Genomic DNA, 288,358 nt, shown 5'->3' with positions numbered 1-288,358 from the left:
AAAGTGGTTATCTAAAATTAAAATTGATAAAATCATATTTAAGATTGACTATGTCACAAGAAAGATTAATTAGCGAAATTACCAACTGAAAAGAAAATTTTAGTGGAACTTGAATACAAAAACATAATTAGTAGTAATCTTGCATCTCCAAAAGCAAGAAAAATGAATTTTTAAATGAAAAAAATATTAAATCATAAATATTATTCAATTAATGTAAGGACTCGATTCGTAACAATCCCAAAATGATATTGGGTTCGCACGTTAGGGGCCCAAACAATATAATTTGTAGAGTGTGGGTTTGAAAGACTAAGTCTTGGTCACCGAACGGTGGTTGGTCATGGTGTTCATACAAATTTAAACCATGTTCATTCGAGGAGTTGTTCTCCTCGATACGGTCTGGGAGGCTCTGGTTCTTGGCCTTTTTTCCCAGCCCCTTTTTCTGGACTACTTACTTCTCATTTTATACTAACCTTTACCCTTTCCTCCAATGTCCACGTGTAGGTTCAACTTTCCAGGGCTGATACTTGTCCCATCAGCCCATACCCAAAGTGGTTGGGGATGGTTATAAAAGCTGAAAAGCATCGCTCTGTCTGGCGTAGAGTATTTAATTGCAGTAATGACAACCTTTCCTTTGTCCTTTGTCGCCATATTGTCCAGGGGTCCTTTCTTTATCAACACGGATGTGTTCGGTCCTTCCCAAAACTGTTCCTATACCGTTCTTGCCCTTTCTTTTAGGAGGGCCTTGGGGATGCCGAGGACAGAGTCATCATCGGCTATGTCTCAAGGCTACTTGGACTTTTATTGTATGTCCTCGGCTATATCCCACCTCGGCTCGGGCCTTGGGCCCTAAGGTAAAATGGGCCAGGGTCACAGTTTCTTTGGCCCCACAATTAATATTTAAAAATAAGAAAAAGAACACCATAAGAACACTATTGAATACCTTAAATATTTCATGATTTTGACACGAATCATCTTAGTATTAGTACAAAGAAACCAATTCAATTGAGGCTAAAGTTGTTAAAAACATACATATCAAATTGATAACTTCACAAAGAAGTGTTCAACGAGTACCACTTTTAGGATATCAGAAAAAACTAACAATTCTTCACTTCCTACTTTATATCATTACCTTAGGCTCTAAAATGTATTGAGTTAGCCTTGGTGGCAAGGATTTTATCTAGCTGATAAACACACACAAGAGAGAGGGAGGAAACTAACATGGAAACATGTTGAGGAAAATAATTTGTGGTTCTAATAAGCACTTTTTCTTTTTCTTAAAATTAGAAAACTCTAAAAATTAACAGATATGATTGTTCCAAACAATAATACCAAATGCCCTAGTGTCTGAAATGATTTTCTAAGCAAAAAAGGATAATAGCGGAGTCACAGACTAGAATGATATCATTAACTCAAAATTTTGTTAACACAAATAAACTTGATATATTGGAAAAAGCAACAATGATATAAAAGAAACCATTACCTATTTAAATTGTGCATAAAGATTTGTCTCTATTTCAACTGTTAGAAGCACTCACAATTTTATTTCTACAGCTAAAAAGATTTAAATTACAGATACAACAGATCCTAATTGTATCATATATATAAAGAGTTCAATCCATTATGGTTTACTTCTCTAAACTCTCAAATTTGAGGAAAATATATTACAAGTCAATGAAGGAGATGTTTTTTAATATATTTGGCAAAAAAGTATTTATTTTCTCATGTTATTATAATTTCAAATAATGTATTTTTTGTTAATTTTAAATTTCATATATAGAATATACATGACAATAAGATCTAAAAAGTCAAATTTATGTGTTTCTTTTTTTAGTTAGCAGTTGAATTGTCTTCTCATCTTAGTTGCCATTAACAAGACTTATGTTGACATGGATGAGTAACCTACTACCACCGACCTTCAAACAAGTCTTTTTTAACATGTTACATGCTGGCAATTGATATGGAAATTGGTAATACAGAATTATGTAAAAATGAGTAGTAATTCATGTAATTTTGATTTCTCAATAGAAAATTTTAATATTAAAATATTTTTTTATCACTTAATTGACTTAAGAACGACAATCACTTCGCCAAAAGTCCTATAACTCAACGCAGACCTATTAATATTTCCCACTAAAACAGCAAGGGTTCAAATCCCATCTCAGCTGTCCGTTGTACCTATCGAATTATTAAAAAATAATACTAATAAATAAGTTTCACAAAGGGGGAGATTCTAATAGAATCTACGACACCCCGTTTAACTTGCAACAAAACAAAGTCAAGCCCGAGGCTAAGGTAAGGAACAAGGACAACACCGAGAGACAAATAGTAACTGCAGCTTTTTTTTTTTTTTTATTTTTTTTATTTTTTTTTTATATATATATATTTATTTGCGAGAGTTTGTAACACAAACGGGACAGGGCTTTAGAGTTTTAGCCAAAAAGCTCTGCCTTTCTTGTTTGTTTGAATCTGCTTTGTGGGTTTGGCCTCTTTCTCTTCTCTCTTTCTTTCTCCTATTGGAAAACACCACCAAAAACAACCCCATCTGCTTCTCTCAACTCTGCCTTATAAGGTAACATTGTTTCCTAACCAAACCAATTCTAGGGTTTTTATCTTTCACTCTCTTTGACTATTATTTGTAATTTTTTTTTTTTTTGGTTTCTCTTTCCTTTTAATTCTTAATAGGAGACTAGGATAAGTTTTTTTTTTTTTTTTTTTTCCTATTGCCTCATCTGGGTGTTTCAAGTTCTGATTTTTTTTGCTAGTATCTTTGTTAATTTGGAATTACTGTTCTGATTATGCTGGTTTATTTGCAATTCTGTGTGAATTCTGCTATAATTTTGTAATTTTATGGATACCCATGTGTAAAAGTTTCAATCTTTGTGAATGAAATCTTGAATGTAGGTTTAATCTCATATGTAGTTAGTGTTTTTGTTTTGCTCCAAATATAAACTTTTGAATGCACCCAATTGTAAATATTGGGTTTTGTAAAATTGTTTGTCCCTGATTATTTTAGAACTTTCTCTTTTTTGCTCTTAATATCTTGGCTAGGCCATGGCTGCGAAGAAAATTATAGCAATATGTCAGTCAGGTGGGGAGTTTGTGACGAATAAAGATGGGTCCTTGTCCTATAGTGGGGGTGATGCTTATGCCATAGACATTGATCAGCAAACGCAGTTAAGTGATTTCAAGTCAGAAATAGCTGAGATGTTCAGTTGTAGTGTTGATAACATGATTCTCAAGTACTTCCTTCCCGGGAATAAGAAAACCCTCATCACAATTTCCAAAGACAAGGACTTGCAACGAATGGTGAATTTCATTGGCGATTCTGTCACGGTTGATGTCTTTATCATGTCGGAGGAAGCTGCTGCTCGAAATTTATCCATCATGCCTTGTAGTAGGTAGTTATCACTGTTCTCGTGTGTAATTCAGCTGGAACCACAGCTGCAGCATTCACAACACAGTACAGAGGTTTGAGGATTGTGTTTTGTTATTTTGAAAACCAAAAATTTGCCTTGTTTTTTTGTCAAATTGATAAATGCCTCTCCGTACCCTGGTGTGAATTGTCATGCACTGTGGCTGTGAACCAAAATGACTATTAATTGGAAGTGTCTATAAATCCTACATGTGTCTTGGTTAAAATAATAAAATCTCTTGGAATGCTTGATTATGCAGGTCGAGTAGGACAACTGTATCAGAAGCTGTGGTTCCTGTTGTTGCCCCAATTGATATTCCAGTCGATACAGCTCAAGTCATTGAACCTATAGAGATTGGTATACCTAATGAAGAAGCGCCTTTAATTTGTCATGATGGTTCTAATGATGAAAAGCATCGGAAAGCTGCACAACAGTGGGAAAACACCATCACTGGTGTGGACCAAAGGTTTAATAGTTTTAGTGAATTCCGGGAAGCATTGCATAAGTACTCAATTGCCCATGGGTTTGCTTATAGATATAAGAAAAATGACAGCCATCGCGTCACTGTCAAATGCAAATCCCAAGGTTGTCCATGGCGGATATATGCATCAAGGTTGTCTACCACCCAATTGATTTGTATCAAGAAAATGAACACAGAGCATACTTGTGAAGGAGCCACTGTGAAAGCAGGGTATAGAGCAACTAGAGGTTGGGTGGGAAGTATTATAAAGGAGAAGTTGAAAGTTTCCCCAAACTACAAGCCAAAGGATATTGCGGATGACATCAAACGAGAGTATGGGATTCAATTGAACTATTCTCAGGCATGGCGCGCAAAAGAGATTGCAAGGGAGCAGCTTCAAGGATCCTATAAAGAGGCATATACTTTGTTACCCTTTTTCTGTGAAAAGATAAAGGATACTAATCCAGGGAGTGTCGCCACATTTACCACTAAGGATGACTCAAGCTTCCATCGTTTCTTTGTATCATTCCATGCCTCAATATCTGGTTTTCAGCAAGGATGTCGCCCTCTCCTTTTCCTTGATAGCACTTCTTTAAACTCAAAATACCAAGGGGTATTGCTATCTGCAACAGCTGCTGATGGTGATGATGGTATCTTTCCTGTAGCTTTTGCTGTTGTAGATGCTGAGACTAATGACAATTGGCATTGGTTCTTAGGGGAACTTAAATCTGCTGTGTCAACACCTCAGCAGCTTACTTTTGTTGCAGATTTTCAGAATGATTTGAAGAAGTCATTGGCTGAGATATTTGATAAATGCTACCACAGCTATTGTTTACGTCATCTTGCTGAGAAACTTAATAAGGACTTGAAGGGGCAGTTTTCTCACGAGGCAAGACGATTTATGATTAATGATTTTTATGCTGCTGCTTATGCACCCAAACTTGAGGGTTTCCAGAGTAGTGCTGATAACATTAAAGGAATTTCTCCTGAAGCTTACAATTGGGTAATACAAAGTGAGCCAGAGCACTGGGCAAATGCGTTCTTTGCAGGAGCAAGGTATAATCACATGACATCAAACTTTGGACAACAATTCTACAGTTGGGTATCAGAGGCGCATGAGCTGCCAATCACACAGATGATTGATGTATTACGAGGTAAGATGATGGAATCCATCTATACACGACGGGTAGATTCCAGTCAATGGACAACAAAGTTAACTCCATCCAAGGAAGAAAGGCTACAAAAAGAAACTTCAATAGCTCGATCACTTCAAGTGTTAATCTCACATGGTAGCACATTTGAGGTTCGAGGAGAATCTGTTGATATTGTTGATATTGATCATTGGGATTGTAGCTGCAAAGAATGGCAACTTACTGGTTTACCTTGCTGCCATGCTATTGCTGTCTTTGAATGCATTGGTAGGAACCCATATGATTATTGCTCTAGATATTTCACAGCTGAGAGTTACCGATTAACGTATGCAGAGTCCATTCAGCCTGTTCCAAATGTAGACAGACCAATCCCGGATGAATCAGCTTTGGCGATAGTTACTGTAACCCCTCCACCTACTAAACGACCACCAGGCCGACCAAAGATGAAGCAGTCTGAATCCATAGACATAATTAAACGCCAGCTCCAGTGTAGCAAGTGCAAGGGCCTTGGCCACAATAAGAAGACATGCAAAGATTCCTAGTACACATGTTAGGACATTTTTAAGTAGGTAACTATGCTCCTGCTTTCCAGCTGTATATCTTGCAATTTTTGGTTGGCAGGTTGAATTTGTGCTTTGATAACTTAAGATTCTTTATTGTCGCTTCTTTGTAAAGAACATTAATGTTGATCATGGGTTATTGCAATTTGCATTTTATTAGTCAACTAGTTCTTATTCCCACCCCTGTAAATTGTGCTGATATACTTCTTTTGTCTGCCAAGTTAGTTGTAGGCATATACGTGTATATCGATTTAGTCATATGCTTCTATGAATTGTCAAGTATGTTCAGCCCTGTTGGCGTTGTGTGTGCTGTTGCATGCACAAACATGAATACATGTGCATAATATAGTTTGTGGAAGTATGCATCCGCAGATATACATATGGCTCAAGCATTAACTCGTGATTTTGCATTTTTCATGTTATTGTTATCATTGTTTGTCTTTGATTGTGATGATGCATTTATGTTGTAAGTTTTATAACGTGTTAAATATAGGGTAAAGTAAGCAAACAATGCATTTGAGTAGCAGTGTACTTGATGATTGTTTTCATAATGATTATTGTTTGGGGCTGTTAATGACCTTTATTTTATAAGTACAAATAATTTTATTCAGGAGAGGGTTTGGGGTGTTCATGATTTTAAACTTTGTTTCTTAGTAACTTGACGTGAAACCAGATAGAGAAGCCAAAATAGGATCACATAATGAATGGGTTCCTTCTTTTATTGGTTAAAAAAGGGTTGTACCCAGTGCACAAGGCTTTTGCATCTGTGGGGTCAGGGAGAGGTGGTAGGTGTGCAGATTTTCTAGAGGATGATTCCTTATTTTATTGGTATTGTTAATTTTATCTAAAAACCCTGTGCTAGAACAAAGGGGATCATTGTGTCTTGTTCTTTGCACATGAAGGTGTAATAAGGGGTTTTTTTTTTTTTTTTTTTTTTGTTTTTGTCTCACCAGTTTTAGTATTTCTTAGAATTTTCATGTTTCTGTGTATGTGTTTTTGTGTGCTTCACCTACTAGTTATTATGTGAAAAGGTGATCTATCAATTCTGTTAATTGAGGACTAGAATGATTAATATATGGAATTTGAATAAGAGAAATAGTTTAGTTAGACTGCCAAATCTTTTGAAGTGGTTGTCTGGTTCTGCCAGTGCCATAGTTTAGTCTTAGATGTTCATGTTCAAGTGCAACACCTGTTTCTGTATTTATCCTCATTTGTTCTGCTGGCACTGGCAGATTGTAATTTGCTCCATATATTATTTGCTGGGAATTTAAAAATATTGCGGTAACATTTTATGACATACTTGGATTAAGCAGTAATTTTTTTTTTTTTTTTTTTTGATAAGTAACTTGGATTAAGCAGTAATTAACTATTGTAATGCATTCATGCTTCACAGAAAGTTGATTTGCTTATAATTTCCCTTTTACTTAGGGTCTGACTTTATAGATACTGTTTTGACTGAATGACAGTATTTTTTATTTATTTTATCTGTGATTCAGCAACAAAGCATGAAGCATTTTGTTCTGAAGCATTAACTAGTCTGACAGTTAGAGGGACATGGCAAAGACATGATGCTAATAGTAATTGGATGCCTTTGATCTGCAAACCCATGTGATGACCTGGGAAATCAGATGTAATTGGAGCTAGTAGTCAGGTTTTATCTCTCAAATTTGCTTCTTGCTATTAGACAGAACAAACTCTCGTTCCTTTTCTGAAATATATGAATTCTATGCACTACAAAAAAGTCAAAAGGTGAAACTTGAGGCAGAAGTGATCCATGGCCACACAGGCATTTATTATTATAATCTGGTGTAGCAATATATATTTTGTTTAAGTTGATCTTTCTTGCTGAAGATCTGCATTTTGGTTGCTGACATCGGTTGCTTATTGGTGATTTTGCGGGGGTCTGGGAGCGTTCATTGGTGATTCTTGTTCCACTGTACTCAATTTGTATATAGATATGTTGTGGACATATGAAAGGTTCATGGTGCTTCTGTTAATCCACCATATTTGTTCACCTTTGAAAACATAATAATAATATCATAAATGAAATTTTGATCGATATAACGTTGTCCTTGTGTTCTACGGTCGAGATGTATGAGCAGAACTTGAGAGTTGTAACTTTCTTTTGGCCAGGAATTAACTTGCAGATGGCTTTCCTTTGTGATAACCTGCGAAGATGACTGTGTTGACTGTCGATATTTTTCCACAATTGTTAGAGCATTCGCATCTGAGGATATCAAAAAACATCTATTTTACACTCTCAAAATTTACTTTATCTATTTTATAATCTCATTTTACAACTCATCAAATATCTCAATTTTTATTTTTACATACAACTCATTAAAATAATATAAATTACACCATCAAATAATATAAAAAATTCACTTCTCTCTCTTCCTCTCTCTCCATCAAACCAACATAGCTTGCAATTACCACCAAATCTAGCAATACCACCACCGCTAGCAACCACCTACCACCATAACTCAACCCAACTACCAAAAGCTAACCATCATCACCACCAAACTGTAAAAACAAAAAACAACCACCAAACCACCCAACTGAACCAACCACCAAACTACAACAAACCACTAGCCACCACCACCATAGCATCGCTGCACCACAAACTTGAAAAAATCAACAAAACTTTCAGTCATCACTACCAAATACTCTACGATCCATACTCACTGCCGCTTCACATCCACCATTGCCAATCACCAACACTGTTAGTCACCCACCACAACCATAAGAACACACCAAAACCCCAAAATCTATTTTTGAAACAATTCCCAAAACCCAAAACAAAAATCTTTTATTTCTTAAACCCTCAAACTCAAAAATCCCCAATCCTCAAACCCAAGCAAATCTAAAAGCACAAACAATAAAAAAAAAGGGGGGGGGGGGGGGCTTTTGGATCAAACAAAAAAATAAATTAAAAAGAAAAAAATAGAGAGGGAAAGGAGAAAGATCGGCTACCACTAGTGGTGGCTCCACCGTTGTGCACCATTGCCAATAATGGTGGTCATGGGTTCGACCCCCATGGGCTAAGCTCGAGCTAAGAGAGAGAGAGATGGTGAGAATATATGTTGAGGAGAGAGGGAGACTCATTGTTCAGGGGCCTCTTTTGGTTGCCCAACCACATATAATCCGTTGGAGGGATGACCTTACTAGGCCCGGGTTCTTTTTGGGGATTTGCCTTCGGAACTCAACATTAGGTCACGTGGTCCAATAGCTACGGGTGTTTTTTTAAGCCTACAAAACCATTAAAGCCAAAATCTAAGAATCACGATAATAGTCGAATAAATATACAATAAGCATTTGATATGATAGCTTTGATTAGTAGTTGTAATAATAGTTGAAATAAAGTAGTATTTATTTAAAGGGAAAGTAATCATGTACTCAATGATGTAAATTTAAAGATATGGAAGTAAAGTCACTTATCTTTGTATGGTTTATAGCTCCAGCTGTGTAGCATCAGTGAGCTGATAGGATTTAAGCAGAATGCCAGCAGTAGAGGCTAGTTAAGCTTACCCATCTTATCATACATTTACATGAGTTTAAGCTTTGGTTAATAGTTGTAATAGTAGTTGGAATAAAGTAATATGTATTTAAATGTGAAGTAATCATGTACTCAATGATGTAAATTTAAAGATATGGAAGCAAAGTCACTTATCTCTGATGTTTTGCAGTCTCAGCAATGTAGCATCAGTGAGTAGACAGCATCCCAGCAGAATGACTCCAGCAGTAGAGGGGGAGTTTGCCATGATAACTTCAAGATTGAAGGGAAAAAATGGGTGCAACTGGAGGGAGAGAGAGTATGCCCAACTATGTGTAGGGGTTGGTTAAGCTTGCCCCTCTTATCATGCACTTAAATGAGTTTTCCTCTTTGACAATGCTCTTTTAGTTATTGTGAAGTTATGAATAGTGTTGCCTTTCATGAGAAGGGCTTTTGTATGGAGTACTTGTGCCTTCTAAGAGAATGGCTTTATATAAGATAGATTTGTGCCTTCCGTGAGAAGGGCTTTGATATGAGATCTTGGTGCCTTCTAGGAGAAAGGCTTTAATATTAGAAGTTCGTGCCTTTCATGAGAAAGGCTTTTATAAGATAGATGGAGAAGAGTATTGAGATGTGTTTATGGGTAGCAAAACAATAGAATTTCAGAGTGAGAGATTATGAGAGTGGAACTTAGAAGAGTTGTGGTGTGTTATATGTAATGGTGTAGTAAGTGTGTATGAGATTGTGTAAGAGAAGTGGAGAAAGAGATGTTTAGAGATATGGGCAGCAAGATATATGTATTTTCAGAATATGGAGAGTGAGATAATGAGTATAAGAGAGTAATAGTGTTGTAGTGTGTTTAGCAAAGTTGCTAGGATTTACTGTTGGGATTTTCTACTGGAGGATAGATGAGGGCTTATAAAGACATTTATGAGCTAAAGGCTGAAGAGTTTAGTTCCTCATTTAGAAACTAAAAAACTCAGAAACTCAAAACTTTATTGAGAGCTTAAGAAGATCATTAGAGGGAGAGAGAACAGATAAGTTCATGAGAGAGTTGTTCTTCCCCCTTGGTGTCCTCCCTTAAGGTGTTGATGGGGGGTTCCCTTTAGAGCTGAGTTTAAGGGGGAATTTAGTAAATAATCTTAGCCAAAATCTATCCAAACTAGCAATGAATTTTCAGAGAATCCATCCTAAGATTTGGCCAAAAATGGTTTGTTTAGGTTTAAGGTGTTCTTGCTGTTTTGGGTAAGAGTTACTGGGGAAAGAGTAGCAGAAAATGAAGGTATTTTGGCAAGAAAAAGATAGTTACTTTAGTTGGTTTTGGTTTTAGCCAAATGTGGAAAATCAGTAATGTTAAGGCTGTTGAGTCAGTTGTTACATCTATTTTGAAAAAGGTGTCCCAACTGTTAGGAAATCTGTGATAGTTATCGTGAGACAACTGTCATAGCTGTCATAAAACAACTGTTGTTTTGGGTAGAAGCAGATGAGGTCAACTGGGTGATTTCAGATTGCCGGAGAGGGCATTCAACATTTACTTAATAGATTTGGCTGAAAATGGTAAGATCTCTTTCGAGGGTATCTCGCTATTTTGGGTATAGCAGCTGGTTGCTGGGATTTCAGTATTAAATGGCTGATGATATCACTTCCAGCTAGGTGTGAAGTGCTGAATACACTGCTGGGGTTCTGCTGAAAATGTTTCATTTTTTGGGTGTTTGTGTTTTTAGTCCAAGGTTCTATTACAACACATTTTTAGCAAGTAATAGAAGGATTGGTTGAAAGTTAATGAAGCTTTAGAGATTTAGTTAAGGCCTCATTGTGTTGTGACATAATCTTGGTAAGCAAGAAGAGTATTTAATGCTCTGCTCTAACAGCTGGTAGAAAAATATATGATCTAATTGTGGCAAACAGCAGCTGGGTATAAGAGATGTAATGAATATTTTGTATATAGTTGGAGATTAAAGATAGCCAATCAGATTAGGCTATGTGTTTAAGTTGGATTTTAGTTGAAAGTAGTAATGTAGTTTATGTAGAATAATATAATGAAGTTTCTAAATTTGTATAGCAACAGCTAGGGATTGAATGAATAGTTATTTTCTCAACAGTTAGATGGCTGGAGATATTGAGTATTTGTCATACGATGAAAGTTAAGTTTTAGGAAAATAGCAATGGAGAGTTTTATTATTTTAAGTGCTATGTGATAAGAGATGCTTATCATATGTTACCCACTACACACGGACTCGTCAAAGTTCAGGGAGTTGAAGAAGACATGCCAAACAACATGTTTCTTTTATCAACTTTAAACCGTTGGAGGTTTACTAAACATGCCTCTTGGCCCTCCAAACCACAGCTCTTAAAGTTTCCCCGAAGACACTTATGAGCTTGGATCATAAGTCAAAGATGAGATGACGTACCTTGGGTTTTGTTGTTATTTTGTGTGAATATGGGCTTTTGTTGAAAACCCGCTTTCCATGAATATGAGAGAGGTAATATGGGCTGTGAGTTTTGATTCCTTATGTGAGCCCAATCCATATGTTGATGTTGATGATATCGTGGGGTTATGATCCCAGTTGATGAAGAGAAAATGTGGACTATGAATCTGCCTTTTGAAGTAAGGATCTCACGGGTTATGTGAGCCCAATCCATGTAGTTGAATCAGATATGAGCTTATTTTGGATTTTAAAGAGATTTACCTAAAAAATCAATAATATGTTGATGTGGCATGGGTTGCCAATGAAGTAATGCCATGTGGGCCGAAAAAAGAGTCCTCAACATTTAGCCCCCCAAGTGCATGGGCTTGTACTGCAAGGGCATGCACGAGTAGAGGATTTGCTTGAAGACTTTTTTAGATGAGCTAGTATGAGATTATTAACCACTGGAGATGATGCTGCAGAATTGAAGGCAGTAAGACAATGTTGCAGTTGGTCAGGATTGCAGCTGGGTGTGGTGCTGTTGGAGTGAGGGCAGCAAGGTAATGTTGTAGCTGGTCAGGATTGCATTTGGGTTTGGTGCTGCTGGATTGAGTTTGTTGAAGTCGATGCATTTAGAGCTGACTTCATTCTTGTTGTTGTGACCGTGGTTGGTCCATTTAGAAATAATATGAGCGCCACTTTCAATGCTACGGTTGGAGAGGATACCACTCTTGATTCAGCGGTTTGAAGTTGTTGCTGCTGAAAGTCTGAATACTGAGCTTACAGCTGGGGTAGTCTAGAATGTATTTTGACATCATAGCAGATGAATATTTTACTGATACTGCTGATTGTAGTTAATTCTTGAAGAAATTTGATAGAGATGGCCAAGATAATATGAGCTTTCCATTGAGATTCCATCCTTGTTGGAAGAATTTCTTTAGGAAGCATGGCCACTTGTAGGATTGGCTACATGATTATGATCATATTGATAGAGTCGTAAGTGATGATCATATTGTTAGATCTAATAGCACTGTTGGAGTAATAAAATAGGTGTTGCTAGACATGTAGAGATTCAGTATAGTAGAAAGTTCCATAGCTGGAGTAGTAGCTTTGATTTAATTGGTGGAGTGACTGGTCTTCATGTAGATCTATATGTAGTCTTCTCAAATAGATAGTGAGAGACCAAGTCTCCAAGTGTAACATCACTGCAACTTTAATAATGACGTTACAAAGATCCCAACGGTGTGATGCATAAGATCGCTATGATTCCAATAGTGTAGTGCGTGGGACTTCCATGGCTTTGAAGAGAGTGCGTGGGATTGCCACGGCTTGATATAATAGTACTCCAATGAATAGAGCTTCATTTGTTGCTTGTAATTTTGTGAGAGTGCCAAATTGATGAGTAATGTGTTCTTGAAAAAAGTTGGCCTATGTTGGACCAGTAGACATGTATAATGGAAATGCCTCTATTGATGATAAATATCCAATTGTAGCTCCTAGAGATGGAACCTTTGGATTGATAAGACCAAGCCCCCAAGTGTAAAGAGGCCTTGGATATGCATATGTTAGCAAGTGAGGAGTACCTTGACAAATTCAGTAGTAAAATTGGCACTTTGCTGCTTGAAATAGTGTAGGTACTTGTGGTAATGATCTTGTGTGATGATCGCTCGATTGAGCATGCTAGATCAGTAAGTCTATTTGCTGGAGGCATTTGTATAGACTGATGGATTTGCTAGAGTTCTGAATATGAGTAGCTGGGGTTTGTTCTGTCTGTCCAAGCAAGCTGTTGGGTGTGTGTCAGTTTACTGCTGGGGTAATCTTTTCTTGATTTGAATAAGTGGTTCATCTATTCGGATGACTTTGTGATTTGCTGAATGTAATGACTGTTGAGTAGATGATAATGATTGAAAATATTTGATCTTTGTGTCATTGTCTATGAAGGAAATAGCATTGGCAGCTCCAAGGAAAGTATGGCTGGCATGAGTTCCAGCGGTAAGATAGGAAATACCAAATTGATGGCGACGGTTTGGATCCAGCAATAGAATAATGTGGTGGCAGCTTTCCCCTCGTGTTTAGGAAGTAAGTTCAGCTGAACCTCTTGTTGCCCTTAAGTAAGAATCAAGGGTGCCACTTGACAATGTTGGTAGATGATTCTTTGTTGGACTTAGATAGTTTGGAGACTACTTCATCTTTCCCAGCGGTAGGTGGATTCTTGTCAAGTTGTTGGCCATTGGCTTCTTGCATTTTTCACCATTCGTTGGGTTATGATCAAAAGTAATAAGGACTGTGGAGTACTCATCTTGCTTCCTAGCGGTGCAAGGCTTTTACTGATGCAGTAACTTTTCAGACCTTTGCAACAGCTGGGTAGATTGTGTAATGTGAAGATACAATAGTAGGTAGTTTGGAATAGTGCCATGGAATTGCTGGATGTATTCAAGTAGGCCTTGGATCTGATTTTTGCTTGTGAAGGGCAGCAAGAGTGATCCTTAATTCTTCATGAGAACATTCTTCAGCAAAGATTCCCCATGTAGCAATGGAAATAGGTTGAATAGTAATGTAGCAAAATGTTGGCATAATCTGAGATGGATTAAGAAAGTTCTCTTGCAAAGTTCTCCATTTCTTGGATATAGGCCACGAATGATAACCTGTATGTTAGTGAAATGGAGATAATTGCTATTAGATTTACCATGGGCTTTGACAAGTAATTGCCATGGGCTTGAACCATGGGCTTTTAATATGGGATTGAATTCTATTGATAAGATAGTTTTGTCATGGATTTGAATCATGAGCTTTTGAAATATGTTGTTGCCAAATTATTAACTTTGGGCTTTGAGTATAATATAATATTATTTGCCAAATAATATTTGGGCTTTTATGAAATAATTATTTGTCAAAAAAGTAGTAGTTTGAGCTATTGATAAGATGTTGCCCAAATAGTATTGGACTTTTGTAAAATATTGCCAATGATAGTATTTGAGCTTTGTAAAATTTTTCCAAAATAGTATTTATGCTTTTGATAAAATATTGCCAAGGGTAGTACTTGGGCTTTTGAGTATTTGTAAAATTTTGCCAAACTAGTATTTGGGCTTTTAGAAATAGTTGCCAAAATAATATTTGGGCTTTTAGAAATAGTTGCCAAAATAGATTTGGGTTTTGTAAAGTTGTGCCAACATAGTACTTGAGTTTTATAAAATAGGTGCCAAATTAGTATTTGGGCCTTGTAAAATAGTGCCAAAATAAGTATTTGGGCTTTGTAAAATAGGTTCCAAATTAGTATTTGGGCTTTGTAAAATAGATGCCAAAATAGCATTTGGGCTTTGTAGGATTTTGTAAAAATATTGCCGTGTCGCAACGAGTTTTAGAGGTGCTTTATCGTAATGAGCTTTAAAGGTGCTGTATCATAATGAGCTTTCAGAGTGTCGTGTCGTAACGGGCTTTAGAGGTGCCGTGTAGCAACGGGCTTTAGAGGTGCCGTATCGTAACGGGCTTTTAGAGTGCCGTGTCGTAACGGTCTTTAGAGTGTCATGTCGTAACGGTCTTTAGAGGTGCCATATCATAACAAGCTTTAGAGGTGTCGTATTGTAACGAGCTTTTAGAGTGTCGTGTCGTAACGGGTTTTAGAGGTGCCGTATTGTAACTGGCTTTAGAGGTGTCGTATCATAACGGGCTTTTAAAGTGCCGTGTCGTAACGAGCTTTGTAGAGAGTTTTGTTGGGCTTTTTGGGTTTTGCCCACAAGGTAAATGAGTTTGGGCTTTTTATAGAAATGGTATAATTTTGTGGCTCAATATGGCAATGGTATGGTAAGTATTTATGTAGGCCCAAAATAATTTATAGGGCTTGTATAGATAGTATTTGTGGGAGCTCAAGTTAGGTAATATGTGGGAAGTATTTGTGGGGGTTATTTGAGTATTTTGTATTTGGTGAGTGGGAAAATAGGGATTTGAGATGTAATAATTCATTTCGTTGAAGAAGTGTTTTCTACTGGGGCCTTTTTTGAATGAACTGCTAGAGAAAATAGATTGTTCAGCAAAAAGAGGGTTTTCTGCTGATGAGGCTTGCTGCTACAGAAGTGATGGATAATAATGTGTGAGAGCTTACTATTGATTGAACCCTTTGTTGCTGGGCTGCTAGATCATAATAGATCTACCCAGCTATATGAGGGTTTGTTGATAAGGCCCTCTGATGTTAAACTGCTCAGTAATAGTGCAGCCAAAGAAGGGTGATTTATTGTTGAGGCCCTTTGCTGCTGGAGAGATGAACATGTCCAGCGGTAAAAAGGGTTGTTGTCGATTAGACCCTTTCTTATTGGACTACTGAATAATAATAGATCTAACCAGCTGTATGAGGGTTTGCTGATAAAGCCCTCTGATGTTGAATTGCTGGGTAATAGTGTAGCCAAAGAAGGGTAATCTGTTGCTGAGGCCCTTTGCTGTTGGAGAGATGAACATGTCCAGCAGTAAAAAAGGTTGCTGTTGATTAGACCCTTTTTTATTAGACTGCTGGATAATAATAGATATGCCCAGTTGTATGAGGGTTTGCTGATAAAGCCCTCTGATGTTGAACTGCTGGGTAATAATGCCAAAGAAGGGTAATCTGTTGCTGAGGCCCTTTGCTGCTGGAGAGATGAACATGTCCAGCAGTAAAAAGGGTTGTTGTTGATTAGACCCTTTTTTATTAGACTACTGGATAATAATAGATCTGCCCAGCTGTATGAGAGTTTGCTGATAGGGCCCTCTAATGTTGAACTGCTAGGTAATAATGTAGCCAAAGAAGGGTAATTTGTTGCTGAGGCCCTTTGCTACTGGAGAGATGAACATGTCCAGCGGTAAAAAGGGTTGTTGTCGATTAGACCTTCTCTTGCTTGAAGTAATGATACACATTTCTAGCAAAATAAGAGGTTTTTTTATTTTTTTTTAATTTTATTTTGTGTGTGCAGATAAGGCTCTCTCTTGCTGAAGAGATGAATATGCCTAGCGGTAAGAGGAGTTTCTACTGATGAGTCCATCTGTCGCTGGAATGATAGATAATAACAGAGACCCTCAACCGTGAGAGAGGTTTCTGCTGCTGAGGCCTTCTATGGTTGGAATGACAGATAATAGTGAAGATCTCCAGTGGTAAGAGGGGTTTCTGTTGCTGGGGCCCTCTGTGACTGGAACGACTGATAGTAGTGAAGATCTCCAACGGTAAGAGGGTTTTCTGCTGCTGAGACCCTCTGTGGTTGGTATGATGGATAAGAGTGAAAATCTCTAGCAGTGAGAAGGGTTTCTACTGCTGAGGCCCTCTGTGGCTGGTATGATGGATACGAGTGAATATCCCCAACTGTAAGAATGTTTTCTGCTGTTGAGGCCCTCTGTGGCTGGAATGATAGATAATAGTAAATTATTCTAGCAATAGGAGGAGTTTCTTTTGATGAAGACAAGCTTGCTTTTGGGGAAGAGATCATCTTTTATGGGGTCAATAAGCTTGTAATAAGTATGTTGCAAACCTTGGTGCAACTCTAATGATAGAGAGACACGTGGAATAGCATTTTCTTGAATAATAATGATGTAATATTATTGTAACTTAGCATCGTGAGCTGCTAGATCAAGAGATTTTGAGTATTGGGAGTCAAGTTCTCCTCTATGACATGTGATTCTAGACTTTGGAGGCATGACATGGCAATACATGCAACTCCCCAGTGGAGGCGCCAAAAGTTCGGGGGCCTTTTTCGGTTGCCTAGCCACGTGTGGTCCGTTGGAGGGGTGACCTTACTAGGCCCAGGTTCTTTTTGGGGAGTTGCATTCAGAACTCAACATTGGGCCATATGGTGTAATGGCTATCAATGTATTTTTAAGCCTACAAAACCATTAAAGCCAAAGTCTAAGAATCATGACAATAGTCGAATAAATATACAATATGCGTTTGATATGATAGCTTTGATTAGTAGTTGTAATAACAGTTGAAATAAAGTAGTATTTATTTAGAGGTAAAGTAATCATGTACTCACTGATGTAAATTTAAAGATATGGAAGCAAAGTCACTTATCTTTGTATGGTTTATAGCTTTAGCTGTGTAGCATTAGTGAGCTAATAGGATTTAAGCAAAATGCCAGCGGTAGAGGCTAGTTAAGCTTGCCCCTCTTATCATGCATTTAAATGAGTTTAAGCCTTGGTTAGTAGTTGTAATAGTAGTTGAAATAAAGTAATATGTATTTAAATGTGAAGTAATCATGTGCTCAATGATATAAATTTAAAGATATGGAAGCAAAGTCACTTATCTCTAATGGTTTGCAGCCCCAGCAATGTAGCATCAGTGAGTAGATAACATCCTAGCAGAATGACTCCAACAGTAGAGGGGCAATTTGTCATGATAACTTCAAGATTTAAGGGAAAAAATGGGTGCAACTAGAGGGAGAGAGAGTATGCCCAACTGTGTGTAAAGGCTGGTTAAGCTTGTCCTTCTTATCATGCACTTAAATGAATTTTCCCCTTTGACAATGCTCTTTTAGTTGTTGTGAAATTATGAATAGTGTTGCCTTTCGTGAGAAGGGCTTTTGTATGGAGTACTTGTGCCTTCTAAGAGAAGGGCTTTATGTAAGATAGATTTGTGCCTTCCGTGAGAAGGGCTTTGATATGTGATCTTGGTGCCTTCTAGGAGAAAGGCTTTAATATTAGAAGTCCGTGCCTTCCATGAGAAGGGTTTTTATAAGATAGGTGGAGAAGAGTATTGAGATGTGTTTATGAGCAGCAAAACAGTAAAATTTCAAAGTGAGAGATTATGAGAGTGGAACTTAAAAGTGTTGTGGTGTGTTATATGTAATGGTGTAGTAAGTGTGTATGAGATTGTGTAAGAGAAGTGGAGAAAGAGATGTTTAGAGATATAGGTAGCAAGATATATGTATTTTCAGAATATGGAGAGTGAGATAACGAGTATAAGAGAGTAATAGTGTTATAGTATGTTTTGCAAAGTTGATAGGATTTACTGCTAGGATTTTTTGCTGGAGGATGGATGAGGGCTTATGAAGGCATTTATGAGCTAAAGGCTAAAGAGTTTAGTTCCTTATTTAGAAACTAAAAAACTCAGAAGCTTAGAACTTCATTGAGAGCTTAAGAAGATCATTAGAGGGAGAAAGAATAGATAAGTTCATGAGAGAGTTGTTCTTCCCCTTTGGTGTCCCCCCTTGGGGTGTTGATGGGCGGTTCCCTTTAGAGTTGAGTTTAAGGGGGGATTTAGCAAATAATCTCAGCCAAAATCTGTTCAAACTAGCAATGAATTTTCAGAGAATCCATCCTAAGATTTGGCTAAAAATGGTATGTTTAGGTTTAAGGTGTTCTTGTTGTTTTGGATAAGAGTTGCTGAGGAGAGAGCAGCAGAAAATGAAGGTATTTTGTCAAGAAAAATAAAGTTACTTTAGTTGGTTTTGGTTTTATCCAAATGTGGAAAATCAGTAATGCTAAGGCTGTTGGGTCAGCTGTTACGTCTATTCTGAAAAAGGTGTCCCAGCTGTTAGGAAAAGCTGTGATAGCTATTGTGAGACAGCTGTTGCTTTGGGTAGAAGCAGATGAGGTCAGCTAGGTGATTTCAGACTGCTAGAGAGGACATTCAGCATTTATTTAATGAATTTGGTTGCAAAAGGTAAGATCTCTTTCAAGGGTATCTCACTATTTTGGGTATAGCAGCTGGTTGCTGGGATTTCAACATTAAATGACTGATGATATTACTTCCAGCCAGGTGTGAAGTGCTTAATACATTGCTAGGGTTCTGCTGGAAATGTTTCCTTTTTTGGTTGTTTGTGTTTTTGGTCCAAGGTTCTATTACAACACATTTTTAGCAAGTAATAGAAGGATTGGTTGAAAGTTAATGAAGCTTTAGAGATTTAGTCAAGGCCTCATAGTGTTGTGACATAATCTTGGTAAGCAAGAAGAGTATTTAACGCTCTATTCTAGCAACTGGTAGAGAAATATATGGTCTGATTGTGGCAGACAGCAGCTTGGTATAAGAGATATCATGAATATTTTGTATATAGTTAGAGATTAAAGATAGCCAATCAGATTAGGCCATGTGTTTGAGTTGGATTTTAGCTGAAAGTAGTAATATAGTTTATGTAGAATAATATAATGAAGTTTCTAAATTTGTATAACAACAGCTGGGGATTGAATGAACAGTTATTTTCTTAGCAGTTAGATGACTGAAGATATTGAGTATTTGTCATATGATGAAAGTTAAGTTTTAGGAAAAGAGCAATGGGGAGTCTTATCATTTTAAATGCTATGTGATAAGAGATGCTTACCATATATTACTCACTACACACAGACTCGTCAGAGTTCAAGGAGTTGAAGAAGACACGCCAAGCAACATATTTCTTCTATCAACTTTGAACCGCTAGAGCTTTACTAAACATACCTCTTGGCCCTCCAAACCACGACTCCCAAAGTTCCTCCAAAGAGACTCATGAGCTTGGATCATAAGCCAAAGATGATATGACGTACCTTGGGTTTTGTTGTCATTTTGTGTGAATATGGGCTTTTGTTTAAAAAGCCGCTTTCCATGAATATGAGAAAGGTAATATAGGCTGTGAGTTTTGATTCCTTGTGTGAGCCCAATCCATATGTTGATATTGATGATATCGTGGGGTTATGATCCCAATTGATGAAGAGGAAATGTGGACCGTGAATCCACCTCTTGAAGTAAGGATCTCACGGGCCATGTGAGCCCAGGCCATGTAGTTGAATGAGATATGAGCTTATTTTGGGTTTTAAAGAGATTTACCCAAAAAAATCAATAATATGTTGAAGTGGCATGGGTTGCCAATGAAGTAATGCCATGTGGGCTAAAAAAAGAGTCCTGAACACTCACTATCGTGATGGTGGTGGTGTTTTGTGGCAATGAATGAAGGAGGTTTTGCTTTGAGAGCTTTGGCCATGGAGGTTTGTGCGTTTAAGAGTCAGAGAAGCAGGTAGAGAGAAAGGACATAGAGTGTTAGTGGAGAGAAAGGACACAAAGTGTGATTGAAGAGAGAGAAATAAGAGATATTTTTAATAAAATAATATGTTTTCTTTTACATTCTAAGCTACAGTAGGTTGTATATATGAGAACTAACTGTTCACAGTTGCTCAAAATAAAAAACAATATCAACTGGGATAATGCTAATTTTTTGCTTGTTGGTTGGTAAAATAGCAACTTGGGGGGGGGGGGGTGTTTACACCCTTCCAATGCTAATGCTCTCATAAGTTATAACCACCTCCATGATGATTATTATGACATTCTGAAACTTGGGTGGCTCAACCACTTGGCCATTTAAGCAATTGATTAATTCTTACAAATGAAAGGAGGCCCCTCCTAAAATAGAATATATTTTATTTATATGTCTTATAGAATTGTAAAAAAAGTATTGAAAAAAAAAAAAAAATAAAAAAAGTAAGTGTTGACATTTTCTATTAGCCAATAGAATGTCTTGTCTACTTGTCTTACAATAAACATTTAATGAATAAAAATTATTTTTAAAAATATATTACACTATTTTCAAGCATTTTATTTATAGGTTTTATTATGTTTGCAATAATTTCGAGTGTAAAATTTTTCAATCTCCCAATTTTTTATAAAAATTTTTTGGTTAAAGGGATAATATATTAGACTAAATAGAAATAGAAACAATTTTGTTACAAAAATTATCTATCTTATCAAGAGCAAGCACATTCACCATCACAAATGGATCCCATTTTGGCTAGTGCATTTGCACACTAATTAGCTTCCTTGAAGACATGATCAATCTGAGGCCTAGGTAAGGCCCTCAATAGGTTTTTGCAATTAGATAGTTGGGGTTCTAAAGCAAGATTAGCAATATAATTTCTCATCAACAAAAGCAGTAAAGATAAAGCATCTAGCTTAACAATTAGATTTTTTATTCCTAGAAAAGAGGCAAGGGCAATGCACATCAAGGGTGAAACCTCCTGAACCCAAGACTTCACAAGAAGGGATGCTATTATGACAAACTAGATGGAAGAATATTATTATTTTTGGATTAGATTTAATTTTCCAAACCCAAGAGTTACTCATCTTTTCTTTCTTTATCAAAATTAAAACTAGAATTAATAGTTTTCCAAAAAAAAAAAAATCATTAATAAAATCCGTTATTAAATACCTAAAGTCCAACATTGCCAAGAGAGATAGTGACCATCTCAAACACGATAATTATTCATATACTTATTGTTTAGATTTATTTTTAGAATTAAAAGTTTTAAATTACATTATATGAAAATAGTCTAATTAACATATTAAATTATATAAAAAGTGCTAATTATTTTTTTGATGCATGTAGTATGCAAAAGAAGTTATCCAAAATTAAATTTGATAAAATCCTATTAAGATTGACAATATCACAAAAAAATATTAAGTGAGTGTTGGGGGCGAAAAAATTTTCCTTCCAACAAATAAGATTTATGTTGGGTTGGGGGGTCTAAATCGAAACTTGACAATGGGCTTGATGCACGACCCAAAGGCTATTGGTGAAGATCCAAGGAATCCACTGGATTTTATGCCTTGGGCCTAGATTGGAACTGACAAGAGTAGCCCATAAACAATCCCTACAGTGAACACATTAACACGGCTAAAAAGCATACTGTAAGAAATAACCCAGCAATAAAGTGTTTCTGCAGAAAACAGCCCAGCGGTAAGGTGTTTTTGTAGAAAATAGCCCAGTGGTAAAGTATTTTTGCGGAAAATAGCCCAACGGTAAAGTAAGATAAAACAGGATAAACCTTCAACTATTAACTACTTCACAAACTAAGGAAAATATCTACATTTTCAGACTCATCATTTGTTAGCTCTATAAGAAGTGTTTTTGAGCTAGGAGCCGGGGAACTTTGTTTCTAGGCTTGAAATTAAGAACTCAGTAACTTTTTCAGAGCTTAGAGGAGGCTTAAACAGAGAGGTTAAGGAAAATTCTTTCCTTGTGTATGTCTTAGTGTATCTTGGTCTCCTTAGTGTGTTGGTTAAGCATTAATGGAGAGTTCCATTTATATCTGGGTTTTTAGGGGGTGATTGGCAAATAATCTCCACTAAATCTTTCCCAATCCTCAGAAAATCCTTAGAGAATCGTTCCTAGAATTTTAGCTGATAGTGGTAAGCTCAACTTTTAGAAGGTTGTTGCTGTTTTGGGTAATAACAGCTGGGATTCTGACTTAGTATTGAATGCTGATGGGCTTTGGCTGATGGGATTAGAGCATGCTTTAGGCTAATGATCTTGGTTATGCTGCAACTAGAATCAGATCTCCCTAGGGCAGATTAGATCACCCCAAGCCAGGTGTCAACCTTGGAGCCCTTGTTGGGAACTCTATTGGGATCCTTTTGGTGCACCCTAAACCACATTTTCCTAAGTTTCTTCATTTGGGATTTATGTGCTTGGTCCATGCACCAGAGAATACACATTTTTAGTATGAAAATGAGTGATTTCATGTTGTTTCAGGAGCTTTAATGACCTGATCATGGCTGCTCTTGATTTTTGACTGGCTGGGTTGGAGAAGAAAGAAGGGACAGCTGACTGAAGCTTCTCAGCTTTCTGTCACATCCCTCTCAGCATTATGTCACATGAGAAATGATGGGATTTCAGCTTGTGAAGGAAGGATTCAACCCTTGAGGGACACGTGTCCTCTTTTGATCTGATTGGACAAGTTGGGACCTGATGGGAAGGGGCTCTAGCTGTTCAATTGTTGCTGAAATTTGGCTGGTCAGCTCATGTGACCTCTAACTACTGGGGTTTGTGTATGGGCTGGGCCGGCTCAGCTGGGCTTTGTAGTTGAGCTCCTTTGAGCTTGGTTATCACTACAAAATGAAGAGTTTTGCCATGGGTGATATTCATGGACTTTTGTAGTTAGTTGATTATGGAAAAAAATAGGCATAGTTCCCATAAATTTTGTGAAAGAGATATTTTTTGAGAGATGAGTAATTTATATTTCCTATGAGTTAAGGACTTAGTATATGTAAAGCAAGTGTTGAAATAATACTTTATTTTGTAAATATGTGCCAAAATATCATTTGGGCTTTATGAAATAGTTGTCAAATTAATACTTGGGCTTTGTAAAATAGGTGCCAAATTAACATTTGGGCTTTGAGCATAAAGTAATTGTTTTTGCCAAAATAATATTTTGGGCTTTGTAAAATAGTTGCCAAAATAGATTTGGGCTTTTGTAGGAATAGTTGCCAAATTATTATTTGGGCTTTTAGAGATAGTTGCCAAATTAGTATTTGAGCTTTGTAAGATCTTGTAAAAATATTGCCGTGTAGCAACGGACTTAGTAGAAGTGCCGTATCGTAACGGGTTTTAGAGGTGCCGCATCGTAGCGGGTTTTGAAGTTGCTGCATCCTAGCGGGCTTCGTAAAGGTGCCGTGTAGCAATGGGTTTTGGATGTGCCGTGTAGAAACAGGCTTTGTAAAGATGCCATGTAGCAACGGGCTTTGGAGGTGCCGCATCGTAGCAGGCTTTAGAGGTGCCGTGTAGCAACGGGCTTTGTAAAGGTGCCATGTAGCAACGGGCTTTGGATGTGCCGTGTAGCAACGGGCTTTGTAAAGATGCCGTGTAGCAACGGGCTTTGGAGGTGCCGTGTAGCAATGAGCTTTGTAAAGATGCCATATAGCAACGGGCTTTGGAGAGGGTTTTGTTGGGCTTTTTGGATTTTTCCACAAGGTAAGTGCTTTTGGGCTTTTTATAGAGATGGTATAATTTTGTGGCTCAATATAGTAGCAATATGGTGAGTATTTTTGTGAAAGCCCAAGTTGGATAATATGTGGGTTATAATGGGTAATATCCGTGAGAGGGCCCAAGGCAGTTTATGGGCTTGTGCATGGAGTATTTGTGAAGGCCTAATAACATGGAGAATATTTGGGCAATATATATGGGGAATATTTATGTGAGCTCAAAATAATTAATGGGCTTGTGTGGGTATTTTTGTGAGTGAGCTAATGAAATTAAGGCCCGAAAATTTGTACCTCAACAGTGAGTTAGTGATATTACCAATTGAAAAGAAAATTTTAGTGGAACTTGAACACAAAAACATAATTAGTAGTAATCATGCATCTCCAAAAGCAAGGAAAATATATTTTTAAATGAAGAATATCAAAACATAAATATTATTCAGTTAATATTTAAAAATAAGAAAAATTCCCACTATAAATACATTTATTCTATTATATTAATTATTTTAATTTTTGCAATTTGTATTATTTATTTAAGTATAATAAAATTTTGATGTCATTTTTCTAAAATTTATATGAGAAATAATTAATTTGAAATATGATATTCTTGCTCAAATTGAGTTGGTTTTAAAACAATTGAAACAAACTCTAACAAAAGAAAAAAAAATTAATAACACAATCAAGAAGTAAAAAAAATAATTGAAGGATATTTTCATTTTTATTTTATCAAAACGATATTTGCATTATTGAGTAGGCATGAAACATGCCTTTATATATATATATATATATATATATCAGTCACTATATCATACAATTTTCAAATTTGTAATTATTATAGTATGATCAAATAACTACATCAATTTTATTATCTATTTATTTAGGTCTATAAAATAGAACAATAAATATTTTATACAAGAAAAATTATTTAAAATAATTTTTTTGGGGTACATCAATAGTTGATAGTGAGAGAATTTAAACCTTGAATGTTTTTATTAAAAATATTAGGAGGTGCCAAACTGCCAACCTATTAAATCACAAGGATCTACATGCAACTCCAAATCCTTAGACTACTCTATCATAGGCTTTATTTAAAAAAAACGCTCCACGCGCTGTTTCAAGAACCTCTTGAAGATTCTTTACAACATAATATATGCATTTCAAGTGCAGCTTGATCACCAAAACTAGAAAAATTAGGGTGATACTTTCCATAAGCAATTTGTAAAAATAGAAATGCAAAGTCCATTCCTTCCTTCTTGAATAACACATTACACATGTCAAAAAGCATCTCTTGAGATTTCATCCATGCGTAGATATGGCCATAAAGGGACGCACAAACCAATTTGGAAATTAGAACTGCAAAGGCTATTCATTCATATCCTATTTAGTGCATGTTGAGTGTCCCATTGGGGGAAATGACACGCATGAACCGCTTTCGGGACTTGATCCCCCCCAGTTTTATATGACACTTTGGAATTCACAATCTGACACTTGGCTAGCTCACACCACTTTCCACATTCTACCCTTGCCACAATGCATGACTCGTGTCTTTGCCTATCTTCACTTTCCTCTTTATTTAAAATTAAAATCCCACATCCCAACCCATTCCCTCTTAACTTGCACTTGCCCTCATTCCACTCGGTTTTCAGTTTTCACAAACAACCTTGTTTCTCTAGAAGCATGATCTGGACCCTTAAGATTTTTCTAAGAAGCCACTTAAGCTCTTTTTCACTTTTTGTAAAGTGAAATCTAAGGGTCTGGATCATGCTTTTAGAGAAATCTTAAGGGTCCAGATCATGCTTCTAAAGAAATCTAAGTCTCTTTTTCACTTTTTATAAAGTAAAATCCTTTAGTCTCTTTGTTTGTTCTCTTGCCGCAACTGCTTGTGCTCTTTACTCAGCAGCAATGAGCAATAGCAGAGCAAACTCCTCTTCAACCAAAAAAAAAACCCAGCAAACTATGAAGAAGACGAAAGAGGCAAAGGAGGAGAAAACAAAAAATGAACCTGAAATGAAGATCTATGAACACATCAAGTCTATTGCCAACACCAATTGATGAGTAAGTCAACAAAAAAAAAAAGAGTGTTTTTTGTTTTTTTGAATCAAGATGGAGACTGGAGAGAGTCAGAGAGTGGGCGATTTTTTTCTTCTTTCTGCCTTTTGTAATATTTTCTTTTACAAGCTAAAGATTTTTGCTTTTTGTAATCTTTTCTTCTGCAAGTTAAAGATTTGGTGAAGGGATTTCATGTCACTTTAGTGTAAGTAACGGGCATTTTTTTTTTTTTAAAGATGAGAAATGAGTGTTTTGTGATCTTTTCTTCTGCAAGCTAAAGATACGGTGATTGCATTAACTTTCATGACACTTCAGTGAGAAACGACCCTCTTTTTTTCTTCTCAAATGAGAAACGAGCCTTCTGTAATCTTTTGTTCTGCAACCTAAAGATATGGTGACTTCAGTGTGAGAAACGGTTTTATTTATTTTTTATTTTATTTTTATTTTTTCAAATGAGAACACAATATTATATACTATGTTTTTTTTTTTTTTTTTTTTTTTTTTTTTTTTTTTTTTTTTTTTTTTTTTTTTTTTTTTTTTTTTTCAGATGAGAACACAATATTATATACTATATTATTACTACTTGGGGGCTCTCTTACAAGTGGGGGCCTTAGGCGGCCGCCTAAGTCGCCTATAGGTTCAGCCGGCCCTGATTTAATCACGCCAAACAGGGAAAACCAAGGAGTTGCTATTAAAATGTTGTCATAAACATGTATGAATAATGCTAGAGATACAAACTTTTTTATAAACTACTAATATGTGGAGTAGTTATTAGTAAATGAAAAAGTGATGTTAATGGTAAGTCTAAATAATAATCAATCAGAAATTGGCACATCAACGGTTTGTAAAAATGTTGTAAAATAGTTTGTGGCTGTAGTATTATTCAACATGTATTGCTGATTATGGCCACAATGGATATGCTGGGTCTGTTTTCTAGTCCAATTTAAGGACAATGAATAGGTTTATTACATGTGTTGAGCCTTAAGTTTTTAAGCCTTAAAAGATTCTAATATGATTATATCACTAAATCCCCTGAATGAACTTGGATTTTTTAATCACCACTTCATAAATGGTGAAAATAGTTGTAAAATTTGTGTCAATAAAAATGGTTGCGTGATGGATGAATGGGCAGGAACCAGTCAATACACTGCAGAAAATTCCAGAGACATCAAAGACTCGGCAAAAGAGAAGGTGAACACTGCTACAGAAAAGGCTAGTGATATAACAAACGCAGCAAAAGAGAAAGCCAGTGAAGCTGCAAACGCAGCAAAGGAGAAGGCTAGTACCATAAAGAATAAATCAGGAGAAATAACAAACGAGGCAACACAGAAGGCTAATGAGTCAAAGGAAAGAGCATCCCAAAAGGCAGAGGAGGCAAAGGAAAAGACATCTCAGGCAGCAAATAAAGCCTCAGAAGCAAAAGAGAGAGTAGCCCAAAAGGCAGGAGAGACTAAAGAGAAGACATCTCAAAAGGCTGAGGAAGCCAAGGAAACAGCTAGGGAAATGGGAAAGAGTGCTGTAGAGGAAGCCAAGAAGAAGCAGTATGATACAGAGGAGCATCTAAGTTGAGCCACGGAAAAAGCTAAAGAAGCTTATGATGCATCTAAAAACAAAGCAGAAGAGACTGTAGAGTCTGCTGAGGACACCATTGCCTCTAACTATGAGGCAGCCAAGCAAAAGTCTAAGAAGATCAAAGATAATGTAGCTGGTAGAGGTCGTGATGAGGAACTCTGAGCTAATCTAGCTACAAAAATGCATGGTTGATTGACATTTCTTTTGTTGTTGTTGATCAGATTCTGCATGTTGTATTATAATAGTTTCTGTGCATGGAGTCTGGTGTTTGGTGTAATTCTCTTTTGGTGTCAGTGAAATCTATGGGTTGGTCAATATTTAGTATGAAGCTATACTTGACCTTCTCTGTTCTTTTTCTTTTCTATCTCTTTTCTTTATGAAAGCAGTGAATTTCACTCTAATTAGTAGATTCTAAGTTGTGTTTTCTTCTCTCTTATTATTATGAATCGTTCTAATATTTTAGTTTGCAAGGAACATAAATTGTTCCAACACCATCGTTACTTGAAATTCGTGACAATCAAGTACCTTTAGGACCACTCAAGTTTCTTGCCATTAGTATGTGAGGTTTCACAACCAGAACAGATATGGGAGTTGAAGTGGAAAGATTTTTCTGAAGATATTTTATTTAGGCAGAGGCGAATTAACGGTTTGATCAACTTCAGCTTTCTGAAAATCAATTGAAAAGTTATACCTTATATATGAAATTGAAAAGCTTCTGATTAAAACTGAAAGACTATCCACCTATGCCTTTACTGATATGTCTCTTATTAGGGAAAGGAATAATAGACTCCTTGAAGAAGAACTGAGTTATGACAGGGAAGCATTGGCTGTAGAGTATACCTCATCATATACATACAAAATTGAACATTCTACAAAAACGTGTATGTGATCGGGTTGTCCAAGCTGTTTTGAAAGGTGAAGGAAAGATGTTCTTTTTGTATGGGCATGGTGGAACTGGCAAAACTTTTGTGTATAATTTGGAAGATGGTAAATCTGTTGTTGACTTTGGGAATTGGATTTTAAGGAATGGAAATGGTGAATTTGAGATGTAGGTGGAGAAAGCTGGATTGAGATTCCAGAAGATTTGTTAATAAAACCAACAAGAGATCCAACAGCTGATATCATTAATGTCACATATCCTGATATACATGATAGGATGAAAGACTCACAATACCTGCAAGAGAGAGCAATTTTAGCACCAATTGTTAGCAAAATAAATGATAGATTCTTTCTTTGGTTGATGAAGAAGAGCGTGTCTATCTTAGCTTAGATACAATATGCAAATGTTCTAATAGCATTACTGATCCAGACTTGTTTCTATTTTAGCTCAGATACAATATGCAAAAGTTCTAATAGCATTACTGATCTATAGACATGTTGTGTATCTAGTAGAGTAGGCCTATTTTTACCACAGGCTGTTTTCACTCATGGTCAGTTATAGGTTGCAATAATATATAGTCTCACTGATAGAAATGGTCTTAAAATCTTTATAATAAATGACAAGAACCGAACACAGTTCCTTGCTAAAAATATTGTGTACAAAGAAATATTTTCCAATTTTGTAAGAAGTATATGATATCCTATTTGTAAACTTCTATTGATCTACAAAGACATACTGGTTTTTTTTTACAGTTTTTTTTTTTTATTATTATTTTTATTTTTAAAATTTTAAGTAAAACTTTCATTATCATTTGTAATAGTATATCTAATTCAATTACATTTTATTCTAGCTATCTTGTATAACAATGTCCAAAGGATACAACTTTCTTGATCAAATATCTGATGATAAGGAGATATAGAGAATTAGGATTGAGAATGTGTAGAATATGGAAAGAAGTGAATAAGAGAAGTGGAAATAACCTCATCAGTCTTGACATGATCTTTATCGATGAAAAGATTATTATACTCCACAACAACGAAATGTTTGAATCTTTCAACTATTCATTCTATTTGTTATATATTATGTAAACTAACTTTTGACTTCCCATTTTTTTTTTTTTTTTTTTTTTTTTTACAGAAAAACTTAATGCATGAATTTTATGAAAGAATGCATTTCAAAATTTAACCCATTGAACAAGTTCACTTTGACAACGGCTCTACAGATATAAGAAATCCTCAAGTTCTAATACCTTAGTAAGGAAACTTTCATTTACTGCCATTGATTACAAACAATGTACACTTCATCTTAACCTTTTTAATATTTATTGAATGTTATAATGTACCGTCAGGGATAGAGAAATAAAACTTTCATTGTTAGATGGAAGTACTCAAACAATTATTGAAAATGACTTCAAAGAAGATGAAGGTCCATATATAATTATTGTAACTTCAACGATTGTAAAAGCATTCTGAGGTAACGAAAGATAAATGGTATATGTATATAAATGTTTTTTATAAAAAGAAAAAAAAATGTGTACAAAAATTTCTTCAACATGTTTTATGGATTTTTTTCAAGGCAAACTGAATTTTAACACCACAAGTGCAAGTAAAGTTTATTTCAATTTGGACTTTACATAGGTTTCTAAGTTTATTGACAGGTTCATAAACATTTACTTTAATAATTCTCTATGATGGGTTATTAATGGATTTTTTGTTTAATTGATCTCTTACTTTGTTCAAAGGATGAATGCTCGATATATTCCAACACATGACAAAAGACCAAAATCTGAATCAGAACTGATAATGCAAACTACAATGTCATTGGCAGAAATTAAAACATTGGAATGGGTGGAAAGAATCAAGGTTTTCTTTATCTTTAACTATTTCAAATCTAAATCTTTATTATTCAATCAAAACTAACTAAAATGTTGAAGAATGATTTTGCAGGAAATTTTTTTTTTCTTGTTATGCTGATATTGTAAACATAGAAACAGAATTTGGGTGTCAACTTTTTAAATGAAAAGTAAAACAACAAAATAATATGTTTTGGTGTGATACTTGCAAATCTGAATCTCAATTCCCTATGCCTAGGTGCCAAATTGTTCATTACTTATATTATATAACTATTAAAATGACTACATAGGAAAACCAAATGATAATTGATTTAATTATAAATGTAAAAATAACGATAAATGTAATAATTACTTAAATATTTGAATTCTGCTTAAAAATTACAAACAATGTATGTTATAATCATAATAACCTTTTAATATGACTAATCACTGATTCCTACTTGAACAGAAGTATATACATTGATAATGAAAGCAATGAAAGCAATATAGAAAAGCTTTTTTTTTTTTTTTTTTTTTTTTTTTTTTTTTTTTTTGCTTTCAACTTGAGATACCAAGGACAAGATTTAGTTTAATTATTCAAATTTTTTATTCATAATCAGAAAAAGTCACTTAATTTTCTTTTTTCCAAATCAAAGTCCAATCTCTGAACAGCTGGGTCATGGACCTCATGGTAATGAATATCAAACTGAAAAATTCTCCACGATGCTTCTAGTGCTTATATATTTGCAGTCAAGAAATGTTATTATATAATCTTTTTCTACTATAGATTTTGTTCCATCATCTGAATTATAGACCACATTTTTTTTCCACGATAGCGGTAACATGATCTATGCCTTTACTAATGTACTTAAAAAGATATTTAATGGCTAAATAAGAGATTTGATGTTAAATTTCCGTTTACACAAAAAACTAATTAGTGTTTGGATCTGATAATAAAAAGCAAAAATCACATAAGAGAATGTCATAAATTGAAACTCTATAATAATAATAATAATAAAAAAGTGATATTTGTTGGCCTTTGACCGGTTACACCATTCAACATTTAAGTGCAACTGGCACTTCACTAGCAAGTCAATATTTTATAAGACTACATATCGATTGTCTAATTCCACACCATTTTTCAACATAAAGTTGTCATCTTCTCGTTTTTGGTAAGTTGGAAAGATGGTTTCATAAACAAAATATTAATAAATAAATAAATAACATTTGATATTTTTAATTAAAACTAAATATACTTAATCGAATGAAAAAAAAAAAAAATCTACTAACTAATTTCCCAAAAGAAAAAATTTATTATGCACAGAATGCGACTTATAAATGCATTACAGCCTCTTCTATCATATTAGTCCGTGGACCTAAACTCCAACGTTAACTTTAACGTTCACAAGTTCAATAATAGCAAATTTATTTATTTTTAAAATGACAAAGTTTAATTATAAAATTGGTTGTAGTTTAAATCTACAAACTCACTCAATAAAATAAATACAACAACATATTTTGAAAATTTAACTGTTGAATTACATGTTCTTTACGCCCTTAATACACATGTTAAATTTTGTGTCAATCGGATATCATTTACTATATGATCTATAAGCTTATATTTTGTGCATAATTTTAAATTACAAAAACTTGCAATTTAAAAAATTTATTGATGACATAACTATTGATCTTTAATTTTCTTGAAATTTTGCAAACATGAAGGATATAAGAAGAAAATGTAATCTAATGGTGGATTTGTCAAAATTCACATCCAATAAAAAGATATTAAGTAAGTTTGTAGCCTAAGGCTACAACTAATTTTGTAGCTAAACTTTGTCATTTTTAAAATTTGGTCTAAAACATTTCTTCTAAGACTGATGTTGTTGTTGTTGTTGTTGTTTTTTTTTTTTTAAGTATATCCAAATCTTAAGGAATAGTAACATCAAAGATGAACAAGTACGAAGTACCTACTACATGTTGTCATTATCATTTCGAATTCCACAATTTGATCTAACCAAGCACTTCACACATCCAAATTCGTTAAGAACCACTTTCAATACAGGAATTGAGATAAGTTTAACCATTTGAATATTAAACTTCATGAATATTCATTTAAAAAGTATAAAAACAGATGATTATAATTTATTGAAATTTAATATGATCCCATGAATCTGTAAAAATCCATTTTATTATAAATAGGGAATGAAATATTAGATCACTATCTCAAACATACAAAAAATATGAATACTTTAAAAAATCTTTCTAATGACATGTCGATGGAAATATTTTCAAAAGTGGGAAATGATTCAACAACGCAACTAGAAAATATCAAGCTAAGGTATAGCACTTCTTTCATAAGTGATGCGATCTACTAATTCACTTCTTTCATTTTTTAATCAATCGTAAAAGTTTCAATGAATTAACATAAGACAAAGTGGTCTTTCTAAGAATTTGATTAACTCCATATTTTAGTCACCTGGTCCTACTAAATGACAAAGCAAAAAAATTGATATTTTCATGTTATGAAGCAAAAAATCCACATGGACTACTCATAATGGGAACATACAAATACTTCCTGAATCAAGAAATCATTGAAGGCAAGAAATTGATTGAAGAAGCTGTTACAAGTGGTGATTTGATTGCTACATATATTGTGTAGATTGCATCACTTATATAGAGGAAAATCAATTAGTGTGTGTGTGTGTTGAAAAGGTTGTTTTGCTATACCTTAGCTTGATATTTCCTAGTAGCATTGCTGAATCATTTCCCACTTTTGAAAATATTTCCACCAACATATCATTAGGAAGATTTTCTTAAGTATTCATATTTTTTGCTTGTTTGAGATAGTGATCTAATATTTCATTCCCTATTTATAAGAAAATGGATTTTTACAGATTCATGGGATCAATTAAAATTATAATAAATTATAATCATGTGTTTTTAGACTTTTGAAATGAATATTCATGAAGTTTAATGGTCAAATGGTTAAAATTATCTGGATTCTTTGTATTGAAAACGGTTCCTAATGAATTTGTATGTGTGAAGTGCTTGGTTAGATCAAATTGTGGAATCATATTAAATTACAATAAATTATAATCATGTGTTTTTAGACTTTTTAAATGAATACTCTTGAAGTTTAATAGTCAAATAGTTAAATGATATGGATTCTTTGTATTGAAAGCGGTTCTTAATGACTTTGGACGTGTGGAGTGCTTGGTTAAATCAAATTGTGGAATTCAATATGATAAAGATAACATGTAGCAGGTACTTCAGTACTTGTACATCTTTGATGTTACTATTCCTTAAGATTTGGATATACTATTGAAAGTTATAAAAAATAAAATAAAAAATAAAAATGATGGTCTTAGAAGAAATGTTTTAGACCAATTTTTTTTTTTAAATTGCTATTATTTTTTTTTGAGAAATAAATTGCTATTATTGAACTTGTGGACATTACTCTTAAGTTAATGTTGGAGTTTAGGTCCACTAATTAATCTTATACATTTTTATACAGCAGACAATTAAGACAATAAATAATATATTTTCTTAAAAAGTTGGTTTTTTGAAACAAGATAAACAAATTGAGATGAAGGGAGTATGATAGAAGAGGTGGATTAGATTTCAATTAAAATCTAATTTTACACCACATGTCCCATCTAATCTTTTTTTTTTTTTTAATTTTTGTGCCAAGTAAATTAATTTAATGTAGAAAATGAGGAATCCAATATAAATAAATCATAAAAAACCTAATCATAAATCTAACTCTATATATAACATTAAAGGAAGGGAGACTTTGAATGATTTTACTTTTATGAGCCTTTTTTTTTTTTTTTTGTAACTAAAAATAATTCAAATTTATAAGTTTTTTTTTTTGAGAAACAAATTTATAAGTTATTTATGTAATATACTATAACTATGTACGGTCCATTACTAACTAGGTAGAAATATCATATATTATATATATATATATATATATATATATATGTGTGTGTGTGTGTGTTAACTGCAATTTTTTTAAATTGTGCATGTACATACCACATTCTCTGTATTAGATTTATGAACATTCTCTTAATTAAATATATGAAGTGGAGCAAATCTTGGCTACAAGCCTTCATTAGTAAGGATGAGGCAATCTTACGATGATTTTGACCATTTAACTAAAAAACTTAATTTCCTTTCCATTATTTACACTAGTATCAATTTTGCCACCTATAGACATTAGTGCAAACATAGCATTATATTACTGAAGATTATGGTGGAGAAAAAAAATTAAACTTACAATACTGAAAAAACAAATAGCTTTCTTCAAACAATTTCTTCGAATCTCATAACAACATTTATAGATTTAATATGTAATGAATGAATTATTGTCAACAATCCGAGGATAAACAATATTAATTAATTTTTTAAAGAATCTCCCTTTTGAGTTTTATTAAGTCTCAATCTTTTTATTTGACAAAAATTCTGGAAAAGAATTTTTACTCAAATAAAGGTGTGCTTTTTACACTCAGAATGCCTTCCCATCAATCAAATTACTCTATGATCTACTATTCCTAAGCTTTAATGTTCTTTAGTTTTACACACGAAGTTGAGATAATAATTTTAATGATAATCATGATAGTCACACAATATGTGAAAGATATTATAATTCATCAACCCTAATTATTAAATATGGATCTATACAAACTTTAAGAGTATCATGTTCTATCAAATATTTAATTAAAAAAATCTGTGAATTACAAAGGGATGCCTACGGGCCTAAGAATGTTACAAATAAGGCAAGCACATCTCCTGTGTAATCAACTGAATCTAAACTATTATATAAAAGTTGACCTCTTGTTTTTCCAGCATATTATCATTCCAATAGCTCCAAAATCTCTGTAGTTTATAACCTGCATTTGAATCTAAACTATTATATCAAAATTTCTATGAACAAAAAAGGAGAAAACACCTTATGGCTCAAGGTGCAAAATTTTAATTACTTTCAAGTGAATGTATTGAACATCTAAAACAAACTCAAGCGCAAACATTCAAACAAATTTTTGATACTACAATAATTGATTAATTTCTAGTAATATCAGTTGTAGATTCAAATAAAAACCAGTTACAACTTACAACTTAATCTTTATTGTAAAAATGTTGTGAACGTAGTACTAAGATGATCATATTCAAACTTACGCTTTGTTGGTTTTGATGGAAAACCTTATGTGAAGATAGTTTTCTATATTTTTTAGTATTTGTTAGCATTATAAAAAGTGAATCAAAAGAAAACTATTTTTAGTCAACATAAAAAAATATGGTTTATTTATTAGAGATTGTTTTCCACTAAAAATTTTTGGAAAACAATTCTATCTCGTTGCAAGGTAAATAAAAAAAGTTAGGAGATTATTTTCCAACACATTTAAGGTTGCTACCTGTCCCTCAAAAAAAAAAAAAAGTTGTTACCAAATATTAAAAAATGAAATAGTTTTATATAAAATACTTTTTGAAAAATGACTTATTTTCTAGAAAACTTTAAAGTCGAAACAAATAGAGCATTATTTTAGCTAGACTTAAAAAAAAAAAAAAAAAAATTAGGGTTAAGGTATTCAAATTTTTATCATAGGGGTCAAAAAAAAAAATTATATACCTTTTTTTAATTTTAATCACACGTCTTTTTTAATTATATGGGGAGACTATTTACATGTAGTTTTGTGTCACAACTTCTTACGGTGGTGAGAAAATTTATGTACCTGGCACTCAGAAATTGCACACACTTGGAATTTATTTATTTATTTTTAAAAAAAAACAGCAGTACTAAAACAGTGTTTTTATTCGTTTTGAAACGTCTGGCCTCTAAGCTTTTCGGCCCAAGGTAGCCCACTACTTATAACATAATAAGGCCCTTGGGCATAGACATAATTCCCAAAACATTCCACAGTATAGGTCCATCATAGGTTAGAAAGGCCAAAATTTGGTAAATAGTATATTTTCGGAAAAAATTCGGTGACTAGCACATGTTTGAACTTATTTAGTTAGTTAGACTGTTTTTGAAACTTGAGTTCCAACCCAAAATTGAGTTTCCCAAACTCGATTTACTCTTCGATTTATTTGACCTGGATTGGAAAAAAAAAAAAAGGTGGAACTCAAGTGTAGTAAACTTGAGTTCCATTAAAAAATAAAAATAAATAAATAAATTAACTACAAGGAACTCGAGTTTGCTAGACTCAAGTTCCAAGCGAGAAAAAAATAAATCCAAGGAACTCAAGTTTGCTAAACTCGAGTTCCACGTGTTTTTTTTTTTTTTTTTTTCCCAAGAGTAAATCAAGTTTGGGAAACTCAATTTTGGGTTGGAACTTGAGTTCCAAAAACAGTCCAACTTACTAAATTGTTTCATCCGTATGCTATTTTGCTAATATTTTTCCAAAAATATGATGTACAACAAATTTTGCCATTAGAAAGTTGCAATTTTATTCTTCATTCCATTATTTTTTATGGAAATAGCAGGATTTATTTAATAGCAAATATATCCAATGATGCCAATCATGCCTTCTCTCTAAAATGAACAGTAAGGTTATAAATGAAGGGGGTGATTTGGGTCTAGTGTCTAGTGGCACTGGACCCATTGAGATGGTGATATGTGTCCATTTTTGGATGCGTGTCACCTTTCAACCGAGTCCAAGGCACTGGAAACATTGGACCTAATCCAGACCCATAAATGAATCAAGTCGTTCACAAACATTTTGGGCTTGCCTCAATATAAATTCATTCATATTTGTTAGTTTATATACAACCAAGCTTGAATCTTAGTTTTAAACTTACTTAATAAATGAGTTAAACTCCAGCAAAATAATAATAATAATTATGCATGAACAACCTTGTTAATATTAGAGCTTGATAATAAGAAGCTAAGTCTAGGCTCATTTATAGATTTAATAGTAAGCTTTACATGAGCTTGACAAATAAACTCATATTTTACAAAAAAATTTAATTAATTAAGAGTTAGAACCACTTGTCCAAACCAAATAAGCTTGATAATGTGCTTATGTTAGATCTCAAGCTTAAAAGCTTGATATTGATCTCGAGTTCAGACTGACCAATAAATCAAGCTAAGATCAAGTTTTTAGACTTTTTGAAAAGTTCGACCAAGAACATTATATATTAAAATAATGTATTAAATATAAATGTCTATAACCATTTATATTTTATTGTGATAAAAACCAAATGACATTCATTTTAATATGTGAACTTAATATGGTAATTAAGATAGGAATTTCATGCTTGATCCCTCATCTTTGATGCCTGTTATCTATTTGATAATTAGTTGTGAATATTTATTATCTTTATGTTGTTGTTTTTAGCTTAAAACTACAATTAAGTTTGTACCCAAACTATATCCTTAACTAAAATCTCACTCTTGCAATGTCCGTCACTTATTACATAATGTCTGTCATACCCAGTTTTTCTATATTGTTACCAAAACATCATACAAATTCGATATGGCATATAGATACACTATGGGTCTGTTTAGAATCCGCTTATTTTGTTAAAACTAAAAACTTTTTACTGAAAGTACTGTAGATAGAGGTAAAAGTTAGCTGAAATAGTACAGTGAGACTTAAGAATAGTACCAAAAGTGCAGTAAGGCTAATAAATAGTAGCAAAAATAAGCTGAATAATAAAATAAGCTGACTTTTTAATTTGGAGTCAAATGCACATTATAAATCAGCAAAACAAAAAGAAACTTGCAATTAGTGAAGAAAGTTTCATCATAAGAAACAGTGAATTCAAGATCATAAATATTTTGTATACTGACTGTATAAAACCTGCCAATAATTCTTTTTTATTCTTTAAAAAAAAAAAAAAAATCAAAGTTTTGATGTAGGGCACTGCACGAGCAATTCATGACAATTATGCACCAAAAGGTTAGGTTGTAGATCCATAAACCACCAAACTACAGGTATCCCGTGATCTATCCAACTTCAATTATTGATGTGAGACAAACAAATTAAACTAGCACTCACAGCAATGCCGTGCAAAATGTTTGGTGCACAATGCTCATGTATAGTCTACACAATTTGAGTGATAATAATTCATAATTCTATTTATTATGAGGTCAAGGAAAGGGACCATTGTCATATGGAGGGGTTCTAAGAAATTAGTTTCTCACAGTATGTGTGGGATTTATAGATGTGTTAGCTCCATATGCGGGAAGACTTTATAAAATCCCTCCATAAGATAATTTTGGCAGCATCACAGGGACACATGGTAGTGGATATCTGAACCTGATTAAGCAAGTTGTGGCAACAAGATTACAAGAATCGCATCCCTCAAGATTGAGACACGAATCGAGAGCTATGAATATTTCTAGAGACACATCCCTTTTCACGCTGGACTTAAATGTCAACTCGAGATTGGTGCATAAGTTGACACAATATACTCAAGTACGCGTGATTAATTCACGTGAAAATGATGAAATCGATCCAATCATGAGTTAACATTAAAGCAAGAGGTCAGATTGAGACAGCTATAGGCACAAATTAATTTGAACTGACTTAAAGCGAAAAAGAGTCACTCCAATTTTCCTAGCCTTGATACTTCATGGACCATCATCCATGGTAGGTATTTGTTGAAGGGTCAAACTCAAACTCCTTTTTTGTTTTCATATTTTGAATGAGCTACCATGACTGACTGGTTCATTTTCTGCAAAGGTAAATTGATGCTCATGGCCCATAAATAAAAGGTTCGTAAGCCTTGCTTTGCTTACCCAGGTAGTTCATGTGAAAGATCAAAACCTTGTGGTGTATGCAGCAGCTGTATTTCATGTGCAAGGGGCAAAACTTAGTGGTGCATGTTTACTTAAACCACAGGTTTTTTTTTTTTTTTCTTTAGGAAAAAAAAGTGTTTTTATTATGAAACTTCAAGATCATATTTTATGTCAAATCAAATGATGAAAAAATCCCATAATCTGATTGGTACAACTAGAAACAATTTAGTAAGATCTGAATAAGATTTATCTTTATGTTTGATCATGATAGTATACATGTCGGGGCTGTTTATTAATTTGTTGAATTTTTTGTCCAATAAACATGTAAAAAATTAGCTGTCCGGCCAATTAAGTTATACCATCCAAACGCATGGTCAAAACACTAAAAAGCTCTGCATATTTCACGAAACTTAAATAAAACTTAAAAAGCACTCACTAATTAAGTAAAATTTTGTTGCATATACTCCATTAAATTAAGAAGCTGATAAATTATAATGATTTTGCTTAAGTTATATGATGAAATATTTTGTGTATTTTTGAAATACTTTCTAGACAATTTACTTATTATAAATAACGAGCTTGAGAGATTGTAATGGTAGCAAAAGGGAGACCATTTGTAATCTTTGGGACATGAGTGTTCTTCAAAAGACAATTAAGTTTGGAGTATCATGTTAGTTGATAAGTGTATTTTAAAAATCTCTAATAATTTCTCGTGCTAAACATCATGAAAAGTTGCACTTAATTATTTCTCGTCGTGATCGATAAGACAAAGTTTGGAGTATTATGTTAACAATTATGCATACGATAAAAATCCATAATAATTTTTCTCGCTCTTCAACGTGAAGTGAAATGATGTATCCCATGATTCCCGTCATGATCTTAACTTTTTAAGGTTCATTGAAGAAATCAAAACGAAAACAAAAAGGGGGAAAAAGTTTTTTTTTTTTTTTTTTTTATAAAAAAAACTGTGAAATCAAGAACACAGGAGGGGGGGCATGCAAACTTTTGATGCGGTCTCATTTACAAAAGCAAGTCCCATAATTTTAAAATGGTCGGTGTCAGTTACTGGATTTGCTTCCATGAAAAACAAGTTTATACCACCTCATGATGTTCAATAATCAACATTGATCTTCTGTTATATTTCATACTCGGAGACTAAACTTAGAGTCTAAGACAATTAAAAAAAAAAAAAAAAAAACTTATATTTTTGAGTTTCAAAAGATAGAAAGTTATATGGATAATGTATTCGTGGCTGGCCAAGAATTTAGCGTTATCTACGGTTATAATGACTTCGGCGTATTGTCCTTAATTTTGAATAGAAAATTTTCTTTTTTCATTTCATTTGCAGAGCAAGCATGCATCTTCTCGAGGCACGAGCCAACCCACCGCCTCGTCCACTAGTTCCTCCTTTATTTTGTCAAATCTTAGTCCGGTAGTTTACTACTTTGAAAATATATATATATATATATATATATATTTTTTTTTTTTCTATTTTTATGATACTACTTCTAATATTGACAAAAATATTGAAATCAAGACCCAAATATGGCTTAAAATCGATCAACAATATTGCAGACATAACCATTCTTGTAATGCCCAATCCTGCTTTAGAGCTCATACATTTCACAGCTTTATTTCATCCAGGCACAAAGTAGGGAAACAGTGCTGTTAACTTTTTAGATATTCAGCCCACGTAGAAGGTCTGTGCACGTGGCTTGTACCTCTTGACCTTTTGTTTCACTACAATTGAATTTTTTTTTCCATTAAACTTTAAATTTTTTAGAATTTCGTTAGTAGGCACGTTGGCAAAACAAAGTTGAAAAATAGCATCTTAAGTTTTAAAAACTCGAGTCAGGGTGGAACTCAAGTCTTAAATCCTCGATTTTTGAAGCTGGGAAACACCTGATATGGACAATTTTCCACGTGGAACCACGTAGAACTCGAGTTTTAGACACTCGATTTCCCTTTCTTCATTTTCTCCTTATACCTCACCCACAAATTCATCAAATCTCGGCACCGGAGCAACAACCCAAACCCATGGATTCATAATATCTTGGCACTTGAGCAAAAACCCAAACCCAAAAATCACGATCTTGGCACTGGAGCAGCTCCCTAAGCTTGGGTTTGTTGATCTCGGCACTAAAGCGTGCTTGGGTTTGATGTTCCTGTCTGGTATTGTTGCTTGGTTTTGTTTTGTTTTTTTTTTTTTTTTTTTTTTTTTTGGGTTTGTTGTCTTCGGAAGTGGGTTTGGGGTTTTAAGACTTAGAGAAATCGTTGGGAAACAGGGTGAAGGGGAAAATAAAGAAGGAAAAAATGGAACTTGAGTGTCTAAAACTCAAGTTCCACAGGGATTAAAGAGACAACGGAACTCGAGTGTCTAAAACTCGAAATCCACGTGGATTTCAGACTCCACCTCAACTATGCCAGCACATAGAAATCGAGTCTTTTAGGCTTGAGTTGCTATAGTAAACACGAGTCTAAGAGACTTGAGATGCTATTTTACTAAATCGTTTCTAACGCATACTAACTAACGATATTCTCTCCCAAATGCATGCTAGTTGGAAAATTACCTCCACTACAATTCTCATACCAAATTTCACATTTTTCTTATTTCTGCGAATGTAAGTGATTAACAAAAAATAATGAATCCATACAGGTAGAAAATGTCAACCACTCACATCACATTAGTCAACAAGTTGTAAAATTAAATGTGCAAATCGTTGCATCTCTAAATTTATTCAAAATCAATACCATATTACTCCATTTTGTCCCAAATTATTACTAGTAGTTCTCTATTCCTTTTTGAGATGTCCCAATATAAAGTTTTCTTTGAAAAGTCAACAAATAAATTTCCTAACATATCATTTAATTTATTTAAAAAGAAAATACCTCTCTTTTAGTAAAATTTATATTAAGGAAGGTGGTTATGAAAATATATTCCTTTTTTATGTAACGACAACATATTAAATGATATTCCCTTAAAAAATTGTATTTTTTAAACAAGCCTAACAAAATGAGACTGAGGAAGAATTGTTTTTAATGAATACAATAGGATTTGAACTTATGCCGTTTGTTCCTTGATAAATTTTTTTTTTTTTTTACTAATATATCAATTTTTTTTTTATTTGCGAGAATTAATTTTAGTCTCTAATGCAACAGTAATAAACTTGCCAGTTTTTTTTTTTTAGAGAAAACTTTACCGGTTAATCTAATTAAAAGTTAAAAACCTACCAAATTACATAGTGTTGATCAAAATGAAAATGATATGGTGCACATTGAGACCAAAATGCAACAATCAAGATCAAAATGTGGTCTTAATACTAACCTAGATTCAATATCGACACAGTGGTTCCTTAATCAATCATATGCCAATTGCCAACAAGAGTATAAATCATTAATGATTCCTATTAAAAAAATCATTAATGATTATAATTGGAATAAGCCTCGTGTAAATTTGGAAATTATGCCACAAGTTGACAATTATGCAATGTGTAAATTTTACAATTTTGCTGTGTGAACCTTAGGGAAAGTGGTAACGAAAAGATGGGTAAATTATGTATTTGGTCTTTATCATTTACACCATATTTCAATTAGATCCTTAACCTTTCAATTGTGTCAATTTGGTCTCTAACCTTTCAGTGTCCTAATAATTTAATCCCTACCGTTATTTCTTAGATGGAAATTGTTGATGTAGCAAATGGCCAAAAAAAAAAATTAGTTTATTACCACATTAACGGAAACTAATTTTTTATTTTGACCGTTAGCTATGTTAGCAATTTCCATCAAAGAGATAACGCAGAGATTAAATTGACACGACACTAAAAGGTTATGAACTAAATTAAAATATAATATAAATGATATGGATCAAATACATAGTTTACCCCAAAAAGATACAAAACTAACTCATTATATTTGGGAGTGGTTACATGGTAGGTGTAGTGGGCCTTTTTGGTTAAAGTGGGCTAGGTTGCCTCCTGCGATATGAGGTCTGAGTGTTCTAGGTATGGGAGTTGAGACCGATCCAATTGGAACTTAACTTGGTCCGGCTTGTGCACAAACTATGCCTCGTCTGCTAGGAACACGCTTACGGCAGGCAGAACTGTTTTAAGTGAGTTGCGGTAGACAGATATGATAATAATAATAAAATCAAATACTTTGAGTTCTTTATTAAGGTGAACAGATAAACCTCATTTAAGAAAAAAGATAACCACAGTTTTTAATCAACAATCGTTTTATAAGAAAAGTGAAAGGGAACGAGTGGATGGTATGTGAACTTGGTGAGAGAGTAAATAAATTAGATTGAGTCTGATCCGCAGGATCGAAACCAGAAAGGGAAAAACACCTCTTCTCAAAGTGAATAATCTCAGGGAGATCCTACCGTAGAAATTAATCACTTTGAGGGAAGTGGACTTGAATGGTTGCACCTAAGAACACCTTCCATTTCAGGCAGAGGGCAAAATTTTGAGAGGGAGAGAGGGAATGAACCTATTGGTGCATGCTTGCCGTTCTCACTCTCTATCTTTTTCTTTTTCTCTCCTTCCTTTCTAATATTCCCCTTTTTTTCTTATCTTTTTTTCTTTTCTTAATTCTTGTTTCTATTTCCTGGTTTTCAAGTTTTCGAAATAATGTAGTGCTTACTGTTGTTGTTTTGTTGTTGCGTCCTGCTTCCTGTACACGGCAAGGGCCCCTTTATAGTGCCTGTCGTGACCGGATTTTACTATTTTAGCCCTTAACCACCTTTTTTTGGTCTAGGTGTAACTGTCGACCCCACTGGTCCGACTGTGAGCCACTCCCCATCGCCAGACAAAAGAAGGCTATTTTGTTTATTTGTCTACCGTGTCACCCTTTCCTACTACGGTGTGGGTACCTTCTTTCTCCCTATCCCTCATGGCATGCACCTAGTGGTTCCAGCTCAGCTTTGCCCGTTTGGCCCAGTAGGACACTTCCCCCAAAAGAGCCCTAGCAGGAACCCCAAAATAGGTTTTCCTCTCTCCCCACCACCAAACCATACCCCCTTACCTCTGACTCATGACCTCACCGTGTCCTGTATTGGCTGGGTACAGGCTGGTCGAGTCTGGGCCTTATGCGTGCCTCTCTTCTATGTATGTCCAAAATCTGCCTGCTGCTCATGCGTCTGCCGTGGTTGGTTTGCACAGTCTGCCACCCATTCTTGACCATTTTCTGATTTCCCTTTCCTTTATGGCTTGCCCTATTTGGGGTTGGGCCTTGCTTAATGGTGGGCTTTGCTTTTTCCTTAGCCCACCCTTCTTCCTGCTACTATCTCCTGACATATCACTTTATCATTCTTGCTACAGAGTTTGTTTTGTTTCAATCTGCCGTTTATTCTTCCCCTAATGGCCCAGCCAGACAATTGGTTCTTGTGCTACATTACAAGTGGGCTCCTATGTCCCATTTGTTTTTCCTTGGGCGTCCTGGGCCGGTTTTCTTTCCTTGGGCTTCCTCGGCCCTTTTCCTAACTTCGCATCACCATGGGCTATTACTGAATTCTTTGGGCTTCCCCAGCCCAATTACGTTATTTCTCATCCTGGGGTTCATGGGCTTGTCATCAACCCCTTACTTTCTTTGTTTTCATTACTTTGTGCCTACCACGGCTTATTCTCACTTTTCCACATCATATACTGCCCATGGTTTGCTTTTTCTCTCTTTTTGGGCTCCTTTAAGCCCATTTACCTCTTCAAAACCCATTTGTTTGTCTCATGGGCCTATGATCCATTATTCCTGCCGCTTGGGCTTAATAGGTTTTCCATCCGTTTACCAACTCCTTTCTGTACATGTTGCTGGGCTTCTCCCTTCTACTTGGGCTTCCATAATGGCCATCAACAGTAGGAAATCTCCGTTATTTCCTATGTTACTTGTGAATAATTACCACTTGTCAATGAAGAAGGATAGTTACTAAGAAGTCAAAAAACAACCCCCTGACATACGGAGTATTTATTGGCTAGAAGTAATTACATTTTTTTTTTCTATAATAACTAGGGCAAAGAGGAACAGTCAATCATCCAACATCATTAACACCATAACATGTCCTCTTTAATCTTTTTTTTTTTTTTTTAATAAACAAGAGTATTCAGATCTCATTGAGTATTTGACTATTCTCTTAGGTGTATACAATGCCATGTTCCACTCTCACACTAGATTATTACAAGGAGAAAACTCATGGAGATGGCTCCAAGATACTAACAAAAGATTCTAAACCCAATATGTCATGGAGTAGCATAGTTTTTGTAGTTCATTTATATTTTCTTGTTGCCATTTACTTTAATGCAAGTAGGAATAGGGTAATTTAGTTTTTCGACACATGTATTATGTTCTTCAATTAATGCAACTAATTTTCTTCAATTATTCAGATGCTAATTCTATTTGTACTAGTTTTTATCTATATATATTTATAAAACTAAAGCCTTCAAAACTCCCACAATTTTCCACGTCACCACTTTTTTTTTTAATTTTATTTTAGATTCTTTTTATTTTAGGTTTTATATCTTATATATTTATTATTAGTTTAAATAAAACTCTACTAGATATATGTTTTAAGAGCTTGAAAATTCTACTTCAAATAAAATTCTATGACAAAAATTTCAACAAATATATAATATAAAATCATTATCTATATATATATATATATATTAAACCATACGGATCCTGTGTAAAGTCAAGTTGCTCAGGCTTTTACGGCATCTAGATATTGTTGAAATTAAGCGCATCATGTTGCTAATGATGACTTGACTTGTGAACATCATCAGTTTTTTCTTTATCAGATGCTATGTGCATTGAAATATATGCATATAGGTAATTTTCTTAATATCTTATCTTTCTTTCTTTTTTTCTTTTTTTCTTTTTTTCTTTTTTCTGCTTTTCTTTAGTTTTAGTCTTTGTTTAGCTCCCGTGAAATTTGTGGTACGAAGTATTTAGCATCATAGGTAATACTTAGCCTCTTATTCAAATTTGAGAGTCTTCAATGTCAGCTTTGATTATTTTTATTATCAAGTTGAGATTCTAATTGGTTTATCAAGCATGGGTTATTTGAGAAACCCGATCCTCATATGCAATTGATAGATGATTAATAAGAGAGACAATAACTTATTATAAATAGAGGTTGAGGAGTTTAACAAGGTTTTGGGCGTGTGGAAAGCATAGCTTAATGAGTAGCAACATGAGAGAAGTCGATGGAGGGGAGGAGATTGGAGAGTTTTTGGACTCTTTTTTTTTTTTGGTGAGAATTTTGTGCATGGCTTAATGAGTAGCAACATGAGAGAAGTCGATGGAGGGGAGGAGACTGGAGAGTTTTTGGACTTTTTTTTTTTTTTGGTGAGAATTTTGTAGTGTATTATTTTGGGTATTGGGTATTTTATTATCCAAGTAGGAAATAGAAAACCTAGGTATAAATAGTTGATTTGTTATTTGTTGTTTCATATTTCTAAATTGTTTCTATAGTTTGTAAGTGTATGGAAGGAATTAGGGTTATATGGAGTGTGGTTTTTGGTGGATAAGGCTAGAAAAATATATAGAGGTAAGGTTTAGAAAATATAGCAATGTATAGATCCTATGAAGTGCTATGCATTTTTCTGCAAGGAAATATATGAACTTAACTGAAATTTTACATAATGAATAATGTTATTTATTTATTTTATTTATGGATTGTGGCAAGATGGTTGAGATTTCTATGCAAGATACAAATGGAGTAAATACAAAAAAAAAAAAAAAAAAAAAAAAAAAAAAAGAAGAAGAAGAAAAGCTAGAGGTAATAAATGCCTGAAATTATTTAACATTTGTTAATTATCCTGTGCATCGCACGGGTTATCGACTAGTTATTATTATTATCATGTCTTTCAATCTCTACGAATAATTCACTCAAAGTTCTACTTGTTCCTCAAGTTATAAAATAATTTTTAGGTAACCATTCCTATCCAATTCCCTCAAAAAAACAAAAGGCAAAATAAATAAATAAATAATAATAATAACAATAATAAAGAAAGAAAGAAAGAAATAATTTTTTGTAGTTGAGGAATGGAAAGAAAGAAGATTCAACCATAACCATATCTATCCAATTCACTCAAAGTTCTACTTGTTCCTCACGTTATAAAATAATTTTTAGGTAATATAAAAGGTAGGTATCTTTCTTTAATCTATGAAGGATAAATTAGGGGTAGAAGTCTAGTCTACTTTGCAACTAGCTTTATATTATTTTTATAATTAGGAATAAAAATACTAAAATACCCCCGAACTTTGGATCAAAATCAAACTGATCCTATTATCTTCTTATCTTCTTATTTGAAAGTAGAAGAGCATTCTCATTAAGAATTGTAAATGCTATAAATACTAAATTTTAACATCAAGTTTGTAAAAAGCATACTCCATCAAGAATTGTAAATCCTATTAATTTTGCAATCTAGTTATAGTGGGCTGCTAGAGATAGCAGCCCACTATAGCAAGATTGCAAAATAAAAAAAAAATAAAAAAAAAAAAAGATTGTTTAATGGTAGTTGCTGGGTATAGAAAACATGGTATGAATAGTAGTTATTTGAAAACATAAAGAAAGAATAAAAAAAGAATATTTAAATTAAGTGATAAAATAATAAAACCTTTGATGTTGAGTGTATTATAAAGTGAGATGTTAAAATGAATAAAGTAACTTTTTAAGATGTTAAATGCTAAATACTAAATTTTTTTATAATTCTTAATGAGAATGCTCTAAGTTTTGAGAATTGACATCCTTTTTTTCCATTTGGGATAAGGAGTGAGACTATGATTAGATAGAATGTTCCATTTTGTATATTTTTCAAAGTTCAAATTAATTTGATTTTGACCCAAAGTTTAGAGAGGGGTTTTTTCTCTTGCAATTTTCTCTTAAAATTATATGTCAAGCAAACATAGTGCTTATTAAAAAATAATTAATTAATTTAAAGAAAAACAACAGAAGCTCTAAAAAAAAAAAAAAACCATCAAGCCAAACATAATGGGACGACAACTTAAAAATGTAAAAAAAACCATGAAAACAACGCGCAATAGTCGGACGTAACATGGTGAAAGAAATAGATAATGAATTGCGAAGTTGTATATATATAATGATTGATTGAAACATTGTGCGCTAACAGTAACCGATTCAGAGCTAGCTTAGTTGACTTGGTAGTTGGTATTACTATTAAAGTGTGCTTGAGTATCAATTAATCATGTTAAAAACGTGAGACTCCATTTATCATTGCAGCTAAAGGAAGTTACTACCTCGACCCTGTCAAATTCAACCTTCAATTCTTATATTATATGGGAACACTATCAATGCATGCATATATATATATATATATATAACAATTGATGGTATCTACTTGTAATGATTGTCTTCTTTATTATTAGATCAAGATATTAATTGGTTTTTAGTGTAGACCGAAATTAAATTTTAGACATCTTATTCAATCATTAGAGACTTTATCAGTTAACTGGAACTCAAGCCATCTTTTATTAATTTATAGAAAAAATCAAATTAGCAGTACAATTATAGAATATATTCTTCCATATATAATTAGTATATATATATATATATATATAATATGCTTGAACCATTATGTATTTTGTTGTGGACTAAAGTTCAATTCCTTAAAAAGGTATAAAATATTAAAAATTTAATTAGGAAAAAGTTCTTCTGGATATCTACTAAATTGCTGGCCTTAATTAGTTGTGGTAGTTATTTTTCCTTTCACAAAAGTGGAGATGTGGGTTAAATTGTATATGAATTAATAAAGGAAATTTAAGGTTTAATTCTGTTTAAATAATGTGGAATTGTGAATAGATGAAAGAAATGCGTGTCACTGTCACAGTAGTTGATAAGTTAACATTATTTTCCTCTTTTTTCCTAAAATATGTTTAGAGTTCGACTCACAAATAGTTGGGTTTTGTTGAATGATGCATTGTGATTAGGTGTTCGTTCATTATCATCTGTAGATTACTAGTAAGTCCAACCAAAAGTAATACAATAATATAAAAATGTGACTTAAGGCATACATTAATCATCCATTTTCGAAAACTATTTATAGGGATTTGAAAAAACTATTATAAAAGCTATTCACTTTTTCATTCTCTCGAAAAAGGTTTTCTTAAATAGTTTTCTAATGTATGCCGTAAAAACATACTCTCTCTGTTCCACTTTATTTGTCCTGTTTGAAAAGTCAAACTTTTTAAGGAAACATCATTTATTATCTTGTCTACCTTTTAAAATTGTATAAGTTTCCAAAACTACCTTTAAATAAATTTATCAAAAAATTGAATTATTAATAAAATAGGGGTATAATAGGAATATTAGTAAATTAATGACTTTTATTTTTAGAAACAGAACAATATTTTGGGATATCTCAAAATAAAATAGAGGACAAACAAAATGGGACGGAAGAAATATGTTAAAAAAATAGGTCATCATTTCGACAAAATGACGTAAGTTAATTAGGTTGTCACATGATCAATTAGGGAAAACCCGTTCACCCACCACAATCAAATCCCACGCCCACCCCTTATAAGCAAAAGCAGCTTTTTTTTTTTTTTTTTTCTTTTTTTGAATCAGAAAAGGCAGCTTTTCAAACACAGTTTTTTAAAGATAAGCTACGGATTTGCCAATTCTTAAAATATAAAAATTAAAATTAAAAAATAAAAAGCCATGAATTTAGCCAAGATAGGAGGTCACGGTCCAAAATTTATAGAAATATGAATTTAGTCAAGATAGGAAACTTCCACGTTTTCTTGTCCACGAAATCCACGCTATTGTCTTCTAAAAAAAAAAAATCCACGTTATTGTAATTTATGTCGAGGAAGAAAATAATTAGACCAACCACCACACTTCTAGCTACCACGGGAAGGGTCATTGAATCTCCATTCAACATGGATTATACACACATGACAAGATACTAACCACGGTGAAAATGTTTTAATAAGTGGATAATTACCCATGATCTCATTAAAAAAAACCATACAAATAGGTAACAAAGTCATCACCTCAAAAAAAAAAAAAAAAAAAAAAATGTGTAACAAAGTCAAGAGAGTTTATATAAGATAGGAAAAAAATAAAATAAAAAACTTTACCCATGAAAATGAAACATTATGTTATGTTATATAAGAAAGCTAATTAGGACCACATTTTTTTGTGTGTTTAATGTTTATTCCTAGCTTACGTGGATCCATGCAATATATAGTTATATACAATTCAATTTCAAATAAATAATCCTATATAAAAAATAAAAAATAAAAATTTAAAAAGCTTCCAAGTAAATATTAGTGTAAGGACACGATTCTCTGGCGGCCCAATAAGGATGTTGGGCTCGCGCACGGAAGATCCCTCACAATATAATTTGTAGAGAGTGGGCTTAAAAAGCTAGCTGCTGGTCACGGAGCGATGTCCGATCCTGGTTTTAGAGGAATTCAGGTAGAAAAAGGAGTTGGGCCTGAACATTTAGGTCCTAAGACGTCGCATCCTATGGGATGGGACTCCTCGGAGTTGATCCGAGGACCATTGAGGCCTAACCCCGGTTATCCAACGACGGACTTTCTTCAGTGAAGTCCAGTGTTGTTGAGATGTTCTCCCCCATGTGATCCTCCTTTTTCGGAGGTGGGCTGGCTCCCCTTTCGATTTACTTACTTTCTTCTTTTATACTCGTCTGCATTCGTTATCCTTCGTCCACGTGTAGGGTCAGTCTTTACAAACACTGACATTTGTCCCATCAGTCCAATCCCGAAATTGTTGGGGATGGTTTGATAAAGCTGCAGAGTGCGGTTCTGTCAGGCGCTGGGTCTTATCTGGAGGGGTAGTAAGGATAAACTCCCCAAGGTATCTTGGATCTCCTTACGAATTCGTCCCTGTACCAGTTTCACCCCTTTGTTCTGGTGGGACTATGGATCTGCCGAGGACTACACTGTCCTCGGCTGCCTCCCAAAATTCTTTTGTGCTCTGCGTTGTAGAGCTTGGGCCACAGCTCTACTCGGATTGGGCCTTCGGACTCTCTAAGGGCAAATGGGCCTAGTCCACGAATTGTTGGGCCCCACAATAGCCCCTCAAAACCCTTCTGTCTGACTTCCGGGTTGGAAAGGAGGGTTTTGGCAAACCCGGGCCCTCAATATGGCCCATTTAGTTTGACCCCGCATTTATGCGAGCGGTTTCCCAGGAAGTCGGCCGGTTTTCAAGGGATTCCGTTTAATCCGCTCGTGATCTACTCCTGCCGCTTGGATGTCCCAGACGCGCCCTTAAATGAATTCCCTTTACGAGGCACATTTATGTCCGGCGGCTCATCTGATAAGGTGGGGAAACGGAACGGGTGCCTCTTTTCTCTTCAGATCCTTTTGGAAACTCTAAACGCATTTAATTCCATTCGTTTTGCCCTTCCTATAAGAAGGCAAGCAGGTGGCAGTGACTTTCGTACAGACTCCTCTCCTTCCTTCTGAAATCTGAAATCCGTATCCCCCTTTAGCGTCCACTTAGCCCGTTTGTTATACATCATATCTGCATACGCCCTCCATAACGAATGATGAAGGAAACACGCTCCTCCTCAAAACACCATATTCTGACAAAACTTGAAATGGCTCGGTCAGGGCAAGGGTGGCGCAGACTTAAGATCTGTCTCGCCTCTCTTTTAGCCAAAATCCGAAGCAGGGGCTCGTCATGTCGACTTCTCGGCGTGACTGAGTCGAGAACAACCAAGACCAGCACCACCCGGCTCCTCGCGAGCGTACCTAATATGGCACCAGCGTGTTAGGAGTCAGGGCTGAGGCAGGGGCTAAGTGCTTCTGCTTTCTCCCTCTTTTGCTCCTTTTCTTTCTTTTTATCTCTTCTCTCTTCTTCTCCTCCTTCCTTACTCATGTCCTCCATCTTCTTCATTGATTTCTTCCTTACTATTTCCTTCTTCTTCGTTCTCTTTTTTTTTTTTGAAGTGAGTTCTTCTCTTAGTATGAGCAACAGTGAGGCAGGGATTGGAGAGACTTTGAAGACAAGTTTAAAAGGCGCTTGACCGTTTGCTTATCTGTACTGTGGATGTTAGTACTGCTTCGGCAGCCCCTCTTTTGTATAGGCTTGTTGAAGCCTCTTTTTGTACATTGTAATAATTTTTCATATTAATAAAACTTGTTTCTATTTCACTTTGCATGTTCTGTCTCTTTGTTTTTATAAATTTGTAAGCGCCGTTCGGAACAATCATATAGCATCTAAATCAATGACGACTAAGACCAAAATACTTAATAATAAAAAGATGTTGCCATAACTTTAATGGAAGTGCTCGGCATAATAAGGCAGACCAATAAAAAGTAATACTTACCCCCTTGGCTTGGGCCCGAGGACCATGCAAGGCCTTAGTTCTGTCCAAAACTTGTAATAATAATAATTTTTTGTACTTGGTTTCCCCATAGGCTTGAGTCCGAGGACCATACAAGGCCTTGGTTCTGTCCAAAACTTGTAATAATAATAATTTTTTGTACTTGGTTTCCCCATAGGCTTGAGTCCGAGGACCATACAAGGCCTTGGTTCTGTCCAAACTTGTAATAATAATAATTTTTTGTACTTGGTTTCCCCATAGGCTTGAGTCCGAGGACCATACAGGCCTTGGTTCTGTCCAAAACTTGTAATAATAATAATTTTTGTACTTGGTTCCCCATAGGCTGAGTCCATACATGGCCTTGGTTCTGTAGTAATAATAATAATTTGTACTAGTCTGTCAAAATTGTAATAATAATAATTTTTTGTACTTGGTTTCCCCATAGGCTTGAGTCCGAGGACCATACAAGGCCTTGGTTCTGTCCAAAACTTGTAATAATAATAATTTTTTGTACTTGGTTTCCCCACAGGCTTGAGTCCGAGGACCATACAAGGCCTTGGTTCTGTCCAAAACTTGTAATAATAATAATTTTTTGTACTTGGTTTCCCCATAGGCTTGAGTCCGAGGACCATACAAGGCCTTGGTTCTGTCCAAAACTTGTAATAATAATAATTTTTTGTACTTGGTTTCCCCATAGGCTTGAGTCCGAGGACCATACAAGGCCTTGGTTCTGTCCAAAACTTTATGCTCTTTCCTCAGGTGTCTCATAGTCTGCCGAGCAGGTAGTTGTCCTCGGCAATGGTTATTCCTTGGTGTGGGCCATAGTCCGTGGGCTTCCCTGCAGAACGGGCCTGGGCCGCGAATTTATTGGGCCCACAGATTCAGAGGCATTTCCGTAGTCTTTGGTCACGCGGTACTTTTTGGCGTCCCAGTATTCGAGGTGCGCCTTCACGAGGCTCCTTTAATCTCAGGGTTGCAGACGGCATTGGAAATCGAGCCGGAGACATTTTGTCTGTAGCGTTCCTTGGGACGCTGCGTGAATTCAATGCCATCACCTCATCTTTTAAATAAATAGGAGAGAAAGTTGCTTTACCTTCGCACGAATTCTTCAGTCTCCTCTCTTAGTACATCATGTTTGAGGCGAGGATTGGGGCAAAGAAGCTCTCTCCGCCACGAAAGCGCCGTGTCCTCCTGAGACTCCAGATATTGAGGTACGGGTCAAGGAGGCGTAGACTCAAGAGAATATTTCAGTTCGAGAGAGGGGAAAGGATGTTTCTCCCTCTTTTAGTCAAAATCTGAAGCAGGTTCTGGTCATGCCAGATTTTTGGTATGTCCGAAGAAGGAATTTCCACCATCAGCGCCGTCTGCCTTGTAGCAGGCAAATTTCTGCAGGGGCTTCCCAACTTCTGGCTCCCTGCATCTTTTCTGTAGATGGTGTTAGCCTGAGGTCAGGTTCTTTGGCTGCCTGAGTTATGGGCATGTATAAGCGTCGAGGAATAGTTTCCTTAGACGACATCTTGGAACAGTAGCCAACCTCTCCTCTGAGATATCTCTTCGGCATCATCCTCACTCTTTTGTACTTTTCTTTTACTTACGCAATTAACTCTAACGTAAGCTTGTTTCAGCTTTTATTGTACACTGTACTGTTCTTTTGTCTTAATAAAAGATGCGTTTGTTTCTTTATACATACTTTTTTTTGCAACGACCACTTTGGGTCTGAATATTAAGTCTAAGCCTGCCCTTAACAGTATTCTGGGCAGAAGAACACTTTAGCACAAACCCTTATTAGTTTAAACTCGCAAATATTATCAAGTATAACAATGGTAATCTTCAATAGATTAAATTCATGGAACTAACCGAGATAGCTGTTGAGTGCCGCGCGATGCACGCTAGACTAATTCCCGAGAATGATAAACTCTAAACAATTCGTCTGAGATGATAGTCGAGTAGCGAAGGACTTTGTGCTTTCGGGTAATATGCTGTACCGTAGCGCATCATTCCCTTTGGTACGGGGGATCCGAGGGTAGACCGGGGAACCCGTGCAATTAAGGGATTGACCCAACCGTTAACGAGAAGTTCTCTTCGGATGGATCTTGAGGTTTACGTGCCATAGTACTTGGTTTCCCCATAGGCTTGAGTCCGTGGACCATGCAAGGCCTTGGTTCTGTCCAAAATTTATGATCTTTTTATGTACTTGGTTTCCCCATAGGCTTGAGTCCGAGGACCATACAAGGCCTTGGTTCTGTCCAAAACTTATGATCTTTTTATGTACTTGGTTTCCCCATAGGCTTGAGTCCGAGGACCATGCAAGGCCTTGGTTCTTTCCAAAACTTATGATCTTTTATGTACTTGGTTTCCCCATAGGCTTGAGTCCGAGGACCATGCAAGGCCTTGGTTCTGTCCAAAACTTATGATCTTTTATGTACTTGGTTTCCCCATAGGCTTGAGTCCGTGGACCATGCAAGGCCTTGGTTCTGTCCAAAACTTATGATCTTTTATGTACTTGGTTTCCCCATAGGCTTGAGTCCGTGGACCATACAAGGCCTTGGTTCTGTCCAAAACTTATGATCTTTTATGTACTTGGTTTCCCCATAGGCTTGAGTCCGGTTTCCCCATAGGACCATGCAAGGCCTTGGTTCTGTCCAAAACTTATGATCTTTTATGTACTTGGTTTCCCCATAGGCTTGAGTCCGAGGACCATGCAAGGCCTTGGTTCTGTCCAAAACTTATGATCTTTTATGTACTTGGTTTCCCCATAGGCTTGAGTCCGAGGACCATGCAAGGCCTTGGTTCTGTCCAAAACTTATGATCTTTTATGTACTTGGTTTCCCCATAGGCTTGAGTCCGAGGACCATGCAAGGCCTTGGTTCTGTCCAAAACTTATGATCTTTTTATGTACTTGGTTTCCCCATAGGCTTGAGTCCGAGGACCATGCAAGGCTTGGTTCTGTCCAAAACTTATGATCTTTTGTACTTGGTTTCCCCATAGCCCATGCAAGGCCTTGGTCAAAACCTTTTTATGTACTTGGTTTCCCCATAGGCTTGAGTCCGAGGACCATGCAAGGCCTTGGTTCTGTCCAAAACTTATGATCTTTTATGTACTTGGTTTCCCCATAGGCTTGAGTCCGAGGACCATGCAAGGCCTTGGTTCTGTCCAAAACTTATGATCTTTTATGTACTTGGTTTCCCCATAGGCTTGAGTCCGAGGACCATGCAAGGCCTTGGTTCTGTCCAAAACTTATGATTTTTTTATGTACTTGGTTTCCCCATAGGCTTGAGTCCGAGGACCATGCAAGACCTTGGTTCTGTCCAAAACTTATAAGATTTTTTTTTTTTTTTTTGCTTGATTTATTTTATTTATTTATTTATTTATTTTTACCATAAGCCCCTACACCAGGGCGGGGAAAGTTGACTCGAGGCTGGGAGCCCCTAGAGATGCCCGCGCCCTTAGTACTGCGAGGCGTAGCCCCTAGCAGAAGTTTTCGTCGGAGCGACAACTATATGTCGCCGGAGACGGAGGAGATCCCAGAAATTTCTGCTTGCCAATGAGTTGATTCCACCGCCACCTGCGCCAACGCGCAAGCTTTCCCACAGACGGCGCCAATTGTAAGGACACGATTCTCTGGCGACCCAATAAGGATGTTGGGCTCGCGCACGGAAGATCCCTCACAATATAATTTGTAGAGAGTGGGCTTAAAAAGCTAGCCGCTGGTCACGGGGCGATGTCCGATCCTGGTTTTAAAGGAATTCAGGTAGAAAAAGGAGTTGGGCCTGAACATTTAGGTCCTAAGACGTCGCATCCTATGGGATGGGACTCCTCGGAGTTGATCCGAGGACCATTGAGGCCTAACCCCGGTTATCCAACGACGGACTTTCTTCAGTGAAGTCCGGTGTTGTTGAGATGTTCTCCCCCATGTGATCCTCCTTTTTCGAAGGTGGGCTGGCTCCCCTTTCGATTTACTTACTTTCTTCTTTTATACTCGTCTGCATTCGTTATCCTTCGTCCACGTGTAGGGTCAGTCTTTACAAACACTGACATTTGTCCCATCAGTCCAATCCCGGAATTGTTGGGGATGGTTTGATAAAGCTGCAGAGTGCGGCTCTGTCAGGCGCTGAGTCTTATCTGGAGGGGTAGTAAGGATAACCTCCCCAAGGTATCTTGGATCTCCTTACGAATTCGTCCCTGTACCAGTTTCACCCCTTTGTTCTGTCTGGGACTATGGATCTGCCGAGGACTACACTGTCCTCGGCTGCCTCCCAAAATTCTTTTGTGCTCTGCGTTGTAGAGCTTGGGCCACAGCTCTCCTCGGATTGGGCCTTCGGACTCTCTAAGGGCAAATGGGCCTAGTCCACGAATTGTTGGGCCCCACAATTAGTATTTTTCATCGCAATAAACATGATTTTTGAGGTTGGTTGGCCAAAATTTGGCCCTTGTGCCATTTTGCACTACAAATGCTCTTAAGGATTAATAAAATTTCTTTCTCATAAAAAAAAAAAGATTAATAAAATTTTGCCCAACCAACCCTTTTGTATTATATACTATATAGTCTATTATAAAATTACAATATTTATTCTTTGGAGGACAAGGAATATCTTCTTCAGTAGATTAATGACACATTTTTTTAGTGGACAACTAATCAACTTTCCTTCTTCACTAATCAAACTTAAACCAAGTCAAATTGATAATTTCGAACAATATTGTTCGAAATTAATTTGTAACAAATTTCAAATCATACATGAGGAAGACTCAAGTGGCAGCGCCACATATACAAGTGAGGGTGTTCGTATGAACAACCTAATTTGTCCGAAAAAATCAAAATTATACTTGTAAAAAATTTATATAAATAATTAGTTTTAAACTAACTTGTTTTGTCTACTCTCCAAAAAGCTATTGAACTCCCTCACTTGATAATCCTAAGAATTTGGGTTCAATAAAAATATTGTAATGCTACGTTTATAATATTTTCGCAACAAATCTTAAATGACAAGTTGTTATTGGTTTTAAATTAGGGTCAACACTTACATTATTTTTTTATCCATCAATAATAACTTGTCACTTAGGATTTGTAATAAAATTATTGTGAAATGTTGTGGGCGTAGAATTTTTCACAATAATTATTTTGGCTCACTAAACAAAATCTTTAACCTTTTATATAACATTGAAAAAAATAAAAGTCTAAATAACAACAATAAAATTTAACCCAAATAACTACAAAAATAGCTCAAACAACAACAAGATTAGGCCAAATAATAACAAATGAACAAAATATTAAACCAAAAGCTCATTCAAAAAAAATAAAATAAATTAAAATCTCAAATCATTCTGATTCAAAACTCTGACCCAATTCAAAAAAAAAAAAAAAAAAAAAAAAAAAAAAAAAAAAATAATTTCATTTGTCCTAAATTACAATATTGAGAGAGTAAAATACTATTTGGCTGTGAGTTCTCATCGGCATTAATGATACTGTATACGGCTCTAAATTTTGATAGAGGTTTTGGCCTTAAATTAAATGATTTCATGGCTATAATAATATAATGATAACCACCCCCCCCCCCTTGTTGTTTTTTATAAATTTTTATGCGGTTAACTAAATTTAGTTGAGTTTAAATTGAAATCTAACTATGAGATTTGATTAGTTTTGGTGTTAAATTTAAGATCATGAAATTCCCTTTTATTTTTTTATATTTTTTTTAGAGAGAGTTTCAACCTGTGACGTCCGCTCTTAATAATAGTTTTTAATCATCAAATTAGGACACCAATTAGTTTTTGGTGTAAGCGGGAATTGAACTCCAGATCTCTTATACAACCATAAAAAACTTTACCAATTGAGTTAACTGAAACCCACATTTTAATTTGATTGGTCATGGGCGAAAATTAGATTTGGTTTGAATGAAATATCTCTCTCTCTTTATTTTCTCTTCTCTCTCTCTCTCTCTCTCTCTCTCTCTCTCTCTCTTCATTTTTTTCTTCTCTATTGTCATTTAGACTTTCACTTTATTACTTTCATCTCAACATTCTCAGTTTTTATTTTATCTCTCATCAATCCCTTTTTACCTTTTCATTTTGTTAGTAGAAAAAAAAATTATAAAACTTCATGTATTTGTGAGCGTGTGTGTGTTTTTTTTTGTGATGTCAAAGTCTAGCTTGCACCTGTCGCATGGCCCGGTCCCCCCTCATTAGGGACCTAACAAAATTCTACTAATTCCTTCCACCCCCACCTCCCAGATACATACATACTTTTCTTCCTTTCTCCCATAAAGGACATGCTCAAGTTCTTTTTTTAATTAGATTTTATATAACTTAAGTTTTTTAACGACTTCCCAAAAAAAAAATATGAAATGCTATTTTCATAATATTTTTATAATAATTTCATAATAAATTTTAGATGGCAAACTATTATTGTTAGGGTCAAATAAATAATTTTAAAATTACGTTCAGATTACAACCAATTATAATTTTTTTGCTAAAAATTTATTGTGAAATGATGGTGAAATCAGTATTTCTATTAATAAAATCACCGCACAAGATACATTTTTGTAGCATCACGGCACGGGACACATAGTAGTGGGAATATCCGAATATGAAGGCAATTACTAAGGGCCTGTTTGGGTAAGGAATTTTCGTCACTCAATTTCCATCACTCAATTTCCATCGCTCATCACTCATCACTCATAACTCATCACTCATCACTCATCACTCATCACTCATCACTCAATTTTTCACATCCGTTTGCCTTCATCACTCAGTTTTCATCACTCACTATTTTTCACACTATTTGGAGGGCCCACACCTGTCACGGTACAGTGTTTTTTTTTTTTTTTTCACTAGCAGCTTCTTCTTCTTTTTTTTTTCCCCTCCTGGGTTTGCTGTTTGGTCTGGTTTTTTTTTTTTTTTTTTTTTTTTTTTTTTTTTTCCACTAAGTTTGGTGAGTCTAGGTACTTAAAAAAAAAAAAAAAAAAAAAAAAAAAAAAAGCCAACGCCAACGCCAACCCAGAAAAGAAAAAGAAAAAAAAAGAGACAGCCAACGCCAACCAAAAAAAAAAAAGTCAAAAGGTGGTCAAAAGTTGCGGCTGTGGGTCCCTCATGTGTGTTTATTTACGGAAATGCCATTGAGTTATGAGTTATGGAAACTGAAAATAGCCTTTTGTTGTTTTCAGTTTCCATAACTCATAACTCAAAAATCAGAGAATTGAGTGATGGAAACAGAGTTATCGTTTGGCCAAACAACCTTTTTGCTATGGGTCCCACCATTTTGAGTTATGAGTTATGGAAACTGAGAATTGAGTTATCAAAAAACTCAATCCAAACGGCCCCTAAGCATGGCGTGGCGACAAGATTACAAGAGTGGCATTCCCTCGGATTTGATACATTTTTGGACGGACTACTAATAAAAGTGAAAAAGTGACAACTCCAATTTTCAATTTTCCTTTCCATATTATACTTTCATGGTAGGTATTTGCCCATTTGGTGAAGGGTCACACATCTTCTTTTTCGTTTTCATTTTTTTGAGTGAGCTACCACTACTGGCTTCTTCTTCTACCAACTTTTTTTTTTTTTTTTTGGAGAGTTTTAAGATATTACATCCATTTTTTATAATGGTCTTTTATCATCAGATCAAGACATTAATTAGTTTTTTTGTGTAGGGAAAGATTGAATCCAAGATCTCTTTTTCTACCAACTTTTGTTGCACATTGACCATAGATAAATACAAATCTTATCACATATTTATTATTTTACACCTTTTAAAATAATGTTTTAAAAATATGATTTCAATCTATGTGGAATATGGCAATGTGTGTATATTAAATGTGTAACTATTGCCTAAGTAGTTTATTTTGAAATTTGAAAGATCAGATTCAAAAAACCTTGTTGTACAATGTGTGTGTGTGTGTGTGTGTATATATATATATATATATGTGTGTGTGTGTGTGTGTGTGTGCAGCTGCATTTAATGTACACGGGCCAAAACTTGAATTGTGGTGCTTGTTGACTTAACTAAACCACAGATTTTTCTTAACAATATTTGACTTTTATGAAACCCGAAAATTATATTTTGTGTCAAATCAAATAATGGAAAACCTCAAAATCTCTTAATCTAATTGATATCGCTAGAATAAGATGTTTAACACAAGATTTATCTGTTTGTCTGTCTAATCGTAACCGAATATTCTTTTGATTGTTAATTAATTCATTGAATTTTTTGTCTAATAATAAATATGTAAAAAATTAGCTGTGTCGGCAAGTATTTGTAAGTATTCCTTCAAAAGAAACGTTAACAAATATCCTAAGAGCATTTTTTAAGAAATAATTTTAGGAATGTTTTTATGAAAAAAAATAATAATATTTTGACAACTTTTTCTATATTTCATAAAAGTGGCATGAAAACTTTCCTAAAATAGTTTATTAACAATTTCTCTTAGGACGTCAGTTAACATGATCCTTAAGTCAATTAAGTTAACCATCCAAATGCATGTTTAAAACACTATTTAACGAAACCTATTTTTTTAAGAAAAAAAAAAGTTGATTTTTTAGGATATACTCCATTAAAGGAGCTGATAAATAAAATAAGAATTTATTTAATCTTTTTTGTAAGGGCAGGATTTGAGGCCCGGGCCCAAATGTATGGAGTCTTGGTCTAATAAGCCCAATATAATGAATTTTGTAGAGTATGGATCAAAAAACTAGATCTTAATGAGTTAGGCAACGGCTAATATGGAGTTAAGAGACAATCAAGCACAAATAGAAGACATTAGTGTCAATGGATGTTTAATTAGTCTAAGGAGGCCAAAGTTTAACGTATACTAATTACAATTGAATATTAAGATTGTTTAGAATGCTACAGTGTTTTTTCTCCCTCTTTTGTCCACCCCCTCCTCATGGGGGTTCTTCCACATTATATAGCTCCTTTCTGATTATCTAGACCTTATATTTGTTGATTATCTAGATCCCCACTTAAGTACCCATCCCATCAGACACCCCTTTCAGCCTTTTGTGAGTGGTGGCAGCTAAGGTAGCACTGTTTAGGGGTCCTTTCCACATTAATGTGACCAGAAAAGTAGTTACAGTGCATTTAATGTAATGGTAGAAGCTTTTCCTTAGATATTTTGAGTTTTCTTCCCTCCCACATGTTCATGGGGCGCATTTCAATTGCTGAAATACACACTTGGTCTACGTTTGTCGTGTCCGAGGAGGAGCCTTCTCGGACCTTCTTCCTTTCATCCCCCACTGATGAGACTTGTAATGTGGATCATCTAAATCATCTTCTCCTCGTAAGACTTGTTAGTGTCTTCGGACAAGGCCCAAGGCCCAATACATTATTTCCCAAGGCCCAATACATTATTTTGGGCCCTAACCCCTACATTTTCTTATATTAGTTTTTACATGTATATATCCCAAAGAAGAACAAAGTGTAACAGAGAGATTTTCATTTTTCTTATGTTAGTATGATAATATATGTTCTATTTATTTGTAAAAACTCTTCCATGGAAGGTCATTTAGTTGTTATTATAAATTAATAACGAAGAGCTTGAGAGAATGTAAAATTGTAATGGTGGCAAAAGGGGGTACAATTTGTAATTTTTGGGATTTGAGGGTTCTTCAAAAGACAATTAAGTTTGGAGTATTATGTTTAAGCTTTTTTATGATTTAGGAATTTATAATCATTAAAAAAAAAAGAACTGTGAAATCAACCAAAAAAAAAAAAAAACAGGAGGGCCTCAATAATGTGAGGGCGTCGTAAGAAGTGTATGGTTTTGTTGGGGTTTCGTCTACTGAAGCGAGTCCCATAATTTAAGAAAAAGTCTAATATCACAAAATTTGTTACAACTTTTTGTTATGACAATAACATGGCAAAATGTGATTGGTGAAAAAATATAATAAGTCAATATATAAGTGGTAAAAAAAGTTGTAAAATAATTCGTGGTTCTAGAACTACTCATAATTTAATAATGGTCACCAGAGTATGCGTTTGTGTCACACATTTAAAAATTATTTTGTTACAGTGTTTTCAGTTTTCAGTTTTCAGTTTCAGCAAAATAAGTTCTATCCAAACACACCCTTACTGGATTGCTTTCAATAAATTAAAGACCACAAGTTTTATATATATATATATATATAAAAATTCTACTCTGGCCTAATTTAAGTGCATATGTGTGTGAAGTTTCCTCCTGAAAACTTGAACTCCGGCCTTTGCCCTTCACACTACACAAACACTTAATACTTGTGAAATGACTATATCGCTCTGAAGGGGGACAGTGATAAAACTACAAGTTTCTAACACATTATGATATTCAATAATTAAAAAAAATATTAATCTTATATACGTCAAGATCGGAGACTACACTCAATCTATTAAGTTTTGGATAAAATAATATTTTTCTCCTAGTCTTTTAGAAGGGGAAATATAAATAAACTGAAACTGTCATATGAAACAATAAAAATAAAAACTATATTTTGAGTTTCATAAGAGATTGAAAGTCTTTTTATCCAATATTATATGAAAAAATGTGGTAAATGTGTTTAAACAATAATTTTCAATTTTTTTGAAAATGCATATAAATAAAAAAAAATGTGTGAAAATATATATAATGTTGTTTAAAAATTAAAAATATGTGCTTGAACTCACCTACCAAACGGAGCCGTAATATTCAACAGTTATAATGACTTTGGAGTGTTGTCATTCATTTTGAATTTGAATAGAGTTCATTTTATTTTATTTTTATTGCTGAGCAAGCATTCCCGCGAGCCCACCACCTCCTCCTGTCGACCACTAGTTCTTACTTTGTTTTTGGTCGAATCTAGTCTAGTAGTTTATTATTTTTAATAAATTTTTTTATATGATTTTTTTTTTTTTTTGCTGAATATATGTTATTTTGTTATTAATCGTAAAAATATAGACATCAAGATCAAAATATGGTCTTGAGATCGATTCCATATTACAAAGTGTAATTTTGATAGACACAATAGTATTTGAAACTATAGCATCCACTCAATAATGAATTTTTTTTTATTTTTTAAGTAAGATATAAATTGGTTTTTGATGCACGTGTTAAAGTTGTGGGGTAAAAATTAAATGATTAAATCTACTATTTTCTAATAATTTAAACTTTAAACTTTTAAGACAATCGATAATTTAATATAATATTAGAGCAAGTTCAATCCTTGTCGTTAAAGCCAAAACATGTCTTAAGACCAACCTAAATTTAATAACATCGTAAATTTTTATAGTATTTGAAGGACTCTTGACATTAATGCCGTTTGCAAACTTTACAACGTTGCCATGAAAATCTTACCGAGAGTGACTATAAAAAATTAAAAATCTAACTCATTAAATTTAGTGGTTAGTGGTCACATGGTTGGAAATAACTACCTCATTTTCTATCTTACATAAGAATAACTGCCACTTGTCACTGAAGAGGGGTGATTACTATAACATCAAGAAAATATCCCCCTATGGAGCATTTATCGGCTAAAAATAATTACATATATTTTGCCTATAATAGCAAAGGGAAAGAGGACCAATCAATCATCCAACATGAACAACATATCAACATGTCTTATTTTATTCTAGGGGTAACGTAGTTTTTGTAGTTCATTAAATTATACTGTTCATGTTGCCATTAACTTTAATGCAAGTAGGAATAGGGTAATTTTTTTTTTTTAATGCTAGTATCATAATCTTTGATGATGCTTGTATTACATTCTTCAATTAATGCAAGTAAGTTTTTTCAATTTTTTAGTTATTAATCTATTTGCATTAGTTTTATTATTATTATCACCTCTTCAATTTATCATTGCCAAAAAAGTCATCTTGATTGAAGCATAACCAAACCCATCCAATTCACTCGAAGTTCTACTTGTTCCTCAAGTTATAAAATAATTTTTGGGTAAAATATATATTTCTCTCTTTAGTTTATGAAGGATAGATTAGGGTTACAACTCATCTAGTTCGCCACTAGCTTTATATGTTTATAATTGGGGAAAAATACAAGAACACCCCCAAACTTTGGATCAATATCAAACTAATCCTCTTATCTTCTAATTTGATAGTTGAAACCCTTAAATTTTAAAAAATATATAAATTTAACATTCATTATCTGACTCATTTTTCCCTTTTGGAATAGGGAGTGAGACGAAGTTTAGTTCAGATAAGATAATCAATTTGGGCATTTTTCAAAGTTCATATTAATTTGATTTTGACCCAAATTTTAGAGAGTATTCCTACAATTTTCTCTTCTAATTGATATTTCAAGCAAGCCTAGCGCTTTTTGAATTATTTATTTATTTATAAATTTGATAGTTATAATAGCGTAGGGGGATTCAAATCCTAGACTTCTATGTTAGATACATCATAAAGTGCCGCTTGATCGAGTCTTGAGCTACAAGCCTTTGACCTCTAAAAAAATACTTACAGCCAAACTTAATGTAAGGTAAGTGATCATAACTAATTATAAACCTTGACAAGAACGTGCATTAGTCGGTCGCAACATGCTGAAAGCTGATCTGCGGCCGCTGAATGCAATAGATTATAAACTTTGAAGTGGTATAATTGAAGCAAATTAATGTGCATTAAGAGTAACACATTACAGATATATGCAGAGACCTAGCTAGCTAGTTGACTTTGTATAAGTGTGTTTGAGTTTTAATCTGATAATTTTATACACTTTCTCGATAATCATTGCGGGTTAGAAGAAGCTACCCCAACCGTGTCAAATTCAACCTTCTATTCTTATCTGGGGACGCCATGCATTAGTTTACTTTATACTTTGTAGAAGAATCAAGTTTGATTAGACTTGTTGAATATTCTCCTATTATACTTGATAATTCTTTCCTTGCTTATCTTTTTTTTGCTAAACTTTCTTTCCTTGCTTATCCTTCCACGTTCTACGGTGATTATTATACAAGGCTTGGACTATATGTATTTTGTTGTGGACTAAAGTGCAATTCATTTAAGAGGTTTAAAAAATTGGATTAAGGAAAATGTTCTTTTGGATATCTATTATTGTATGCAATCTACATCAATAAAAGAAACCAAATAGTAGTTGACCTTAATTAGTTGTGGTAGTTTTTTTTTTTTTTTTTTTTTCATTTCTCAAAAGTGGGCATGTGGGTTAAAATAAATTGGTTATGAATCAATAGGATTAAGGTTTAATTATATTTAAATAATTTTTATTGATGAAAGAAATGCCTGTCACTACCACTATAGTTGATAAGGTAATCATGTTTTTCACTTTTTCAAAAGGTAGTTTAGGGTTCAACTCACAATATAAGTCGAGTTTTGTTGAATGAGATGCGTCAAGATATGGTATTCGTCATCTATAAAATACTATTGAAACGATAGGTAGACGACGAAAATTAGTTGTTATTAAGTCTAGATAATGTTATATTACGTATATAGAGGGGTAATTTTATAGACAATCGGGGAAGAAATGACCAACTTAAAATGAATTAAAGTTCAAGTATTAAAATTAGAATCTGTTTGAGATTCGTTTATTTGTTGAAATTGAAAACTTTTTACTAAAAATACTGTAAATAAAATTAAAAGTTAACTGAAATAGTATAGTGAGAATCATGAATAGTATCAAAATGTGCAATAAGACCTATAAATAGTAGTAAAAATAAGGTGGTTTTTTAATTTGGAGCCATACGCACACTTAATGACTGAAAATAAATAAATATTAGGGATGAAATGATAATTTATCCTAACTTAAAGTGTGATTTTAATTTTAAGAAAATTATTTTATTATTTAATCATAAATAAATAAGCCTAGAGTAGAAGACAAAATGAATTTATTTATTTATTCTGTTATTAAGATTGTACCACCAACACTCTATGGGCACGTGGTTCAAGCTTGCTTTCTAAAACTCCTCTAATTGGCAAGCTTACAATATACAAATGCATTAAAAATAAAAAAAATAAAAACATGCAAATGCAAGAAAAAAAAAAAAAAATGAAGAAGAAGAAGAAGAAGAAAACACAGACTGTTTCAGACAAATCCAAGCATAGTTGAAAGAAGAAATAGGGAGTGAAGATAGGATAATGGTACGTAACACCTAATATGGGCGGTGTATTAATTTTTGCCACCCCATTTTTGCTTCGGTGGATCAAAAAAAAAAAAATATTATCAATGTGCCAACCCAAAACATATAGACCATTAAAAGTGGTAATAATAATGAATTAAAGAGACAGCTCAATCATATATCTTTCTTTTTTCTTTTTTTTTTTTTTCTTTTTTTTTGTGATAAACTCAATCATATATCCTTAACATTAAACTCTAAAATTTCTCAAAAAAAAAAAAAAACATTAAACTCTAAAAAAGTAATACAATATATAATATAGTGGGAAAAAAAGGAGGTCATCTTTTTGACGAAGTGACGCAAGTTAATTAGGTTGTGTCACATGATAATAAGGGAAAACCTGCTTTTCCCACCCACCACAATCACATCCCATGTCCATTCTTCATAAGCAAAAGCACAACTTTCAAACACAATTTTTAAAAAAAATAACTATGGATTAGCCAAGATGAGAGGACACAGTCCAACAATTATAGAAATATATATAGGGAAATAGGAAGCTTCCACGTTTTCTTGTCCACGAAATCCACGTTATATTGTAATTTATGTCGAGGAAGAAAATAATTGGACAAACCACACTTCTAGCTGTCACGGGAAGGCGCATGGAATCTCCATACAACATATGGATTATACACACATGACAAGATACTAACCATTGTGAGAATGTTTTAATAAGTGGAAAATTACTCCCCATGATTGTATTAGATATTCAACGGTATAAAATAGTTAACAACGTGAAGATGGTTTTAAGATAGGTTAAAAAAAAAAAAACCTAAAGGGTTGATTTAGTTGTTCCTAAGGCATGATATCTACGAGATTCTAAATTTGAAACTTCTTACCAATATCTTGAGGTTATCCTGTTGTGACAAGATGCTAGTAAGAGGTTTCGAACTCAGAATCTTGGGCAACTCCTAAAAGATTCCTCCTTGTAATAACTTAGTGCATGTGGAATGAGAGACTACATATTTCAGGAAATAGTTAGATATTCGAAGAGGTTTGGAAACCCACATTTGTAAAAAAAAATAAAAATAAAAATAAAAGAGAGAAAGAAAGATAGATTAAAAAAACATTTACTTGAAATATGAAAACATTATGTTATATAGAAAAGCTAATTAGGGAAAAGAAAGATTTTGTTTATGGAAAATAAAGAAGATTAAAAAAAAAATGGGAATAAAGAAACTTTTAATGAAGAGGTTTATGTATATATTTTTAGGAACAATACTGATGTTACATAAATTTGTCCAGTCACCAATAAGACCTAGTGAAATAGGAAAACTAAGTATATGTTTGAAAATAGCTTATTTAGCTGAAACTCAAACTTTTTGCTGAAAGTGTAGGAAAAAAAAAGTTAAAAATTAGTTAAATAGTATAATGAAACTCATAAATAGTATCAATAAATGCAATGAGACTTATAAATAGTACCAAAAAAAAAAAAAAAAAAAAAAGCTAAAAACTCAAAGAAGCTAAAGGCAAAAGCAAATAAGCACATCCCAAACCCCCTCTAAACGCTAATATCCAGTTTAATTTTCAAATTCATAACCTGATAGAGTGGGAGCTTGGTTGTTGTGCTACTGAGATGGCAAAGTACTAGCTTATGTTGCTGAGGTGGAATGTGTCAGTTGTGCTGTTATGTTAGTTACATTGTTGTTTAGTTTTTTAGTTACCATATTAGATTCTATAACAGGATAGATAATTTTAATTGATACTGTTGATTTTAATTGGGATATCAAAAATAATATGCCAGTTTCTTTTTCTTACTTTGTTAGCTCTCTTCTTTCTCTAGTATTCTAATCTTCTCTAAGAGGCCTAATTCCCTCGAAAAACTACCAAATCAGCCATTAGTACAAAAACAAGCAGGTTCTTATCATAACCACATAAGGAAATAACGTACCTCCCACAAAGAGATTATGCAAATATTTTACCTCCCTAAAAGGAAGGTGATTAATTAAGATAAATGGCTACAATTAAGGGCAAAAGATTAGCAAGGTCAAAACCCATGAAGCCCAAAAATAGAGGATCCTACCATATTTTCTAGGTATGAGAAACTTCTAATCTCCATTTACTAAAGATTGAGAATTTTGATGCCTAATTTGAGCATTAGAGCATCCTAGGGCCGACTCCACACCGGTGGCACTTAGATCTTCTGGACCTTTGTTTGTTATTTTGCGATGCATTACCATGTTGAGTTTGTCTAAATCCCCTCAAACTTTCATCAATTGATCCTTCAAATACGCTTTGGTTTAATGATCTAATTATACACTATTGTATAAGAGTAATAAGAGGAAAACAAATTGTGCATTAATTAGGTCATAAACTTATCTAGTTTTAGAAACATAATATCTTACCATTTGGTTTAATGAGTTATGTATGGTATAATAGTAATAAGAGAGAGAAAAATGATGCATTAGTCATTTACATTAATATAGCACTTAAAAAAATAAAAAAAATTAAAAAAAAAAAAAACTAAGGTGGTAATTACCAATTGTGGGGGGTAAAAGACCAATAGGCCCATGTCGATGACTACATAGGGCCGAAGGCCCAGCCCAAAGGAAAAAATCCCTCCTCGGTTACGAGGAGGAAAAGCCCCTCCTCGGCCACGGGAAGAGTCCTCCTCGGTACAATGTAGCCGAGGATGGAGGAGGTAACCTGCCACCGGTAGTGACACTCCCTATCATCTCACGGAGCGGGAAAAGTACTAAAGCAGAAAAGGACAATGAAAGTGTTGAAAGGAAAGGCTGCCATTACCGCATTCAGTGCCTTGTGCCTAACACGGCCATACCCCTCTATCCTTACAACCACTCCCAACAATTCGAAAGAATGGCTGATGGGACAAGTACCTACCCTAGGGGCCCCACTCAGGAGGAAGGAAATTACTATAAAAAGAGAGACAGAAACAGAGGGAGAGGGGAGACCCCCCAACACGCCGGAGACATCGAAAAAGGCTCCCCAAACCGTGACAAGGATTAGTTCTCTCTAATGAATCCAGTCCGTCTCAACCTGATCGTAAAGTGCACCACGATGACCGTCGTTCATACGCTAAAACCTAGCTCTTTGACCCATTCTCTACAAATTCATTGTACCGGGCTCACAGGTCTAAAGTCCCATTCATTTTGGACTGGGCCTGAAAAACGTGACCCTACGATTGGCATTGTCTGTGGGAAGAGCTTGTGCATCGACAAATATGACGGTTAATCACGGTCAAGCTACAAGAATCCCTCAGGAGGACAGTTTTGGCAGTGGTGTGGGCTGCGCGGAAGCCCCCCATCATTTCCAGGAACACACCGCCGTTATCATAGCTCAGCCCCCATTTTGGGTCACACTTCGAAATGATTCATTACGAGGGGAGGATTGCTAGACAGTGCAGTTCAAAGGGCTTCGGACATCAGATATGCGCCCCCACGCACTTGTCAAAAGGCTAACTCTTGAGACCCCTAGTGTTCCGATCCGCTGAATCCCCTACGGACAAGGGAGCCAAGGGCTAAACTGGAATCTCTTGAAGTACTAGATAGAATTAAGGTCTTATATGGTCCTCGGACTCAAACCTATGGGGAAACTAGACACTCCAACAGCCTAAGTGCTAGACAGAACCAAGGTCTTGCATGGTTCTTGGACTCAAACCTATGGGGAAACTAGACACTCCAAAAGTCCAAGTGCTAGACAGAACCAAGGTCTTGCATGGTCCTCGGACTCAAACCTGTGGGGAAACTAGACACTCCAACAGCCTAAGTGCTAGACAGAACAAAGGTCTTGCATGGTCTTCGGACTCAAACCTATGGGGAAACTAGACATTCCAAGAGTCTAAGTGCTAGACAGAACTAAGGTCTTGCATGGTCCTCGGACTCAAACCTATGGGGAAACTAGACACTCCAAGAGCCTAAGTGCTAGACAGAACCAAGGTCTTGCATGGTCCTCGGACTCAAACCTATGGGGAAACTAAACACTCCAAGAGTCTAAGTGCTAGACAGAACCAAGGTCTTGCATGGTCCTCGGACTCAAACTTATGAGGAAACTAGACACTCCAACAGCCTAAGTGCTAGACAGAACCAAGGTCTTGCATGGTCCTTGGACTCAATCCTATGGGGAAACTAGACACTTCAACAGCCTAAGTATTAGACAGAACCAAGGTCTTGCATGGTCCTCGAACTCAAACCTATGGTGAAACTAGACACTCCAAGAGCCTAAATGCTAGACAGAACCAAGGTCTTGCATGGTCCTCGGACTCAAACCTATGGGGAAACTAGACACTCCAACAGCCTAAGTGCTATACAGAACCAAGGTCTTACATGGTTCTCGGGCTCAAACCTATGGGGAAACTAGACACTCCAAGAGTCTAAGTGCTAGACAGAACCAATGTCTTGCATGGTCCTCAGACTCAAACCTATGGGGAAACTAGACACTCCAACAGCCTAAGTGCTAGACAGAACCAAGGTCTTGCATGGTCCTTGGACTCAATCTTATGGGGAAACTAGACACTTCAACAGCCTAAGTGCTAGACAAAACCAAGGTCGTGCATGGTCCTCGGACTCAAACCTATGGTGAAACTAGACACTCCAAGAGTCTAAGTGCTAGACAGAACCAAGGTCTTGCATGGTCCTCGGACTCAAACCTATGGGGAAACTAGACACTCCAACAGCGTAAGTGCTAGACAGAACCAAGGTCTTGCATGGTCCTCGGACTCAAACCTATGGGGAAACTAGACATTCCAAGAGCCTAAGTGCTAGACAGAATCAAGGTCTTGCATGGTCCTTGGACTCAAACCTACGGGAAACTAGCAACTTCAAGAAAGGCCTAAGTCTTAGGCGGAATGGGGGTCTCGTATGGTCCTCGGCCCCCCGGCCTTATGGAAGCTAACACACAAGGGTGCCTTTCTGAGTATTTAGACTAGGTACAGTCATGCCTCGGTCCTCGGACCAGACACCTAAAATGAGTTAAAGCTACGAATATCATCGGAAAAGCGGAAAAGAACCCTAGTACCCAAAGATCCCCTCGGACAGTTTATTTTAGATTACACGTCCTCAGGCAGTCACCCCGTTCGCAATACAGAACGTACGGTCGTTATCTCGGTTAGTCTGATATAGTTAACCTATTTTAAGTCGGCATTGTTGTACCCGTGGGTTCCGCTAAGTTCAAAGTAATAACTCTTTACCGACAAGAGCATCGGTTCTAAGTGCAGTTCAAAAGAAAAGACATCAGGACATTCATTCACAAAATGATTATTGTAGAAAAGAAAGGATACATAAAATGTGATAAAATCATCTTTTATTAGATAAAGAGATAGTATAATATACATAAAAGGGCTTAGACAAGCCTGTAGTCACAAGCTAACTATGAAAAAGGAAAAAAAAAAGGGGGGGGGGAATACACGGGGACGATAGATCCTTCAAGTTTGCTCTAACAGCGACTAAGCAAGTTTGGATGGCTCCAGTGATGGAAGAGAAGAAGAAGCAAAGGCACCTGGTCCACAACCTTACTCCGGCAACGACTAGGCAAGTCTGAGTGGCATCAGTGATGGAAGAGAAGAAGAAGCAGAGGCACCTGGTCCATAACCTAGCTCTAGCAGCGGCTAGGCAAGTCTGGATGGCACCAGTGATGGAAGAGAGAAAGAAGCGGGGATGCCAAATCCCCATACCTACTCTAGCAGCAATCGAGCAAGTATCGTTCTAGCAGCAATCGAGTAAGTACGGATGGTACCGATGATGGGAAATCCAAGCCCTCACGTGCATGACACACGGCACCAGATGGAGGTCCCAATACTGTCGCACCAAAAATCTGATGCGACCTCCACCCGCTTCGGATTTTGGCTGAAGGAAGAAGAGGCTCCTTTCTTGCATTGTTAAGGAGAAAAAATGTCTTGAGCCTTTGTCTCCCTTGCCCTGACCGGGTCATTCTGAATCTTGAAGATACCCAAGGCTTCTGAAGAGAGTGGTTCCTTCACCCTCACCCTAGCCTTGACCATTTCACCTCCTAAGGCTCAGTTGCACTAGTAATGAGGACTTTGGGCACAATTGGAGAGTTAGGAATTCGAAAAGCTTAAAGGGTCTGCAAATAAAGGGAATGACCTCCCACCGTGAATCTTATATGAGAGGCAAACCTGGTGGCAATCAATTCACCCAAATCTCCAAAAAGGAATTACAAGCGAAATAAATCTCGCACAATTTCCAAAGTGATCTTCAACCGTTGAATTTATGTCACCTCATGAAGGGACCCTCATTAAAGCATGCCTCGTATACCGAAGCGACAGGGACGTGGCTTGGATAGATTAAAAGAATGTCTCACACCCGGGAACGCGCCTTGGGCAAACGAAGAGGCTCTGGCCTTTAGTGGAAGGCCTGACGTGGCAAGCCGAAACAAAGGCCCGATATCACCAAAACCCTCCTCTCCGCTCGAGGAGTCGGACAGCAGGATTTTGAGGGGTTATTGTGGGGGGTAAAAGACTAGTAGGCCCATGTTGATGACTACATTGGGCCGAAGGCCCAGCCCAAAGGAAAAAATCTCTCCTCGGTTGCAGGGAGGAAAAGCCCCTCCTCGGCCACAGGGAGAGTCCTCCTCGATACAATGTAGCCGAGAATGGAGGAGGTAACCTACCACCGGTAGTGACACTCCCTATCATCTCACGGAGCGGGAAAAGTACTAAAGTAGAAAAGGACAATGAAAGTGTTGAAAGGAAAGGCTGCCATTACCACATTCAGTGACTTGTGCCTGACACGACCATACCCCTCTGTCCTTACAACCACTCCCAACAACTCGAAGGAAGGGCTGACGGGACAAGTACCTACCATAGGGGCCTCACTCAGGAGGAAGGAAATTATTATAAAAAGAGAGACAGAGAGAGAGGGAGAGGGGAGACCCCCCAACACACCGGAGGCATCAGAAAAGGCTCCCCAAACTGTGACAAGGATCAGTTCTTTCTGATGAATTCAGTCCGTCTCAACTTGATCGTAAAGAGCACCACAATGACCGTCGTTCATACGCTAAAACCTAGCTCTTTAGCCCATTCTCTACAAATTCATTGTACCGGGCTCACAGGTCTAAAGTCCCATTCATTTTGGGCTTGGCCTGAAAAACGTGACCCTACACCAATAATAACTAGTTAAATTTTTGAACAAACTTTGGGAGAAAACTTGGTTGTAACCTAAGGTTACAACTTCACTCAATATTTTATTATTGGGTGTGAATTTTGACTAATCTATCATTAAATTATATTTTCTTCTTATATCCTTCATGCTTGCAAAATTTTCAAAAAAATAAAAAATCAATAGTCATGATATCAATAAAATATTTAAATTTCAAGTTTTTTGTAGTATAAAATTATGCATAAAAAAATAAGTTTATGGATTAAATAGTAAATAACATCTAATTGGCAAAAAAATTTACATGTGTGTTGAGAACATAAAGAACATACAATCCAATAATTAGATTTTTTAAAATATGTATCCATATTAATTTTTTTAGTGAAAATTATAACTTTCGATTACAACCAATTAAGTTTGTAACTAAACCTTGTTCTCTTTTTTATAAAAGAAATAAAAGGGGAAGAGGGATTTTCAAACACCAAGGGGCCACCACTCTTCTATGGATTATAGAATCAAAACCCAAGTCTAAATCAGGTTTTCTTAAAAAAAATTAGTAAGCATATAAACGTAGTATATTATATATACTTAAATTAAACTTGATACTTATAAGATTTTTCAACCAAAAAAATATATATTATATTTGAGTTTGCTCTATTTAATAATCAAATCTAACCTAAGGTTGAATTTGAATAGTTTGCTAAATAACAAAAACAAACAAAAACTTTTCTTTTATAGTATTTTTAAGCAGAACCCAACCTTGATTTATTCATGGATGATGCGTGTATAAAGACAACATTTTTGTGAGTTCATTCCTAGCTATAGCTATAGCTATAGCTTATGTGGATCCCATGCAATATATACACAATTTACAGATAAAAATTATTATTTTGTTCAGGGATTATTATCCATGCAATGACTAGTTGTACACCTTTCAAACAAGTGGTTGGATATTAATTACGAATGGATGAATATCAACCGTGTTACAGTAATAGAAAGAACCCGTGTGCACGAGATAAAAAGATCATGCAGAAAACGTGTGTGACCAGTGTCGTACCAAATAGAGAGAGTGGTTCTTCACTTTCTTCTGGGTCAGTAACGTACGGTTAGATGACAAAAGATCATGAATTGAATTCTTTGATTTTTTCATGCTTCCGTGTAGGATATTATTTCCTGTTACTTTATTTTACTTGTTTACTATTTATATTCAAAAAAAAAAAAAAAAAAAACTAATTAGGATTAAGAGCGAGAGGGAATAAAAAAACACTTGTATTATATATCCAATCGGGATTGAGATTTGAGAGACAGAGAGACAAAGAGAGACGCAAAGGCTGTGTGGCTGCGTTTGGATTCATTATAATAATTGAATAAAGAACTGAACAACAACAACAGCAACCAGGTAAACGTTCTTCATTAACTTCAACTCCTTCAATTATTAAACTCACAGTATAACTGTTTGATCAAATATATATATTTGTTTTAACCGTTTCCACAGCCATATTTATTAGGAGTACTATATTATAAATGAGCCAGAGAAGCGTACCCTCTCTCATATTTGTTTATTTTCATTTTGTAGACTTTGTAGAATCACCCATATAATATAACGAAGGAAAAACCAAAAGAAGGTGATCAACTTTGACACACACACACACACAGAAACTCAGAGAGAGATTGTGGGGTGGGTTTGTTATATGGTGAGCAAGAAGGAGTTGGGGTTGGAGAAGAAGGGAATGCAACTAGGCAAGTACGAGCTGGGAAGGACTCTAGGAGAAGGCAATTTTGGAAAGGTCAAATTTGCTAAGAACATTGAAACTGGTCAATGTTTTGCCGTTAAAATCCTCGACAAGAACAAAATCATTCACCTCAACATCTCCGATCAGGTTCTTTATTAACCTTTCCTTCTTTAATGGAATAATGGAATTTCAAAATTTTATTGATTTTATACCATATTCGATCCCTTATATTCTTTTTTGTGAGATGGGCAATTGGGCATGCAGTACAAGTTCAAATTCTCTTTCCAAACCATAGTTTGTGCCTTTGTTGTTGTCCTTAAATAAATGGGTTCCATTGAGTTTTGGTTGTCCTTTTTAGATGTCTTTCTTTTTGGGATTCATTTGCAAAATGATCATGTACACAGTTCATTCATTCATAGTTCATTCATTCTCCCCCAGAATTAAGTTCTGAAACTCTCTGAAAGTTTCAGACTTTTCACTGTTTTAACTTTTTACCCAAATGGTAAAATGTTGTTGCAGATAAAGAGGGAGATTGCCACCTTGAAAGTCCTCAAACATCCTAACGTTGTCAGATTACACGAGGTACAGTACAATCCCATATTTTTTTTTCCTCTTCTTAAAGATTATATTTTCATGATTTGATCCAGAAACAAAAAATGAAAAAAAAAAAAAAGATATTGTTATATTGTACCATCAATCTCGGGGGGCAAATATAGTGTTCTTCCTGATTTTAATTTTTAAATGTTTGTTTACCAATCTAAACTGACTAATTTTTTATTCGTTATCCCTGAAATTTTGCATCCTTCTTTAATTATTTATAGCCCAAACAGTAACACCTAGAGAATAGATAAACAGCAATTTTTTTTTTTTTTTTAATTCTCAACCAACAAATTCCAGGACACTGTTATTTTTATCTTGAATCCTATTTGCACATCACTACGTACATTTGTCTTTTACCTCTTTAGGAAGTCCCACGCTCGCACATGAACATAATCATTTTCGTTGGCAGTGATGATGTTGATATATATGAATGACAAGCCAATTGTCAAGCGATATATCATGATATATACAATATTCTTCTCACAGCAAGGCATTTTATATCACTGTTAAACTCATGTCAATCATTATGTCATGCATATTACATCTATTTTCTCTTTTTTAAGTATAATATATAAGTCTCACATGATTATAATATTTATATATTGTCATGAGGAAAATGCATATGTCCATTATATAAAACAAAATTTTAGCAACACATAAAAATAAAGATTAAAAAATAAAACATAATTTTTGCCACAATTGTCCATGCGGCAATTTAGAGCAATGCTAGAACCATAAAAATTTACATAATCTTTGTAGAGAGTTATGCGTGGCGAAGATGTGAACCCACATAGATCATCACGTTTTCTTCACTACTTATAACTTGTTACATGACAAATTATGGTAAAAATTATATAAAATTTTGTGGTTTTATCATTTTTTTTTTATGTGAAAAATGGTTGATTTATTTTTTTTATATGTGAAAATGGTTGGTTTTTGCAAAAGTGACAATCACAGTCTAACACGTAAGATGAGATAAAACAATCGCTTTTTATGTGAAAAAAAAAAAAAAAAAAAAAAAAAAAAAAAAAAAGAGAAGATTAGTGCATTCACATTGGGAATGACATATGCCATATGTAAGGAAAATTTAGCATAAAAGTCCAAAACCTCCCACACATCCGGACTTGTAAAAACCAACTATTGCAAAAAAAATTGCAATGGTGCTATAGTGCAATACTACCTTTAGAATTGCACTATAGCTCAATTCTAAAAATAATAAAAATAAAACCTAATATTTTATTCACTTACTTTATCAATTCCTCTCTATCTCTCATCGAGTTTTGGGTTTTTATTTTTATTTGGGTTTTGAGATATATTATTTTATTGTGTAGAAATATTATTTTAATGTGTTGTATTATAAAATAAAAGTTAGGATAGTGAGAATATTATAAAATGGTATAATATAATTAATAAAATAATTTTTTGAAAATGTAAAATAAGATGAGATAAAATCTTAGGATGTGAATGATCTTAGTGGATGGGACGATACATCATCCAATAATTTTTTATGAAGTTTGATTGGATAATGGGTCACATGAAAGCCTGATCCAACCCTGATCGTCTGGATACAGTCTACCAAGTCATTGTCCACTAATGCAAATTTACCTGAACTAGACCAAGTGAACCGACCCACCCTATCAAGGTACATTTATTAGTGTTTTACATGTGGGTGTTCTTGTCAGGTGGACCAGGTTGGTATGATTAGTCAAAAAAAAGAAAAAAAAAAACCCCACTTACGAAGGCCAGACCAAACCAACTTAAGATTGGCCCATGACGTGTCTTACCTTTTGTTTGAATTTGATGGATTGGATTAGTACCAAAATGGGTGTTGACTTGTCGATTCCGGTGAAATTAGTTGTAGTTAAATAAGAGACTTGAAGTTCAAATTTCGGTCACATTACAATCAATTAATATTACAATTATTTAATGTCTTGGGTCTGATAATGAGCAGATGCTGAAATTTCATTCGTACCTATAAAAAAAATAGTAATAATAAGTTGGTGTTGATGTATGTTGCACATGATGAGTTGGTAACTAAATTGTATTGCCCATGTTAAGTTGTTAACTAAATTATATTTTGCTTGAACCAAGAAAGCCTAACATAGTACTTTTTATTTTGGAATCATATCCCAGTCACGTTCAGAGCCATTTATATGAACTTGCTTAATGCTTAACTTTTTGCTGGACTTGCTTGGCATATCATGAATAAAATCGGACCTAATCGAAATACAGCCACATGCTTTGCCTTGTATATGCTATTTGAGGAACATAAAATTGATTAGTTTAGAAGAATATTTGGACCACAATGTGTAGTTGGTTTCCTATTGACTATTCCTTTCACTTATGCTATGTATGGATTTCTTGGTGATCACGTTATAGAGCTGAGACCAAGCCATTTGGCACCAACAATTAATCATATAGAGTTTGCCCATGAATAATGAATTTACAACCTTTAAATCTCTGTCATAATACTTTATGCAATACACCTATATTCTCATGATTATATTAATTAAGTACCTAGTAAGCATTGGTTATGTTCTCCTGCTAATGCATTATCACAACAACTATGCAGGTGTTGGCAAGCAAAACCAAGATTTACATGGTCTTAGAATATGTGACAGGAGGGGAACTGTTTGACAGAATTGTAAGCATATTTAGCCATGCTCTGTATTGAAAGTTTATCTTTGGGCAAAACCTCACTTTGGGTCCTTCAAATTTGCTCCATTTTCTAATTTAGTTATTGGATTTTCAAATATAGCAATCATCATATACTTAAAGTTTAGACAATACAATTTGGTCCACATGTTAATTTGGACACTAAGTGTTGTGTGATGCAAGGAGCATTCAAAACCAAATAATTTCAAATTTAGAAACAAAATCTCAAATGGATTTGGTTTTGATGCTACCAGCATCATTGTGATTATGTATGTTTATAATAATAAATTTTTTTTTAAAAAAGGTTTATGTGGCCAAAAAAAAATTACATTCTAGTAGTCTAGGTGGATTAAAAAGAAAAATATGTGAATTTGGTTTAAAAAGAAAAATATATATTTATGTGAAATTTATGTGAATTTGGTTTAAAAAGAAAAAATTACTCACTATTACCACATTGAATTTATGTGAAATTTAAAAAGAAAAATATATATTTTTCACTCTTTGAACTTGAATTTGCTAAATAATTTTCAATTCCATATTTGGCTGATAAGAAAATGTTGGAAAATTTGAGGATGTAAGAAGGAAAAAAGATGTATTCGTTTTACAACATTTGAAACTTCTAAAGATCAAACTGGAAAGTAAGGGAAACTTTATTGATCAAATTGGAACATGGACTTAGAATTTGATTGCTTATTTTGAAAATCTAGGGACCAAATTGGAAAATGGACTAGACTTTCATTCTTTTCTTTTTACGAAAATTCTGTTTTCACTTTTATGTGTGCCTAGATGCAAAATTTTGGTTTAATATTACTAAACTAGTCATGTATTACACAGGCTTCCAAGGGGAAGCTTAAAGAAGACGAAGGTAGGAAGCTCTTTCAACAGTTAATTGATGCAGTAAGCTACTGCCACACTAAAGGCGTTTTTCACAGAGATCTCAAGGTTATTTCAAAACTTTTTCATGATACCAAGAAGCCTAAACAATGTACATTCTATTGTTGCCAGATGATCACACTTTCCAGCTTGTAATACTAATACAATTTTTGCACTTCTTAATTGCAGCTCGAGAATGTTCTAGTTGATGCGAAAGGGAACATAAAGATATCTGATTTTGGCCTAAGTGCCTTACCTCAGCATTTTAGGGTACAAAACTACTCTAAACTTAGCTTTCATTACAAACTTTTGAGTAATTCTAGAGAGAACTTTTTTTCAAAACTGTATATTGTGATTAGAGTAACATCACTTTCATGTGGATCCATCATTGATACCACTTTTATTATCACAACAAGCCATATTAGCAACAATATAAAAACTTAAGTTGTGAAAAGTATCGTGTTTTTAGTAGCGTTGCAAACTTTTTTGTTCGGTCATTAACCACTATGTTTGTGTTTATACCAGGATGATGGCTTACTACATACAACCTGTGGAAGTCCCAACTATGTTGCTCCTGAGATTCTTGCTAATAGAGGGTATGATGGTGCGACCTCAGATATATGGTCCTGTGGTGTTATCTTGTATGTAATTCTCACAGGATATCTTCCTTTCGATGATAGAAATCTTGCAGTTCTCTATCAAAAAGTATGGAGAATTTGTCTTTGATCTTTTGGATCCCCCTTTTATATGGTCCTATGGCTAAACGTTTTATTAAAATCTCATTAACTTGGATTTTTTCACATTTATCCCTTTTGAGGGATTTCAGATATTCAAGGGGGATGCTCAGATACCAAAATGGTTGTCACAAGGCGCCCATAACATGATAAAGAGAATTCTTGATCCAAATCCTGTTAGCCGGATAACAATGGCAGGTATCAAAGCAGATGAGTGGTTTAAGCAGGACTATACTCCTGCAAATCCTGATGATGAAGAAGAAGATATATACATCGATGATGAAGCATTCTCGAAACGTGAAGTGGTATGAGCTTGGAAATTCTTATACCTTTGTGCACCCCTTTTGGGTGTATCTTGATCCTTAATTATTTATTCTTGCAATATAGCCATCTGAAGCAGAGAAGAGTCCAGGCTCGCCCACTCTCATCAATGCCTTCCAGTTGATTGGAATGTCTTCCTGTTTAGACCTCTCTGGCTTCTTTGAGAAAGAGGTGGGCATGAAAGCCAAAAGGCAGCAGTTAATTTTAAAAAGTTCATATCTTTGATTCATTAAATCAATATTATTACTGTAATAGACCAGTACCTCAGAAATTCTGATTGCCTTGTATGCACATTCTCGTGTTAATTTAGGATGTCTCTGAGAGGAAGATCAGATTTACATCCAATCACTCTGCTAAGGATTTACTCGAGAAGATTGAGAGTACTGTTACAGAGATGGGATTTCGCGTTTTGAAGAAAAATGGAAGGGTAAGGTTTCTTGCTACTATTTCAAACACTCTTTTCTCCTGATCAAGGAGGACAGCATCATTGTACCCTCATTGTCTTGTCATGTACTAGAAATAGCATATGGGAGCTCTAAATGTCAATGCTAGAATTGGCTAGCTATTTCTGAAATACAATGTTTATAATGATGCCTGATTGTTCTGTCCATCTTTTACTTCTAGTTAAAAGTGGTGCAAGAGCACAACAAGGGGCAGAAAAGCTTGGGTAGTCTTTCGGTAGCAGCAGAGGTGAGTGATTGTAAAACTTGAACGATTTCGTTCTTGAAGAAACAAATGTATACTTGCATGGCATTCTAATTTATTTATAATATATAGTTGCCAATTATCTCACCATTGTCTGTGTAACTGTGTCAGGTGTTTGAGATTAGTCCATCCTTATTTGTAGTTGAATTAAGAAAAGCGTATGGAGATTCTTCAGTTTATAGACAGGTACTCTCTCTCTCTCTCTCTCTCTCATACAGGCACACATTTCTTTAGTTAATCCTTATGTTTGATATTGCAGCTGTGTAAAAAGCTATCAAATGATTTAGGAGTTCAGCCTAGCCAAGACCTGTTGACCACAGGAGTGTGAATACCGTTTTTTGTTGGCTCAGGCAACATTACAAGCCTTGAGTACTGTACTTAGAATCTAGAAAAATGTAGTTTGTGGTTTTTTTTTCTTCTCTATTACATCATAATTGAGTAGATATGTCAATATATTACAAATAGCACGGTAATATTCAAGTTGTATAGATGGGTAGACGTGTAGAACCAATAATGTTGGAAGCCATACATTGATGATGGCAGTGTAAAACAGCAATTTTTATAATATTCTTTTTTGTTTGTTTATAGTCGTGTTTCCAAATGGATTTTACTAAGGACTTTTTGGTTCTAAAAAAATCTCTTGGTTTAACTTCAAATAATTATGTGTCAAAGATGATCTAGTATTGAGTTTAACTCGTATTCTTCGTTTCATGGAGCCTGCCTGCATGTGACCTGAAGCAACCATATTCTCCATTTGCTAATGGCCTAAAAATGGCAATGGGTTTGATTTAGGATGGAAAAAGCACCTTCTAAAAACTAGTGCACATCAAACCCTTTTTGAATCAGGCCAAATTAGGTCTGCTAACCTAAAATTGAATATCTAAGGCCCAATTAAGTCTGTTAACCTAAAAATACTTTTAACTGAATTTTAATTTTTTAAATTGTTTTAAATACACAATAGGATCATGTTTGGTTTAGTTGCATCAGAAAACTTACTCACTTTGTAGGATTCGATTGAATTTGTATTTTAGAGCCATGGCTTTAACAGATGTTGGTCCAGCTGCTTTTAAGATGTGGCTTATTATCATTTATGATGAGGAAAGTTGGCTTTTATTTGACCTATAAGGCTATTAGTATAGCAGGTTCTATCATTAGACCTGGAACAATCTTATGTTACATGAGAATTTCATTATGTACAATATACAAACAATATATTCACATTGAATATGGTACATACACATAACCTTTAAAGCATAAAATTTGCAAGGCAGCCTTCAGCAAGATGCAGGCAAGTCTAATTTGCAAGCCTGTTGCCTAGCTCTTTGCTAACTATATACCTGAATTAACCCACTGTAGTCTGCCATTTGGAGCTTTTCATTCAACTTGATCTTGTATTCATCATCTTTGTCCCCTAAATTACGCATAAGTTCAACCTGCCAAAACAAGGATGAAATTAATAAATAGACAGGGAGAAAGTCAACCAATCCAGACAGTGTTAAGATATATCAAGACAAAGTCAAGCAACTTCACATATTATTTTCAACTGCAATTCTGATTCAAGCCAAAACAAAGATGAAATATCTGAAATTCCGGGAAGTTAATACAAAAAGAAGACAAGAAAAAGTAAACATCCAAAATCATTGAATGTAAAACAAGTAAATGAAGGATCCTACCACAATCAACATCTTTTGCAATTAATGCGTATGACAAAGACCCAACTTTCATAGCTTAAGAAAAATAATAGATGACTTTATCATCAAGCACGTCCACCATTTGTAATTTGGTAACAGAGTGTTATCATCATATCCTGACCTTATGTTAACATCTCTTCGCTCTCAAAAGTCTCACCCTAACCGTGGTGTTTCAGGATAAATACAATAACGTTTACTTTAACAAGCATCTAAATGCAATGTTATCAATATGAGTAGAGAGAGTAGAACAAGGATGAGAGAAGGGGGGGGTTTATTTCTTGTGATGTAGGCTTCTTGGTTACTAGAATAATAACAGATATCAGCATTCACCTGTTTTTGAAACAAATCAAATTCATCAGAACTCAGAGAACCATCACTATTTGAATCAAGAAGCTGCATCATCTCGCAGGCATCTTCGCCTGGGGCACCAAGCTCTTCCATCACTTCCATAAGTTCCTCAATGCTGATCCGACCATCTCCATTCTTGTCAAGAAGGCGGAATACACGATTTCTGTGGTCAATCTCAATGCCTTTATGATTTGTGGATGGAAAATCTTTAAGGCGCAATTCTGCAAATTCAGCTGCAGCCATCATTATCGCCTTGAGCCGCCTAGCCTGAGCATCAAGAAATGACTAAATCAATTTCCTCTTACATGGCCAGATGAGGAAATTTACATAAAGTAATGCTGAGTTAGAAGCTTCATTCACTTGACTAATATAGAAAGTTTGTATAACTAAGAGCATAAATGCTCATAAAGTCAATCCCAGCTTTCCCTTCTCCCTATTTCCCATGTATTGAATAGAGTGTAGAACTTCTACAGGGAAACTAATTCACAAAACAGGTGAAATGAATAAGGACTCTAAAGAAAATCAAGAGGAGATCTGACTGGTGTTAACCTAGTTCCAAGAAGAAGGTACTAGAACCTCAACAAGAACAAAGAAATAAGTGGTTAAAGGATTGGACCAAACTCATGTCTTAGCTTCAGGTTGGGATCATGGTGGCTGGATTTACCTCCATGAACTCAGAAACAAGGGGTTAGGTTCATGCTTCCTACGCCTTTCACAGCTCCAAGGTTCCTAGTTTTTTAAGGATAGGACTGCTTCTTCCCTTTTAAATATGGATAATAATACTAGGAATTGGACCTCATATATGTTTAGATGGATGTATTTCACCATCATTTACAAGTATCACAGTCCAAATACTAGGAATTGCACCTCATATATGTTTAGATGGATGTATTTCACCATCATTTACAAGTATCACAGTCCAATTTACCACAGCCAAATAGTGGATTTTTCAATCTTTATAATCTTCTCTTAATTTGGGTGATGATGTGTATTATAAAATGGTTATAAAACAAAGACTGGACTTCAATTGTATAACAAAAACTAACCTCTTCTGGATCAGTAAGACCACCTTTGTACAGTGAATGGGATGCTGTTCCACCGACTGCCAACTTATCCATCTCTGTTGTCCGTATTTGTATCTCCATAAGCGGTCTAGTCCGGCAACTCTCACTCACATCAACTGTCATGTGTAAACTCCTATATCCATTAGCTTTAGGCTTGGCAATATAGTCTTTTGTCCGGTGAGGCATCTCTTTCCACAAAGACTGGATGATTTCACGTGTCCTGTAGCATGCTCTCTCACCCACATCTGACATATCTACTCCAGATCTAGGCTTCAATATGACTCGCAATCCTAGAACATCATTAACCTCTTCTGGCTTCCGACCATCTCTCAAGAGCTTCTTCATTGTGCTATAACGACTTTTATGGCGACCTTTAACCGAGACATCATCCACCATTTCTGCTAACAAGGAATCCGTCTTTAAGGATTCAAGCAGGTGTTCCCTGTATATATCAATTAGAGGCTTACTTCCTGTCTCGTGACTTTGTAACCATGTATCAAGATAAAGGTATGAATAAGGAAACAAGTATCTGAACGAGAGATCCTCTAGCTCCAATGATAAAAAGTTAGTTCCCACAGCATGAGCTAAAGGGGCATGTATCTTCATAACCTCAAGAGATATCATTTGCTGTTGATATCTTGGCAGGTAATCAAGATGCCTCATCGTATCTAGCTTGAGAGCCAAGTCTAGAATCACAGCCCTGATGTCATAGTATGTCAGGCAGAACTTTCTTAAAGCAACAGCACTTTCATCATCCAAATCTTCAACTTTTGAAGAGATATTCTTCACACGCAAGCTTTCGTGCAATAGATGAGCAGTACCAGCATTAATCCGATCTCTCACTTGAAATATGGATACTGCACCAGCCTCCAGAACTTCTCTCAATATGCCAGCCGCAATAACTTCTGCATCCATCTGCAATCATATCAACTGTGAAAATTCTAAACAGATGAGTATAAAAATGGCTTGGAATTCACCTAATAAAAGATAAGCCAGAGGCAATTTGGCAAGGGTAAATCATTGAATCAACCTAAAAGTAAGAAAGAAAAGAGAACAGACTAAAAACTGTTGACGACACTTTTTTGTGTGCTATACTAAATCCATGTGTAAATTCAAGGGAAAAGTGTGAGACTTATGGCTTGGAGGGTGAAAGAGAACTTTTTCTTCACCAATTATGGGCTTCATGGGAAATCTTGCAAATGGGCTAGGAGTGTTTGCAAGCCATGAGCCCACATTAGGTGTGCGATGCAAAAAGCTAAATGCACAGGGAAGACACTTAGACCTGCTGAATAAAAACTCACGCCTTTGACTCCAAATCTGCAATTAATGTTGGCTTCATCAAATTAATGTTTATTTTCCTGAACCCACAAGCTTAGTAGCTCCAAGAACTGTTGTTCATTTTGTAGCAACAACCCTAATTGAACTGGCTTAACCAAATTGCCTTGTTTAGCACAAAATAGAACCAGCTCGACCTCCTATAAACTCCACTGCCCAATGCACAGGTTCTACTATTGCCCACTCCACTGCTTAAAACAAATTCTTCCTTCTTTCTAAAAGATGTTTACAGCACCCCCAAGTTATCATAACAAGCAAAATCTAGTATAAAGCATGGGCATTAACACAAAATGTCGTATTTAGTGCACAAAGCTCTCACTTTTGCAAGGTCTAGGAGAGGTAATTGGCAGGCAATGAACATAACTCCACCAAAAACTTCCTGTCTTCACTAATCTCCGATAAGAAAACTCTGTTTCTTCCATTCAGCAGAATCAGAATTAAGTCTTCCTCAAATTTTCAGAACAAGTAGAATGACTTATTTCCCCTTCTCACCTAAGAAATGTCTTTTCTCGTTTATTGCCTATTAAGGTGAAGGGCAAAACTTAGGTATAATTCTATAGATGAAGTACATTAGGTTCTCCAATTAAATTCAAATGCATGGTTGCATTGACCAATAAAGCAAAAACAATGTTATCTTTTCCAATGATGATTAAATAAAATGCATCCATGTTATCTCTTCTAAGAATAATCTATCTTCATTATTCTCTACTTTCCTCACCCATTACATTTTTTTTATTGCCCAAGAGAAAACACAATGATAGCAAAGACCCAAATCTAACAGTTGACTTATCTAAATGTGACGTGCGTCCCGGCAACAAAAAGACCCCAACAAAAACCTAGCTCTAACGTTTAGTTTTTGATTGAAGTATACACCAAAACATTTAATTCAGTTAATAGAGAACTTAAAATGTTGAAAGCAATTTGGATGTAATCACTTGCAACTATTGTTTAACTATTATTCTAAGTTCTAACACTCAGCTTCACGAAATGGCTCAAATTTGGGCTAACAAGTGGGATTTAGAGACAGGGTTCAAACCCAGTACCAGGTACAGCATCAATGATAAATTTAAATTACAACTTATCCCAACTTTTGCTTCATTTTCCTATACCTTAGCTAACAATCTTTCTTAATGTTTTAACATAGATCTAATGCTAAAACAAAAATCATAAATTTTTGAAACAATTAATGTTGAACTGATTTAACAACATAAACCAGACACATATAATTAGCAAAATGGGCAAGTGTACCTGAAGGTCAGCTAGAAGAAGAGCTAAAGACAGAGCCTTGGAGAGAGAAGAGCGGCCATCAGGAGCGAGAGGCAAGGTGTGGAAGATTGGGAGAGAGAGCTTGAGAGACTTGAACAGTATGTTAGAGGAGCTGCTCGACTGTACTTTCTTTGTCCTCTCCGTCAGCTCGTTGAAAGCTCCGACGAGCTCCACCACCATCTTACCTCCGGTCTGCTCCACCAGCGCCGTCGCCGCCGCTACCTCTGCCCTCACCAACCACCCACTACGGCGGCTGCTACGCCGTCGACCACCAGGACCAGTCACTCTTGGATTAATCCTAGTGAATATGCGGGTACGAGTTTGATGATTTGGTAAAGGTATTAGCTTGGAGGTTGGGTCTTGCGAGCAGAAGAGCTCCATTGATAACAGCAACAACAATAACAATAACGTCCACCACTCACTCACATTCACGCTCTCTCAACTCACGTGTTCCCTTCTTTTATATGTGCAAGCTATAATCATTCATAATAAATATCTTTCTTTTTTTTTTTTCATGTAAAATTCCACTTTAATCAATAATATTCATGGACAATTTTGCAACACCACCTAATTTAATTCTCATTTGTCAAGATGTGTTGTAACTTAATTGATACCTCCTTATTTACAAAGTGAAGAGTTTAGAAGAAAATGTTTCGATTTGCAAGATTAACAACATATTATAATTGTCTCAAAAAAAAATAATAAATAACCTACTATCTTATACTAGATTGTTAAAACAAACTAATTGCAAATTTTGATTGCCCAAATGTAAGGTGGTAGGAAAATTTGAGATTGTTGTGAATTTTTGTTATGACATGTGACTCCAACATAATCTTTATTCTTTCTCTATCTTATTCTTAGATTATAATATTCATTTGAAAAAAATTAACTTTTTTTGTTTTTTTTTTCGTATAAACTAAACCCAATACCTTTTGCCAAATAAATAGACAATTGGTTAAATAGCTACAAATGTACAATTGTTTTTTTTTTTTTTTCGTGTATTCTTTATTGTATATCATTAATTTGAGTAAGAATGTTATATTTCCAATTAATTACTTTTATAGTTTTATACTAATCTTTAAAAAAAAAATCAGAAAAATTAATTTTATAATTTGTTTAATTATGTAGCACAAATTAAGGCTACAGTAGTGTTTGTTCCATAAAAGCACATATTAAAAAGTGGGGAAATGTACATCGTTAACATTTATATATAATTAAAAATATGAATATATTAGTTTAGTGAATTCGCAACTATACATAAGTAATTTTCATAATTTTATGCATATGTTATTAAATTTACTTTTGCCTTTTGATAGTTGTTCTTTTCTAACTGTTGCCAAAACAACTAAATATGAGGAAAAAGTCATATTCAATATTCTGATTTTTTTTTTTTTTAATAAGTGTTCCAAATAAATATTCATTGTATAAATTTTATAAAAATAACCATATAAATATAAATAGTTAGACACCATCTATAGATAATTTATTAATGGGAATAAATGTATTTATCCCATTAATATATTGCAAGTCCTATCTTTCATCTCAAAAAAAAAAAAAATTATTCCAAGTAATTAATACATTAACATAAATACAAAGTTTTTTTCTTTTTTTATATAAGATAGAATTTCTACTCTATCTGGAGACTTGAACCTCGACCCTTATTCCCCCACACCCCACAAGCATTTATATTTTATACTTGTGGAGTGACCACCGCACCAAAGGTGTGCAGTGGTGACATAAATACAAAGTTTTGACAAGGTAAAATGTTAGATAAATATAATATTCTTTTCTCTCAATAAATGTGTCACTTAAAAAAACCTTAGGCCACTATCTACATTTCAAAAACCATAAATAAATAATAAAGTTTCTTTTCACACACAAAGTATTGTGTTTTTTTAAAACTCACACATAAAAGTATAATTGCATGCATGGTTATATTTATTATGAATTCCATCATATATATATATATATATATATATATATCATCCCTATTTACGTTTCAAAAACCCAAATTAGAAAAAAAAAAAAAAAAAATCCAAAGTTCCTTTTCACACAAAAGTTTCATGTGTGTGTTTTATTTTATTTTAATAACTCACAAATAAAACTATGATTGCATGCATACATACATTTGTTATGAATTCCTCCGCTCATAAATACAACCTACTTTGAATACTCCTTTCATGTGATCTAACTTCTAAGTATATAAAAGACCAATCTATTTTCTATATCAATTTTCACCTACTTTGAATACTCATTTCATGCGATCTAAGTATATAAAAGACCAATCTATATTCCATATTAATTTTCATGTGAAATATTGGAGGAAATTAAAAGTTAAAAACTATATATCATATTATCATGTACTATATAATAAAATTTAGGTTTAGAAGCTGAGGTTATGCAAAACATATTGAGGTTGATTACCACTTCATTCGAGAGAAGTAGGAATGGCAACGGGTTGGGTTCGGGTCGGGTTTTTCCATACCCGAACCCAACCCGTGGGTCTGTCCTAGAAACCCGGATCCGACCCGTTTATTAAATGGATTTTTTTCTTAACCCTGAACCCACCCCGTCGCCTCATGCCAAGCCAAGCCCAAAATCAGAACCATAAACTTCCATTTATGATTTTTCGACCCAAAATCACAAACACAAACACAAATCCAAACACAATCACAAACATAAACACAGAAATCCCAAACACAAATGTCAGATCTGTGATTTTCCCTTTCAAAATCACAAACCAAACACAAATTTTAGACTATGATTTTCCCTTTCAAAATCACACACAAACACAAACACAAACTCACATTGAGACGAACTAAACCCAGAAGAAAAAAAAATGGAGATCAAGGTGGAGCGAGGCCGTGAGGGCATGGGCGAGGAAGATGAGAGGGGCAAAGGGCTGTGTTTCAGTGTTAGACCGACGACGGCGAGGACGAAAAGGAGTTGAGAGCTGTGCCTAACAGCCTGTGCTTGACTGCTTGTGGGCTTGTGGCCGTGTGAGTGAGAGAGCTGAGAGATGAAGAGGGAGAGGCGGCCGTGTGAGACAGAGTTAGTGAGAGAGCTGAGACAAAGTGAGTGAGACTGTGAGCTGGAGATGAGAGGCGGACTGGCGGAGGTATGCTGAAGAGATGAGAGGCGGAGGTGTGAGGTTGTGAGGTGAAATGAAATGAGGGTGAGGAGGGACTAGACGAGGTGGGAGCTGCTGCAAAAATGAGGGACTTAGGGTTTATAGCTATATATATAAGCGGTTTTTTGTAATTTCAGGGTAACCGGGTTATATCCGGGCCGGGTTTTAGGTCGGGTTTCGAATTTTTTTTATAAAACCCGGACCCGCTTCAGGTTTTTTTTAAAAACCCATACCCGACCATATTTCTAATCGGACTGGGTAAAATCCGACCCATTAGGGTCGAGCCGGGCCGAGTACCCGTAGGTCGGGCAAAAATTGCCATCCCTAGAGAGAAGATTCAAGATAGCATAATCCAAACATTCCATGTTCCCTCAAGACATCAAGTTGTAGATTTCTTCACTAAAGCACTTGGGCATAGACAATTTTATTATCTTTTGTCCAAGATGAACTTAGTAAATATATATAGTTCATCTTGAGGGGGAGTGTTAAAGATTGATTAGTTTGTATGATGTATTGCTACACTGTACTATAGTTGTGTACATAATCTACATGTAGGTTAGATTAATGGAGTCATACGTATAGTTAGTTAGTTAGTTACTCTCTGTTTTGACACTTGTATAGCTGTTATAGGATGTCTGGTTAGTTAACTTTTTGTCATTCTTTTCCCAACTCTCTACTTTTGCTACATAAGGAATAGAGCAAGATATTTATCAATAACAAGATTCATTCTCACAATCCTTGATTCCTACTCTCTTCCTTTCTTCCTTGTGTGATTTCCAATCCACTATTGTAGGAGCTTGGGCTAGAGAGTGATTTCAACCAAATTGCAGTAAAAGTTTAGAAGTCATAGTTGCGTCAAGTGCCTTTGCCAAATTGCAGTAACTCTTTAGATAGAAACAACCGTTTATATATCCTTATTAACTTCTCCCAAGTGTTTTAACAAAACATGCAACCTTTTTTTATCATATCAAACTATTTTTTCTCTTCATTTTTTTTATCAAAAAAAATTAACTTACCCAAAAAAAAACATCCAGACCGTGTGCATGGATCCCAATTACATTATATAAGACTAATTAAGATTAAATAAGAAGAGAAAGAGAATTTTTTGTGACCATGCAAGTAGAAGGGTAAAAAAGAAAAGTTGAAAATGCAAACGTACGGAAGAAAAGATAAACAAAAGGAAGGAAAACCACCTGTGTATCAATAAAAGCGCACACACACACATATCCAAAGCACTTCTTTTTTTATTTTCTCTTCGGTGAGTCTCTTGGCCGAAAACACCTCCGGCGATCACTCCGATGAAGCTGGTTCCACTCAGAAACTCTCATTCATCTCAATCCATTGCCATTTCTTTAATGTATATATGTATGTATAAGTTTCTAAAAAAAAAAATTCACTTTGATCTGTTTTGCTAGTCATTGTTAAGAACAAAAGAGCCGTCTATGACAAAATTGTTACAACATATAAAACCTACTAGTCGCTAATCTAAGCAATGCACGAGAAAGGAATTGAGTATAGTATATAATTTAATCTTGGCTTATTTTACAAAAATCGCAGAAATTGAATTTGTAGATAACACTATATAGCTAAAAAATATATTAACAGTTATTAACGAAGAAAAAAACTTATGGAACATTAAAAAAAAAATCATTATAAATTAACAAGATTTGTTAACGCACTTGGAATTGGAATTGAAGCTATTCCCTAATATGCTACTCGATCTACAAAATAGGAATTTAATACATTAAAAAAAATTATATTTCTAAATTTATTGTTTAATGGGTATCTAATGTAGCAACCTACTCGTCAATAAAACCACGTACTCTTTAATCCCACACTATCATTTGATATGAGAGATTTTGTTAAAATCCATAATTTATGTCCCATAACCCATATAGATTCCCATTTAAATATTAAAAAAAAAAAAAAAACATAGCATCAAACATATCAAATTCTATACCCATTTAACAAAATTTGCTAATTATTTAACAAAAAAACAATCCTCTTCTATAATATCCAACAACAAAACCTTAAAATAACCCAAATTAAAATTTGGAATGGTGAATAGTGAATACTATTAGTAGATAACAATAAACACAAAGATTATCTCTTCTGATTGCCTACAATAGTATGCCAAATGGCTATAGTAGATTTTTGTATATAGAGAACAACTTTGCTATTTATGCAGAAAGTTTTCTTTTATGCAGAAAATTTTCTGTCATCCAAAAAAATTATGCAGAAATTTTTTTTTTATGCAAAAAAATTTTTGTTCTGCAGAAAAATTAGATTTTATGTAGAAAAACTTCTTTTAGGCACGAACCCTTCTACAAGACAATGTCCATAGTTGACTAGTCTTTTCACATGAGATGTTGGTCTCCACAATGGAATGACCTTTTGCACAGATAACAACACCACTTACAACTAGACAAATCATAACTAAATAAGTTTTCTATATATAGCTGAATAGTTTCACATACATGAGTAGTAACAGCACCTAAAAGATACATATATAAACTAAAGCATGAGTAGCCTAATCCAACAAGCCGCCAAGGGTTTCCGTGGAGAATGAGCTACCACTAGTGGCTAAGGACAGCATGATGGACTCCTTTTGGTTTGTCAAGAGGGATAGTTTTGATACCTTCGCCGCAATCTCTTTCTCTAAATCTGCAATCTTCGCTGTGATTTCAACCAACTTCATCTCACCATCACGAATGATGCATGAGGCAGCAGTGGTTTTGAGCCAATCAAGAATGAACCCAACATCAAACCTCATGGATTGCAACTCACTAAGTACATCCTTCCACTCAAAAACTTAATGCAAGTTGAAACTTTTGAGGGGTGTGCGTTCTATGTCAAGGAAAACCACAACAAGGGATTTGAACATCACCTTCCTCACTGCATTACCGTATGTGCACCTAGACATAAAATTTGGATGCTTTCACAACATCATCTCCAACAACGGCAGACCTTCTGCAAGGACATCAAATCACTGAAATTTCACTGTGATTCCTGAAAATGTGTAGAAATCCTTGGCAGATTTGTTGTTCTCTCAATCTTGATCGAACATCTCCGTGAAATCTTGCACATTAACCCTCTGAAATGTAGCACTTGATGGCTCCCCTTCCACAACTATCAGACAAGATTGGCGGAGTTAAAATTTTTTTTTTTTTTTGGTTACTTTCCTTTTTTAAAAAAGAGAGAGAGAGAGAGAGAGAGAGAGAGAGAGAAGAGGGGAAAGGAAGGTTTTTTTTTTTTTTTTTCTTTCTTTCATCAAGCAAGCCCAACATAAGTCTTTAGATATGACTAAAGCATGGACAACAGAAGTTGTACCTGTATTTTTTCTGCTCTTGAGAGGATCAAGGTCAGATGTGGGCATGGAAGGTTGTTATAGTGTTTTCTCCGGCTCCAACAGTAACTCCCTCAGATGGCAGCAAGGGATCAGTGGCACTCCCTCCAGTTGCGCCACTATCAGCAACTTCCTCAAGAGGTACACCAGCTTCTCTTTTAACTACACTAGCATCAGCAACACGACTAGGTGCTGATGAAGGGTCAATGGCAACCCCAACCTCACCAATTTCCACAGTTTCCACATGTACCATTGAAGAATCAACAACATTACTTGTGATAAAAACACCGTCAGCCGCAATAGAAACATAGGAGGATAAGGAAGCAAGTAGTAAAAGGTTACCGGAATCCATGGTGGTGTCCATGAAATCACCTCCACGATCTTCAGAGTGGGTTCTCTCACTGTCACTAAACTAATGGAGCAGCTGACAGCAAAAAGAAGATATGTCAATATGAAAAGAGAAATAAGAAATAATATAATGATAACAAAAGAAAAATGGAAGAAAAGAAGAAGAGTTTAAAAGTTAAGGATTTACCTCTTCGGAGGAGCTCTCAACATCAATTCTGGCAACTTTTGTCCTATGAGCAGTAGCTTTTCTCCTATACATTCTCCCCTTAAGATCTGGGCTCAAGGAAGAAACAGCCTTAGTAGTCGACGCTAATGGAAGCTCGACAACCTCTACCAGAGGGGGTGCGAAGGAAAGACTTGTATCTCGAACTAGAGAATCATACAACTCGATCACTGCAGACTTGGATTTATCTTTCTTACTGTTGCCAACATCATGTTCTACCCTAGACCTTGTCCTCCTAGGAACATTTCTAGCCAGAGGAGCTCCACTTCAAGCCCTTTTACTTGGTGTCCTATGCTCTTTTGTTTCGAGTTCAGGGGTTGCCACTATTTTATTCTGGCTCCTCCATTCTTCTAGAACGTTGTCACCATAGATGACCCAACCATCAAGGTCAGCATGCCATTTGGCGAAACTTATTTTCTGCCTGGCTGCCCATGAACAAATAGCCCAGGTATTCGGAACCAAGCACCAATTAGGAGGCATATCAGCCCTTGGAGGGCCAATCACCACCCTTTCGTGCTCTCGGCTAGTAACAAAGGCAACCAAGTTGTTCATTACCCTCCGCCAGTAAGTGCACATATTATGAGTGACACGACCTTCCTTTCGCCTACATGGGATCAACACATCCACCTCCCTCTCACACCAATAATCCATGGCCGAATCATGAAGCAAAGGCCTCATTGCCTCTTGAATATCATACTCCATATCATTGATTATAGGCACATCTTAGTCGAGCCCAAATTGGCGTGACACTCTATAAGGATTGTATTTCACAAGGCTAAAACCCCAACTGTTAAGGCAAGGGATTGACAATGGGGAAATAGTGCGCAAAAAATTCAAAACCTTGCTGCTATCCCTTAAGTTGAACACTTGAGAATCAGGCCTAGCACACGGAAATGGCGGAGAAAAAAAAAACCCCTTAGCATGATAAGCGTAAGGCCTCTAAATAAAATCAGAAGCAGTGTCTAATGAACAAATTGATGGCAAACCCCATATCTTTAAAGCCATCCACTTCATCAATAAAGGAAGGCCATGCTCAAACCCTAAAAATCTCTCCTCACCATCAATAATTCCAATCGAAATCACTCTCTTAGTGTCACGAATTTCACTTACGCTCTTTCCTACATTAAGGTACCTTTTTGAATGTTCCCAAACAAAAACTTGCAACATCACTATGCTTACCCGGTATCAACAATATAGTACGGAGAACCAGCTAGTTCATTATAATGAAGTTGGTCTAACTCCGAGTAAAGGCAACCTAAAAATAAAGCACCTAATGGTAAGGACATACCTTGGGAAAGCTTTATGGTGAGATGAAAGGTGAAGGGTTTGATGAACTGAGTAGGGTAGCAACTAAAGATGCACTTGCTCAACCACATTGCCAAAAATGTAGCCCTCCTAATCACACAACTACCAGATTTCTTAAATATGAGAATCCACAAAGAAAATTTGGCCCTTTGACCAGTGAGCGATGTTGCACGACCCCCGAATGCCTTGTAAAGCCTCTCTTCGATTTTAGCCTTATCATCATCCAGCTCCAAATCCATCGGATTCAACCTCCCCATGCTTGGCAGTAAGAATAACCTCTCTACATCTTCGAGGGGGACAGTGGTTTCGCCCCAAGAGAAAAATAAAGTGTGGGTTTCTGGACTCCAGCGGCGAATCAAATACAACAATGCAATAATATCCCTAAATACATACCACCCTTGAGACATCAATACCACTTCAAAAATATTGGCATCGCAAAGAGCCTGACAAAATTCTTCATTCTCAATTTCCTTATCAAGCCAATCGAACTAGCCATTGATCAATCCGCTGGGACACCAAAATTGGACTAGTAAAGGCAGAAGCTCTTTCTGTTTGAGGCACAAATCCATAACCCCAAATGTCGAAGGTACCCATACAGTTTCAGGATTAGGGGTTTCACCCTTATATTCCATTGATAAGAAGCATTAGACACACCGATGTCAGTCGGAACCACGAGAAATAAGGGAGAAGAGCTGTACCATGGGTCTTGCAATGGTAAGAGTGATTTTCTCGCAATTTTGACATCGACGGCAATGAGCGCTTCCTCTTCTTCAACCATGGACACGATTTGATGATAGAAACCTCTCAAACACAGATGAAAGTGCCAAAGAAAGGGCACAATAGAGGAAGAACAGAATGGGTCTTCCTCTCTTTCCACAAAACGTAAGAAAACATATGGACTTTCACTCCTTTTCAGCCATGGACACGATTTGACGATAGAAGCCTTTCAAACATAAATGAAAGTGATGAAGAAAGGGCACAACAGAGAAAGAACAGAATGGGTCTTCCTTCCATTCCACAAAACGTAAGAAGATATATAGACTTTCACTCCTCTTCAACCATGGACAAGATTTGATGATAAAAGCCTCTCAAACACAGATGAAAGTGCCGAAGAAAGAGCACAGCAGAGGAAGAACAGAATGAGTCTTCCTCTCTTTCCACAAAACATAAGAAAATATATAGATGAAGAGAAGTTCTTTTTTTCTCTCTTTCACTCATTTCTATTGCCAAAAATCAAGAAGGGAAGATATGGAAGAAGAAATTTTATCTCTGTTTTCCCTTTTGATGGTGCCGAAACAAGGAAGAGGTAAGACCTTTCTCTCTCTCTTTTATTATTTTTTTTCTATTTTTTCTCTCTCTTTTAGTTCTTTTGTCTCTTGGACTTGACAAAATAATGGGAAAGGGCAGCATTAACTCCTTGGGTTGCACTAAGAAATGTGAAACCTAGCCTTGAAAAGACATGCTAGGGGGCTACAGTTATTGAAGGTAGCAGTAACCACCTTGATATTGAGGTTTTACAAGGCTTCACACATAACACCCCAAACGGTCACCATTTTTTAAAAATATGTGTATATATAATAATAATAATAAAGGGAGTTAATAACAATAAGGACAAATAACTAAATGACTAAGCAAACAATTTATACTCTTATATGAAATGTAGCAATGACAGTTTTTTTTTTTTTGAAATACATACACAAATATATGTGTGTGTGTGTGTGTGTGTACACGCAAAATTTACGTATATAAATAAATAAACATATATATGTATGATAGCAATGATGACAGTAACAACAAAAGCACTCGCACATGTAATCCAAATATTTTTCTTTTCAAAAAAAAAAAAAAAATATATATATATATATATAGTAAGAAACCGATCACACGTGACTCAAGGGGCTGAATGTTGGGGTACTTTTCTTTACACCTAATGTTATTTAAATTACACCCATTTATCTTCCTTTCAAATGTATTATTGAACATGCTTAAATATCTTTTCCAACTATCACTATGCTAACCCACAACCTTTCTCCTTTCTACCACAAAATTGGGCTACGCTATAGGACCCAATACTTTCTCATAAAAAAACCTGTATTATTTAGTAAAGCGAGATAAAATCTAATCTTTTCTAAAAGACCAAAAATACTTATGCTTGGCAAGGTTTGAAAAGCTCACGATTCAAATCCATGGCAAAACAACTTTATCAATGGAATTCAAGTCCATAATCAAAGCCCATGGTTTAAACCCATGGTAATTTATTTGTCAAAAAGCCCAATCCTCATTGGCAATATTTGAAACCCAATTTTCATTGGCAACATCAAAACCCAATTTTCATTGGCAATATCAAAAGCCCAGTTCCCGCTAGCAATATCAAAAGTCCAATCTTCATTAGCAATATCCAAAAGCCCAATCCTCACTAGCAATATTTGAAGCTCAATTTTCATTGGCACTATTTTATCAAAAAACCCGAGGTTATTAACGTTTGGCAAAGAGAAAAGTATCATGGCATAATTATTGCTTAAGTATTACTATGGCAAAAAACCATGGCAATTGTTTCATAAACACCCATAGAGAGTTATCTTGAAGAATATGCTCTTGCATTATAACCCATGAAACACATGGTCATCGCTTGCATCACAACATCCATGATATATATCTCCAACACTCATGGAAAATGCTCGATCCCACAAGCTTATCATTTAAATTATGATGCGACTATTAGAAGCCACGAACGTTATTTATGATATGGAATCCATCATAGTAAAGGTTATTTTCGAAGGTACTTTGAAAACTTGTCATATTGTTTCAAACATTACAATTAATTGCCCAAAAGACCCATTGCAAGTATCTATATCTATATATATATATATATATATATATATATATAAAATAAAAAAAAATAAAAAAACCCAAAGAATATTTACTAATAAAAGTCCATAAGGGAGGAAAGCCCATGGCAACATGTGTTGTTGATTTTGTAGGATGCACGCAACCCGACCCAAAGGAACCAACCTAGGTGAACGGGCCCAATTTAAGAGATCCAAACAAGAAGCACAGGACTGAAAGTAGGCAAAACAGCCCTTGTTCATCCCTGATCAAAGTACAACAAGAGAACCAAGTCCTTAAAGATGAACTAGAGGTTGTCCCATCGACTTTTGGTCACTCTCTACCTGACGGGAACAGTACCCAAGGCTTGTAACATTAGCTGAAGTCTAAAGGGTGATGGAACTCCATCATCTTTTTCAAGACTGCACCTCCAGCAGAAGGGGAGCTGAAACCAAATTATTTAAACTCTAATAAATTGATGCTATAAATGTTAAAAACGTTCAAGACGTGATTCATGTGCCAAGCCCTTGAATCCTAAAGGGGAAAAATTGGGAACATGTTGTTTGGAGGGCATAAAGGGACGTCCAGCAGAACCCCCGAAAGTAGGTTTAGAACTTGACACATGGCTTGGGGTGTTGCATCTTCCTTCTTGGGGGTCTAAATCTCAGTTGCAATTTTAGGATTTTCTCTTGATACACGCCCCAATCACATTGATTAAGCTCAGCCCCAAAAATCCTAACATTTAATGCAAAATCCCATCATTACCCAAAGAAGCAAAAAAGCCCATAAAGCAAACCTTCTACTTCTAACCAAAAATTCCAAAAAGATTAACCCTGGTTCTCCACCTCTGATTAATCCTACATTTTTTGGACTGATGTTAATTAATGCTTCCCTAAAGTTCCATTATAAAAAGATAAGCATCTCAGCCCTCAGGGACAATCACTCCCTCTGAAACCCCTGATCTATTTGCCATTTTGCTAGTAGTTTATATAACACCCCAACCTAATTGCCTAATTAATTTATGGGTTTATATGCATGTCATTATCTTAATTACTTTTAAGTGCATGAAACTTTGATTTTGTGATATTATTCTTTGTAGATAAGTGTGAATGCAAAGAAATGAAAAATAAGTGTGAATGCAAAGAATATATAAACCCATAAAGTTTCATGCACTTAAAAGTAATTAAGATAATGACATGCATATAAACCCATAAATTAATTAGGCAATTAGGAAACTTAAGGTATTCAAGTAAAAATTACATAGCTAAACGTTTAGCAAAACTTTTATTACAAACCTAACCCCAAAGACATACAACTGGGGTTCAAAACAAACTACAGTACTGAATTACATCTGTGCTCAAAAGATCAAGTACATCTTGATTCCTTCTATACAACGAAAGAGCTAATTGCTATACAACAAAACTCTACATTCTAACAAAACGAGAAAACACAGAATCCTTGCCACCTTTAATACTCTCGCTGCTTCCAGGAAGAACCTGTGCACTGAAATATAATAGGGTGAGCTGTGAAATCCAGTAAGGTTTTAAAACTCCATGGGCCTTTAATAAGAATGCATGTAAATCAAATAGTTTATGGATATGTCAGCTTTGATCAAATAGTCTTCATACTATTCATATTGCTCTTAAATAACTTATGAACTTTTCAAATAAAAATATTTCATTTTCCTTTCATATAAAAATAAAAAGACATAATAAGGAATATACATATAATTTCATAACCTTATCTTAAAAAAAAAAAGACTATAAAATGCTTCATCATAAACTTCTTTTCATGAGAGCTTTTAATTTTTATAATGCATTTAAACAAAATCATTCTCTCATACTCAATAACATAATATAACTATACATAACATATTGGTTAGTCCACATTTGATAAGTCTGTACAGAGAAAGCCTCATCACATTTGGGTGACCTCGTATGCATGATATTATCCTCTTTGAGAGGCCTGATGACACATCTCCTCAAGGTTTTATTCCTTCCCACCGTCCGTACACATTGGGGAGAAGGCCTTATTCAGATTAGAGTTACGGGCAACCCCATTTCCTCTACTTTAAATGGCCTAGAGTTACGGGCAACCCTATTTCTTCTACTTTAAATGGCCAAACATATAGCATTTTTCATGAAAAGCCAATAATCAACCCCCACTGGCTGAGTTCAGAACATAACAATGGAATAACCCAACACTATATTTTTCTGATAACTATACTTTTACATAATTATTTCATAATAGTAGTATATCCACTTCATTCTAAAATATTATGTTCGTGACATAGGTACTAGCATTAATATGCTAAAATTATCATATACATAAGATTGAACAACTCACGAATATATACTTTACTTAAATTATGCTTATATGTACTATCTCTAATAAAAAAATTTTAATGCATAATAGTTTTCGAAATAAACTTTATACTTATTAAAAGCACACGTCACAAGTCCCTTTCCTGAAAACAAAAGGCGCGAGAGATTGTACACAAGGAGCTCAAGTGTCCGTGTTCTCGTCCTCGTCACCTAAACGAAAAAAACAAAACTTATTACGGACAAACTCTTCCTAATATATAAATTTATACCTCAATCACTACCTAACTCTCAAACTCAAGAAAATCTTAATTCTCATCAAATAAAGTTCCCCAAAACATATGATACAATCATCAAACACATTTTGCAGCCAAACCATAGAGAAACCAATCCATAAAATTTATATATGCTTCAAACATACCAAAAGATGAGTATATTAAATTACAACTCAAAACATACACCCTAACTTGAGAATTAAATCCACAAAGTTAGGTGTAGCATATATTGTTCACTGCTCATTACAGCCATGTATGCTCCATTTGTAAAATACAAACGGGCTATCCACACACCTCCAATTGTCATGAAATTTTACAAAACTACTCCCTTGTATGTCTAGTATAAACCATAAAAATTTCGGAGTCAAAGCATTAACCCATGATTTACTAAAAATCACACAAGACAGTATACTCAAATCTGTCCTGACAGAATTTCTTGCAACTTACAAATTAAACCACTATTTTTATGTTCATCCAAATGCTGTGAGACCACTTCTATAACAACCATATGTGTCTTAGAATTCATAAAAACTACTCCTATCCTAATTCACAGAATATGATTTAATGCATATTTTTCTTGTTGTAAACATCAAATCTGTCACAGAGATAGATTCAGTACATATTCTTACAAAATCATCAACAAATAGCAATAGGCCTTAATTTCATTTGGGTATTTTTATACCTATAGTATACATATTAAAATACCCTAATAAGCATTCAATAGACCACAATATCATCAATATTTCAAGTAACTAAAACAGAATCACCAATTCAACTTCCAAAAACAGAGTTGAGAACAAAGAGGGAAAATAAGCAAACAATTATACTATCCAAATACACAAAATCAAATGAGGTTTAACTTACTTACCCACACACTTTGAAGATGAAACCTTAGGGTTAATTGTTTAATTTCTTCTTTAAAGAAACTAGAATTTTTGGTGAGAAAGGAAGGGAGAGATGTTGCTGTGTAAGGAAGGAAGAAGAAAGAAGAACAAAGAAAGGGGAAAATGAGCTGCTGGACTTTCTAGTCTGAGGCAGCCAGCAAAATAGGATAAGAAGGAGACTTTTGGGGCACAAAAGAAGACAAGAAATGTGGACAAATTAGGATGGGATACGTGGGATGCTAGGGGAGAAAATATCCCACCCCTTTTCAACTTTTTTTTTTTTTGTGCACACACACACACACACACACACACACACACACACACACACACACACATATATATATATATATATATATATTCTTTGCATTCACACTTATTTTTCTTTTCTTTGCATTCATACTTATCTACAAAGAATAATATCACAAAATCAAAGTTTCTTGCACTTAAAAGTAATTAAGATAATGATATGCATATAAACCCATAAATTAATTAGGCAATTAGGTTGGGGTGTTACATCCTTCCCTCCTTAAAAAAAATTTCGTCCTCGAAAATTGTACACATACCATCAACAAAGAGATACGGATACTTTTGCCTCATTTCCTCCTCTACCTCCCAGGTTGCCTCTTCTGTAGAGTGATTTCTCCATAACACCTTGACTGTAGGAATTGTCTTGGTGCAAAGAACTTGCTCCTTACGATCTAAAATTTTAATTGGGATCTCTTCATATGACAAGTTCTTTTGGATTTGAAGTGGTTCATACTCTATCTCATGCTTTGAATCAGGAATATATTTTCTGAGATTAGAGATATGAAATACATTGTGTATGTTGAATAATGCAGGAGGTAGAGCAATTCAATATGCAGCTGATCCAATCTTGTCAAGTATCTCAAATGGTCCAACAAATCTAGGACTTAGCTTATTTGTCTTCCCAAATCTCATTGCTCCCTTCAATGGTGAAACTTTGATAAATACATGATCTCCCACATCGAATTCAATGTCTCATCGTTTCTTATCAGCATGGCTTTTCTGCCTACTCTGAGTAGCCTTTAGTCGTTCTCGAATCAAGCGGATTTTATCAACTATAATCTGCACAATCTCAGGTCCTATCAACTTCCTTTCTCCAACTTCATCCCAACAGATCGGTGACCGACATCGTCGTCCAAATAAAGACTTAAAAGGAGTCATCCCAATGCTAGAATGATAGCTATTGTTGTAGGCAAACTCAATTAATGGTAAATGACTATCCCATCTACCTCCTAAATCCAAAACACAAGCCCGCAACATGTCTTCAAAGCTCTAAATAGTACGTTCAGATTGTCCATTTGTCTGAGGATGGTAAGCTGTGCTGAATGTCAGTTTAGTACCCAAAGCTGTCTGTAAGCTCTCCCAAAAATGTGAAGTAAACTTAGGATCTCTATCAGACACAATAGATGAAGGAACCTCATGTAATCTCACAATTTCTTGTATATACAACTCAGCAAGCTTATTTAAAGGATAGTTAACCTTCACACGAAGAAAATGAGCTGACTTGGTTACACGATCTACAATCACCCAAACCAAATCATAACCTTGAAGTGATTTTGGGAGTCCCACAACAAAATCCATAGAAATACGCTCCCACTTCCACTCAGGAATAGGGAGAGGCTGTAATAGTCCTCCAGGTCGTTGATGTTAAGCTTTTATTTGTTGACAATTCAAGCAACGACTTACAAATTCAGCAATATCTTTCTTCATACCACTCCATCAGAAATTTCCTTTCAAGTCCCGATACATTTTGGTACTACCTGGATGTACAGTATAGGGAGTACAATGAGCTTCTTCCATAATCTGTCTTTTCAACTCATTATCTGTTGGAACACACAATCTGGAACCATGCATTCAAACACCATCCTTACTAATGAGAAAACCAGGAATATTGCCATTAGCAGCTCTATCACGAATCTTAGCTAATTCTGGATCATTAAATTGAAAGGCCTTAATTTTATCCAATAGGGTAGGCTTCACAACCAGAGTGGAAAAACATGTACTTGAGCCTCTGATCATAAACTCAATCCCTATCCGTTGTAAATCTGCCAAAATTTCTTTTTGAGTAGTTAACAAGCAAGCAAATTGTCCCGAAGACTTTCTACTCAAAGCATCTGCCACCACATTTGCTTTGCTAGGATGATATTCAATGGAGCAATCATAGTCATTTATCAACTCCAACCATCTTCTTTGCCTAAGATTCAACTCTTTTTGTGTAAACAAATATTTGAGACTCTTGTGATCTGTGTATATCATACAAGGTTCACCATACAAATGGTGTCTCCAAATTTTAAGAGCAAAGACCACTACTGCTAATTCCAAGTCATGAGTAGGATAATTCTGTTCTTATGACTTTAGTTGTCTAGAGGCATAAGCTATGACCTTCTCTTGTTGCATGAGAACACATCCCAAACCTTTCTTAGAAGCATCACTATATATCACAAAGCTGGAAGTGGATAAAAGAGGCCTATGGTCCAGGGAAGAGTTTTTGCCCTCACTGAACAAGATGCGCAAGCAGCACCGGATGTGGTATTAGGTACTCTCAATGTTTGCTCTAAAGTTGCTCATGTTTTATTTGATTCTCGCTCTTCACACTCTTTTGAATCCCCTGTTTCTGCTAATATGTTACACATGAGTCCTGAGTTGTTGGATTGTGAACTATGGGTGTCTACTCCTTAGGGTGTAATTTTGTGTGCTCAATGGGTATATTGAAGTTGTGTTATAAATATTGCTGGTAGGGAGTTAGTTGTAGATTTAATATTGTTAGATATGCATGACTTTGATGCCATTTTGGGTATGGATTGGTTGTCGACTCACCATGCAGTTGTAGAATGTTTTGAGAAACGTGTAATTTTTCATATACCTGGCCAATTTGAATTTTATTTTGAGGGAGATAGAAAGGTTAAACCATTGAGTATAATTTCTGCTTTTCAAGCTAGTAATACGCTTAAAAAGGGGTGTAGTGGCTTTTTGGCATATATGATTAACTCTGAAGCTACAATTGAGAAGTTAGAAGATATTCCTATTGTAAAGGAATTTCCTGATGTTTTTCCAGAAGAGTTACCTGGCCTACCTCCAGATACAGAGGTTGAATTCTCTATTGAACTTTTGCCTGGTACTGGTCCTATATCTAAGGCTCCTTATAGAATGGCCCCAGCTGAACTTAGAGAGTTAAAATTGCAACTACAAGATCTGTTGGATAAGGGTTTTATTAGGCCAAGTGTTTCGCCATGGGGTGCACCAGTTCTGTTTGTTAAAAAGAAGGATGGGAGTTTGAGACTTTGTATTGATTATCAAGAATTGAATAAGGTAACAGTGAAGAATAATTATTCCCCTCCCCGAATAGATGATTTATTCGATCAATTACAAGGAGCATTAGTTTTCTCAAAAATTGATTTGCGTTCTGGCTATCATCAATTGAAGGTGAAGAAGGATGATATATTGAAAACTGCCTTTCAAACCCGATATGGTCATTATGAATTTCTTGTGATGCCTTTTGGATTGACAAATGCACCAGCTGCTTTTATGGATTTAATGAATAGAGTGTTTCAGCTTGGTGGTATTTTTCCAAGTTCGAAGGAAATGAAATTTCAGGGTTGCCATCATTTTTGTATATATTGGCTTTTATGCAAGAAAATAAGCAGGAATTCAAAAAACAATTCTTGATATGTACCTTCAGTTTAGGTTGGTTCGTGTTAATATTGAGGTAAACTTGATATTAACATGTCGGTCATGCTCTAAACTCTGAAATATAGGTTTGGGTCGTGATAGTTATGGTATCAAAGCATAGGTTATGATTTTATAGACTTTTAGATAGATGTAAGTGTTGTTAGAAGTCAGAAAGGGTAGCTTGGGTAGATTAGTAAATGCATATCTCTTCGGAGACATTTGAATTTTGTTTTGTGAATTCTTTTGTGCTCTATGTTTGTATAATTGCATGCCTAATTTACCGCACATACATGTTGAGTTTAAATTATAATGATCATGATTATGAATATGTTAATAATAAAAGAATAATATCACAAAATCAAAGTTTCATGCACTTAAAAGTAATTAAGATAATGACATGCATATAAACCCATAAATTAATTAGGCAATTAGGTTGGAGTGTTACAGTTTAGCTCTCTTTAAGCTCACTACTCATTCCCTTCAGCCCACGTTCATCTAACCTCAGACATTCTTTCCTCTCTTTTACACAAACACAGCTCATAAATGCCTCCCATTACTCACAAAAAGCTTTAATTTCAGAGTTATTCTCATCTCACTCACTAAAACAGCCCATATTGTCTCATTCATGTCTTATGAACACACACCCATCAAAATCTTAGTTTAATACTTGCTACATTGAGTTGGGATCCCTCTCTCCCTTCACACCATGTCAATTAATCATTTCCCTCTTCCCATGGAACTTTTAATTTTTACTTTTTATTTTACGGTTGAATGATATAATGTATATGTAACAATTGAACTTTTCCCTCACACTGACATAATGATGGTTGAAAGTACAATTAACTCTCCTGACCAAGACATGCAAGGACCCCCAGGAGTTAATACATTCCTAAATTTATTTAATCATTGACCATTGAACTGTTTAAATTTGTTTTTTCTGGACTAAGTGTAATTTTATCCTTACCGCTAGAGATTTTATTTCACTCGAACTATCAGATCAAGACCACTAATGTACTAATTAAATATTGTAACATATGTTTCATTGGGCTTTTTGTTGCTGTTTTGTCAAGTGCAGCCTTAGCTTCTTGCTTGGATAGACTTTTTTATCACATTGAAAGCCTTTGGGTACCATCTCAAGAGTCCATAGTCGAGTTTCGACTTGACTTCCCAACATCTTAGATAGAGGCATCAATTTCCCTCTTGACAACCATCAATGAATTTTGTTCTGGGAAAATTGTCAAACATTCTCCATCATCAAGGTAACAGCCAAAAAGCTCAGGCAGGAAGTAGCCAAAGCATAAATTTTGTTAAACATCCTCTAATTTTTTTTTTTTTTTTTCTCCAGTAAACAAAGGATGAATTTGTGGAGTACCTTACATAAAATAAAAATAAAAATTGTGGAGTACCTACCATGCATGCGTATGTGGTGTGCTAAAAATCCTAAAGCCAATAAAATCACATACTATATATATATATATATATATATATGTATATTTATTTATTTATTTATTAACCATCAACATGTATAACAGATCTTTGCTCTCACACCTAAAGCCATATTACTTTCCATCAACATGTATAACAGATCTTTGCTCTCACACAAAGATATTTTTCCTTCTCACTGCGTTTCTTTCTTTTCTTTTCCCTTATTCCAGCGGCACTCTCTCCCCCTAATTACACGCATGTCTCTATTTATATGACAAAAGCAACTGCCTTTATTCTTAGAGACTCGAGGTCATTTTTTTTCCCTTTTTTTTATAAAATAGAAATTTTATCATAGCTTAATTTAAGTATATATATATGTGTGAAACTCACTCCTGAAAACTTGAACTTCATTCCTTTCCTCCTCCTACCCTATAAGTACTTATACTTATAGAGTGACCATTACACCAAATGTCTCTTAATTAATTTGTGACTCTAATTCATGGTGAAGGGAACGCGTAAAGAGAGCAGAAGGATTTGATAAACTGATAGAGATGAAAAGTAATTAGCGGGTTTAAAAGTTTCAAATTAATAAAAAATAATATTGATGTGGAAAATTGTGAGGCCTCTTAAGCTTTACCTCTAACAAGACTCCCAAAATATTGAGCTAATAGAAATCCAACTCAATTAAAACTATAAAACTATAAAATATAAATTATTTCACCCAAAAAAAAAAAATCATGAGTGTACCGAATAATCTTTGACAAAACTTTCCTACCAACTTATGAAAGAAATATAAATGAAACCAAAATGCAAAAATTTAATTAGAAATTATACTTCTCAAAAAATAAGAACAGTATTTTTATTACATAAAAATGTATATCAAATAAAAAAATCAAATAATTAGTATTTAATTGAAATTTTCACTTTAATATAATTTATAATTTTTTTAAGTTTATGAGTAAAATTTCTATTTTTTTTTTTAAATTAAAAAAAAAAATTCTCAACTCTTTCTCATCCCAGCCCAAGGCCCAGAAACAACCAAGCCCAAAAATCTTAACCCATAACCCACCCACAATCCACATAGAAAATGTCAGTTCGGTAAATAAATTGAGCATAGGCCTTAAAGGCTTAAACCCTTTGGTATGTGTCTCTTCAGAACAAAACCTTCACCGATCCTCTTCTTCACTTCTTCACTCAGCTCTCTCTTCCGTCATGTCCGCATTATCGAGAGGTCTCATTTCTCGTCTCAGACTAACAACAGCTACTGCCACTAGTACTAGCACTACAACCACAACAACAAACCCATCTGTATTTCCCTTCCATTTCTTCTTCTTGAGAAGATTCAGCTCCGAGGCCTTAGTTGATGGGACCGAGTTCAACCAAGACCAGCACCAACCCAAGATCATCGAAGCGAAGCCCGGTGTGATGACCCCGAATTCGAAGCGAACTGGGGTTATTGCGCTGAAGTGTGGGATGAGTGCTCTTTGGGACAAATGGGGTGCTAGGGTTCCCATCACTGTCCTCTGGGTCGACGATAATATTGTCTCTCAGGTCAAGACCTTTGACAAGGAAGGTATCTCTGCTCTACAGGTACTATCAACCATTGTGCTTTTTTTTTTTTTTTTATCTCATTCATTTCGTTCCATGTTTCGTTTTTTAGCTGACTTTTATTTTGAAAATTGAAAGATATGAACTTTCTGGTGCTTAATTTTCTGTCAATTATGATTTCGGATAAGAGAGAATGGCGGAAAAGAAATACATGTGACTGACCCTATTTACTCTGTTGAGGATCCATAGCAAATCTCAAAATTTTGAGACTAAGGCTTGGTTATTGTTGTTGTTCTTGGGCATTTTAATATCCGCTCCAAGAAACCCATGTGTTTCTTTTTGTTTAAGGATAGGAAACTTAAAAATGCTTTATTTTTCATTTTTTAAGACAAATAACATAGATTGTAAAATTAATTTTGTCAACAAAACGAAGAGTTGTGAAGCTTATTCCGTTGGATGATTTCTTGTGTATGTGTATAATTATTATGTATTGGGTGTTTGTTTGCTTGTGCTAGTTAGATTGGTTGCGGCCAGAAGAAGGAGAAACATTTGTACAAATCCGAAGTGGGTCATTTTAGAGCTCAAGGTGTTCCACTGAAGAGGAAATTGAGGGAGTTTCCTGTGACCGAAGATGCACTACTTCCTGTTGGTACAGAAATTGGTGTTCGACATTTTGTTCCTGGCCAATACGTTGATGTCACAGGAATAACGAGAGGGAAAGGTTTTCAGGTGATTTGATTTGGTCTTCAGCTCCCATCACTTCCGTCTCATTTCTGAGCGTTGCTTACTGCTTTTGCCTTAAATCAAAATGCCTTTATGGTGGTAGTGTGGGTGCGTTGTTATCTTTAGAACTTTGTGCAAAACCAAGAACAGTTCTTGTCTATTTGCTTTATTAATAAATAAGAAAAAAGGGCTCCTCCTTCCCCTTTAAATAAGGGGTTGGAGGGTGAGGTCATAGCTTCGATCCTGTACAGGTGCAAAAGCTACATTTATAGTGAGAAAAGACTTTCTCTGTGACATCACCAATTATATGTGTTGTTTCTTTAGTTCATAAAAATGAGCTGAAGACGAGAGATATTTTCATAATGCTTTTTGATCCACTGAGAAACGACTAAGTAACATTTGTAATTTCACTAATCATATGTATTATGCCTCTAGGGTGTGATGAAAAGGCATAATTTTAAAGGAGGGCCGGCATCTCATGGTGCGTCACTGTCACATCGAAGTATTGGTTCTACAGGTCAGAGGGATGCTCCTGGAAAGGTATGTTTGCCTTCGTCAAATTTTAAGAATCTTCTAGTTTTTCTGCAATACATTATGATATTGGAATTGTCTAGTATTTGGTCTCTAAGTGTCATTAAGTAAATGTCTGCTTATTTTTTCAGCAAAGGACTTAATTTTGTTGGATTTTTATAGAACAAGTAATTTAGTAAATTTTAATAATTATAAACAATTAATATGCTGACCAAGAGTCTTGTAACTCAACTGGTTGGCACCTCCTGATGTTTCCAACTAAGATGTCTAGGGTTCAAATGCCCCCACCCCTAACTATTGAATTATCCAAAAAAAGAAAGAAAGAAAATCAATTAAAATGCTGATCTGGATGCTATAGAAGTAAGACAAAATAGTAGTATGATGCCATTTTCTCACTGTATGATATAATTTTGGTTAGTTGACTTGGCTTTATTGTCTTATAATGTTAATTCTCTCTCTCTGTTTGTTGATATAAAGTATTATTATTTGATAGCCATGGCTTGTAGCTTTTGCATGGACTTGAGATTGGGGTAAACAAGATTATTTTGGCTAACAAGAAAAATAAAATTGTGAAGAAAGATCTAAATTATTTTATCGTCCACATCACCAATTTAAATTTTATTGCTTGGTTGCTCCTCTAAAAATTAGCTCTGCATCTTTGTTTCAGTTTTCATATTCCCTTTTTGTCACCACTTTTGTAAATGTTGGGATCACTTATAGAGTGTTCAAGGTAGTTCTGTGACTGAGCTAATGGACACTGGATGGGATAAACACTGTCAATTTTAGTTATATCTTGAAGGTTAGTTCTCATTCTTAAGAACATATTCTATAGCCATTCTAAATCTGTTAAAAACTTCCCATGGCAAGGTGGATTGTTCCCATTATGCTGTGGAACTTGGGTCCTGGACAACATTTGCGGGGACTACAGCTAGCCGTGATCTGGGTATATGGCCTGGAACCTATTTTGTGTGATCACTACTGTGTGGTTCTTCACAAGTCACAATAATGTTTTGCTTCCGACATTACAGTTTAGCTATTTGTTTGTTTTTTCCAATTTTCCTTAAGAGAGTGAGAAGTAGAGGCAAATGACATGGATTATCCTATTTTATCATATATGTGTCAATTGATAAGTCATTGCATAAATAATTAGTGATCATGTGAATTTGTTTAATTCAATGTAGTAGCGAATATATTTTGCATCATTCTGACTCCCCTTGGATTCTAATTGTCAAAATGGCATGTTTCCTGAACAGGTATTTAAAGGCAGAAAGATGCCTGGGCGCATGGGCGCAAAGCAGAGAACAGTTAAAAATGTATGGGTCTATAAAATTGACCCAGCCAGGAATCTGATGTGGGTGAGAGGCCAAGTATGTTCCTCTTGCAAAATTTATTCTTCAGCTTTTAGTGCTTCAAATCTAAATTGATATGGAGGAGGCTTGACCTGTCCATGTGAAATGCTTGCACGCAGATGTGCCGATGAGCTTAGCTCAAATGGCGCCTTCTCCCCATATGAGAACAGGGTCAACTGGTCAATGATGTGCTTGTGGGTTTTAAGACCCATTTGGTGTCTATGTAACTCGTCAATAAAAAATGAAGAAAAAATTAGGAAAAAAGCAAAAGCTTGCATGCAATTGCTCTAAACATACTGCAGCACCTAACTGGTACTTTAGGATACTAGTTCAAGATTATGTTGATGCGAGCTTGATTATTATCAGAAAAGTTCTGAGCTGTAAAAATATTAACTGTATACAATATTGTCTTTGATGGATGCTTAAGATTTGATTTCTGAATTTGTCACTCGTTTGCAGCCCTGTTATTCGAGAGTCATGCCGTGTGATTATGCATGGGGATTAACCCTGTTCTGGAGTCTTAGGTTATCTTGTAAATGTTGATTCATGTTTCTTAATCAGACATTGAAAATTTTTATATTCTTTTCAGGTTCCAGGTGCTGAAGGGAACTTTGTGTTTATAAAAGACGCTGTGTACAAGAAACCTGATGTTTCAATGCTTCCATTCCCTACTTACTTTGCCACAGAAGACGAGGACACCACAGAGTTGGAACCAATAGTTGCTGATCTTGGAGAAATAGATCCATTCATGGTGGCGGATTAATCTAAAGCAGGAACTGGTTGCCTGTTTGAATGATCTATTCCCTTGCGCTCATTTTTTGGTGATACGGTGGGTTTGTGTTCTAAGAGAACCATTAAATGAATTTGATTTTGAGGTTTTGTTTGGTAGATCAGAGGACACTTCAGCAGCAAGGCATGTAATTTTATTATTGAGTTCATTCAATCTCTGAATTTGATAGTCTCTGACCATGCTCGTGTTGGAGCTTTGTTTTTTAAATAATAGTGGTAAACTTGGAATTTTGGCCTCTCAAAGAATTAGCATCACTCATAGATTTTAGTCCAAGATGATGTATTCAATTCTCTCACATTGATATCTCCAAATGGTTGCATAAATTTTTCTTAGACACTACACATAAAAATAGTGTAGTTGGAAGGTTAGGAAGCCTGAACCATGGGCATGGACTGAAAGTTTAGAAATACTTTTGATTGATGAGCATTGTAATGAGTAATGGTATATTTTCTCTGCAAAACTGTATTGACTTGTGATGTTTGCTGTAGAAAGCAAACATATTTTCTGATCTATCCATTGCTTTTATGCAAAACTGACTAAAAAGTTCCCTCTACAATCAAGCAATATAGTTGGGACTTAAAATTGTGAGTAGCATTTAAAAAAAAAAAAAAAAAAAACTCCAACAGAATTACAAGTAAATTGGTAGAGTTTACATATTTTTTAAAAGCAAAGAATTACAAGTAAATTGAGGGGGGCAGTGCTATTGGGCTCAAGTTGTGACCAATCACAAGTGGACAATTGAGCTAATAGATTTGTAGAAAAAGGCCCAATATTTATATATATATTGTTTGTTTGTTTTTTATATATTAGGAATGCACAAAAATCGAAGAGAGTTAAGAAAGAGTTACAAAAATAAAAAAACAGCATTCAAACTTCGAAATCGCAACAACAACTCTGTCAGAGAAAACTCATCACTCAACCCAAAATCTCCCAAATCTCTCTCTCTCAACAAACTGAAAATTGAAAAATAAAATAAAAAAACAAACCAAAAACCCATTTCTCTGACTTTGAAAAGTCTCACACTCTCTCAGAGTGCGTGTGTGTGATTTCTAAAAAACCCATTTTTGCTTCCTTGCTGATCAAAACTCCCCAAACCCTAATTAGGGTTACCGTTGGACCCGCTACCACCACCCCGACCCAAATGCAATATGCAACACCTCGTCCTCCTCTTCCATCTCCAACAATGAAACGAGACCACCACAACCACAACAACCACCACCATCAAAAACCAATTCACCATTCAACGATTCCGTGCGGCGCTTGCGGCTCCTCAGACCGGTGGCCCCTCCACACAGTTCGACACAGAGGTAGCTACCGCCGCCTCTGCACCGATTGCGTCCTCAAAAACCACCAGTCCCTCTTTTGCCCACTTTGCTTCCAAGTGTTCGACGAAATGCCTCCGCCTTTACCCGCCGATCGTCTCGTTTGCCTCAATTGCCCTTCGATCGCTCACCGTTCTTGTGTCCCACCTGACTCTTCCGCTCCCTCTTTTCTCTGTCCTCCCTGCTCTAACCCTAATTTCTCTTACTTCTTCTCCGATTCCGATCCCGACGCCAAGACCAAGCGAATCAAGACCGAGGACGGAGGAGGCAACTCCTCTCTCCGCGGCCACAATGAGAAAGCGATTGATAAGGAATCCGCCAAGGCTTTATTAGCAGCGGCAAAGATTGCTGCTGCGTCTATGAACAAGGCGGCTGCCACAGCTCAGGCCGAAGCCGAAAAGCGCGTTAAGGACGCTTCCTTGGCCAAGAAGAAAGCCAAGGAAGCGTTGGAGCGTCTCGCGTTTCTTGTGTTGAAAGACAAGGACAAGGAGAAGCAGGACTCGAAGCAGCTGCCTCTCTCCGTCACGCCAATTCAGGGTTTGATTAGCAACAAAGGGAATGGGAGTGGCGGCGGTGATGGGGGCGGAGGAGCAGCAGCAGCCAAGGCGACTAATGGGTTGCATTCGCTTTCGGCTGCAGCTGCTGCTTTCAGTCAACAAAGCAGTGGTGTTGGTGGTCATGCTAACAAGACTCCGAATTGAATGAGCTAAATTGAGGTTGAGAAAATATCTGTGAGTTTGTTTCTTGTAGAGAATTGATGCTTTTAGAATAGGTTTTGTTGTGCACTCTCAAAGTCTCAACTTTTCACAATTTGTGTAGAATGTTGTTTCAGAACTGTGCTTCTTTGGCCAATCCCCCATTTGTACTTTTTTTTAATGTTAACTCCCATATATTTTTCTAATACCTTTTTGTCTTCCACGTCTGCTATCGAATTCAGATTTGCTGCATATTAGATTCTTTAATAAGTTTTCTGTTGCTTGAAAATTGAGCTATATAGGTAGGGCTTAGCTATAGCTTTCATATCTTGCTTGACTTGTTTTATGTGCGTTCTTATATGTTTCGTTAGTGTAATTGTAATTTCTATTTTGCTTTTGAGGGGAAAGAGTAACACCTGATGAAGTTGAAATTCTTATTGTTAAGACTTCAATGTCTTATACTTTTTCCACTGCAGACTTTCTAGAGTTCCTGGATATCATGAATTTTTGTACTTTTACTTTAATCTTTATTTTTGGTTGGACTTTGCCTTTCCATACTTCCCCTGCATTAGGGTTATGTCCCTTTTGTGCTTTTTCTTTAATGGAATTTTATTACTTATATATATGGACCTGATGATAAAGAGCAATTATCATGACAAGGACATCATTGGTTTAAATCCCCTATCGTGTGTGTGTATATATATTTTGGGTGTTTTGAAGTTAGCATTACAGATTCCTAGCCCTATTTCATATTTTTGTGCATTACTGGAAGCTCTTAGATGATGATGTTGTTGGTGTTGCCATTTTTTTGCCTCTATCACCCTTATTGTTATTACCTATTTTTTTTACTTACCCTAAAAAAAAAAACTTTCTAACACTAGCACAGTTGCTTATCCCCCCTTCCTCCTCCCCAGTGGCTTTATGAAACTTGACCTCTTGTTTATTTGAACATCTTGTCTTGCTCTCCAAGATTGGTTTCCTAGACTTGAAAAGTCACAGATGCCTGCGGAACTTGAAAACTTACACCCTCATGAACTTGCCTTGTGGGAGAGTCATGATGTTTGATGTAATGTCATTGGTTCTTCAGGCCAATGGTGTATAGCTGTATTTCGATGCCTAATTAGATTGGCTGGTTTAACTAGATAAAATACAAACTTACCTCTAGGCCAGTTACATACAATTACTTGAAAGATAATTTTCATATGAAGTGTCTCTTGTCTATGTAATTAATGTTTCCCAATATCACAGTAAGTACTTCATTTTTACTATGCCTGATTCTGTTAATGGAAAGACTCATTATCTAAGAGTTCTTCTAGGTCAGCAACTTTTGTGCCACAACTCTAAAGTGATAGACTTTGAGTGATTGCTTATCACTTTTACATGTAATTTTTTTTAACCGCTTTTTCTCCACCCTTCACAGTCAACCACATTAGGGTAGTGGCAAAAGTTGTGTTCATAGATTTTCTCATATCTATAGTATCTACAAATTAGAATGCAATTTAAGTGCTTTGAAAAGTAGGTGACAGCGGACCATTGGGCAAGCTGCAAGCAGTTGATGCTTGGGGGAGATCAATAAACAACAGGGCCTGTGTTATTGCCTTGATGAATCCCTGCGGGTCACAGGTTTTCAGAACTACTACCTTGATATGACCTTGTGGTCTGTGCTTTTTGTAGATTATCTGGGATGGGATAGTTCAATTTTTGTGCCTATTCCATATTTGGGGATAGATGCATCAGCTCAATATTCTTGTTTGCTCAGTGGAAAAGTTGTACATATGGTTTGTGAATAGCACCACTCTGTATTCAATAATACATTTTGAATTTATTTATTTGAAAATATATTCTACTAACATGCGGAAAATGGTTATTTATTTGATTAATCATCTAATAATTTTTTAAAAACCTGCAACATCTTTGTGCCTTGAGGAAAAAAAAAAGCCTGCAACATCAGGCATGATATAAAACTGAGGTAGGGAAAAATGCTTATCAATACATAAATACAGAATAGAAGAGTATTCAATTACTAGACAGGGTTTGAACTAAGAAAACAAAAACAAAACTAGACAAGGGTGGCAATCGACAACCATCCTCTCGTCCAAATATTATGGATTGGATTTTTTTGGAAGTCCGTCTTTCCATGAAGCTTGCGTGCCTTTGAACCCAAGGTAGTAGGGTACGGTAGAGTTTCCCAACCACTGGTTTCCTTGGATAAACGAACCAACTGTGAATTGAAGAGCCTCATTTCTGTTTGTGATCACTTTGTATCCCTTCCATTTGACCCTCCCAGCAGTTGCGGCACCTGGACCTTGGTTTGCATACTCTGCATAATACAGCGTATCCAGTGCAAAGTTACCAGCCCATTCCAGCCACCCTGCTGGTTGAATGAGATCCCCAATTGTTGATTCCATGATAACAGTTCGAGAGAACTCCTTCCATGGCCGACCTAAGTACGAGCGGATTTGGAGTCTTAAAGGATAGAGTGATGCCTCTGGAGCAATAGTGCAGTTTTGGAGGACCAAGCCTGTGATTTCACGTTTATCCTTTCTCCCCTGAGCAGTTATTATGTTCTGTTGGTTGTCCATTGGCTTCCTAACAATGATTTTAGAATTCTGGATGACCGTACTAGAGTCACCAAATATGAAATCAACAGTGCCTGAGATGACACAGTTGCTATAGAATTGGCGATGGGTTTGGACATACAATGTGTCCTGGTACCCGTCCATTCTGCAGTCGTAGAAGACCGCCGTGTCTGACTGAACTCGGAGTGCCACAGCCTGGTGTCCCTCTGGACCAGCCGTGTTCTGGAATCCCATTGATTTGGCTATAAAACCATGTCCAATCGCAGCTGCAAGATCAACGTTCATTACAAGTCACCACAAGTTTATAATTGAACCTGATTCAAATATTATCAAATGAAGCCCCTATATAGAAATAATCTGATTTTTGAAAGTATTAAACAGTTCATTTTATGAATCACCAATCATTACTCTTCTAATATAGGAATAACTTACCAAAAGAGGCTGTCTGGAAGGTGGGGACGCCCTCACGGAAGCTTTTCTTTCCTGTGATTATCGTCTTTTGAGGTCCATCTCCATACATGAACACATTGACCTGTTTTTTTGTAACTTTAATATACTCATCATAAATTCCAGCCTTCACATATATAATATATCTACTAGTATTGGCCTTTGGATATGCATCAAGAGCTGCAGTGATGGTTTTAAATTGTCCGCTCCCATCCTTTGCTACAATCGCGTTGGGCTTCACCTGCCTACCGCTATTGCTTTGTAATAGCTTTCTATCCTTGGCTGAAAGCCATTCAGGATATTCATTGTCATCAACTCCTGAAACATCAAGAAGTCGTCGAGAGCTTGCAGTCGTGTTGATTGGTATATTGAAGGAAGTCAAGATTTCAGAAAGTGCAGAAACAATGGCTAAAGCATTGCTTGTCAGCTGACTAGCATTAAGAAGCCCATTTGACATTTCATTCTTCAGGTCTGGCTGAGTGAACCCATCAATGCATGTCTCTTGGTATGATATCACAGCACTTAACCAGTTTTTGAGCTCAACCTCTCTATCACTTATGGTATGCAACTCGCTGTCACCCACCGTTGAGAACGAAGCTTGCAGCTCGTCAATTGCAAATTGCAGCAAATCCTTGCAATCATCCGCGGCCATTTTCTGAGTTGAATTGTTGGTGCTGTTCCCTATGACACCAGACTTTTGTAATGCTGCTTTCACCTCTTGGATGGTGACCTGTAAAGCAGTTTGAATGAAGTCTTTCGGGGTAGCACTTTGATTTTTAGCATATGAGCTAAGGCTCTTAATGCATGCGTCTTTGTAATCAGTTGGACTACAAATGGCACTAACTGATTTTGAAGTCGTAGATACATTATCATCCTTGCTAGAGCTGCCCGTATGGCTTACAGTGGCTATGATTCCAATGACTGCACCTACTACAACGACAATGGCGACTCCTGATACGATAAATTTATTCATTTTCAATTTGGTTTACTTGTTTCTCTTTCTCCACTATGTCTGTTTCTGATGAATTACTAGGGCCTGAATTTGGTTTGCACCAATGGGAATGGGAAGGAAGAGAATAAAGAGAGATTAAAGGTGAAGAACATGAGGACTTTAAGAGACATGGGTGTCCAAAACTACGGTACGTAGTTGCATGTTTCATTGGATGATATATATGTACACATGTGGCATATTTAGGTGGTTGGTCTTGTGGCTTTGGACAAAGTTTTTGCCAACGGACGCTAAGTAGAGCTGAGGAGAAATTATAGAGTCCTCTGGTAGACCACGTCACTTATCTACCATTCCACTAAAAAACTTCTACTTGTTTAAAATTGCTGAGTTAGTAATTAATTTCTATTTAAAAAAAATTTCTAACTAGCAATTTTAAATAGGTGGAAGTTTTTTAGTGGAATGGTAGATCACATCACTTGTTCACCATGTGGATCTTATAATTTCTCGGAGCTTAGAGAGAGAATGGTGGTAGTCTTAGAGACAATTATTGCTTATTACAATATTAGATATCCTCCTCACCAACAATTCTCCGAAATGAGTTCTTGCTCGTCCATGCTTTGGCTATAATTTTGGACTTCTCTTGTGTAAGTTACAAAGAGACACTTGTTTCGTTTGTGGGAAGGCTGAAAACTGTAGTAGTTAATGGATGATTGAAATTGGCAGGTTTTAATTTTACTTTTAAATTTATAGACATCATTTCCATTAATTATTTTCTAACATCACTACGATCACATCAAAATATCAATAAGCTTTTTATAATTTAAAAAAAAAAAATGTAAACTGATGATGCCAAAATCGTCAGTTTGGGTCACTCGTGCAATCCAAAGCATTAGACGATCTCATAAGACCTGCAAGATAAACGAAAGATAGATCGAATAGACCACCGGGTTGTGCCCGGTGGGGGAGCCTCCGATACTTAAGTTAGTATGAACCCATATTTTTCATATTTAGATAGTGCTTAGTAGTAGCTTTTGACGTACCTTCACAAGTGAGATGGATTGACCCTTTTATAGGTGATTTGGATAGCTGTCATATATAATTGGAGGTGATTATTGCCCATGTGTAACAGTTATCGTATTGATGGGCATTTAAGACCGCTGAGTAATGGTCGCCATTAATGTGTTGAATGTGCTTGAGCGGTTACATCTTTTGGTTTGTTAATGATGCAAGGTCATCCATATTAATGGACGACCTTAATGTTTTTTTTTTTGGACTCATCAGTTGCCCCCCCATTCCCAAGTCCGATTTTGCTTTATGCTGGTCAGGCTTAGGGAATGTTTTTGACTTTTTTAGATTCAGACTTCTTTATCTTCAACTACTTTCTTCTTCAGGAATGCTAGTATTTCTATGATGACCTTTTAGTATCTACCTTTTGAAGGTCTTTTTGGACGTTCGAGGGATCATAGCTTGATCTTGAAAGTGAGCTAATTTCTTTGAACGATCATTTTTTATCACTACTAAAGAGCAAGCTAATTTCTTTGGACGGCCATTTTTTATCACTGCTGAAGAATAAGGTGATTTCTTTGGACGACCATTTTTTATCACATCGACGCTTCTTCTTTTATTCATTTTCTGGTTGTCGTGTTTGATATTCTTGATTTCTTGCGTTTGTGTGAGAATCCTTGTTTACTTACACTCGTCTAAGGGTATTTAGTCACTTAGCCACTTTTGGGTGACTTACATCCTGTTTCGAAACTTTGTCATTTAGACTTTGTCAGCGATTTAGATCGATCTAGTGGAATCTTGTCCATTTTTCTTTTTGGTGACTTACATCCATTTAAAGAATTTTTTCACTTAGGCTTCGTCAGTGATTTACATCCGTCTTGGCGGAATCTTATCACTTAGCCATTTTTTGGTGACTTACATCCATTTAAGGAATCTTGTCATTTAGGCTTCGTCAGTGATTTACATCCGTCTTAGCGGACTCTTATCACTTAGCCATTTTTGGTAACTTACATCCATTTAAGGAATCTTGTCATTTAGGTTTCGTCAGTGATTTACATTCGTCTTGGCGGACTCTTAGCACTTAGCCATTTTTTGGTGACTTATATCTACTTAAGGAATCTTGTCACTTAGGCTTCGTCAGTGATTTACATCCGTTTTGGCGGAATCTTATCACTTAACTATTTTTTGGTGACTTACATCCATCTAAGGAATCTTGCCACTTAGGTTTCGTCAGTGATTTACATCCATCTTGGCGGACTCTTATCACTTAGTCATTTTTTGGTGACTTACATCCACTTAAGGAATCTTGTCACTTAGGTTTCGTCAGTGATTTACATCCATCTTGGCAGAATCTTATCACTTAGCCATTTTTTGGTGACTTACATCCATTTAAGGAATCTTATCACTTAGGTTTCATCAGTGATTTACATCCGTCTTAGCGGAATCTTATCACTTAGCCATTTTTTGGTGACTTACATCCATTTAAGGAATCTTGTCACTTATTGCTGGAAAGATTCCTTGACGCTATATCGTTTTGGACCTTCTTGAGGCCATGTTGATATCTGCATTAAGTAGCACATGCACTTGCCAAGGCTAGGTTAAAAAAGAATTTTAGAACAATTCATATATAAATAATAAGTTACCAATAGCCTAGGTGTACTTTTTTATTATTTCCTTGTAATCCTAGAGTTTTATCTCTTTTGTGATATGTCTAGTAATGCATACATGTTTGCATGAAACCTTACTAGGTGTAAATTTTTATAGACGAATATAAAAGAGACAGAAATAAATGTATTACCTTAAATGATGACATTATTTTGTCACATATCTCGATCTTTTTATTGTTGGAATCTTCTTGACAAACTCTTCTCTTTTCAAGATGACGAGCTCCTCTCTTTTCAAGATTTTTCTTAAGCTTAACATGATACTTCATGTGTAAGGCCTAGATCTCTTTTGCCTTCGATTTTTCGAAGGCATAAAAACTAGGCCATGTTGTTGCCCCCATTCAAACATGAAGAGTGTAATTCTCATTTGTTGGCGACTAGAGGAATGCTCTATCACAATTGGAACCCTTTTTTTTTTTTTTGGTGTGCTTTGACTTCTATGGTCATTGCCGTTTGTAATAGCAATTTTATGTTCCTTCTTCTTTAATTGTATGCTTAAGTCACTTCAATAGTGCTAGCTGCATGACGATGTACAAATGTGCAATTGCATGCTATACAAGACAAAGTGTATTCTATATGAATCATAAAGAAGTATAAAAATTGAAGCTATTTGACTATATGCTTCTTTAAACTGGTCTTTGTTAGGTGCTTGCACAGTATATGATTTTTAGAGTAATTTAAGAAGATTTTAGTGAGTTGATGGAGATAACGGAAATTTATTGAGACTTAAATTCATGAACATATTGGGAACACGATCATCTAGAATTTAAGTTTAGGAAACTTAATAAAACTTCTCAGATTCATGACGATGAAACATATACTACTAATAATATAGTCATATTAATTGTGATAATTGTAACAATTTTATAGCAATATTTTCAACATGTTCTACATACACATTTTTAATAATCATGCAAGCTTGATATTTATTTAGTTTCAGTAAAATGATCTCATAGATAAAAAGAAAGAAAGAAATGAGTTACCTCAATGGAAGACCTTAAATCTCAATACTATTGTGTACGTACCTTGATCTTTTCATTGTTGTAGTCTTCTTGACGAAATCTTCGTCATTGAACTCTTACTTATAGAGCTCTTCTTCATTAGATTTGTACAACTCCATAATTAATAGGAGTTAAACTTGGCATTTGTGATGTAGATGGAATTTTCAAAACTTTTGGCTATATCTCTATTTTCTTCTTAAGGGTTTTTCTTCGTCAAATTATGACATTCCCTTGGAAAATTTGGAATATCTATTTTTTGCATATCTGAAGCTAGTAATCTAGCAAACCTCTTATAGGTTTATATATTATACAAAATTTTGGGTGAATTGATATAACTTATGTCCAACCAATATCATTTCATGTAAGAGAATAAAAACTTAGTGAGGATTAAAGTCACAATTAATGCCATGCGATCAAATAAAATTGTCTTATTTTATGTATGAAGCACATGCTCTATAGGCAATTCAATCATTTCTACTTTGTTCTTGGTTTTGGCGATAGTAGAATAATAAAAGAAATGGATGGACTTAAGATCATTTGATCGGTTAGAGATCTAAAGTCTAAAATAGGTCACACTAGCTAGAGCAGATATTACTAGTCAAGTCTTTTAACTTTAGCAAGAAATTATCTAGCCTTTTGTGTCAATTGTGCATGTTTGTACTAATCTTGTAATTAAGCAATTTGCCTTTCCAAAAATTGTTTTCATAACTATTATCCTATTCTCTTGCAACTAAATAACACTTGGCAAAGTGTTTAAACTTTTTAAAGAGTGTTGGAATTCGGTGTTTTTAATGACATTTGCCATTATGATAAACAGTCATCATATTTATCATAGTAAACAGTTATGATCTTATTTTAAACTTATAGCTAGGTTTTTATTTGGCAATAATGATATTTGTCATTATGCCTAAAACTTGACTTCAAACATTGTTGCAAATACTTAGAGAGCTAAAAGGAAAAGAAAATTTTAAATCTGACCTTAAGGCCCAAGAACTGGGCACCATCGTTGCTATATTTTATTCCAGCTATTTGAAGATGTACATATATCCAGAGGGTTTGCCCCCGTTCAAACATGAAAGGTATATTCGCTATTGGATGATGACCAAAAGAAGGGTCTTGTAATGGTTTGTACCTGTATTTTTCTTCCTTTGGACTTAATCTTAGTCCCAAAGGAAAATCTTCATAAAATTTCATGTCTAATGTATTAGAACAAAATTTAGAAACTTATACACCAATGCCTATGAATATGTATGGATAGAGATGAGGTAATATGTTCATGATAGAAAATTATGTATAAAATTATAGAGTGATCCCAAAAAGACACTGCTACTCTTTAAAATAAATGAGTAGAATGAAGAGATAATTAACTGGATAAATTATTTCATAGTGCAGGGTGATAGCAATTCAATTTTGGGGGAATAAATATGGAAAATACCATCATCTTAAGTATGATATTTTCAAGATATGAAATTCCATAATCAATTATATTGGCACCTCAAGCCAAGGTGGCTACTAGTGAACGACATATAGGCCATTTATGAGAAACTTGTGTCTCATTTTACCTTCGTCGATTATATACTTACAGGGATGGCAACCTTATGAAATGATATGAGAAGGTCGTGATATGGCTGCATATAATTCACGAAAGAAAATCATTGCAAACAAATAAGGGAATAAATTCTTGTATATATTCCAGCTCATATGACACACACGTGCACATCGGTTGCCAAGTCCGTTTTGTAGCAAAATAGTAGAAATAGCCTACCATCTCTTTTGCTTTCTTTTTATGAAAAATGTTTCCTTCATTGGTTGACTATGCAATCTATCAACAAATGTTTAACCATGTAGCATACGGTTGTCTAACTCTTGGCCCTTAACATAGAAATTATTTAAACAATAGCAACTATGGTTGGGCAATAATAAGTGTCACATAACTAACCCGTAAATATGGCGCTAAAAGGAGGGTGAAATATATGATATCTTTCCCCATAGTGTGGTTTGAAATAATTTTAGATTTTGCTCTATATATATATATATATATATATTTTTTTTTTTAATCATAATTTGCTCTATTCTAAGCAAGTAATGATATAATATAAATGAGAGGAGTAGGGACCTGACCTGGCAAGAAAACCTCTACGACATTCTCAACAGTTGTGCCTATGCCATGACCTTTTTTCTGCTGGATGATTTTTCTTATGTCGAGCCTTTTGTTGATCCCTTTTGTCAAGCTTTACTAGACTCATTTTTCTCCAAAAAATACTAACAAATTAATAATCTCGATTGTTCTCAAATGATGAGCTTAATGTAGAGTACATGTGCTTCCGTTTAATAGAATCACGTGAAAATAACTTGATACTATTTAGTATTTAGAAATAGTAAGCTCTGCTCGTATATCATATATGTGAATAAGTACTTACTTTGGTGATGTCACTAGTGCGAGCATAAAATAAAAACATTATACCTGTATAGCCGCTTTTATTGAATCATACATGTGGATTGTGACACCGTGAGAGTCCCACATTTTTCCCTTTGAATGCTCGAAGGCATGATTAGGTATAGATGGAACCATTTAAATTCTCCATTCTCAATGCCAAAGCAACTTATATTTATACATGGAAAAGTTTGAATAGTAAATTTTGTTCGTTCTATTGGGGAACATTTTAAGATTCAAAATTTCATAATATTTTGAAAATGATTTATGCTTAACTATTTTGGTAATTTTGTAAGGACTGAATTTTATAATTCTTTGGCTCTTTTAACCTCAGTCCCACCTTGCATTCACTTTGAAAATTATTCTGTGTGCAAGGCCGAATATGCCATTCATGCATTTTATTCCTAAAGGTTTCTTTTAAATCTTTTCGGAATTGTTCCTTGAAAAACATAGTTTCATTAACCAACTGACGGACTAATAACTCATGCATAACTGACTATAGAGCATTCTAACCATATTATGCATTTTTTACTATACTTTCGCCACCAATAAATACACATATAAATTTGGGAGATGGCCATATGTTGTGGCTTTATTACCCATGAATATCAACCAAGATATTATTAGGGTATCATTTATTTTTCTTCATATTCCTCACTTTCAATACCCCCTATTTGAGAAAATTTAAAATGAAAAACGTCCCACATAAAATTCTCAATTATTTAAAGGCACATGAACTCTTCTCAATATAAGGTTCTTCAATATAGAAACACCATAGTTGGTGGGGTTCATAAATATTCTTGAGATTTAAAATTTTCACATAAATACTTTTTATTTTTTAATTTTAATTTTAAAAGTACAAAGTGTTTATAAATACTCACTAAGGAGTACATAGAAAAGACTGTTTTTAGAGAAATGACTTAACCCTTTTTTTTTTATGGGAGAAATGACTTAACCCTTTCTTTTTTATGGGAATGACTTAAGTCATTCTTTCTCTAATAATGTTGAGCATATCATATATATTTTTATATATAGGTGTTAGATGGAGCCATATCATTAAAAATTCACATTTCAATTATCACCGGACCATCTAAAATATGGTGTAGAGTAAAAATAATGTTTGCATGCAATTAAAGAATTTATTATGGCATTCAACACTAATTACTCCAGCATATACACATTCAAAAATGTTTGACAAATAAAGGCTCAATGAACACGTTGCAATCAATTTAAAAAGTGAAACGGTTTATGCCACAAATGAAAATTAAATTAATTTCAAAATTTCCCATTTGAGTGACCATTGACCATTTAAAATATTATAATTAAATAAAGAGTCTAATTTACTCTTAAACCTTATGTCCAACATAAACTCTTTAAGCAACATCTTATATAATATAGCAATATAGCATGGCATATATCATTCATGCAACCTTTTTGACTAATGATAGATCATCCATACGGCTTTATAACAACTCAAAAAATTCATTGTGATACATACAAATATGTATCAAAAGAAATTATATGTCATGCATAACATTCTGACACATGACCTCAATTATATTATTATTATATATATACACATATTTAGGCCATAGCAAAAGTTTTAGGTGTTTGCATATTAAATTTTATTCATATATGGTATTAATATATCGAATAAAATAAGAGATACTTTACCGCAAACTCATAATTTCTTGCCTCTTTGATTGCCTTTCATTTGAGGGTTTGTTGAGATTTTTGCCATTGAACTTGAAGTCGCAAACTCATAATTTCTTGCCTCTTTGATTGCCTTTCATTTGAGGGTTTGTTGAGATTTTTGCCAATGAACTCGAAGTCTACAAAATTGAATCTCCCTGAAATTGTTATTCCATAGCCACGATTCCATTTGCCATCATAAACAATTTATTAATACATATATAACCAATGAATTCAAAGAAAAATCTAGAAAGATTTTATTCATGGACAAGAAATATATATGTAGTGAAGAGATAATCATTGAGTCTCAACCCATAAGGTACTCTAGATTGAACCGAGTGAACCCTTTGTTATAGGAAGAGCTAGATGACTAATCGCCTTCCCACAGACGGCGCCAAACTGATGATGCCAAAATCGTCAGTTTGGGTCACTTGTGCAATCCAAAGCATTAGACGATCTCATAAGACCTGCAAGATAAACGAAAGATAGATCGAATAGACCACCAGATTGTGCTCGGTGGGGGAGCCTCCGATGCTTAAGTTAGTATGAACCCATATATTTTCATATTTAGATAGTGCTTAGTAGTAGCTTTTGACGTACCTTCACAAGTGAGATGGATTGACCCTTTTATAGGTGATTTGGATAGCTGTCATACATAATTGGAGGTGATTATTGCCCATGTGTAACAGTTATCGTATTGATGGGCATTTAAGACCGCTGAGTAATGGTCGCCATTAATGTGTTGAATGTGCTTGAGCGGTTACATCTTTTGGTTTGTTAATGATGCAAGGTCATCCATATTAATGGACGACCTTAATGTTTTTTTTTTGGACTCATCATAAACAAGATTTGATGTTAAGTCCTTATTAAAGAATTTTTTTATGAAAAATGCTAGGACCAACATCCACAACTTACCTGATAAAAGTTGTATAAATTTTTGTGGTCCTAATATTGCTCAAACATTATTAGTTGAACTAACGAATACATAAGTAAAACGGACAAAATGAGTTTATGGTCCTTGGAATATGGGGTTTATTTAATTTTGATTCCTGAATTTTAAACATTCGATTTTAGTCCTTCAACTTTTTTAAAATGTAACAATCTAGTACCTAGTCTATTATTTGTCCATCTATTAGTTGTAATTTTGGTTTCTTAAATATGAGATTGGTTTGGTTTTAGTCTCTTAAATATGGGGTTGTTCAATTTTAGTTCCTTGATGTAAGGTGCCTCAACTTTTCTATAGTCCCATAAACCAAAAAATTGGAGTGACTTAAATTGTTCCATTTAAAAACTTTAAAGGACCAAAATAAAATAATTTAAAATGGGGGGACAAAAATGCATCAACATTCAACGGTCCTCAATCTTGATTCTTGGAGTGAAGTCATTTTTTGCCTTTGTCCTCAATCCACAGGCCACACTCGTAAAGCTCGTAGCCCAGGTCGCACTAATTTTCTCCACATAATGGCCTCGAATCATGCACAACCATGGCTGAGCACAAGCAATCTCACTCACAACTCATCCAACTTGACCTTTCAGCCGATAACGATGCCATGGGCCGGGTCATTGAGTTCTGTGTTATCTCCAAACATGGCAACTCTGATGCTTTCATCTACAACTCCATAATGAAAGGTTACATTGCAGTGCCAATGCCCAAAAATTGCATTCACTTGTACACACAAGTCACAAATGTTGCGAGACCCTGTTACACTCAATGGATTTACCTACCCTTCTGTTATAAGAACTTGTTGCAGCGATAATGCTATTGAAGTAGGGAAACTAGTCCATGATCATGTAAAATTTAGGTTCGAACCGACTGGGTTTTCTCAAAATAATTTTGTTAGAAATACTGAATGATTATATTGTATTTCATTATTAAAGAATATACATGAGGGCCTTTATATAGGAGGCATATGTGTGCAATACAAGTAAAGTGTAGTACAAGTACAAGTGTGCTATATAAGTAAACTATCTGAGCCTAAAGCCCATAACATAATACACATTAACAGCCCCCCTCAAACTTAAGGTGGATGTGAGACCAACTTGAGGTTGTTAACCAAAGTACGAAGACGTCCCTTAGGATGTGACTTGGTGAAGATATCTGCAAGTTGAACTTTAAAGGAGACTGAGATCAGTTTGAGAGCACCATGGATAAGATGATAACGGATAAAATGACAATCGATCTCGATGTGTTTACTCCGTTCATGGAAGACATCATTGTGAGCAATATGAATGGCACTCTAGTTGTTACAATAAAGAGGAGTAGCAGAGGATGTAGACACACCTAAGTCTTTGAGAAGCCATCGTAGTCAAAGGAGCTCAGATGTGGTATCAGTAAGGGCACGATATTCTGCTTCAGTACTGGAACGGGCCACATGAGTTTGTTTCTTGCTTCGCCAAGAAATCAGAGAAGAACTAAGAAGAAGGCAATAACCAGTGGTGGACCTGCGATTAGTGGGATCTCCTGCCCAATCAGTATCAGAAAATGCACGGAGAATAAGAGGAGACTGAGCAGAGTAGAAAAAACCATGGAATAGAGTGCCCTTTAGGTATCGAAGAATGCACAGAACAGCAACATAGTGAGTCGATCATGGAGCAGACAGATACTGGCTCACCTGGTGAATAGCATAAGAAATGTCTGGACGAGTGACAGTGAGATAAACTAGGCTGCCAACCAAGCGTCTGTAAAGAGAAGGATTAGCCAATGGTTTCCCTCCTGAGGGAGTCAGATGCGCATTAAACTCAACTAGAGTGTCAACAGTCTTGCTATCAGTGAGTCCAGGTTGAGACAAGAGTTCAGAAACATACTTGGCGTGAGTAATATAAAGTCCATCTGTAGAATGAGTGATTTCAAGACCCAAGAAGTAGCTGAGATGTCCAAGATCTTTCATCTCAAACTGTTGACTGAAAAAATCCTTGAGTTCTTAAATGTCATTGAGGTCATCACTTATTATGATCATATCATCCACATACAGGAGAAGTAAAATAGTGCCTTTGTCAGTGCGACGAAGAAATAAGGCAGAATCATATTGACTGGCCATATAACCCAAGCGAGAGATGGTAGAGCTAAATTTGGCAAACCAAGCTCATGGAGCTTATTTAAGGCCATAAAGTGCACGTCAAAGGTGACACACCTTGTTTGAATCAACAAAGAGACCAGGAAGAGGTTGCATATAAACTTCTTCACTTAAATCCCCATTAAGGAATGCATTTTTGACATCCATCTAAAAAATGTCCCATTTACTGGCAGCAGCAACAGCTAAGAGGGCACGAACAGATGAGATACGAGCAACCGGAATAAAGGTCTCTTCATAATCAATCTCATACTCCTGTGTAAACCCTTTTGCAACAAGATGAGCTTTGTAGCGCTCAATAGACCCATCAGAGCGAGTCTTAATTTTGTAAATCCACTTACAACCAACCACAGATTTCCCGAGGGGGAGTGTCACCAAATCCCAAGTATGATTTTTAGATAATGCATCAAGTTTTTCTTTCATTGCAATCTGCCATAAAGGGTTGGTGGAAGCCTCACGATAGGTGTGAGGCTCGTGTAGTGTAGCAAGGATAGTGTAACAATGATAGTCAAGTAAATGTGCAGGAATAGATCTTACCCGAGTTGAGTTACGAGGTGGAATGTCTTGTGCAAGATCTTCAAGCGAAGCAGGAGCAGGGGACCCAAGCTCTGGGTTGGGGTTGGGTAGCTCGTCTTCAACTTGTTCATCTTCCACCTATTCATTAAAGGGTGAATTAGGAAAGGAATCAGTGATATCTGGTGGTTGGATAGAGAAGTCTATAGGAGAATCAGGAGCAACTATAGGAGGATTAGGAGCAGCTATAGAAGGAATATGTGCCTCATCTAGAAAGAGATCTAAGACAGAGGAGGAAGATAGGGAGGCACGGAAGTGAGAGAGCTCGACAAAGAGGCGATATTCCCAAAAGACAACATTGCGGGAGATACGAAGACAATGAGAGACAGGATCATAACACCGATACCCCTTTTGAGTTTCGCCATAGTTAAGAAAACAACAAAACCTTGACCGAGGCTCAAGTTTGTTATGCTCATGTGGCTGAAGAAGAAGGAAACAAGCAGAACCGAAGGAGCAAAGGTGGTGATAGTTTGGAGGTGACCCAAAAAGGCGCTCATATGGAGTTTGATTTTGGATGACAGGACTTGGAATGCGATTAATAGTATGAACAGCATGAAAAGCATGAAAAGCAACTTCACCCCAAAAAGAAGCAGGAACTTTGGCAGAGAGAAGGAGAGCACGAACAGTGTCAAGAATATGACGAAGTTTTCGTTCAGCTCTACCATTTTGTTAAGAGGTACCTAGACAAGTTAGTTGATGAACAGTGCCATAAGAATGCAAAACAGCTTGGAAAGCATATTGAGTGTACTCAAGAGTATTATCAGATCGAAAAATTTTGATACGTTTGGAAAATTGAGTTTCAACCATTTTTGCAAAATTAGAATATATTTGCAAAATTAGAATATACTTGCAACAATTCAGAACGATGTTTCATATTAAAAATCCAGCTATAGCGAAAGTAATCATCAACAAAGACAACAAAATATCGAGATCCACTAATACTAGAGACAGAGGAAGGCCCCCAAAGATCAGAATGAATAAGGTCAAAGATATCAGTGGATATTGATTCACTAGTATTGAAAGGCAAAGCTGGTTGTCTTCCTAACTGACATGAAACACAATCAAAATTTTCTGTAGACACTGAACCTAACAAACCTCTAGAAGCTAATTGTTGTACCCGAGAAGAAGATGCATGACCAAGTCGAGCATGCCAAAGTGCAAGGGAAAGAATAGAAGGAACTGCAGCAGCTGCAGCAATAGAAACAGGAGCATCAAGTGAAAGACGAAAGTTATCCACGGGAAACATACGCCCAACTCTGGGACCGGTCCCAAGCTCTCGTCTCGTCCTCGGGTCCTGCACAATGCACCCAGAATAATCAAAGATAATATGATAACCCAACTCAGCTAATTGTCCATTAGAAAATAAATTATAAGAAAGGTCAGGAACATTAAAGACTCCAGGAACTGAGAGATTGGAGGTCGCAACGGGACCTATATTATGACTAGACATTGTGGAACCATTTACTGTGCGAATATTAAGAGGGTACAGTGCAGGTTTAAGGTCAGAAAATAAGGACGAGTGAGGTGTCATGTGATTGCAACAAGCAGAATCCATAAGCCAAGAGGTAGGAGACATACCAGATAAAGCTGAGAGAGAAGAGGAATAAGATGCATTACCAACCATACGAATGACATTAGCAATGATATTTATAAGGTCATCTCTGGAAATGGTGAAAGTGGATCCAGAAGACTGAGACTTTGCAAAGACGGGAGCCATAGGTTGGACACTCTCAGTATTAGCAACTGTAGCAGTAGAAATGGAAACAACTGATTTGTTGCATTGATAGCAAGTCTCAATATTATGACCAAAACGTTTGCAAAAACATTTGTTGGATTGTCGGCAACAATTGTTGCAAAATGAAGAAGACTTGTCCTTATTCTTCATTTCAAAGCAAAATATGCAAAATGGACTGCAAAAATGAAATCTATGCGAAAAACTGGGTAAGGAGCACCTGGACTGCAAAAAAGTCAATGCTGAGAAAAAGTCAACGGCCAATGATCAAAGTCAACAGTCAAAGGTCAACTCCCAGTGATGACGTCAGCTAAGGCTGGCGTGGCAGTGATGACATCAGTAGGTGACCCAGCAGCGCATGAGTGTGTGGTTCAATCTTCGCCGAAACTTCTGTCGACGCGTAAGGGCGCGTGGAGCATTTGATGAAGCCGATTCTTTGCCGGTGATGTAGATCGGAGCAAGACGATTCTGATGACTGCGGCAGTGAGATGATCGGAGTAATACTGATGGTGCATGGAAAAGCGGCCGAATCTTTGACTGGCGCGTGGCGGCGCGTGGAAGGTCAGATGATGATGATTCCGGCGACTTTGTGTAGATCAGTTGAAAATCTACATGTTGATATTTCTTATGTCTTAATCGGAGGTCTAATGTGGAAGACTCGACAGAGGCAGTGACCTTGGTGGTGGTGATCGAGCTTCTGGCGGTGAAGATTCAACCTTGGCACCTCTGAGGGCACAAAAAAGGTTTACTGACCGAAGAAGTCGAGGCAGCGGAAAATACCAACAAAGATAGGACTGCAAGACACAAGAAGGTTAGAGTAATGGCTCTGATACCATGTTAGAAATACTGAATAATTGTATTGTATTTCATTATCAAAGAATATACATGAGTGCCTTTATATAGGAGGCATATGTGTGCGATACAAGTAAAGTGTAGTACAAGTACAAGTGTGCTATACAAGTAAACTATCTGGGCCTAAAGCCCATAACGTAATACACCTTAACAAATTTGATTCATAATGTGTGGATTTTCAGTCTTTGGAGAAAGCAAGAAGGGTCTTTGATAAGATGCACATGTGGGATGTTGTGTCTTAGACTAGTTTGATTATAGGGCATTATTGATGGGGATTTGTAGATGATGCTTTTGAAGTTGTAGAGGTGATGCCTGTGAGAAAAATTATGTTTCTTAATTCAATGCCATGATTGCTGCTTATGTCCAGAGCAATCAAATTCCTAAGGCGTTTGCTTTATTTAACAAGATGCAAAGCAAACAAAAGGTAGTTTTGGATAAGTCCATGGCGGGGCAGCAAGTGTGCTATCGACTTTTACAAGATTATGGGCTCTACATGGATATACAGCGAAGAGTGGAATTGGACTCAAAGCTTGCAACAACTATTATTGACATGTACTGCAAATGTGGTTGTCCAGACAAGGCTTTTGAAGTTTTCAATGGGTTGCCACATAAAGGGATTTCATCTGGAAATTGTTAGATTAGGGGGTTAGCACTTAGCAATGCATGGTAAAGGAGAGATTGCTATTCAGCTTAGCTGTTTAAGGAGATCCTGATAACATCATTTTTATGAATGACCTCAATGCATGTGCTCATTCAAGGTTAGTTGCGGAGGGTAGGTATTACTTTAGTTTTTACTATATGGTTAAAGTTATGGTATTGAGACCACAACAGAACATTTTTTATGCATGTTTCATCTGCTTGGAAGAGCTGAAAAGGAAGCAACAAGCAAGAGAGCTCACTAACAAGATGCCCATGAGCCCTGATGCTGGTGTATTAGGTGCTCTCCTTGGAGCTTGCAAAATCTACAAGAATATTGAGTTGGGAAAGCAAATAGGAAAGAGGGTAATTGAACTAGAGCCTAATAATAGCAGGCGCTATGTGTTGTTAGCTAATTCATATGCCAATGCTGGTAGATGGGAAGATTTGGCATGTTGCTAGTGAGAGAAAATGGATAAATGATAGAGAAGTGAAAAAGGTTGATGATTTTTCCATGATTGAATTGGAGGGAGTGATCAATGAATTTATTGCAGGTGGAAATTAGAGACACTCTCAAGCTCAAGAAATTTACACCAAAGTTGATGAGATGCTCAAGAAATTGTGTTTGCTCTGTGCCTAACGCTGATGTATCATGATTGCATGAACTTATGAGCAGGAAAAGGAAAACCTTTGTTATAATCGCAGTGAGAAACTAGCAATCGGATCACTTGGCTTTGTTGAAGACTAAACTAATGGTCTGTTTGGATTGAGGTGGAATGAGGGAGAGTAGAGTAGAGTAGAAGCTCAAAATTAGCTTATTTTTAGTCAACTCTACTCTACTCTCCTTCAGTCCCCCACCTTCCCCCCCTTAATCCAAATGGGCCATAAGAGAAAGACCTTTTTATTTTAAATTTTTTGGGGGTAAAACTAAAAAAGAAAGCAAGAGAAACACTTCAACATCTATATACTATGTAAAAATGGAATCTTAACATTTAATTTTGCTATATTCCTAGTGCGCCGCCGCCACCTCATCCACTACACCATTATCCACATCATCATTTTCTTTCTTATTTATTTTTTACTCCAAAATTTTTTTTTTTTTGGGACAATATTATATATAACATACACATTCATCTTGTATGATTTTAATTATATATATAATTTTGCCTTTAAATATTTATCTACTATAATTTAGATGTTTATAAGTAAATAATGAAATCAATGAAGAATCAAAAACAAAATATATTGTTTATATATATTTATCTTGGGCGATTTTAACTTTACATATTTATTTACTTTAATTTAGAATTTTCCAATTGAACGATTAAATCAATGAAAATATTGTCTTTGAAAAGGTATTCACATGTTTAGCTAAAAATTTTATGATGAAAATGATACAACCTAACAATTGCCCCCGTAGGAGGAGCCCTAATCAAGCATGTTATAGATCTACTACAGGTTTGTACCCTTATTGTCCTATTTATAATTAATTAATATATTTTCCTTGGTGCAAGTTTTTGTTTTGTCATTTTATTTATAATGTTGAATGCTCTTAATGAATAATTAGACACTATGATGAGTAACAATTTGTGCAGTTAAAGAAAATGGTTTACAAACTCTGCACAAATTAATTTTCTGTAGTTTCCTTTCACTATGTGTAAATATTTTGTTTGAAAAATTAGCAACAAATTTATATGTTTTTGTCATATAATGTTTTTAGATGTTCGAGTGATTGTTTTAAATGTTTACAGATATTTTATTTTAGTCTTCATCTTCCTCGTCTTATTAGTGTTTTCTTTGAGATTCTTAAGAAAATAAATTCAATTTTGTGTTAAAAAAAATAGTATTTATTTATCTATTTGTGGTGCCCAATCCCCCTGATACTTCCCTTAGGGATGATGAATTTGGGCTCGCAATTTATTTGTTGGTGGGTATCTTTATCCTTACACTCCTACTAAATGTTGCCTCAAATGCTGCCTTGACAGCCTAAACTCCTCTCCTTCATTATCACAAGCTCCACCCTCATCCCCACTAATTTCCCCTCTCACTCTCCTTTCTTCACTCCTTCACTTTCTCCTTCTTCTCCCTCTGTGTGTTTGCCAACCCTCCTTCCATTTGTCTCCTTTTCTCTTTTATAGTCTCCCTTTAGTGGGGATCCAAATTATTACTTTTGCATCAATTCCCACGCAATTCCACTTCTACCCAGAATCCCAAGGAAAAATGATTCCTTCTAAGAATTCTCTTGAAACTTGTTCCTAACGCCAATTAGCGTTTGGCAGCGAACTTTCCCAAAGGCACTAACTGTGCTCGGGGAACCGACCTGAATTTGACCGTCTTATCGACCTCCACATACAATTAGTCGGTATTGGACCTAACCCGATCTTTTTTTTTTTTTTTTTTGAGAATCAAATGCTTGCTTTTTTTTCAACTGGCTGGTAAATCAGCTAATAACAAGTTGGAAATGTTTGGAGGAACAAACTGCATCCAAACTTCATATTGACTACAAAATCTAGCTCTCTTAGCTAAGACATGTGCTACTACATTGCCTTGCCTACGAACATGAGAGAAAGACAAGCTCCGATTAGAGATTACAAAAGACAACATGTCTTTGATTAAATGTCTTATAGCAGAATTCATCCTATCCCCATTTTTTAGAGCCGAGATAATGGAAAGGGGATCTCCCTCCAAAATTGACTTTGTAATGCCAACTTCCTACACAAATCTGGCTGCACGACGAGCTGCAAGAGCTTCCATAGCTTCAATCGAGGATGGGAGGGGAATTTTTCAGATAAGGATGCCATAACTTCTCCAGCTGAGTTTCTGATCACCACCCCTATTCCTACTTCCCCTATTTCTTCGAACATTGCTACATCAAAATTTGTCTTATACCTGCCAAGTGTAGGCCATCTAATCCTTGCTCGGGGTTGTTTCTTCTGCATAATGCTATTCCCAGACCTGTAGGTAACGAGATAATGGTGGGCTTCCGCTGGCAGGTTTCCCTCCTAGTGCCGACCCTACACCCTTGTACTTTTGTCATTAGGCTGGGCCTATCCCTGTAGTGTTGAGCCAATTTTAGTTACTTAAGACAACCTTAGGTACCCGGGCCAACCTTGGGCCTTGTTTACCTGGGCTAATCTTGGCCACTTGGGCCCAAGTCCCTACACTATTTATTATTCATATATTGGATCTAATTATGAAAGTATTTACACTATTTGTTTTTTCAAAAAATTTCCTCTACCTTTTTTGCCACTTTTGAATTATACCATTTGTTTCTTTTTCTTTTTCTTTTTTTTTGGGGGGGGGGGGGGGTGAATAGTTACAATTATCATATATAAAGCTACAACCAATACTTTTTCTTGGGATTAGCCACCTATTTCTATTGTGTGGCTTAAAAGCCTTATTAAAAATTTTGAATTTAATTAATCATTCTTGCAATTTTTTTGAGTGAAACATAGATTTTATTTCCTAATGTTGATTTATCTATTGTTTATAAAGGATATATTCTCAAGGAAAAAAGAATGTACTAATGTTTTTTTTTCCGAATTCCTTCTTCACATCTATTATTCTAACTATCGTTTTTTCTATTACATAGTTTTGTTTGTAACTTCAGTTTAATGTCACATAAAAGGAGTTGAAGTAAACTTTTTTGCACTTTGGTTTTGAATCGTAGTGTTGAGTTTTATTAATTTTTTAGATATGTTTTTGGTGTTTTGGATTGTAGGGAGAAAAAAATTGGGTTTGAGAAAGTTTGTTTGAAACTAAAAGAATAGTTTCCAATTTCTAACATATTTTTAAATGATGCACAAAATATTATAAATGTTATTAAGAAATGAATATTTTCCCTAACCAACAATTAGAATTCTTGACAAAGATTGTATTGTTTTTTATTTTGGTATGACATGAAAAGGTATTCACATGTTTTTTCACTTCAGAGTTTTGGACTCCTTCGAAATAGTCTATTTATCAATTTGGAGATTTTGGTTCTCTCGAAACAACCAACACAAAAATGGGTCCACAACATTAAAGGTTTTTTTTTCCCCCCTTTCTTTATTAAGATAGGATATGATTTGAAATTATGATGTTCATTCCATGATGATTACTAATGAGTTAGTTGGAACCTACACAAAGTCTAAGTTGTTGAACAAACTCGATAAAGCTTAAAACAATAATTTTGGCACATAATCATAAAAACTCATAATAGATTTATTTGTTATCAATGCAAAGTGCACATAATTTAAACACTAAAACAAAAAACATCAAAACTAGTTTTCTTGTAATCAAGTTGTAGGCATAGAATGTAAATGAGATTTGGCAATGCGACCATTAGCTCCTTTTGGATAGAACCCACCAGGTTTATGCTCATTTCCTCCACCATACACAATTCTCAGTACCTCTTCTGGGGTCCTTTCAAATGCAATGGAGTCATTATCTCCAACAAGCACGTTCCTTGTGATCTTTCCTTTAGCACCTGCAACAAGGGGAACCACAAGACCTTCATCTTTGAAGCCTGCATGTCCAAGATTGTTCCTTAGTTTTGAAAAGCGATCGGTAAACTCTGCCACTGTTATTCCATATGGTGGCACTTTCATCATTACACGCTCGTATAATAAGGCTCGAATGATTGCATCTTGGCCTGATTCCACAGCTAAAAGGCCTGCAACAAGCTGAACATATCCACATCCACATCCACATATTTGTTAGAATAATAGTCTAATGATAGGAAAAATGTCAAAACATCCCGTGAACTTTGAAGTTATGGCCACGACACCCGTTGAACTTTAACTTTTATTTTAACCAGTTTACTCCTCAAACTTTACACTATTAGTTAGCCATTAAACTTACTAACGTCCCTACCATGAAAATTAAAATTTGCAAAGAGAGGAGAGAGAAAATGAGAAACAAGAGTTCAGATAGAGAGAGAAACCCATAGGAGATCGAACCACAACATCACTAGACTAGAGTGAGATCTGCCGCAGCCAATCAAGACTTTGGAACCCACCGTAGATCTCACCGATCATGGTTTCCATTCCATACATTCTGCTCCCTCTCTATCTCTTTCTTTGTGTTTGTTTGCCAAGAAAAACCTGAAGGAAAAGAGAACATTTTGGAGTTTTGGGGCATTTGTACTACTTGATGTTAGTTTCTTTTAATGGGTTTCTCCAAAAACTTGGCAATTGTGATATAAAGAAACGTTTTTGTGCTTTCTCGTTGAAAATTTGATTGTTTTATCAATTTGAAACTCGTTTGTGGCTTAATTTTTTTAAGCTTAATTTTTTACAACACTACGTGTGTCAAATGATGCACTAAAAACTTCGGGTGTAAATCAAATACAAAGAACATTGATTGTTTGCCTAGAACAAAAGCATGTTTGTTTGCCAAGAAAAAAAAATGATCGTGCATGTTCAACCAATGGTGGCTAACAAACAGCTGGACCACGTACGGTGACTCCAAAGTCCAAACAGCAAATTTTCTCCCTCTATCTGAACTCTCTCTCTCTGATGCAAGTTGCAACCGGAGAATTGTCACTTGAGTGACATTAGTAAGTTTAAGCGGCTGAATGGATGACAAACAAAAGTCACAATTTGGCACATGCATGAAGTTTAAGGAGTGAATTGGCTAAAATAAAAGTTCAAGGGTGTCATGATCATTATCTCAAAGTTCATGGGTGTCTTGGCATTTTTCCCTTTAATGATTTTTTGGGACAAATAGTAATATATTAGGATACCATAGTAAATGTTTATGAACTCACTCTTGTCTTTACTTTATTAGGCTACCTCTCGTCTTAAAAAAGGGTTGGGTTTTACTAGAATTCGATTTTTTACTATACAATTAGGTAGAAAAAAGAAGCTTGTGGATTAAAAAATAAATTACATTGATTGATACTAAATTTGGTGTGCATGTTAAAAATATAGAGAACATAGAATCCAATGGTAGGATTCTCAAAATATTAATTTAATAAAAAACTATTAGGTGAATTATACCAAGTATAACTTGATTGCAGACCTTTAAAAAAATTACAAATTCCACTTGTTAAGCTTTATCATTTCTTAGGAGAAAAATGACAGTTTATTCTATAAAAACAAATGGTAGTGTATGTATGTATGTGTGTGTGTATAGTTGTATGTTTCATAGAATATTACTAGGGATTGATAATAAGTTTAAATCTTGGTTACCCTTTTGGAAGCAGGGGCTCGGAGTTTTGGATTTGCTCCAACATAGCCAGTGAGTCCAACATAAGGAATAAGATAAGATGCAAGGAGTAAGTTAAGTCCACTAGCATAAGGATCAAAAGGTGGAGCCAATGGTCGCCCAAATGCACGATCAACCACTTTTGCAAATGATGCTACACTTAAATCCAATAATGGTCGTGGAAATCCTTTAACTGTTTTTTGAATGGCCCTGCATCAAGAACTTAGTATTTAGTACATATATTTTTTTTTTTAAAGTTATATCTACAATAGGATTTAAAATCTATAGTATCTACATTATGATAATTGTTTTTTATCATCATTTCAAGACATTAATGTTAGATTCAAATTCAAGTCCTTTGTTCAAGGGCAAAAAGCTTTATCAATTAAACAGACTAGAGCCCATTAGCCATTAAACACACACAAAAAGAGAGAAAGAAATTAAATAATGATTTCAAAAGAGAAACCTCAAGTGTCCAACTTCTTGGAAAGCAAATTGCTTGATAATATCCTGAGTAAAAGGATCCAGATTTGCCCTTTTAGCACCTATAGGTGATGGACCTCCCTTGGTTAGATTTGGAGCAAATTCATCTAAGCCATAACCCAAAGAGCTGTGCAAAAAGAATTCAGCTTCTAGGAACTCTAAATTTAGAGGAAATTCCAAAAGATCCACGTCTGATTTTGGGATTGATGAATAGTCATTGTCTATGCTGTCTTCAGAAGAATAAAATTTGGGAAGGAAAATGAGAGAGATTAGAAAAGTGGTGATGGTGGCTGTGCAAGTAATAGTTAGTGCCATAGCTCTTTCTGTTGGCTATTTTTGCTAGCTAGCTTGTGGTAGGTATGTCAGATCGATGCTACTGTTTATATTTATATACAATCTGCTGATACATATGTCTTAGAATAACAATAATTCTAGAACCACAACTTGTTTTGCTTGTTCTACGTGCTTTACCACAATTCTTTTATGTGGTTGACTGAGGGGTAGAGAAAAAGTGATGCATCTATGTGAAAGTAACAGATAGTTAACTACAGTCTGCCACATATGATAGTTATGAAAAATGGTATGGTAAAAGTTGTGGTCCTAGAATAACTTCTTGTTGATACAAGAGAAATATTAGGAGGGTAGCTTTGTGTGATTCAATGGACATTGTCTTTGCATGATTAGGTAGTTGTTGAATAGGTGATGATTTGCAGGGCCGGCTCAAGGCCTAGGCAAGTTAGGCCTAGGCCTAAGGCCCCACCCAAAAAAAAAAATTCCTTAGGAAAAAAAGGCCCCACTTTTCATAGTTAAAGGCCTAAATTTTTATACAATCATATATATTTTCTAAATGTTGCACATTTTTTTTATTAGTGATATACAAATTTTATTATTGGCTTACAAATTGCCATGTTATTAATCACAAAAAACGTGATATAAACATTCATTAGTTAAATTGATGAAGTTTATCAATAAGAGACAATATCATATTATATTTTGAACATTTTATAGTGCTTTTAATTAGCGCATTTTTCTTTTTCATTTCTATTAAGACTCTCAAAGTACGAGACCAATAGAACCTTAACTCAATTGAAACCCTAAAATATTTCAAAAAGATGTTGTAAATGTGTTAAATCATCAATTATAGATTAATCTCCCCTAAGAGTTTGAGACTTTGATTTTTGTAAATTAATATCCTACAAAACCATACACCAAATAATATCTATCTCTCTCTCTCTCTTAAAATCAAAATATAAAATTAAAAATTGGATTACAACTTTATTTAACTATGCATCGTCTTATATCCAAAAAAAGTATCTTTTTCAATCATAATATATATATATATATATATATATATTTTTATTAATATTTATAATTCAACTATGATATTCAATTCTCTATATGAAATTAACATTAGTCTAGTTGGTATTATTTATGTATTTAATGTATCAAATTAACTTTAATTTGATTAGTATTAAATAATTTTGTTTAATTAATATTTACATATTAAAGGCCCCGTATAAATTTTTCGCCTTAGGCCCCAAATTATGTTGGGCCGCCCCTGATGATTTGAAAAGGTAAAACCACGATTTGGGTTGTGAACTTATGATAAATTGATGCTAATATGGACTTTGTCATAACCAACTCTAAAAGCTAAATTGGTCCTTGCATCGTATAGAAAATACATAATTTTATAGAGCAGCACGTGTATCTGGGTTCAAATCATATTAGTAGCAATTTGTTAAAAAAAAAAAAGAAAAAAAAAAAAAGAAAAAGAAGAAGAAGGTAGATCCTGGATTGCTTGTAGTAACTTTTAGTGCCTCATATATGATTTGTCTCAGACCAATTGATAGAACAAGCTGATCCCCCGTACAATAAGTCAAATAACAACTAATTCTACCATATTTGTTTGTAATTGCTGAAGTGGTTGATATGATTAGTATATAATAAAAGTGATATTAGTGTTGATCCGAGCGAAAATGATATTGCAATAATAAAAATCTATTATCTTAACAAATAGTTTTAAAAAATGTAAAATTTTTTGTGTCTGTAACATTGTTAAATTATCAAAAGATTTGGCTTACATCCATGCGCAATGCACATTGTAATTTTATCCATTGTTTGAAATTTGGATGTCTCTTAGGAGGTTTATGTGCACACTTTTCATGAATCCGTGAAATGGTCACTTTTTAGGTGCCATTCCATGCAATCTTCCTGTTGCAACTGGATGTAAGTGATTAAAAATTTAACATAAAAGTTACAAAAGTGTTGTGGAGTAAATGGCAGACCTTAGAAGTTAGAAGCACGCAAGCAAGGCACGAAATCCATTTTCACATAATCATATTGAAACGTTCATGAATCCATTTTGTGGAGCTTTTAATTAGAGGTGTGCAGCCAACCTGTCGACCCATTAAAACCGATTGGACCCAACCCAACCCGCCAGGTTGGGTCGATTTTTTGGGCTTGGTGGGTTAGGTTGGGTTACAATTTTTTTTTTGATTGCAAGTCGGGTTGGATTCGGGTCATAAAATTCCAAACCCGCCAAACCCGACCCGACCTGCCCATATATTTAATATATATTATATAATATAATTAATAATTTTTTTAAAAATAACTAGCTCTACCTCTTATATTATATAAAAGCCAATATTAATGTATATTAGTTCATATATTAATGTGTAACTGAGTTGGAATATTAGTTCATATATTAATGTATATTTTGTTTATCAACTTAGTGGCAGGTGTGATATATATATATATATATATATATTTTTCTACTCAATTTAATAATAAAAGTAATAAAAAAAATTGTCAAACCCATGGGTTCAACCTGACCCATTTGGGTTGGGTTAGACTTATGTGATGGGTTGGGTTGAGTTGAATTTTTTTTAACCCACCATGGTGGGATGGGTCAAAAAATCCCCTTAACCCGACCCAACCCGACCCATGCACACCCCTACCTTTAATTTAGGAAGTAGATGAATTTCAACATAATTTTGATGAACACAAACAAAACATTTCTGTATGAATTTTCAATCAATGATAGAAGGGAAAAAGCAAGTTTTGCATCAGAATGAATGAATGAATGCTCAGCAATGTCAAAGACACAAATTTTCAGATTTGGATCAGGTAGGTATTGCACCCAGTGCAACTCACCCCTTCCGGTACACAAACATTTTTACCATTTTTAATTTTTAATTTTTATACTATTTTTATTCAATGGTTGAGATAGTAAGTTATTTTTTTCAACTCACAATTTCAACCCTTAAATTGCACCTGTTTTCAATCCTTAATTTTCACTTGTCTCAAAGAATCTTGCATGTGATAAAAGATTGAATTGTCACCTTGCAACTAAGCTCATCTCAAAGGTCTAGGAATAGAAATGTCATCCATTAATTTAAAAATATGGAAAATGTTCTTCCAAAGACAACTGGTAACTTTTTGTGTTATAATCAATCAATGTAATTTCGAATACGGTTTGCACCCAAAATAAAAGAAATAAACACATACTGACATACAAAAAACGATGGATGGAGCGGACCGTTTAATATACAAATACCACCATAAATAATGAGACTCACCGCACCGGGTCGTGACTCACTGAGCCAACTCAGCAAAGTTTCTCGATTCTGCTGTATTGTCTTTTGTCTTCACTCTTTGAGTCTTGACCGCTCCTAATTTTAAAAAAAATATAGGAGTATCAAATAAATCTCTCTGAGATTTAAAAAAATAATAATAAAAAAAAATTATTTTATTAAAAAAAGAAATGCCAGATTGGCTTTGGATAGAAGAAAACCCTAACACACGGCGGGTCGAACTCGAGTTGAAACATTCTCACCCACTCACCCATTCCCACTCGTGAGTCGCGACTCGCACCATTGATCTCACCCTCCTTCTCTCTCGATTTCACCCTAATTTTCTTCCACCAATCTCTTACCTTTTACTCTCACAAATTTTTTTTTTTTTTTCCGATTTCTCTAAATTTCTATTGACCTTCAAAAGCAAAGCAAAAGCACCATCTGACTCGGCGTTCCATTTTCTAACTCGGCTCCTTCCTTCCATACACTCACCTTTGCGGTATGCGATATTGTACGATCCTTTCATTTCTTAGCTCATTCAGAAAATTCAAATTATTTTATATTAATTTTAGTTCTAATGGAAATTTGTTAGGTTACATTATCTTTCTGAGTTTTTATTTTTAATTTAATTTGTTGTGTTTGGAAACTGAAATATGAGTTACAAATATTTGTAATGTGTTTTAATGAATGATGATCGAAAAGCAAACAATTGAGTACAATGTTGTTCAGTACAAAAAAGGAGGTTTTTTTTTTTTTTTTTTTTGGTTTTAAGTTGGACATGCTAGAGCTGGTTATTGAGTATGTCTTAAAATTGTTTTAAGCTATCATTTGTGTGAAATGGAATTGATGTGTGTATTGTATTGCATTGGGCACAATTAATATGTATAGTGAGAGGTCTATATATATATATATAGAACTGAAACCTTGACCACCGCAAGGTGTAGTGAAGCTTCAACGAATGTGTTGTGCACACAATGATAGCTCCATCAAGGCTCCAATGGTACACGTAGTGTTACCCTTATCGTCACGTGGCGTGGGGTTGATGAGTATACACTAAAGATCCCCTTTTTCATTCAGCTAGGACTCCTATGACTAATATGGCTAACCCTGGGGACTAGTACAAGTAATAGCACAATGGGCCTAGGCCTGCACATGGATTTGGGCTGATATAACTTTAACATCCCCACTCAAACTCAAGTTGGATTACGAGAAGCCAAACTTGAGTTTGGATACAAGATCATGGAATTGATTTGGTGGATGAGTCTTGGTGAATATGTCAGCAAGTTGTTCTAACAGAGATGTAAAATCACTAAAGAAGATGGTTCCAAAACACAATAAATTGTAAAGTGAAAGGTCTATATATACAGACACAGAATCCTAGGACTAGTATTGCTAATCTTGGGAAACAAGTAATAGCACAATAGACCTAACCCCACGAATGGACTTGGGCCGATGTAGCTCTGAAAATTTGAATGCAAGAAATGAAACCAATTACTACTCAATTTTGTGGACTCTATCCGTATGAAAGCTCTTAAGATGATAACGGCTCATCTACCTCTATCTATAATATATGCTTAATAGTATGTTTGAATAACTGAATGTTTTTACCTTAGCCAAGTAATGTTGAATTTGAAGGTGTGATCTTCTTGCTTAGGAAATGAAATTTATGATTTGAAACTTGTGTGCAATTTTGTTAGGGCACCCAAGCATACTTTACTACACAACAAATGGTGAAACTGTATTTTGTTGATCCCAAAATTTTAAAATATTTGTGTGTTTGTCGAATTAGCCTTACATGGATTTCCACCTAAAGATTGTGTAACGTAGTGTGTGTGTGATGTTTTCCAATTATCTATTTTTTCTTTAATCCCGGTTCCCTACTGACTCTAAAATCAGTTCATTTTAGGTTGAAGGGCTCATTTGAGATATCCGAGGAAGTAACACCACGCAGGCAAGGTTATCTGTTTTTTCAAAGGGGCATGCGGCTGGCACTTTCTACTCCTAGAGAGTTTTTGGCTCATTGGACTCGCAGTGTATGTAGTTTAACTGACATTCCTAATTACTCATCATGAAATTATTTTTGTATACTTGTACTTGTACACCTACCAATTAAAAAGATAAAAGAACTCTTAATAACCCATTCAAATTAAATTCTGTCAAAATTTAGATTTGAGGACTTAAGAATTTTCTTTTTAAGTTGAAAGATATAATTGGTATTAGATTTTATGCAATATTTTTAGAATTTTGAATGGGTATGCCTGTCCATATTGATTACAGTCAAGACTGATTTTGATACATGGGCAACGATGAAAAAGCCTTGGATGTAGTTCTTATACAAGAATTTCTACTTATAGTGCCTTGTTTTGACAAATTTCATTTGAACAATCATGCTTCTCTCATGTAATTTTTTTTTTTCCCACTTTTTGGTTACACTAATATTAGTTCCTGTCTGCCTGACTCATGCTTTTGTTGATTACCTGAGCTTTAGAAACATGGAAGACTTTTAAATATGGAAATATCATAGCTGTGGTATATTTTTCCTAACGTATTTGTTTGTGCCTCTAGCAGCAACGTAATCGGATAAGGGTTAAAAAGCGCTCCAGTACAAGTTCCTGAATAATTTGATTCATGGCCCGAATTCGCTCCTGTGGAATTGTTGACCCTGGATGGGAACATGGCATTGCTCAAGATGAGAAGAAGAAGAAGGTTAAATGTAATTACTGTGGGAAAATAGTTAGTGGTGGAATATACAGGTTAAAGCAACATTTAGCTCGAGTTTCTGGAGAAGTAACTTATTGTGACAAGGCTCCGGATGAAGTATATTTGAGAATGAAAGAAAATTTGGAAGGATGTCGTTCCAATAAGAAAGCAAGACAATCTGAAGATGAGGGACAGGTTTATTTGAATTTTCACTCCAACGATGATGAAGAAGAAGTGAATGTTGGGTATAGAAGCAAAGGAAAGCAGTTGATGGTTGTTCGGACTTCGCCTGTGAACTCAACTCCTCTTCGTTCACTGGGGTATGTTGACCCTGGGTGGGAACATGGTGTTGCTCAGGATGAGAGGAAAAAAAAAGTAAAATGCAATTATTGTGAGAAAATAGTTAGTGGGGGTATTAATCGTTTTAAACAACATCTAGCTAGAATTCCCGGGGAAGTAGCACCTTGTAAACATGCTCCTGAGGAAGTTTATCTCATGATAAAAGAGAATATGAAATGGCACCGTACTGGTAGAAGACACAGACGACCTGATACTGGCGAATTATCAGCTTTCTTTATGCTGACAGACAATGAAAATGAAGAGGAAGAAAAAGAGCAGGCTGTTCTGCATCATTTCAGCAAAGAAAGTCTGATCGAAGGCGATAAAAGAATGGGAAAAGATCTGACAAAGGCAGTCAAAGGGATGTCTCCCAGTACTTGTTCTGAACCATCATTTAAAAGATCAAGATTGGATTCTCTTTTTTTGAAAAAACCAAAGACTCAGAAACAACAATCTCACAAACAAGCAAAAGTAAATACAGCATCCAATAAAAAATCCGCTAATGAAGTTATATCTGCAATTTGCAAATTTTTTTACTATGCAGGAGTTCCTTTACAAGCAGCAGACTCCATATACTTCCATAAGATGCTAGAGTTGGTTGGTCGATATGGACAGGGTTTGGTATGCCCTCAGAGCCAACTGATATCTGGCCGGTTTCTACAGGAGGAAATTACAACAGTTAAAAACTACCTAGTTGAGTGTAAGGCGTCCTTGACAATCACCGGTTGTTCTATAATGGCAGACACTTGGAGAGATACACAGGGTAGAACATTAATTAACTTTTTGGTGTCTTGCCCCCAAAGCGTTTATTTTGTTTCTTCAGTTGATGCCACTGATGTAATAGAAGATGCTTCTAGTTTGTTTAAGCTGTTGGACAAAGTGGTGGAAGAGACTGGTGAGGACAACGTAGTTCAGGTATTTGTTTTATTCCAATTTTCAAGTAGTTCCTTGCCTGATGAAACAATAATCTTCTAGCACTAAATTTGCTTCCTCCCTCCTGCCTCTTGTAGGTAATCACAGAGAATACTCCCAGTTATAAAGCTGCTGGTAAGATGCTTGAAGAGAAAAGAAGGAAGTTATTCTGGACTCCATGTGGCACCTATTGTTTTGATCGGATGCTTGAAGACTTTTTGAAGATAAGAAGTGTAGGGGAATGCATGGAGAAGGGACAACGAATTACAAAGTTCATTTACAACCAAATTTGGTTGTTAAATCTTATGAAGAATGAATTTACTGAGGGACAGGAACTTCTGAGGCTGTCTATTACTAGGTGTGCCTCTAGCTTTGCCACTTTGCAAAGCTTGCGGGACCACAAGATTAGTCTGAGAAAAATGTTTCTATCAAACAAATGGATTTCTTCTCGGCTGTCCAAATCAGGCCTTGGAAAAGATGTTGAAAATATTGTTTTAAACCCTGCATTTTGGAAGAAGGTGCAGTATGTTTTGAAATCGGTGGACCCAATAATGCAGGTGCTTCAAAAGATTGACAATGGTGAAAGCTTGTCAATGCCATCTATATATAATGATATGTACAGAGCAAAGCTTGCAATTAAATCCATCCACGGTGATGATGCACGTAAATATGAACCATTCTGGAATGTAATAGACCATCACTGGAGTTCACTTTTCTACCACCCTCTGTGTATGGCTGCTTACTTCTTAAATCCATCGTACAGATATCGTACTGATTTTATGGCGGTAGGAGAAATAATGACCTTTGATTAATTGCAGATACATATAGGTTTTTTTCCTAATTAAATCTTTGTTTTTTATGGATTTAGCATTCAGAGGTGGTGCGTGGACTTAACGAATGCATAGTTAGGCTGGAATCAGACAATATGAGAAGGATTTCTGCATCTATGCAGGCAAGGATATTGAGCTAACCATTTGCTGCTGTGTCCTAACTTTTTCATATATCTAAAACTCTCCCATATCAATTTCACAGATTTCTGATTATAATACTGCAAAAGCTGATTTTGGAACTGAATTGGCAATCAGTACAAGAACAGAGCTTGATCCAGGTGATGGCATTAAACTGCTTTGTTACTCATTTGAGAATTTTAGTTACAGGTGCACCGTGCATGCACACATGTAGAGTGCATATAGAGTACTTTCATTCCATCGGCTTAAACTGACTTTTTTTTTCCCTCCTACTAGCTGCATGGTGGCAACAACATGGGATAAGTTGCTTTGAGCTGCAACGAATAGCTGTACGCATATTAAGTCAGACATGCTCATCTTTTGGGTGTGAGCATAACTGGAGCATATTTGATCAGATATACAGCCAAAGGCACAATCGTTTAGCTCAGAAAAGACTGAATGACCTTATCTATGTTCACTACAACTTGCGGCTTAGAGAACACCAATTAAGGAAAAAGTCGGATGAAATCTCTCTTGACAGTGCTCTCATAGAACGTTTACTAGGTGACTGGATAGTAGAAGCAGAGAAACAAGCCTTGCAAGATGATGAGGTATTCAAGCTCACATTTTTCACGTGCCAAGGGGCTGTGTGAATTGGGTTACGCATGCTAGTTGATCTGGCTAACTAGTAACTATAGTTGGCTGTCATATGCAAAAGATGCATTATGTTGCATAGCATTCCAACTTGTAGGGGTGCTTCACTTCATTTATTATGGCAAAAAACCTCATATTTAGGTTTAGTATGGTAGGCTGTAGAAAATAAAAAAGTTACTGTTACTAAGCCTATTCTGTGCAACCACAAAATCTTTTCTTTACAAGTTGAAGGATGACATTGATTCAGATGAGGCTCTGGTAAACATTCCTTGGCTGATTGGAGTCTGCAGACAATGTGTGATGTGAATCTGATTTTCCCATTTTGAAGCTGTAACCTCCATGCTTATCAAAGAAAATATGCCTCTCTTTTGAACAACGCATCAGTTCTGCTATTACTAAACGCAAAATTTAACTGACGAACTCTTTATTGTCCCTTTGTAGGAGATCATTTACAGTGGGATGAAACAAGATTCATATGATAATGATTTGGTTGATTATCAAGATGGAACTGCAGAGGCTAGGAAGGGATCCCTTGAGCTGGTTTCTTTGACTGATGTAGAATCATTGGATGCTATTCCTGCCGTTGCTGGTGCTGCCACTGACGATGAAGCTGACATAAATTTTTTTGATGATGATTTGAGTGATTAGTCAAGTTATATGATTCAACTAACCTGGAAAGAAGTAATGTATCTACATGTGACAGACCTTACGATAATTAGATTGAAAGTGATGAGAAGTTCATTCTGTAGATTTTGCATTGTAGCTTCTCTTTTTGTAGTCCAAAAGACATTCAAATATGAAAAAAATACCTGTATACCCTGAAGCATGTGTCTTTCTTTTCACACTAAATTTTCACCCTTGCGTAAAATTGTTCTTGTGGTAGTAACTGGTGGTTATCGCTCCAAGCCTGTGGTCGTCTTTTTGATAAATTTGTGGCAATCTCGTGAATATTTTTTGAACAATCAAAGATCACTTGCTTTGTTATGAAACAAATGTTAAAATTTCAAGTTTTTGTGATCTAAAATTATGTGTAAAAAATAAGTTTATTGATTGAATAGTAATTAATATCCAATTTAAACGAAATTTGATATGAATGTTAAGAATATAATTAACGTGAAATTTAATGGTTAGATTTTCAAAATTCATATTAAAAAAAAAAAAAAAGATATATACAAAATTTGAAGGGTTTCTTTTTCTTTTCTTTTTTTTAATGGGAAAATTTGAAGGGTTTTTCTCCAAACTAGTTTGGAGAGAGACGTTCATATTTTTTTGCTAACTACAGTTCCTAATAAGGAGTTCAACTACTCGTCTAGTTTCTTTGAGGGAAAGGGATGAAATTCTTTTAATTTTTTTTTTTAAGATACAATATAATTTAAACTTATAGCATCAGTTCTATGAAGATTAGTTTTTTATCATTAGGCTAGAGAAATCAATTAGTTTTTTATATAGGTGGTATTTGAACTTTAGATTTTTTTTTTTTTTTTTTTTTTGATAGACAGATTTTATTATTATTCAATTATATGAAATTTTACTAATTAAATTAATCAACACCCACAATTATGTTCTAATAATTAGAGTTAAAATGCAGCATTTAACACTAGATGTTTGTTGGAATTTGGTCCCTAAGCTCCATGCGAAATTTAATTTGTTTTATTTAAAAAAAAAAATCAACGTTGGTGTAGTTTTATCCTAGCAATGTTAAACATTTTTTTTTAAGAAGAGTAATCCTAAACAATTTGATATTATATATATAAAAATGTGGAGGCCAGTTAGACAGGAGGTACTATTAAGGCAGTATGAATTGGGCATATGGCCCAATCTGAGGACATTAGCTAATCCGAGGATGGCCAAATGAAGTTATAAGGGGAAATGATATAAAGAGAAAAGTAAATATAGTACAAGATAAGTCCAACGAACATCCAAGGAGAAAGGTCATCTCGGGAATAAGAGTCCGAGGTCAGTAAGAGTCTCATATCACACTAAATTTTCTTCAAAGTTACATCATAACTAAGAGTTGAACATTGGATAAAGGGTAAGAAAAGGGGGGGCAACAAATATCTCCAAAAAGCTGCTATCTTCACATTAAATGCCTTCCAACTAACTCTCTGGCCGCATTAATGTGGAGGTGATACCTGAACAGTAGTCAAGCAACCTTACAGCTACTAGTTGATGGTTTTGGAAGGTGTTGGATGGGATAAGAAAGAGTTCCCAGAATCTAATCTACACGTGTATGGTAAGGATGATATCAAGGTTGTAGTATATAGCATGGGAAGATGGACTAAAGAAAAGGATGGAAGAATATCAAGCAATTTTTGTAATAAGATTTTGAACTCCTGTAACTTTGCTCATCAACAAGACATTATAATATAAGTTCCTCAGGCCACGCCGAGGACAGACTTTTTTATCTCATTTGTGTTTCATGATCTTAAATTAGCAAATTTTATTTTTATTTTTCTAGAATAGATATAGTTCTTTCATCCGCGCTCTACAAATTCATTGTTTGGGCTTGTTAGGCTAAAACACAATCCTATATTGGAACTAATCCAAATTCAATCCTTACAATATACATATAAGAGAAAGGTTGAAAGTCTTAAGAGTATTGGTTTATAAAATATTTTTAAAAACTTTTTATGGAAAAGGAAAAAATTAATTAAGTTTTTTTCATAGCTTTTTTTTTTTTTTTATAAAAGTGATATCAAAACTTTTTAAAATTAGTTCATTAACAAAATAACTTAAAAGCACACGTTAACTAAAAAGAATAAATTTGACTTTTAGACGATTTCATAATATTTTACCCCCCATAATCCCTTGAGATTTTAGACTTCAAAATTTTACTCCTTTAGCAAGTGGTTTTTTTTTTTTTCTTTTAATCAATCCTTAAGAGAATCTTAAGGACCGGGTTAATATGAATTCATCAATTGGGTCAGTCTATTTCTTTGGTCTCTGCTGGGCCTTATCGATGTCAATATGAGTAGCCCAGTAGCCTTAGCTTTCCTAAACCCAACAAACCTTTTTCTTCTTTCACGGCCCAAAAAGAAAACAATGGAAAAACCCTAATATCTCAGAACTCAGAACACCCAAAACCTTTTCTTCTTCGATTACAGACTCAGTTGTCGATCAGAGGTACATACTGTTATCAAATTTTGGTCCTTAGGTTTTTTTTTTTTTTTTTTTAATGATTATTTGACATTTATTATCTCTCTGTTTGGTTTCTGAGAAAACTTCTCCAAGTTTCAAACTTTCGCTTAATTAATCCCAGCACAACAACTATCTTAGCTAATGCAAGTTGGGTTTTTGTTAAAAACCAAACTGATAGTAATAACTCATTGGGTTTTTGCTTGTGTTTTATTCTCTGTGCACTGTTTGATATATTTTTTACGAAGGAGCTGTTTGAGTTTGATTTTTTTTTTTTTTTTTTTTTTGGGAAATAGAATGCCAGAGAACAAACCAGTGATTGGTCTTTCATGGGAACCAAAGCTGCCAAATTTGTCATCAAGAACCCATAATGGGTCTGAGAGCAAATCTCAGAATCAGGGTGAAACCAGTGCACTTTGGAGACCCAATTCAGAGCTTGTTGATGGGCTTTTTGTCCCCCCGAATGACCCCAGAAAGTTAAACAAATTCAAGAAAAAGCAGCTCAAAGATACTGCTGGAAAAAGCTGGTATGTCTGTGTTTCAATGATAGATTCATTTTAGCTTTTCATTATATTTTCTTCTGTCTCATTGGTTGCTGAGAAAAGGAAAGAGATGAAAGCTTTGAATTTCATAAATTTTAATGCTTTTGGTTTCCAAGTTAATCATCAACTCTCTTCAAATAGTGTTGGGTGTAAATGGGTGGAAGAATTTAGTTTTTTTGGATCTCGACTAGCAAGATTTTTTCATTTGGAAGTGTTGTTTTGTTTTTTGCAAACAATTATTACATTCTGATTTTTTTTTTGGTTATTGTAATATGTACATAGGTTTGACATGCCTGCACAAACCATCACCCCGGAGATTGAAAAAGATTTACGATTACTGAAGGTGTGGTGAACTCTTTTTTTGTCCATGTAACTTGTTTCTGCGGCACTACTTTACAATTATGCTTATATTATTGTTTCTGTAACATTTTAGGGGTTTCACTGTTGTGAATTTGCTTTAGTGTTTCAACCTTTTGTGCTTTAGGGAATGTGTCATTATGCAACTTGGGTCATGGTCATGCCAATGGAATTAGGGAAATTATTTAAATGCCTGTGTCTTTGTAAATTGAGGTTATAGCTTAATGTGATATTAGATCTTACTCTTCTACTTAAGAGATTGTTCAGCTTTAGATAATTCACACACTGGAAAAATAGAAATGAAGTAGAAGTTAATTTTATATGTTCTCTAATGTATTTTTAGGCATTAGCCATTGACTGGATCCCTGTTTAAATGAAGTAGAAGTTAATTTTATATGTTCTCTAATGTATTTTTAGGCATTAGCCATTGACTGGATCCCTGTTTAGCATTCCAAAATTCTTTCTTATGTATAGAATGTAAAGGTTTTACTTATCAAAAAAAAAGTGTGTAAAATTTGACTCTAGAAGGGTCAAATAACAAGCTGAAACTGAAAGCTGGTTGATTTTCTACAAGTTAAACTGGAATCGATCATTGGTATACCACAGTATGGCACTAGTAGTTGTTTCTCTGCCAATGACTCTGACAGTTTTGCTGATCTTCTTCATGCCTTTCTCTAACTTGTAAGCAACAACCTTGGTGAGAGGGATTTACCCTGTTCCATACAAAGATGATTTTCCAGGGATATAAATGATATCTGTTAGTCATATACAGCTGGTTAGCTTTCTTGTAAAATTGCATTGGCATACACAAGTATAAAATTTGGGTTGGACTTGAAGCAATTATGGTGGTAGTATCTTGGAATCTTTGGTGTGTTACTGTTTAGGGATGTTTAAAGTTTCAATTTCAGAAAGTTGATTCAGCAACTCAACTTCACTCAAAAAATTGTTTGAATTATATTGACCTGAATGCACATGGTTCTGTTTGTTTACATGAAATTCACATCAAGAATCAAACACATTGTAATTTAAGATGTGCTTCTAAATTATGATTTGATCTTACTTTGACCCAAGTGAGTGTTCTCTTATCATAACATGTTTTAGATATAAGACTATGCCTGATTCATCTTGAGATTTCTTTGGAGTTGAATAAGTTTGATTTAAACAATCTCCAATTTACTATTGAATTATTTTGGAACTCATGATTCTTAGTCTTTTTATATCTATCTAAATTATGGAAAAGTTTTCATTGTTCCTTGAGCAATGTTTTCTCCTCTCACATAAATGATGGGGCCTACCATGAATTGAATTAGCAGGACCCATTATTATGTGAGAGGAAGAAGCAGTACTTCCGGAGTACTGAATTATTACAACTAAATCATCATATATAAGAACTTATTGTGAAGCTTGCTCTTTAATTATTTTTGGGATAAGTGATTGTGAAGCTTGCATATGCATTTAAGTAGTTTATGGGTTTATCAAGATAATAGGGCACTTGCTAATTGACTTTGATGGTTCATTTGCTTGCTAGGAGTTATTAGATCCTGTAACTTAGACAGATTATTATACTCTAAAATTATTTTAAATAAATTTTCCTCTTGATTTCTGAATTCAAACCCATGTTCATGATTACAGTTGAGAAGTGCCATTGATCCAAAGAGGCACTACAAGAAGGGTGATTCAAAATCCAAAACGTTGCCCAAGTATTTCCAGGCAAGTCTGTTTGTAACTTCTAGACTAATAGTATGTGATATGTTGGAGCTGAAAATGGGAATGTGTATTCTCCTTTGGGTGTCATACATTTTGTTGTTTAGGCTTGGCTGATTCATATTCCATTTGTCTTTTGACAATTAGATCGGGACGGTGGTAGAGTCAGCCTCAGACTTCTTCACTGGTAGACTAAAAAATAAGGAGAGGAAGGGAACAATTGCAGCTGAGTTGCTATCTGACCATACCCTTGCTGACTACAGGTGAGATATGCAACTCTATCTTGTGTTTGGGTTGAAAAACCATATAACAACATAATGTGGGGAGTTTCAAAGGTATAAAGAATGCATTATTGTTATTCATAAAATTATGTTCTTTTGCCTATATAGAATGGTTGATTAAGATGAAAATTAAAATTCATCAGCAAAGGGAGTAATTTAAATTTAAAATGCTATAAGTGCATGCTTATCTCAGTTGTCATCTTCAAATGGACTTGCAAAAACATCTTCGGACGAGCATAATTTGTGAAGAAAACAGCAATGATGTAATACAGTATAAAAGCACAAGAGAGAGCATATAGTATTAGATGGGGAGAGAAGGAAGGCTGAAATATGACCTTTTAATTTATGCTTTGTATTTCTAGTAACTATTCCCAGCAGAACTTCCATCAAGACTTCTATTGTGCAGTTTACACATTTCCATTGCTACATTTAACCAAATTGGAATTATTTTGATTATTTCTGAGGAAGCTGTTCCTTTGCCCTCAGTTATGTGAAGAGCACAATTATTTTTATGATAATCCATGTTTGTATTTGATTTACGTCTTATTTTTTCGAATAGCCAGAATCTCTTTATGAATTGAAGTTTTAATTTCAGTTTGTAATGTATCTTGCTTTGTTTTCCTTTTCATGTGGAAACCTGTTTCAGGAAGCGCAAGGTTCGAGAGATAGAAGAAAAGAATCAACCAGGGGGAAATGAGAAATGGAAGATAAAGGGTCGGCAGTCACTGAAGCGTGCAAAGCAAAGAAGGCACTGACATATCATCACCATTTTTTATCAGATATTTCTGCATTTATAGAGCATGGAAAGTTATTGTGTCAAGATAGACCCAGCGACAGATCCGATAAACTGTGATACTTTTAACAAATGACATGATAAATAGAGTATGCTGAGCTGATTTATAATTCATAGCTATATTCACATGTACCGTTTCTCTTCTAGGTTGGCTCTTTCCCATAGTTTCCATTATAAAATTGTTCATGATTTTTGTGATGTATAAACGCATGCTCCAGAAAATAACAGTTATTGATGGGAATTTTGGCTCAAGACATGTTTAAGAGTTCTTGGAATACTTAACTAGTTTCTGAATGTGCAAAGCCCTTCTATTCATATATAAATTCTAAAACTCGCAATACCTGTGGAATACCATCTAATTGATCTTGCTATTTTGTATACATATAGAACATAAAGAAATAATTTAGTTTAATGTGAATTTTTCCGAACTTGTTAATAATGTAATTTAACAGGGAAGACGGCTAGATTGGAATTTCATTTTTAGTCTTGGGTTGGATTGAGTTTAGATTGCCATTTTTTGAAACTCTTACAGTATCCTTGTGGACGACTAAATTTCAAGTTTGAAATAAATCAAACAAGTAAAATAATTTCACAAATGTGAATTTGTATAGATGAATGTGGTAAAATTCTTTGTGATTACAAAAGAGAGATTCTCTTATTCGATTTCCTTGGAAGACTTGTTGATTGGAATTGTGGTAATGTGATTTTGATTTGAACATCAAATATTCTTCAATTTGATAGTTTTAACCCCCCAAACAAAATATTCATGGTTCTGCCCCTAATGCTAAGGACTCCATCCCAAAGCCCCCTTTAATGAGTAATGGCACTCCATTAAAGTAAATATATAAATAAAAGTAATAGCTATTCTTTATAATTTATATTCATATGCCAGGGCACTGGGGATGCAGGGTTTAACCATGACAATGCAGGTGATTATTAAGCAAATGTCTGATTAATGTAAGTCATAACTCGTAAGGGCATACATTAATCATTCATTTAGAAAATGTTTTATGGGAAGTTGAAAAGGCTGTCAAACTTTTTGATAGTTTTTTCAATTTTTTATAAAAAAGTTTCTTAAAATAGTTTATTAATGTATACCCTTAGTAAAATCCATTAAGTAAAGCCAATAATCAATATATAGAAATCTTGGAGAAATTCTCTAATACACACATTTTACACTTTTTTTTTATGCGGCATCTCTACCTAATCTTAATCATTAAAATATGATATAGTATTATTTAATATATATTTTATAAATAAATGGCTAAAATAAGGCAGCTATGATTCATTGTATGTACCATAGAATGATCCGTGTGTGTCTCCAATTTAGAGTGATAAGTTCTTTGCATAGAGCCTACCCCAAGAAAACTTATCATCAGGAAAGCGAGGGACCATTCTCAATTGCTGGCGCTTTAGGAAGCCATTGAATCCATTTAAATTTATCATCATTTTGATACGTATTTAAATCATTGATTATGTGACAAAAGAGGTCGAGATTTGGTGTGATGGCAAGTGTCTTCTACTAAAAGCGACAGGTTGAGGATTTAAGTATAGGAATCAGCCTCTTCAATAAATTGGAAGGTAAAGTTGCCTACCAATAAATGATGATGTGACAAAATCCAATTCACTTGTTTTAAAATAAATTGATAAGATTTTAGGAACTTCATCCCTCAAGGCCTAAATGTATTCTATTGATGCAGAAAACACAATTAACTTCTATAGATAAAACTGCTCCCTATGAAATGCCAAGAAATATATGGATTATCATGACTGTACGTCTGTACCTAGCAACCCACGAAGAATATACAAGGAAAAAGTAAGGGGAACTTACAAATCATATACAAGAGAAATGCCAATTTATTAGAATGAAAAAATTGGCAATCTGTCTCTTTGACAGTAAAACATACAAGCATTCAACCTCAGTCCTATATATCCATGAATTAATCATGACAGCTTGAGGGTATTGTTAGCTTTGGAACTGTAGCCTACGTTCATGGCAGTGGTTCTTGTGAATCTCCCAAACGAGACAAATGAAGGTATGCATCAGTCCCTGCAAAAGCACATCGCAAATATAGAGATGTATTAGAAGCTCTTTGTTGGATTGAAAAGAAAAAATATATATGAGAGAATAAATATACAGATATAAACTAATGCCATAGACATATAAAAACTACAATCAAATAAACACATAATATCGACAAATAATATCACAGTTGAGGGTGAAAAGGCATATCATCATCATGATATAGCCCACAAAATGGAGCGCTTAACAAAGTTCGGCTGCCCATGCATGAGAATCAACAGCTTACAAAGAGGAAGATATTACAGAATTCAATTTTATTTAAGTCTAAGCTGATATCACCCTCGTATTGTGTATTATAAAAGAATTCTAAATAAGAAACCATGAGAGAACACACAAATATACCATGAATGCCTCTTTGAATTGTTTATCTGTTATAATTTTACTCCCCACATATGAGTTATTCTGGCACCTATTGTTCTGTTCACCATAATATCCTTAAGAGATGGACCAAGTAAAATAACCCTAAAATAGGGATACCTTTGCCACATTAGACAACAAGGTCTTCTATTTCCAGTGAATCTATAAGGTATACTTTCAATTACACTAAGGGTGAAGGGCATTCTAAGTCGGTTTATAATATCAAAAATTGGTTACATGTTTTTTGCACAGCAAAGATGCGATAGCTAATCCTCTGGCAACATTCAGTGTTATGATGAATTATAAATAATGAAATTTCTATAACCTGTTCTTCGATCTTCTCTGAAATAATGGACTGATGGAGCATTATCAGAGGCGTAGAAATTGGGACTTTAAAACATGATGACATGTAATTACTGCCCAGATGAAACACAAATACACAGAAATAATGAAGTGTGCCAAGCTTATTGGATTTGAAATGGAATGCTTGATACAAAGTAAGATGCACCCCAAATATTGTTCAACTAATTTGAGGTATCAAGCACGTTTCCCTGTTAACTAGCTACCGACACTTTAACAGTTCAAATGCCGGAAGCTAGTTAACAGAGAAAGATGCTTGATACCTCAAATTCTGCTATATCATGGACGTATCATACCATACCATATAGTTGTGGGACTTTGAATGTCAAGCCCAAGGTGCTAATCCAACAAGCTTAAACTTTTAAGAGTATGAAATCATTCTTGAATGCAACAAATCTGGAGGACTTTCAACTCACCATATCCTTCCATAGAGATAATTTGCAGATCCCCTCCAAAATACCGAGCATACAAGCGACTTATTGGAAGCCCATATCCATAGCCAGCCATTGTTACTGAATTCGCTATACCAAGATCGCATTCCTCATCCAGTGGGTTTCTTGCAGTGCTATAAAGATATGTGAAAATTTTGGGGAGACCACTTCTTGGTATACCACCCCCCTCATCTGAAACCTATCATGTCAGTCAGAGAAACTGGTTAACCAGTGTAAACTAGTTCAACACAAATGATCAAAAAAAAAAAGAAAGGCAAAAAAGAAATGAAGAGCTTCTTCACGAAGACAAATTATTGAATATTTCTTGAATCTGTATAGTACAACAACTATTACCTTGATAGTAACATCTTCTAGCCCATCAGCAACTATTATTCGAACAGGCGACGTAACTTTGTCCGAGTCCACAAAACGCTCTTGGACGGCACGCAATGAGTTCTTAACCAACTCAAATACCATAAGATGCAAGTGTGTTGGAACATAACTGTTATGAAATCAAACAGAACATTATATACAACAGAGAAAATAAGTGCTATAATTAAAAATCTCAGGTCAAAACTAATGGATAATTATACGTCAAATCAAGGCAAAGTTTCATGAGGAATATCCTCATCACAAGGAATGGAGAACTGAAATTTATACTTAAAAAAAATAAAAATAAATAAATAAATAAATAAATAAATAAAAAAACTGAGGAGAAAACAGAAGAAAAACATAGAAACATAAAGATTAAATAAAACCTGAAAGGAACAAATTGAAATAAGTCAGATGGCTTACGGGAATGTAAAATGAGGATCCCCATAGATATTAACATCAGGTGCACTGCCATACTCGCGTAAGCAAATAGCACGGGCATCCTCACTGGCATTTCGTGCTACCTCCAGTGGAGACATTTTCGTGTGTATATAACCCACACAATGAGGAGGGGGATTAGGATTGTGCAACTCCACATGTTGCCCTGAGTTTTACCCAAAATTGAAGCATATAGAACTTATTTAGTACCTACTCCAATGGTAGTACAATTAATGGTGGTGAAAAAATAAGGATGAAGATTTAGTAGAATTGACCAATAAAGAAAGTAGTCAAGTATCATAACAAGGCAAGAGCAAATTGGAACTAACCAATAAGCATGCGAATTCCAATTCTCGACATGTAAAATCGGTCTAGAAACTGATGAATCTCATCAAGATCCTTATAGACTATTTTTTGTTCCATGCCTTTCTTCAATTGTTGAACCCCTAGAGCCATCATGGGGACCACATTGTTGTGTCTCACCTTAATTGCCTTAATCATTTGAGTAAATTCCTTCTCATCATTGGTATCCTTGATCTCAGGAAACGATCTAAGGTCACGGAAAGAATCCAAATACCAATCTCGAACCTGAGAATCAAAACATCACACAAACTGACTAACCACTCAAAACCTGGAATTGAACCCTGAGTTTACCATCCAACAAATAAACTATCAACTTGAAGTAACTTCCCCTTCCAAACACAGCCATATATTTTCTCACTTTCTATATTTAAAACATCATAAGGGGAGGGGGGGGGGGGGGGGGGGGGAGCATCACTATAACAAGAATGTTTTTTTTTTTTTTTTTTTAAAAGGACCACCTAGCGACAAGCAATTGGCCTACATGCAACAACCCTCAGACCCGTCAAGTGCATTTAAGCGAACCCTCCTAGAGTGCACACCCAATTGAAGTAAAGCATACATTTTTCAAATGTAATATATAATAAACTCTAATAGAAAGATTCATAACATATAACACAAAAAATCTAATTAACTCAAAATAGTAATATATTTTGCCTATTGGCTAAAATGGATAGTGCAATTGCTCAAAATTTTGCAAGTTCAAATTTTACAAAAGTTATTTCAATTTTTTATAGTAATTGAAAATAGTTATCAATAGAAAATATCATGATAATCTAGTTATAGAATGTTTAAACATTTTATTCACTTGTGCTTTATAAAAATACATAATTGTGATAGCTATGATCAAACAAAGTATATCAGTCAATTAAAATATATCCAAAAGGATAGACCAAAGGCACAAGCTTAGTAATATCCTTGTTTGTGTCTTACGTCTTTTGATACGAAAACAAAAAATCGTTTGTGTAATACACCACCTTAAAAATAGTGTTTGTACAATAGATCAATGGTCCATGTCATTTCCTTCAAGATCAAGCAATTAATTTTAATGATTCATTTATTTTTTAACAAAAAATAAACAAAGTAAAAGCACGCCCAAACACACTTCATTAATGTGCTTTGTGCATTCAAAAAAGTGGGCGCTTCGGCCAAACAAAACGCTTGCACCTTGGAGCTTTGAGCTTTAAGCATGCCTAAACGCGCTTTTAACAACAATGAACATCATTAAGTACACAATTTTAAAATACTTGTCCATTAAGAACGCAAAAACTGTGTTAACAGCAAGAAAGGTACTTTCTATAATGCTAACCAAAACAATGCTTAAGCCTTTTCAATTTAGTATAGACTAATAGACAGAAAAATTCATAATTCAACTCTAACCAAAACAGATCAATATGTTCTATCAGGGAGTTCAACATTTCCAATTCAAAGATGTTCACCAGATATAACAATTTGAGGAGCTCCTGCAGAAAATTTGCTTCTTCTTCTTTTTTTTAATAAAAATCAAAACACAGACAACAGGGATCTCCATTTCTATTATTATACTAATAAACAAAACGTCTTGAACCCAGCAAGCAGAATCAGATTTCAAGGTAATTAAAATAAAATATATATAATATAAAAATGAATGGAATCCAATAAAGATATACCAGCCAACTTTTCCTAATCCTAAAAATAAACCCCCCAAAAATAAAGTAACAAACTTTACTCTGTTCCATAAACCACAATCACATATACACAAAGCCACAAAGTACTATCACAAACACAAAATTGGAAAAACACCCAGAAATTCAATTTCCAAAAGCATGCAAAACAAAAGGGTATTTACCTTCAAAACAGCAGGTTTATGAGACAAGCCATAAGGGAGGGTTTGAAGCTCAAGGGCTCTCCTTGCAATTCGAATGGGGAGCTCCTTGTGAAGGAACTGAGCAGAGATTAGCAAATTTTTGTCACTGGGATCTGAACCAAACTCCATCATGTACCTCAAGCTCACACCAGTCTGCTTCATACAACCCCATCTCTGCACCTCTTCGATCAAGCTCTTTGAGAATGTCAATGCCTCACACGCTTTCTTAGCCGCCATCTCTGGAACCCACAAAGTACACAACCCCAAACAATAACTACAACAATAAGGAAGAACCAGATTTCTTCAACAATGCCAAGTGTCAACACATGCAAGCCAAGCTCAAGCCCACAATGCAAAACTGTCATTAATAGACGGCACACACAAAAATTTAGGAAACACTGAGACCACCTCTTTTATATTAACTTTTCTGAGAAATTAAGGGAGAAAATTATTATAAGATATAAAAAGACCAGTGGGTCTCGTCCGTCTCTGGAGGCTCACAATGAAGCCAAGTTAGGATAGGGTTGCACGGCAACAAGGCTACGCACGCAATATTTAAACAGCAAATTATAAGTGTCGCACGCAATATTTCTATAGCAAATTATAAGTGTCAACATTCTCTTGCGGGGTGCCTCTATAGTCACGCACAGGGATGAGTCACAATAATCACCCCGTCCCTCCTTTTTTGGCCATAATAAAAAAAAAGTCTCAAGTTGTGATTAATTATAGACAAATAAATAAATAAATGATATCAGCGATAGATTCAGAGGAGAACTAATAACAACTTACCGTATAAGTTTTGTTGTTAAAAAAATAGTGCTCCTTGTATTACTTTTTTGAAGTGGTAAAAGTTCGTAAGGAAACGTGTATATGTTAATTAATTTCTAACAATTTCTAACTATATGTAGTATGTAAGTATATGTATATATTAGGTTTGTGCCCCTAGTATTACTCTTTTAAAGAGGTAAAAGTTGGTAAGGAAGCGTGTATATATTAATTAATTTCTAAGAATATCTAATTATATGTAATATGTATGTATATTAGATTTGTGCTCCAAGTATTACTCTTTTAAAGAGGTAAAAGTTGGTAAGAAAACGTGTATATATTAATTAATTTCTAACAATTTCTAACTATATGTAGTATGTAAGTATTTCAAAAAAAAAAAAAAATCTAGAAGGTCTAAAGCATTGTAACTCAATCAATATTTTTTAATGTTTCTAATTGAGATATTTAGGATTCAAATTCCTTACTGATACTGTACAACCTATTCATTCTTTTTTTTTCTCCCCTTTTTCTTTCTTTTTCTCTCACTCAATCTCTCTCTCAAACACAAATAATTATTTTTTTTATTCATTTTTTGTCACTCTCAAATATGCATGATCTGGGTTAAGTGTAAAAAAAATTTATTTTAATGTGGTTTATTGTAAAATAAAGAACGGAGTAAAATAAAGAAAGTGGTTTTTTTCATAAACTAATTGGAATGTTCGGGATTTACGGGCTGAAATCTTGTTGTTTTTTTTTTTTTAATAAAAGTTGTAAGAGCACGATTTAGTACCGAACCAAGACAGTATCCGGTTCGTACGTGAAGGGCCCAGACAATATGATTTTTAGAGCGTGGGTGTAAAGAACTAGGCTAACTGTAATCTAACCTCCCAAGACTCAATTTCATGAACGTTCAAGGTTTTTCAGTTGATATTCCGGATATTCCCCCTTAGTGACTAATACCAATCCTTCTTTCTCTTCTCCTTTTTTTCTCTCTACTTTCCGTCTCTTGTTCTTCTTTCTTTCTTTTTTTTCTCTGTCTGATCCCCCTTTTTCGTGTTCTTCCTTTAGTTTATATATCTCCCTTTGCGCTCCATCCTCGCCGCACACGTGTAGGTTGGGTTCGGAGGATTTCTTTTTGTCCCATCTGGCACCTCCTGGAACTTCCTATAGGCAGCTGTAAGGCTGCTTTCCCACTGCTCAGGTATCACCTCCACATTAATGCGGCCAGAGAGTTGGTTGAGAGGTCATTAATGCGGAGGTAGCTGTAGCTTCAGATATTTGTTTGTCTTATCTCTTTCATCTTTAGTCGGCTACTCTACCCTTTGAGATGACTGAATTCTGAGATCTGATCGCAACGAGGCCACGTCCTGATCATTCTCGGACGCGATCGTTCTCGGACGCGTTCTGCCGAGGACCATGGTGTCCTCGGACGGGTATATGGCCTCCGATGGGCCACTGGCCCACCAATCCTGAACCCGTTCTGAATCCTATGGGCCTATTAGTCGAACGATCCCCACAAAAGTCAAATACATTTTTGTTATAATAAAAAAAATATAAAAAAAAGACAAATTCATAAGCATAAAACAGGGAATTTTTTTTTGCATAAAATGAATATATATATATATATATATATATTGCATCGATAGTTGGAGGTGGGAGGATTTAAACCATGAACACGATCATTGGAAACACTAAGAGTAATAAAGATAATAAATACACGTAAAGTAGACTTATTATAACCGCGTAATTGAGCAAATCTTATCACATCCTTGGTTAAGTATAAAGTGAATAATCACATACTATAATTAGTGGAGTATAAAATAAATTTCATACTATAATTAGTAGCATATGAAATTAATCACATACTATCATTTTTTTTTTTTTTAAGAAAAGCATACCATACTTAGTGGAGTATAAAATGGAGGAATCTAATAACAAAGATTTTGCCAAAAACCTTGTAGCTGAATTGGCACCTCCCCATATACAAAGTGCTTGGTGGTCTAAGGGGGAAAGGGTTCGAGCTGCTGAGTTAGCAGCATGTTGTAATTATTTCTCAAAAAAAAAAAATAACAAAGATTTTTTTTTTAATGTATTGTATATTATTGAATGAATTTTAGTATCAATTATTTTATTAAAAAAAAAATCTTAGTATTAAGCTGCCTATGGCTGACCATCTCGTGTTCTTGGTATTGGCATGATGATCACTTCATAAGTACAAAATTCGTGTTGGATGAGGGGAGTAAGGACTAGAATTTAAGTTTTTAAGTGAGAGTTTCACATACATATGCACTTATATTAAGTTTTGGTAGAATTTTTATCTTATATAAAAATAAATAAATAAATAAAAAATGTGTGTGGCTGCGAAGGGAGCGTTGACATGTGCCATTTGTTTTGATTCGCAAGCCTACCGTGGAATTTTTGTGGTTGCATTTGGTCAATGTTAATAGGACCGTTTGTTTCGTGGGTTGACTCCCCCTTGGGACTCTAGCGGAGTTTGTTTTTTACTTTTACAAATTATGATACGTTTGGTACACTGTAATATCTCCTATAATGGAATAGTTATTCATGTGTAATATCAATTCAGTCATTTGGTTGTATCTTTATTACATAGATTAGTTATTACATTGGAATAACTATTTTTTAAATTGAAGAATAGTTATTCCTCTTTAAAATGGATGTAATAGTTATTTCTTAGTGCATATAATAGGTTTTAAAATTAATATATTTCCAAAAATATAAAATTTCCTTATACATCATGTTCTACAAGATTTCCTTATGTAACAATCAAACTTATGAATAGTAATAGTTATTCCATTACAATTTCTTTTATTCTCAATAATAAAAATTACTTTTCTTAATGTAATCTATATTCAGTGTACCAAACGTACCCTTAGTATCATATAGAGAAATAGTAATGTATAATTTACAATTATTATTATTAGTATTATTATTATTATTCATCTTGATCTTACAAAAGAACCAAGTGTCATTCAAGTTTGAGATTCAACAAATCCTCCACCTATTAGAAATTTTTTCCCCTTTCGTATCACATTGATTTTGGTTCAAAATCAATAGGTGAGAAGAAGAGTACATAGGTTAATTTTTTATTAAAACAATTTAAAATAAATAATAAAACCTCTTTTGTAAATAGATATTAATAAAAGTTTTTTCTTTCTCACAACAAAAATGATAGGTTGGAATCTAAGTCGGACAATATCATTAAATCACAAATCGTAGGCATAACCTATAAAATTCTAGATTGAATAGTACTAACATATTTATTTCAAATTACGGAATGTAAGTATACACGACGTGTATGAGACATGTAAACAGACAGAAATATCAATTCAATTTGTATAAATTAATGCCTTTGCATCCCCTTAATTGTTTAGTGAGCCACATAGTTTTTTTTTTTTTTTTTGAGAGAGAGAGTTTTAATTTATGACGTACGCTCTTGATAATAGCTATTTATTATCAGACCAAGACATCAATTAGTTTTTGGTGTAGGCGGGGATTGAACCTCAGATCTCTTATACAACCATAAAAAACTTTACCAATTGAGTTAACTGGAACCCACTAATGATCCACATGGTTGAATTACAATTTTCAAAACATTCTAATCAACCATCTCATGTAAAATGCCTCATCTTGCTACCCATGGGTCATACCCTCTTCCAACTTTGTAACAGTAATACAAAATCTAAAAATTTCTTTGTCTTATGCTTTTTTCTTACGTTTAGCACTAATGTCTATTTGGCAAAAATTATTTTTGTCAATTTATTTTACTATTTAGCTTATTTTTGTTATTATTCAAGGATCTTATTATACTATTTCAAATAAATTTTTTTTTTATCTACAATACTTTTAACAAAAGAAATTTAATTTTAATAAAATAAGCGAATCTCAATAGCAAGCCTTGTTGATATCAGATATTAGTGTAGAAAACAAGAGCCAAGACTTTTTTGTATTTCACCATTACATAAAACACACGTACCTCTCTGTGATTTCAACCACAAGCTGTGTCGTTTTTTTATGCTAGAGGGTAGTGGCTAAAGGCTAGGGGTCCACCACTATGGTCCCCTTTCTGCTAAGAATGTGTGAATATCAAACATTTGCAAGCCCTAATCAGAAGCTTTCACCTCAGCTACTAGGTATGGTGTGGCATTAATATCTTATCCCAAAAGACATGGATGACTACGTAGTATCAGTGATTAATATCACAAAAAGTTTGACTAAACATGTATTTCCTTAATAAACTAAATTGGCGACTTGGTGCATTTGGGGGCAGCTTAGTGCATTTGGAGGCTTAAAGTGAAAATTGATTATCTTGTTTTAAATGTAAAATTATTACTAATTAATATAAATCACGTAGAATTTTTTTTTTTAATAGAAAGTCTATAGATACAAAAAAATTTGACAAAACTTTTCACACCAGTTAATGTGACAAATTGGTAGTAGTAAGTAAAAGAGCGATGTTAATAAAAATTTGCCAGCTCAATTGTTGTGGAAAATGTTGTGAATTTTTTTGTATATTGCTTTTTTTTTTTTTTAAGAAATGCTACATTCACAATATTTTTCACAACAAAAGGTAGGTGTTAACTTGTTACTAATTCTAATTTGAACCCACCACTAAAATTATTTTTTGCCATCAATAATAGCCTGTAACAACTTGCTACTTATGATTTGTTGAAAAAATATTGTGGAAGTAGCATTTCTCTCTCTTTCTTATTTGTTTTTCATTTGATAAAAAAGATATAAAAAAATTATTTTATTTATTAGCTAATATTTTGACTTAATTAATACCATTACAATGAAAGAAATAACCCTATTGATTAAAGTTTGGGAGCTTTTTTCCGTATTTGGGGCCTTAGACGATCGCATCAATTGCTTATAACATAGAGTCTGCACTAATTATACCTTGTGTAAATCTTTTAAATTTTGGAGTAATTTTTATTTTGGTTCCTTTAATTTTAAGATTTTTCATTTGATTCATTTGTCCATGTGCATGGTCAATCATGTCATTAAAATGAAAAATGACGTTATTTTGTTGACACTTAACGGCTATATTAGTCACAAAGATGAGCGAAATGATCATTATAAAAACAAAATCGAACTCAGTTGATCAAAATGATAAATCTAAAACTTAAAGAACCAAAAATGAAGATGACCCACCAAGATTAATGAATGGTGATGGGGTTATCCAGGACACAAAGGACACAGAGAATATAGCTTCATCGATATCTTCCATAACAATGAATTAGCAGACTCAGTGGAACAGTGGGGTAAATAAGTGAACAGTGATTTGCTCTTTCCATTAAGCGAAGGGGCAGTGATTTGCTCTTTCCATTAAGCGAAGGGGCTTGAGTTCTTCTCCCTATTCTTTTTTTTAGCCCCTAAAATTTGACTTTATTTTTTAGTAGTATTTTTTTTTCTCATATTTGCTTTCATTTATGGTGATCTAGGTGTTAGGATCTGTCTCGATTTTGATTGAGTTTGACTTTTATCATTCACTCTTTGAAGTTTTTTGTCAAACATTCCAAAATTGATTTGGTGATTGTGTTGATGGCCCTAATTCAATAAGATTTGTGTCAATTTATCATCGAAGTTGCCCAATGAACAAACAAGTTTAACTTACCTAATAAGGGATATTTTTCAATTTAAAAAAAAAAAAAAAAAAAATTCCCTTTAAGCTCACAAAGGTTGTCAAGGGGTACAACTATTTAGATATATATATATATATATTTTTTTTTAACTATTTAGATAATTAAAATGTTGGCTTCCATTATTTCGTATCTAACCAAACTGGTTAATGAAACTTGAATTTTTTTATTTATTTTTAATCATTTGCTGATTTAGGATTCACACCATTAATAGGATCGTCTTTGCCACTACTAATTAGGCCCAAAAGTTGGCTTTTGGTGTAAGCATCAATGGGATGAATGTGTGTAATGACGTTTCTTTTTAAAACGAAAAAAATAATTTGACAATTACAACAACTACTGAGAGGGGGAATGAAACACATGATTTTTTTTTTTTTTTTTTGGTAAAGTTGTGATTTACAACTATTTTGTATTGACTTTAATTCCGTGCCAAATTTGATTGTAATTTTATTCAATCATTTTTCCCTATATTTATGTGGTTTTTAATTGTAAGGGATGAGTGTAAAAAAGTGTGAAGACTCAAGTTTAAAACAAAGAACAAGTGGATTTTGCGAAAAGCTAACCCGCAAAGTAACCACGTGTGGAGCACATAACTGGAATGCGAAAAGTCATGACAACCTAGAGTTTTCATAAGTGTCTCGCAAGTAAGACCTTCTTATGAAATACTCGTGCAACATTCTGTTTGGCTAATTTGTCATTTTGTTTTACCAAGTCTTTACCCACACTATATATACCTTTATTACTCACATATTGTAAGGAGATTTTTTAGAGAGAAAACCCTAAAATACACACTCAAGAGTTAGAGAATGTTATACTCACAATCATCTACACATTTCTTTATGGTTTTCCTCTACTCCTATCTTTCCATCTCTAAATCCTTGAGAGGTTGATAGCCCAAACACTTATCACATCCAATCTGAGTGTCAAGTGAGGTTTTGGTGCTGCTGGGAAGTATTGAAAGGAGCCAATCATTGGCGGATGCAATTAGGCATATTGCGAGATCCAGAAAAGTTAGAGAAGACAAGGTTTAGAGAAAACAAGGTTCTGAGAAGCCAGTTGGTAGCAGGAGCTTAGAGGGCTCAAGTACATTTGGTAGAGTAGGGCGTCTTTTGTTATTCGTATACTCCAACTTTATTCTCTACTGGATCGATTACCACTTGGAGGGCGGCGGAGAGATTTTTCGCCAAGTTCTTCAGTTTCCTCTTTGATAACACGTCTTGGTATTATCTTATATTTGTATCTCTCTTTCCTACTCTTAAGCTTTACTTTATATCGTTGATAATAGATGAATATGGCTTAGGGTAGTGTTATTGGTTGTTTGCACTCATTTATTCCTATTCCGCACTTAGTCTAAGTTAGAGTAAAAGCAATTTAACCATAATTTTAATTTGAGGGTCTAAACAAGCTCTTGTGTTTTCACACATATTCGAGCTTTCATTTATAAATTAGAGTAGATAATAATGAGTATTTATTTATAAATATACATATAGCAAGAGAGGGGAAGGGGGAGGAGGAGGAGGTATGAGTCAAAGCTTAAACCAATGTCAAGTCGATTGAGTGTATATAATTATAAGTTGTAACCATCACTCACCAACAACAGGTTAATTATATTACATCATTTAAAAAAATAATAATAATTCAATAGTTACAACAATGGAAATGGAGATTTGAATTTTGGTTTCCCTAATCAATGCCGGCTCAAGGCATGAGGCAATTAGACAACTGCCTGAGGCCTCAATGAAAATAAGGCCCCTAAATTTTTACTAATAATTAAAAAGTAATTTTTTTTATCAAAGAAATACCAAAAAAAGAAAACCCAGACTGAGTAAAATCTTTCTGTTGGATGTGACAATGATTATTTGTTTTTATTAGTTTTAAAGTACAGAACTCATTAATTTCCCACACACAAATGCTGAAAGAACTCATTATTCTCGCACTAGTAAATAACTTTATGCTCGAATTTTATTTAGAGATATTAAATATATAATTTTTTTTTAAATTTTCAATCATAATTTTGTAGTATTTGGTTGTTTCACTCAATAGATAGTATTTATTTTAGTTGTTTAGTCATTGAGTAATATGATTAATTCATTTTAATTTGTAATTTTGCATCTAAAAAATAGATTTTAAATAAATAAAATACCAAGAGTTAAATAAATCTTTTATTAATATTCAAAATATAAGAATAGACCATATTTAAAGTATTGCCTTAGGTCCCACAACGCCTTGAGTTGGCCCCACCCCTAATAAATGAGAGTAGACCATAACTCTAAGGGCACGTTTGGTATACTGTAATAATTATTATATGAAAATAGGAATAAATATTACAATGAATACATTAAGTTGGAATGTAATAAGTATTACTATTCATTAGTTTGGTAACAATTTAGGAATAGAATTCTGAATATGCATCCACAATTTAGTTGAGTATAAAAAGAATGTGTAATTAAATCATTTTTAAGTCAAATTTCCTAAAATACACTTATTTTAGGGTTTTCAAAATAGAACTAATAATTAATAACAAGGAAAATTTATTTTCTTTCCTTTTGAAGATGTGGCAAGTAATAGGTTTTTAATAAATTTTAAAAAAAAATTATTACATAAGGTGAAGGAATAGATATTCAGTACTTTTGATAAGGAATAGTTATTCCTCATTTTGAAGAATAACTATTCATAAGGAATAACTATTCATTGTAATAAAAATATAACCAAACAACCGAATAGTTATGCCATAGGAATATTTATTACATTATAGTGTCTATTACAATCTACCAAACGTGCCCTAAGTTACAAGTTACAACTAGGGGTGACAATTTTTATCTATATCCATGAACTCGTCCATTACCCACTTTATTTGTTGTAAGTTACAACAAAAGCAACAAAAGTAAAGATCAAAATAGAAAAAAGCAATGAAGAACACAGCCCCTTTAGTATCGTTTAGGTATCTTGTAGTTTATATGTGTGTGTGTATATATATATATATATATATATATATAACTTATTTACACAGAATAATACAAAAGATATAATTTTTTTGTAGATTTTATTTGAATATGTGACAAAAAATTTAAAACTAAATTATTATTTTTAAATCGTTCTGTTAAATTTAAATTATAATAAAAAACTGAAAAAAAATTAAAACAAAATTAAAAGCTAATAGTTTGTGGCAAACATACTCTCGTTCAAAAATTAGCATGAAACAAACTGCCATGTTAATATTTTGGGTTGTGAAACGTGTGAACCAAATGACTTGTGTGCATGGGATGATGTCTCCTTGGAGTCAAGATTTAAAACTTAAAACACAAGGGACGGCAATCGCGCCCTAAAATACGAGAAAGTATAAGATGTTTAAAACACAAGGGAGTTTCTAGCCTCTACTGACCAATCATTTGTTCAATTCTATGCTCTTCCTGCGGGAATTTAGCACTGACCCTTACCTTACCTTACCTTACATTTGTACACGTTATCTCATAAAAAAAAAAACATTTTAACACGTTATTGTTGCTGTCCCCAATTAATATACTTGCTAATTACTCAGTTACCCATTTGCATCAGCATCACCAATATCTAAGTCTGAAAGGAAGTAAATGCATATTATGGAAATAAAAAATTGATTATAATAACTTTTTTTTTTTTGGAGAAAAACGAAGCATGCTGCAAGCATTCCCTAAAATGAAATGAGTGGGCATGAAGCTTGTTGGCAGAGTATAAGGATGCTCAGTCCCTGCTTGCACTCCCCACCCCTGTTGGCCCATCACTGTTGTGGCGGCCACCTGATGGTTCAATGTATAAGCTGAACTTTGACGCGGCGGTTTTCACAGATTCATCAACTTTAGGCGTGGGCGTGATGATCAGAAATGCTGGCAGTCAGGTGATGGCAGCATTGTCGTCAAAGGGCAACGCAGTCATGGACAGTGAAGAGGCTGGGGTCTTGGCTTGCCGTCGAGCTTTGGAGTTTGCGATTGAAGTTGGGTTCTCGGACTTAATCGTGGAAGGAGACAATTCAAATGTCATAAGGTCCATTGTGTCAACTCAAGCTGATTGGTCTCGGCTGGGGAACCTTTATGAGGATATTCGCTGCTTGGCCGGAAGGTTGCGATTGGTGGAATTCAGGGCCATTAGACGTGCTGCTAATAGAGTAGCCCATTCTTTAGCTCGGTTTGCTAGAAATCTTAGGGAGGAAGTTGTTTGGCTGGAGGAGGATCCTCCTCCGATGCTTGAAGCTTTGTATGTGGACTCGTGTTCCTTGTCTATTTGAATGAAGTTGGTTTGGCTTTCAAAAAAAAAAAAAAAAATGCTAGAAAATAAATATGAGATTGGTAAAATGACTAAAATTCTTTGGAGTGAGCCGCAACTCAATAAATAGCTAGGCTGATACTAACAATAAGGTCAAGATTGCCACTCACCCACACCTAATAAGTCTTTAACTACAAAGAATGCCCACCATGTTAGGTATAACCATGGGAGAAGGTGAACAAATTTGTGATGATGATCATCATGGCCGCCTTGGAGTTTTGTTTACTTCTTTTTTATGTTCAGTTTGGATGAGCAAAGTAGAATTTGCTAAAAATTAGCTAATTTTCAACCAACTCTACCTATCTTATATAATAGTAGATCTCATTTATTAAATCAATTTTAACTAGGGTTTATCAGATTGGTACGTAGTTAGATGCACACCTTTCTTTGTCGTTTTGAATCTTTGATATAGCCATTTGGGGCAATGGTTTTGATCTACATTGGTTATCAAAATTACATTATTCAAGGAAAAAATATTAAAGATGCTCTCCAAGTACAATCACATAATATTCTTTTCTTTCACATGAATGATAGATTTCCATAAATTTAATTAGTGGTGCCTATTATTATATGATTGGGGAAAATATCAAGGGTAAAATCCAAATTTATGAAGAATGAAGAATCACTCTCATTCCTGAGTGGATCATTTTGTCCCTTTCCCCCTTCAATTTTATTGAAAGTAGCTAAGATGGTGAATGCATTCATCTCTGTCTAGCCGTACCTTTCTTGGACATTCCTTCTTAATCTATCCAATACAAGTTTTTTTTTTTTTTTTTGTTTGAGAAAATATAAAGTGAAAAATACCATATTATATAGCGCCCTTTTCTTTCATGTTATGAATATGAAAAAGAAAAGTCATTGACCTTTTCTATTGTATTTATCTTGTAAAATTTTCTGTAAAATATAAGTTTTAATTTTTTAATTACTGTCATATTATCAAATATAAAGATAATACCCTATTCAAAAATACATTTTTTATATCACAACATTAGTTTAACAACAATAATATCAAGTTTTAATCCCAAATTTTGGGGTTGACTATGGATTAACATATTAGTTAGGACTCTGTCACATGTATTTTTAATTTCTTTTTCTTCATTATAATCTATCTAAAGTTATAATCTCAGTTACTTTTTTTGAGAAGTCTTTTTTTTTTATTATTATTATTACTTTTACTTATGTTAGTCTTCCCCTACCTTTTTAAATTATCTTAACTTGGATCAACTTTTTTTTTTCCTAGTGCAATAATCACGTTCCTTTGAACATGACCAAACCATCTTAAGCGACTCTCTCTCTCATTTTTTTCATAGTTTTAGACTTTTAGTTATAAAAAACATTAAATGCATATTTTTTGTAATTGTGATAGAAACAATGTCCAATCAATATAGAATTCAACATGCATTATAAACAAACAGAGAATGTGTGAATTAATGGTATGGAATGATTGACAAGATATTTGTAGATGTAAATTCTAAACTGTTCTTGCAAATTTATAAAATATAAGAGTATATAATTTTTAAATTTAACATTATTTATTTTATAGGTAAATAGTGAGGGAGGGGGATTTAAAATTTCGAACTACATATATGAATAATATAACTCAATGACTATTCTCTAAAATGTATTTCAAAATTTGACATCTTCTAACAGTATCCATTGTAACTAAAATAAAACTCATATTTTTCAAGACTTCCGAGCATTATGTAAAAACAAGATTTTAACATTTAATAATATCTTCTCATACACTATCCCAACAAGATTCGTTTGTTTCTGTTATTACTCAAGATCTGAAATTCTGCAGTAGAGAAAGGAGTTGGGAGCCTTTGTAGCATGTTATTGTTTATTAGGAGATAGAGAGATAACCTAGTAAGTAACCAAAGTAAATCAAAGTTATTTATATTTTTTTTCAAAAACTCCAATAATTTCATAGGCTTTAAACAACATTGTTTTATTTGGTTCATTTTGAATTAATAATACACAATTGAAACAAATCATAATGATACCAAATATTCATTTGACTTTGTGAGATATATATTAGCCCAATAGTATAAGTCCAAGCTCAATCATTCTATTGTGTGCAAGTTAAGTCATAGGCCCAGGCCTAAGCCCAATCCTTCTACTGTGTGCAAGTCAAGTCTTCTACTTGTACATACAAAAGAATTGAGCTTGAGCCTATACTATTAGGCTAATATATCTCTAACAAACTTGAAACAAGAAACACTTTGTAAACTATTACATATACTAAATAGTTGTGATTTTCTTCTTAAAAAAAAAAAAAGTTGTGGCTATTGTCATACTATATAACTAGAACCAAAACCACACGTGGATCAATGGTAAGCTCGATAATAAACTAATTTCTATGCGAACGTATATCCCTATTGAGTCATTGACAGAGTTCAAAACATAGTAAACCCGTAATGGTTAGATTTCATAAACACAATCAATTCTCAGCAAGTTATAACAAAAGCATATATTTTCTCAGCTCAGGGGAAAAAAAATCTTATATGTCGATTTCATTCAAATCATTGTTTCTTTTCATTAAATTTATCACCATGCTTAATTAGAGTTTAAAAAGTGTCAACGTTTGCTAAATAAAACTAATTTAATAAAAAATTAAACCATTTTAAAGCAATGAAATATCTTATGGACAATTTCTTTTTAATCATGATTGACCCATGTATTTGTCTTGGGCCCATTCAAGCTTCAAACATGGTTTAAGCAATGGCCATTATGTGGGTTTGAGTTGGTTCAAGACAAACATTTTTTCATCAACAACTTTTATAATCACAATGGGCCCTAGCATTGGGCTTTTGCTCATCCTTTAGAAAAGTTCAATAAAAGACATTTTAGGCTTGGGCTAATCCATAATAAATTACATTCAAACAATTACGTTGGACCCAACCCAGGTGTTGAGCTTGACCTTATCATGGTTCAAACAACGACCAAACCCATGCACATGTTATGCACTTTATTAATTGGACTGATTATGTGGTAAGTTCTAATGAGCCTCTATACAATAGTAAAAGGTAGGAATGTCACGTTGTTTCGAACGATATAGTTTGTTTATTACATATCAACAAGAAGTATCAAGGTGATAATAGGTTGTTGGGTGATTTGTCACTGGGTACATAAATATAGGAAAACTGCGATCATGACTACTAGTCTACTACTACTACCTTGCCTTCTAGGCGGCACACAAAATAAAATAAATATTTCAATCATGCATAATGAACAACATACATAATAATGACATGTTAATTAATGAAATAAACATACGATGACATGATTAGCCGCCATAGTCTATTTGAAGTCTAGCCCTCAATATCTTCTATAAAGTCGTCATTGTGAGAGACCGCAATCTCAACCCATTTGTTTTATTGGAACAAACTCATGTAAATGGAAGAGACTATGTGTAATACCTCTTAAAATGATGGTTCAACTTATTATATTTGCTCCCTAGATCGAGGATTTTACATTGAGAGTCATTACTTATTCAATTAATGAAAAATAAGAAATTCATATAAAGAGATACATCATTGTATTGATTGAAAATAATTTTACAAGGCTTTGATCCTAGATACAATATAAGAATTATATGGCTTTGGTCCTAATTACACTATAAAATACAAAATTACATTTGATAAATCTCTGTTTATGAACCCTTGATCTTAATTTGAATGCTAAGTTAGGAAGTGAGAATATATCAGACACTCATCTCATCCGATGAAGTGATTTTCTAAATGTAACATGACCAATGTCCTGTTACATCATCCAAATTCCAAGCTATCAATATGTCATAAAAACATAAAAGCATGTCATTCTCTATGAAATTTGGATCAAGCATCTAAAGTTTCCAAGAGAAAATATTCAAACATGTCATCATGATCATCACACGATTGAAAACATAAGCAAGCATACTATTTATAAAAACGAATGCTTTAGCGACTTTCTCAAGAATATCACACAAACATATGTATTAGCTCAAGAACAATGTGTAATAATGTGAATTATTTAAAAAAAATCATGTGACCAGATGAATTTATTAAAGAACATCATATGATTCATTCCTTAGAAACAATAGGTGCTTCAATCTTAAATACTCCATATCATCTCGACAAAACATGTTATTTGAAATCATAAATAAATTGAATAGAACTATATATTTAGGTAACGGAATTGTTTCATCACTGAATACAACCTTTTGTGAGGAAAATATTAGGCAATGAAATAATTTCGTTGCCTATTTTTGTTTAATTATCAAAATATTTAGTGGCAAAAATTTTTGTTGCCTAAACATTTGGTAACAATAAATAGGCAGCGAATTTTGAAGTTTAGTGATGAAAATTTTTGTAGCTATATACCTCATTTGATCTTGATCAAATGCATTAAAAGTTAAGAAATACTACTTGCATAAAATGGGAGGTACAATAGAAAAGACAATGATCGAACACAAAACTTCATACTCTAATACCATATTTAATTACTAATTATCTAAAAAATGAAAGATATTGAAATATAATAAATTTAATTATTTAATCATATACTTCCGGTTGGATAAGAATAAGTAAAATCAAATTACATAGCCAAATTTTTAGGCCTGAAAACCTGACAGTGTTTTGTCCATAACGTTTTGCTCAGAATCAAATTGAATTGAAAAAGGTTTGATTTGAAAGATAACTCAAAAGTGACAACTTTTACAAAAATAGCCTATTGCAAATTTAAACGTTTACCATGCCAAAATTGTCCCGCAACGTGAACCTAAAAACTGATACTAATTTTTTTAGTTATAACTTTTTTGTTAAGTTTTTGAATTATAATCCAATTTTGGATCTAAAAAATTGCTATTTTAGAGTCAAATAATGTGAAACGATTTATGGTTTTTTGAATAATTAATTATTCTTCCCAAATTAAGGAGAATTACTCTTTTTTAAAACAATTAAGGATGTTAATTGATCATTTAAATTAAACTCATAATCTTAAAAAAGTTACCTGCCTAATTTATGTAGTGAATGCATCCTTATGATTATTTTGAGCTTAATCCCGTATAATTATGACATTTAATTATTAAAATTAGTTCCCTCAATAACCAATCATAATTACTTATTATGCAATCAAGTCTAATCATGCATATGCATACTAGTCGTTAAAACTTATTGATTAGGCCATAAATTTTATTCTAATAGTTTTGATTGTTAGGACTTTTATATTTGTTTTATATGAAGAGTTTAGAAATCCAACAACCAAATTATGATTTTACTCTCGAATTGTGAAATGATAGTTTTGTCCCCAATAAGGTTAATTGAATGTGACAAAATGAGGTTTCTATATTTAAATAGCTAGATTGGGTTGTAAAACCCTCCAACCCAACCAACCTAACCCATGCACATCCTAGACACAACACATCCATGCAATTGCGAGACCTGCGGAAAATGGATAAAACCATGATTAAAGTTGACAATAGACTCATGAGGAAGGCTAAAAAAAACTCTATAAAAGAGTAGAGGGAGGCTCAGGTCGAGAGCAACACTAGTCGTGAAGCTAGGAAAGACTCAAACAAACAATAGCACAAAGGTGCTAACATTTCAAGCAACATTGAAATTTTTATAGGTATATTTTTACCCTTATTTTGGTGGTGAGATCAAGTTGGGTGAATAATATAATAATGATATTACCACAGAAAAAAATCCAAAATTTTTTTACAACTTGTTCACATTAAGAGTAATAAAATGAAAATAGTGAATTCATGTTTCTACCACTCACAATTTGTCAACGCTGATAAACTAATATGTGTAAATTTGAATAAAACTTTTGGTGCTCCTACCAACTCTCATAGGTATATCCGGCTATAAAGGTTATAATAGCCATTTTGTTCTATTTGTAGAACAGAAAGGGACGCAAAGGAGCGCGTTAGTTTTGAAGTTACAGTCGTAATGATAAAAGAAAAGTTGCGCACCAACTCCCACTCCAAGTCCAACCCCACACCCCAGACAGAATCAAACAGCGCATTCCACCTATAAAACTTCCTCTATTTATATTTGAAGCCCCATCTCCAAATTATTATTACTATTTTTCCTTTGTTTTCCTTGTTTCCGTTGGCTAACTTAAGCCTCAATATCATATCTCACGATATCATCTCCTTAATTTCTCATCCTTTTTTTCAAAATTGTCTTTTTACAACGTTAGTTTTTCTATCAATTCTTAAATTACAACAAAAATAGTTTACCAATCGTTGTAGCTCATGTCGCTTCAAAATTCTTTGTCAATTATAGAGTGTCTTTTTTATGTTTTAATAAAGACAAACTTCCAAGAGTCCTAGACTCGGCAGAATGTACGGTTGATTGTCTCTTTGTTCATTTTTGTTGAATGAAATTGCAGCTTTAAAAAAAAGGGAAAATCCATGAATGTTTATAGGCAAAATCGTTTACCTTTGATTTATTATGAAAATTGATGACAAAGACTTTCAAGAGTTATTAAAACACATGCATGACTTAATAGCCCGTGAGAACAAAAGAATATCCATAATTATTAATTATGAAAAGTGCTACGTGCATAATATTTTTTCAATACTTTAATAATAAATTTTACGTAGTAGATTGTTACTTTTTGCTATTAGTGGGTAAAAAAAATAATTTCAATGGTGGATTCACATTAAAAACCCATAATAACCTGTCACTTAGAATTTGTTATAAAATGTGTGTGTATATAACATTTTTCTATTAATTATTATTCAAAAGTAAAGTAGCCTCTATGGAACAACAAAATTGAAATCTGAAATGGTGGGGGGAAGAAAAGTGTTAAGAGCTTGGCAGTTCTAGAATGGAAGAAAGAAAAATAGATATGGGAGAGAAATGTCAGTTACTTCGAGGGTAACCATCTTCTTAGCAAGAGATAGACTTAAAGAATAATAGAAGAGAGACTTAGAGAGGAATAGGAAGAATAAAGTTGGTTAATTCTCTGGATAAACTTCATTCAACATGTGGAATCTCTTTTTATACAATTCAGTCTCATTTCCCGCCTAAATTAACCAACTAATACAACTAACTAATCAACTAACATAATTCAACTAACTAACTGAATACAACTTAGCACAGCAACTACTCAATTAACAATGCTAACATACAATGCTCGTATGATAATACCAATACATACATCAAAGTAGCTAGTTTCCTAACAAAAAGTGCAGTTACTATTGATCAGTGGTGCTTCGATTATATAGATGAGTACTAGGCTGCTAATTCTAATTTTGACTCCAATCCTCTCCATTAGCTACAACAAATTGGATCCCTCCTCCACTGCCATTATTCAAGGTTAATATTGACGCATTGTTTTTGCTACTTATAAAGAAGTAGGTTTGGGGGTTCTTATTAGAGATGATATGGGACAGCTTGTACTGGCTCTTAGCTAGAAAGTTCGTGCTCATTTTGGTGCTCTTGAGATTGAAGCTAAGGTTAAAAGCAGGTATTTCTTTTGCTAAAGATTTGGGCATCCGTGAGTTTATCATTGAAGGTGATTCGTTGACAGTGTCCCAATTTTTGGTTGAGAAAACATCTCCCCTACATCGATGGCCCCAATTATATATGACATCCTTTTATCTTTACATGATATTCGTAGAGTTGATTTTTCTCATGTAGGGCGAGCAGAAAATAGACTAGCTCACTTATCAGGTAAACATACTTTTGGCATTGTTGATTTCTCATCCTAGATTGAAGAGACTCATTACTTTTTTGAGCGAGTTCTTATTTTGGATGTAATCTTCGTTTCGTAGTTATAAAGTTAATGTTTTCTGATTTTTTTTAAAAAATTAAAAAATAAAAAGAAGTAAAGTAGCCTCACTCTAACCACTTGCATGATATGATCGTATGAATTATAGGAAAAAAAAAATTAATATTAGTCTTTTTCTTAAGACAACTAACTGCAGTTTTTTTTTTTTGGTTGGGAAAATCTTAGTCCATAAGCTCTCATTGATTCTTAAAAAGTTTGGTCTAAATTAAAATAGTAATAAATAAAACACATATTTAACAACATATATACCTGAGAAGAAACATTTAATCATATTTAAACAAATAAATTGTCTGGTTAAACTAATTTAAAAGGAATATCATCTAACTCATTACCCATAAATAAGCACTTGATACAATATTTGGCAGAAGGCAAAAATGACAAGTGAGAAGTGAGAAGTGACAACCAACTCATCACGATATGATATTTTCTCCACCTACTTGAACTAACCGTCTCGGCTCAACTTAGACACAAGTCGCGCAGCTAAGTGCTAACACAAGCAATTTTATTTTTTAAATCAAAATGATTGGAATGACTAGCCGAATAGTTTACTCGCTTAAAATAAAAAAATAAAAAACAAAATAAAAATAAAAATCATTACCGGACAGCGATTTTCTCTCTCTTTCTCTGCTTTCTCTTCGTTCCACGCCTTCTGAAAATTTTCTCTTTTGCATTTTCCCCCAAACTTCGATTTCCCTAAATTTGAAACGATTTAGGGTTTTGGTTTTTTCATTTCTTGTTTGTTTCCTCCATCAACAACATCCACGGGAAAAGCAAATCAATAGGTTGTTGATGTTCTAGAAGGTTCTGGAATCGGTGGAGTTAGGGTTTTTGCGGTGAGATCGATTTGCCGGAAGTTTTTGGAGAGCTTAATCTCCAGCGACAATGGCGGCCGACTTGCCGATGAGCCCTCAGTTGGAGCAGATCCACGGTGAAATCCGCGATAATTTCCGTGCCTTAGCGTATGTTCCCATCTCTCTCTCTCTCTCTCTCTCTCTCTCTCTCTCTCTCTCTCTCTTATTGTAATGTGAGAGCTATTGCTATGGTTTTTATGAGTTTGAATCTTTGTGATCTGGCTTGTATGCTTTAGTTGAATTTGTGAATTGTTCTATGAAAACAAAGTATGGAATTCAAAATAGAGGGGTATGCTTTTTGTATATTAAACAATTAACTTAAGGTTTTGATGTACTTGGAGAATGATAGACATTGTTGTTAACCTATTAACAGAGTTGTATGGATAAATAAAGAGTACATTTAGCTATATGAGAAATAAGTGTTTGTGATGTGGCTTAAAACTCTGCGTCTGTGTTGTGCCTTTGGTGCTGAAGATGGTTTAGCTAGTAGTTTTTCTTTTTTCCTGAAAGTGTTTTATTTTAGCAATGCAATGTGAGAATAATTTATAGTGTAGTACTAAGTGATATTGAGCTCTCCTAGCTCCCAATATTACGCATATTGGAATGTCAAAAGAATTTTAAGTGTGGTACATTGTTTTATGGAACTTATTTGTGGATGGCTTCAGATAATTAGTCATTGAAAAGGGCTATGTTTTGTTGAATCTAATTGTGGTACTTTCCAGAAGGAGAGCAGATACATTGCTTGAAGCTTTTTTATTTTGACTGCTGCTATAATATAGAAATGCATAGGCTTCTCTTTAGAAACTTGTAGTTGGTTATTCTGGTAGAGTTAGATGGCTTGAAGTGGATTAGTAACTTTCTTTTGTGATAATTTGATAATTGGGGGTGTGGGGATTTGAACCATGAACGTTTCCGTTGGAAACACCAAGAGGTGCCGGTTGAGCTACAAGGTGCTTGGGCTGAAGTGGATGAGTAATAATCATACAAAAATGTGAGAAAGCATATTAGCTCTGAGGATGAAGTTTTGAATTGTTAGGATGGTGGTACATTATTGAAGGTTAATATGCCTTGGGTATATCAGATAATGAAGTGCATTAACTAATGTAAGTGTTGAAAGGATTAGAGTAAGTTCCTATTCACAAGGTTGGTGTTCTTGTTGAAAGTAGTAGATGGTTATCTGCAGTAAAATAATTTTTATTTAGTGTGAGTTTTTTTTTTTTTTTTTTTTTTTTTTTTTTTTGAGAAGGTATTTAGTGTGAGTTGGTGCAATTAAAGTAGCAGCACTTTCCATCTCTCAATTCCGTTCAACATCCCAATCCCACCTTATGTAGTAGACATCATCCAATTCTTTGAAAACCATCGTTCTCTATTTTCCTTTGTCTTTTATCTCCTTGGTTTGACACAGCTAAGTTTTTATAGTTTTAGTAGGGCCCCAATCAGGGAGCACAATCTCAAGCGAAAGTGAACTATGTTTATTTCATTTTTTAAAGATCTTGTAACCTTTTCCATTATTAGATGAGTGCCATTTCAACTAAGTATTCTTCTTGAATTGTTAGACCTATATTTTCTTAAAGGTCAATGATATTCCAGAGTATATAACTGTTTTTATGACCACTCAATGAAAGTGGTTATTTGTTATCTTCATGTGAAACACCAAGGAAGCAACTGACTATGATGTTCCTTTTGTAGAGTGATTTATCAAAAATAGATGATTTGAATAGTTCTATAAAATTTTATCATTTTGAACCTGCTTTCTTAGTCTACTGTTCTATTCAAGTGAGTTAGGAGTTTTGGTTTACTCTTAGTTCCCACATACTAAGTGATTTGGTTTTATTTAAATGAATAAATTGATGATTGTAATTTTATTTTTAAAAAAATGATGAGCTGTAATTGTTCATTGATTCTATGTGCTGCCTCTGTAGATGCAGCCATTATGTATTACTTGTTAGTGCTGTATACTCTCTCAATACCCTTGTTCCTGCTGTTGATCGCCGAATTTACATGAATACTGCAGACCATGTTCTTATTATTATTTTAACATTTGTTTATCAATTTCTTCAAAGATTAGTAGCATCAGAATAAATGTTAATTCCATCTAGTCTTGTCAATTCTAAGTCCCCCCCCCCCCCCCCCTTTTGTTTGGGGGCGGCAGGATAGATACTTCTCATTCTTCAGTGACCATCTGCATCTGGACACCTTGCTGGGATAATTCTGTTATTATTATGTGACATATACCTCTTTGTATTCAGAAATGGCTTCCAGAGACTGGATAAGATCAAAGACTCCAATAGACAAAGTAAACAACTGGAGGAACTTACAGTAAAGATGAGGGAGTGTAAAAGGTATGCCATATGTCATTCTTTTCATGTCTTATCATATATATTCAGGAAATGGATGTTATGAATGTTTTATATGTAGCATTGAATTATATATTTTTGGCAACAAAAAGTTCAAAGAGAAGGTAAACATAGAGGAAAATATCCCCCATAAAATGCAATTTTATTACAATATGTTAATGAGCTTTGCTCTTTAAAGTTTAAATTTCTATCCCAGAAGCTGACTTTGGCATTCCAAGACTAGTTTGTTTGTCAAAATAAAGTAATCAAAAAAAAAAAAAAAATCAGAAGCTTGTCAGGGAGGACTACTGATACCTGGATACCATGATAGCTTTTTTTCTTTATCATGTGATTCTGCCCTGCCCTAAGCCTAGCTAGAAAACAAAAAACAGCCTAGCATCTTGATCTGGTTCTTCATTCATCACATCATTTGTATGTCGAACTTGGGTTTCAAGTACCATTGGAGGTTTCAGAAGCTGAAGATTTCCCATCTTGGTTTTGCCAATGGGCGGGGATAGAAAGGAACTAATTCTGGATTATTTGCCAATTTACCATAAAATGTTAACAAAAGTACAAAACATAAAATGAAGAATATTTTGCATAACAGTTCTGCTTAGTGTGTCCAGGATTTATACATTATGGATACTTATTTTTTAATAAATTATTTCAGATTAATCAAGGAGTTTGATCGTGAACTTAAAGATGAGGAAGGCAGAAATCCTCCTGAGGTTAATAAGCAACTCAATGATGAGAAGCAATCTATGGTCAGTATTTGGAACCTTTTATGTTTTGCACAATGTCTCATGAATATGCACATGCATAATAGAGACACAATCTTATATGTAAGGTCCGTCATACATGATATGAAATGATGGGTTACTTATTTCTTTGCCATGATACTGCTAATTTCTTTGGTCCTATCTGTGTCTGTGCTTATGAAACTCTGCTGTATGTGCAATACTTTTTGTTTACAGATCAAAGAGCTGAATTCATATGTGGCATTGAGAAAAACGTAAGTTGAATTTTTCATTTTCCTTTTAGAGGTCATGTCTTGGGATCTGTTTTGTCTGGTGTAATTTATAGTTTTAGAATGATGATACTTGAAACAAGAATGTATGAGCACAGGTGGGCTTTACAGTTGTAATTTGGTAGCTAATTTAATGTAACTTAATCCAAAAAATTAAACTCCCTCTGTCCCAAATTGTTGATCCTCTATTCCATTTTGGGATGTCCCAAAAAGTAGTCATCTTTAAAAAGTCAATAAATAAAATTCCAATCATACCCCTTTATTTTAAAAATCAATACCATTTTTTTCTAGAGTTTAAATTAATGAGGGCAGTTTTGGAAACTTATACCTTTTTAACTAAATGACAACAAATTAAATGATGTTCCCTTAAAATGTTGGATTTTCTAAACTGGGAGTTGGAGAGAGTGTATACATTTTTCTAGCATATTCATTCCAAAATGCCAAGGGGTGAGGGGGTTATAGTCTGACTGGCAACTGACTCGGAATGGTGTTTTTGACCTGTGCTCTTTGTATAATTCTTTGTCAGACCTTCCTACTACTCATTTCTCCTGGAAGAGTGTTTGGTGTGTAAAGGTACCTAAATTGGTGTCTTTCTTTTTAAAAACGGCAGCTTGGGGTAGAATTCTCATTATTAGCCTTGTTAAGAGGAATTTGCCCCTAGTTAGTTGGTGTTGCTTGTGTCGTTGTCATGGGGGAAAGGTGGATCATCTTTTTTTCCATTGTAAGTTTGCTCATACTTTATGGAGTAAAGTTTTTCTGATGTTTGGGATTCAGTGGGTGATGCCAAAGACAGTTGCTTCTCTTCTTTTTGCATGGAGTAATTGGTTGGGGAAACACTCTTCCAGTGTTTGGTATATGATACCGGGTTGTTTGAGGTGGTTAATCTGGAGGGAATGAAATACCCATAATTTTGAAGATATTGAGAGACATGTTGATCTTTTGAAGTCTTTATTAGTTGGGACTTTGTTTGAGTGGTCTCAGATTTGGGGTTTTACACAGATGTATTTTATTCCTGATTTCCTACAATCTGTTAGTTCTTTCTACTCTTTGATTTGTTTGTAATTGTTTCAAGTACATTTTGTTCACCATCGTGAACATGATGTCCTTCTTATTAATAAAACTTTTATTACCTATCAATTTTTTTTTTTTTTTTCTAAATATAACCAACAATTTGAGAGAAAGGGAGTAGCGGATTACTTGATTATGGAACTCAGTCTGCCAAACTCTTAAAAGCTCTGTTCACTTTTCATCTGTTTGATTTTTTTTTGGCCTTTGATTATGTATTTCATAATCTATTTTGCTGAACTGCAGGTATATGAGTACCCTTGGTAATAAGAAAGTGGAGCTCTTTGATATGGGAGCAGGAGTTAGTGAACCTACAGCTGATGACAATTTTCAAGTAGCATCAGGTGAGAACTATCTCCCCTTAGATTTGCAGATTACTTCCCACTTGTTTGATATTTTTACTTGGGCAAAACAGCTGCCAATATGTTACGTTGATGAATATGTGACTTATCTTCATTTACTTTGTGCTGTGTGACATACCTTCAATATGATATGTGGTATTTGTTGTTTATCAACTGTGTGCATGTCAACTATAATTATGCCAATCTTAGTTTTCACCTAAGCTTCAATTGATGAAATGATAACCGACACAACCTTAAGTTTTTAAAATAGATTGACATTCATAGACAAGAATTCTGAGTATATTGCGAAGAACTGATGCTATCTGCACTTGATTATACTGAAGGCTTTCAAAGAATGAGTGATTGTGTGCATCCCAAGGGATTAGTCTTGTCTTAGAATGGGTTGGAGACACCCTAAGTTCATCAAAAAAGAAACTTTTGAAGATCAATGCAGGACTGAGCTTAGAATTGGGTGGAATTTGAAAGAAGAGGGGAAATTATTTCCTTAGCTAGTGAATGTTTATATTTAATTATCAAGGAAAAAAAAATACCCAGTGAATGTTTACTTGTATAATATTGTGTTCATGAGTGCTGCTTTTGGTTATCTAGCAAACTTAACTAAGGTACTTCACCCAATTCCCAAGTCTTCCTTGCATTATTACATGTATAAAAGTCTTTCTTGCATTATTTATTGGCTTTCATAAGTCCTGATTTCTTCCTGATAATTTGAGATTACTACTTGTTTATGTGAGATAGGCTTCAATGCAGGAGTTTCTTTGTGGCATACACTAAATAAGACTTGATTGTGATAATGATGTTTTATAAATGATTGTAATAAGCTTCCCTAATTTCATCTGACTAAAAAATGGATGTGAATCAAACAATTGAAAGATTATATTACCCTTGATTTATATGCACATTTTTATGCATGCATATATGGATTTTTTTTCTTTAGTGGTTCACAAACAATAGGTCTATTTTACAACTTTGACATGTCTTGCCCTGTAGCAATGTCAAATCAAGAACTTGTCAATGCTGGAATGAAGACAATGGATGAGACCGATCAGACCATTGAACGCACTAAAAAGGTGAACTTTTGAAAATGACTTGGCTCAAATTTCTGTTGCTAGCGATCTTAACTCTTGGGCTACCTCAGGTTGTTGAACAAACAATTGAAGTGGGAACTGAAACTGCTGTTCAATTAAAGGGTCAAGTAAGTGTGACCATTCAATCATCTCAATTATTTCTCTTCCCATGTGTTTAGCCTTCTGAACTCTGATCTGATATTTTTCAGACTGATCAAATGGGCCGTATTGTTAATGAGCTGGATACAATTAACTTCTCAATTAAGAAGGCCTCCCAGCTTGTGAAGGAGATTGGTAGGCAGGTTAGTTCTTTTTTCATTCCCCTATCTAAATGCAGCTCGTTTTCCATTTATTTTCTGCAAGCTACTTATATGAATTATATTTTTAGAAACCAAAATTTATTTATTTCAGGTGGCTACAGATAAGTGCATCATGCTTTTTCTATTACTTATTGTCTGTGGTGTAATAGCCATTATTGTTGTCAAGGTATTATCCTCTTTAAGTCATCTATCTATTGCTGTATACTTCTTACCAACGCGCGTCATGCACCAACTTTATGACTTCATCAATTTATTTATCCTTTTATGAAATGTGTAAAATTTCAGATTGTGAACCCCAATAACAAAAACATCAGGGACATACCAGGATTGGCGCCTCCAGCTCCAACAAGGAGGCTTTTATATCTGAGGGAAGCAGAATACTTCAATTAGATTCATTATTTCAGAGAAGCAGTTTTCCATCCGGTTATGATTCATGTTCTAGTTGAGGGAAGGGAGGCCAGAGGATCGCTGTTTGTGGGCATCAATTGTTTTTTTTTGTTTTTTTGTTTTTCTTTTTCTTCACATTTCCATGATTTTATATATTCTTGCCTGATATGTGCATATCCTGTTTGTGACTCTTTTATGTGTAAATCACATGAGTCCATTTTGCTTTCTTTTGAATACCATGGTTTCTCTGTGTAAACCTTTCAAGACTATTGTAGTCTTAGAAAGAGAAGGCTGCTGTGAAATTCCACCCTACATGTCCCTTTGAAGGAAATGTATGTTCATCTCAATGTGTGTATACGCGCTGTTGTATTTTCTGGTCAGTGACTATGGGTCTGACATGTATAAAATTATGCTGCACTCTTCCTCCTGAAAGCCAAGACTCCCATTCCAGCTTGTGTTCATTATAGTTCTTTTCTCTTTACAAGTCCCTGATTCGTTCATTCACTCTTTTGGTTTCAGTCTTGTTAAGTGGTTGTAGGTAAGGATGTCAAAATTGAGTATTATGTAGGATCGTTGAAGGTAGGTGGGATTGTAAATTATAGGATCGGATCGTGAATCGTAAGATCTTACATATTTTCATATTTAAAGCAAAAAAACACATTGATAATAGCTTTGTATGTTGAATAATCACATAAATTATAAATTCATCCGTAAAAAAACTTACATTTGCATCGTATGATATAATTTACATGTCATACATCGCTATGTATATACTAACAAAACAAATATATTTAAGTTTTGACTTAATGTATCCAAAAAGTTCAATAAGTGTTTAATTAGCAACCAATACCAAAATATTTATCAAAATATATGGAAAATATTTTTCAAGTTCTAAGTTCCAAGTTTGAAATCCAAAATAAGTTGGTAAATGAAAACTAGCTAACTACAATATAAAATCTAAAAGCTAGATGAATATTAAGGTAAAGTGAACATTTAATTATTCTCATTCTAAGGTTCTTATTACCGCCGTCCTAAATTCCTAATTATTATTATTCATTTTATCATTTATGTAGATATTATATATTTGTATACTAGAGCTGCAAAAGACATCAAGATACAATTTTACACTAAACTATTCAAGTTATACCATTCAGTAACAATTAAAGAGTATGCTAAAAAATATCAATCAATCAATATACAAATACAAGCATAACTGATAAAATTATATATATATATATAAAAAAATATTTTAGTAATATTAGAACACAAGTTAGTATATTGATTAAACAAATTTAACAACATTATAACTTAAAAGGCACCAAAGTCAACATCAAATTCTTCGTTTAGAAATAATGAAGTATTCTTTCATTTTTATTACAAGTGAATTAGAAACTAGAAAACATTTACTTAGGTTAACATAATTTTATAAAATAAAAAATAAGAAGTCATACCATCACAATATGAAAAAATAAAAACCCTTAAAGCTTCATCAAAACAAAAAATTTATCCAAAAAAAAAAAAAAAAAAACCAAAAATTTATGTTTTTGGTAGGATTAGTAGGATTCCATATGATCCTACACGGTCTTACTATTTTTACGATCCTAGTGCAATCCTAAATGTTTGAATGAGGTGAGATTGTAAAATAGTGCGATCCTACAATCCAGATTACGATTTTGACAACCATGATTGTAGCTTAGATAGTCGTGGTGGTTTGGTTATTAACTTAAAGACTTAATCATAATACAGTTTTTCCATTATATGTTTGTGTTACCGCAATCCACTTAAATGTTACATTTTAAGTTGATACCTTTTCTTCCTCACATTTTAGCGGTGGTTTAGCCCAGTGTCAAGTTAATTAGTAGAGCTGATCGGTTGGGTGGTAAGGGCTTTAAGCTTTGAATTAGCATTTGCAAGCCAGTACGAGCTTGAATTGGCAAAGATTGTTGGTTACAGGCCAACCCCAACGATTTGTTCATTTTTAACGAATAGGTCAGTTCGCCCGCTAAATAAAGGAGGAAATGGTTTCGCCTTGATGGCATGAATAGTTGATCTACTATCTAACCCCTTGGACCCATCTTTTGGAAGTGCCTTCGAAAAGTGCAGTGTCGACAAATCCCTTTACCAACTTAGAAATAGAAAGTAATGCCGACAAATGGTTTGGATTGCACGATAATAGAAAATGTGGCTTATATTGAGACTTACCTCCTTTTAAACTCTTTTTAGAGATAAAAAGAAAGGACTCGCCTTTCCTTTTGTGATCACGGTCCTCACGGGTGCAAGAGTTAGTCCATTCACTACCTGAAAAGTTCTTTTCTCACTCAATTCTCATTTTCTGAGGGACCCTTACTCACCGATTGTGAATGACTAAATTTTTCGAGGGTAGTGACAATTTCTCATCTACTTATTCATATCCACTTTCAACCTGAAAAGTTCATTTCAATTCTCATTTTTTTGAGGGTTCCTCACCGATTGTGAATGACTACATTTTTCTAGGGTATTGATAATTTTTACATCTACTTTTTCATATACACTCTCAAGTTTTTTAAACAAGGACAATTCCTTTTCACTTTTTAAAATGTGTACATCAACGCATCAATTGTGGATATTGCGTAAAATAACGACTGTAAAATGAGTGTAAGAGAATATTTTTTCTCTTTTTTGATCCTTTTGAACTTGGTTTCATAGAGTGACTAGCGTGAGAAAGATTGAATAGTTGGTGATAGTAAAAATAGGATACTGCTAAGAACTGACAGATCAAAAAATAAGAAGAAAACAACTCCATCGGCTGTACAAACTGGGTCACCAAATCATGAGCCTTGATTATATTATGGTTGATTCGTCCACATGTCCCAACTACAAAACTTAAAGGCTGGCAGATCAAGTGTATACATGCTATGAATGAATCGCTTTTGCTCTCAAAGTGTAAATCCATTGCCCCGGAAAGAATGAAGGATTATTGTGCACTTGGAACTTGCTTCCTCTACTTCTTTTCCTATTCCAATAAACGTACTCTAACGCCGATTGTAGGATTTTATGGATCACGAATGAGATGCGTACGTCCAATATGAGATAGCCTTGACGTTGAAAGTAGAGGTGCTTCTTCATCGACTTTCAAATCAGATGCAGCACCATTTCCTCCACTGCCTCCCCTGCCGCTATCACTGCTATTATTCGGCACAAAAATGTCAGACGACTTCTTCTCCAACTTCCAATCCTGCATTACACAAAATAGAAAACACAGCTGTAACACAAAGGGAAGGTTCAATTGACATAAAAAAAATGTTGACTATTCTAGATGAACAAGAAACCTACAAACCCTCTCAGAGAGAGTTGAGTGTGTGATTTCAATAATGTAATTGCCATTTCTTTGATAGCTTTCCTGGGAACATATAAATAAGGGTAAATGACAAAATATGAAAATACCTCCATGCAAGGGTCATTATCAGTTTACCCCCTACTTTTCAAATGTTACAGTTTACCCTATAAATAACATTCTAAAATTTGAAACCTATGGATCGATGTATCTGTTAAAAGATCTGATGTCAAATAATAAAATCTGTAGATGGCATCTCAAATCATGTCAAAGAGTAAAAAAAAGCTATTTCATATAGTTAATGGGTATGTCTGTCTACATATCATTATATGACCACCAACTAGAAATCTCAAATGCATTATTGAGATTATCATCATATATATGCTTGTTGGCAAACAACACTAATTGGCAGTTCCAGAAGGGAAGATTTAGGTTCAGCTATGATTGAATGTAATCCAATAGTCTTTGGATGACACAGCATGCATGTACAAAAGTTTCACCCTAGAGATTTCACTGTTCCCCTGCCAGCTAAGCGTCAGTACAAACTGAGCTGGCCCATTATGAAGTTTCACACATTCTCCACTCACAAGATTCATATTCCTAGAGACTGATTTTGTTAAAATTTTGGTTTATGTCAGCTTCATGAGCCAATTATACAAGCACAGCAAGCAGACTAAATCACATCAGACTTTAATTGTTTCAAGCATGTGATGATTCTATGAACACTTGAATGCATTTTCATTGAGAAGGAAAATTTTATGGAAGAGGATATACTTGGTTGGGTAAAACCTAGGTACAGTTTCTTAAATGTTGTAACTTGGTTCCCCCAATTAAATTCAAACATGTGTTTGATTATAATTGGGGAACCTAAGGTATAGCACCTAAAGAACTATACCTAGTTTTGCCCCACTTGGTTAAAGGAACAAAATATATTGAACAGACTTAATATTATCAGGGGTAATCTATGAGATTGACCTTTGTAATTCTTTCAGGAAGACTTTCAGCAGGTTGTTGAGATGCTCGAACATCCTTGACCTTTATGTAATTGTACATGACAACACCGCATAGTGCTGCAAGGGTAAAAGAAAGAGAAATTTAAGTTAAACTTTTAAGGTTTTAAAAGGAGTAGAAAATATTTCTGAGATTGAAAGGTTGTACTTCATATGGATAGAGAGTTACCAATTGCATAGCCAGTTATATTCAGCCCTGTTATTGTGGACTCTGGAAATATGACAGTTGAAAGGGCTATCAATATCCAGTCTTTCAGAACGCCTGCAACCCGGATGGTAACTGCTCCTGTTCTACCGATTACTAAGAAAATGGAGAAGTTCAGGGCTAACGCGCAAAGTGCATTGGAGAAAAAGATCCATAAGTTGAACTGAATCTGTGAAACTTGCATCTCAGGCTTTTCCAGTAAATACCAAGGCACAAACAGAAAAACAAAACTGCACATGCCAATGTGTCAAAAAGTGAGAAGTACATTTCCAACACCCATCAATGGCAGTGCCTTAAAAAGAATTGTGCATATACATTTATGGATAGGAACAAAAAAAGAACAAACTTACATGGTCTTAAAGATGGATCTTTAAAAAAAAAAACATTCTAGTGGATGTATCATTTAAATAGCTATTAAAGAGTAAAGACTATCATTTCTGTTCTCCACTAAAATATACATTCAAGCAATATAAATTGCACTATTTAGAATTAACACGTTTTCCAGAAACAAACTAAATTATATATCAATCACCATATTACTCAGATTTCTATACGTCAAATTACAATGTCCAATCGAGATTAACCTATACCTTCTATTAAAAAAAGGCCTTCACTTATATGGTTAATCTCTATATATTTTTGTAGACAGCAATCAGACATTTACATTATTATCTACGATAAAACCCAAAAGCTTCAAAACAAAATACCTGCATGGAGCTATGTAGTATAAGCTAGTGATGGGATTTAGTGTCAAGCCCTTCTTTTGTAGAAGGACTTGTGTTAAGACAAGACGGAGAGCTTCTGCAAAGATGCCCGTAACCTGGTAAAGTGTACCAACTACATTAAAATGAATCTCCCCATATGAGGAAATGACAACTCCAACACTGACCAGCAACATGTTCAAGAATACGTCACACCTTGGTTTGTCAGTGCCACACACAACAGCCATGACAAATGTTGCCACAGGCACTGAAACATCCAAACTCACGTATAAGCAGCCACTTAATAGAGTTAAGAACATGATAGTAAGAAAAAAAAATGCAGTTTCTCCAAACATACTTAAGGCTTTCAGCATCTGAATGAAGGCCACAGAGATGTGCAAGTAAGCTGTGTTACCAAACCTGTCATGAGAAGAGGACAACAAAGTTATCATAATTATTCCTTCAGGAACATTTAGACCATTTCGGCATAACTGTCCAAACCTCAGATAAGCCACTATCTAGCCCTACTAGCACCAAAGTTATCCTCTGAAATACAACCATACATGCATAAAGAGCTATTTGTTTTTCATTTGTTTTCTTTTTTAAGGAAATTTACTGTCTATGAAAGAGTCATTAAAGAAAGCTTCAACACATAAAGTGCAATTGTAACAAAGGTTCCCTTACAAGAAACTATAGAAACAAGAAGGATCAAGATCAAATATGAAGTGATAAAGATTCAGTAAACTTTATACAAAACCAATTGGCATAATCAAGCCCAAACAAGAAAGCAAATTCATAAAATTTAAAATCATGAATACTATGGATCAACACCAGATATCTTTTAGTCATTAGTATATAAAATAAAAATAATACATAAAAACAAAAAATCTTGTGTATTTTTAAACGCAAAGCTAATTTTCAAAGTAGAGACATTGTACAATTTTAGCTTAACTTTACAACCTAAAACTGAAGCAAAAATCAATTTGTAAAACCTTGAAGCCCAAGGCTGGTTTAATGAAAGCCGAAAGAATACCTATATATTAAAACATCCAAAGCTTCACAGAGTAATTTCCACATTTTACAGCATGTAGCAGCCTAATTATAATCTGGCACAAAAGTTCAAAAAGGGAAAGAAAGAGTGGCCTAGGTATAGCCTCTCACTAATTATTTTGGTAAAATCCTCAGCAGAATGTAAGAACATACCAGTTTTGTTCATAAAAATAACAATACAATTTTGCTTTGTGGTTACATATATAGATGGTTGAGAGTCTTTAATTTGCTTGAAGTCAAAGGTACATATACAAAACCAATTTCAACCATCAGATCTAACAAGAAGGTAAAGGGGTTTACCCCCCCGACAGTGCACACTGATAAAAACACATACATGGATACATACTTATGCTTCATTAATGATAGAATCACCATTTCACATGCCAAAAGAAGTGTCCAGTTATATTAGATTGCTTACCAAAGACTTGATGCAAAGAAGGCACTTATTGGTATAACACATGTTGCATATCTGTACACCAATTAAGATATTTTAGGATAGAGAGAATGGACAAATGAAGAAGAGGAAAAAAAAAATCATAAGAATGGGAGAGGAGAAGAGTTGGGTTGGTGGTTTTGAGAAACTATTTCTTACATTTCAAATGACATTTTCACAGGAGTTACAACCTGCACATTAAAAACAATATAAATAAATCACTCTAAGCATTTAATATAAAAACACCATTAAATAATGAAAAGAAAGAAGAAACTGGAAATGTCATTTTGGAGATCAATTCCATATTTCCTTTTTTTGACTCATAAATTACTTAACCATAAGGATGCTACTGTACAGAAGAAACCCATTAACAGTGGAATCATGATTTGCAGCATAGACTGCAGAGCAACAGCAGCTCAAGCACAATAATAGTACTTCTGATCACTTTATAAATAGCAATGTGGACAGGAGCATAAAGTATGAACGAAAATGAGTAACACGTATAACATATAACAGAAAAGATTGTAAATCGTGGATTTAAAGATTTCTCTTTTAGAACCACAATAAACCATGCTCTGAAAATTTTCATAGGTGACATCTCTACACCCATGGTCTCCTGTTCATTTCCCATAATTTGAATCACTATAAATTTTTATAATTTAGAACAATATCACCTACAACATAATTAATCATCAGAGTAGGCTCATATTTTGTAGCCAATTCTGTGCATGGCATTACATGAAATACGAAATCACACCTAGAATCAACAATGCCATAGCTGTATGCAACCGCTTATACAAAAATAAGTACATGATTCGATAGATACATCTATCACTATCAACAAACAAGGAAGTCAAATCCAATATCACACTCACATAAGACAAAGCCTATACCTTGAAAACCCGAACAAGCAAAAACGCGACAGCTCCAGAAAACCCCATGTGAATCATTGTAAGCGTTATAGGTAGCGGAAAGTTGAAGTATTTAGGAGACAGAACCCACTGCAAACAAAGATTCAAACACCCAAATACACATAATTGTTAATATAAAATTCTATGCATGAAATAAGATATAGAAAAACATAGCAAAAAGAACAAAAATAAATAAATAAATAAAATTTGAGTACCTTGTTGTACAAAATGACCCCAGAAGAAAGCAAAATGTAGATTAGCAGGTAAAGGTAAGTGAGCACAAGCGTTTTGTTAATCATTGTGTTCAATTCGTTTGCTTTCACAACAACAACAACAACAAAAATGAACCAAATTTGCTATCAAATCCTTGAGTCTAATACCATCTTCTCACCACAATGAGTTACAAAAACAAGACAAAGTCAATGCCTTTATCTAAAAGCACAAAGCAAAGTCATATTCTTTGTTGGTTCCAATGGCTGCTGCTGTGGCTTCACTGGTAGCTAGAACCTATATCAAGCAAAGAACAAAACCCAGTTTTTACTTTCCAAAGAAACAGTGAAACAAAGCATTGAAAGTGAAAAAGAAACCAAATTTCCCAAAGAGAGAGTTCAAAAGTGGATCCAAAATAAACAAAGTTACCCAATGGTATATAATGTGAGGAAAGTAAAGAAAATCAAAGATCTAATACTCAATGAATAACAAAAAAGTGTGATCTGATTTACAAGAACGATAAAAACGAGGAATTTCCAATACGAACCCGTTTAGTTTGCTAATCTGACATGAAATCCAAGCAAGGTATAAGCCCCTATGCTTTTACAGTCAAACAAGGCAGAGAAAGAGAGTGAATGAAATAATAATATATAAGGAAGAAGAAGAAGAAGAAGAAGAAGATTAAGGGGTTAATTAATTTCAGTAATAAAGCGCGTGGTTTTGGTTTTGGGGTCCCAAAACAATATTATTGACGTGTAATTGTGTACAAGAAGATCTAAATCCAATTTTGTGATTTTTTTTTTTTTTCTTTTTTTGAGAAAGACAATTTTGTGAAGTTATGGTTGGACCACTACTCTTGTTTATTTTTTTTAATCTGGGTCGGACAACAAACTTGTACTACAATGATGAAGTGGAAGATAAGTAAGTGGAAGATAGCAAGGACAATTGCTTTCATACAAATCACTCACAATTTTTTCTTTCGCCACTTCTCTCTCAATCACTCTCTCTTATGCTTTAGTTGGCTTATTGACCCTATGTCTTATAGCGTGGTAATAAAGAGTAATCTTCATTGTTCAAACCATAAGTTTAAATCTTATCGTAACTATATAAAAAAAAAATGGTAAAGTCTTTAATATGGGATCAATTCTTGTCAATCATATTGTAAGTTTGTAACACCATAGTATCTTGATTGGATGTAAAGTTTCTTATATGGGATTAGATCGAAACCCATTAGTATGTAAACTAGTGGTAAAGTCTTTTATATTAGATCGAATCATGTCAAAGCGTATTCAAACCCATTAATATTTTTATCGAATTATGAAACAAATAGGTTTATGAAACAAATAGGTTTAAATCGCATTATATCTATCCAAAAACAAAAACAAAAAAAAAAAACAAAAAAAAAATTCCAATACTGCTAGCCTTTACTTGGAACTTTGAAGTGTGATGTAAGTTTGTGAAGTGTGAACCTCTATCTTTCTTCCCTCTTATTATGATCTTAGCCATACCTAATAGGTGTGTCTTTTGTGTGTGACTTTGGCTTTGGCATTGTTTGTATGTTTATGATATGATTACCATGTTTTCCTATTGCCCTTTAGTGTGCATTTGGGAGTGGATGAAAAATGTTTTATTTTACCATTCAGTTTATTTTTATTACTATTCATGGTCCCAACTGCACTTTTTGACACTATTCATAGACCCCACTGTACTATTTCAACTAGCTTTTATCTTTATCTACAATACTTTCAGTAATAATTTTTCAATTTCATCCAAACACACCCTTAGTCTATTATACCTACTATTGTGTCAAATGCCAATGGTGGAGTATAGATTATGATTTAGGGGCTCACTCACACCACAATTGTATATGATGCTGAGTTTTATCAAAATGTGAAATAGGGACGTGCTGATGTGGATGCAAATTAAAAAGTTGATTTGGCATATATATATAAGTTTCAGTGGGCTTTAATTAATAATTATAATGAATTTATAACTTATGCTTTCTAGGCTATGACAAATTATGTGTCAACAGTATAACCAAAAGGAAAACCATGTATCATAACAAAAATTAAGAAAACTGTAATATGAAATCTACAAGCAATGCACAGTAACTATTTATATTTATATGCATTCTAAGTTAGAGCCAAAAATAAATAATAAAGCAAGTAACTCATAACTAATTACATTGAAAAAAAAAACATTGGGCTAATTTCATTTTGGATTTTAGATAAGGTAAAGATGAGTATTGGGCTGGCTTCTTATCGGTATTGTTCAGGTAGGCTAGGCTGTAGCGGACACCACATGAAAGTGTGTATTTTTCCACACCAAGTACACCTGCTTGAGACTTGACAGTTGAGACATTTACGGTTGGGGCATTGGCCCAAGACAACTTTTTTTTTTTTTTTTTTATATATATATATTATTTTTGTTACTATTTATAAGTTTAATTACACTTTTTGATATTATTTATGAGTCTCATTGTACTATTTTAGTTAATTTTTAGATTTATCTACCGTACTTTTAGCAAAAAAATTTCAGTTTTAACTAAATAAGTTGTTCCCAAACGAACTCTTAGAGCAACATTTAGCGAAAAATTTGGTTTAGACCCCACATTCTACATAACTAAGTAGTGTACAATTTGATTGATTATGATTTTTTTTTTTTTGAGAATTAAATTTGGAATTAATAATTAAAGGCTAAAATATTATTTTGGTTCCTATACTTTATCAAAATTTGTTTTTAGTCCCTAAATTTTAAAAAAGTTGTTTCTTTATTCTTAAACTTTGTAAAGAATTTTTTTTTTTTAATAGTTTAGAGGAAAAAAATAGAGATGAAAAAAAAAATTCAATAATTTAAGGACAAAAAACAAACTTTTGATAAAGTTTAAGGACATAAAGTAAAATATTTTCAATAGTTTATGGATGAAAAATGAACTTTTGGTAAAATTTAGGGATCAAAATAATATTTTACTTATAATTAAATTTAAATTTTTGTTTAGCAAAGATTGAGCAAGGATCTTGCAATGTTTGCTTGAGTAAGAATATATCTTGGTTCAAGTGAGCCTTTTGAAACTTGAATTCTTCGATGCTGATTCTTGACTTGACTTAATGTAAAACCAAACTTTATTAAAATAGAACACTTATAGCACTTGGTTTTCACACAAAAATTTAGCCAATAATCTAAAACCTAACTATTGGTAACACAAAGAAAGAAAAAAAATAATGAAAATCTTGACTTTTTCATAATTTGTTGAGATGATAAGTTGTGAATAATGAAACATTACTTTCACATAACTCCATCATTAACAACATATTTAATTATTATCTACCAATCAAAATATATCATTTTAATAGTTATGAAAAAATGGTTATGAACTTTTTGTTTCACTAGACTTTTGAGAGAGAGAGAGAGAGAGAGAGAGAGAGAGAGAGAGAGAGGTATCAAGTGAAAAGCGAAGAAAGAAATTCATCTACACTAATATGCTCTTATCAAATTATAACTTAATGTGAGGTTAAAAAGGTTATAACTTAATGTAGAATAATGTCTTTAGGTTTAGGTAGGTGTTCAAGTTTGGTGGTTGTTTATGCTAAAATTTGCAATAAAATTGTTAATAAACAAATTCCAAATAAATAGATATATGAGTTGTGTTCAAATTACATTTGGAATAACTTTTAGCAATATTACACCATTTAATATATATATATATATATATATATATATATTTAAATATATCATTGGATTACGTCTCTTCCTATATACTTCATGCTTCCAAAGTTTCAAGATGACTAGAGATCAATACGTCCCATTATAAAAAGTTTAAATTTCAAGGTTTTTTTTTAAATAAAAAAAAATTCAAAATTATACATAAACAATGAATTTATGGACTAAACAGTAATAATATTTGATTAACATGAAATTTGAGTGTGTTAAAGAAGAATGAAAATTTATGATTCAACTGTGAAAATTTTGAAATATTAAAATATGATAAAAAGTTTTAAGACAGTGTTACATGGATAAATACTTATGGTAATTGTAACTTGTAGATCGATGATATTTAGTCATAACCTTGCATGTACATTAGTAAAAAAAAAAAAAAAATGAAGAAGAATAATGCTACGAAATTTTCATTTACAATGAATTTGTAGAACAAATCATGCCTAGTCTTCTAACATCAATTGATCAACCTGTAGGATAGATTTGAACATGAATCTAGATTAAAAGATCCGAAAATTACAATATTTTTTACAACTAGCTGGATGATTTGGAGCAAGCATAACGAAGCCTGCTGAAGCCAGCCAATGCCATAGAATATTTAGAAGCTAAATCTGCTAGCCACACTTAGAAGACATACTTGCTGTTTTCTTTATAGGATTTATTTCTTGTAGCAATTGTAATAGTTGTTTTGGGTAATTAGATAGGCATGACAGCTAGTTTAAATCTAGCAGAATTTGTTGCTTTCTTGTCAAAGTTAATTTTTTGATTGAAGGTGAAGGTGCCTCCTTTAGCTTGTGATGTTTGGTCTTTGATGTATAGTTTTGGTTGTTGAATAAAATTCTATTGGTTATGTTCAAAAAGACAGATCAACCTGTAGATTGATGATATTTTTCCCAAATAATAAGAACAAATATGTACACGGTACACCTTTGGCTTTGTCTAGCTGTATCTAACGCAATGACATTCTAACTACCAAAATCTAAAATGTCAAATATGCTAGAACCTTGAGTCGCCATCAAACCACAGAAACTCAACTCATTATCAACGGATGCAATTTAAAACTCATGAATTTGTCAAAGGTTCTGCTGGTAATTGTAAGTAACCCCCATAATTTTTGCAAGCCAATTGACTCATACAGTCATTTTTTATTGAGTAAAATAAAAGATAAAAATTGAGTATTCTTTTCACAAAAATTTGGTACCTGTGTACCATCATTCATAAATTACATTTCATACATAACTTAATGGTTTATATCTAATCAATTTATTTTGTGGACAAAAACATCCAATTTCTTTCACACAAGTCAATTAATGACATCAATTTGATAATGCATTATTGATCCATATTCGTAAGATTCATTAATTAGCAATCTCTGCAATCCAATCATACAAGTTTTGATGTGGTGTGACTGTGAAGAATGAAAAAGAATATAAGAGTATGCAGTATGCAGAGTCAGTATATACCAAGACTATTGTCAATATGTGGGATATTTCCTTGAAATTACAGCCAAGAATATGATTGAGTATATGGGAAAAAGTGAGTGAAACAATTTATTTTCTGATCAATTATTGGTCTAAAAGTGATTCGGGATCAGATGAGCATGAGTATACAGGGGTTGGAAAGCAAGTTTGGACCACCACGATTTATTGAACCTAATTTGGACAGAAGAACCAATGATTTTTTGAGCCATAGGATTCAGGGTCCTCAAAATCCCTATGCTACATTAGTATTTAGTATCATACCTATATCAGAACAAGGCCATTGTATAATTCCGTGGATGCACTAGCAAAAAGGGGACGTCAACAACAGAGTATTTTGGAAGTCTATGATGTTTGTCTATCTTTTGTATATATAGCTTTTGTTTGGGATATGCAAAACCTCAGGACTAGTATACTGTGTCTCTTGGAGGTTGTTGAGCCTGTTGTTGTATAAACTATATATATATATATATATATATATATATATATAATACCCCTTTTTATCCCCAAAAAAAAAAAAAAAAAGGCCATTGTAAAATCCAAAAAAAAAAAAAAAAAAAAACTCAAACCTCAAACAAAAAGAAACATCTATATTTATAATTTATAACATATATAAAATAAAAAATATTTTACTGTATTATTTAATGTTGTCACATAAGTTTATGAAAACTCACATTCTCCACGTCATTATTTTAATATATGTTTTTGATTTAGTTTATAGAGTTACAAATAAAGTTAAATTATGTTTAAATTATTTAGAATTCATTGTCTTTTCAAATAAAAGTAACACAACACTAAACAAATTTTGATTAAAATAAAGTTTGATATTCTCTAAACAAATTCTAATTATAGATTAGTCAAGTTCTTTTCTATGAATTCTATAATTTCAGTCTTTGTTTGTTAACACTTATTAATTAAACATGTATAAGATATAAATATTTTTTGCCTGAATATTTCGTGCAAATTGCATGTGTTAACAACTAATATAATATAAAATAAAAGCATGTCTTTTTGTTGATTTCTCTTGATATTATCTCACAACGTTCTGAAATCATACTGTTTACCCATCATTGTTAATCTAATAATATATATATGCGCGTGTGTGTGGTTTTTAGTATTATAAATAGTGTTGAACTAAGTTAGTTTAAACTAGAACTCACCGTATTTTTAATAAAGCAACTCAACATTAAATTTTTCTTGATTAAAATTATGTTTGGTCTAATTAAATTAAATGGTTTTTTCCTACAAATTCTCTAATTTTAATTTTATTTGTTAAATTAAATATGTATCACATATAAATATTTTTTCTTGAACATTATGTTTACTGTGCATCGTATTGATTAACGACTCGTTATTAATATATTATGATTGTTTAGTAGTTAGATAATACTAGAAGGCTTGCCATAAGAACTTGTAAATGTTGTTTTGAAGTTGGTATTAGAGCTTTCGCAAATGTTGTTTTTGGAAAAAATGTTGTAACTTGTAATCTCGTTACAAAGTGTGTTAATCATTACATTGGAAAAGTGATAGTCATAAAACATATGTAAGACCGATTTAGAATCTAGACTCAAGAAAATTAAACATAGTCACCCTAAAATAATCTTGGGCGCCCTTAACTTAAACCAAAAATAGTCCAAATAATAACATAAAAAATTAGCCAAAACAACAATAATCTACCAATCGAAAAACAAATTAGAAATTTTAGCACAATTAATAATCTACCCATCAGTGAGGCAGGGATGCCTATGTGTTCCATGTAAGTAGGCATTCCGCATTGTCGTATCGAAAATCGAAATGCCATGATATCTGAAATTTTGCATCAAGCCATTGTCGCTCAATTTGCTCCCAGCTCCATCTCTGAAATTTTGCATCTCTGAAACTCTTGACTCTCTCTCTCCCAAACTTTTTTTATTTTTTATTTTTGGCTTGTTCTGTCTACCTCTCTTAGTAATAGTAACTGGTCCTATCTAATTATTGAACCATATCTTTCTCTTGTTGGTTATGAGTGAGTTGTTTCTAAATTTCTTAAGTAAAATTGAGTTTGTTTTGATAGTAAAGGATAAAGATGACGAATAATGAATGATGTTGAGCATTTCAGTGGATATTCGTGCATAGTACCAGTAGTGTGTTGCTAAATAATTAATAAAGTTAGTATTGTTTTTGTTTTTTTATAGTTATAATCTTTATATCAAAGAGACAAAGCCAATGGTAGGTAGACACAGATAAAAATTCCACACCCCCCATTATAGATTGCTAACTAGTTAATGGCATTGCAAATAATTACAATTACTTCATGTCACATAATGTGAGCTAATAAATTAAGAAATAAGAAGTAATAAATTTAAAATTAGTGATTATCAATGGGCTAGATTCTAGAATCATTATTTTTTTTTTACTTAATTGCTTAAAATTTTAGTTATTTTTTGTCTATTTGTCCTTATCTCGTTTTTGTCAAAACTATTAAAAATTTATAATTAGTGAAAGTCATCAAAACTAGATTTTACAACAAAATGAAAGATGAGTTTTTAATAGACTCTTTGATTCTATACAATGAATGAAAAATTGTAGCAAATTTTAGTACAACATCAATCATAAATGATTTTCAAAATTTAAAAAAAGGGTCGAGTTCTATCTTGATAGATAATTGCATTGCAATGTATTCAAAAATAATTATTTTTTCCTCTTAATTTGTAAAACCCTAGCTCTGATAGAAGAGTCGCTACAAAAAAAAGGATTGTAAGGACACAGTTCTTTTGCGGCCCAATGATGATGTTGGGCTCGCGCATGAAAGATCCCTCACAATATGATTTGTAGAGAGTGGGCTTGAAAAACTAGCCGTTGGGCACGGGGCGATGTTCCGGTCTTGTTTTTAAAGGAATTCATATAGAAAGAGGAGTAGGGTTTGAACATTTAAGCCCTACAGTGTCGCATCCTATGGGGTTGGACTCCTCGGACTTGATCCGAGGATCATTAAGGTCTTACCCCGATTACCCGACGGTGGGTTTTTCTGTGATGTGCAGGTGTTCTCCTGATGTTTTCCCCCATGGAGTCCCTTTTTTTTTTTTGAAGGTGGAATGGGCCTCCCTTCCAGATTCACCTACTTTTTCTTTTATACTAGCCTGCGTTAACTGTCCTTCGTCCACGTGTAAGGTCAATCTTTACAAGACTGATATTTGTCCCATCAGTCTAATCCCAGAACTGTTGGGGATGGTTGATAAAGTTGGAGAATACGGCTCTGTTAGGTGCAGAGTCTTATCTGGGAAGGGTAGTAAGGATAACTCTCCCAAGATATTTTAGATCTCCTTCCACATTTGTTCATTTATCTCTTTTTTACCCCTCCCCTCAATGGAGCTTTGGGTCTGCCGAGGACGAAACTGTCCTCGGCTGCATCTCCGGGCCATTACCTTTTTCGGCTTGGGCCTTTGGACTCCCCATGAGCAAGTGGGCCTTGCCCATAAATTATTGGGCCCCACAATAGCCCCTCAAAACCCTGCTGTCCAACATCCTGGTTGGAATGGGGGGTTTTGGTAATACCAAGCCTTTATTGTGACTCACTTAATTCAGCCTTTGACTGACGCTGGCGACTCTTCACCTGCCCAAGAAGTGTACCGGTCTACAAGATGCTCCTCTTAATTTCTTCATGATGCGCCTATTCCGTTTGGTTATCCGAAGCGCGTCTTTAATATCTTCCCTTCACGAGACCTCCCAGATTTGACGGTTATTGATGGCGTGGGGGGACGAAACGGGTGTATTCTTGTCTGCAGATTTCCTCGGGGATCTGCACACATTAAGTATTCTCCTCTTCGTCCCCTATATAAAGAGGAGAAACAAGAATCGTTTCTCCCACAGATGAATCCCTTTAATCCCTCTAAGATTTGAAACCCTTAGATTCCTTCCGGAGTTTACTTTTACTCTCCGGTTATTCCTTAACCTAAAATACACTCGCCATAGCAGTAAGCAATGAAAAAACCATTCCCCTCCCAGAAACGCCCTGTCCTAACGAAGCTTGAAATGGCTCGGTCAGGGCAAGGATGGCGGAGACTTAAGATTTGTCCCCCCTTCCTTTCAGCCAAAATCCGAAACAGGGGCTCATCACGTCAAACTTTTGGCGTGACTGAGTCGAGAATTCCCATCATCGTAACCAACCGCTCTCTTACGAGCATACCTAATATGGCCCTAGTGTGTTAGGAGTTAGGAACGAGGCAGGGACTAAGTGTCTCTGCTTCTTCCTTTCTTCGTTCACTGGTGGCCCCCTCCGCCTCCCTTCTTAGTCTTCCCAGCACCAGATCCCTCCTGGTGCTTTCACTTCTCCCTCTTTTGCTCCTTTTTCTTTCTTTTCATCTCTTCTCTCTTCTTCTCCTCCTTCTTTACTCATGTCCTCCATCTTCCTCATTCATCTCCTCCATCCTCTTCTTCCTTCTCCTTCATCTTTTTCCAAAGAAGGTTCTTCTTTCGATATGAGCAATACTGAGGCAGAGATTGGAAAGACTTTGAAGACGAGTTTAAAAGACACCTGACTGTTTACTTATCTGTACTGCGGATGTTAGTGTTGCTTCGGCAGCTCACCTTTTGTATAGGCTTGTTTGAGCCCCACTTTGTACGTTGTAATGATTTTTCATATTAATAAAAGTTGTTGTTATTTTACTTCGCATGTTCTGTCTATATTTTTATAAATTTGCAAGCGCTGCTCGGCACAATAATATATCATTTGAATCAATGATAACTAAAGCCAAAATACTTGCCAATAAAAAGATGTCACCATAACTTTAATAGAATTGTTTGACATAGCAATGCGTACCTGTAAATAGCGATACTTGCCCGAAACAAAGCCGAGATTAGAACTGGATGTTCTATGTGGTGTAGGAAGTAATTATTCGAAGACATATCACCTGCAAAAATGAACAGCCCCCTTAGGCTACCGAATAGCGGAGCGTCCCGCCATCATCCTAACACTCTTATTGGCTTTAACAATTTACAGTATTTGAGCCGAGGACTTTCCCTATCCGAGCAGTTGGTTTCCCCATAGGCTTGAGTCCGAGGACCATGCAAGGCCTTGGTACTGTACAAAACTTGTAATTTTTCTCTTCTTTTTTTTTTTACTTGGTTTCCCCATAGGCTTGAGTCCGAGGACCATGCAAGGCCTTGGTTCTGTCCAAAACTTGTAATTTTTATTTTTTGTACTTGGTTTCCCCATAGGCTTGAGTCCGAGGACCATGCAAGGCCTTAGTTCTGTCCAAAACTTGTAATTTTTATTTTGTACTTGGTTTCCCCATAGGCTTGAGTCCGAGGACCAGGCAAGGCCTTGGTACTGTACAAAACTTGTAATTTTTCTCTTTTTTTTTTTTTACTTGGTTTCCCCATAGGCTTGAGTCCGAGGACATGCAAGGCCTTGGTTCTGTCCAAAACTTGTAATTTATTTTTTGTACTTGGTTTCCCCATAGGCTTGAGTCCGAGGACCATGCAAGGCCTTGGTTCTGTCCAAAACTTATTTTGTACTTGGTTTCCCCATAGGCTTGAGTCCGAGGACCATGCAAGGCCTTGGTTCTGTCCAAAACTTATTTTGTACTTGGTTTCCCCATAGGCTTGAGTCCGAGGACCATGCAAGGCCTTGGTTCTGTCCAAAACTTGTAAGGTTTATTTTTTGTACTTGGTTTCCCCATAGGCTTGAGTCCGAGGACCATGCAAGGCCTTGGTTCTGTCCTTGGGCCCCTATGCTGAACGGGCCTGGGCCGCGAATTTACTGGGCCCACAAATTAAGAGGTATTCCCGTAGTCTTTGGTCATGCGGTACTTTTTGGCGTCCCAGTGTTCGAGGTGCGCCTTCACGAGACTCCTTTAATCTCAGGGTTGCAGACGGCGTTGGAAATCGAGCCAGAGACATTTTGTCTGTAGCGTTCCTTGGGACGCTGCGTGAATTAAATGCCACCACCTTATCTTTTTAAATAAATAGGAGAGAAAATTGCTTTACCTACGCCCAAGTCCTTCAGCTTCCTCCCTTAGTATATCATGTTTGAGGCGAGGGTTGGGGAAAAGGAACTCTCTCCGCCACAGAGGCGTCGTGTCCTCCTGAGACTTAAAAGAGTGATGTACGGGCAAAGGAGGCATAAATTCAAGAGAATATTCCAGTTCGACAGAGGGGAAAGGGTGTTTCTCCCTCTTTTAGTCAAAATTCGAAGCCGGTTCTGTTCATGCCAGAATTTTGGTGTGTCAGAAGAAAGATTCTCCGCCACCAGCGCCTCTGCCTTGTCGCAGGCAAATTTTTGGTGAAGGCTCCTCAGTTTCCGGCTCCCCGCACCTTTCCTTCAGCGGTGTGAGGCTCAAGTTGGGTTCTTTTACTGCCTGAGTTATGGGCGTGCAAAAGCATTGAGGAGGAATAAGGTCTCGAAGCAGTAGCCAACCTCTCCTCTGTGCTACCTCCTCGGCTTTATCTTCACTCTCTTGTATTTTTCTTTACTTACGCAGTTAGCTTCAATGTAAGCTTGTTTCAGCTTTTCATTGTACACTGTACTGTTCCTTTGTCTTAATAAAAGATGTGTTTATTTCTTTATACATATTTTTCTTCTCTGCAACAACTACTTTGTGCATGAATATTAAATGTAAGCTTGCTCTTAATGATATTCCAGGCAGAAAAATGCCTTAACACAGATTCCTACTGGTTTAAACTCACAAATATTATCAAGTATAACAAAGGTAGTCCTCAATAAATTAAACTCTTGGAACTAACCGGGATAACTGCTGAGTGTTGCGCGATGCATGTTAGACCAATGTCCGAGAACGATAAACTCTAAATAATTCGTCCGAGAAGGTAGCCGAGTAGCGAGGGACTTTGATTGTGCTTTTGGGTAATATATTGCACTGTGTCGCATCAACCCCTTTGGTACTGGGGATTCGAGGGTAGACCGGGGAATCCGTGCAATTAAGAGATTAACCCAACTGTTAACGAGGAGTTCTCTTCGGATGGATTTTGAGGTTTATGTGCCATAGTTTTTTTTTTTTTTTTTTTTTTTTTTTTTTTTTTTTTTTTAAATAGTTGGTTTCCCCATAGGCTTGGGTCCGAGGACCATGCAAGGCCTTGGTTTTGTCCTTTTCTTTTTTGTACTTGGTTTCCCCATAGGCTTGAGTCCGAGGACCATGCAAGGCCTTGGTTCTGTCCAAAACTTGTAAGTTTTTTTTTTTTACTTTCGTTTATGCTTTGAATGTAAGCCCCTAGATTAGGGCGGGGAGAGCTGGTTTGTGGCCAAAAGCCCCTAGAGCTGCCCTTGCCGGTGGCACCGCAAGGTATAGCCCCTAGCAGAAGTTTATATCGGAGCAACCGCTGTGTGTTGCCGGAGACGTAGGAAACCTCACGAACCTCTGCTTGCTAGAGAGTCAACTCCACCGCCACCCGCGCCAACGCGCAAGCCTTTCCCACAGACGACGCCAATTGTAAGGACACAGTTCTTTTGCGGCCCAATGATGATGTTGGGCTCGCGCATGAAATATCCCTCACAATATGATTTGTAGAGAGTGGGCTTGAAAAACTAGCCGTTGGGCACGGGGCGATGTTCCGGTCTTGTTTTTAGAGGAATTCATATAGAAAGAGGAGTAGGGTTTGAACATTTAGTGTCGCATCCTATGGGGTTGGACTCCTCGGACTTGATCCGAGGATCATTAAGGTCTTACCCCGATTACCCGACGGTGGGTTTTTCTGTGATGTGCAGGTGTTCTCCTGATGTTTTCCCCCATGGAGTCCCTTTTTTTTTTTTGAGGTGGAATGGGCCTCCCCTCCAGATTCACCTGCTTTTTCTTTTATACTAGCCTGCGTTAGCTGTCCTTCGTCCACGTGTAGGGTCAATCTTTACAAGACTGATATTTGTCCCATCAGTCTAATCCCAGAATTGTTGGGGATGATTGATAAAACTGGAGAATACGGCTCTGTTAGGTGCAGAGTCTTATCTGGGAAGGGTAGTAAGGATAACTCTCCCAAGATATTTTAGATCTCCTTCCACATTTGTTCCTTTATCTCTTTTTTACCCCTCCCCTCAATGGAGCTTTGGGTTTGCCGAGGACGAAACTGTCCTCGGCTGCATCTCCGGGCCATTACCTTTTTCGGCTTGGGCCTTTGGACTCCCCATGAGCAAGTGGGCCTGGCCCATAAATTATTGGGCCCCACAAGGTTCTATAACCATGTTTTTAAAATGCGGCTATAGGTCAGAAAAACGTGGCTATAGCACGATTTGGCCTATAGTCGCGTTTTTTTAGACCGCATTTTTAAATGTGGCCTAAAACCCATAACTATAGGCCTGATGGGTTTATGGCCGCACTTTTGTAATGAGTTCTCTCTTTTTCAGTTTTTTATTAATTTTTCTTTTTTAAACTTTAAAAATACTTTTGTAGCAAAACCCTAGGAATAGCCGTTTACAGATAGTGGGCTACCCACACATTGGCGCACATATTGGGTTTGGACTCCAACAAAAAGCCTAACACCAACAAACAGAAAAGAAATCTACAACAATCTATACAGAATACAACTCTTCGTAAAAAAAATAAAAAAAAATAAAAAATTTAAAAGCATAAACATGAAATGTCAGTTGATACTTTCTCCTAATTTTATTTAATGAGATGTCAAGGTTCAAAATTTGCCTTATTATTGTAATTATTGAAATATATTAAATTAAAAAAGAAAATTTCCAATGTAAATTTATATTGTAGATACATAAAAGTGGTAAATGTTGTAAACTTACATAGTAAACACACAAAAAGTGGTAAAACACTATAGAAACTTCGCTAACTTTATTTATAAGGATTTTGCTAATGTGTGCCCTTAGGCACACAATAGCTAACCATTTTTGGAAAAAATTTTCTCGGGATTTGAAAAAGTATTGACAGTTTTTTCAATTTTCAAGAAAATGTTTCCAAAAATAGATAACTTAACGTGTGCCCTTAGGGCACACATTAACCGGACCTTTATTATAAACCTTGATTTTACTATGCTCAATAAGAACCCGAAATAGTGGAAACCGAAAAGCCATTTTTTATATACCTTAGCTTCGAGAATAGAAGTGGTTTGTTTTCCGAGAATAGAAGTGATTTGTTTTGTTTCTATATGCAATTCAAGATTTTGTTTGTGTTCATATATACTACTTTTTGTGTGTCTGTGATATAAATTTATATTGCAATCACAATATAAACATATAACAGTCTTTATAAAAAAAGATAGAGAAAGTATAAACATATAATATTACGCCCTACCACAACATCAACAAAACACAATTTCTATGCTCTTTATATATTAGGTAAAAAGACAAGTATTTGGAGTATCAACAAACATATATAAACTCCCAAAGGTTAGGTATAAATTGTAATCATCAGCAAATTTCAGATAACAATAATATATGTGGTTAGTGTCTTTTGGATAAAGATCATGAATAGCGTGTTCATTGGATTAGATACAAAAGTATGAAGTTTGACAAAAACATGTATTAGGTGGAGAATGTATAAAATCCCCTAGAAAAGTATAAAGAATTTCTTCATAGGCTATGAGGGAGACCAATCCATACAGGTTCAATAAACAAATGCTTTTATTCAGCCAAAAAAAAAAAAAAATAAACAAATGCTTTTGAAGTTGTATTTAGGATTTTGTTTCACATAGTTTATCTCTTAGACAACTACCACATAAGCTAAATAGATAATGCAGTTTCAACCGCTAGTGTAATGTGTTTGGGAGCACACAAAGGTGTCGCATGCGGACCACTAATCATGCCTATGTCGCAAACGGGCTTGCTAATTAGACCTCACATTCTTTCATTGCTAGATTCCTCTGGAGAGTAATGTTACGACCACGGCTTTTTCATTAATAGCAACTGTTACTAGTTTTAATCTGATCTCATTACTGATATTACTTTTCTACCCATTAATAGAACTAGTAATTTTATTATCCACTATTAAGAAATAGTTATTAAATTTGTTGTGAATTTTGTTGTGCCTTGGACTTATGAAGTTTTAAAGAAGATTAATGGGTAAAAAAATGATGTTAGTGGTAAACCCAGCTTAGAACTGTTTGAAGTAGAATATGCTACATATATAAAGTGATGTTAGCTTGTCACCACCACCACTAACATCACTTTTCTATCCAAAGGCACAACGAAATTTACAACAAATTTAACAACTATTTGAGGTGGTAAGATGTTAATGATAAATAATAAAGTTATATCAGTGGTGAGTCTATATATGAATCAATAATAATCTATGAACTTGACAATTATGAAATTTGTTGTGTTTATGGCATTGCTTTTAAAACTAAGAGAATGAATTGTGAAGGGAAGAGAGAGAGAGAGAGAGAGAGAGAGAGAGAGAGAGAAGGCTAGGCTTCTTTCGGATGAGACTTCCCTTGACCAATACAACAACCAACAATAAAGTCTATGAAAAAAATTGTAATTATAGTAACAACCAACACAGCAAAGGTTCGTTCCTATTCAACAGCTTGAGCAAATTATTGTGGATTATTAATGTTTGGTTCCTAATGTAGTAATTGGAAGCATATCTATGCCGGTATCACATAATGTCAACTGCATCTTTTTGCATGCTTTTGATTAAAGAGACAAGGTGCTGTGTTTTTGACCTTGTCCAAAGTAAGAGACCCTTAAAATTTTATAAAACAAAAGCCTTGCGTGCCAAATTGCTAATTGTATATTGAAAGTGCTTAAATTACTATTAATTTTAGAAATTAAAAAAAAAATTATAAATAACATTTCTATTTTCTTTTCTTTCTTTTTCTTTTTAAAAGATATAAAGCAATGTCCTCAGGAAGTTGACCTTGGTTTGCTTGCACAATTAAATTAATATGAAATTACAATTGCAGCCGACACTGAATTTCTTTATGGTTTATACTTTATTAAAATGTTTCTCTAGGCTGCTTCTTTTTCTTTTTTGGCAAATATAGTTCATGTTATATATATATATAGTTGCCTTTGGTTGGTCACAGATTAATGCTTTAGTTGTACTTGTACCTCTGTCTGCCGTAATAATAAATAGAGTTTCCGAGCTAACATAAGTATGGCCAAGTTTCCTTGTTCATCATGTAAGTATCTCTTTGCATCTTTTCACTCAAATAAATTATGCTGGTTGAAAATTCTACACAATAGAATAAAGGGAAAACAAATGCGACCAAATTTTATGATACGATTTGTAGTTTATTTATTTATTTTAGAGTTTTAATTTATGACGTTCGCTTTTGATGATTATGTTCTTTATTATCAAATCAAAACATCAATAGGTTTTTAATGTAAATGGAAATTAAATCTCAAATATCTTATTCAACAATCAAAGATTTTATGAATTGAACTAACTGAAACCCACTGTTTAATTAATTTATAAAAGTAACAAGTTTACTTGAAAAGAAGGGAATTGGGCAAAAGTCAATAGGAACAAGTTAATTAAACTAACTGGAACCAACAGTTTATTTAATTTATGGAAGTAACAAGTTTACTTGAAAAGAAGGGAATTGGACAAAAGCCAATAGGAACAAGTTTCAATCAACGTCTACTATGCATATACATACCAAACATGCAATTTCATTTTCACTGAACTACCATATGACAGCATTTATATCATATTTGTAGTTTTGAGGTAACCTATGTTAGGTAACATCTTACAATATCTAGTACAATAATATAGAGACAGAAAGTTCATTAGGGTAGGACTTCGGTTCTCAAAAATACAAAAAGGTAGGACCTATAGAAATATGGGATGGAATTTATTTTTTATACAAATGAACCCAGCTAATATAAACTATATAGAATGTAGCTCTTTCTCCAATGCAGCTATTCCAAAATCCATCAATATGGGCTACAATTTTGTAGTTTTTCCACTTTGGGATTTGATTATTACCCATTCAGAAGGGATAAAGCACAGATATCGCCTGCACCAAAGTATTATTTATGACTAATCACTCCACATGCTCTATATTCAATGAGCCTTCACTATTGGGTGTTTTTATTGGACAGTTTGAATAAAAGTCAGCTATTGTGCAAATGATAAACCATAAGTCAGTGTGGAAAGGCTGAAAAAATCTTTTTTATTTATAAGAAGTGAAAAAAGGAATTTGAATCTAATTTTTTTTTAAAAGTGAATTGTCACTAAATTATAAGGCTACTTTACAAGCCAAAAATTCAATGTATATATATATATATTGATGGGATGTAATACAGGCCAACTGAGATAAATTTGGAAACATTCATCCAATAGATACAATTGGCCAGGTATTTAATTGTGTTTGATACTGATAGCACTAAAAGCCTAATAGTAATACTGTAATAGGCTTTGTTTGTTTCAATATTAATGTTTTTTAGAAAATGATCAATTATTTTATAAAAAATATTTTTCTATAAAACTATCTTATATTTTTATATTTGATAATAATCTTAAATGAGTTAAAAAATGATTTCTTAATTTTTTTTATTTAGCATGCTGTGAGATAGAGTAAAAAACAATAAATAAATAAAACTATACTTTTTATATATGTTGACCTAAAATAGTTTTTTTTTTTACTCATTTTTTTTATACTACCAAATATTAAAAATACAAAAAAAAAAAAACTTTTTTTACGTAAAATTTTCAATCAAAACAAGTGGAGCATAAAGGTAAGAGTTGCTTCATATCTTCAATATTTAGGCTATGATCCCATTTCCCACATTAAACATGTAAGTTCCGTTCTTCTTTTACATACCAGTCACCAATGAACCAATACTATGCCAAAAGAGAAAAGGTCGTGAACCAATAATGGGGAACTACTTAGCCACATAAAAAAAGGGGGGGAATTTTTGTTTTCCAAACACTTATGAATCCTCACCTACTAGAACTTGAATAAAGCTTCACCACTATCATGTGCATAGTACGTATAGATTGAGTTAATAGAGTGTATGCAAAAACTGCAAAATTTATTATGCGGTGGTTCATTCTCATTCTCAACGTTTTCATTATAACATCATTCTATTTAATTAAATCACTTTATAGATCACCATTCTCCTCTTTAAAATAGTGTTGCAAAGGAGGTAAGCATTTTCGACATTGAGGTGGAAGGAGATGAAAAGGTCATTTTAAAAGCGATCTTAACAAACGATGTGAGTCATTCAGAATATGGTCATGTGCTAAATGATATCCTGGTTTTAGCTAATGAATTTCGTTTTTGTTATTTTTTCCATGTTAAGCGTGTTGGCAACTCAATTGCCTATTTCCTTGCCAAAAATTCTAAGTCTAGTAATGAGCTACAGGTGTGGATGGAATCCATCCTTGAAGATATAGCTCTTCTTGTAAAAATGGATTATGTGTAATATATCCCAGTTTTCTTTCTTCAATAAAATTTTGGCTGCTTGGTCTGGATTCTCAAAAAAAAAAAAAAGCTTTTAAACTTTAAATTAGTGTCAATGAGAATTATGTTCTTCAAAGCATAATTGTCTTGTTCTATTTTCTTTTTTGGCGGGGCCTATTCAATATTCCAAAATGAAAAAAGAAAAAACGTGTAATCATTCTTTTAAGTAATGACCCATGTTTAAAACTGACTAAAAAAAAGCACAGAATAAAAAAAAAGCACAAAAAAGTTAAGGATATATCATGATTGGAACCACAAATTAAATGAAAATTAAAACATAATTAAAGGGGCAAGGTATCTTTATTAGTAAATAATAACATACTTACCATGGGAAACTAATCCATGGATAAATAATTAAGTGCACCTGTATTTTATGTAATGGATTTTTATTACAATAATAAAAACGATACTGCAATGTAATTAATAGTATGAATTATTGAATTTTTGCTACTGACAAATCACTCTATGATTACTATTAATCAAATTAAAATAAAAAATAGTCTAAAATAATCAATGAGTTTCTTTATAATGTGGATGAGATTCAATCCTAAATTTTTTCTTTATAATGTGGATGAGATTCAATCCTAAATTTTTTCTTATTCAAAGATAAAATTTTTTACTAATTGAACTAAAAGTCTGGAACCTATTTTACAACCTTCAAATTGATTTTTTGCTTTACTATACACGTATAATTAATGATCAATCATATTTGGAATATACGCACAAGTCATCTAAATTCTCTAGAGCATGAACCCAATGAACAATTAGGTATACAATTATTCAGCAAAAAACAGAGTATACAATTGTACCTTATTCTAAAAATAAAAAAAAGTACACAATTGTACAAATAAAATAAAAGGTTATTAGTTTTATTTTTTTATTTTTTATTTTTTTATTTTATGAAAGCTGATCGGAATAGTAGTAGATACACAAAAGACGCAAATATGCGGCCATTATATTTATACCAACCGAAAAGTTGAAATGGTCGTTATAGCATGGTGACCGACGAATTTAGCCGTAATAGTAATAAAAAATAAATACCATGTTTTTGTTGTTGTTGAGAATATGAAATACCATGCATCTAAAATGTGAAGCAACTAGACAGTCGGTTAGATTGCTTTGAATGCAATTTAACTTGGCAAGTCTTAATAAAAAAAGAAAAAGAAAAAGAAAAAGAAAAAAACAACAATACAATGGACCCATGTTGCTGTTTAATGAACCATGCCTGAACAAAATTCTTAACTTAAAGTCAAATGGGTCCTTTTTTGGCACTGGCCTTTTTCTTTGATATGTTCCAAAAATCAATACAATATACTTTTTTCTAACAAAAAGAACATCTTGTATGGAACACGTTGCTTCTCCATACCACTGATTCCTTTACATTTAGTATATATCAGAAATTTCATTATCATATGATGCTTTATATTTACATTGTTGGGTTAATATTCATTATTTGATTATAGAACTATTATCTCGAGCAGATATCATAAGTTAAAACTCTTTCTCGAAAAATAAAAAAAGATTATAAAGTTCTAAAAATCCTATTTATTAATTTAAAATGAATAAATTAGATTATACTACGTAATCAACGCTTAAAAAAAGCATTCATCATCATTATTTTGATATCTGTTTAAATTCTTGATTATGTGACAAACTCTTAATTGATCCATTTCAAAATAGATCAATAAAATTTGAGGATCGTGGCAAGAATTACCCTAATAACTTTATACAATTCTAAATTCTAACCCTAATTTGCTATAGCTCTTTTCACAAAATTTCTCCAATTTTTAGGCTTTCTGGTGGACACATAGTGGTTGTTCTTGTTCTATTTTGACGTTTATGTCCCATGGTCCATACTGCATACACATTACACCTTCCCCACAAAGACATTTCACATTTGAAAGTTGAAACTATATAAAAAAAAAAAAGAAAAAAGGGGGGGGGGGTACTTTGGGGTATTAAAAAACTGGGGTGGTGTCCAGTCTGTTTCTTTGACTATGAGACCTACTAAATTGGATATCCGAATCTTATTGTATTTTACATAAATTAGTAAGAAAAAAAATAAAATCACAAAAACTCAAGGAGAGAGAGAGGTTGCTAATTCCATGGTATGCAAAAATAAGTCATAATGACAGCATCACATTGGTTTTGGGATTTATTTGGTGTCCAGTCTGTTCATTTGACCTTTCAACCTTTTTCACTAATATGTTAACTTAACCATTTTTCTTCATCCACACTAATGACTTGTCTCCAGTAATCATAACAAAAAGAAAAAAGAATTCTTACATTTTCCAAATCAAATGTGGCATTTGACTTAAAACCAGAGAATTTTTTTTAAATATAAATTGAAGTAAAATATTTGAAAAAAAGTTCAAAAGACAATAATTTTTTTATAACCTTTTTCATAGAGATTGCGGTTATATGTTTTAATTGGTTTTAATAAAAATGATATTAAAAGTGACTATAATTATCTAATGTATGAATTAGATATACACATCATTTATCTTATGGTATGATCAATAACTATATCAGATTCACTTGGTATGAGAAAGATGATATATATATCTAATTCATATTACTAGAAGGACAAAACTTATATACAGTATTTTAGGAACTGTTCCTTAAGTTTCCTTCTTAAAATTCTGCCATGTGGTTATTTAACTAAAAAATATACTTTCATCCAATGAGAAAAAAGCTACATGATAGAATTTTAAAAGAGAAACTTAAGGAACAGCGCCTAAGTCTTGCCCTCATTATAATTACAACTGAATGTTATGTATAAAAAAATGGAAAAAAAAAAAAAACTACAATTTTTTTTTCCAAAAATATCCAATTAACCCTATAATCACAAATATCACTTAACACTATTTGAATCTACATTTTTTTCCCTCCATCTTTAGTGGTAATTTATCTATTATTTGTTTGCACATATAATTATTATAAAAATACTCGTGCAATTAGGACAAGGAAGGGAAGCATAGAACTTGGAGTAGCATGAAATTTTAGATAGATATTTAAGTGTTATTGAAAGATATCCATTTGGTATGATAGTTTAAGCAACACTTTTTAGTTTTTAAATAACATTACACGTATTCTCACATACTTTTTAACTCACACGTATTTAAAAAAAAATATAAATAACGATTACTAGATCAATGTTACCAAACAACCCCAATGTTGTTTAGTTTTCAGTATTATGAAAATACATATTTGAATATTATAAAAATACATGTTATAAGTGTTATTACTATTTAAATATTGAAAATTGTTGTTTAAACAACCATGCTAAACAACCCTTCATGTTAATACTTTTATTTGTGCTTCGAGAACACATTGAACATTTTCGAAAAGTCTTGTTAGTAGTACGTAGTGGTACAATTCTCTCTCTTTTTTTTTTTTTTTTTTTTTTTTTGTATTTTACAACAAAAAGATATAAATATACGAAATATATTTATTTTTACCAGAAACAATTTTTTATTTACTCTGAAACAATTTTTTTTTTTTTTTTAAAGAAAAGATGACTTCTTTTAGTCATTCTTTAGTTTTTGTTTTGATGATGTGTCAACCTCAGTCTTCACACTCTTCAGGACACAAATTAGAGAAAAATAAGGAAAAGAAAGAAATTTGAAGAAACAGCAAGGAAATAGAAAGCTTTCCAATTCTGATGCTTCCCTTTCACTGTATGTAATGTGAAGCCATACCTCTACCTCTGCTTCTCATATATATCAATATCAGTCATCACCAAACACTGATAACTCCATTGCTTCTCTCTTTATTAAACCCCACCACCATTTCTCTCTCTCTCTCTCTCTCTCTCTTCTCAGAATTCCATGTGCCTCTCTCTACTCCTGTGCTCTCAAATTCCCTTAAACTGCACAAAAAAACGAGTCTTTTGCCTCTTTTGCTTTTGCTATCACATTTGTTTTGTGTTGTTTTGTTTTGGGTTGTTCCAAAACAGGCAAGTGTGGCTTGAGAGAAGCTGAAACTACCATTTTTTGGAGCTTTGGGATTGTATAGTGACAGCATTTGACCGTTTGAGTAAAACCCGGAAAGGAAAGCTAAAACTGAATCCTTGCATATTTGGAGATTTTGGACAATGGGGTTGATTTAAATGGATTTGGGAGCCTGGGAATGAGATTTTGAGGTTCTTTTAAAAAGAGATCTGGGGTTTGAGTTTTGTTCTTTTTTTTTTTTTTTGAGGAGGGCCTTGTGGAGCAAGTGATTTCAGAAGTGGTTCTGTGAACAGGTAAGCATTGAGAAACTTTTCTGTGCATAGAGCCTTTGTGTGTGTGCGTGTGTTTTTGTTGTTATTTTTTGTTATTTTTGAGTGTTTATATATTCATTTATTCTCTATTTGGTTGCTGAGAGAACTGGGAAATTCTTTAAAAGATAATGGAACTTTGTAATTGTATAAGTGTTTTCCAGAATTCATAACTTTTAAAACTATAGGCTTGTTGTCGGTGTGGTTGTTTTAGGATAGGTTTAGGGAAGATTTTGGGTTTCTTAGGCCCCAAACGGTGAAATTTTGTCTTTGTGGGTTGTATGGTTCTTTTTTCTTCTTATTTATTTATTTTTGTGTGTGGATGATGGGGTTGTTTGGTTATTGGTTTGTATGAAATGATATATGAATGTGCTTGTTGAATGTGTTGGTTTTTCTGAAAGCAACATCTTTATCTGTCTGATTTTGTTTTTTTCTTTCTTTGGTTGAAATCTGGATTAGTTATAGGCATTTGTGTTGAGTAGGAGATAGGCTTGTGTTGTTTGTGATGGGAATCTTGAATGGTGAAAATTGGGTGGAAGATTTGGTCTTTGGTGACATAATGCAAAAGTAAAGTTTTTGGATATATGGAATTGCATTTTTCTTATGTTTTTACTGTGTAATTTGCAGGCAACTTGGTATCAGAAAAAAATGGCAACTGATCTTAACACAGGACTGTCCAAAAAGACATTTGTTTTTGGTTTGAAAGTGTGGGTGTTAATGGGGATTATCGTCGGGTTGTTTATTGTAGTAATCCTTGTGTTGCTATCATTTTGTCTGACTTCCCGAAAGAAATCTAAAAGGGGTAATGACATGCTTCCCCTTAGCCAAATTCCAGCTGTTTCAGAGGAAATCAAAGAGATTAAGGTTGATCAAGCTTCAGCAAACCATTATTTTCCCCAAGATGGTGCTTTTCTTACCCTCAGTGATAAGTTCCCTGACAAAGAGTTGGAGAAGGTTTTGATCCATTCAAAGAATGGAGATAATGGGAGTCAGTCAGGTTCATTTAATAATGTTGAGCAAGAAGGTGCTGGTTCTCAGTCGGGAGAAGAGGGAGGTGCGGGAACACTTTCTGTGCACAGGCCTTCTTCACGCCCCATAACTGCTCCTTCACCTTTGTCTGGTCTGCCTGAGTTCTCTCACCTTGGTTGGGGTCACTGGTTTACACTAAGGGACCTAGATCGTGCAACAAACCGGTTTTCAAAGGAAAATATTATCGGTGAGGGTGGGTATGGAACTGTCTTTCGAGGTCAGTTGATTAATGGATCTCCTGTGGCTGTTAAGAAGCTCTTCAACAATCTGTAAGTTATTTCAATGCTTGTTTTGCTTACATTTTTTTTCCTTGGTGGACTTTCTGTAGGTTATATTTTCTTTCTATAATTGTGTAAATTATCTTATAGAGGACAAGCTGAGAAGGAATTTAGAGTGGAAGTTGAGGCTATTGGTCATGTTCGGCATAAGAACCTAGTTCGTCTTTTGGGGTATTGTGTTGAAGGAACCGAAAGGTATCATATCCATTTATATTCCATCTTTGTATTTTTGGCACTAGTAAATTATATTTTAATTTCATGACTGTTTTGAAATATATTTATACAAATGAACTGTCAAAAGTAATTTGTCTTATCCCTCAGTGTTTCACTAATCTGTTGAGTATTGATTAATGCTCTTCATATAAAAAAAAAAAATTTGTGTCAAGAATTCACTAGAATATTTTTTACTAGAAAACAAAAGAAACTGTAATCTTTGTAACTGAATGAGTTGACTAATTTTTGCATGCATCTTTGCAATTGAATATATTCCCTTGTCAGATTGTTGGTATATGAGTATGTCAACAATGGCAATTTAGAGCAGTGGCTTCATGGAGCTATGCGTCAACATGGATTTCTTACTTGGGAAGCTCGGATGAAAATTCTCCTTGGCACTGCTAAGGCGTAAGTCCATCCATACCTTAATTTGATTATTTAGCCTTCTCTTGAGTTTGTTGCCTTTAGACTCATGAATGATTACATGTTGCAGGCTGGCTTATTTACATGAGGCTATTGAGCCTAAAGTAGTCCATCGAGATATCAAATCAAGCAATATATTGATTGATGATGACTTCAATGCTAAGATATCTGATTTTGGTCTGGCCAAATTGCTGTGCGCTGGGACAAGTTATATTACAACTAGAATTATGGGTACCTTTGGGTGAGTATGTTCCCCCTTTCTGATAAACAGTTTCTTGCATTGTCAATAGGCACCGATTTATTTGCTCCTCTTTTTCATTGCTTTTGTTTCCTAGGTTTAGTATATGTACGAGAAAATATTACTTTAACTGATTGGTATTTAACTATCCTTTTTCTTCCCCTGCTTTGATTGTGTGTCAGTTATGTTGCTCCAGAATATGCTAATTCTGGCCTCCTAAATGAGAAGAGTGATGTCTATAGTTTTGGGGTGGTGCTTCTGGAAGCAATAACGGGAAGAGACCCCGTGGATTATGGCCGGCCCCAGCATGAGGTATGCAATCATATTTCTTTCTGCTGCAACAGTTATTTGAAATTCCGCATGAGTATTGTTATTTCACTGTATTTGTTGCTTAGCAGCTACTGAAGGTGTTTTATAGGATTTCACTTTCCCCTCTTATACTTCATGTTAGGTTGCATGTCGTGAGTTAGTTAAATATAAATTGCAATTTCAATAAAATGGATACATGCACACCAAAGTTACTTTGGAGTTTTTAGCAGCTTAATTTGTTATATCATGCAGTTTTCCTTCCACAATTTATCTCAAAATGCATGACATGGCACTATACAGTCACAAACTCACACTTGTCTTGGTGTGATCCCATGGGTGGTTCTTGCAGGTAAATCTAGTTGACTGGCTGAAGTTGATGGTTGGAAGCAGGCGCTCGGAAGAGGTGGTAGATCCAAACATTGAGGCTAGACCATCAACAAGTGCCCTTAAGCGAGCCCTTTTGACTGCTTTGAGATGTGTTGATCCAGATGGTGACAAAAGACCGAAGATGAGTCAAGTTGTTCGCATGCTTGAATCTGAGGAATATCCTATACCTAGAGAGGTTGCTTCTAAAATCCTTTCTTTTTTTGGCCAATAGCTTCTAAAATCTTCTTAGAACCAGATATACACATCTTGGTGCAGTGCATGCTTACAACCAAAATTTTACATGTTAGAAACATATGAGACTTGTGGCTCTTTTTCACTTCGGGTGTAGGTTAATCAACACCTGAACGTTTAGAAATCCATATTTCCTTACAAAATAGATTTCATTTTGAATGCCAAAACGATTAACTATTAAAATTTAGACTAAAGCACTCTTTTGGTCCTAAAAGTTTGGGGTTGTTTTTATATTGGCTCTTTACTTTTTTATTTTTATTTTTATTTTTTAAATTTTGGGCCACCATGTTTAATTCCACTTTCATTCAGCACTATTATCCATTTTCTATAGTATTCTGTCTATATTATATTTTTCTGCCTACTAAAATGAAATTCTTGCATTCTACAGCATTTCAAAGCTAGTGTTTCATGAAATATTTAAACATGAAAGGCACTTAACGGTCAAGATTCTAATGAAAAAGGACCGCAAGGCCAATATAAAAACGAAAACATTAAGTGACAAAGTGAAAATTTTAAAATGTAAAAGGGCCAAAATTAAAATGGCCTCAAACTTTAAGGGGCAAAAGAGTGTACTTTAGTCTAAAATTTAAAGCTCAATTTCTTCCTTTGTGTATATATGTATACACAAATTGACCCTTCATGTGTGATGTCCTTGGAATTTTCAGGATCGAAGACGAAGGAGGAGTCAGGCAGGCAATGCAGAGCAAGATTCTCAGAGAGAGAATTCTGAAATGGATAGGAATGACAATCCAGATTTGAGATCAAATGGCAGAAGGAACCATTGGGCATAAACAATTTGATTAAGCCAATCACAGAATCTGAGAGATATTGGTTGCATGTTGAATCTTGTATTCTTTGAAACTTATAAATTCTTAGGCCTGCCCTTGTTGAGATCAAGGGATGGAAACATAAACTAGTGATTGCGGCATGGTTCATATTCCGTTTCTTTTTAATACCTAGATTTAGATGTTGGGAAGAAGATTATTTTGTTTATGAAAGTGACAAATGTAACAGGACACCCCCGCCACAGGTGGTGTGTACAGGTTTATGAGTATTTTAATTTTTTTTTTCCTTTTTATTCATGCTTTTTTGGGTCATACTCGTAGCTCATTCTAGTTCAGGAAGATTTATCAATGGAAATCCCTTGCTGTGAAGTGAAAAATTGGAAGGGAAACAAAAGGCTGATTTAATGATTAAGACTATGAGAAATTTTATTTTTACTTGCAGGATACCCTTGATACGATTGATCTCTCCCCACCCTTTTTTGGTCTGATTACTATATGGAAAAATATTGGTGGCTTGCCAATTATTTATCCTTTCTAAATGGTTCATAGCATGGTAAAATTTTGCTCATTTCTCTCACCTTTATAATGGATTTCACCATGAATTTAATGAACATAAGAGAAAGAAGTCTCATTCACCGTATTTCGAGAATACCTAAAAATTCATTCACCGTATTTCGAGAATATCTAAGAATTACTCTATATTTGGGGGATGAAATAATTTCTTGATTGAATGGCAAAAGGAGGCACATCCAGGCCCCAAAATGTTTTTTATCTAAGCCTAATATTCTTAGGTTCAATCCAGGAAGATCCAGCTAATTTTAATCACCAAACAACTCAGACAAGCAAACACACACCCCCACAGGCAAAGAAGTGGGACCAAGAAAAAATAAAAGGAACTGCACGGACAAGAATCTTGACTCTTGCTACAAAAGTAAAAAAGGAAAATATATTGATATAACACCGACACTTAAACCCAGTGGGGTTGGCCGAGTGGTTGGGCACTCGGTCTCAAAGTGACTGTCTTGGGTTTGACTAGAAGTTTCCTTGTTCAAGTCCGGGCAACAGTACTTTGAAAAAACTCTCTGGGCCAGCGATTTACCCTACTATGGGCTCACCCGTCGCGAACAGTGATTAGCCTTTAATTGAAAGTTTTGAGGAAACACTGTGAGAAACAAAAAAAAAACACTGTCACTTGAAGATGTATTTCTCGTATTTCTTGAGAGTAAGGCATATTAAGACGAGAGAAATGCCATGTCAGAATTGGTCCTATCAACCTCTCATATGATATCTTTCTCAAAAAAAAAAAAAAAAAAAAAAAAAAAAACCTCTCATCTCATATGATATTTATCCATTGAGTTTTTTTTTTTTTTTTGGAATGATTGAATCTATTCATAAATTGTTACATGAGTGATTTGGTATACCTGTACTTTTTTCTTCAATCAAAAAAAGTAAAGAGAAGCGCTGTCTATAACATTTTTACAATAAATTATAGTCACAAAATCATAGGTGGTAAATTATTATTAGTTCTAATTTGAATTGTCCACTTAATTTGCTTTTTTACCCACTAATAATAGTTAATAACAATCTGCCACTAAAGATATGTTGTGAAAGCATTGTGGATATAACATTTAAAATAATAATAATAAAATGATTGCCAAAAAAAAAAAATCACTTCTCAACAGGAAGAAGCCTTAAATCAAAATTTGGGTGGCAGTGTAAGCTTAGCATGGCCTTTGCGTTGGAAGGAAATTAGCTCGTGAAGCTTTTTCTGATGAAGTTAAAAGAGAAGCAGGAGAGTAACTAGAACACATTTGCTCGTGGCACAGATGCATGCATGTGAATTATTCTAATGGCGGCTAGAACATCATGTTCCTTTCCATGCCTTCATCATAGTTGTTATAAGTAGCATATTTAAAACACACATGGCAGAATCAGCATTCATCTATTTCAGGTGAAATGAAGGGTATTTTATTAAAAAAAAATTTAGGTTTGTAAAATTTAATTTATACTCTGAAATATACTATCTTCAAAATGGAGAAGATGGTGATCTGTTGCTGCGATGGATCGTTTCATTGAAAATGGTCAATCTACTTTGTTTCTCTTGTATTCCAGTTGATAAAACAAACAACAAAAACATTTAAAAGTAACATTTTTCTCCATCTGAAGCAACTGCTAGGATCTTTAGTCCTCCATCCCCTCAAGTGGAGAAGTTTGATGTTCATCATTCAAGTGAGAGAAGTGGACCTCAAGGTTTGCACGCAATATCGTTTTCATCTTATCATTTCAGATTTACAACTTCACTCTTATTAATAGTTTTGAAAGTGTAAGAAGGAATTAGATGAACACATACACCCATAATTTTAATACACTAAGGAGTGTGTCAATTGACTCGATTCACTTCACACCATCCTAAATGTCACTTTCTCATTAAGCATTTATAAGCATGCATGTTGTCCCCAATAGTAAATTTTAATAACGTATCAAACAAGAACTAAGAAGCATAGGGAAACCACCACACACTCTTGGTGTGATGGTCGCTCTATAAGTATAAGTTCTTGTGAGGTGGGATAGGACGGGACGCAAGAGCAAAGATTCAAATCTACAAGAAAGAGCTTCACACACATACACTTAGATTAGACCAGAGTAGAATTTTATCTTCAATAAAATAAAAAATAATAACAAAAAAAAGGGACAGGATGCAGCAAGATTTTCATAACTGCCTAGCAAAAATACAGAACAGTTTTTTTTGGGAATCAAATACACAACAGTTGAAACAAATATGCTAATGCTATTGCACTCCTAAAGAAAGCCATAGAGCAATAAGTCACCCATAGCAGTTCAATATGCTAATGCTCTCAACAATCAAATCATCACGTCTGTAGAATGATTACATAGATTACAAACATAAATCTGGTAGGCTATTGATGACTAAAAGGTACATGATCTAAAACACCCTGATCTAAAACACCCTGTTTACAAAACAAATTTCAATAATATATCCTGCAAGGAAGATTAAGTTGTCAGAAAGAATTCACAAGCGCTGCGGTGTTCCACTTGGGGGACCGGATCGAGGGTTCAATAGAGGCTGTAGAGCTTTAACTACAATGCTCATATTTGGCCGAAAATCAGCTTCATATTGCACACACAAGGCAGCAACAGCAGCCATCTGTTTCCAGCATATACCAAAAAGGAAAATGTGACTTCTAAAGAATGTGAAGTATGAAATCAACTACAAGTTGTCACCAAATTGAAGACAATTTTTCAGAGAGTGACTCAACATACTTGATCAGTTATTCTTAAACTATTACAAAAAGAGAAGGGTTGCAATATGCCAATAGGTTTTTTTTTTTTTTTCATTTACAAATTAAGATACAAAAAATTCAAATAGCAAACAGTAGTTTAGCATTTTGCAATTCCAGAATATAGCCTTGATTACCTTTGCAACTGCCTTGGAAGGGTATTCCGCATTGAGTCTAGCATCAACACATTGCTTCACCTTATCTTCACTGAGTTTTGGTGTTGCCTAAATTAATCCAGAATTGTAAAAGAATCAGGTTGAATAAAACCTGCAAGTCTATAACCTAGCAAATCTTTCTCTCTCCAAGCAAAAACAAGACAAAAAAGAGCAAAAGCACCAGATATAAATTACTAGCATAACTAAGATTTAGTACCCATGTCACAAGGCTCTGCTGTCCACGTGGTAGTGTATGATCAACAGGTTTACGACCAGTCAAGAGTTCCAGTAGGACGACACCAAAACTGTAAACATCACTCTTTGAACTCAGCTGCCCAGTCATTGCATATCTGCCATTCAAAGTCAGAAAACTTAGGCTTGATGTATTTTGAAAAGGTGTCTACTTCAAAGTGACAATTAGAAGTGAGACAACATGCCCAATGAAGTAGTCGGTAAGCCACAATGACCATTTATTACTTAGGTTGAATGAGTTCATACTGACTCTTGACCTGTCCAGCATTTTCTTTTCCTCTTTCCAGTACTTTCATTATAATAAATGGGCCTTGTTAACAAATGCCCTTAGGGCAATTGTTAATAAATCATTTTAGAAAAGTTTGGATATCACTTTCATGGAAAATATAAAAAGTCGTCAAAACAATTAATTTTTTTTCTCTTCCCATAAAAAGTTTCTAAAAATGCTTCCTAAACCAATGCTCTTAGGGCATCTGTTAACATTTCCCATAATAAATTAACACGTTATTTCTCCTTGTTCAATAAGATGAAGACTGCGATTTTATATTATGTTTTTCATTGTAATCAAACACAAAAAGATGAGAAGCATCCATCTGAAACACCCAGGAAAATCTTACTCTGGAGCATGATAACCAAAGGTGCCAAGTACACGAGTGGAATGAAGGCGTGCTGCATTATCAGGGGCTTCATTTGACAAATCAAAATCAGCAATCTTTGCAACATCATCATCAAAAAGCAGTATATTGCTGGACTTGATATCACGATGGATGATATGAGGTTGTGCCTTCTCATGTAGATATTCAAGCCCTTTTGCTGCCCCAACAGCAATTTTAACTCTTTGTGCCCATGACAGAACTGGGCCTGGCTGTGCTCCTTTGACACCTTTTCGTCCTGTATTTACAAATTGAAAAACATTTTCTGTATCAGAAATGTTATAAGATATCTTGTTACTCATTCATTAAAAGATAGGCACCCACAAAATTTGACTCTGACACTAATGAGTTGCCGCCTCCCTACCAAAAGATGTTAACTCTCCTTTAGTGGATTTTACAACATGGTCAAAGAGTCCTTTGAGTCAACTCAAATTAAATCATTTTCTCAAATTAGTCTAAAACCACAAGAGTTCAATAACTATTATCCATTATAAAATAAATAGTTCGGCGACCAATAAGAAAATGCTATACACACACAAATTCAACAACAACAACCAATCCTTAGTCTCAAAATTTTTGGGGATGACTATGAATCCTCAACATAGAGCCTTAGATGTTTTTCTATCCTATCCAAAGTCATACTCCCTGTTACCTCCTTAATTGGCATATACTTTTTTACTATTTCTATTAATGTTATTTTAGATCTTCCTTTACCTTTTTTCAATCTCTCTACTTGAATCATTCATCTTCCTCATACTACGTGTGCGTTTGGGTTAGGTGGAAAAATTAAAATTATTTCATTATTCAGCTTATTTTTGTTACTATTTATAGGCCCCATTGCACTTTTTGACACTATTCATAAGCCCTACTGTACTATTTCAACTAACTTTTACTTTTATTTACAATACTTTTAACAATAATTTTTCAGTTTCAGCAAAATAAGCGGTATTCAAACACACCCTACATATGACCAAATCATCTCAAGCAAGACCTCATCATCTTTTCATCAATAAAGGCCACCCCTATCTTTATGGGGATTTTCTCATTTTGGATTCTATCTTTTCATATAGTTTCGAATCCTATCTTTCCTTTTATTTCCACTTGTCCGTCTTAACATTTATCATTTCAATTACACTCATTTTATGAACATTTTGCTACTTCACACCCCAAAAATCAGTACCATAGGGCATAGCTAATCTTATAGCAGTTTTATAAAATTTTCTTTTTAACTTAATAGGTATTCTATGATCACGAAATACTCCAAACACGCTTCTCCATTTCATCCATCCTACTCTTATGGATTCACATCTTATTTAATATCTCCATTCTTATAAATTATTGATCCAATATATCAAAATTTCTCTCTCACTCTCTTAACCATCAACTTTACAACTCCTTCACTTTTACTAAACTTACATTTCGCGTACTCTGTTTTAGTCCTACTTAGTCTACTTAGCAAAAAGCCTTTAGATTCTAAAACATCTCTCCAAATTTCCAACTTGACATTAACTTAATGTCTGGTTTCGTCTGCTAAAACTCTATCATTTGGAAAAAGCATAGGCCAAAGGACTACATCTTGAATCAATCTAGTGAGCTCATCCATTACTAGTGCAAAGAGATACAAACTTAATGTTGGTCGTTGATGCAAACATATAGTGAATAGAAACTCGTGATGCTTTCATTTGTTCTCACACTAGTTACATATGCCTAATCAACTTAATATACATTAGAGGAACTCCTTTCTTTTCTAAAACTCACCAGTAAACCTCTCTTGTTATATATATATATATATAATGACTATCACTCGGCTAAAAACACAGAACTTTATTTCTATAGCCATTCCGAAATTTGAAAACAATGAAAAAATTCATCAATCAATAATTATATTGGTGGATACACATTCTTTTAAAAACAGAAGAATAAAATATTACTTACCATGAAGAATATCATGAAGAGACCCATTGGGTGCATATTCATACGCAAGGACACGAAGAGAGCCATCAACGCAATAACCAACAAGCTCGACAACATTTTCATTTTTTAGTCTTGATACCATGGAGACCTGTGAAGTTTTATGTCAACTTTCTAAGCAAAAAAGAAGACAGATAGGAGAAAAGTACCAGTTATGAGCATAATGAACTCTTGTAGTACCTTTGCTAGAAATTCTTGATCAGGTTGTTTACTTGAGTCTAACTTTTTAATGGCTGCAGTCTGACCACCATTCAGGACACCAAGATACACTCTTCCATATGAGCCTTCGCCAATTAAAGCCTTTGTACCAAAATTATCCGTTATATCCTTCAACTCTTCTACTGGAATGGCAGGGACAGCAATAGGTTGCATAGTTACAGTCTGTTTATCTTTTGGCACAGCTTCTTTAGCAGCATATCCTCCATTATTTCCTGCATGATTCATGTTGACTTAGGTTCATGGAAACAAAATCAGCAGCCATTAAAGGCAGATTAGAAATCAAATCACAACAAAAAAGCACAGACAAAATGATAACACATGATAATGGCTAGCTATAATTACACGTTGTATAGCTTCCCCCCAAAAAAAGATTGGTAAATATGCAAGCAAGGAGACAGCACAAACAAATCACACAAAACAAGCATGGTTAAAATAAAAGAAAAAATAACAACAAACAAGTTTCTCTAGCTGATTTCAAGGCAGAAGTTAAGGAATATCAACTACAAACTCAGATAATAAGGAACCATGCTTATACATTTTCTGCCCAATTTTTTTGAAAAAAAAGAAAAAGAAAACCTCAACCAGTGTAAAGGAGTAGCTTGGTCCAACCAAAAGAAGGAAAAAATAAGCATGGGTTAGGAATACAGAATCACCTGCGGAATTATTTGCCATGAATGGTCCAGTATCAGCAGCTTTATGGATATCATTTTCTTCACAACAACCAAAGCAGCTCATTGTCCTTTCTCCTAAAAAAAGATCTCAAATTTTCTTTTCTGAGCATCCAAAGGAAAGAAACATGTAATATAAGTAACCAAACCAAGCAAGTTTAAGCATCTCAAACAAAATATTCCTCAAAGGTAAATGCTCCAACAGAAAATTTAATCAGTTTTGAGATGTATTGCTATAATGAAATAAATACTTTACTATAGGTGCTCCATACCCTGGAGCCCAAACATAATATATTCTCAGGTCCAAAAAGAAACAAGCACCTTATTATGTGGTGGATTGTTAGGTTGTCATAAAAGGGAAAATAGAAGAAGAACAACAGCAACAAAAATAAAAATTGAAAATTAATAACAAAAGGGGAGAAATAAAATAACACTGATACTTTGATTTCAAAATTGAGAACAAAAGCAAAAGGACCACACCTTTTCTAATCTCTTTCAAACACACAAATGATCCCCTTATGCAAGTGTGGGAATTGTGGCAAATAATGGCATATAATATTGATTAGAAAAGCAGTCCAACAACTGATATCATATGCTACCCTGGTTATCACAGTTAGCCTCAATGGCATAAAAATTCTCAACTTTAAATAAAAAAGGTAATTCGATGTGACTTGACAATAGCTCTCTAACCAAAGATATTGACATAAATAGAAATGGATAAAAAAACTAGTCTTACTAGTTTGTTATTTTAGACACTCGATTTTGCACCCATGATTTAATCAAGGATCATATACACATCATATAGACATATAGAATGAGTTTCTTAGGCCAGAAAAAGGGCTTCTTTTGTATTTTCATCAAGTGGTTGTTCCTATTTTCATTAAAAAGAAAAAAAATCTACAAGGCAGACGACAACAACAACACAACCAAGTCTTTAACCCTAAATTTTGGGTTGGGTATGGACCCTCTATAGACTAGTAAGGGTTATTTTTTTCGGTTCTGCTCTATTCGATGTCATACCCTTTGTTATTACTTTAATGGAAAACATAAAAAAAATTTAAGGCAAGTAGAGATGACATGATTAGCGATAAATAGCAAAAGCAAGTACTTAATGTCACCATCATCAATCAAAGCCAATGCCTAATATCCCACCTAATCCCCTATCTACCAAATGAATTGAATTCAAAAGCCAAAAAGAAACTGCATAGTACAAGCAAACAGCAAACACCAATAAAACTCACACCTACACACCAACCCACAACAAATCATCCCATTATACTACACTCAAGAGAATTAACACATACAAATGCAAGATTTTATGAGCCATCACACAAAATCCATTTGCTATATACAAGAACCACATAACATAAAATTCTGAACTTTTCCCCTCCACAATCAAAAGAGAAATGACCCCAAAAACAAAAACACCACAAACTGATCAAAATACAAATGAAACATAGTTCCAAGAACTGAAAAAGAAGTGATGGGTAACACAAATTAAAGGGCTTTGAGGAAAAATTCAACATAGACCCAGAAATCTACAGTCAACAAAAAGACTCACCTTCTTTGGAGTATAAGCAGATATGCTTGAAAGTTGTATTCACTATTCACTAAAATCCTTTATAAATGTTACTCAAAATTCTCAGTATATACTGTAAAGTAAAATATGTAATAGAAAGTGATAAAATAAAGCCGGCTAAAGATGCAAAGACAGGAGTGAGATTGAATTTACACTTGCATGGAAATTGAAAGTGATGGGTGCTCTTGTCCTATGTTTTCCTCTCTTTCTTTTTTGACTAGTGTTTGAACTTTAAAGATTGGAAATTTGCAAAGTGAGCAGTTCTGTTTTTTTTTTTTTTTTTAAGGCAGTTCTGTTCTGCTTTGTATTGTCACCCCGGTCTTTGCGGTTCTGGCAATTTCTTTGTCATAATAAGCGTCTTAAAGGACGTTTTAAACTTGTACTAATATTTAATGTGAGAATTAAATACTTTTTTTTTTTCGCTAGGAGAATTTAATACCAATAAAATTATTTATTCTAGAATAGTAGTGTAGAATAGTATTAAATTATTTATTTATGCGGATAAAAAAAAGTATTAAATTATTTATTTTAGAAAATTATTTAGTGTAGAATACTAGTTTAAATTATTTGTTCTAGAAAATTATTTATTGTGTAGAATAGTATTAAATTCTCCTAGCTAAAAAGGAAAAGTATTTAATTCTTACATTAAATATTCTACGAAAACTATTTATTCTTCTCAGCAAAAAAATATATATATAGGAAAATTATTTATTCTTAGACTGTACATTAACATAAATTCAATTGGTTGAAGGGGTCGTTTATGTGCAATGAGAAAATAACAAGTAATATTTAGGTAATCTTAGAGCATGAAAAATGATGTTTTTTTTTTTCTTACATTCATGGTAGGATCCACTCATTAAATTTATGGTGAAATCAATTATTAAATATGTGAGAAATGAGCATCATTTATCTATATTCTGAAAGTACCTAAAAATTTTCCGAAAATAATATGTCATTGTATTTCAAGTGCGTTGAGTTGAATAATTGACATAATAATTTTTATAACTGTTGATGTGGATTTATTGTGATTGATACAATAAAAATAGTATTAGTAATAGACAAAAGTGAAAGTAATATTATTGCAAGCGTGTCAATATTTATGGAAAAAAAAAAAGGTATAACCTCACTCTTTAAAAATATCTTCCTATACAATACTTTGTGTTTTAAAAATATCTTTGACCTTTCAGCATGATATGAACACCGTATGAGTATGACTTGGGATTAGTTGTTACACAATCAACCTAACGTTTGATTCGAAAAATAATATATTAATTCAATTTTGAATATATTAGTCAAAAATCAAAGTCAATTATTCTAAGTTTTAACACGTACAAATTTCATTTAGAATTTAGAAGGGTTTGTTTGAATACCATTTATTTTGTTGAAATTGAAAACTTATTGCTAAAAGTGCTATAAATAAATGTAAAATTTAGTTGAAATAGTACAGTGGAGTTTATGAATAGTTTCAAAAAGTGCAGTGGGATTCATGAATAGTAGCAAAAATAAACTGAATAGTAAAATAATTTATAAGTTTCATTCAAATCCAAATGCATACTTAGTATCCATTTCGATACTGCGTTTGCATCTACGTCTAGTGTTTCACCTTTTTTTTTTCTTTAGAAGAACGTTAACTGAGTTCCAGGGGGTCCCGTGTACTGTTCACGGGAGCCACAAATCTCTTTTTTCAACAAAATTTTCATTAAAAATAGATCCTATGACATTATTTACATATTCAAAAATTATTTTACTATAGTGTTTTCAGTTTTCAGTTTTTAGCAAAATAACCGCTTATTTTGCTGAAACTAAAAACTTATTACTAAAAATACTGTAATTAAAGGTAAAAGTTAGTTGAATTAGTAAAGCGGGGTCATGAATAGTACCAAAAAGTGCAGTGGAACCCATGTATAGTAGTAAAAATAAGTGAGTAGTAAAATTGTGGGGTCCAATAATTTGTGACCCTGGCCCATTTTTTACGTTGGGGCCTAAAGCCCGAGCCGAGGAAGGTTATAGCCGGGGATAGGAAATAAAAGTCCAAATAAGTCTTGAGATATAGCCGAGGACGATTCTGTCCTCGGCATATCCAAGGTCTCCCTGGAAGAAAGGGCAAAATGGTATAGAAACAGTTTGGGAAAAAAATCTAAAATATCTAGGTCAATAAAGACAGGTGCACTGGACAGTATAACGACCAAGGACAAAGGGAAAGTTGCCTTTACTGCTGTGGAGCATGTTAGCCATTACATCCACATGATGTCTTTGCATGCGCACAACGATGCATTAATGTGTAAGGTTTTTCCCTCTAGTCTCGGTTCCACGGCACTAAGATGGTTCAATGGTTTGCGGAAGGGCTCCATACACAGCTTTGCCGAGCTGATTCAGGAATTCGGCAGCAGGTTCGTGACATGTAGCCGGGTGCAACAGCCGGTTGACGCACTACTTTCCATGAAGATGAGGGTTGGGGAAACCCTTCGGAGTTATGCCAGCCGATACTGGGAACTCTATAACGAGATTGGTGGAGGAAATGAGAAAATTGCGGCAAGCACCTTCAGAATGGGGCTCCCTGAGGATTCTGAATTACGGGAGTCACTGACGAGAAGACCCCCCGAGGACATGAGGCAACTGATGAGACGCATAGAGGAGTACAAACGCCTGGAAGATGACCGGTTGCAAAGCAGGGGGAAAGCTCCGTTAGTGGGGAGATCTCGGCAAAACGTTTTGCCGGCAAAACCGAAACGAGACTTCAGAATGCAGGGACCAGAGGGGCAGATCGACGGGGTCAATGTGGTGTTTAAAGAGCCAGTTCACAAGATCCTGGAACGGATCAAAGACGAGCCATTCTTCAGGTGGCCGAACAAAATGGGGGGCGACCCATCTCGGAGGAACCAAAACTTATACTGCACCTATCACAGAGACAAGGGGCACACGACTGAACAGTGCCGGGTATTAAAAGATCATCTCGGACAGCTAGCAAGGGCCGGGTACTTAAAAGAGTTTGTAACAGATTCCGTTAACCGAGAAACCGGGCAGGGATCCCAACAGAAAAGGAATCCCCTTCCACCACCCCTGGGGGTAATCGAAGTCATCCATGCCGCACCAAGAAGGGCAGCAGCGGCTAAAAGGATACTGACAGTAGCCTGCGCGGAAGGAGAATCATCCAAAAAGAAGAAAAAAGGTGGACGGCCGACCATCTCGTTCGGAGAAGATGATTTCGAGGGGACGGTCCAACCCCACGACGATGCTTTGGTGGTGACAGCCCGGATAGGCGGATTCCTGGTAAAGAGGGTGATGATTGATCAAGGAAGCGGAGCCGACGTCATGTACCCGGATCTCTTTGAAGGGCTAGGGTTAAAGACCCAGGATTTGGCGAAGTATGACACGCCGTTGGTCTCGTTTGATGGGAGGGTTGTAATTCCCGAGGGGCAGATCTCTCTCCCAGTGAACATGGAAGGCAAGACAGTTATAGTTACATTTATAGTGGTCCGATCATTCGCACCATACACCGCAATCCTGGGAAGGCCGTGGATTCACGCAATGGGGGCTGTCCCGTCCACCCTTCACGTAAAAGTGAAATTTCCTACCGAGAATGGAGTTGCCGTGGTAAGGGGGAATCAGCAGGTGGCGAGGCAGTGCCTCGTCGCCGCGGTCCGGTGGGAGAACGAACAGCTCGGTCGAACTGAGGAGAACGAGAAAGAAAATTCATAGCAATTACAGAAACCCCAGGGGGAAGCTGGGGCGGACGTGGCCGAGGAGGTGCTGAAGGTAAGGATTCTCCCAGATGCTGACAAGTATTTCCAGATAGGTACAAGCATGAACGACCGGGAAAGGGTAGATATGTTGCTGTTCTTATTGCAAAACGTGGACGTTTTTGCGTGGAGCCCGTATGAAGTGCCCGGCGTAGATCCCGAGTTCATTGTCCACAGACTCAATGTGGATCCGTTATTCCCCCCAAAGAAGCAGAAACCGAGAAGAGCGTCGAGGGAACACGTCGAGGCAGTAAACCTGGAGGTACAGCGGCTGAAGGATGCCGGAGCCATAAAGGAGATATTCTTCCCGAAGTGGTTGGCAAACACTGTCGTGGTAAAGAAGAAGAACGGGAAATGGAGAGTTTGTGTGGATTTCACAGACTTGAACAAGGCATGTCCCAAGGACCCATTCCCGATGCCCAAGATTGACCAGCTAGTAGATGCAACGTACGGGCATCCGAGGATGAGCTTCCTGGATGCCTTCCAGGGCTACCACCAAATTGCCTTGGCGCCCGAAGACCGAGAAAAGACTGCATTTATCTCCCCGAATGCGAATTATCACTACGAGGTCATGCCGTTCGGACTAAAGAACGCCGGGGCTACGTATCAGAGAATGATGACGAGAATGTTCCGAGAAAAAATTGGATGCACGGTTGAAGTTTATATCGATGATATGGTGGTGAAAAGCAGAATTGAGTCGCAGCACACCGAAGATCTCCGGGGAGTGTTTGAGATACTACGTCGGTATAAATTGCGCTTGAATGCCGAAAAGTGCACTTTCGGAGTGGGGGCTGGTAAGTTCCTGGGGTATCTGATCTCTACTCGGGGTATAGAAGCCAACCCCGACCAGATAGAAGCCGTGAACCGCCTCAAACCACCAAGCAATCCCAAAGAGGTGCAAGTGCTCACTGGAATGCTAGCGGCCCTGAACAGATTCATCTCCAAGTCTGCCGACCGTTGCCGGCCCTTTTATCAGCTTCTGAAAAAGTGGAAGGGGTTTCTATGGGACGAGAGCTGCGATGAAGCCTTTCGAGAGCTAAAGGAATATTTGGCAAAGGCGCCGAGGTTGACGGCCCCGGATCCCGGAGAGGATCTGTTTATGTATCTCGCTGTCACCGACCATGCGGTAAGTGCTGTGTTGCTAAGGGACCGGGGAGTGCAGATGCCGGTGTATTACGTGAGCAAAACCTTGGTCGATGCCGAGACAAGGTACCTGCCTCTCGAGAAGTTAGTTTTGGCTCTGGTGCACGCAACGAGAAAGTTGCCACATTACTTCCAGGCACACACAGTGTTCGTCCTCACCGAGTATCCATTGCAGTCACTATTGAAGAGATCAGACTTCACAGGGCGGATTGCCAAGTGGGGGACTCGGTTGGGATCGTTTGACATAAGATACCGGCCTAGAAGCTCGGTGAAGGGACAGGTTCTGGCCGACTTCATCGCAGAGTTTACACCCAAGGATGAAGGCAAAATAATCTGTAGTACGGAGATTCGCCCATGGAGGTTATTTGTGGACGGTGCATCGAATGCTATGGGGGCCGGGGCCGGTATTGTCATTGTCACCCCGGAGGGTATACGACTGGAACACTCCCTCAGACTGGGGTTCAAAGCCTCGAACAACGAAGCCGAATACGAAGCCATGTTGGCCGGATTGAGGGCAGTATTACATCTGGGCGCAAAGGACATAGAGATCTACTCTGATTCTCGACTGGTGGTTTATCAGATCACTGGGGACTTCGAAGCTCGGGACCCCAGAATGAAAGCTTATCTCGGCGCGGCAAAGCAGATTATCAGTCAGTTTGGAACGGTAAAGATATCCCAGGTAGCCCGGTCACAAAACAAGCACGCTGACTCTCTTGCCGCCGATGCGCCGAGACGTCCGAAACCGTCCAGTGTGTCTGAGCCGATCCTTCTCCTTGTCCGGACCCTTCCTCCCTTCTTGAGTGCTCCCTATCTTCCCGCCTTTTTTGCCTTCTCTCCCTCCATGTTGACCCCCGAGAAGATCCCATGGAGCCGCTTGGTGCACGCTCCTCAGACATCCTCGTCGTTTGAGTCCCAGTCGAACTACAGCTTTGTAGGAGAGCCCCACGGTGGGCGCCAATTGTAAGAACCAAGTACGAGGCCTATGGGCCTTGGATTATTATGGGCTCACAATCTATTTGTAGTGGGCTTGAAGATTTCCTACTATGGGTCGTTCTCGGCAGAGACTCAAAGCAACGCCCAGTTTGATGTTCACTCTTTCACTCTTTTCTCTCCCAAAAAAAAATCCCATTCTTCTCCCATCTTTCTTCTATTTATAGCCAAGGTTAGTGGGAAGATCATGATTACAGCCACCGTTTGTGCCATTGAAGGTCCAATATCATTTGATTTAAGTGGATGTTTAGGTGAGAGGGCGGTGCTGCATTTATGATCTTGGAACTTGATTCCATCTGGACCGATAATGCTCGGCAGCACCGTCTCCCGTGCATACCACATTTTCCCGGGAATGACTCATGTACATGACCGGAAACGTTTGACCGAGCCCACCTTGGAACTTAATACCCTACACCTGTTTGTTATTTATGAATCCCCGGGAATGGCGTAGGACGACTGGACCTTTCGGCTGGGCCTGTGGCCAAAACCAGTACGGGACAAGGCCCAGGGCCTGTATGGGCCTGGGATCACCGCACTGTACAATTGGGGCAGGGCCCGGGGTCTGTATGGGCCTAAGGTCTTGGTGCCGTACAACTGCCATTCAATACTCTGCACCTGACAGAGCCATACTCTTCAACTTTTTACAACCACCCCCAACCACTCTGGGTATGGGCTGATGGGACAAGTATCAGTCCTGGAAAATCGAACCCCACACGTGAACGTTGGATAAGGGATACAGGCTAGTATAAAAGGAAAAAGAAGCTATCCGGGGAGGGGGGCTGGGAAAAATGGCCAAAAACCAGAGCTTTCCAGCCCGCCTCCAAGAGAAAGACTCCTAGAGTGAACACGATTTTAATTACATATGCCCACCACAAAAAACCCACTGTCTACCACCGTCTGGTGACCAAGGCCTAGCCTTTCAAACCCACGCTCTATAAATGATATTGTTTGGGCCTTTTTACGTGCGAACCCAAAGTTATTACAGGTCGTTACAAATCGTGTCCTTACAATAATTTTAATTTTTCATTGGTATCCAAACACACACTAATCGTGCGTTTGCCTAAGGATTATTAGGTGTTTTGCTTTTTTGGCTGGGTCTCATGGCATTGTTCATGATCTAATCAAACTTCAAAACCACGCATAAGTAGGTCAGTCGTGAGTCTCACGGCACTATTCATAGTTTAAAAATTATTTTATTACAGTGTTTTCAATAATAAGTTTTCAGTTTTTAGCAAAATAAGTGGTATTCAAACAAACTCTAAGTGTGCTTGACTTGAGATTGGTTTCATAACTATTTAAATTAAAAAAAAAAAAAAATGTGAGTAGCCTATGAAGGTTGGCTTAGAATTTTATTTTTTTAATTTTTAATTATTAATTTTTCTCACAATAAGTTTTTAACTCCGATCCCTATGGACCAAAACCTATTTCAGCTAGTAAAACGTTTGATTCTCAAAAAAAAAAAAAAAAAAAACTAGTAAAACGTTTGATTCTCACAAAAAGAAAAAAAGAAAGTAAAAACGTTTTATTGTACTAATTAGTCCTTTACTTTCTTTATTACCCACCTATTCCTTTCTTGGGTGGGCACTTTTTATTTAAAGAATACTGTTTGCCCTTAAATGTATCATATGACTCTTATTTATTTATTTTTTTTCTTCTAGATGATCTAATTAGAGTTCATCACAAAATTAGACAATACATTGTAAACTGAAAAATAAAAATAGAGACCATGTATTGTATTTGTAGCAAATAAATAAATATTGGGTTATTAAATTATTATTTAAAATTGCTCATTAGAATGCAGCGAGGAATTTGACAGTGATGGACATGGGACACCCTGAGAAAGCTATAAAAGGAAGATAGCTGGAAGCCAAAAGCTTTTTCTCTTTTTTCAGCCATTGGAGTGACCTAATGTGAACTTCAATTTCATTTAAGGTGCTTCTTTGCTGGAATTGGTTGGCATTTGGAAATGTCCCACTTGGCACAATTATTGCCCCTTTTAATATAACTCCATATTAAAATTAATGAAACTATTTTTTTATGCTAAATCCTCATCTTCATGTACTAAAGTATATCTGTCTCTGAATAAGCCTAATCAAGCACACCAAGAAGCAATAATTATGAGACTCATTTAAAAATTGAGTTATATGTGTAAAATTTTCAAAATTCATATTGCAATTTATTCTTTTTTTTTTTCTTTAAATAATTGGTTTTTTTTTTTAATAATTTTTATAATTTTTTATAATTTTAATAAGACTTTTGTTTGAGAGGGGTTTGATGGTTGGGCTACATAACATCTACCCCAATCTCATACCCCATCCTCCTTTATTACCTTGAGGGTTCATAGGCATGGTATTTGGATCTTTGGGCTGAGCTTTAGTGGGCCTTTAGACTTGGTAAGTGGCATTCATTGGGATGTATATTTTAAAGCCCAAGGCTCCCTCAAGAACCAAATGGTATGTAAATAATCCATACCATTTGTATTGTAAATTTGTAGCACCTAAATTGAATTACCAATATATTTTCAGTGACTTTAATGAGTCAAACGTTTATATAGGGTATAAAAGTGGATAACTTAAAAAACGGATGGCAATCTTGATAGCATCTAAATTCAGAAGAATAGGAACTTATTAAGTCATCTACCGCGAAAAGCCTTATAGGTTATAGTTTAACCTTTTTTCTTTTTTTTTTTTTTTTTTTTTTGAGGAATAAGTTATAGTTTAACTTATTAACACTTCTTAGTGGTTTCAACGGAAACATTTATGTTTGACTTTCTTTCTTTTTATAACTATTAAATTATAAATAAATAAATAAATAAATAAAAACTTCATACCATCTTCTCAACTCAATCATATTTATTACCATGATACATAATTCAACTGTTAGGCATCCAAAATAACAGAAAATTATTGAATACTCCGGAAGTACCATAAATACATACTCTCTCATCTCATATGAATTGTGGGTCTTACCATAAATTTAATTAGTGGGACCCCTATTTATGTGAGAGGGAGGAATATGCATTTATGGTACTCGGGAGTACTTAATAATTACCCCAAAATAAGTTATCTTGGTGGGTTCCAGTTAGCTCAATTGGTAAAATCTCTGATGGTTGAATAAGAGATCTGGGGTTCAATCTCTACCTACACCAAAAACTGATTGGTGTCTTGGTCTGATGACAAAAAACAATCATCAGAAGCAGACGCCATAGGTTGAAACTCTCTAAAAAAAAATTATCTTGGGAAAATCCATAAAAGTTGAGAATGACCTTGACTTAGCCTACTCAGAAACTGAGCAATCCGTTTATTAATCACATTATTAATTATAAGTTATAAGCATAACTTATGAGGGTAAGACTTAGGTACAGTATTTAAGTGCAATTTGTTAGTTTCCCCTTTTAAGATTATGCCATGTGAATTTTTTTTCATGGATGAAACTTTATTTTCTAGTTAAGTATTCACATGTCAAAATCTTAAGAGATGAACCTAAGGAACTGCACCTAAGGTATTGTACCTAAGTTTTGTCCAACTTATGATAATAGTCCCCTATTAACTATACTAGTAAAGATTAAAAAAAAAAAAAAAAAATCCTCTAAAGTGCCATAAAAATTATTTATAAAAGGGATGGAAAGAGGAGAATGAAGTTATGCATTCAAATTACTACTAGTAACATCTTCTCTCCTATAATAAAATATTTACTATAGCTTAAGCATCGGGTGATGACCAAAACCAAGTTGATATCCTTTTTATCATCATTATTTGCACGTGTCCATTGTCCATGCCAAATGCACAATCAATTTGTTTATCACTCATGATAGAGCTATTACTACTTTAAAAATAATTTTAAATATAACTAAAAAAAAATCTATTTTAAAACCCTAGTGGGGGAAGCCTATTCTTTTCCCTCCAATTTTATTAAGCCCAATGGCAAAAATAGGATAATAGTTTATATATTTATACAATCCAGGTTCAAAGAATCTGGCTATGACAGAAATTTTACATACTATAATCGCAAACTCCTTTTTTTCACACTATAATGGCATAAATTATTATGTATATTCGATGTACCATGCCTTCTTTTAATATAAAAAAATAAAAAAAATAAAAAATTATAGGTTTATAATATTTTTACAACAAATATTAAGTTGTAAATTATTATTGGTAGTTAAAAAAAATTAAGTTAGTGATGAGCCCAAATTATAACCGGTAATAGTATGTCATTTAAGATTTATTATAAAAATATTATAAATTTATTTTTACTCCATAAATTCTCTAACTACTATGGGTAAGTAGTTAGTATGGGCCTAAGCAATATGGGCTTATATATGGGCCAAAATGGCCCATTAGCATTAATTTTTGAAATATTTAGCAATAGAGCACTGTTTCGGAAATAATTAGGGAAGTACCACTTTTTCCGAAAACGCCGCTATAGGGCTCGAAAACGTCACTATAGGGCCCCTTGAACCTGTTATGGGGACTTATAAAAAATTTTTGCAGGAAAACGCCGCTATAGGGCTCAAAAACGTCACTATAGGGCTTAAAACGCCACTATAGGGCCGCTTGAACTGTTATGGGGACTTATAAAAAAATTTTGCAGGAAAACGCCGCTATAGGGCCCAAAAACGTCACTATAGGGCTTAAAAACGCCACTATAGGACCCCTTGAACCTGTTATGGGACTTATAAAAAAATTTTGCAGGAAAACGCCGCTATAGGACCCGAAAAAGTGGTATTTCCCTAATTATTTCTGAAACAGTGCTCTGTTGCTAAATATTTCAAAAATTAATGCTAATGGGCCATTTTGGCCCTTATATATGTTCTTAGTTACTATATGGGTCTTTGGTCCCGCATAAAACTAAATGTTGACTCTGGATTTTAGTCACACAAACCCTCTGCCAAGAAAAAGACATTTCCATTTTTTTATTCTCTAATGCCATTGTGAAACATGATTCTTGAAAAAGGGAAATCCATCATCACCCGTGAAAGAAATGGGCAAATAAAAAGGCTATATGAATCTGCTTTTGATTGATTTGGTCTTTATTGGTTTCACATTCTTTTGTGGACTCAAAAACTATAGATAAAGCCTCTCCACATACATGATTCCTTATAGTCCTCGCATAAAATTATGGGAATACATTAAAAAAAAAACAAAAAAAGGTAGTCTCTAAGCCCAAGGTCAAATTAAGTTAATCTGCCAAGAAATGTTGGAAAAGTCGGTGACTGGTTCAATGTAAAATGCAAGGGAATGCACATAAAATATTCATGATACTGACTTTTTGTACACTTTATATTTGGGTTTGGGACCATTTTATTTATTGGGTTAAGTAGCTAAAAAGCATTTTATTTGTTGGGACAGGTCACAAATTCTCCTACTCTACTACTGCCCTGCACAAGATAGACCTCTCTACAAATCCAACACGGCTTGAGCATTTCCAAAAGTTCAAATGCCATCATACTTGATTTATATATACATGTAGAAGAAAGTCAATTGCAGCTATTCATGATTTCATTCATGATGATGTAGATATTTACAATGCACAACCTAAAAGTGTTCATCCAACCCTTCAAGTGAGTTCCAAAAATCAATCAATCACTAAAACGTATTAGGGGTTCCTTTTTTTTTAAGTGTACTTCTTAAATTATAGTAAAACTTTTCAATCAACATTAATTTGCAATATATTTAGCTTCTAATTAACCCCCTTTTTTTTGCTAAATAGGATTTAGTTAACATAACTAGTAAAATTTTTTGTTATCAAATTAACAAGTTAGGATTAAATCTTGTGTATATCTGAAAAAGAAATCCATTGATGTTCGGTTGATAAAGATCAGTTATCATGGAATGAATTTTACAAGTTAAAATCTTGTTGTATATATAAAAGAATTGCAATATCCAATTCCAACCAATTAGAATAATTTTTTCAATTTTTTTATATTGGACTAATTCATACATATTTTGAACATTTATATTAACAAATCTACTAATTTTGATAGATTAGTGCACTCATTTGTCAATCTTAACATAACTTTTTATGTAGGATAGAAATTAAAAATTAATCTCAAATCTTATATTAATTGTATATTTATAGTCTAGGTGGACATATTGGAAATGGTCCCATGGTTTAGGTATATAATTGTATTTAACATAATGGCAGAGCCAAGATTTGACTCTAGGGGGGCAACATGTATATACTGTTGAAAAATCTGGTTTTGCATCGTATACAAAACACATAGCGAAAGCAACAAACACAAATCTACTTCATTCATGAGAGATAATATGTAAAAAATATAAAGCATACCTTGATGTAGTGAAATTAAAAAACAAGACTTGAGAATACCCCTAATCAACATCCCAATTCCACATGGTGCCCGAGAAGAGTGGTCTTTCAATCAGTCTTTATGCACGTTGATTTTCAAAGAAAGTTCTTCTTCTTCTCCTTGTAGAGAAAAACCTTTTTTTTTCATCATACGTACATTCTAACTACCTTAGTAGTTACTTTATTTAATAACTTTTATTAAATAAAAACTGATTATCTAATTGGGCTAGCCTTTTGGACTTGCCCAATTGGGTTTTAGTTTGTAGCTTGAGATGGGACCAAAGGGAGCAAATGAGACTCTAGCTCCAATGGGGTTTGGGCTTATCTGTCAACTCTTGACAAGTCCAAAGTTACCATTAATTATATTTAATATCATTATATAAATATAATTGTACTCTAGGCCTTATTAATAAATTATATCCCAAGACTCTAATGATATCATTTGACCCCTCCATGAAATACCCATAGTGAACAAATTCATAATGAACTGCCACTTTGTAAACAACTATTTTATCCTTGAGTATCCAGTTTAATCTTTTAGTTATTCATATTTATTAAAATCCGATTTCAATAAATATAAATTTCAGTAACTCCTTACTAAAGTGGGCGCCCTGAATAACTAGTTCCCATTAAACTTATCTCAATGGGATACTTCGTGTCTCTATAAAAAGAGATTATGAATTCCATCTTGAGAATATGTTTTCCCTCGACACTATGTGTGGTTATCCAACATACTGAGGTTTTGACCGTCAATATTAGATCTCATTTCTGATATATCAAAGTAACCTACATTTCATGATCGAGTTCACTATCCTCTCAAGATTGAGAGTCTATGAAATTAGAAGTCGTGAGATTAATCATTCAGGTGACAATTGTTGATTGAATAATTAATCTCACAGCAGTCCTGTTCAATGTGTATTAACACTTAAGACACATCAACTAGAAGTCTCCACTTCCATGATTAAGACAAACCATCTTAGTTGATGTGTTATAGTCTTCGCAGATGAAATGTCCAATTTCATCACCGACTACGAACTACGTTTTGAGTTTACAAGAAACTTGTGATATATATCTTCTGTGACTAAATCACATAAATCATATACAATGCATCTCAAAGACTATGATAATGTCTCATTAGTTTATTTATAAATAGTCTCATATAATTAAACAATTTAATTATTTATGACATTAATTTGCAATATATTTAGCTTCTAATTAACCCTTTTTTTTTTTTGCTAAATAGGATTTAGTTAACATAACTAGTAAAATTTCTTGTTATCAAATAAACAAGCTAGGATTAAATCTTGTGTATATCTGAAAAAGAAATCCATTGATGTTCGGTTGATAAAGATCAATTATCATGGAATGAATTTTATAAGTTAAAATTTTATTGTATATATAAAAGAATTGCAATATCCAATTCCAACCAATTAGAATAATATTTTCAATTTTTTTATATTGGACTAATTCAAACATATTTTGAACATTTATATTAACAAATCTACTAATTTTGATAGATTAGTGTACTCATTTGTCAATCTTAACATAACTTTTTATGTATGATAGAAATTAAAAATTAATCTCAAATCATATATTAATTGTATATTTATAGTCTAGGTGGACATATTGGAAATGGTCCCATGGTTTAGGTATATAATTGTATTTAACACAATGGCGGAGCCAGGATTTGACTCCAGGGGGGCAACATGTATATACAACTATATACATGTATGCAAGCGCATGCACTTACACACACACACACACACACACACACACACACACACACACACACACGTACATATAGTATTTGAGATCAATATAAAAGACATAATAGTGTATTAATTATAATTATCATTTAAAATGAGTATTGAAAAGGAAAAAAATTAATAAATTAATAATATGAGATCTAAAGTGGGGACACCCAAAAGGCAAAAATGGTTTTACCGTTTTTCTCTCATTTCCTTATTTGTCACTCTTAGGTTTATGTTTTACTCCTTTAGATAGTTAACAGCCAAGCAATGCTATTGCTCTTATTACTTGTGACTCTGAGCGAAAGCTGTCCACCCCAAAGAGCCCTCAACTTAGTGTGTACTTTGTACAAAGAGCAATGTAAATTTACTCAGAGTAGTGTGACCCTTGATTTTTTTTAGTGGGTCAAGGGGGCAATTGACCATCTTGATCCCCTGGTTCCGCCCCTGATTTAACAACGTATAATTTGTATATATAAATCTACTGTTCATTATTATCAAGATTATCCTTACTGTTTATATTTAGTTCAAATTGATTTTCTCTTTCAAAAATAATAAGGATAAAAATATAATTTGAAAAATAGTTAAAAGAAATTTTGGAAAGAAAGAAACAAAGAAGATAAGGAATAAAATAGTTAAATTGAAAAAAAATCTCTCTTAATAAATATATATAAATTCGTAACTCACGTTGTGTATGTGTAGACACTCGATTTTGCACCCATAATTTAATCTAGGAAGATGACTAGAGTAACCATTTATATACCCCAAAATTTAGAATTGCATTACATGCATTAATTCATTCATTGCATATCATAAAAATGATCTTGAGATTCTAACGGTCGCGACGGTATGTCTGATTTCCTAATCGGATTGACGAATTGAAAGATATCATATGATTAAGTTTTCACGATCTGCATGCATTTTGTTTGAGTGGAGCCAATCACGCATGATTAATTCAAATTGGTTAGATAATTAAAATTAATTAAATAATTTTGTGATTGGTTATTGGTTAGTGTCAAAAATAGGCCTGCTTGCATGGGAATAAAGTGGATAATCAGATAACAAAGAAGTTGTGGATAATCAAGTCTTTTTTGGAATATTTATTTACAAGATAATTATCACTTTAAAGACCTGAATATCAAGAAAAAGGGATTAATTTTTAGAATAAAGATTAAAAATGCATCTAGGTATGATTCTCGGCTAAAAAATCCTCAAAAAAGGAGTCCAAATTGGACCAAAACTCAAACTTGGACCTAGCACCTAAGAGGACCATTCGACACTCTTGGAGTGCTGATTAGCCCAAATTTGCAGCCTAGCTCAATGACTTCTCGATTAAGATAAAGCTTATCTTTTTCAACTTTTTAGAGATAAGGACGTGTTACAATTCGTATCTGATCTCGTTTAGCATCCCAACCTCTATAAATAGAGGAAACAAATCAGAATTAGGGGCTCTTCTTTTCTTACTTTTCAATTCCCCTTACGTTAATGACGTTCTAGAGGCTTTTGATTTAGGAACTTCTTCTTTGTAAGGTATTTTAGACCTCAAAGAGGTGAACAAACTTCTTTGATTTCTAAAATATTCATTCATTAGAAGAGCACGCTCATGCAAGAGGTATTCTGTTTTTTTCTTTCTTTTCTTTTTCCATTAATTAGTATGATGTATGAATATGTATGGTATGTTTTATGATGTCTTGTTCTTAATATATAATTGTCATGCTTAGATACTTTGCTAGAATTTTCTTTGCATGTTCTTTAGATGATTGTTTATTGTAATTCTTTTTCTTAAATTTCAAAATCTTCTAATGCCTATTAAATCTTTTTTATATATAAAAAAAATTGATTTGTATTTTCAAATCTAATTTTTTTCAAAACAAAATTGATCTGTATTTTCAGATCTGATTTTTTTTTTTTTCTAAACAAAACTAATCTGTATTTTCAGATCTAATTTTTTTCAAAACTCAAAACTGATCTGTATTTTCATTAAATACAAATCTGATTTTTTTCTAAATTCAAATCTGATTTGTATTTTCATTAAATATAGATCTGATTTTTTTGAAAAAGTTTTCTTTGTTATAAAGTTGCAGATTTTGAAATTCAAAAGAAGTGGTTGAAAGTTAGGTTGAAGTTTTTTATTTTTATGTGATGCATGCATAATAAATTTGTCTCATGAATGTGAATCCTCCTTCAAAAGTCATTTTTATTTTGTTTCCAACAACAAATTCAGTTTTTCACAAACCAAAAATCATTTTTTTACTTTACACAAAACAAATCTGATTCTTTTCAAAATCTCATTTTGTTTCCAACAACAAATCTAATTTTTCTTGATAAAATCTTTTTTTTTTTTAACTCTACACAAAAATAGATCTGATTCTTTTTAACAAAGTCTTATTATTTTAATTCACAAAATAGATATGATTTTTTTTAAAATTGTTTTTACAAACCAAGTCTTATTTTTTTTTAATTTCCAAGACAAATCTGTTTTTTTCTTTAAAAAGAAGACATCATTCATAAGGCAAATTTATTAAAATTAATTTTTGTCAAGTGTCTGTCATGTGTGCTCAACATATCATTTAACATCATGCAAAAAATGGTATATTGATCATTAGAGTCTAGAAGACCAGACTCTATCTGGACGGAATGGGTGCTTAACACATTCCCATTCCGTAACCTAGCCCTCGAGCTTAGGATTTTTGGATAGGTAGATTAGTGTTTTGTCTTTTAATTTTAGTAGATTGTAACTAGGACCAAAACTTTGTATTCTTTTGCACAGATTGTAACTAGGACCCAAAGCTGTGTAAGGTTAATTTACCAAAGTTGTACTTTTCTTTATTCAATCAATGACAATGAAGTATTTTGAACATGTAATTTGTACTTATTTTTCTTTTTCTTTTTTTGTATAAAAAATAAATGGCAACTCCACATCACTTACCCACAAAGAGGCGCCTTTAAAAGCACTCAAATCTCTTTTTTTAGAGCAACCAATTTCCCAGTCTCTCACAGTATGATTATAACTAGGGATGGCATTGGGGAGGAGCAGGGTTGAAGGATAGGGTCTATATTCTCGCCCCGCATGGTTTTATCTTACTTCATCCACGCCCCGCCCCGTATGACAAGGAAAACTTTCTTGCCCTATCCCTACCACTTAGGGCCTCGTGGGGCCCCACTCCACCCTAAAAAATTTTATTTCATATTAATATAAAATTTGTTTCATTAATATAAATATACTTGAAATTACAACTAAATTATCTCATCAAATCAAACTAATTTTAAGCAAGAACTGATTAATATTATTCAAGTGTTTAAAAAGACAATATCACAACAAAAACAAAAATATTAATATCTATGCATTTAAATAAGCTTGTATTGATTGTTTGTTTAAATAGTAGGGAGATAGGGTATGTAAAATTCACAGTTATAGCCCTTATTAATGCGGCGTGGGGCGGGGTTAAAATGTCTAAACACAACTCCTCCCCATCCCATTGCAAGGGTTAAAATCTTGCCTCATCCTGCCCCACCACCTATGCTGGGAAGGGGGGGTGGGGTGGGGGGGAAGGAATCTGCATGAGGCAAAACAAGAAGAGACGAGTTAAGGTGGGGTAGAATGGGGCAAAATTTCCATCCCTCGTTATAACTACCAGAACTTTTAAAACTCTTTTACATTTAGAAAATTAATTATTTTCAATAAAACAATCTTTAAGCACATGCTATGCTAGTATTATATTAAAATTTTGTTTGTAATTTTTTATATATAGCATACTATGCCAATTTGTAACATCTTCGAAGTGAAGTGTGCGAAGGAGTTATAGGTGAGAATTTTAGCCTTTAATCATCGTTTCTATGAATGTAGTTGATTCTTCTTTTTTGAGAACACGTGCTGAAAAAAGAAATAATTAAAAATAGTCTAATATGAAATACAAATCTTTTATCCCATTTTATACTCTACTAATCATAATATAATATGTATTAGGTTTTTTATTTTATTTTATTTTTAGCTTTTGATATTTTATAAAAAAAAAAAGTAAAATCAGTACGATGCAAGTTGTGACTGTAATATAAATTTTTTTTTTTTTTTTTGAGAAATGACCGGAATATAAATTGAAATACAAAAAAGTAGGAAAACGAATTTGTGTTAGTCTCATATGAACCAAACTATCCTGACTTTTGTCACACCGTTTTGCAATTTCACTTTGTCATATACATTTCTACTTAAAATGTAGGGTCCATGATGTGGTTGCGAGATTAATGCTGTAGCGAAGGAATCCAAGGAAGGATGTTTCCACTGGTCCCACCTTTACTTTTTGGAAGACCACAAAGTTGATTGAAATTCCTAGAAATTATTTTCTTATCTTAGAGAGAGAAAGAGATTGCATAAATTAATTATGAATTCTTGTGTTCACACTACACATGGGGTTTTGAAAGAAGAAAAGGAAAGCTAGGGAACAACAAAGACAAAAATAGACGCTTTTAAAGCGGAGACGTTACCCATAACGGTCAACATGCCGCCAATCAACGAACCTGAACAGTTTTAACGTCAGCTTTGTGTCAAAATGGCATAACCATATATTATTCTCTACGTATTTGGTATATATGTTATATTACTATTATTTTGTCACATTTTATTTATAGATCTTACACATTTCTTTTAGTAGGTATATATTGGGGAGGTGCCGAAGGGATTGTAGTTGAATTGGCATTTTCCCATGCACAAAGTGCTTAAGAGTTTAGATAAAAAAGGGTTCAAACTATGGGATTAGCGACATATTGTAATTATCTCTTAAAAAAAGGGTATATATTAGGTAGGTGAGAGGTGGCATTCAATTATATAAGTCTTATACATAAGTTTATAACTTATAATACTGGATTCTCCACACAAAAAAAGAAAAAAAAATTTATAAGAGCACATTATAAATAGTAATAGCAGGTTATATTAATGAACTATTTTAGAAAAAATTCGATACAATTTTCATCAAAAATATTAAAAGCTGTAAAAAAAAAAAGTTAATTATTTCTTTTCTTTTTCTATAAAAAGTTTTTAAAAATATTTTATAAACTAATGCCTTTAGGATAATAAGTTGCAATGAGAGCAACATCATTTTTATATGATATCATTATTGGTACTCTACTTTTGTTACAATTATACATCGAAATCACAATAGATAATGTTAATAATTATTATTAAAAAAATGGTGAAAAAATTACTATATTTAAAGGGAAATTCAACAGAATTGATTCCGGCTGTGTTTCCTTGTTTCAATGACTCTATAAGATTAAAAAAAATCTATTAGTACGTCGCCAATCGCCACCATTTTTTTAACTTGTTCGCAGCCTCTCATTTTTTTTTTTTTTTTGAGAAGCCTGATCAAAGACCTGGGAGCTTTATTCCATAAAACAGAAACTTAATGAACATCATACAAAAGCAACGGGGCAATATCAGCTGGCAAATCAGCTAACCAAACCTGAACCCCCCTAACTGACTTTGCTTTCTTAGCAAGCGCATCTGCCACAGCATTACACTTACGATTAACAGAAGCAAATTCTACAAACTGGAAAACATCAGAGTGCATCCGAATATCGCCTAAGATGTTGCCGAAACTGGCCATACAATCCGCACCATGAAGGAGAGCATTAATGATAACTGTAGAATCCCCTTCAACCACAACACAATTGAGACCAAGCTCTAAAGCAAACTGAACAGCCTTCAAACAAGCTAAGGCTTCCAAATTTGCCACTGAATGGGCCAAAGGAATGGATGCAGCCAGAGCACCCACAGCCTCCCCTCTGTTATTACGAACAATGACACCTAAACCCGCCAAACGAGAAGCACGAAACACTGCAGCATTGAAGTTTACCTTGAAACAATGAGGTTTAGGAGGGCGCCACTGCTGCATAGAAAAAGGACGAAGAGGAGCGGGCTCCTCTGTTTGTGCTTGAAGAAACTCTTGCAGGTAGCTCCTTGCTCTACTGCAAATGCTCTGGACAGGAAGGGCTGGGCGACCAAAGTGGATCGCATTGCGTCTATTCCACAAGAACCAAGCAATGGTAACAAAAATCTCAGCTCTGAACTCGTCACGGCAAAACAGAAACCTGGAAAGTAAGTCGTTGAAGGAGCTTGGTTCTGCTGGTACAGAGTGGTTGAACCATTCCAGCGTGTTCCACACACCCGAAATAACTTCACAAGCCCAAATTGCATGGATGGAGTCTTCTGGATGATCCTTGCACAGTTCACAGTTCGCATTTGGAACGATGTTCCGCCGATGAAGATTCACCATTGTTGGCAGGGCGTTATTGCAAATTCGCCACACAAAATGCTTTATTTTGTTAGGAACCCGTAGCTGCCAAATACCTTTCCAGAATTTTCTCTGAACTTCCAAGTTTGAGCTACTTGCACTAGAAGATGAATCACAGGAAACTAGCAATTTGTAAGCACTACAAGTAGTGAACATACCAGTCGGCGTGAACGCCCAAGTAATTCGATCAACAGGACGACGAATGCTCAAAGGAATTCCCAAGATAATCTCAGCTTCATGGGGCAGAAACAATTGCTGCACAACCTCTGTTTTCCATGCCACTTGTTCTTGATCAATCAAAGAGGACACTTTCGCATCAGGAGCCAAAGATGGAAGGGGTGATATGACTGAGCAGTTAGTACTTCCAGGCAGCCACCTATCCTCCTTAATTCGCACAGCCTCCCCTGTACCAATGCGCCAAACCATCCCTTTTCGAATTACATCCCTAGCACTAATAATGCTTTTCCAAGCATAAGACCCCGAGCTAGAAGCATGAGCTTCCAAGATAGAGCAATCCGGGAAGAAACGGGCCTTGAAAACTCTATGGCATAGAGAATCAGGATTATTAATCAGACGCCACACTTGTTTCGCCAATAAAGCATCTTTGAATTTTTCAATTTCTTTAAACCCCAACCCCCCTACTTCTTTGGCTTCACATAAACGCTCCCATTTCACCCAGTGGGTTTTCCGATGCTCTCCACCATATCCCCACCAAAATTTGCGAATTAATCCTTCCAGATCCTTAACAAGACCCTTTGGGAGTTTAAAACAACTCATGGTATAAGTTGATATTGCCTGAATTACTGACTTGATCAGAACCTCCCTGCCCGCCTGAGATAAAAGCTTCTCTTTCCACCCTTGAAGTTTTTTCCATACTCTTTCTTTAATATAGATAAAACTCTGTTTTTTTGCCCTACCCACCAATGCTGGTAAACCCAAATACTTCTCAAATTGGCATATAGCTGGAACACCCAATACCTGTTGAATCCGACCCCGCACCTCCTGGGGGGTGTTAGAACTAAAAAAGATATTAGTTTTCTCCCGATTAATTTTCTGCCCTGTACCCCTCTCATATGTAGCTAGAATTTCCAGAATTTTCCGACACTCAGCTTCTTTGGCACTGCAAAATAATACACTGTCATCTGCAAAAAATAAGTGTGATATTTTTGGGCCATTTCTGCAGATGGCTACACCCCGAATATGCCCCTCAACTTCAGCTTTAGTCAATAAGCTTTGCAAACCCATAGCACAGATTAGGAAGAGATAAGGCGACAGAGGACCACCTTGCCGAAGGCCACGACTAGGTTTGATATTACCAACCGGTTGTCCATTGAGCAAGACAGAATAGGATACCGAACTAATGCACGACATGATGAGACTGACCATTCTTTCCCCAAGCCCGAGATGCCTCATAGCACGCTCCAAAAATTCCCACTCGACCCTATCATAAGCTTTGCTCATATCCAACTTAAGCGCCATTTGACCCACTCTCCCATTTGTTTTCCTCTTAAGATAATGCAGAGTTTCAAAGGCCACAAGCACATTATCCGAAATAAGCCTACCCGACAAAAATGCACTTTGAGATTCCGGGATAGCACTAGCTAGGAATTTTTTCAACCGGTTCACTAGCACTTTGGAAATCAATTTATAGACCACATTACAAAGGCTAATAGGGCGGAAATCAGCAGCTTTCTTTGGATGTTTAACTTTAGGGATCAAGGCAATAAAAGTGGAATTAAGAGCCTCTGGCACTACCCCAGAATTGAGAGCATTTAGGACCACAGATGTGACATCACCACCCACAATATGCCAAAAGGACTTATAGAAGATAGGGGACATACCATCAGGACCAGGTGCAGTAAATGGAGCCATTTGATCGAGAGCCCTCCTCACCTCTTCAGCATGGAAATCTCGGCCCAGCAAGCTAGCATCTTCCTCAGTTATGGCTGGCTGAATACCACTCAAAATATCTTCAAAGCCTGAAGGATTTGATGTGGTGTAAATGTCCCTGAAATATTGCTCAAAAATACCACCCATTCGGCCTTCATCAACTCTCCACACCCCATCACTATCCTCCAAGCCGGCAATGAAGTTTCGTCGATTTCTTTGGTTTGCCCTGAAGTTTCGTCGGTTTCTTTGGTTTGCCCTACAGTGGAAAAACCGTGAGTTGCTATCTCCTTCCTTAAGCCAAGCATTCCGGGATCGTTGCTTCCACATGCATTCTTCCCTATTTTTCAACTTTTGAATTTCTTCCCTCAGCATATAAATGCACTTTGGGCCTAAGTTAAGTGGGCCATTGCTGTTTACCCGGGCCCGAGCCCCCCACAATTATGTTTTTCAATGTAATATATATATATATATATATATATAAAGGGTCGATATCAGTTGTGGGGGTCCTTTCCAGTGATCTTTGGGCTTGTTGGGCCTAACTCCCCAACTAATTTGTATAATTCCTTAGGTGTAGCCCATAGTGGGAGATCCCAGAAGTAGATGGGCTTATAGTTGATGGTTTAATGGTTTGATAATGGTGGTGTAAGTTTGCTTGCTCCAAAACATACCTATTCGAGAGGGATAGTTTGCTATTGAGGAGCCCCCTTGAGTGATTGAGCTTGATCACCTTTCCCAAGTACAAGTTCTCTCTCTTTTCTCGTGTTTTTCTCTTCCTAGGATTTTGTTCCAACCTCCTTCTCTTAATCCTCCTTTCTCTTTTATACTATTCTCTTAGTGATCCCTTCATAATGACCAAATATTCCGCACGTTTGTGGGTCCCTCCACTCTTGGGGCCTAAGTGGCTCTCCAAGTCCAAGCAATTGTTCCAGTGTGTCTTGTCGTGTGCTAGGAGTGGGGCCTATGACCCTGCTATATATTGAAATGATTTGCTTGTAATTTGTGTCTGACGCTGAATCTTGTTCTCAGCTAGCGGACTTCCTTATGGCACTACTTGACATCCTTGGCTGTAATAGACATTTGTTGGAGTGCTCTGCTATGGTGGGAGTCCTTATAACATCTCTATATTCACCTAGTTAGTATAGGTTAAACTTGGGCTGATCTAACCTCGGATGGGCCTGAATTGGCTTAAGAATGGGCCGACCTTTTTACCCTCCTGCAAGTATAATTTTGATTAAAAAAAAAATCCAAACAGCAAGTCGAGCCGAATCGTGTTATTGTTTTCACTTTCCCATTCTAACCACCATGGCCAATCCCATTGGTGGCTACCTCTAGTGGTAGGTGGTGATCAATTACAGGTGGGTTGGTCAATTTTTTTTAGCTCGATAAACACCCCTACCTTTTACTAACAAAAAAAAATGCCAAACTCTATTTCATCTTTCTCTTTTACACTAGTATTATGGCCTACAAATAAGTCTTATAAAATTCTTTAAAAAAAAATTAAATATGATAATCTCATATTTTTGAAATATAATTAAATTAGTAATCAAACTAAACATTAACATCATTACATTCACGATATCATATTTTTAGGAATCTAAACGACATAATGTTGAAGAAAAGAAAGAAGATTGCAGACACAAAATGACACTGTTTTGTAATTCTTATAAGGAAATAAACAAGATGAAGGGTTTTTTTTTTATTTTTTTTATTTTTTTTTAAGTTGTGCTTTTCAGTTGAAACCCTTTTTTTTTTTTATGTCGCTCCATTTAAATTCAGCACAAGACACTCACGTGTTACTTACACCGGTTCAACAATAATGGATTACACATGTTATATTTTCATTGGTGTAGTTAATTAATAGCCATTGTAAATTTGTTTCAATTAGTTATAGATATTTTTCTTCTCACTCTTTAAATAACAAAGAATTAGTTTTAAGTTCACTTTTCTTACAAAGGCCTTAGTCAATTTCAAATGTTTTATAGCACCAAACACTTTGGTGAATTTCATTTAAGGGTATTTCTAAATTTTCAATTGGGGTTTATTTCCTTAGGCATGTTTGAAGTTTTCAACAAATAGAAAGCTGAAATGAGATTATAAGAGGCATCTGCCATTTATTTTCCAAAATAAAGTAATATGAAGGCTATTAATTTCTAAAAGACATATTCTTATTGTCTCATTTGATTGTCCTCCACTCTCCTAGACTTCTCCTAGACCCCTCTTAAGTTGCTCAAATATGAATTTAGGAAAAAAAATATATATCATTTTAGTTCCTATATTTTGGGGTTACTGACACTAAGGTGTTTTCGCCTATAAATTTATCCAAACAGTCACCCAAAGTTGAGAAAAAATAAAATTTTTTATTTTTACTTTTTATAGATATGATTGAAATTCAAACTTATGGTATCCACTCTATGATAATCACTTTTTCTCATCAGGCTAAAATACTAATTGATTTTTGGTGTAGATTGTGTTCAAATCCTAGATATCTTATTCAATAAATAAGAGGCTTTATTAGTTGAATTAATTGACAGTTTGACACCCTACAACTAGTCAGTGAACTTAATCTGTAAAGAAATGTAAAAAGGGAACAGAATTTCCTACTAAATTGACAAATCAATATACTCTTTGTCTATATGATTTTAATTATTCTTCAATGAGGTGAAATTACCTCCATTGGAAGTAAATTGACAAATCAATATACTCTTTGTCTAAAGTAGAATATGACACTAAATCAAGAGAATAAATATTTTTTCTTCTCTTTAATTAATACTTCTTGTTTGTGGAAAATGGTAGAGCCTTTGATGGCTCAATTATCTTTGAACTTTGGTGACGTGTGTAATATAAAATGGTCGGTTGATGAAAGAGAGCCCATTCTTTAACTTTTTTTTTTTTGATAAGGCCCATTCTTTAACTTTTGCGATAGAACTTTCAAATTATCAAATCATAACTATCAAGTTTGTCCTATTTTAAATATATATATATATATATATATATATTTTTTTTTATATATATTATAAATAGGATAAGATTTGAATATGACTTTCATTAAAAGAAAAGTACTTTTTCTCGTCAAATCAAATCAAGATATTTATAAATTTATTTTCATTCTAGGCAAGATTTGAGACCCAAATTTTTTATTAAATAAAAAAAATCTTTATTAGTTGAACTAATTGAAATAGAAAATCTCTTAATTCATTGATTATTTGCTACAACAAAAAACAAAATGGACTACGCTACTCTATTTTGGGTGCAAACCAGCTGGATCAACTAACAAGCACCTTAGGCTAAGAATCTTGAACTCTCTCGCAAGTTGACAATAGATACCTTCAACTTCAAATCTTTTCCATAGTTGCTACTTGCTAATAGCTTTTTAAGGCCAACTTCAGAGGTCCCATATCCGGAGAAAATTACCACATTTTCCCACCATGTCAAGGAAATCATGGAATGGTCAATGGGAAAGGAAAGAAAGAAAGGTTCCCTATGAAAAAAATCTATAAAAGCAAAATGATGTGCTTGCTTTACTAGTTTAAACAATCCCATATTGTCTATAATGTGTGTCTTATGTGTATGAGGTCATACTTCTGTTTTCTCTTTCTCTGTAACATGTTGATGAGTCTATTTTTGTTGCCAAAATATACTATAAAATTATTGAAACCAGGAAACGTGTTAAATTACTCTAACCAGTAACCCCACACTACAAATCATTAGGGAATTTGAATATAATTCTCTCTTTTTTAATCAATTCATTTTTAATTATAATGTGATAGTTGGAAAATGAGAATTTAAACCCTAAATATTTATATTGAAAACATAAGGAATAGGGGCCAACCGGTTGATCTAAAAGGCTCTTAACGAATCCAAATTCTCCACACTAAGAAAACTGCTGCATATCATTTTACCATTAGGTTTTTGAAAACTTATTTTCATTAGTTTATTTGATCTAGAAAATAAGCTAGACAAAAATATAATTGTATTTTTAAGAAATACAACTTTGAAAAAAATGTACGTACATAGACCAAATAAATTGAGTAAATTGGGAAAAGAAAAAGCTTACACCAAATACCAGAAGACTTAAATACATGAAAGCTTAGGTAAGAAGATCAATTTGCTTCCACCTAATTTGGAGGAAATTTTTGGCCGCATGTTTTGAAAAAATAAATACATATTTTATTCATGAAAACGATGCTCTCGCTTTCTCCGATGGCTCCATTTCACTACCTTATTGTTAAGATCATCTCATCAGGCCTTTCACATGTTTCTAAGAAGCTAATTGAAAGCTCTGTTCAGAGGTAGCAAGGGGTTCAACTCAGAAATTGTGAGATTCACATTTTCCCTGGAAACAAACATATGATGTGTAATGAAAATGATTTTAGGGTGGGGTGAAATATTATAACTCTTACAAAAGGTTGCTATGCAACTTCCTAGCATGTCTTTATCCCAAGCTTTTATTTTTTGTTCACCATATATATTCTAGACCATGTGCAGTCATGGAGACAAATTAATTGTTCATTTTGAAAACCTCAACTTTTTTTTTTTTTTGGAAAAAAAAAAAAAAAACTAGAACTAAAAATAAAAGTTGTAGGACATGTATATTGGTCCACGCTAAGGATTAAGCTCCATCCTCCATAAACATGCACATGAGGAGCCAAACATATGGTCTGGGACCGCACCAAATGCACAGTGTTTTTGCCTTCTCAGATGGATAGGTCTAGTTCCAGAGTACTGACCCTATATAGGGCATATTATTGGTCCCAGAAAAGGATGGTGATCACATAGGGTAGAAAGTTTATAGGGAGATAGAATAGCCTGAATGTTCTAAGACCCTATTATTTATAGAAGTGTTTGCACCATTTCATAAAATATATAACCCTAAATAGGGTTGTATCTCTCAAGTATTACTATTACCATTTACAAGTTTCCAACCCTTCTCAAAACTATGTAATAAAGGGTTTGTTTAAAAAACTATCATTATGTGAAAATAATGATAAAGTACACATGAGGGTGCATAGAGTAAATCATACTCTTCTTAATAGGCGTGTTGACTTTTTCTTTTTGACCATTGAAAATGAATAGTTTGCTTAGGACATGAGTGACATCATGATGCTTAATCCACAATCAACTCACCGTCCAAAAATTTTAAAACCATACAAAATGGTACAATTTGTGTTACAGTTGTTCAAGTGGCAGATTGTAAATGTTAGAAAAAAAATGGTGGTTTACGAGAAAATGATACAAAGTCAATCACAGTTTAACGCATAAAATAATTATGGCAAAAGTTATATTAATTTATGCGGTACCAGAACCCGCTGTCCTTAGAGCAAGAATGCACAGCAGCATTCGGATTGGATTCTATTATCTTACTGTAGAGGCATATATATCATCAATCCTATCTGATAGATGGAGTTACAGTTCTTTTCATTTTTTTTCAAGTTCCATTGAGGAACTTGCACAGTTGCACTGAGTTATCATTATCTTCATAATGTTGTTGATGGGTTGAGAGATGAGGTTGGAGTCGGTTTTAGATTCGGAACTCACTCAATAAAGAATAAGAATCCATAACATATTTTATGTAGTTCCTGAATAAAGTAAACAAGAAATTAGCTTCATCAAAATTTCTTTATTTTTATTTTACCTATAGGTTACCCTCTCCCCTAAATTTTTTGTCAAAGGTGATCTAGAATCTAGACAGTTTGGTAGTATATCTATTATCTAAGCCTTGAACTCATCAATTAACATATTTTAGTGAGTTTCAGCCAAAAAAAAAACATATTTTAGTGAGTATCATAAAAAAGACTACACGCAACCTCTCCTTTAATTGGACTAGGTTAAATTTTTTAGGGGAGCTCACCCACTCTAAGCGTGGGGGTGTGATTTGGTTGATTGATCAATTTGGTTCAACACGTTTCTTTCTAACTTTTTTCCTTAAAATAATGCATTTGAATACTTAATCCCAATACAACATAACAATTTACCAAGCTACTGAAAATATATTTCTAGAAGTAATTATCCTAAACACATCTTAACCAAATTTTTAAACAAATTTTTTTTAGTTAAATTTCTTAGACGTCTAAGAAATTTAACTAAAAAAAAGTTGTTTAAAAAAATATCTAAAAAAAAATATGTTAATTAAATTGTCGACAACTTAATTAACATATTTTTTTTTTTCATGATCGCAAACCATTAATGTATCTAGCTAAATCAATTTTTTAATAAATTTAAACTAGTTACTAAAAAAGTCACAACATTTTTACTAAACTTAATTTTAAGTGCTGTACACCTATTATTTTATATATTAATAGCATATTAAGATAAAGTAAATGGATGTTATAGGTTCAAATCTTACTTTGTTTATTGGGAAAAAAAATTATGAACTGTACATTTATTTGGTCAAATTTGTAACTTTAAAGTTTGAATAAAGTATTCATTACCACTGCGCATCCTTGGTGCAATGGTCATTTCACAAGTATAAGTGCTTGTAGGATGTGGAGGACAAAGATTGGAGTTTAAGTCTCTAAAAAGGAGTTTCATACACATATACATTTAGATTAGGTTAGATTAAAATTTTTATTTTGTATAAAAAAAGAATAAAGTATTAATTTAATATGATAAACAAAGCTATAAGAGTCTTGTAATTGGTGTTTTTAATTAAGATATCTAGAGTTTAAAATTTCAAATCCCTCTACTTGACTATTGGTGTATAAATCTAATAAGCTCCATAATTTTTTAACTGTCCTACAATTATAATAAAAAACTGAATCAAACATGAAACAACCCCACATTAAGGGGTTTGATTGAAGCTTTGGATACATGAGATGAGAACCATCTTCCAGCCCTGGCTAGTACTCTTAGAGTCGTACTACTTTATTAAATATGTTCCTGACCAATACAAGCCAACAAGTCTCTCCAATAGTCCAATTTGATTTTGAGAAAAGAGAAGAACTAAAACGCACTTTAAACCTAAAGAGCTTCCTTTTTTATTTCTGGGATGTGTGTCTATTATCCACTTTTTTCCTATGCCAAAACAGGACAATTTTCGGACAAGCATCAATTGCCATTATATATTGATGAAAATTCGTATAGCGTAAATCTGCTGCAAAATTGCATTATGATATACTGGAGTCAACTTTGAGGAATTTTAAATGCATTTTAGAACTGGTTACAGGTAAGACACCTGGAAATGAAATTCTAGAGTATGCTATATATGGTAAATTAGTAATATATCATTTGAATATCTCGAAAAAGCTGACTTACCATTACACACGTTCATTATTTTTATAGGCTTATCATGAATGAGACCTATTCATATTCATATATAGGAACAACCAGGATGTTTAAATATTTACGCAATTAATATACGAATGACTTATACCATACGAAACTGCTTGGCGTGTTGAAACTGAACATTTCGTTGATATTTCTGTTACGTATATAAATTTAATTTTGTTTAACTAAGTCTGAGTCGTGGTGATCATCATCACAGACGTAAAGCCTTGTGTTTACAAAGAGAATAAAATTAAATTATGTCTTAATGCAAATTAGGGTCCAATTACTTATCGGCAAGCATGTATACCCCTTTGAAAGAAAATATTTGTTAATGAATGATACATCTATGCATGAAGCAATATCATCCTCCCATTATTGACCAAAAAAAAAAAAATCCTCCCATTATGGTTATTGCATATGTGAAGATGCACCACATTATGGTGTGATTAGTTGATTATTTATCACAATTATACTCTAATAGGTTATGAATTCTTAACATATTAATTACCTAGGGTTGGACATATGTATTATTATTATTATTAATTTTAAAAAATCTAAATACACACTAAATCAATTCTTTTGCTATTGTCTGTGAGTTTCTAGGAGGACGGGGACAACAACAAGAAGTCTTAATCTCCATTTTTTAGGATCGGTTGTGAATTCTCAATAGATTATTTAAGATTAGCCATATATTCTTTTTCTCCATAGACTCCATTCTTTCATATCCGAAGTCTTTTTATAGTACTTCTATTCTACGGACACATGTTATCTCTTTGCTTTTTATTATTTTTTTATTTTTTTTATAAATTTAAAATTTCTTCAACTTGGATTAACTCATTCTTCTTATTGGTGCATTTAATCTATCTTCTTTGAAAATATCCAACTTATTTCAAGCGACTTTTTCTCATCTTTTCATCAGTAGAAGCTACCCCTATTTTTAAGCGGATAAGTTCATTTTAGATCCTATATTTTCGTACATTTTCACTTATATTTCCACTTATCTATCTATTATGATGAATTTCCAATAAATTTTTTTTTTTTTTGGGAAAAAAACACGCCAACATATCAATTAATTGAAGCTTCTCTGAAAAGGAACTCTCATCGTCTAATTCGGAACCATTGTAGAAAACAGAATATATATATATATATATATGTGTGTGTGTGTGTGTGTGTGTGTGTGTGTATATAACTGTTTATATTTTATAACAAAGTCATGCAATCATAGATTCATATTACGCACTCATCATGAATCAGAAAGCAGGGATGAGATAGCAACACAAGCACAAGAAACAAACCAACTCTCATTTTTCTCCTGTAATAAAGGCTGATCGACACGCATACGTTAGCTATGGCTTATAGCTTGTGATTGTATTGTATTCCTTCAAATTAATGAATTAATTGTCATGTTGTGATAGCTTCAACTAACCTTGGAAAATCTTTATGTCATAGGCTTTTTTTTTTTTACTTCCTTGTATGTTAGCAAGAAGACCTTTTTTATTTCCATGCTTTTTACCCAGTTTTATTGTGTTATTTGAATGTAGCAATGATTAGCAAATAGCATCATTCACGGAGTAACAAAGATATTTTGTCGCGGAAAATATAAAGATGTACAACATTTACAATTTTAAACCATGTAGCATAGTTAATAGTGGAATTAATGTAACCTATTCCTTCATGTTTATGTTTTGTTAGTAGCCGAGATTTATTAAAGAGTAATGTTATTGTGGGGCCAGAGAATTTGTGACCCCAGCCCACTTTACATTAAGGCCCAAGGCCCGCGCCGAGGAGAGACGTTGCCGAGGACATGCAGCAAAAGTCCAAATGGCCTAGAAATGCAGCCGAGGACGATCCTGTCCTCGGCATCCCAAAACCTGGAAGGGAAGAATGACACGCCATCAAAGGCAGCCCCCAAAGCACTCCCAGAAGAAAAGACGAGTACAGTAGGACTCGCATGGGGGTACAGTATGGGAGCGGTTCAAGGAAAAACTGTCACCTCCTTATTGAATGCATCAACAAACGTCCTGACCACATTAATAGGAAAAGACCCTAAACAGTGTGGTTTCAATTATTGCAACTAACAGAAAGTGGGGGAAGGCGGCTGATGGGACAAGCACTCGAGTAGTTACTTGCCTGATCAACAGATGGAAGGTCAGGATCAACTGAAAGGGGTTATATAATATAAGAATTCATTCACGGGAAGAAGGGGGTGAAAAAAAAAATAAAGAGTATCATATATCGTCTCTAGGACCATTGTAACCTAGCGTAAAAAGAATATTAAGAACATTAAGAACATTAAGCTCCTCGGACGAGGTCTAAGGACTGGAGCCACTAAGGCCGTGTCGAGGAGAAAGTCTTCTTGGATAAGCTCAGTTCACTCCTATGCAATCATCATGAACACCATGACTAACGACTGTCCGCTCACCAAGGTCTAGCCTTTTAGCCCACTCTCTACAAATTTATTGTTTAGACATTTAACTTTCGAATCCAATGCTAATTTGGGATCGATACAAATTGAGTCCTTACAGTTATAAATATAATAATTATCACAAAATTTGTGTTAGTAAGTCTTTATTAGTTTTTAATTGGATTCGTCACTCGTTATCGTGTGCTATTTATCATTTATCAACTTGACAATCGTGAAATTTTTTATGAAAATTGATATAGCTCCAGACATTTCAGTCCACCAATCGAATGGTCATGCCATAGATTCTTCCATGATGCTGCCCAACCAAATGAGGGTGTAGCTACGTACCATGCATGTGCACATCACTCTATCCCCGTAATTTTACCCCAACAAGTAAAAACAAAGCCATCACCTTCAGATGAGTTGTGCTTGTACGAAGCCAAATTTAAAAAAGAAATTTGTTTTTTTACAAAAAAATAAAAGTCCTTTTAAAGTATCATTATTTTCTTTCACAATTTAATTACAGTGGGTAATTTTAGCAAAAAGCAAAAACAATAAAATGATACACATATATATACTGAGATTCTTGTCTAATAAGCTTGCGCATGAGCTTATAACACGTGTCGAAAAAGTGTCATGTCAAAATCATTGTAAGTCAAAACGAACCGAGTATTGATGATGTTAGCCAATGAACGAACGACACGTAACAGATCTTTCATGAGATTGATCTTTTCTGATTGGTTAATGAACACATTACCAATCTAGTACTTTTCTTTACAGTGAGAGAGAGAGAGAGAGAGAGAGAGAGAGAGAGCGAAGGACACGGTATGGGCTTAGATTCCTAAACATAAAAGTGTACTGACTCTCTCTCTCTCTCCCCACTGAAATGGCATTTATTTCACACACTTTCCTAACCTGCTCCTAATTTTCCTTTGCTATATATTCTCTGTCTCTCTCTGTTGATCTCCAAGGTAGTACAAGGCTTGAGGGCTCCAACAAGACCAGCTTGATATCTATCGGCAAAGTTTCTCTTATTTTAATCATGGGTTTGTACCGTTAAACTTGTTTTGAGTTATAGTTGTTATGATTGAGTTTTGTTAATGATGTAAAATTTGAGAACTTTATTAGTTTGATGGAATTGTGGGATTGTTGTGATTGTGAGTACGGTGGTGTTTTTGTTGATGATTTTGAGGGAATAAGTGGTTGATTGAAGGGTTTTGAGCATGTGGGTAGCTCTTGTTTTTTATCCATGAATGTGTTGGTGTACTATATATGGAGTTCTGGGGGCATAGAGAGGATAAAGACAAAGACTTTTTTTTTGGGGGCTTGAGTTTAGTTTTTGTGGGGTTTTTATGTTAGTAATTTCTAGCTGGAATTGAACGTTGACCTTTATAAGTTTAATTGGGTTTTTGTTCAATTGGGTAGCTAATTTTGCTAGAATTGGAATCTGGGTGTTTTGACTTTTTCTGTGTTTTTGGAAATTTTGATAAATGGAGGCTCAATTTGGAGGTAAGGCTAATCAATTCTTTGGTCCTGTGGTGCCGGATTTGAAGGCGGTTGGGAAAAAGAGTTTGGAATGGGATTTGAATGACTGGAAATGGGATGGCGACCTTTTTAGAGCTAGTCCATTAAATTCTGCACCATCTGATTGTAGGAGTAGGCAGTTATTTCCAGTTGGGACAGAAATTCCAGAAAATGTTGTTTTGTCGAACAGTTTGTCGTCTGGTTCGGATGATGTTAATCCGGCGAATGGTGTGGGAAGGAGGGAATTGGAGAAGAGGAGGAGGGCTGTGGCTGTTGAAGATGAAGAGTTAAATGATGAAGATGGGTCCCTTAACTTAAAGCTTGGTGGGCAAGTTTACCCTATCATGGAAGGGGAGTTAAAGAGTGGGAAGAAGACAAAGATAGTTGGGAATTCTTCAAACCGTGCGGTTTGTCAGGTGCAGGATTGTAGGGCTGATCTCAGCAATGCCAAGGATTACCACCGCCGACATAAGGTTTGTGATGTGCATTCCAAGGCCAGCAAAGCACTGGTGGGAAACATTATGCAGCGGTTCTGTCAGCAGTGTAGCAGGTTAGTTTGGTTATGTTATTATCCTTATTTTGAGGAAACATTTTCATTACTTTTGGTCATGACTAGAATAGTTGCTGGGGCATTTTTTTTATTAAAAAAAAAATGATGGAATATCACAGAGTGTGGTTGTGTGGAGCTTTTAGTTTTGCTCTTATATTCTTTCAATATGCGTCCAATGTTGTTATATGTCTATGTTTGGTATAAGGCATTTTGCAAAACAATTTGGTTTTCCAATCAGATGCAACTTGGTTTTATACTTTTTCGCAGGTTTCATGCTCTTCAAGAGTTTGATGAGGGAAAGAGAAGTTGTCGTAGACGGTTGGCTGGTCATAATAGGAGGAGGAGGAAAACACATCCTGACACTGTAGTTAATGGAGGCTCTCTGAATGCTGAAAGGGGTAGCAGTTATCTATTGATAAGTTTGCTGAGGATTCTCTCTAATTTGCACTGTAGGTCCTTTTATTTAGTATTTACCGCAAATTTATTTACTTGGCTGCTTTAAAAAGGCACTGCTATGCAGCAGTTTGATGCATGTTTGATACTGGGCAGAAAGCTATTGGCAGAATTCAGTTTTGTTGTGATTTTATGCTTAAAAAAATTGTTGTGATTTATGCTCTAATTACAACTTATAACTTTATTGAAGGTGGTTAAGAAATGACTTCTAAATAATCTTGCCAAGGAACAGTAAATTTAATTTATGTAGTGAGTGTTGGCTAAACTAGTATGGGTAAACCAAAATTGTTTTATCAATGCAAGAAATTTTTACAATATAAAGTTGATAACTTGTTATCTGTGATGCCGTGGTAGATGAGTTGATAGGGCATAACCTTTTACCATGCTAATCTTCCTGTGCAAATGAAAACATGTTAAAATTTATCATTGAATTGATAAAGATCTGGAATTTTGTTTTGGGCATGAGAAGAGTTCGCAATTATTTATAGGGATGGATGGAAAATCATCTGCAGAAAAAAGGTTCATGGTGCTCACTTCAGATTCTATGATCTGTGCGTTTAAGGCATTGAATATTTGAAGGCAATAGTGCTAAATTTCTTAATTTCTATGTCTTGACATATTTATGCTAATATCCAACTGTCTCTCAGTTGAATGGATAGTCAATAACTGTAGCAAAGCAAGCTCCTTAATTTGGCACTGAAAACACTAGCCTATTATTTTGTGAAAATAATTCTATACTGTGAAAGTGAAATCTTAAAAGCTGGGTGAAGTAAAAGTCAATGCTTAGAGGCATAATGCATATTTAGAATCTGGGAGTCTTGGTTGCATGGCAGTTTTCTGGTTGCTTTTGCTGGTCGTTTATATGACAATTCTTGTGTGGTTTTGTTTTTTTAATGTGCAAATTCTTCTTGGCTTTTGTTGCTGACTGCTACTGTGGTGCTAAGATTGTTTAAAATGCAATGTACATAAATTCATAGAAGCTAGCAGCTTTGCTGGCCAATTTTCTGTTATTGCCTGAACTATTTGGTCAATTTGTTAAGACCATCACTGATTACATCTATCTGTAGTTGCAGCTGCTATGTTTTTGTTTTCATTGTGCTGCTTTAACTTTTTGGGCCCATTCATTTAGATATTTACAATGCTTGAAAGGGCAAACTGTCCAAGAGAATGCTGTTCTAAAAGAATTACATATCATTGATCTGATCATTGACATTTTCTTTTTTGTATCTGTTTTTCTCCTTTCCTTGGGTGTCATGATTGGCATACTTATTGACTCCACAGATTATGCCTTCTATAAATTGCAGCAAATGGCTCAGATCAAAACAAGGACCAGGATCTGTTATCTCATCTGTTGAAGAACCTGGCCAGTCTAGCTGGTACGGTTGATGGAAGGAACATATCTGCATTATTGGAGGGATCTCAAGGTTTGCTTAATGCTGGGACATCTAATGGGGCTCCACAAAAGGTGACAGATGTTACTCCAAATGGTTCAGAACCCTCTAGGCCTTTTAGTTCAGCCTTAAAGATGGATGATTGCATCAACCTTCATGACCATTCTAGGCCTATGGGAAAATGTGTGACAGTATCTGCATCTGATGTAGCTCAGAAAAGAATATCTTCAGATGATGCTGGGGGTAGACATGTACAAGCTCTATCGGGTCTACAGCACATGAATCCGCCTCCTTCAAAGGATGGCCTTCCATCCAAATCAATATCAGAGACTACAAATGGGAGGATCAAATTTAATAACATTGATTTGAATAATCTATGTGATGATTCAGAGGGCCATGTGGAGAATATAGGGAAGTCTCACGCCCTTGTAAATTCTGGGACTGGGCTTCTTGGCCATCCGTTATGGGTACAGCATGACTCTCTCAAGTCTAGCCCACCTCAGACTAGTGGCAACTCAGATTCAACTTCTTCACAGTCACCATCTAGTTCCAGTGGAGAGGCTCAGGTATAATCTTGTTGTGATGGAATCTTGTTCCCTTTATAACTGCTGGTGAGACTATTATAACTGGTCGAGTCTACTAAAATTAATCTGGTTCTCCTTTTCGGTGGTCGACAGATTTATTGAGTGACTTTAACTTTCTATTGATCATTTTAGACTTTTGGGTCAATGCCTGTAGTTTGGGTTGAGGTTTAGTTAAGCTGAGTTGAAAATGTCTTTTGTTTGTCATAGTTGTTAGTTCTTCTGATCAAAGTCCTCATTAGCCCAATAAATTGACAATTGTGGTTACGTACTTACATAGTATATTGTTTATGGTATATTGTTTCTTTTGGTGTTTGGGTCCTGTGGTTCATTAGTCTTTGTTAATTGATTGACTTATTGATTGCAAATTGGAAAAACTGGTTATCCGCTGCGGCTTCGGGAGCTGAAGTATTACCTTCAATGATGTTAAAATTAAGACAAATCATAATCTATCTTTAACTGGGGGTTTAGCAGTGAGACATTGTGGCTGTCTGTTCAATGTATATGGTTCAAGTAGGGCTGTTAGAGAACGGTGCATGCTTTTTATGAGTAAATATATAAATATGTACTTTTTTGTGGCCTTAGTGGATATTTCTCTAAACAACTCTTTTATTACAAATCTTCAGGTTCGCACGGATCGAATAGTTTTCAAACTCTTTGGGAAAGACCCGAATGATTTTCCTCTTGCTCTCCGAACCCAGGTATGTACTAAGACATGAAATTGCTTCTTTGCAACCTTTCTTGGCGTTTTGTTCCATATATATTTGATTTTTTGTTATATATTTTACATCTCCAGATTCTCGACTGGTTATCCCACAGTCCTACTGACATTGAGAGCTATATAAGGCCAGGCTGTATCATATTAACAATGTACCTCCGTCTAGAAAAATCCACATGGGAGGAGGTATGCTTCGGTACTGATCCAAGAAATGTTGAATTGCTAAACCTAGTATCAGGAACAGAATTTTTAAATTCTTAATTACATTTTCTATATACAGCTCTGCTGTGATCTGGGATCCTATCTGAGAGAGCTACTTGATGCATCCAACGACTCTTTCTGGAGAACAGGATGGGTGTATACTAGGGTGCGACATTCTGTAGCATTTATGTATAATGGTTTGCTCTCTCTCTCTCTCTCTCTCTCTCTCTCTCTCTCTCTCTCTCTCTCTATATATATATATATATATATAGTTATGCTTGGTGTAATTCTTTGCGATAATATACCACTTAATAACTTAAAGTAAATTAATATCAAGTCTACAGTTAGATTTCTTTTCCTTCATTTGCTTTTCATGCATGCAAAACTCATTTATCTTCAAATCCAAAACTTATTTATCTAGTAGATTTTTAGAATATATTAAATCATAGGGTATATCCAGAATGGAGGGAGAGGGGAAGAAAAGAGAGGTGAAGGGTGGCTGGTATCTACTAATATTAGTATATTCCAGCCATCCTTGCTCTTTCCTCTTTGTACATATCCCCCCATTCAAACATAGGAATAAGTTTGAACATATTTTTAGATGAGGCAATTCTTAATTTCTGATTCTCTTGATGTTTGATATCCATGGTGAGTGTGTGAAGGTCATTTAATTTAATGGATATTTGGCAAAATATTGATCCTATGAGAAATTATGGTGATTGTGGTCTAACATTGTAAAAGAATAACACCAGGCATAATATGTAAGTGCATTCATTTGCTGTCTGCTTATCTATGTTTCTGGGCCAAAGTATTTTACAGTTTCTGTTCATGCTTTATCATTCACCAATAAATGTATAGGTTAAACAACATTTCTTTGAGGAGTAATTTTATTTGTTATATCTTCCCTGCAGGTCAGGTTGTCTTAGACACACCCTTACCTCTTAAAAACCAGAAAAGTTGCAGAATTTCAAGCATCAAGCCTATTGCTGTTTCTGAATCTGAGAGAGTTCAGTTTGTCGTAAAAGGCTGTAACCTATTCCGGTCCAGTGCTAGGTATTCTTTAGATTTTCTATGTATGCTGGAATACATATGTTCATCTCCCTCTCATTTTTCAAATTTTGTTTCAGACTTGATCAACACATCACGATTACCGCATAGATATTAAGTCACGCATTTGGTTTCAGGTTACACTGTGCTCTAGAAGGCAAGTATCTGATCCAGGAAACTTGTAATGAGTTGATGGACAGTGCTGATACAGCCATTGAGCACAATGAACTCCAGTGCCTCAGCTTCCCCTGTTCTATACCAAATGTTACTGGGAGAGGATTCATTGAGGTAGGGTTATCCTGAATTTAAGAATTTATTTTGTTGCAATCAAGTGAGCTCAACTATGGGTGTATGTGGCATAAATTCTGGTTTATATATGGTAAATTATTTAAAAATGCGTGAAGCTTGCAAAGCTCACAAAAGTTGGATCCTACCCATGGGATGTCCATTTTATAAACACTTTTTCTTTGATTTGACATGGTTAGTGCTACTATGCATTCAATCACTTCCAATGACTTAGAAAACTTTTATTTGATCTTCATTCCCACTGAAGTAGTTTCAATTTTTAAAAGTTCATTGTGTTAAAAACTCTCATGACATGTGCTTCAGGTTTGTTGTAGTCCATTGAATTTTGTGGCAGTCTCTATCTGTTAAAAGTTACTTGAAAGTCCAGAGCAGTAAAGCTTGGTTTCTCTGGACTGCCCTCTTTTACTTGCTGTTATAGACCAAGGGAATTAAATCAAAATATGTCAAGAATCCAATACCTCTCCCTCCCCTTCCTTTTTCCTTTGATCCAAACTGTGAAAGTTATTGGCTTTCTTATTAAAATTTTATGTAGTTTGAGCAAGCCGTCTTGCATGAACTAGGATGGATGAAATACAGACGCCTTTCCATCATAAAAAATCAAAGCATTTAGCCTTTAAAATAAAATTAAAAAAAAAACCAAAAAAAAAAAAAAACACATTGAAGTATAAGTTCACTTGAAGGCAGAATGACTTGTGGGGGTGGTTAACTGGAGGAGAAAACTCTGCATAAATGATGTTCTATCTTTATAGCATGCATAAGAACTTTCAGAAGCAAATTCTGAGAGGGCTATTAGGGAAAACAGTGTGAAATGCTTATAAGAAGAGACAAGAGATGGTCAGGTGCATTAACAGGAGGAGAAAATTCTGCATAAATATTCTGCATAAGAATATTTCCATTTCTGATTTTAGAACATACATATTTTGATCTTATCAGGTTGAAGATCATGGTCTCAGCAGCAGCTTCTTTCCATTTATAGTTGCTGAGCAAGAAGTGTGTTCTGAGATCTGTATGCTGGAGGGCGCAATTGAGGTGGTTGAAACTGCTGATGACATTCAGAGAGTACCTGCACTGCTGGAAGCAAAGACTCAAGCCCTGGACTTTATACATGAAATGGGTTGGCTGCTTCATAGAAGTCATGTGAAATTCAGGCTAGGTCAAATGGATCCAAACCAGGATCTCTTCCCCTTCAAGCGGTTCAAGTGGCTCATGGAATTCTCCATGGACCATGACTGGTGTGCTGTAGTGAAGAAACTCTTGGGAATTCTGTTTGAGGGTGCAGTTGGTACAGGAGAGCATCCTTCTGTTGAGCTTGCTTTGTTGGATTTGGGTCTCCTCCACACAGCTGTCCGGCGAAACTGCAGGCCTATTGTGGAACTCCTGTTAAGATTTGTTCCAGATAAAGTTTTGGATAAAACAGGATCTCAGGGGAAGCAACAGGTTGATAAGGGCATCAATGGCTTCTTATTTAAACCTGATATTTTAGGGCCTGCAGGGCTTACTCCACTTCACATTGCAGCTAGCAAGGAGGGCTCTGAGAATGTGTTGGATGCCTTAACTGATGATCCTGGATTGGTAAGTCCTTATCTATTAGTATTCATCAGTATTATGGTTCTAAGTCCATATAGAGAGAAGACACTAAATTGGTTCATATATCCATCCCTAGCACACATTTTCCCGATCACTCGCAGAATTAAACTGTATCTTTGTGCTAGGATATCCTCAGTTTTGTGGATGGGCTATGAGCTAAAACTGCTCTTATTATTCTAAATGTTTTAAAAATCTCTCTCTCTCTCTCCTCTTTTGATGTTCTGCTTCCACACAGGTGAGCTTGCTGAGGGATTTCCTAAATCATCTAGCAATTTCTAGTATATCGTCATTAAAAAATTTACTTCTAATACAAGGATGATCTTCTGATAGAAAATGAAATTCAAAAATTTGAGTTACTGTTTTATTAAGCAGGTTAAGACGCTTGTTGAGAACCTTTTCTCTTGTTTTGCTGGTCATCTTATGATGTATTATTATTATGTTATTACATTTTCATGGTGCTGATATTGGTCTGCGATGTTCAGGTTGGAATTAAAGCATGGAAGAGTGCTCGTGATAGTACGGGTTTGACACCCAATGATTATGCATGCCTGAGAGGCTACTACTCCTATATCCATCTTGTGCAGAAGAAAATCAGCAACAAATCAGAAAACAGTCATGTGGTGCTTGATATCCCTGGTGCTCTCCTGGATTGTAACACCAAACGGAAGCAATCAGATAGGCATAAGTTGTCGAAAGTTGCCAGCTTGCAAACTGAGAAGGTTGAAATGGGAGTAAGTTGTCAACATTGCAAGGTATGTGAGCAGAAGCCGGCTTATGGCAATATGAGAAGATCACTAGTATACAAGCCGGCAATGCTCTCAATGGTCACTATTGCGGCTGTTTGTGTTTGTGTGGCTTTACTCTTCAAAAGCTCACCTCAAGTTCTTTATGTGTTCCGGCCTTTTAGGTGGGAATTGTTGAAGTACGGGTCAAGCTAAGGTGGTTAATCTGTATCTTTTATAGATTGTAGGCTAAATTTCTTTTTTCTTTCTCTCCCCCCTCTTTTCCATCCTAATTTCAAAAGAGCAGTGTAAAATCCCTAATGATATTTGTGGGTTTAGATATCAGTGGAAAATACTGTATATGTATTACTGAGTTCATTTCAAATATATATAGGGAAAAATTTTCAATTAGAAAGGACCATTAATCCATTATCCAGAATTGAACACCCCTTTTCAGGATGGAGATTGAATACCCTCAAAGCTCTCTGAGGGATTCTGTAGAGTATCATGAGTATGCTCCCTTTTTCTTTACATCATGAATACGTTGAAAGACATAATAATCCCAAGGTCCTATGGCACTTAATGGATATTTGAGGCCTTGGTTGGCAGGTTGAAATGGAAGTGGAAGTCATTGTGAAGTTTTGTACAGAGTTATGAAGATTCTTCACCAGTTTCAATTTTGCAGCAGCTTGAGCTTTTCTAATCCACAGATGTGATCAAATGACTGGCCAAACTTCAATTTACTAAGATTCTGTCTAGTTGCAACAAAAATTGCCACTCTCATGTAACATGTTATACTTACAAATAGTAATTTAGGCTAAAATTCATTATCGTAGTCCTTCTAGTTCTAATGTTGGTGCTGCAATGCTGCTCTCATTTTGGTTTTTGAAGTTTTAAAAATTTGCAATTAACGCTCGAACTTTGAATTGTTGTCATTTTGATCCCTCAAGTTTATTATCCCCTTAAAGTTTTAAGACAAAACATCATTTGGGGATGTTTATTTGTCAGTAAATAAAATTTGATGGGAAGGCCAATTTGATGAGTCTTTTGACTAAATATTGCAGAAAATGGAGTTTATTTGGGATATAGGTACCGTTAAAAGTTATTTGGAAAATTGAGGAAAGAGAATGAATTTCGGCAACGGTGTTGTCGAAATTCTAACAAAAAGAATGAGAGAGGAAATACAAGTGATGTGATAGGAGGATTTGAATTTTGGTAATCTCGTTGCCGAAATTCTTGTTGCCCAAATCTACTGCCCAGCTGCCAGGTGAAGTGCCCGCATGGGAGTGGTTGAAATAAAACCAATTGTGGCAACCAAGTTGCCGAAAATGGGAGGAAAAAAAAAAGAGAAACCAATTGTGGCAACCAAGTTGCTGAAATTGTGGGGGAAAAATTTAATAATAATTTAGGCAATGAAATTGTTGAAAATGAGGGGGGGAAAAAGGATGATTTAGGCCAAAAATTGAAGGAAAAAAAATTGTGGCAATGGAATTGCCGAAATGGGAGGAAAAAAAAAATAGCAGCAATTGATTTGTGGCAATGTTGTTGCCCAAATTGAAGGGAAAAAAAGTGGCAATTGATTTGTGGCAATAGAGTTGCCGAAAATTGGAGAGAGAAGAATTCCCTCATTCTTATTCTAAAAAGTACCCATATTCTTATTCTTGTCAGTAGTTTTTTTTTACTAAAGCAGTTTGGTTTGTGTGTATGTGATGTTCTTTCATTTTGAATAGTAAAAGTAGTTTGACCGAAGCAGTTTGGTTTGTGTATGTGATATTCTTTCATTTAGAATAATAAAAGTAGTTTGAACGAAGCAGTTTAATTTGCCCTATGAAACAAATAATAAATCTAGATTCAAAGTACATTGATTCTTATTTAAAAAAAAAAAAAAAAAAAAAAAAGAAAAGTAAATAGATTCTTACAATAAAAAATGGAAGAAAAAAATGATTGATGTGCATGTTGTAAACAAAAAAAAAAAAGAAAGTACATAGATTCTTATAGAAGAAAAAAATGATTGACGTGTACGTTGTAAACAAAAAAAAAAGTACATAGATTCTTACAATACGAAATGGAAGAAAAAAATGATTGATGTCCACACTGTAAACAAAAAAAAAAAAACAAAGAAATTGAGATTTTTGCAGTGAATAGATGTTTATAGTTAAGTAATTTATTTGTATCAGAGTGTCCCATCTTGGTCTATGTTGTGTTATATTTGGTCAATTGCGTATCTAATTATACAGTTTAAAATCTAAGAATTTAACTTATATGAAACTTGCATCCTATTTAAATAGCATTAATGTTACTGAAGTTCCCACAATTCATGCAAATCTTGTTTTTGTGTTATGTTTTTTGCAACATGATCTGATTTGTATGATATGTTTTAAATTATTTGTCCATGAATTCTTGCCTAAAATTTCATATAGCAAAAATATATTTCAAAATTGATATAAACTTTGCTTAAAGAAATACTTACTTTGTTAGCCTATAATATACATGTATGCTATAAGAACACCCCCCCCCCCCCCAAAAAAAAGGTTAGCATATGCTCTTAAACCTTAAAATCTAAGTTTTAGGTATAATAATAATAAAGAAAATTATATGATATTAGAAATATTTATCTATTATCGTATGGATGCACGAGAACATTATATAATCTGTCTTGTTTTAAAAGAGGCAAAATGAAGAGCTACATAAAATAATTAACGTAATCATAATAGATCCTTCTAAATGTTAATGTTATGCTAAGTTACTTAAGAAAAGGGAAACAAAAAATAATTATAACTACTATGATGGACAGTAATAAATTATCAGTGAACCAATCCCCTTTAATAGAATTCTCTCAGCTCTAGCTATTTAAATATTGAATATTTTAAATGGATTACCTTCTTGTATTGCATTTGAATGGTTGTATAGTGTTAATATATTAATACTATTGTTATGTTTTAGTGTAGATGACAGAAAAGTTGTTCATTTTTCTCATCCATTCTGGTGGAATAATTAAATATGGTGAAAATGAGATTTATTACGAAGGGCCACGTCCATCTATGTTTCCATTAAGCCAAGGTGTTACATTTGAAGATCTATGTGATAGAGTAGCATCCACGCTTCATATAAACAGAGAAGATTCAAAACTTACTATTTGGTATAGATTTCCTTTTCAATGTCATCCATATCCTATGATTTACTAGCAAGTTTTGGTAGAAGATGATAATGATGTCAATGCAATATTCGATATGTTAGACTGCCAATATATATTTGTAGGTGCAAAGTTGTATGTGGATGTAGAGCCCATAAAAAGCCACCGAGATGTTTTTCCCATTCGATATGCCAACGAAGGACCGAGTGCATCGTTTAGTTATTCACATGGCGTGCACTTTTATGATCCATGTGCCACTCATATTAGTTATTATTCTGAAAATGCGACTCATTCCCCAATCAACATTGGTGGTGCTGATTATCATGCTCCATATACCCATGTTGTAACTGAGGACCAACATGTTCCTTATCGGACAATGAACACCAATAATGCTGACTATGATAATCCAACTGAGCATGTTGCACAAAAGACTACTTGTTTTGAGTTTGAAGCTCAGTATGACCAAGCCGCCACTCAGAGAGCTGCTAATGATTCCAATGATACACACCGCATAGTTGCTACTACTACTAAAAATGCGGTCCATACATTATCAGAAATGATGCAGGTCATGGATAGTGATGATCAACTTGATAACGACGAGGTCCTTGATGATGTTGGTGATGAACAGGAGCCTCTCAATGAACCTAATCATGAAAGTAGTTCAGCAATGGCATTCTATCAACCTTCATCATTAAGCTTTTCACAGAACACGTGGGATAATATGATTGATCCAACCCCACTATTTGAAAAGCCCACTCAGAGTATTTGGGACCCTACCCAAGAGTTTTATGTGGGCTTGCTTTTTGCTAATAAGGATGAACTACAAGCTACTGTTAAACACTATCACATTAAGAGGAACCAAACATTTAGTGTAAAAGAGTCAGATCCAGCATGTTGGTCTGTAAGGTGCAAACATTGTTCTTGCCGTCTTCGAGCATCCTTCTGGGCTACACATGGGTTGTTTAAGGTTAGGAAATACAATGGTCCACACACATGTATAGAGTCCACGCTCACACAAGATCACGAGCAATTAGACACCCATGTTATTAAGAAAGAGTTGAGGATGTTGTCAAAAATGATCCAACCATAAAGATTTCTTCACTTCAACAGACTCTTTACAATAAGTACCAATACTGGCCTTCTTATTTTAAGGTGTGGGAGGTGAAAGAAAAGGTAATTGGTAGAGCGTTTGGTGATTGAGACAAATCTTACCAATTATTGCCAAAATGATTGAAAGTTTTGACTGATTCAAACCCCGGCAGCAGGGTTATTTGGAGAACAATACCTACTATTGTAGGGAGGTATTGTTCGAGAGAGTGTTTTGGGCTTTTGGTCCATCAATTAAAGGTTTTCAACATTGTAGGCTAGTGATTAGTATAGATGGAACTTTCCTATATGGTAAGTACAGAGGTAAGTTACTGATTGCATCAACGTGGGATGGTGACAATAGACTTTTTCCACTTGTCTTTGCCATTGTGGAGGAGGAAACTGATGATAGTTGGTATTGGTTTTTGCGCTGTATTCAAATTAATGTCACTAATCGAGAAGGGTTATGTTTCATATCTGATTGTCACCCTGGTATAATGTCAGCGATATGGACTATATGTCAATTGACACATAGGTATCATTGTTTTTGCCTTCGTCATATAGCTAGCAATTTCAATCAACAAATTGGGAAAAAAAAACTTGAAAGCTATGGTAATGTGGGCAGACATGGAGAATCAGCTACGAAAGTATCAAATAACTAGAAATAGAATTACCCAATTAAGTGCAGATGGTGATAAGTATTTAAGGTACATACTGGTGTAGAAGTGGACGTTAGCACACAATGGTAGACATAGTTATGGGACAATGACCACAAATTTGTCTGAAAGCTTCAACAGTATTCTAAAGAGTGCTAGAAATCTTCCCATAACTGCGTTAGTTGAATTTACATACTACTATTGTGTAGCCTATTTTACTGATCGGTATACTAAGGCATGTGTAGAGGTTACAGCCGGTGAACTCATTATAGCCTATGCAAATAATAAATTCAATAAATGGGAAAAAAAGGCACCAAAACATTTAGTTACTGTGTTCAGTCATGAAGATGGTCTGTTTGAAGTCAAAACACCAATAAACCCTAACTTTGCATATAGGGGTAATCATCGTCATGAGGTAAATTTGAGGCAGAGCACTTGTAGTTGTAAAAAATGGCAGGTTTATAAGATTTTGTGCTCACATGTCATTGCCGTGTGTAAATATCAAGGCATCTTTACAATGCAATATATTGACCGCTGCTACCATTTGGAAGGACAAGTTGGTACTAATTCCATATGCTACGATGTTTTCTATCATTGCAAGTTGGATTAAGGTGTACGTTTATTTATTTTGTGTGTGTGTGTGTGTGTGTGTGTGTGTGTGTGTATTGTGTATTATAGTTTAGGGGTTCGATAACACCTTACAATGTATACTTTTTATGGAGTGTTTGGGTCAAATAAGGAAAGAAATTAAAGGGCCACAATCTGAAGAGGAAAAATCAGATTTGAGCACTAATCAATATTGTAGACGTATCTCTCTCCTTAAAAATCAAATTGACTCAAGGCCAGATGGGCTGGAACCGTGACTTAAATATCTACAACTTTTCTGTTTTGAGTTTTTTGAAATTCACAATTTTTGAAGGCCGAAATTAACTTACAAATTGTTGCTGTAAATTTGGATGAAAATTAAATGGTGAAAGTTTTATTTTTATTTGACACTTTTACGAGGGTTTGGAAGAGAGGTTGTGGAGAACGAAAATAGAAATGTACACGATAGTAGCCATCATGCAAAGGAAAAAATATCAACTATAAAAATAGAAGTTTGACACCTTTTTTTTTTTTTTCTCCTATTCTACGCCTACAGTTATGGCTACGCATATAGATTCTATGTTGGATTTGTAGGATTGGACAATTATACTAAATAGATGTACGATTAGATTAATTGGGCACTAATTTCAAATACCAAAATATGTGTACACATTTCTTATTTTCGCAAAAGTCTTATGGTTAGTAGTATAATGTGATATGTATACTATCTAGGTTTAATATTTTTTTCTACAATGATGCATAAACAATGATAATACTTTAATATATTCTTAATAAACAATCATTTTATATTGATTAGTGATTGCCACAATGGGGTATATGAAGTTTTTTGTTGTGTTCAACAACATGGAGAATGCCTATTTACTCGTTGAGGGTACCTTCGTGCTTGCACATGACTTTTCCCCATACGCCTTAGCTGCGTTTTAATAGCAAAATCTGTTTGATAATTACCACCCTTGTCACTTTCATTATCTAATGACATCTACATATCTTCTGCATCTTTTGCATCTTCCCCACTGTCCTCATTTGAGGCATCTTCCTCAGAGTCTGTTACGGAGGCCTCTTCCTTAGAGTTCGAAGCACATGCCCATGTATTTGGTGGCATGCAGAAATCACCAACATGAGGGGATGGTTGGGAAGGTTGTGGTGTGATGAACGAGTCATGTTGTTCATAGCTGTACTGACTATCTTAGCCATAATTGTATTGCCCAGAATAGGATGGAGGTGGCGATGGGTGATAGGAGGGAGGTGTTGAACTAGGTTGGGGATAATGGTCATAGCTAAACAAACCCTCAAATCCTTGTCCTAGGGAAGTGGATGATCCAATCTGTTGATATAAAGACATGCAGTACTCGTTGACATTAATTGGATTATACTCATTGAAGGTGGTCGACTTATTACAGGCAGATGTTGATGGCCCAACTTGGGTAGAGCTGTACATATGGTGTTGTGTAGAGGTGGATGGTCTGGCTTCATCATTTCTGCGTTGTCCATGTTGTGTAGAGGTGGACGAGCGGGTTTCAGTAGAGGTTTGCAAGTGCTGTCTTCCTTGGTGCCTCTGTTGTCGCCCGAAGTTTGTCACCCTCTCAGTAGAGTCAGAGGAAATATTTGCTTCCATCGATAACTTCACTTGACTAAGGCCCTCTACTGCTTCTGGAAGGACTTGTTGTGCATTGAGATCATTCCTCTGTTGGTTTGCAACAGCTAAATTTAACATATTATTGATCTCAGTTTGCTGCCACATAAAAAGAAAAAAAATGTTTATTAGTGCAGTATTATTGAAAAAGCTAAAATAATAATTTGTTATCAATATTAGTGCATTATTTTGTTTGTGTAAATAATTTGTTATCAATATTAGTGCAGTATTATTGAAAAAGCTAAAATAATAACCTGGTACATATGGACAACCGCCTCTAGTGTTGTGAATAGATGACCATGTTAATGGTACCATGTTGTGTAGTCCACACCTGAATGGAAATTGTCATCCCCAATTACATTTTTAGCTCGCTCGTTCCAAAGCCGGTAGTATTGTGCATGCTGCCTACGCCAATTGACATTGGACTTTCTTGTCAACCTTACACAATGCACAGATTTATCGAAATTGTTAGTAGGTCACTTTGGACATCTTTGCAACAACCTAAACTGTCGCATAACTTTTTCTGGATGGTAATACTTGACAATTTAGAAGCATAGCAATGGAGCTGTTGTAGTTTATATATGTTTTTCTGCAAGACACCATGGATGCAAATAATTATCGTATAGTGTCTAAACAACCTGCAATTCCAATTCCAATTACAATAACTATGTTATAATCGATCACGACAATAATATAAGTAGTAAATTAACCATTGATGCATTGTGACAACATATATTACCTGTTCATTATTATGTGTGTCGTGATTAGAACGGTACGTACGTAGAACATGCATTGTTATGTGAGTAAACATGCTTTTGGTATCCCACCTATACACAATTAATGATTGCCTTTGATTTTAGGGTTTGGAAGTATCAAGGATAAACGCTACAGTATACAATATTGTATAGAAATAGAAAGTAATTATTATACTTGCAACCATATAGGTCGTCACGATTTAAATTTGTTGGATTTATTGGAATTGGGGTCAGATATGGAGGATGCTCCCATGCCCATAATTGTAATATGAAAACAGGACCTGTAACCTCCATGCTTTTTTTAATAGCAGCAGTACACAGCTCTTTATAAAGGAAAGCAAGTGTGGCACTACCTCAGCTATATTCCCCGACTACACCAAAGTCCGCTATTAGCTGGAGAAAGCAGCAATGCAATCTACTTTGGCTCTTATTTCCAAATAGTAAAGCCAAAACCTGGAACATGTATGCCCTAGCATACTGTTGGGTTGTTATAGCATTGACACCCTCTGGTAGGTTTGAGAATGTATTCCTTACCCATATTATTTTAAGGCCACCATATGCCAATGCTATTGCAGGTGGTGTCACCTCAAGTAAATTCTCACAAACTATTCCCCAATCCAAATTAGTGGGCCCGCACACTACATCGCCATCAATAGGCAATCCTATAATGATTGCTATATCTTGTAGAGTGATCGACATTTTACAAGTAGGTGGGTGAAATGTATGGGTTTTAGATCTCTACTGCTCCACCAAAGAAGTGATAAGACTCCAGTCAAGATCTATATGTGGTAGGCGGGTAACATGGTATAGTCTACATTGATGCAAATATAGGGTGATACGCTCGCTTACTTGCGCTCGGGGGGGAGGGGGTGCAAATGGTTAGGGTCGCACCTATAAGGTGGAAACCTGAAATTTTTAAAAAAATGTACAATGTTATATTGCTAATGTTGAAATTATTTGCATGTAAATTGAATAATTGTAGATATTATTAGGACATTAATAAATTTTGATCTCGCAATGTCCATTGCCTTCCATTGCATCATTAGAGATGTGATATCGTTGTTGGGTTAGCAGAGAAGGATCGAATGGCCCAAGCTCCATTTCAAATATATCCTACATTAAATGATACAATGAGTTAAACCATGCAACATCCATTACCTCTATATTAGTAGGAAATTGTCTATAAATCAAACTAAATTAACCATTTATTTTTTTGGACTGAGATAACCTCTATGAATATCTTCTAAAAAAAAATATAATCCTAAATAAAAACAAAAGAACAATAATAAAAAATAATAAAATTAATATATAGTGACTACTATAGTTTTTTATGCTAAATATTAAATATAACTTACAATGCTTGTAGTTCATAATAAAATTGAAAGAAACTCAAATAAAGGATTTATGAAGCAACTCAAATTGAAAGAAACTCATATAATAATAACAATAAATAATATTAAATAATTTCAAAATTAACAAAACACATACATAAATTTAATTAGAGAGTCGAGATGCTTACCACAATTGTGATACCAACTAAAAAAGTGAGAATTATAGAATGATACTTGCAAAAAAAAAAAAAAAAAAAAAAAAAAAAAAAAAAAACAATAACATAATAATAAATAAACACAAAAATAACAACAAAATTGAAAAGTTTATGTGAATCAGTTTGGCCCTTAAAAGAGTTCAAGATATGGTATTTATAATGACATCAACAAGACACTTGAGATTTGCTATACAAGGCAATATTCTGCAATGAGTGAAAATAAAGTATTCCTAGCATAAAAGCATAATTTTTTTTTTTTTTTTTTTTTTGGAGAAGCACCTAAGTCATAGGCTGATTATAAGTTATCAACTACAAAATAATCAAATTCATGTATGGTGACTATTACAATTTATTATGGTAAATTTCAAATATAACTAAAAATGCTTGTAGTCCTAACCATAAAAAATTCATTAATCTAAAATTTGAATAACAACAACAATAATAATCATTGTAGGGATAAGGGCCCAAGATCATATATTGGGCCTTGGGTTTTGTCCTAGGTCATTGATAGGTCTGAGGAGGAACAAATAGTTATTAGGGGTTCCCATTTAAAGTCTCATAAGTAGGAAATGAATGAAGGGTGATTCAAGGAGGAACTCCTCATCGGATATAATGAATGTAGCTCAAGTATCTATTCCAGCGATCAAAATGACATTCCAGAAAGCTCCAATGATAGGGACATGTCTCATGAACATACGAGAAGGAAGGAAACCTAAAAATATCTAAGGAAAAGCTGCTATCACCGCATTAAATGCACTGCAGCTACTTTTCTGGCCGCATTTATGTGGAAAAGACTTCTGAACAGTGCTGCCTTGGCTATCACAACTCATATAAGGCCAAAGAAGGTATCTGATGGGATAGTTACTCAAGTAAGGACTCAGAAGATCAACAAGTGTAGGATCAAGATGATCCTAAGGGAGCTATATAATGCGAAAGATCCTTCATGCCAAAGGGATTAGAAAAATACAAAGAGAACACTGTAGCAATCTAAATTATTCTTGTATTCAATTGTGATCAATTTATATAAGTGTGACCTCATCGGACAGTGAAATGGTTTTGTTTTTTTTTCTTTGTTCTTTCTTGATCACCTTCCAAATCCATACTAGCCGTTGTCAAATTCATTAGGACCTAGTTCTTCGATCCACTCTTTATAAATTTATTGTACTGGGCTCATTGGGCCAAGGTCATATATACCTTGGGCTTGGGCTACAAACAGGGTCCTTACAATCATAATCATAATATTTTACAATGTATTAGCTTCTAATATTTGCAAAGCATATATTTATACAATAATAAATCTATTAATTTCTAGAGTGGTAAGTTAATAAGTAAACTCATATTAACCCAAAACCTACAGTCCTTAATTGTGCACATTGAAGCAAAGCAGAAGAGTAATATAGCACTGAACAATCGGAGGGAAGTGAAGCAATATGAAAAATGTAGGAGATACAATGTTTTAGTGATGGTGCCTGCCTTTTTGTAGTGAGGAGAGGAATGAAAAGACAAAAAAGAATCCATCACATAGATTCATATTAGTAGAGTAGGTTTTATAGAGTTTATTGGAAATGATCAAAGAATATATTCCAAAGTACATGGAGAATAGAATCATGAGTAAAAGGTGAGGTGGTTGACTTTTTTTTTTTTTTTTTTTTTTTTTTTTTTTTTTAATTTGGAAACTTCTCTCTCTCTCTCCTCCAATTTTCGGCAACTCCATTGCCATAATATTTTTTCCCCCACAAATCAATTGGAACAATTTTTTTTCCTTCCATTTCGGCAACACCATTGCCACAAATCAATTGCTACAATTTTTTCTTCAATTTTCGGCAACTTCATTGCCTAAATTACTATTAAATTTTGCCCACAATTCATTTTTTTTTCCCCTCCCATTTTCGGCAACTTGGTTGCCATAATTCTTATTTTCTCTCTCTTTGTTAACATCTCATTTTGCAATTTGCATTTAACCTCACCTGGAGGGTAAAAATGTAATTTTGCATTAAAAATATGCATATTGATTCTGGCCATTAGACCCTTAATCTTATTTCACCAAAATGATCTTGATGTTGTTTCAATCAAATCGACTGGTCATAAGTCCTAATCGGACCACCGGATTGAAAGTTATCATCAAATCAAGTTTTAATGGCTGAGATACACCATCACTATATGTGATTTTAAACAATTGATTTCAATTGATTATAAGTATAATCAATTTGAGATCGATGATGTGTCAAAATTTGATTAGTTAGGACTACATTTTATGGTAGGGTTGCACACACCTAATTAACTAGATAGTTAAACATTAATTATTCAATGAGTAATTTGTGCAATTATCTTTTAATTAGAGTAAATTTGGAACCAATTAAGTCTGAAATGAGAGTTATTGGAGCCATTTAATGTTATTTGGGAGCTAATTTGGGACCTATTAATGTTAATTGTGCTGAAACCATTTTCTAACAAATGACCTCTGCTCACAATTTCATTGATATCTATCAAAATATTTTGAATTTGTGAATGAAGTTAATTTTTCCAGAAACTAGACATCCGGGGCTTCAATTTGAGTATAAGAATGAGACAATTCCGATTAGAATTGAGTTAGATATCATTTTTCGAAGTTGGCTCTACAAGCTGTTACAACAGCTACGGGAAAACCGAATTTTGACTTGCTCCTTACTCCCACCAATCTCTCCATTTAATGCACCAGATTTTCCCCAAGGCTAAAATGAGGTCTAGGTTCATGATTCCTTGTCAACCTTTATTAAATGGCCTTCCATTCATATTTCCTCCACCACTACTATATAAACTCTTCCACTCTTTCATTTCAAAGCACACAAAAAACCCCATCTTTTCTCCTCTCTTGAGTCTAAAAAGTTGAGTAGTCTTGTCATATCTTGGTCTTGTTGAGACTCAAGGTATTGACTGAGACTTACTCTTCCTCTCCTAACTCTTCTTTTACTCCACCCTTAGGACCTCCCTCAAGAGTCTCCTTTTTCACCATATGGATCTTGCATGAAGGTATAATCCCTTTCCCTAATTGTTTTTTGTGTTGCCATGATGAAAGTTTAAGATTAAAGCATGATAATAATCATTTAAATTCCTTTGAATATGTTTGAATGTTCTTAATTGTTCTTATATGTTCTTCACATGTTCTTGGTTGTTCATCATATGTTCATGCATAACACTAGTTTCAATCTTAAATCCACATCAAAAACATGAAAAATATGTTTGTTTAATAATTCTTTTAAATTCTTGAATCTAGGATATCATCATCCATACACATTCACTAGAATTTATTTTTCAATCCAAATGCGATGTTTAATAAATTGAATTAGAGTTTATCACATGCACACACATTAAATTCAACATGCAAATTGATTGATAACATATTAGATGATGTGATATGAATGTTGGCCACCATAGTCTAGAAGACCGATTTCACTGAGCAAGGTGGGTGCCTAACACCTTCCCACCTTGTAATATACCCTCCGAACTTAGATCAATGGTTGATAGACCAATGTTTATCCTTGTAATTTTCAATTTTTAGATTGTAATTAGGAAACAAAGCCATGTACTTTATCTTAGATTGTATTTAGGACCAAAACCATGTAATTTTCCTATGATTAATGTAAATTCAATTGAAAATTAATAAAATGAGAAATTTTTCTATTTTGGTTTTCTTATTTATCTCAATAATTAAATAAATGACAACTCCATTGTAAAATTCTTAATTAAAAGGGGAAAATATAACTAGTCGAACCTCCTACCCATTCACGTGGGTTTGACCCAACATCATAAATACGGGCCAGGGACGCGGTCTCTCATACTCCTCACCCCTTTGATTTCGGCAACTTGGTTGCCACAATTAGTTTCTCTTTTTTTTTTTCTTCCTATTTTCTGCAACTTGGTTGCCACAATTCTTATTTTCTCTCTCTACACTCCCCTAGAATTTCGGCAATTTGGTTGCCACAATTGGTTTTTTTTTTTTTTCCTCCCATTTTCAACAACTTGGTTGTCACAATTCTTATTTTCTCTGTCCTCACTCCCCTAGAATTTCGGCAACTTGGTTGCCACAATTGGTTTCCTTTCAGCCACTCCTCATTCGGGCACTTCACCTAGTAGTTGGGCAGCAAGAATTTCGGCAATGGGATTACCAAAATTCAAATCCTCCCATCACATCACTTGTGTTTCCTCTCTCATACTTTTTGTTAGAATTTTGGCAACACCATTGCCAAAATTCACTCTCTTTCGTCATTATGCCAAATAACTTTGAACAGTACCTATATCCCAAATAAACTCCATTTTCTGCAATATTTAGCCAAAAGACTCCCAATTTGATAGCATCTACCTAATGTTCCGCATAGTATGTGTGTACGCTATAGGTTCATTTTAAATATTTTGTAAAAAGTATTTTTTATGTTCCATGTATAATATTCATTATATGGGATCACACTTGTGAAATTACAATTATATTATAATATGTAATTAAAAAGAGAGTAAATGTAAATTGTTAAGTTTAATATAAGTACTTCCTCAAAAAAAGAAAAAAAAAAGGTTTAATATAAGTAAGAATATTAATATATTGTTTGAGTGAATTCACAATTAATTTTTTTTTTCTAACTCAAGTGAATAATTAATTTTTAGACTAAAATCCAATTATACCTGTGAGGACGAGAATCCCAAATCTAATTTCAATGAGCAATCAAGGTTATTTCTAAGGATGCACCTTGGACCCCGGGGATGAGCACTAGTTATGTGAGGCGCATAAAGTTAAAACATCAAAAAGGAAAAAAAGCAGACTTGGCATGAAATACGAGAAGGATGAAGAAAGAAAGGTATAGAAGACATCCCCTTCGCATTAAATACAAGATAACCACTCCTTTGACTGCATTAATGAGGAAATGACCATGAATAGTGGTGGCACAGCTAAGATTATAGGGAAAAGCTTACTGGTATGTTTCGGATGGGACAGAAGTCCTAGGAGTACAATCTCAACCCTCCATGGTGTAAGATTCAAATGATTTGTGGCTGGATATAAAAGGAAAAGTAAGGAAGAAAACTAGGGGGGGATCCAGAACTCGAACATTTGTACAAGTCTAAGATATATATATATATATATATATTTATATTTATATAAAAGAACATTTCATCCTCGGACTTGACCGAGGAGTGTTTTTCCTTTCAGTTTGTTTGCCTTAGTCATTCTAACACCAGCTAACCTATTGTGATTTACATTTAAACTTATTGAACGTTTAGTAACAAACCCACTCTCTAACAAATCTATTGTTGTGGGTTTATTGGGCCATTGTCCAAATCTTTTGGGCTGTGGATCAAAACGAGCCCTTACAATACCCATAAAATAGAACTGTCATTTCCGTTCCTAAAGTCTTTTTTTTTTTAATCATTATCGTGTTTGAACTTTAACATTTTTATTAATTTGCCATTTTATGATTTGCAAGGTCATTTTACTAGACTTAACTACAATTTTTTTATATATAAAATATTTTATGGTAAAGATCGAACTTTTCACATATTTAAAAGTGCATGTAAAAAAAAAAAAAAAAATTCACCATACAATTATCCATCTCCATTTAAAAAGAGAAACAAAGAATGCCAAATAGGCTTATATCCCAATTGACACTTATTTTTGTTTTCATGTGCTATCAGTTTCACTACTCCCTTTCCTCTTCCAGGCTCGTTCCCCTAAAAGGGGAAAAAAAAAACTTAGTTTTTTATATAGATAATGGTATGATAGGATTTGAATTAATGACATTCACTTCATGATAATTTTTTTTTTGTTATGTGTGGAAGTTTAGTGACAAGTACCAATATTTAATTGAAAAAAACTTTCACCAACTATGCTTAGAGTACTTTCTCAAAAAAAAAAAAAAAAAAAAACTATGCCTAGAGTTTGGTTAAGAGAATTTTTTTCAAAATTTGAAATATTGTATTACTATTATTTATGAAAGAACTAATGTATTCTTCAAATCTTAAAGGAAGAAATTATTATTTAAGTTTGGACTTTGGAAAAAGTGTTAATCTCTCATATTTGATTTGAGGTATATATATATATATATATATAGAGTTAACGAGTCCTTTTAGAGCATCTATTAATCATTAATTTTTAGAAAATTTTTTATAAAAAATTGAAAAATCAATAAAAAAATCAGTTTTTTTTTTTTTTTTGTTAGTAAGTGTGCGTGTGTGTATATATATATATGGGAAAAATGCCCATACACCTCCTAAACTTTCAACTACTGGCCAAAAGACCCCCTCAACTTTTTTATTGGCCTATTTACTCCTTAAACTATTCACAACTGCCAAATCAATACTTTAGTTAGTCACACGTTAAAACACTAACGGAATAAGCACATGTCACTCACGTGACTTTCAAATACAAACATAAAAAAAAACCCAAACGTCCAAAACCCAACGGTAAGAGGAGAAGAGAACCAGGTTCGGCAGAGAAAAAGAGAATCCATGCCGTTCAGAGCCATTGTTGAGCTTCTCTTCGCCGTCTCGCCGCCCTTATCCCGACGGCGCCTTAGTGGTTTCGCCGCATTGTTCAATCTGGGTAAGAGAACCAGGTCTGGGAGAGAGAGAGAGAATCCATGTCGTATAAAGTCACTACCGAGCTTCTCTCTGCTGTCTCGCTGCCCTTATCCCAACGGCGCCTTGGTGGTTCCGCTGCATTGTTCAATCTAGGTATGTCTCTCCCATGCCAAGCTCCAACCATCTTTCTTCCTCAATTTGTCGCCAACCCAAGCCCCAAGCCTCCATCGCTGACCCATTTTGGCGTTTGTGTTTCTATTTCGGTATGGGTTTCAGCATTTATGTTTGTGTTTCAGAGTGTTTTTCGGGTTGTGTTTGTGTTTCAATATGGGTTTTGGCGTTTGTGTTTGTGTTTTGGCATGGATTTTAGGCTGGGTTTCGGGCTTTGTTTGCATTTCGGGCATGGGTTTTGGCCTTTCTCTGCGTTTCGGGCTGGGTTTTTGCTAGTTGTTCTCAATCTATTGGTTTTGATTTGGGTTGCTCATATTTCTACTCTTTTTTTTCTGGTTTTTCTGATTTGGGTTTTGCTCATATTTCTGCTCATTTTTTTCTGGTTTTTCTGCACATTTTTTTTTTTTTTTTGTTCTTCTTCACTGGTTCTTGATGGGTTTTGGTCATAGTGATGGTGTTGCGGTTGTGCGGTGGTTTCTAGATTGAACAGTGCGGCGGAACCACCAAGTAGACGACGGAGAGAAGCTTGGCAGTGGCTCTAAACGGCATGGATTTTCTCTCTCTCTGCCGGACCTGGTTCTCTTCTCCTCTTTTTGTTGGGTTTTGGACGTTTGAGTTTTTTTTTTTTATGTTTGTATTTGAAAGTCACGTGAGTGACATGTGCTTATTCCGTTAGTGTTTCATTGTGTGACTAACTAAAGTATTGATTTGGCAGTTGTGAATAGTTTAAGGAGTAAATTGGCCAATAAAAAAGTTGAGGGAGGTTTTTTGGCCAGTAGTTGAAAGTTTAGGGGGGTGTATGGGTATTTTTCCCTATATATATATAAAATGGAGAGAGAGAGAGAGAGAGAGAGAGAGAGAGAGAGAGAGAGATTTGGACATGAAGAGTTGAAGATAAGGCCAAAGAAG

General features: G+C 34.7%; 17 protein-coding genes, 1 long non-coding RNA gene and 1 pseudogene across 32 annotated transcripts; 12 read left to right on the top strand and 7 right to left on the bottom strand.

Moving 5' to 3' along the window:
* The first annotated feature begins 2,408 nt into the window (after nt 1-2,408).
* LOC115994761 lies at nt 2,409-7,652 on the top strand. Of its 4 annotated transcripts, none has more exons than XM_031119009.1 (4): nt 2,409-2,569; nt 3,049-3,398; nt 3,673-5,589; nt 7,081-7,652. In XM_031119009.1, the coding sequence occupies exons 2-3, from the start codon at nt 3,052-3,054 to the stop codon at nt 5,564-5,566; spliced, it is 2,241 nt and encodes a 746-aa protein (XP_030974869.1). In that variant the 5' UTR covers nt 2,409-2,569; nt 3,049-3,051; the 3' UTR covers nt 5,567-5,589; nt 7,081-7,652. The 4 variants fall into 4 exon arrangements, with proteins under 4 accessions (XP_030974869.1, XP_030974871.1, XP_030974868.1 ...); XM_031119011.1 differs by having other exon boundaries at nt 7,075-7,652; XM_031119008.1 differs by having other exon boundaries at nt 3,673-5,593.
* Nucleotides 7,653-27,320: 19,668 nt separating this feature from the next.
* LOC115949872 (late embryogenesis abundant protein D-29) lies at nt 27,321-27,952 on the top strand. The gene is given in 1 exon segment (XM_031067139.1): nt 27,321-27,952. A coding segment is annotated over 1 exon segment (618 nt). The 3' UTR covers nt 27,939-27,952.
* Nucleotides 27,953-74,929: 46,977 nt separating this feature from the next.
* On the top strand, nt 74,930-81,885 carry LOC115994234 (CBL-interacting serine/threonine-protein kinase 1). Of its 2 annotated transcripts, XM_031118297.1 has the most exons (13): nt 74,930-75,076; nt 75,254-75,557; nt 75,930-75,992; nt 78,583-78,654; nt 79,500-79,607; nt 79,728-79,808; nt 80,064-80,243; nt 80,365-80,577; nt 80,660-80,764; nt 80,904-81,020; nt 81,218-81,283; nt 81,410-81,484; nt 81,558-81,885. In XM_031118297.1, the coding sequence occupies exons 2-13, from the start codon at nt 75,369-75,371 to the stop codon at nt 81,624-81,626; spliced, it is 1,338 nt and encodes a 445-aa protein (XP_030974157.1). In that variant the 5' UTR covers nt 74,930-75,076; nt 75,254-75,368; the 3' UTR covers nt 81,627-81,885. The 2 variants fall into 2 exon arrangements, with proteins under 2 accessions (XP_030974157.1, XP_030974158.1); XM_031118298.1 differs by lacking the exon at nt 74,930-75,076 and having other exon boundaries at nt 75,174-75,557.
* Nucleotides 81,886-82,399: 514 nt separating this feature from the next.
* LOC115994233 (probable GTP diphosphokinase CRSH, chloroplastic) lies at nt 82,400-87,444 on the bottom strand. The gene is given in 5 exon segments (XM_031118296.1): nt 82,400-82,628; nt 82,630-82,731; nt 83,320-83,604; nt 84,384-85,316; nt 86,985-87,444. Coding segments are annotated over 5 exon segments (1,755 nt in total). The 5' UTR covers nt 87,384-87,444; the 3' UTR covers nt 82,400-82,592.
* An 11,997-nt stretch (nt 87,445-99,441) lies between these two features.
* On the bottom strand, nt 99,442-101,891 carry LOC115994187. The gene is made up of 3 exons (XR_004093145.1): nt 101,645-101,891; nt 100,617-100,714; nt 99,442-99,683 (listed from the first exon to the last, which is right to left on the bottom strand). It is a non-coding gene; the product is annotated as an uncharacterized LOC115994187 (long non-coding RNA).
* Nucleotides 101,892-107,885: 5,994 nt separating this feature from the next.
* Nucleotides 107,886-111,992, top strand: LOC115950594 (50S ribosomal protein L3-2, mitochondrial). Its single transcript, XM_031067798.1, has 5 exons — nt 107,886-108,368; nt 108,846-109,055; nt 109,485-109,589; nt 110,834-110,947; nt 111,519-111,992. The coding sequence occupies exons 1-5, from the start codon at nt 107,991-107,993 to the stop codon at nt 111,690-111,692; spliced, it is 981 nt and encodes a 326-aa protein (XP_030923658.1). The 5' UTR covers nt 107,886-107,990; the 3' UTR covers nt 111,693-111,992.
* A 550-nt stretch (nt 111,993-112,542) lies between these two features.
* Nucleotides 112,543-114,025, top strand: LOC115993721. Its single transcript, XM_031117678.1, has one exon. It carries the CDS (start codon nt 112,861-112,863, stop codon nt 113,740-113,742), a length of 882 nt encoding a protein of 293 aa, XP_030973538.1. The 5' UTR covers nt 112,543-112,860; the 3' UTR covers nt 113,743-114,025.
* A 1,623-nt stretch (nt 114,026-115,648) lies between these two features.
* Nucleotides 115,649-117,958, bottom strand: LOC115950833 (pectinesterase-like). Its single transcript, XM_031068091.1, has 2 exons — nt 116,748-117,958; nt 115,649-116,581 (listed from the first exon to the last, which is right to left on the bottom strand). The coding sequence occupies exons 1-2, from the start codon at nt 117,733-117,735 to the stop codon at nt 115,839-115,841; spliced, it is 1,731 nt and encodes a 576-aa protein (XP_030923951.1). The 5' UTR covers nt 117,736-117,958; the 3' UTR covers nt 115,649-115,838.
* Nucleotides 117,959-126,967: 9,009 nt separating this feature from the next.
* LOC115949870 lies at nt 126,968-133,011 on the top strand (annotated as a pseudogene).
* Nucleotides 133,012-136,528: 3,517 nt separating this feature from the next.
* Nucleotides 136,529-139,618, bottom strand: LOC115994819 (desiccation-related protein PCC13-62-like). The gene is made up of 3 exons (XM_031119096.1): nt 139,027-139,618; nt 138,545-138,770; nt 136,529-137,035 (listed from the first exon to the last, which is right to left on the bottom strand). Exons 1-3 carry the CDS (start codon nt 139,356-139,358, stop codon nt 136,649-136,651), a joined length of 945 nt encoding a protein of 314 aa, XP_030974956.1. The 5' UTR covers nt 139,359-139,618; the 3' UTR covers nt 136,529-136,648.
* Nucleotides 139,619-142,801: 3,183 nt separating this feature from the next.
* LOC115994817 lies at nt 142,802-148,993 on the top strand. 4 transcript variants are annotated; one of them, XM_031119093.1, is made up of 8 exons: nt 142,802-143,117; nt 144,525-144,651; nt 145,187-146,572; nt 146,668-147,354; nt 147,438-147,521; nt 147,602-147,677; nt 147,814-148,127; nt 148,612-148,993. In XM_031119093.1, the coding sequence occupies exons 3-8, from the start codon at nt 145,247-145,249 to the stop codon at nt 148,816-148,818; spliced, it is 2,694 nt and encodes an 897-aa protein (XP_030974953.1). In that variant the 5' UTR covers nt 142,802-143,117; nt 144,525-144,651; nt 145,187-145,246; the 3' UTR covers nt 148,819-148,993. The 4 variants fall into 4 exon arrangements, with proteins under 4 accessions (XP_030974953.1, XP_030974952.1, XP_030974955.1 ...); XM_031119092.1 differs by having other exon boundaries at nt 144,515-144,651; XM_031119095.1 differs by having other exon boundaries at nt 142,802-143,129.
* A 2,189-nt stretch (nt 148,994-151,182) lies between these two features.
* Nucleotides 151,183-155,259, top strand: LOC115994816 (rRNA-processing protein fcf2). The gene is made up of 6 exons (XM_031119091.1): nt 151,183-151,293; nt 151,602-151,832; nt 152,130-152,190; nt 153,837-153,914; nt 154,056-154,171; nt 154,836-155,259. The coding sequence occupies exons 2-6, from the start codon at nt 151,603-151,605 to the stop codon at nt 154,942-154,944; spliced, it is 594 nt and encodes a 197-aa protein (XP_030974951.1). The 5' UTR covers nt 151,183-151,293; nt 151,602; the 3' UTR covers nt 154,945-155,259.
* Nucleotides 155,260-156,683: 1,424 nt separating this feature from the next.
* On the bottom strand, nt 156,684-161,802 carry LOC115994815 (pyruvate dehydrogenase (acetyl-transferring) kinase, mitochondrial). Its single transcript, XM_031119090.1, has 6 exons — nt 161,212-161,802; nt 159,353-159,611; nt 159,009-159,189; nt 158,568-158,715; nt 158,199-158,412; nt 156,684-157,032 (listed from the first exon to the last, which is right to left on the bottom strand). The coding sequence occupies exons 1-6, from the start codon at nt 161,464-161,466 to the stop codon at nt 156,974-156,976; spliced, it is 1,116 nt and encodes a 371-aa protein (XP_030974950.1). The 5' UTR covers nt 161,467-161,802; the 3' UTR covers nt 156,684-156,973.
* A 9,636-nt stretch (nt 161,803-171,438) lies between these two features.
* LOC115949869 lies at nt 171,439-171,912 on the top strand. Its single transcript, XM_031067137.1, has one exon. The coding sequence runs from the start codon at nt 171,439-171,441 to the stop codon at nt 171,910-171,912; it is 474 nt and encodes a 157-aa protein (XP_030922997.1).
* Nucleotides 171,913-180,300: 8,388 nt separating this feature from the next.
* Nucleotides 180,301-187,605, top strand: LOC115949643 (novel plant SNARE 13). 2 transcript variants are annotated; one of them, XM_031066930.1, is made up of 10 exons: nt 180,301-180,691; nt 182,833-182,925; nt 183,590-183,683; nt 183,894-183,931; nt 185,258-185,355; nt 186,361-186,440; nt 186,509-186,565; nt 186,647-186,739; nt 186,849-186,923; nt 187,043-187,605. In XM_031066930.1, the coding sequence occupies exons 1-10, from the start codon at nt 180,615-180,617 to the stop codon at nt 187,145-187,147; spliced, it is 810 nt and encodes a 269-aa protein (XP_030922790.1). In that variant the 5' UTR covers nt 180,301-180,614; the 3' UTR covers nt 187,148-187,605. The 2 variants fall into 2 exon arrangements, with proteins under 2 accessions (XP_030922790.1, XP_030922791.1); XM_031066931.1 differs by lacking the exon at nt 186,849-186,923.
* A 2,322-nt stretch (nt 187,606-189,927) lies between these two features.
* On the bottom strand, nt 189,928-195,783 carry LOC115994953 (probable sugar phosphate/phosphate translocator At3g17430). Its single transcript, XM_031119307.1, has 10 exons — nt 195,525-195,783; nt 194,983-195,274; nt 194,750-194,857; nt 194,016-194,047; nt 193,842-193,892; nt 192,732-192,793; nt 192,380-192,641; nt 191,637-191,902; nt 191,433-191,527; nt 189,928-190,358 (listed from the first exon to the last, which is right to left on the bottom strand). Exons 2-10 carry the CDS (start codon nt 195,064-195,066, stop codon nt 190,176-190,178), a joined length of 1,143 nt encoding a protein of 380 aa, XP_030975167.1. The 5' UTR covers nt 195,067-195,274; nt 195,525-195,783; the 3' UTR covers nt 189,928-190,175.
* Nucleotides 195,784-217,097: 21,314 nt separating this feature from the next.
* On the top strand, nt 217,098-222,128 carry LOC115950988 (probable receptor-like protein kinase At5g18500). The gene is made up of 8 exons (XM_031068281.1): nt 217,098-217,762; nt 218,405-219,075; nt 219,175-219,279; nt 219,583-219,705; nt 219,791-219,961; nt 220,141-220,270; nt 220,617-220,829; nt 221,551-222,128. The coding sequence occupies exons 2-8, from the start codon at nt 218,426-218,428 to the stop codon at nt 221,674-221,676; spliced, it is 1,518 nt and encodes a 505-aa protein (XP_030924141.1). The 5' UTR covers nt 217,098-217,762; nt 218,405-218,425; the 3' UTR covers nt 221,677-222,128.
* Nucleotides 222,129-224,345: 2,217 nt separating this feature from the next.
* On the bottom strand, nt 224,346-230,775 carry LOC115950989 (pto-interacting protein 1). Of its 7 annotated transcripts, none has more exons than XM_031068285.1 (8): nt 230,626-230,775; nt 228,873-228,992; nt 228,181-228,449; nt 227,965-228,091; nt 225,994-226,267; nt 225,342-225,474; nt 225,107-225,193; nt 224,346-224,836 (listed from the first exon to the last, which is right to left on the bottom strand). In XM_031068285.1, the coding sequence occupies exons 2-8, from the start codon at nt 228,952-228,954 to the stop codon at nt 224,702-224,704; spliced, it is 1,107 nt and encodes a 368-aa protein (XP_030924145.1). In that variant the 5' UTR covers nt 228,955-228,992; nt 230,626-230,775; the 3' UTR covers nt 224,346-224,701. The 7 variants fall into 7 exon arrangements, with proteins under 7 accessions (XP_030924145.1, XP_030924148.1, XP_030924143.1 ...); XM_031068288.1 differs by having other exon boundaries at nt 228,181-228,431; nt 230,449-230,774; XM_031068283.1 differs by having other exon boundaries at nt 230,620-230,774.
* A 32,275-nt stretch (nt 230,776-263,050) lies between these two features.
* LOC115993613 (squamosa promoter-binding-like protein 1) lies at nt 263,051-272,158 on the top strand. The gene is made up of 10 exons (XM_031117552.1): nt 263,051-264,314; nt 264,582-264,763; nt 266,072-266,724; nt 267,366-267,440; nt 267,536-267,643; nt 267,738-267,855; nt 268,570-268,711; nt 268,843-268,993; nt 269,945-270,583; nt 271,081-272,158. The coding sequence occupies exons 1-10, from the start codon at nt 263,731-263,733 to the stop codon at nt 271,534-271,536; spliced, it is 3,108 nt and encodes a 1,035-aa protein (XP_030973412.1). The 5' UTR covers nt 263,051-263,730; the 3' UTR covers nt 271,537-272,158.
* Nucleotides 272,159-288,358: the final 16,200 nt, after the last annotated feature.

The sequence above is a fragment of the Quercus lobata genome, chromosome 6 (assembly GCF_001633185.2).
Source record: "Quercus lobata isolate SW786 chromosome 6, ValleyOak3.0 Primary Assembly, whole genome shotgun sequence".
Classification (NCBI taxonomy): domain Eukaryota; kingdom Viridiplantae; phylum Streptophyta; class Magnoliopsida; order Fagales; family Fagaceae; genus Quercus; species Quercus lobata.
The sequence above is the reverse complement of the archived record's forward strand: the minus strand, read 5'-3'. Positions and strand labels throughout refer to the sequence as shown.

What these genes read in the sequence shown, in the direction of transcription:
- LOC115994761 (XM_031119009.1), top strand. Translation starts at nt 3,052, where the DNA reads ATGGCTGCGAAGAAAATTATAGCAATATGTCAGTCAGGTGGGGAGTTT. An exon ending in TCCATCATGCCTTGTAGTAG is followed by an intron (nt 3,399 to 3,672) that starts GTAGTTATCACT and finishes TTGATTATGCAG; the next exon opens with GTCGAGTAGGACAACTGTAT.
- LOC115994234 (XM_031118297.1), top strand. Translation starts at nt 75,369, where the DNA reads ATGGTGAGCAAGAAGGAGTTGGGGTTGGAGAAGAAGGGAATGCAACTA. An exon ending in ACCTCAACATCTCCGATCAG is followed by an intron (nt 75,558 to 75,929) that starts GTTCTTTATTAA and finishes ATGTTGTTGCAG; the next exon opens with ATAAAGAGGGAGATTGCCAC. An exon ending in GTCTTTCGGTAGCAGCAGAG is followed by an intron (nt 81,284 to 81,409) that starts GTGAGTGATTGT and finishes TAACTGTGTCAG; the next exon opens with GTGTTTGAGATTAGTCCATC.
- LOC115950594 (XM_031067798.1), top strand. Translation starts at nt 107,991, where the DNA reads ATGTCCGCATTATCGAGAGGTCTCATTTCTCGTCTCAGACTAACAACA. An exon ending in AAGGTATCTCTGCTCTACAG is followed by an intron (nt 108,369 to 108,845) that starts GTACTATCAACC and finishes TGTGCTAGTTAG; the next exon opens with ATTGGTTGCGGCCAGAAGAA. An exon ending in AGAGGGATGCTCCTGGAAAG is followed by an intron (nt 109,590 to 110,833) that starts GTATGTTTGCCT and finishes TTTCCTGAACAG; the next exon opens with GTATTTAAAGGCAGAAAGAT.
- LOC115993721 (XM_031117678.1), top strand. Translation starts at nt 112,861, where the DNA reads ATGCAATATGCAACACCTCGTCCTCCTCTTCCATCTCCAACAATGAAA.
- LOC115950833 (XM_031068091.1), bottom strand. Translation starts at nt 117,735, where the DNA reads ATGAATAAATTTATCGTATCAGGAGTCGCCATTGTCGTTGTAGTAGGT. An exon ending in CTTCCAGACAGCCTCTTTTG is followed by an intron (nt 116,582 to 116,747) that starts GTAAGTTATTCC and finishes TTGATCTTGCAG; the next exon opens with CTGCGATTGGACATGGTTTT.
- LOC115994819 (XM_031119096.1), bottom strand. Translation starts at nt 139,358, where the DNA reads ATGGCACTAACTATTACTTGCACAGCCACCATCACCACTTTTCTAATC. An exon ending in CAAGAAGTTGGACACTTGAG is followed by an intron (nt 138,771 to 139,026) that starts GTTTCTCTTTTG and finishes TTCTTGATGCAG; the next exon opens with GGCCATTCAAAAAACAGTTA. An exon ending in GAGCCCCTGCTTCCAAAAGG is followed by an intron (nt 137,036 to 138,544) that starts GTAACCAAGATT and finishes GGATATGTTCAG; the next exon opens with CTTGTTGCAGGCCTTTTAGC.
- LOC115994817 (XM_031119093.1), top strand. Translation starts at nt 145,247, where the DNA reads ATGGCCCGAATTCGCTCCTGTGGAATTGTTGACCCTGGATGGGAACAT. An exon ending in GTGAGGACAACGTAGTTCAG is followed by an intron (nt 146,573 to 146,667) that starts GTATTTGTTTTA and finishes TGCCTCTTGTAG; the next exon opens with GTAATCACAGAGAATACTCC. An exon ending in GGATTTCTGCATCTATGCAG is followed by an intron (nt 147,522 to 147,601) that starts GCAAGGATATTG and finishes TCAATTTCACAG; the next exon opens with ATTTCTGATTATAATACTGC.
- LOC115994816 (XM_031119091.1), top strand. Translation starts at nt 151,603, where the DNA reads ATGCCAGAGAACAAACCAGTGATTGGTCTTTCATGGGAACCAAAGCTG. An exon ending in GATACTGCTGGAAAAAGCTG is followed by an intron (nt 151,833 to 152,129) that starts GTATGTCTGTGT and finishes ATATGTACATAG; the next exon opens with GTTTGACATGCCTGCACAAA. An exon ending in AAGATTTACGATTACTGAAG is followed by an intron (nt 152,191 to 153,836) that starts GTGTGGTGAACT and finishes TCATGATTACAG; the next exon opens with TTGAGAAGTGCCATTGATCC.
- LOC115994815 (XM_031119090.1), bottom strand. Translation starts at nt 161,466, where the DNA reads ATGGCGGCTAAGAAAGCGTGTGAGGCATTGACATTCTCAAAGAGCTTG. An exon ending in GATCCTCATTTTACATTCCC is followed by an intron (nt 158,716 to 159,008) that starts GTAAGCCATCTG and finishes ATTTCATAACAG; the next exon opens with TTATGTTCCAACACACTTGC. An exon ending in TAGAAGATGTTACTATCAAG is followed by an intron (nt 158,413 to 158,567) that starts GTAATAGTTGTT and finishes CTGACATGATAG; the next exon opens with GTTTCAGATGAGGGGGGTGG.
- LOC115949869 (XM_031067137.1), top strand. Translation starts at nt 171,439, where the DNA reads ATGTATAAGCTGAACTTTGACGCGGCGGTTTTCACAGATTCATCAACT.
- LOC115949643 (XM_031066930.1), top strand. Translation starts at nt 180,615, where the DNA reads ATGGCGGCCGACTTGCCGATGAGCCCTCAGTTGGAGCAGATCCACGGT. An exon ending in AAGATGAGGGAGTGTAAAAG is followed by an intron (nt 182,926 to 183,589) that starts GTATGCCATATG and finishes AAATTATTTCAG; the next exon opens with ATTAATCAAGGAGTTTGATC. An exon ending in TATGTGGCATTGAGAAAAAC is followed by an intron (nt 183,932 to 185,257) that starts GTAAGTTGAATT and finishes GCTGAACTGCAG; the next exon opens with GTATATGAGTACCCTTGGTA.
- LOC115994953 (XM_031119307.1), bottom strand. Translation starts at nt 195,066, where the DNA reads ATGATTAACAAAACGCTTGTGCTCACTTACCTTTACCTGCTAATCTAC. An exon ending in TTCTTTGCATCAAGTCTTTG is followed by an intron (nt 192,794 to 193,841) that starts GTAAGCAATCTA and finishes TTCTCATGACAG; the next exon opens with GTTTGGTAACACAGCTTACT. An exon ending in TATAACTGGCTATGCAATTG is followed by an intron (nt 191,528 to 191,636) that starts GTAACTCTCTAT and finishes TTACCCTTGCAG; the next exon opens with CACTATGCGGTGTTGTCATG.
- LOC115950988 (XM_031068281.1), top strand. Translation starts at nt 218,426, where the DNA reads ATGGCAACTGATCTTAACACAGGACTGTCCAAAAAGACATTTGTTTTT. An exon ending in ATGGCCGGCCCCAGCATGAG is followed by an intron (nt 220,271 to 220,616) that starts GTATGCAATCAT and finishes TGGTTCTTGCAG; the next exon opens with GTAAATCTAGTTGACTGGCT. An exon ending in AATATCCTATACCTAGAGAG is followed by an intron (nt 220,830 to 221,550) that starts GTTGCTTCTAAA and finishes TGGAATTTTCAG; the next exon opens with GATCGAAGACGAAGGAGGAG.
- LOC115950989 (XM_031068285.1), bottom strand. Translation starts at nt 228,954, where the DNA reads ATGAGCTGCTTTGGTTGTTGTGAAGAAAATGATATCCATAAAGCTGCT. An exon ending in CATGGCAAATAATTCCGCAG is followed by an intron (nt 228,450 to 228,872) that starts GTGATTCTGTAT and finishes CATGAACCTAAG; the next exon opens with TCAACATGAATCATGCAGGA. An exon ending in TCTTCATGATATTCTTCATG is followed by an intron (nt 226,268 to 227,964) that starts GTAAGTAATATT and finishes TTGTAAATACAG; the next exon opens with GACGAAAAGGTGTCAAAGGA.
- LOC115993613 (XM_031117552.1), top strand. Translation starts at nt 263,731, where the DNA reads ATGGAGGCTCAATTTGGAGGTAAGGCTAATCAATTCTTTGGTCCTGTG. An exon ending in TTCTGTCAGCAGTGTAGCAG is followed by an intron (nt 264,315 to 264,581) that starts GTTAGTTTGGTT and finishes ACTTTTTCGCAG; the next exon opens with GTTTCATGCTCTTCAAGAGT. An exon ending in CTGGGAGAGGATTCATTGAG is followed by an intron (nt 268,994 to 269,944) that starts GTAGGGTTATCC and finishes TGATCTTATCAG; the next exon opens with GTTGAAGATCATGGTCTCAG.